Source organism: Nesoenas mayeri, assembly GCF_963082525.1.
Source record: "Nesoenas mayeri genome assembly, chromosome: 1".
Classification (NCBI taxonomy): Eukaryota; Metazoa; Chordata; class Aves; order Columbiformes; family Columbidae; genus Nesoenas; species Nesoenas mayeri.
The window spans coordinates 32,576,154-32,834,821 of record NC_137541.1 but is presented as its reverse complement, the minus strand read 5'-3'; the positions used below and the strand labels follow the sequence as shown (position 1 = coordinate 32,834,821).

General features: G+C 39.6%; 3 protein-coding genes across 3 annotated transcripts; 2 read left to right on the top strand and 1 right to left on the bottom strand.

Moving 5' to 3' along the window:
• Positions 1 to 26,044: 26,044 nt before the first annotated feature.
• DBX2 (developing brain homeobox 2) lies at positions 26,045 to 46,372 on the top strand (the record flags this gene model as incomplete). The annotated part of the gene is made up of 4 exons (XM_080349734.1): positions 26,045 to 26,604; positions 38,786 to 38,881; positions 43,529 to 43,716; positions 46,058 to 46,372. Exons 1-4 carry the CDS (start codon positions 26,268 to 26,270, stop codon positions 46,370 to 46,372), a joined length of 936 nt encoding a protein of 311 aa, XP_080205860.1. The 5' UTR covers positions 26,045 to 26,267.
• Positions 46,373 to 54,550: 8,178 nt separating this feature from the next.
• LOC308042808 (prolactin-like) lies at positions 54,551 to 58,436 on the bottom strand (the record flags this gene model as incomplete). The annotated part of the gene is made up of 5 exons (XM_080348510.1): positions 54,551 to 54,745; positions 56,460 to 56,639; positions 57,812 to 57,919; positions 58,036 to 58,234; positions 58,294 to 58,436. The coding sequence occupies 5 exons, from the start codon at positions 58,434 to 58,436 to the stop codon at positions 54,551 to 54,553; spliced, it is 825 nt and encodes a 274-aa protein (XP_080204636.1).
• Positions 58,437 to 105,400: 46,964 nt separating this feature from the next.
• Positions 105,401 to 258,129, top strand: NELL2 (neural EGFL like 2; the record flags this gene model as incomplete). Its single annotated transcript, XM_080359060.1, has 20 exons — positions 105,401 to 105,455; positions 105,628 to 105,756; positions 126,175 to 126,325; positions 139,450 to 139,623; positions 139,729 to 139,825; positions 144,559 to 144,631; positions 144,806 to 144,888; positions 145,952 to 146,080; positions 147,355 to 147,457; positions 168,818 to 168,909; positions 171,594 to 171,696; positions 174,751 to 174,879; positions 189,373 to 189,498; positions 215,475 to 215,597; positions 218,079 to 218,174; positions 240,821 to 240,961; positions 250,980 to 251,173; positions 252,827 to 253,003; positions 255,181 to 255,405; positions 258,079 to 258,129. The coding sequence occupies 20 exons, from the start codon at positions 105,401 to 105,403 to the stop codon at positions 258,127 to 258,129; spliced, it is 2,451 nt and encodes an 816-aa protein (XP_080215186.1).
• Positions 258,130 to 258,668: the final 539 nt, after the last annotated feature.

Genomic DNA, 258,668 nt, shown 5'->3' with positions numbered 1-258,668 from the left:
AAAAGTGAAGAGAGAAAAAAGAAGAGAAAAACGGAAAAAAGAAAAAGAAAAGGAAAAAAGAAAAAGAAAAGGAAAAAAGAAAAAGAAAAGGAAAAAAGAAAAAAGAAAAAGAAAAAGAAAAAGAAAAAGAAAAAGAAAAAAAAGAAAAAGAAAAAGAAAAAGAAAAAGAAAAAGAAAAAGAAAAAGAAAAGGAAAAAGAAAAAGAAAAAAAAAAGAAAAAGAAAAAGAAAAAGAAAAAAAAGAAAAAAGAAAAAGAAAAGGAAAAAGAAAAAGAAAAAGAAAAAGAAAAAGAAAAAAAGAAAAGGAAAAGGAAGAAGAAAAAGAAAAAGAAAAAGAAATGGAATAAAAAAGAAAAAAGAAAAAAGGAAAAAAGAAAAAGGAAAAGAAAAAAGGAAAAGAAAATGAAGAGGAAAAGGAAGAGGAAAAGAAAAAAAGAAAAGGAAAAAAGAGAAATAAAGAGAAAAACAGAAAAAAAAAGAAAAGTGAAGAAAAAAGAGTAAAAAGAGGAAAGGAAAAAGAAGAAAAAAGTAAAAAGAAAAGAAGATAAAAAGAAAAAAGAAACAGAAAAAAGGGAAAACAGAAAAAAGAAAAACGAAAGAAGATAAACAGAAAAAAAGGAAAGAGAAGACAAAAGAGAAAAGAGGATAAGAAGAAAGAGGAAAAAGAGGAAAAATAAAAAAGAGAAAAAGGAAAATGAGAAAAAAAGAGGGTAAAAGAGAAAAAAGAGGATAAGAAAAAATAAAAGTGAAAAAAGGAAAAGAGAAGAAAAAAGAAAAAAAGATGAAAAGAAAAAGAGAAAAAGAAAAATAAGAAAAAATTATTGCTATACTAACTGGTCAGGGGTTGGAAATGTTATTAATCAGAGCAGATTAGGTGACATTTCTCAAGGAAAATAAAAATGCATTTAATTATTGTTTTAAACCTCTGGAGGCCTTTAAACAAATAAAAACATTAGAAATTTGTTGCCACTTTGCTGTAGATTTGACCATACACAATGCAAGGAGGAAAACATTTTGTATGGTTTATACACTCTGTATTTGAATACACTAATTTATGTTCCCTGTATATAAGTTCCTTTGGAAAACAGGACTGAATTCATAACTTACAGTGAATAAGAATGCTTTGGTATTTTTCACAATGCAAAGGATTAACACACAAGAAATGCACAAGTGCTGGTCAGATTTTGCCTCCCAGTTACTTTTTCCAGTGCCTAGTACATGATTTTTCAAAGGAAAGAAAGGCCCTCACTTGCAAAAATGAACTTGTAGTACTGAAAATTTAGGTTTGTCAACCCAGCCTGGGGGGTATGATGTGGAACAGTGGTGATATTCACTGCACAAGCACCTGAGACACTGATTTCTGGAAAATTGTTCCCCAAAATAGGTAGTGTTAGTCTGAGGGAGTCCTTTCTTGACATCTGTGTACTGGAAGCAAAATTGCAACAAGGAGGAGCTGCCATGCTGTAGTGTTCTCATGGAGTTCCCATCCATTCCATCCATCCATGGATGCTCATACCAGGAATTAAAAAATAGACAATATTTAACAAAGAGAAAATAACTAATGAAATCCTGAACATATCAGTCGACTATAAATTTTTTTTACAGATTTACCATCTTTCTTTTCCAACTTCAGCTCAGCAAATCCACCCCACCAAAGAGAAAAAGGCTACTCTTGAGCTGGGCCACTCTAAGTTTCATTCATAGGAGAGGGAGGGTACAGGAGAAGCTGCCAGTGAGCCTTTCGTAATTCCTTGAGTTCCATTCACTCAGTGATGTTAGAAACTCAAGAGACAGGCATGTCCTGACCTGTCCTGTTGAAGCAAGGTCTGCCTGGACATCCCATCACTGGAAAACCAGCAGTGACGTTCCAGTTTACCAGTGCCTGGTAAGCTCCTACCTTGCCCCCAACGTGTAGGTTGACTTACCAAGAGGGAAGGAACCTCCAGCATGCAGAATCACCAAGTAACGGCAGATAAATCCTACAGGAACTTCCCTTCAGCAACAGATAAGGAAGGACTATGCAAAAACATGAAGAGGTTTTACTCATGTGTTCACTTTCAAGTGCAAAAACTTTGGTCTGATCCTGAATCCCGTGTGCTGGATAACAGATTTTGTGTTGAGAGTGGCACTTAGTGGCTGTGTGTTCGCTGTGTTTTCAGTTTACTGTATTCTGTTGCGTTTCTGTTTGCAAGGGAAACTGTTTTCTTTTCCATAGAAAATAATAATCCAAAATGGAGGTTATCCTTACCCAGCATTCTCATCTTTGCCAAACATTTAAGCAGAAGCAGTTGCCTTTATTAACAGAAGATCCCTATAGGATCCCCTATGGGACCCCATTTCACTGTGAAAGAAATCTCCCCAAGTTCTGTGTGTGGAAGTAAAGTAACTGGCTTCAAAGAGTTTGTATTTTACAGGCTTCTTCCTCTACTCTCAGCCACACTAAGTGCATTATCTCTTTTCACTTTGAGGGACTGGTACTTAATCTGACTCACCAGACTGCAAACCCATTTGTAAATAAAAGGAATTCAGACAGGATGCAGCCATTATGCAAGAGTGATTCAGATGTTTGATTTTGCCTGCAAGGGAAATGATGTCTCATGGGCTATAAAAAGAGGAAAGTTAGTGGCGCTCACATGTCCTGTGTTGTCTCTCCGAGTCCTTGCAAGGCTTGCCTCTAGCACAATATGAACCAGAGATGGAATATTGATGTGATGCTTCTTCAACGGTAGAAGTAAGAAACACTTCTGTACTTAACTGGATGGAAAAAGATCTGTTGTCACACATTTTGCACCTTCTTCACACTAGGAAAATAAGATCCGGTATTCCAATCATTCAAGTGTAAAGTTTTGAGGACTTGCCTAGGTTTCAGTCTGGAGTATTTATTTTTCACTTTGTCACAGGTTTTAATTCTGTTTAAGCAAATACCTGTTAGAGCCAATCTAAGCCCGGGTCACTGACTGTTGATCAGGCAGGCTTTTCCCCCAGGTCACCTATAGTCTTGGAAACACTTGTGGACAGAGCTCTTGCTACCATTGCTGAAAAATGGCAGATTTTGACAATGAAAAAAACAGATCCCAGTATATCATTTTTGAGAAATCATCCTCTTCCTGTAACAAATCAAGAGATCACAGGAAAGGATACTGCTAATTTAATTGTTTACACTACAGCTTTCAGCAGACACAAGCCCTTCAGTTTGGGGTCACATCTACTTGTACTCTTGACTATGATGAGTTGAGTTGGAAGTAAGTCGAGTTAGCATTCTTCCCCACCTGGCAGATGCAGTCCAGTATTCTGGTGGCAGTTGGGTGACAAACCTGGCCACAACCCTGCAAGGTTGTTCACCATCTGACTTGACTGTTGGCGTTTGTGCGCAGGCTTGTGCAGAGGCTGTTACTGGAAATGCATTTACCGAGCTCTGTCGTTACAGGTTACCGCTACATTTTTCTTCTGTCGTCTTTGTCAGGTGAAAGATTGTGCTGCATTTGCTGTCAGACTACAGCAAAATGGCATATGTTATTAATCTAAGTATATTAATATGAGAACAAATATTAGACACAACATCATTCCTGGGGAAGACTTCCCACAAGGCTAGAATTGTGTGTGCTTCTGGCTTTTGCACCCCATTTCTGTTCTCTCCATCACCAGAAGTGAGATATACCACCTCTGATAAGATCTGTTCTGGACTCTCTGAGCTGTTACAGTGATTCTTTGACTTCTGAGAGTGAGAAAAATTTCAGCTAAGAGCTGAGTTATACATGAAATAATACATTGTTGGAATGAATACTTACAATCTAAATACAAGAGACTTCAAGATCCAATATATGCAGCAATGCATGCTCTGGAGAGTTTGCTCCAGTTGCTCAATCTCTCCCATTTGTTTGTAATTGTATAAACCCAAGTAAACAAATTTTGTTTGTGTTTATTTATTTATTTACAGTAAAGCAAGACAGGGCAGCATCTGGCTAAGTGACTTTTATTAATAGTAGTAGTATAAATGTTAAAATACAATTCAGAAGCTCTTGAGAGAGAAATAAACATTATAAAATCATATTCCTTGCCTACAAGTGGGACATTCTTCTTCTGTTTCGCAAGAGACTATAAGTGTGTTTATACTCCTGCTCTTCAGAGCCCTGCATAATATAATAGATATTCAAAATAACTAGTTCCTTTGCAAAACTTTCACAGACACATAGATCAAACCCTCATATCTAGATAGAGAGATACAGACTGGAATAAACCTTACCATGTATAAACTTCAGATTCCTGTATTTTGCAAGGTTTATTGCTTTTTCATAGTATTTCTTAGAAGGGATTTTTATTCCTCATATTGAAGCTGGGAGACAGACAAAACAATTTCTGGAGTCACCTCTTTTGGAGTTCATGATTTTTACATTTTGAGTGCAAGTCTTCCGCGTGCTAGACTGATGTCAAGAATGTGCCTCTGAGTACGGGTTGTATTTTATTATTGAGTCAGAAAATCTGGCACACATGGTTTTCTCTGGAAAACACCAATGTCTTCAGGCGAAATGAGAACAGCAAGGAGCCACATACTATTCCAGGCTGAGAAGCCTCACGATTAAAGTAAACTGCGGGATATGAAATAGCAATCAGAAATGAAATTGGCTGACCACAGCTCTCACCCTCATTCTGAAGATGTTATCTTTTTCCTTATTTATTGCATCATCTACACCAGACTTCATGAGACATGTGGTCTGAGATAGATTGTGAAAAATAAGAGGAGAGGTCCCAAAGCCACTCTAGAAATCACACCTGAAAAGTGATCTGGAAGACCTAAGTGATAAGCAAGAAGCTGCCTAAACTTAACCAGTGGAAAACAAAAGACAGAAAAGCCTAACCCCACTACTTATCTCTTTAGCTAAGGCATATTTCATATACCCATTCATATTAATATTTCATATACTTCACCTACAATTTGTTCAAGAACTGAAAGAATAGGTTTCAAGTCTTCCTCTGAATTTGTGTTACATAAATTCACGATTTAATGCACACAGTGTTTCCTTGATGATTTCACCCACTGCTCAAAATAATTTGTGACTTCATACCATTTTATTTATACAATAATTACTTTGATTCTCATTAAGCTTGATTCATAACTGGATTGTTTCATTGTAGTTAGTTTTCCAGAAGTTAGAACTGTTCAGTTCAGATTTTAATTAACTTTGAATTGCTGAGTTCATAATATTTCAATAAAAAAGCTTAAAATCCTGCAGAGCTGTTGTTTTCTTTCAAGGCTGCAACATATGTTCATCGACCATGGATAGCAGGAAGTAATCTCAGATGATAAACTTGAAAGTTGCCTTGTTCTCCTTCTGATCTGACAGTCTCTGGTCACTTTGCTCACATTGCAGTGGGGAAAACAACACCTGCTCTCCTGGGTCTCTGAGTAAGTCCTCCTTGACAGATGGAGGAAGCTGTTTTTTTAAGTGGCCCAGACAAATTCCAAATGGAAGAGAGTTCTAAGTCAGGGAGATGTTTTGAAGATGTTACTTTTATTTCATTCAGTATTTATAGAGTTTAAGCTCATAATTCAGGCAGACATGCATACACCTGCAGTTGAGCTGCATTTCCAGCCAGCACAGTGGTCTAGCAGAGCCTCAACTTCTTGACTGTAATTCTGGTGGCCTTGTTCTTGAGGTAAGTTGCCAGCAGTGCTGCTACTGACAGGTGTCAGGTTCAGCTGTGTAGGCTTCTCCATGCAAAGCTTTGAGCTATACCAAAGCTTGGGACATTATATTAGAACACGTGAGTTCAATGAGCTTTCCTTCCCTACTCATAAACACCGAGTTCCAAGTTTTAAAACACAGAGAATCTTTTTAGCCTTTTTTTTTTCCCCCAAATAATTTAAGAATAATGTTTAATATTTAAAGGATTATTATGTTTTATGATGTTTTAATAATTAATGGAATGTTGAATCACTAACTTTCAAAATGGAGGATGAGCACCGAATACTTCTGTCAGAGGCAGCAAATAGTAAATTCAGTAATATTAACCTCCTTTGGTGCCTTGGCAACTACCTTGGTTCCCCACCTTTCTCTAGCAGTCACATGAGAGAGGTCAGAGAAGCAATTTGTCTCTGTATTTTTCATGGCCTCCTCCTTCCGTTGTGCAGCCTGGCTTACTGTCTGGGCCTGAGAGGTCTGGAAATGTGGACAAGCTCATCAGCTGGCTTTAGAAACACAACTGTCGTGGGCTCAGTTTCATGCTGGATGGGGAAGTCTCCATCCAAGTCCTCCAGCGAGACAACCACAGTTTTGTGCAGTTTCTGCTACCACCTCTGGACATTGGGCCAGCCCAGCTCAGCATTCCCCACCATCTCCTGGGCCAACTCAGGGAAGGCTCAGCAGCAGCGTGTTTCCACACAAAGTCCCTGTGCAAAGAAAGACACCCCTGGAAGAGGACCTGTTCTCCATCAACCTATCAACCTCAGAAGGAAGAAAAAAAATCTGTATTTTAGATTATGTGTTCGCAACTGTCCTATGGGAGGAAAGCAAGTAATGCTGCTCAGTTGTTTTCATTTGCTCACCAGAGAAGAGACCAGCTCTCCTCTCCCTCTGGAGTGCCCAGGCAGGTCGGGGACATTCTTGTTCCCATCATCTGCAAGCACATATTGATGAATTCCAGGGTCAGAATGATGTCAGGCATCTACACACAGAAAATTGTATTTATTTCAAAGTAAAAATATCTTTTTATTTTTGTCAAACTAAATATAATTGCTAACTTTACCAATATTTTGCTTTGCCTAATTTTTCTGTTTCCTATGTCAAGCACCATACATTTTTGTGGCCTTATTTCAAAGCGACAGTGCACACTCCTCACAGAGCAGCTGCTCCTTGAAGTATATTATTGGAAAGTTATTTGCCCTCAGTCATTAAAAGAGAAAGTAAACTCTGCCCAAGGAAAAATGTATTTTTTATAAATGCCTTTTTGCCACTTTCAGAAAGCTCACCAAATCACTATCTTTATGAACATTTTAATTATTTTCACAATATAAAGGGGAAGCAATAATAAAGCTCTGTATCTACAAATAAAGTTTAATATAGTGCTATTTCAAATATAGAGTAAAGCAGTTCTGGGGTTACAAACATATGACTATGAAAAGAAGTTAAATAATTATTAAATAAGATGTTGTATTGAAGATCACTGATGTTCCTAAATAACTGTATTTATTCCTTTGCTTTAATGAGGGCTTTCATCAGCACACACTATTTTTTTGTTTCATATGAAAATCAATGTTAGAGTCAAGAAGGCTCAGGCCACACAGTGGTTCATAATTTAGCATAAGTTTACCAATTAACTTCATTAGTCAGATGAAGCATTACTTGCACAAATTAGTGTTTCAGGGCTAAACTACAAGCGAGAAATCTCATTGACTTTCCAATAAAATTGTTGATCTGCCAGTACTTGAATTTCAGCCACTGAATGAATAAACTCTTCGCTTCTCATATGCAAATATTCCCTTACTGCGATCTGGTAGATTAGAGAGGTTTTCTTACACGTAAGTTTTTCAAGGTCCAAGATTAATGAGAAGTTCTGATAAATTATAGCTAGATATGACATTTAACACACATTGATGCAATTAATCATTTAGGGCATGTAGGTAAATTGTGGTGTTTATAATACCAGAATGCACTGATAAGTTATTTCATACATGGGGGATTTTCAAAGTCCCGCATGATGACATTGATATAGTGCTACTACTCTGTTATAATCTTTGTATATTATTTAAGTGTAACAAATACTTCATTCATTGCCTGCCCTAAACTTTGCATTTGGTGACATTCTTGCTGCTGTGTTAATATCGGGTCTATTAAGCTGGACCTCATGGTCCATTACCCTTTCTTTAGGCCTGACCCCATGAAGTTTAAGGGTCTTGAGCACAGTGTGAAAAAGCAAAGGGTTTCACTCTCACCCAAGGAGCTCATTAGGACTTTATAGAAACACAAAAAATACTCACACAGTACCAACATTTGCACTGAGGGATACTCACCAGACAAACAGCCTGGTGTCAGGAGGTGTTCATTGTTCTCTTTTTCCAGGCCTGCACACCAATTTAGCAGGCTAACTAAAGGGATCGTTCATTTGTAATCCCCCATTTCAGCCTTTGTCGCAGAGACTCATTTGCCAGCATCTTTTAACTTCACTTCCTTGAAATTCCTGTTTCACTTAGTACAGGGTATTTGAAATGAACTGCAATACACTGGCTAGGATTACACTTGCCAATTGCTATAGTGGGATTTGGAGGTTGTCTTTGTTTGCTGCCTCAAGGCAAGTAAACAGTCATTCACAGTACGTTTTTAAAAGACCTTCCTGCAAATCACTTATTGACCGAGGGCCAGGTTCTGCTCTGTTTACCTGCCTTGAATAATGCTCCTTTTCTCCTGGATTGCAGTTGAGTTACTGAAGGAGTAAGGCGCTACAGAAGCTGCAGAAACCTGTCAGAGTCTGAGCCTAACCAAGATAAGAGTGAAAAACTGCCTTTCTGCCATTAATAAAACAAGTTTGCTCTTCCTGGGCCATAGTCCATCCATCTACCTGTCTCTACAAAGTGTCAGCATCTTTGGCAAATATCCCATGTGCCACTAGTGGACAATAACACAGTTCATTATGGCTTTGGGTTCAGTATAAAACATCTCCCTATATAAGACACTGGATCGTTAAGGCTTTTGCTGCATTCAGTCTCTGAACACAATGATGTAGGTAGTGTCTCGACCATATTTTAAACTTTTTTTTTTTTTTTGTATTTAAGACTCTGACATGAAAACCCAAAGTACTGCTTTTTAAATCAGTTTGCTCGCTGTGAAAGCTGATGCTCATCGCCTTGGGCAGCAGCAGGCAGCTCTCTGGGCGGCAGCTTTCAGTATCATATTCAGAATTTCTACACTTTCTGTAAAGACAGTAACAACTGACTTGCAAACCAGAGGGACCCACTTTACATCAAACTCTAAGGGGTTTTTCTGTTTCTCAGGGAAATGAGAAAATTGTGTAGATAATTTTGTCTGGTAAAGATTCCTTTTAATATTTCCAAATCAGGTATCTTTCCATCAGGAGAACCTATTGACATTCCTGGCCATTTCCCACATTCATAGTGCAAGGTTTTGCTCTAAGAAAGGGCAACTGACATTAAAATAACTATGGCTTTGGGTTTGCCCAATTGTGGGAAGCCGAAGTAAGAAAATCATTTACAACAAAATGGCATCTAGGTGGGGTATTCCTCTTATTCCCTTATGCTGATACACATTATGCTATGAAATCAGTGGAGAAACATATGGCAAGTATTTGTTTTTCTAGTTAAATCTAACAGCAACACAAAAGTAGCACTGCATGACACCTGTATATCTTTTCTGTGAGCAAAACTAGTTTTGTTAGTCACTGTGGAATTTTTCTACTTTAAAAAGAGCTACTATGTAAGTCAATATGGTGCCATCAGTGGATGCAGTGTAAAATAAATACAAACAAAACAGTCTGCTAAGGAAATGTCATCTCCCTTCAGACTCACCAGAACAGATTTAGGTCACTGGCACAGTGCAGGAATTCTGCACATTTGCTGACACATAAATTCATAGTCAATTCTTAGTCAATGAGCCCTTTCTGGCAAATCGTGTGTGATTTACTCACGATCACTGCCTAACATAGAAAAGCCTGTGCACCGCTTGCTGGAAAGCCATTACAAAGTAAAATCCTGGGATTTCCACAGCCACAGTTTGGTTATTTTCCAGTTACTATACCACCTCTATATAATTGCCTCGAATCGTAAGATTACAACTCTCGGAGTTCCTTAGCTGCAGCCCCCAACTGTTTCACCTCAGCATCCCTTTAGCTAAGCCAAAATAGTTAATATAATTTTGAAAGGAGTTACAGTGGGGAGGAAGAGGACAATGGAAAATCCTGTGTCTCATTCAAAGGCAACTAAAAGAGTGAAGTGAGATACTGAGAAAGGTGCAATGAGGTGAGGTGGTAGGAAACGGAAGGAACCACTGGTCATCTGGGTCACATGCAGTATGAACTGGGAAGTTTTGAAGACAGCAGCTACCTACAACTTCACAGTATCCTCAACAAGTGGGAGGGCCAAAGGACAAAATATGAAAACAGTCAGCAGCAATTTCAATGTAGCCTCAAACAGCCGCGTGTCCAAAATGGCTCACGTGAAGACTCACACTGCCTTCATTGCCAAGTCACTGAGTTTATCCTAAACAACTTTTCACAGCGGATTACATTTGTCTGAGATTACTGATATTTGGATTCAGGAAGACACAGAGCCACCTAGACTATCTATTTTGGAGTCTCTGCTTTGGGGATGCAGAGAAAGGGGGCGCAGGGGGCGGTAGCACATTTAAACAAGCACATTTCCACAGCTAATCTCTGATTGTGGCCCAGGATTTTGGCCTCAGGCCTCCAAAAATATTTAATCTGAGACATGGTTGAGACACCATAAACAGGAAGGTTCCTGAAGCAATCACATCAATAATGTGGGATTTTCACTTTGTTCTCTCAGAAGCAGCGCAAACAAATTCAGAAACTGCTCTTCCAGCCATTGTTGTTTTTATTACAATGCAGAGGAAAAGCTGTCAGCAGTTAATTGAACTGAGTACACTGAAAGTAATTTCTCTTTAACAGTAACATTGTAAGACTTTAAGTCTTGTTAGATAAATTGTAGCATAAAAATCACAGTAGGTCACTGATTATTTTAATGTTTCCTGTATGGATTTATTGGCATTCTTAAACAGGCAGAGGCTGTGTGTGACATTATTCTTTCAACATTTTTCAGGATAATATTTTTTATATTAGATTAAATTGTTACTTGGAATAAACTGCATCTTTAATCTGGGTTCTACTGTGTTCACCAGAGTTTCACTTGCAGCTGCCCAGGGACAAGTCCTTGGTGAGATGGGAGAAGCTAAAAATGAGTGTCTGCTGCACACCACCACAGGTGCAAGAAATAAAGTAATAATGTATTAAAATCTTACAAGTAGCACAGGAGCCTCACTGCTGCATTTCAAGGGTCCATGCTCTGCCTGACAGTACTGCTCAACTTCTGTTTTCTTCAGATGTGCTGGAAATAGAAGTTTCTAAGTGCTACCAGTGAACAGACATAACATACCTACGACTAAACAAAACTCATAATGATTTTTATAGCTGCATATACAGCTCTTTGCACAATGGACCACGAACAGCTGATCTCTAGACTTCCCAATTATATTATCACTAATAATGTAAAAATAGTATAATATAGTGAGTATCATATAATGATGGTAATTAAGATAACTATAGGACAACTACAACAGGTGTAAAATAAATTTGCACTTTCCAGTGTTACCTTTAGAAAAAATAAACCAGATGTTCAGCACCTACAAAGGATCATACATGAAATTCATCTGAACTCTGTACAATGGTATGATCCCATAAAATGATACTAGGGTAGTATGCCTTCTAAAGTGGTATCAAATGGCAAAAAAATCACAAAGGTGGGTTTAACTAAGACCAAAGAAAAGGGTGATTGCATGAGATCCGAGAAGGAGCGATTTATTGTATGAGGTGCAAAGACTGGGCAGGGGTCTAATAAGGGCAGATGATGCTGGGATATTACAAATATGTTTCAAGTGGAGTTATGAAAGCATACTAAAGTATAGCTATGGGTTTGATATCTAGGTAAAAAATAGAGGTAACTGGACTTTGGATCAAAATAGAGTAACATTTTTGTAAAGTTTTGTCAGCAGCTGATGAGGTATTGCCTGTAGGACAAGACCCTGTAGAGGTGACCAGCAATGTTATATTTCAAGTATTTTGAGAGCAAAAAACGTCCCTCCCATCGAGGCTGGCATGAGGGCAGTGAGAAACCACATAGCCATAAACCCTGCAAGTAATCTATTTCATGATCGCTTCTGATCTTTTGAAGTTGCATTCCCAACTGGAACAGTGACTTGGGACATTCCCACAAACAGAAATTTCACATAAGTGTTGCCCCTGAAACATGTAGATGGTTTTACTGTTTCATTTTTATGGGAGTGATTACTCACCATTTTAGCATCAAACCAAAATGCTCACAGTAAAAAATTATAAGTTTTCTATTTTGTTAATGAACTTCTAGACAAAAATTATTGTGTTATTTTCAAATGACTGTTTTCCAACCAAAACCTTTTTGTTAGCAAGTGTTTGACTAGTTGTAATGACTTTAATAATGAAAAGTGAATGCTGCTTACATGGTACTATTGAGCTGGTATTCATTCTTCTGCAGAGTAAAAAAAAAAAAAAATGACATCTAAATTACGTGAGTACGTGGGGAAGAAAGAAGTAATTGTATACAAGGGAGCAGGTGCTATGCAAATATCTGGCTAGATTACAATCTACCTTAATTGAGTAATTGATCACATCCTTTTGACTTCTGTTTCAATGACCTGAGAAGAAGGGTTAAACGGGGGTTACTGAGTGCAGTAATGTGCTTATAGATGGCTGATGCAGAGTTAAGAGTTTATGTACATAAGACGGACAGACTGACAAACAGTAATAGGTTAAATAACACATGGCAAACATGTCAGAGGGCCGTTCCCTGGCAATTACATCTCTTTGTAACATTAGAGTATCTTCTAAATAATTTCTCCCTGTTGGCTCAGTGTCTCAGTTAACTATCTCCTCCCAAATACGTGCTACCTAGGTTTGATTTGTTATATTAAAAAACACCCAACAAAAATTGCTTCAGTAATTATTTGGAAAGATAACTGGGAAACATATGAACAGATACACACTAGTCAGCGTGGATACAGAAAGGCAAAATTGTGTTTAACTAACGTGATTAACTTCTTCATGGCAAAGACAATAAAAACTGACAGGTGTGAAGTAGGAGACATCCAAAGTTGACTACAAAGAGGCTTTTTGATTTAGCATCACATAAAAGATTGATACGTAACATCATCAAATGCAGTATTGATGGTGACATTTTACACTGGGGAAAAATGGTTCCTTAAATGAAATATGAGAGCTGTATTAAATGGATATAAATTAAGGGATGTCATAAGAATTGGAATTAGGTATAGCATTTCTTCCAGTAATATAAAAACATTTTTTAACAGATGTGCATTTATGCAAAGCAGAAAAAAATCATAAGGCTGAATTTGAGTGAAGAGAAAGAAAACGAACGGTTGAAAGTATTGGAAAATATAGATGTTTTAAAGTAATGAATCTTAGATCATGTTTATTGTCAATATTTATTCTTGCACTTCTGTGAAAATAATCAGAAAAAGGTTTTTAGAGTAATAACAAAAATTCAAATATATTGCTTGATACTTGTAAAAATGTGGGAAACGTAATAGCTTCTTTGCTATTTGTTTGCTTGGAAAGCAAAATGTAAATGAATATCTACAGCTTGGTATGCAAATTTGGCAGCACATTATAAGCAGACAAGTGAAGAATGCAAAAGACACCAAGTGCAGGTAATAGCAGAGCATATCTCACATCTGAGGACCTTCTAATCTACAGAAACAACAACCCTTTTTATCCCCAAGAAGGAAAAGGATTTTTTGTATGCAATCCTGTGTTTTCACCACAGCAGATGCATGTAGCCTCGCACCCTGTGATACTCTGAATCCCATAACTCTTCAAATATTTAAGGTATAACCTTAATCTTAAGTGAAAGCTTTAAAGGATTAACACATGCTTGAAATAGCGTTCCATGTTAGGAAAAAGGCAAGTACACCAAGACAATGAACATCATTCTAATTTGAAAAGAAATATTCCTAAAATAGATAATGATCTTTTCACTAATTTTGATATAGGAATTTTCTAAGTTAAATGGGTAAGACTCAAAACAAAGGGAAGACAGAACTTTCATTTTTATTTTTGACTTCATAAACCCTGAGTAACTCTCTGGTTAGTGTGAAAAATACTATCGCTGATTCATACTGCTTATAAAACAGTTCATTTCCAAAGATGTACTTACCATCCTACTGACTATTATCATTTTAGCTCCAACAGAAACCCTTGGAAATTATAATCATTGGCTTTCAAACAGATCCTTACGAGACATAACCTTTGAAGTATGATTACAGGTCCCTGTGTTTACAGCACTGGCCCAATCAGACTTGTTGCCAGCTTTTGGGCAACTGCAAAACCTGTACTTTCAACAGTTCAATGCCCCATGGGCTCCAAGCTCTCCTGCAGCCCAGGGGAGTCAGTCACCCTTCGAGGCACAGGTTGGCACCCAGTGTCTGTCCCATGATTAAGCCTTCACTGGAGCCCACACACAGGCTGGGTTTTGCCGACATCTCTGGAAAGGCCCGTTTTGTTCAGCAAAATCTGGGTGTGTATAACGGATGGAAAACTTTAAGATTGGATACAGTAGTTGGGGCCTCTTTCAGCCAAAATCCTTTCAGTGACAAAGACTATACCCATATTTGATGCTTTAGCCAGGTATATAGCTAAGCAGCTTCAGCCCAGCTGATGTAAAAGATAGAAGCAATCCTGCAGCAGAACGTGGGGACTTGTTCTCAGGTCACAGAGTGGGGCTTTTCTTAATAACTTCTCTGCTGCCCCAGAGACCTCCTAGTCCTCACTGTGCTCAGCTTAAGTGCCATGGCCTGTGATACATGACATTAAAAAAACCAGTATTTTAGTTTAAAAAAGGGTATCTGCAAAAACAGAAGCATATAACCTCTACCCAGAAGATGCCTAAATACAGCAGGACTTGAGGTTTTATGGGTCCTAGTCTTAACCCAGGACCTGTAAATAAGGGCTGTGGAGGTTGTCCAGAAAGATCTAGGCATATTCTTTCTTCATCACTTTCTCTCAGCTCAGGCAGTTCTCTCTTGAGGTCCAATATGCATTGTAAAGCCTATTACATGGAAAATTCCCAACTACAACATTACTAAAAATTGGTTTGATGTTGCAGCATAGTTTACACAGACCTGTCATCAGGAACTTCATTCCTGAATACCTCATAGGATAATTCAGGGGGTCTCTAGTCCATAAGACCTCAGGGGGTCTCTAGTCCAATCTCCTGCTTGAAGTAGAGTCACTTCTGAGCTCAGACCAGGTTACTAAGGGCTTTATTCAGTTGGGTCTTGAAAACTCTCAGGGACAGAGAATGCACAGCCTCCCTGTCCATCTTCTTCCACTGCCTGACTGTCCTCACAGGAAAAGAGTTTTTCCTTCTGTCCAGTCTGAATCCCTCATTTCAATTTATGTCCATTGCCTCTTATTCTCTCTCCATACTCTTTTGTGAAGGGCCTGACACTATATTCTCGGCAACCTTCCCATAGGTACTGGGAGGCTGTTGGTTGCCCTCTGAAGCTGTGTCTGTTTGAGGCTAACAAGCCCAGTTCCTTCAGTTTCTCCTCACCAGGCAAGTGCTCTAGTTCCCAAACAGCTTGGAGATCTCTGCTGAACTCACTCCAGTTTGTCAATCTCTTTCTTGCACTGGTGGCCTCAAAACTGTATGCAGCATTTAGATATGGTCTCACAAGTGCTGAGAAATGGGGAATGATCCTTTCCCACAGTCCAAAGGTGGCATCCCTGTCCAGACATGAAGCAGCTGTCCTTGCTGCCAGGGCACACAGCTGCCCGCTGGGCCCTCAGGGTGGGCCATTCCTGCAGAGCTGCTCCCCAGCCTGGTCTGCTCTAGAAGTGCTTCTCTTCCAGGGCCAGCACTTTGCATTTGTCCTTCCTGAATCTCCCAAGGTCTCCTTAGTTCTTGTAGTTCTCCAGCTTGTCCTCTTTGGGGGTAGGTGCAACATTTGCCTTTCTTCAGTTTTAATGGACCTCTAAGCCTCTAGGACCTTTCAAAGACAACAGATAATGGACAGTCATGTTTTATACATGAGGACATAGCTAAATACAATTTGCTCCACGTAATAAATGTTAAAACAATTTTAGGGAGACATCATTTTGGTCAGAGATCTCAAACGTGGTGGGTAAAATCTTTGCTCCCTAGAAGCTTTTAGCAAAGTTCCTGTAGGATCCAGAGAGAAATGTAATGGCATTCATAGTTCCATTAAGACTTGGGTTTCCTTGCTCTGAAGCTGTATTTCTCAAAGTAATCAAAAGCAACTTTTTTTTAAACAAACCCATGCTTGCTTTAAGCATGACTCAAAGCCCCTCAACAATGGAAAGACTAATTTTTTAGTGTACATTAGATCAGATATTTAATATGAAAATTTCTGTAATTAATTAACCTAGTTAATCAAGGGAAAAATAAAAATCTGCAGGGAGCTTCTAGCTACTGTACAAAGTTAAGAAGGTTAGTACTGCTGTACTGTGCTCTATCTGTCTCTGCTGTTTTGCATTATTTTAATTGCAAGAACAGAGGAAATTTTCAGAAGAGATTAAATTGATACATTAGGTCATTTTTTCTAACTCATCTTAGGAAACTATGCAGATTTTATTGCTGCGGGAATGCCTGGGCTAAGCGTATTTATTTTACTTTGTCTAAATCTAAAAGTTACTTTATCTGAAATTGTCTTTCTACCTGACAATCAAAGAAATCATGGGTTCCTGTAGGGATTAAGTCAGGAAGCAGTTTTTAACAACAACAAATTGAAACGTTTACACAAGGAAGTGTTGCTTTTATAAGTGATGGGAAACTTCAAATTTGATTACAAGCAACCTTTGGCTTCCTATCTGTCCAACAATAGGCCATGTTGTTAAGGGCAATTTCCATGCACAGCATGTGGGTCCCATTTTTTCATCCTTAGACATGGTTGTTTACTGTTCAGAACTGTTTATGCATTTTAATCAGGCTTATTCAGCAGCCCTTAATAAATCACCACTAAGTGAATGTACCAAAACAAGAACTATTATGCGGGATTTGTTCCCCTCATGCAGTATTTGCTGCCCTCAGGTTCCACTGGATATAAAAATAAAGAGTAAATGGGTAATTGAGTCAAAAGAATAATTATGAGACATATGATTTTAATGCCTTTAGCCGAGCCGTTGCCTCCAGCAACTTCCGCTAGCTACAGGAGCCTGCCTTTAAATTCAGCCCCGGCCAGAATGACTTAACAATTGGAACCTGCCTCCAGCTCATGGCACTGGGAGGCTTTTTGATGGGATGAAGCTGACAGCCCAGTTCCTGCCTGGCAGACGTTCACATGAGACGAGACTGAAGTCATATAGATAAGCGCTTAAACATTCAGGTATCTTGGGCTCTGGAAACAACGGAGGAGAGTACTGTTGGTAAGAAATTGGTACACAGAAGTAAATACATCTTTTTGGTTATTTATATCAAGAACAAACAGAAAAATACTTTTTATTCTGTAGTCTGGTGAATGAAAAAATTCCAGAGGAATTCTAATAAATGCTAATGCTTTTCTGTGATAGCTCTAGTTCACAAATAGAAAGAATTTCCAGAAATGAAGTTATTTAATTTTCAATAAAAGAGTATTTAATCTCTAAATATTTTTTCCAATCCTGCCTTTACTGGATTTTACTGGATTATTATCCCTTCCTATGAAAAACAGGGGAGTTTTACAGACCTATAGATCATGTGCAGGAAAGATGTGACACCCATGGCATGGTGCCCTACACATGTTGAAGAGTTACAAACACAACAACAAAAAAGGCTTGTACCACATAGGGCAGACTTTCCCAGAATCTACTACTGATATGCAAAATATAATTTTGGAGATTATTTAGCAGCATCCTTGGCTCAGTCTGTCAGTTTGCCCCACTGAAGCCACTAGGAGAAGTTAGGGTGGGTAGATTTGAGCTCTCTCCTCTTTGCTTGCAGAAATCATGCTTTCCTTTGGGTCAGTGCGTTTGGTCAGGCTGCTGGGTCCCTACGTTACTCACTGCAAAAAAGGTTCTGTCTGGCAGCCAGCAGCCACGCAAGATTCCCCATCTACTCTCCTGTCGGACCACAACCCCTACTGCAGCTTCACCGACCTTTTCGTCTCTCTCCCACACCCCAAATTGCTTGCAAAGCATTTATGCTTGTTTCCTAAGAAGCAGGATATTTGAGAGTTTTGCTTCAATCTATCATTGTTTACCATGATAAAGAAAGGTTCCTTTGCGAGCAGAAAAATTGCCACAACATAGCAGAACTCCGATAGCTAAATAATGAGATTTCCTTTGGGAAATTATAAGGCCCAGATCTCCAAAAACCTAACTAATCTGAATAGTCATGTGCTCAGCTACCATGGTCAGCACAGCATGTAACCTTTCAGCTAGCTGGATCAGGTAGGCTTGAGCCTTTCAAGAATACCACACCAAAATATTACTATTTTCTTCAGTAACACCTTGGCTAGACCTACACAAAAGATGGTCCTGAATTGTGCAGGGAAAGTGCTCAATTACTAATATCAAACTGGCGATTGCACCATTCTTCCTCGAAAATAGATTACAGTCATTCCACCTGCAGGACGAGAAAAGATGTTGTCTTGGATAAATGAATGGCTATATTCAACAACAATGCTGTTTTATTTAATTGTTTGTTACTACGGAAAAAGTGGTCAAACCTCTGTTTCTTGTGGACCATTTGCAAAGCATGTCCAGCGCAGACCACATTGTTCTCTTTGCTCTGAACTGAGATTTCTTTTGTGTTATTCTGGTAACAGCCTTGCTTCCCTTGGTTAAAAAAATAAAATAAAATAAAATAAAATCTCCACAATGTTACACTGGTGTGAAGAGAAACTGCCACAGGAAACCAGTCCCGTACCTTCTATGCAGAGTTGCCTGAGCGAGACTCTTGCTTGACTAATAGACGACATAATTGTATTGTAAATGTTAGGGTTGAGACCTAGCTGTCAGGATTTGACTTCTTTCACAACTGCAGAAGCTATTTCTTTGCCTTGAAACTTCATTATACTACCTAACACTTCAGTTAGGAAGTGTCAGAATCATCCAAGTCAGCCATTTGGCACCTAACCAAATCGTGAACCTTCACCTCTTGAGGGTAAAATGCTCCTGAATGCAGTAACCCATCTAATGTGCTCCCCTTCACTATGTTACAAAGTTTAAACTAAATTAATAATGTCAGTAAGTGGAAAAATATTATATTTTTCATAGGCACACCCCCACTTGATTCTCTGCTATTGTTGGGAAACAATTATTTCTAATGTTTAAGGAACAATGTTTAAAAAATAACTGAAGTTATTTTCAATGGAAGCATAAAGAGGGTAGGCACTCTCTGATAATATGATGGTGACTGATTTATCTTTTAACAGCATTATCTGCATGTGTCTTTTTTAGGGCCGTTCTAGGTAAAACAAAGAAACTAGTACAGTAATTGAAACATATGTAGGGAATAGACAAAGACTGTCCCTCTGTCCTAGTTATTTTGAGACAAACTCACCCGGGTTGGAGCAATGCAGGAGCATGCTGTACCCTCTGACCCAAAGATGCTAAAGCTTTGGAAAATGAGGCAGCAGATGTAAAACGGGAAACACAGGGAAGGTGGACCATGGGAAAGAATGGACAGAGGAAGCCTTCTGGAAGGGGAGAGGAAACAAATAAAATGGTGACCCCTCACCTTCTTTAAACCACTTAGATCTCTACATTATTAGGACACTAAATATTTCACTCTTTTGCTAAAAAGACAGCCTGGCACTATGATCTGTGAGAGGATCACAGTGCTCTGACTATAGAAATAGCTGGTACTTTTAAACACTACATGGATTTCAGCTGGTTAGTCCAATATTGAAAAACATTCCTTAAAACAATTACACTAGCTTGTAACACCATCACTTTCCTGAGATGACAAAGGTACACAATAGAAGTTGTGTAAAATACCCAAGACATTCAGAAATCACCTTGCTCTGTTTTTTATAACTCCAGATGCCTGAAGTATCAACATTGCTGGAAATCATACCAAGGTATAGAAGACAATGCTGGACAGACTATTGGATAAGTTCTGTATTTCACATCACCAGAGTTGTAAATATTATTTATTTTTAGGAATATAAGTCATTTTCTGAGAAATCACGGTGTGTTTTATATACTGCCTTCTGAATCCTTTGTATCAGAGTGGGAGCAGTAGGTCCTGCTACCGTCTAATTAAGCATGAATTACAAGTTCCATTTTATATAAGCTCTCTTTCACATGCTCCGCTTTATTCCAAATATATTACAGAGGTAAAAAAAAAAATTCCAAACACTGATAATGAAATTTCTAAGTAAAATCCTGTAGGACCAAAGTTTTCCATGTGTGGCTTCTGCAGAGAGAAGCATAGTCTTAAAAGTCTGAGTCACATCCATATAGCTAGTTTTCAACATGTGTTAAAATCATGCACAAAAGTCAGGGTGCATGCTGCAGTAAGATTTTGTGCACATCTGCAACATAACTTGACAGGGAATCAACTTCTTTTTTACACTTCAACATTTCACTTCTGTGTATTTTTTTGCAACTTGCTGAGAATGCCAAGCCAGATTTGACGGAAATGACTTCAGTCATTTGAAACTGAGCTCTTGAAGCTTTTTATGGAACTGGATTGAAAGAATGCTAATTCCATCTGCGTTTGTTCAGAATGATGGTGATTCCTAAGCACAGCAGAGCTTCCTGGTGAACGGTTAAGTTCAGCTGGGAGTGCTGTGAAATGCTTTAGCTAAATCTAGACTTCTCAAAAGCCTGACTAACCTGGCAAAGTTTATACTGCTTTCAGGATGTCAGGACTGTAAAAAAATACCCCAAAAAACAGCAGGAGGTAGGAAGAGAAGAAAGTGTCAAGGCAAACTGCCTGCTCAGAAATTAAAATGGCAACAACAGGGTGCCCCAAATCTTCTAATGTTGTGGGCCGGAGGCCAGTTTTCCTCCTCCCTCACAAGGCAGCTGTGGCTTGCAAGGTTTGGGAGGCTTGCAAGTGGCCTGTGTGGGCAGCTACAGCGGAAGCCCACATCCAGCACAAGCCCACCCAAGCTCTCCTTGAGGCTGCCCCTTGCTGCTGCAGGCACAACAAGACAGCAGCGTGGTTTCCAACTGTTTTCTGAATACTGCCTGTGTCTCCCAATGCACAGAAAGTATTTCCAAGCCAAATGAAGAAAATACTGAGCCTGGCCAGAGTGCAGAAATCTAATTTTCCTCTCCTTCCACTCCCTGCCCTTTCTTGGAAAGAGGTGCCAAAGGCTTCCCCAGGCTGCCTGTGGAGATCCAATCATGAAGTGGTGCAGGGAAAACTCATCCAGCAAAAGTCTGCACAGGGCAAGTCACTGCAACAATTTTTGGTGTAAACTACACTTAAGTCAGCTTGTAGCAGGTTCATGCCTCACATCATGCAGGTACCACACTTTTTATTTTAACTGTGTGCTAAGCTTCATGAAGCCATGGGGATAAGCCTGAATAGTTTGGGGATGGTACAGGAACACAGAAATAAACTGATGGTCAAAACATAAATCCCTCCTGCAGACCTGAAGCTTTGCTGAAGGTTTGCTGAATAGCTTGGCTATTTCTGTCACTGCTGTACTGTGGTGTCTCTGGGTTGGTGCTAGCCTGAGTGGTTTGCATCCAGGTTTGCATAACCTGATGGTGAGTTGCTTTCTCAGGTCAGGACACTCACCTTCCTCATATATGATCATCATAAAAATTATTTTTGAGGGGAAAGGGGAAATTTGCAGCAAAACGTGACAAAAAGTATACAGCACCTCTGCAGTGATGACACTGCCCGGCCTGAGCTTGCCAAGCTTGGTATTACTTTGAAGAATGTACTTTTGCAGACTGTTGTCTACCATGCTCAGGTTAGCCAAAACAGTTTGAGGTATCTATCTCCAAGAGTGTGGAAAATGCATCTAACTTAGAAAATGGCAGCCAATTATGTTCTTAGAAGTGCATTTCAATGCCTAAGTTCAGGGCATTTTTTGCCAGAGAACTTCAGAATCAATCTCAAGAAGTGCATGTACAATCTGGTAGGATTCGTGTATTATTCCTTTGGCTAGAATATGTCACTCCAAAGCTTACAAGCAGAAAAGTAGAGAGAGTATGACATTATTTTTGCAGGAAAAGCAAAGTTGGAGATAATTAATAAGTGAGTTCAAATAGATGTCTCTAAAGTGTCACACACAGAATCCAGTAAAATTATGACTGTGTAGAGTTGCCTCTAGCATGCCTACACAAAGAGAGCATTAGAAAAGACCTGTACTAAATTACCTCATCTCTGCCTCCTGCAAGCATGTGTCTGCTTCTATATCAAAATCTGCATTCTTGGCTATATGGAATCAAATGGCAGTAATACAGTTTGAGCATCTCAGGCTGCCAAAGAGGAACGTTGTTTGGAAGCATGGAGGCAGAACAGCTCACACCACGTGAGGTCTTCACACCCAGAAATGGCAGGCGTACTGAACGTTTTGCATAACTGATTTTAATAGAATGTGAAGCACATTTAAATGACTAATTTATCTTCTTAAATGAATTTTAGGCATTTTATCCATGCTGACAGGAGATGACTTTGGGAAAACTCATATTCAGGAAAGAGCACAGTGTGCACTTGTCCTAGGCTAGGTAGGATTTTTCCCCTATTTACATGCTGCTTTTGAATTGCAAGGCTTTTTTGCTGCTGCTGTCACAAGGTTCTGGACAATAGATGTTCTCCTGATACAGCTATGCTACTGATTTCCAACATAGCCTATGCAGTGCAATAAAGGAGCCTTCCCATTATCTTTTGGATACCTTGCAGTAATTTACTGGAGTGCAAACCTAAACCTCAGCTGCTTAAACCTTAAGCAGTTGTCTTAGCCAGGGTAGCTCTCCGTGTCAAAAAGAGCTCGCAGAAAAATTACATGTATGTAAATCTAGTAAATAATGTGTACGCTGATTGAATCTGGTAGGGTGTAAAATAAGGAAATGAATAAAGAATTGGTTTTGTTATTTGGATTTTGTGGTTGACTGCTGCAGCTTATGACTAGCCATGTATTTGGCAGCTTTAGAAGAAACTAAGTAAAATGTCAACAAGTTAGTGAGAAATTACTGGAAAGAAGTTAATAGGGGCATCTGAGGCCTAATATGCATGCTTCCCGTTAAGTAATGGGAAGAACTGGAAGAAAAGTTTGAACTAATGGCAGGATTCCAACTTAACATGAATTGCTACAAGGAAGGAGAGATCCCCCAACTAAGGGATAGAAATGCCATCTGAGAAAGGGCAGAGCTGATGTAGAAGAGGGATCATTAGGGAGAGTTTGATTTAGTTGCACAGATTTTGTCCTTGGTATGTTAAATACAGTGAGACTGTACCCAGGACTCCCAGTGGGGAAGGCATAACAGAAAGTACTGAGCATTTCATGTATGTTCCATGTACCCCATTTTTTAAGCTCTGAAACCTGAGTAGTGCATCTTCATGTCTTCCAGTCACTCAATGCAAGCCAAGATATCCAGTTAAGACAAACTTTCTTCTATTTTAATGTGATTAAGGCAAATTAATAAATTGGCAAAATCCAAATACAGAGTTAAGTACCTTCCAAGTTTGCAGGACCAAATGAAATGAGAGCTATTCACCATGTGAATATCATCTCTACTTACTGTATGTATCTACGTAATACAGGGGCAATGACTTGCCAGGTCCTTGGCAAATGTGTTCGTGACACATTTCCAGGCTGCATTCACCAGAAAGAATCTGGGTTTAGGAGTGCTATTTGTTTTTACACTCAAATCAGTTCATACTCCAGATCTGAACAAGGAACCTAGACTTCCTTGTACTGTGCTCTCCAGCTTTTGACACATAACATCTCTTGGGCCTGACTCTATCTTATTATCACAAGCCCAGAGGACAAACAGAATTTACTGGCTACTGCTCAGCAGGGCTATGGACATGTGTCCCAGAGATAAAGTGCCCAGAGGCTGCCCTGGTGTAATAAGTGCATTCAGCTATTCTACTCTACCACCCTTACGTAAGCTCACACAACTGGTTTTAGGTCTGAAAATATTTTCTGATTGTCTTAAAACCTGGATGAGTTCCCTGATCTGGCGCTTTGTTGGTTCAGCTACAGAAGTGGCGCCAGAATATGTGTGAGAAGCCACTGATAGATGAAAATGGGAGAGAAGAATGGAATGGCTTACACATACCTTGCAATGAATGGGTTGAACCCTGGAACTACGGATGAACCCTGACACGAATTGTTAACTCATCATGTAGCAACTGATCACTCTCTTCCGTGGAGCAAAGCAAATTTCTCAAATGCTACATGTGTTGGGCTTATATTTCACAGAAATGTACAACTTGTAAATCATACTTTACTGAACTACACAGCTAAGATTAACACAATAGTAGCCACTGTGGCATGAGAAACGGCTTCGGAGGAAACGAAACCCCAAGCCTGTCTTTGAAGGCTACTGTCTCTGACAACCATTTTTCCCTTGGTCAATACCTTTTATTCATGCAGCACAGCTGGATGGACTAACTACACTTTCCCAAGTGTTGAATTATGGTTTTCAGTGTTTCAGGCCCTTGGGAACTCTGTGAGAATTTGGTCAGTAAAAGGAAAGACAGAATAAATCCTCAAGTGTGGATAAATTTATGATGGGTAATTGGAAAGGCAGCTACTTGCAATGCTCAAAAGCAGGTGCCCTCCTGGGAAAACTTGATTCTTTCCCTTAGAAACATGATAAATATATTTTAATGCATTTTAATATTCTAAAAATGCTTATTACCTTCAGATGTACTTTGGGATACACTACGCTAGATTCTGTCCTTTTCTATGTCAAGAGTCAACTCCAGTCTCAAAATTTTCACAAGTAAAATACTTGGATTAGTACCTTGAGTTTACAAAGCTGAAACGCTTCAGATCTGTAAACAGAAGTGCTTAAGCTGTGGAAATACTTTAGACTGAGAATAGTTAAAAAGCGGGACTGCATCAGGGCAAAACTATCAGATACACTTGTCTTGGTCTCATTCTTCCTCATACTTAGAGCCACTGTTGAAGACAGCAGGTCAGACTACAATGGGCCCCTGGCGTGAAGGATCCTTATCAACTCTTAGGTTCCTGTTCACCACAGGTAACAACATCTTGGTGCAAGTGGAGTAAGTGCACAAACTCTGGTAGGGCCAATCTACTCAAGGGTGTGCAGGAAAGTTTGTGACACCCAAGTGCCTAATTCACATCTCCCAAGGTATTACTTAGTAATGCAGCACTTAGATCAGAGGTGTCAAACTCATTTTCACCGGTGGCCACATTGGCCTAATGGTTGCCTTCTAAGGGCCGAATGTAATATTAGGACTGTACAAATGTAGGAGTAGTTACATTTCCTAACATTTGCAGTCAGAGGACATGGATGATTGGCTTTACCTATGAACTGTCCTGATTTCCAAGGGGTTATGCTCCTACTGCAACACAAAAACAAGGGCCACATCTGCTCCCGAGGATTCTACAGGGAATACCCCTGAGATAAGACTGGTGAACAGCTGCTTTAAAATAAAAGGTTTTCTCTACAGAACGGGGAGATGCTTTCAGGTCTTTGGGAATGGCATCCAATTTTAACTTTTTGCATGTGTGTTTGAATCGGAACATGAGACATCTTTGCCATATTACATAGTTTGTAAGAAAACAAATAAGAATACACACAAGAAAGTAGAAACAGAGCCACCCCTGTGAAAAGATGTTTATGCCCGCAGAAAGCATGGTCCCACCTCTCGAGGAGAACATGATTAACAGTGCCATGCTGATCTTAATTAGATTTATTGAGGCAAATGTTGAAAATCCAGCATGTGCGGGGGTAACTAGAGGAAAAAAAAAAAAAGGCCAGATAAAAATGCCCAGAGGGAGTGAGCTAATGACTATCTTCCCATTACCTCATGGGATCATTAGGTCGACATGATCTCGTCGCGGCCAGCACCGGAGCCACGTCCCCGCCGGGCCGGAGGCCTTTCCCTTCCCTCCCCCCCCCGCACAGGTGCAGCCCCGCGGCGGGAGCAGCGCGCCCGCCGCCATGTCACCCCCTGAGGGGGCGCCCCGGCCTCCCGACATGGCGGCGGGCCCGGGGGGTCGGGCGGGCAAAGCGGGACAAGCGCCCCCGCGCCAGGCCCGCTCGGCTCCCCGCCCTGCCCCCCTTCCCCCGGGGGGCTGCCGGGCAAGGCGGTATTGTTGGCCGCGTCCATCACTCCCCGTCCCCGGCTGACATAATGAATGCGCTTGGACACACCTTCCAGCCCGCCGAAGAGGCGCGCCGCATCTCCACGGAGCGCCCCGCCGAGCTCTGCGCTCCGTTCCCCTCAGCCCTCGGGGAGGCGGCCCGCAAGCCCGCCCGGCCCCATAGCCCGGCGCCCCGTCCCAGCCCAGTGAGGGGCCGCGGCGGCCGGGCCGGGCTGGGCCGGGCCGGGCAGGACGAGGAGGGGTGAAAACCCTCGCTATGCTGCCCAGCGCCCTGTACTGGGACCTGGTGGGCTCCTCGGCTCTCCTCAACCTGCCGGCCGCGCCGGGCTTCGGCAACCTGGGCAAAAGTTTCCTCATCGAAAACTTGCTGCGGGCCGGGGCGCCGCCGAGCCCTGCCCAGCTCCGTCCCCTCCCCGCCAGCCCCGTCCCACTCAAGCTGTGCCCCGCGGCGGAACAAATCAACCCTTCAGGGGGTCCCTACCCGACAAGATGGGCTTTTCAAGTGCTTAACCCCTCAGCGGCGGACGGCGGCCGCCTGCCAGCGCGGGCTCCGGCGGCGGAGAGAGGCGGCGTCTTCCCGCCGGCAGCCACAGGTGAGCGCCGGCCCCGTCCCGCGTCCCGCCGCGGGGGGACGGGGCAGAAGGGGCTTCGCGAGGGCGCGGCCCCGGGCCTCCGCACGGCGGCACGGACAGACGCGGCCGCTCCCCTCCTGCCGGCCGCTCCGACGAGCCCGGGGACGGCGGCGGGACGCCGTGTCCCGGCGGAGCGTCTGGCCCTGCCGCTGGAGACGGGACCCCGAGGAGCGGGCGAGGGGCCGGGTGTGAGGGCAGCCGGGCGGTGGCTTCAAACGGCGCGGGCCGGCGCACCTGTGGGTGCAGTCAGCGCGGTCGAGCCTTGTGCCGGCAGCCAGGAGCGCCTTCGCTGCCCCGAATCGCGGTTCTGTCGGCTCTGCTAGTTCTTCCCAGCCTGGAGGAGTGGTGAAGGCGCGTTACCGCCGACGGGCGCTCCGGGAGGATCCGGAATGCCGAGTTTTGGGAGAACGACGAGCGGTCCCGTCCCCCTCTGTAGCGGTGGCAGCAGCCCCCTCCCAAGGTGCCCGGTCCCTGGTGGACAGCAAGGGCAAAAAAGCTTTAAAGCGCTGTAAAAGGGCTGTAATTAGCCTTGCAATCCGGTGTTAGAGACCGGGTGGCGGGAGATGAGTCCCCGGTGCCGGTTTGACCAGTTCCGCGGCCCCCGACGGGCCCCGGTGAGCTGGGGCAGCTGGAAACAAATAGTTCCACAAAACAGGTTTCTTTTATTCAATAGGCCGGTTTTCATATAAATGTATTTTGTCTGGACGTGAATAGCGTTTTAAAGCATTTTCAGGAATGTGCACATTGTCATTCACTGAACTTTTTGGAGTTGAATTCAAAGGTAAATCATAAAATTCGCTATTAGACTCACCATGCATATTGCATTTTGCCTTTCTGTTGTAATATATCAATTTATTTCAGCCTTATGTGCTGTCTTCAGAATTTTTATATATGATCTTGCCATTTAAAATGTACTTAAAATGAAAATCAGACAAAGAATCATATTTATTGAAGTAAGGCTTTAATTTATGAAACCAAAAGGCTCGGTTTAGAACTGGAATTAATAACAGTTATTTACAAGCATAATTTTACTTCAGTTAAATCCTGAAAACTCTTCTGCAAAATCCAAAACAGTTTTTTGATCCTTTAGCATGATGTACTTTAAAGATGGGCAGGAGGGAGTCAAAGTAGTGTACGTTAACATCTCTGAATAGTCCAGACCTCAGCTGCTGTAAGTATTATCTTAAGTGTGTTGGTTAGTTAAACATGTTTATTTTAAATAACTACAGGCCAGGCCAGGAAATGGGACAAATATAATATTTCTGGAGTTAGGTGCATATTTTCACACCCACCCTCTACCACCCCGCTGCCGCCAGCAAAAGCTTGAAAGAAAATGCTTCATTTTTGTGTACAGAGCACGTGTAAAAGGCGAGATAGCAGAATGCCCCAGCACTCACCACCATAGGTAAACTTCTTCTAAGTATTACAAAAGTTCCTGAGTGCTTAATTTTTCAAATGCTTGCTTATAGGATTTGTTCTGTATTTGATTTGCCTACAGTGGTACTCCTGAACTTATCAAAGTGTTGCAGGCCTGCCTAGTGATTTTGGAGTCCAATCCTATATTTCTTCTAATCCCACATCTCCAAGAGATTTCAGAAGGAGCTTTGGACAGAAGCACTAAGGTCTTACATTTGAGCAGTGAGAAATACTAGGTTTCCTCATGCATTTGCACTCCTGCAAATGTAGATGGACAACAAAGAGATGTATTTTCTAACAGGGATCTGTTGATTCTGATGTGACTTACATGACTTAAAGTGATGAGGACTCTTAGGTATCTGAACTTTCATAAAAACGTAAATTAGATTGGAACTGTCCTGCTGAGACAGATTTTGTGGTTTCTGAGGAGTCTCTTCTCTGCAGTGTGGGCGGACGCTGGGGGAACTGTTCAGACTGGACACTTGCATTTGTGAGTACGGCTGGGGTGGTCAGGCTGTGCGTTATGTTTCTTGTTCATGCAGTGATGGGGCAAAAGAGTGTTTTGTCAGAATAAGAATTTTAGCCTCTAAGGACTAATGAAGGTGCTTGAACTAGGGAATTTGTGCTAGGTAGATTTTTTTTTTTTTTAATTTACTGATTTTTGTGAGTTTTTGGAGGAATAAACTCTTTCCTATTTGGACCCTGTGAATCACATGTCGTTTTGGAAAATCTTGGTCTAAGTTTTTAATAAAGACTACTGAACATGATAAAGTAAAATGATTTTTTTAGTCTTTCTGAACTATCAAGTGCTTTATCGATCATGCAGGGACTAAAAGCGCTCTCACAAACTAGCTTGGCATGATCCAGGATTTCTAAAATTTTTTAAAAAATCCTATAAAAAAGGTAATGGAAAAATACAAGATTTTTTTGAATCAGTAATCTGTGTTGCTCATGTTGTCCCTGATTCTGATGAGGTATGAAAATCCTGTATTCTTTCTGTGAAGTGTAGAACTTTTACCCATGGCTGCAAAGAAGATCAAGTGAGATGGTACTCTTGATCTGTGGCATCTGGTCTTGGAAGCTTTTCTCTTTGTAAGTCCTCAGCAGCAAAGTTTTATCAGCAAGTTTCCATTCCCATAATTTACAGGTTTCAAAGGATTTATTGTGACCATTTAAAGTGCTTATCTGCATACGTATTTTGAGTTCTTCAAAATTATCCTAAATGAAAACCTGAAAAAGTACTCTCAAATTATCACACCCTAAGATACATCATCTAATGAGCGGGCTTGAAAGAAACGTATTATAAGATTAAGATAATCACTTTCCATTGTTACATTGATTTTTTTAAAATGAAATGTAATCAAATCATAGGTTTTTAAGATTAATGTAGTTTATTTTGAGTTCAGAGTACAACTGCATGAACAAGCAGCATATTACATAAAATCTAAGAAGGAAAAGCAGAAGGAGCGTTACTGCTAGATGATAAACTCACTTGCCTTCTGCAATGATATGCCAGTTTATACCAGCCTGGGATTCCCACAGACTTTCTGGCATCTTGCTCTGAAGCCCCAGCACTGGTGATGAAACACTGAGCTGGGCTCACCAGCTTGAGCAGGCAGGATGAGCCCTGTGTTTCAGTTTAGCTGAACTGAATTTTTGCCAACCTGTGTGCTGATTCTTCTCTTTTGAGACCTTTTATCTTGATAAAATAAATGCATGATTCTGTACTGCTGTGTGAGAACTTTGCATATAATGTGTATTACACATTCTTACTCTGACTAGGTAAAGCAGTACAGAATCTGGTTCTGCATTGTAAACGCTGGATGCCCAGACTCTGTTCTTCCTGGTTAAAAAACTGTTAAAAATGGGCTGTTGTAAAGCAGCATTTCCCAGTGAATCATGTTACAACTACGCAGCTGACTTGCACTGCTTCTTAAAGTGTCAGGGAAGCTGCAGGTAGAAGTTTTGAGCAAACTAATAGACTCTTAAGTGTGGAAGAAGTCCTCAATGTCTGCTTGCAAATACGGGATTTGGTCCTTCTCCTTGTATGCCAGCCCTATCATCATCTGGATAAATTAGAAGACTTGACAGTTTTCCTCAGTGTTTTCTGACATAGGAAAATTATCTGGAGGATGCTGAGATGCAGTCTGCTGTAGCACAGGTTCTTTAAAGAGGTTCACTCTGTATCTTTCCTCGTGACTTCGTTTCCAGAAGTGTTGGCTGACACCAGATCAGAGTGACCTCCTTGAGAAATGCAAAGTTACCCTGCTACCTGAAATTATTTTCTGAAAATCTCTGCTCTTTTCAAGTAATTTGCCTTGGAGGAGTCTGACACTAAGTGCTTTACAGCCTGAATACGGTCATTAGTGGTACCTGGCAAGAATCTGGCTTTCAGCTTTAATCTTGGCATTTCGATAGATTAACAGAGAAAGGAAACTGAAAAGCGCAATGAAACAAATAAATAACGAGATACTTCCTTTGCAAAACTTGCTGAAAAGTTGAGCTTATGCAATTTTTGCCTAAAGCTTCAGCATACAACAGAGCAGAATGAAGTACAGTAAAAATAACACAAAACAATTAAAACAAGTATACCATAAATATAAATTTGACTTATAAATAATAAACATCCATTCTGTGATACAGATGTAGCTTTTATTTCTGTAACATTTGAACACTTTACATTTTAATGCATTTATCATCACAATGTGCCAGTGCAACAGGAGGCATTTCTAGTGTGTAGAGTAGGAGCTGAAGCGAAAAAGAAATGAGGTGACTTGTCTAAGGTAATACAGAAAACCAGTAGCGTTGAAGGGACATAAAACCAAGCCTTCCTCTGCAGGATAACTCTTTGGACCAGTATCAGTTTTTTCCCCTTGAGGTAAGGACAGCAGTTCTATTCTGCAACACTGTTATTTTAATCCATATACCTTATTGTCCCTTTTTAGTAAAAACTCTTGTGTTTCTTTATGACAACCAGGAGATACTTGAATTACTGAAGTGATTTTTTTCCCTTCATTCTGGACCACCTCTTAGTGAATAAATGCGTATTTATTATTGATTTCAAACCAACTGGCAGCCAGAATGTGTCCTCAAGTGACATGTAACACTAACTTTCAGTAAAATAGAAGGCAGGAAAGAACTGAGTGTTGTATCTCAGCTCCCTCTAGGCTTGCACTACCCTCTGGAAAGTGCTATTCACTCAGGCAACAAGCTGACTAAGAAGTCTTGGGATTTTCCTGTTTTGTTGGTATTTTCTGGGGATACAAAGCTTCTATAGGGTGGGGAGATCTATTTGGCATCTTTTATTATGCCCTGATTGCCAGGAGCATTGAAACACCTTTGTTGTTTTAGAAGTTTATCTTTGGAGACAGAGAAGTTCGTGTAAGTATCAGAAATCACAGCCTGCAGCATCTTTTCCTGCTTCCAGCCAACTTTGTGAGCCATTTAATAGAATCATTTTGGGTTGCCCAGCATGCCTTAAAAGAGTGGCCTCAAAATGGCTTGTAAAGGACAAATCTCGGTTCTCACTGTAAGGTCTCAAGAGCCAGACTGGTGCCAGCCACAGCTCAACCCTGCGCCAACCCGGCAGGCCTGGCTCAGCGAGTGTGTGAGCAGCTCTTGCTGTGCCCTGAGAAAGGAAGGGCATCCCAAATTTGGTCCTCAATAAAGTTTAAGCACTGCCAGAAGGTCTCAAAGCTGCACTAGGAAGAGCAGTGGAGGGGCTTCATAGAAGTTCGTGGAATCGATCATGGCCTCAGTAGTGAATTAGCTTACGTGAAATGTATTTTGTATTGCAGAGTGAGCTGATCTTCTGAAATCTTGTAGTATAATCTTCATGTTTTTAGGAGAGACATGAATGTGATGAGGATTAATCTCATTGGGCAAGTTCTCTGCCAAAGTGGAGATTTCAGTTTTCATTGCACTGTGATTTCTTTTGCATTAACAAATTCCCCTGGATTTTGGGAGGCAAGTTTTCTGTCCACCAAAGTTGTTATGGATTCTTGTATAATGCAGCTCTGTCAAATAACTGATTTTTCTAATTAACTCTAGTAAAATAACTCTAATATTTTGTGGTCAGTCATGACCCATAGTGGAATTGAGAAAGTTGTTTTTTTCAAAATGAAACCAGTGCAGATACATAAGGTAGTAGGAGGCTGTTTCAAATGTCAGATATGTAGACCTTGATCCTTACAAAGTTAGGCACCTAAATATTTTCAGTAACTTGGACTGTGTTTCTTTGAGGTGAGTCATAATGTTGGAAGATAAGTGGCCTTTGCTTTGTATTGAAAAGGGCATGAAAATTTCCCTTAGGAGGCTGCCTTTTTCTGAGGTTATACCACATAATTCTGTTGAGGTGCTTGATATGTATGTTGAGGATTTTACCTCTTCTGCATGAATCTTGGGCTACTTGGTGGTGTTATAGTTCCCATCCCTGGCATCTTGTGACTATGAGAATATCTCAGAGTTCAACTTGAAAAAAGTGTTTCCTTGTATAAATGTTAAAATACTATAACCTCATTTGTTACCAAAAAAAAATTTAAAAAGATTAAGAATCCACCATTTGTTATTTTTTCATTCTAACAGTTTTTAGCTGAATTTGAGACTTTTGTCTGGTTGGAGCTGTCAATACTGCAGCAAATGAAGATTGATCCAGGCAGGAAATCTTAGCTAATGAGTGCAAACCACCACAATAAATGGTGCTTTTTGCCTATGGTAAGATTTCGAATTAGGGCTGCAACAATGCAAAAACAGTGAATTGTCCTTTTGTAGCATATGACCCTAATTTTGCCTTGCTTGAGGAAATTCTACACAAATCATAATATATTTAAAATAAAATAAAATAACTTTAGTGCCCTTATGGCTGAATTTTATAATGTTTTACAGGGTCTTTATGTTGGTACAGAGGATTGTATTCCTTTGACGTTACCTGTGAAGGATAAGAATGTCGTAGTAGTTTGGCTGTTTAATAAAAAAGAGGTATCTTGTCTAATCTAGTTGTCTAAATACCTTCTCTAATTTGTAGTCAATACAGAGAGACGCCTCCAGAGGATGATACAACTTACCTTCTTAGATGCCTATTTTAAGGTGCTGAATCACTATACAGAGCTACTTATATCTTCTCATTGACTGTACAGGAGGCCCAGACAAGGTACTTTTAGACAGAGAAGTGACAGTAATGTCCCTTTTGACAAGAACTGGTAAGCAGAAAGTGCTGGGACACACTAGCGCATGGACATCTTCTTCAGAAGGACAAAACCAGAGACAAAGCTGGTAAATCCACAGCTTTCCAGATACTCATTTTCTCAACAACAAGACTGCATACAAGGCATGGAGAGGGTGGGAACCACCTTTACTGCTGACACCGGGAGACCCATGCTGTCTTTGGAAAATGATGTGGTGTTTGGTTGTTGCTTTGGGTTGTCACAGAGGTGAAATCTGGCCATGCATTGTCACCAGCCTAAGGCACTTATATTTCCCCAGATGGAGAAAAAACAATAATACGTGTACAGCAAATCATGCCCTAGTAATAAGACATGTGAGCGATGCCTCTGAAGATTGACACTGATTCACGTGATCTCAGATATTCCACAGTGTGACTGTCAGCCACTACATTGCTAGAGATGTAAGAAAATGATGATCATGCCGCTAGCCATTTCAGGCTCTTTTTGGTGTAACTCTCTGCTAATTTTTGAAAGCCCCACCGAGACCCAATGTAAAAATGCAAGCCCACTTCTCGTGTTCACCTTTTGTGTAGGATTTAAAGATATATTTAGACCTTCAAAACCCTTTCTATGAACATTTGCCAATATTTTAAAACTGTTCTGCGTATGCTGCTCTGGTCTGCCGTTTCATCTTGGCTTCCTTTGAGCATTCATGTGGTCGTGTTTTACAGGAATGAACGGGAAACGAATGGACAGTGACTTTGGGAGCGCAGGAGAGCCAGCTCTGAGGGATGCTGTGCCACAGGCTTTTGCAGTAGGTTTTGTATGGTCCACGTGGTGGTGACTGCCTTTGGTGGCGTATGGCAGCGGCTGTTCCTTCCTTCTCATGGCCAGGAGCTCCCCTTCAGCTGGCTGAAATGCTTTGGGGGTGCACAGCTGCTGCTGGAACATTGCAGTCTGAATACTGCTGGGGATGGAGCCATGGATCATTGTGAGGCCCAGGGCTTTCGATTCAGGAGCAAAAATGGTGCCATGTGGCTCAGCTGGACCACTAACTGGCAGAGCTGCTGCTGGTCTATTTGCAGTGAGCTTTTCAGGACATGAAACTTTCCTGCAGCCTCACAAAAACCTGCTTTAATCATTGCCAAGACTGGATGTAAGTAGGATGTTGCAGTTTACTTGTGCCCACATCATGGGCACAAACCATTCCAAATTTCTCAGATGAAATGGGGTCGTTTTCCTGATAATATTTTTAATTTGCCGGCCAGGGTTGGAGCCTGGGCATCACTGTCGAAAGCAGTTCATGTGGACTTAGCAATACTAGGAGAATTAAAGTGTTCGTGCAGCATGAGGCCTGTCCCTGTACTTACTGTTTCTTGTGCAGTGCAGTGATGGAGGCCTGTGTGGGTAATAGTAGAAGTTTATCATCAGTTCACTTTTCCTCAATAGCCATTTTTCCTTCACCCATTCCCCCTTTCCTGCTGGCTAACAGCCTACAATATTTCCTGAGCCATTTCACAACACTAAGACTAGGGAAAGCAAACAGTGTCTTTAATAATAAGCCATTTTAAAATTACATATCTATTTGAACTGAATTGTTCTGAGGAACCTTACTCTTGAAATGGTGGATAGTTGGAAGGAAAACTTCTTGTCCCACTGTCAGTGTGACATTTTAGTATGGGAGGGCTTTTGAGTTTAGAATATTGTCAGAGCTGGCAGTGTATTTTAAAATATCAGTATCTGAACTAATCTCTGAGTTTTAGCACTAAGTGAGCTTGAGGGCCATTTGCATATTTAGTATCATTTTATTGTCTGTAAAATGCTTTTTACTCACAAAGCTGAATTTAAATGAGATTATTACTAACATTTTGCATGCAGCAACAGTGTCAAAAGAATGCATCTTTTGTGAAAAAAAATATTTAATTTTAGATACTTCATCCTTTTATGTTTATCATGCAATAAATTTTATTTTAAAGAATATAGTACAGTTTTTGGAGTGCCAAAAGGCATTTATACCGTTATCTGGTATTTAGTTTTCATGCATTTCTGAAGCTAAACCCATGAAATCTGACTCTTGTGAAATGCTTAGTTCCGTACCATCTCTATTTTTATGAAATTGGAATGCAAAACAGAAAAAGAATTAAGTATCTTGTTAAGAATTATTGGGATTTTGCCCCTGATTAATGTGTATTTCACATGACTGGAAGGAACAGCTACCTTTTGGTTATTGCGGACTTCATTCTGTCCAATAAATACAGAACTAATATTCTGACTTTTTGGCCATTTTCAGTCTTATGTGAATGGCAAACAATGTTTGCTTCAGATTGCTTGACCAAGAAATATTGGTAGAGTGACTGTGATACATGTGAACAGAAAATAAAAGCATAGGCAATGCTTTCTGTGTAATGTCCTCAGCACTGATAGGTGTTGTGATACAGATACAATCACAGTATAATTCTGAAATACATATGCATTAGATATATAATTTTTCTCTGAGCAATTCGCATTCTGTTGGTGAAGTTTCACGTGGACAGTGGAAGCCATTTAATGTGATTAATATTCTCTGTTGTTTCTATCAAAGATAAAAAAATATACTCAGATGTGTTAGGTTGAAACATTAACATTTTTCCCTACGTGGAGCTCCCAAGGTAGAGTTGAATATCCCTGTATTATGCCAGATTTTTTTACTGATGAAACTCTGAGTAGCTGCTACACGTTGGTTTGAGTGCAAGAGCTTCAGTAGATGTGACCTGGGGATGGGGTTTGATACTTAATGTAGAATTCACTTGTGCATCAGTGTAGTTGAAGCACATTAAGGAAGTTTATAAACTTAGACATATGCACTGGCTATAGGCTTAGGGAGACACAGTGTCATTGTTTATTTCACAGGATCTAGAATAAATCAGTCTTGAGAAATGGTCTCAGGAACCCCTTGGGTCAGAGTTATATGAGGATATCACCTGCATCTTATTTCTTAAGTGAATATTCTGCCTGAAAGGGATACGCGCCATGCAGGCAGAAAATACAGCAGTTGGTTGAGGGAATTAAGTAAAATGCCCAAGAAAGCCAGCAGCATTATTTCTATCGACTTGAGCAGAATTAGTGTCAAGATTTCTCTTGTTTGCATTGCAGTGCTCTCCTAGTGCATTAAATCATTGCCAGCAACATCCATGGAAATATGTGGCTTTTTTGGAGCTTCCTTAAGCAAAATGTCTCAAGTTTTGACCCTGATCTGTCTCCTGACCTTTATGCTTGCAGCTTGCTTGTTGAGAGATTTAGTGAATGGAGAAAACCTGTGCTTTCCTCATCCTCTACCTTTATTTGCAGGAGCATGGTATCCATCCAAAGCAATAGCTTATTCATTTCTGGTTTATCCAGATATATCCCAGCTGTGTCACATACCATTATGAGCACCATGTTATCAAGAAAAGACCAAGGAACTGGAGAGAGTTAAGAAACCATAACAGGGAATATCAAGGACAGGCCAACATGTCTGACAAAAATAAAATGGCATGAATGAGGTGCTGGAGCAATGATTGATGGGGATAGGGCATCATAGCAGCCAAGAAGTATTTGAGCTGTTTGAAAAGGAAGCAAAGAAACTCAGTGTGGCACCTTCTGTATACCAAGTTGTGTCTTTAAAGGTGGAAAGTTTTACTTGACTGTAAATGAAACTTGATAATGACATGAGGAACGTGGTTGCAGGGAAGAGAGGGAAAGCTTTTCACTTGGGAGTTTGGGACCTGCAGAAGATAGAAGATGCTGTCAAGAACAAGTTCTTGTGTTCAGGAGGGTGGCTGAGGTGATCTGGCAGGTCTTTACCTTTTCCATCTCCTGTGCTTCTTCAGTTAGTCAAACTCCTTCCAACTTACATCACCAGTTGCACTGAAGCCCCTTGGATATGTAAAATAGGTAATATTTGGCTGCACATTCTTGGCTGTTTCAAGCTCCTTAGGATGCAGTTCCACAATTGATGGTCTCATGTGGAAAAGAGGCTTTAGAATACTAATGCTTGATGTAAATCATTCCTGTTTGCAAACAGTTTGCAAGCGCACACCTCATATATAGGCAGTTAGTTCCTCTTGAAATATATTTCATTAGAAGCACTAAAGTGTCCATGGAAAGCTCTAGCAGTAAAAATGCTAATCAACTCATAATGACAGCTGAATAAATTTTCACAAGCTTGTATGAATGCAGAAAAAAAAATAGAGGTAAATATTTTAAAAACGTTTTAGAGTTAGACTTCTACAGCAATAGTTTATTCTTTTGGAAGATCAGCAAATTTGACTGTCAGAAAACTTATTATGATGCCTTAAAATATACTTGGGAACCTAATTTTGAGTGATCTTTGTTTTTAATTCCATTTGAAAAACCCTTCAACGTTAACAACAGGGCTTAGATACATTATTTATCTTTCTTCCTGATTATTGATTTTCTATTTTTTTTTAAATTGGAATGTGTAGTTACCTTTTTTTTTGGTTTTAATTAATCTGGAGGTCTGACAAACTACAGTACTGGTTATAGAGTTGTTTATTTTCTACCTAAACCAAAATAGGAAAGTGACATAAGTGTTTTGATGCTGATCACATTTTACAAGCACACAGTTCTAGCAAACATGATGTACCTATTATCAAAAGAAAAAAATATTCCAGGTTTCACAGTTGACAAGTATGAGCAGAAATTAAAAGGTAATTAAGATTAATGGGAAAGCCCATAAGCTTTATAGAGAAGAATTAAGAGTTTATGAGATAATGAAGACTTTTGTAAGAATTGGAAGCACTTCTTAGACATTATAGAGAATTCATTGCTTCAAAAAATTCTATAGAAATTTTAACAAGTATAACCTAATTCTGTGGGATGATTTTACAATTTTTTATTGTAATTATTAAGCAGAACCATCTTTAGCCAGTGACTTTTTTTTTAAATTTAGAGCACTTTCCCAGCAAGAATGCGTTTACAATCAGGATAGCAGAATCAAGCCCTGTAGTTTTTGCCTGTAGAGCTTAGCTGACTCTTCTCATTGCATTTAATAGAATTTATTCATGAAGATTTGTTATTTTTTGAAGTTCTTATTGGTCTGAGTGCTGATAACAGCATTGGAGTATGAGTAGAAGAGACAGGATTCACTTTTATAATAGATTTTGTTTTTCTAGGATATCATGCTTATATCATGAGTTATTTAAAGTAACTTTTTCAGATGCATTATACTCATTATTTCAACAATATATTATTTAAACAACATGATCAATCTCAATATTTAGAAAAAAGCCCCATAATTATAGAAAATACAGAAGTAAATTTCAAATCTGCAGAGTTTCGTTCTTATGATAGATACATTGACAGTTTTGCATATTATATTGAAGCTACACACGTAAAATAGCCTTGCTAAATTAAAGAGCAATTACTTGGTTTGTCATTGTTTGCCTTAAAAATATTACCATCTTGAAAAAAAGGGAAAAAAACCTGTGGGGCAGGACTTTACACACTGACTTTTCGGAGGACTGTTGTTATGAATATCACCTAAGCTCAATGGATAATCAATTAGATCTCTGCTTTCTTTGCAGCTCTTTCCAAACACTTTTTTCTCCGGGCCCCGCCATTCTACTCGGCGTGCTGCGGTGGGTCCTGTCAGCACCCTGCATCCCCCACTGCTTTTCCAAGTAAGTTTTTATGCTTCATCAGTAATGCTTGAGTTATTCTGTAAACCAAAGCAGCAGGATTTAATGTGTTCTGGAAAACTAATTGGTGATGCAATGGCAGCAGCTAATTCCTTAGTAAAATCACAGCAATCCTATTCAGAGGGTTTCCAAAGATTTATCAAACTTAAGTACACTGAGCAATTGTGAGAGGTTTCTAATGGCATTGAGACACGCAGACAGAGCTAACCTAGGAAAGCTCCTTGTTTTCAGTTTGCTAGAAAAGATTCTTTAAAATCAGTAGCTCTTTTAAAAATCTGTCTCAATAAACATTGGCAAATAGAAAAAGACCTGAAAGATCTTAAAATGGGTGCTGCATTTTAATGTCTGTTAGGGATAAATTATGATTCCAGAAGCTTGAGCATTTTTTAAGTAAAACAGTCCTTCTTTTTGTAGAAGCCAAATGCATGCACGTGTTTAATTTGTTTTTCTTTTTTAATTATAATGTAAAAAAAAGAAAGATGTAAATTGAAGAGAATTTTGGCTGGTATACATTATACATTCAGGATTAAGACCTGGAACACACTTTAATTTAATCCAAACCTAAATTTAACCTTGATTGGGAAGTTTGCATGCCATAGTGCAAGAATGGATATTCATGATTTTACGTGTTTATGGCTCAGAAATGCAAATAAAAATGTTTCCTCGTCCTTCAAAAAAGAAAAAAACACAAATCGCACGTCAAATCCAAATGAAAATTTGAGTCAATATGTGTTCTAACATATACCTTTTTTTAATCACAGTTACATTCAAACCCTTCCTGACTACGTGCATGCGTTTTATGAATGTTTCAGAAGGGCAGTTGCTAAGTTGAATGATTCTTGACAAGTGAGGCAGCAAATGCTGGCAGTTTAATGAGCTGCAAGTTTCTGAGCACCTCTTCAGGGGGCTGACACTTTCCCACAGAGCGTTTTACGTGGCCCCGGCTCTCCCACAATGGCTGACAGCACCATGACCAATCACCACTTTCACTTTACTCATCCACACGCGACCTCACCACAATTTTTCACTGTGCAGATGAACTTTAGGAACCATTTCACATTGAAAAGGCCTGGGCAAGGGTCAGTTGCCCTTTTGTATGGCCATAAAGCAATACTCTATGTGCCAGTCTTTTCTCCTGTCTCACATTCCAAGAGATTTTCTGGACACCATTTAAAGCACTTGACTGAAAAATAAAGCAGTGAATGAAACTGACTTTTATAGACTCATTCTAGCTCATCTTCCCATATAACCCTGTCTACCTGAAAAGGGATTTAGTGGATGAGCTGAGTGTATACAGGGACTTGCTGAATACATAGGCCCATTATCAACTGTGGGGATTGTTTATTAACCAGGACTGATACACTACTATTTTGGAAGTGACCTATTAATTGTCCATTTAACTAGAATGTATTGAATTCAAATGAGAAAATGGAAACCATGACTAAAGCTTTTACTTGCTCCTTCAAGGTGGTCTCTGCCATGAAGGCAAATGAAGATTGTTCCACAGATTAAGAGGACATTTATCACTATATATTAGGTTACAAAGGAAAGACTCAAAATAAAAAAACCTGAAGCAAAACAAAAATCAAACCAGCAACGTAGGAAGTAGTTGGTAACAGATTCACATTTATATCAGCAGAACATAAAACCTTTTGATGCTTGTTCAGAATGACAGGCTGCAAACTGACTTATTTCATTTTGGTGGAACTGTTGAAATGTATGAATGACTGCCTATCTTGCCATACTGAAAAATCCACTGTGAGCAGTCAGAATGCATTTTGGAATATGGGATATTCTTACAGAAATTATCTAGGCTAGTCAATTGGGGGAGAGTATTCATTATCCCAAACACAAGTTCCAAATTTTTTGACCCAGTGGCTGTTTGCTATTGCTTGTGCTCATTCTGCTCATCATTAAATTTTGTTTAGTTAATCTTTTGAAATAAGTCACATACTGTGCTTTAGAGTGTGTAGATTCTTCACTCTTAAGTTAGTTTAATACAGGTGTTAAGCCGTACCCTACATACTGCCTGTATGGGAATTAATTGGTGCCTGGGGACTCCGGCAGGAGGTTGTTTCTTTGCTGATTGACTGTTAACAACCAGCCAGGCAAGACAAATTTTAAGGGGTCACATAATCTGGCGTCCGCTGTCCTTGGCTGACAACTCCATTGTGGAATGGAGCCCAGGAGGCAGGAACCAGCCAGTTCCGCCTCTTCCCTCGCTGGTGCCTCTCGTTCCGCGGTGGGGATGAGGTACCAGCTCTTCTGCTGTACCTTCCAGTAAAAAGTTCTACTGTACCTTCCAGTAAACTTGAAAATGGCTGGTGATTCATCCAAAACTACCTAGAGGCTACCTGGAAGAAGGTACCTAAATTTGCCAAATTCAAGCAAGAAGGGAAAACGTGCTTGAGGAAGAAGGGCCAGTATTTGCCCCCAGCTGCATGGGCAGGGTGGGAGCTTGGGGTGGGGGTCGTGAGGGGGCTGTGCTCTCCTTAGAGAAATATGAACTCAGCTTGCCCTTTGCAGAGACCTCCATCATGGCATTTTGACTTTTGTTCTGCAAATAGTTTTTTTTCGTTGTTTGGATGGAGCCTGACTGTGTCTCACTGTGTCATAAATATCAGGACAGTAACCAATAGGTTATGATTTTTGTATCTGATCTCAAATATAATTTTGACAATTGAAATACATCCCTATAAATTTAGACTTCCTTATATTGTAACATTTTAAATTGTAATGATTAGTTTTTGCCACAGGCTGTTATTGGGGCCAAGTGTGAAGATGGGTTCTTATGGTGTAGAAAAATTCAAGAAAGGCATGTCTAGCAGAGTGCAACAGCTCCTAAATCAGTTACATTTGACAGTGGCAGTGTATTTTAAGGAAGGATCATTGTGTGCTTGCTGACCCTCTAATATGCTTCTTCTGCTGGCCACAGCTGGAGGCAGGATGCAGGGCAATGTATGTATGTAATATCAAACCAGTCACATATGCACCACAAAAGTATTTAGCCAGCTTTGCAAGACATACATGTATACGCTTCAGTTTCTCAACATTATACATACACAGTTCTACAACATCTACAGTGTATGTGTGCTTGTTTCTCTGTGGGTGTTTAAAGATACACATACCCATGTGTGTATACGTATAATACATGGAAGTTGAAATGTGGTGTAGCCCCAAGGAACGGTTTGTGAAAGCTGCATCTGGATTAAATTAGTATTTTCAAGAGCATTAAATCTATTGGACAAATGTATTTATTGCCCCCCTGCCCCAGCTATAGCTAACTAGAATAGACTTTTTCATGAAAGAATGAGCAATCTTTTAGAAATTCTGCTTTACATGGGAATTTTGCCATTGGCTTCAGTATGAAAATGGTCTTGACAGACATCCAACAGCAGCACACCTTTGCAGCTACTGTAACTACAAACTGGGATAGCAGTGTTGACCCATGTACCTGGGAGGGTGACATGGACAGGAGGACAGCTTGTACCTGTAGGGTCTAACCTGCCTGCAGTGCAAACCAAAGCCACCTTCATGGCTGCCCTCTCACAGAAAGGCCATAGGTGCCGGTGGCTATATAACTGTGGCACAGGTTTCTGAATCAAAGGGCAGCTCTTTCCTGGCCTCCTTGCAACTGTCCCGTGCAATTATCACTTGGTGACAGGCCCTGTTTAGCTGGGTTCTGGTCCTGCTCCCTGGGCGAGCATTTGGGGAAGTGAGCAGCGCTGGAGGCGTACCAAGCCTCACCAGGGACTGCTGGCCTTGCACCTCATCCTTCTAGGGGAGAGGGAGCATGGGAAAGCCCCGTGGCTTTAGGCTCTATTGGGTGTGAGGAAGGCGAGAGATTTATCTGGATTTGGGTTTTCTGTGCTCTTTGTGAGGCCAGTGAAGGGACAATGCGAACAGGTCTCCACTGCAGCTTGTTTCCCCATCTTTGAGGCCGTTTTCCAGGGAAGGATTCCCTCTAGGCATAGATCAAGGGGACGGGAATGGATTCATTGAAAACTGCCCTCCCAGGATTTGCTATGAGATGTCAAAGGATTAGAAACCGGGCTGAAAGGAGTAAGTTCAAGTACTCCCCAAATCCTGTAATGAAGAAATTGCTGTGGTTTCCAGAATGAGTAATTGAATGGCCAGGGATTTTCTGAGAAATAGTTCACTCTGAAAGCTTTTCGTTAGTAAACAAAACTAAAGAAAGCTCATTTAGTTTCTTTGAATTGGTATTACAGACCACTTTTATCTGGTGCTACGCTTCTCACAAGGAGAAAATAAACTCCTAGGAAAACTTACTGCAGTTCACTCAGTGACGATATTGTGGAAAGGAAAGTGGAGAAGTTTCTCCCTGACTATATTTGAATTTTACAGTAGCATGGGTCTTGTGTTAATTTTTCTCTATGAACTCATCTGATTTACTTTTTACCATGTCAAGGGGAGACTTTTGACCACTGACAACACCTCTAGATGCAAGTGAGGATTTAGTCCTTAATGAAAACAACTGAAGCATTACGACACACTTGTAACACCAACAAATCAAAAGTGGGACAGTAGCCTGCTAGTATTATAATGAACAGCACTTAATATTTTTCTGATATGTGTTAGATATGTGTAACTCTCATCCATTTCCACTAGGAGAGGAAAGTGTCCTGCCTCTTCTGACCCAGGAGTCTAACTCCAAAGCCCGGAGAGGCATATTAAGAAGAGCTGTCTTTTCTGAAGACCAGAGGAAAGCTTTGGAGAAAATGTTTCAGAAGCAGAAGTATATCAGTAAAACAGATAGGAAGAAACTGGCCATTAACCTGGGTCTAAAGGAGTCTCAGGTAAGGAATGGCAGAACATCTGTGACCTTTTGTCTTTTTGTGTAAAAATCTTTAAAGTGGCTTTGAAGGAGGAAAATTGAACAGCACAGGGGCACCCTGCACTTCTTCGTTGAGCAAAGACCTCAGTAAATCGATGGCAGTTTTAACCAAGGAATGCTTGAACAGGTTCCTAGTTTATTTCCTGGAGGCATTCATTCAAAAGTCGATCATGCCATTTTCACACCAAGTGGGAGAAACATGACCTCTGCATTTCATTTCCAGCACCCGTTCTGCTGTGTGACAGAACCCCCCAGGAGCTTTGGGGTAGGGAACTGTGCTCCATCCCACTGCCTGACAGGCAGTGATCCAGGCAGAAAACAGCAGAGCACAGAGCCCTCCTCCGTTCCTCTGAGCACCCTTTGCACTTGCAGATGAACTGCTGAACAGTGACAATGCAGTTGGCAGCACTTGCTCCGGAACCATTCTGCACCAGGAGACAGGCAACCACCCCTACAGAAAGAAACTTAGCTGCACAAAGAAAGAGATCCTCGGAGCTGAGAGAAACTGTAGACAGAAAAATTTTGCAGGGTGACCTTCTAAAATGCTCCCACTTTATTTACCAATTCACATTTCGTGAGATTTTTCACCTGAGTCTGAGTTGGCCTAATTGCAAGACTTGAGAGTTTAGCTGAGGGTCTAAAACCTCCAGTGAGCTCTTCTAGCTGAAGGAGCACGTTAATGGTAGTGCTCAGTGGCAGCAGCTCAATGTGGAATCTCAGGGGCCTGATCTAACTGCAGGTAAAACCAAAGGAAAAGTACCTGGCTTGAAGAGCATGAAACCTGAAAGAAAGTGGAAAAAATGTTTGTGAGGGCATGTAACAGCAGAAAATGAACATGCCAGCCTCTGGCGGGTGGGATTCTGAAGGTGCTGGAATAGATGCAGATCTCTAGAGTACAGCTGAAAGACAGAGAGTAAAAGTACTATTTCATTTCTTTGCATGCAGCATGCTTAAGATATGTGTGGTAGAAGCTGTTTGGGGGGCACAAAAGCCTGGGAGTGGAGATGGGAGTCTCATCATCTTTAGCCTGGAGATTTTCAGAGCTTGACAAGGCCCTCAACAGTCTGATCTAACCTCACAGTTGACTCCATTTTGCACAGGAGGTCAGATCTTGTGGTCTGTAGTGGTTCCTTGCAACCTGCATGACTCTGACTCCATTGCAATCACTGCAACTAAAACAAAAAAAGCAGCAGAGTGTGGTGCTTCTCAGTGTGATGAACAGAGCTGTAATCTGTGCAGGATAAACTATTTTAATGAAAACATGCAATTGCACTCACCAGTCTGCTGCCTAAAAATTTCTCAATATGAAATCAAATTCCCAATATTGCAACTATCTCCTTGAGTTTTTCTTCCGTGTTCTTGATATTCAAAAGAGCATGTGTGGAATGTGGAATGGGTTTTTTTTTGTGAATTTGTTTTGTTTTATTTTGTTGTAGTGGGTTTTTTTTCCTCATGAAAGGAAAAGCAGTTGCTGTGAAATTTACTTCTTCAGTTTTTCAGTTGTGCTGGAGGGACAGTACCTGACATCTAAGGCAATGGCACAGCCCCTTTGTCTTCACATCAAGTGTCTGAATACTAGAAAGAATCGTAAATACTTAAGGAAAAATGGAACACAATCTGAATAGCTGGACTGATTCCCTCCCCACCCCTTATTTCTTCTCTGTATGTAAAACCAGTTCCTAGATGTATATTTCCTTGAGCTTTTCCCAGCATTTCATAAATGCCTTTGAACACTCATGATCAAACTTTGCAACTCAAAGGTTTTGAAAAATGGATTTTATCTCAAAAGCAAATGGATTCTAGGCAGCTCCTGGAAAACCATAGTGAGGCAGACAAAATGTCTTTAAATCCTCGCTACTGTGTCAAATGTCATAACACACATTTTGAAGCTATACGGCCAAGCTGTTTTTAGCTATCCTTGTGAATGGGACTGTCATGGTTCTTAGAGTCTCTTTTAAATAGAAGGCTTTGCATCACCAGTAGTATCACTTAGTTTTGTTAATGACAATGCTGATTTACTCTGAGAATCCTTTTCTGTCTAGAGGGATCTTGCTATAGGAGATTTCTCTATCCCTAGCCCCTAGGCTGTCCTTTTTCCAGTCTAAGCCAAATGATCACCTGTTTGGTGGTGAAAGTCAAGGAGAGTATTTGTAAATGTCATTCAGTCAGCTTCACTGGATCTACTGTAACAATGAATAAGGAAGGAACATGAAACTAAGGGGATGGAAAGAAAAAAAAAACTTGTTAGGGCAAAGTTGTTTAAAGAAAATAATTATAATAAACTCTCATTAACTTGTCAACAGGTGAAAATTTGGTTTCAGAATCGAAGGATGAAATGGCGAAACTCCAAAGAAAAAGAAGTGCTTTCAAACAGGTGCCTCCAAGAAGAAGGTCTTCAGGAGAACTACCTCTCACGATCCAGCATGAATTTTACCTCCCCATGCCCATCTGTGTGGGAAGTGTCTCAGGAGCAGGCGAGTCCAAGGTGGAGGGAGAATTCTCCAGGAAATTCTGAAAGACTGACTGGTACACAACCACCTCCAAGAGCAAATTCATCGCAGAGCCCACTGTATTTGTATCCTGACCAAGACACTGCAAACAAGGCAGTTACAGCCTAAGGAAATAGGGGCAGTCTGTAAATTGAGTGGAGAGCACAGGCATCAAATGAGCTGTCTTCTAAGACTAACAATATTTGGACGTTGTAAAGCTAACTAGTTTATGCCTCGTAAATTTGCTAAAGTCTAACACCATTAAAATGACAAGCGACTAATGATTTAAGAAGTATTCTTCAATACTCAGTTTTTTCTTGTGTCTTTTCCAGTCTTGTACTGACCTTAAAAGTGAAATAGGAACTGATGGTAAGTAAAATGAAGTGAAGAGCATGAAGCCGAAGTTGTGCTCTGATTTATAAATCTGCGCTGTATATGATACTCATTAAAAACACACTGATATAGAATCACTTTTATCTTTCATTGCAGTCAGACCAATTAATTTATTTTGTGCACAAGAATAACCGTTTCCCTCAAGATAGTAAGTTGCTTTGGGTTCTTTTTGAAATGACTTAAATCACACAAGAGGTTCATATTAGACAAATGTAAGCATATTTAGTATGTTTCCTGTCTGTCTTCACCTATATCAGCATTCAGTTGGTTTTAAATAGCGTGGTCACAGGTCAGCTGATAACCCTAGTAAAGTTTCAATACTAAAAGACAACCAACCAACCCTATAAAATGTTCGATGTTTAAATCACTTTAATGCAAATTCATATTGCAAAACACAGTTCACTAACTTGTATTTTCTCCTGTGGATGAACCTTCCAGCATTCTTAACTGTGAATCCCAGTGGCTTTTGTTAGACTCCTAGTGTAATCTCTTCTGTATTTCAAAACTAATGGCAATTTGCAGAATTGTAGCTCAAATGCACTACGCAATAGAATAATAATTTGAAAAACTGCCACTACAGCTGTCTCAGAGAAGTGCTTAAGGAGATGGCATACCTTAGTAGCCTTCTTCCTGACTTACTCCTGTTTAAACTGGTGCCAATAAGTACACAGTAGCATATGTCTGTATCGAAGACAGGGCAGTGGTCTGTTTAATACAAGTAGCCTCAAATACTAATATTAAAATTCCTTTACTTAAAATGATAAGCTTGCTTCATCCACTCTAAGGAAATCACTCTATGAATTTAAGTGTCATTTTTTGTTTATTTGCAAGGCTTTATAGCTCAAAATGGGAGCAGAAGTTTTTTTCTTTATCATATATTTATGATTGCGTTTATTGAGAAGAAAGATTAAAGGTATTTTATGTTATAGGCAGAACCTTTTGGAGAACGTTATGGTTTTACAGGAACTATTTCATTTCTGGCAGATTCATATATTTTATAGGCAAAAGAGATTATTATGATAATTATGTTTTTTCTCTTCATGCATGCCATGACTGTTTCTAATTGTTCTTGTCTTGAGCTCTGAAGCTTTTTGAACTGTATTCAAGTCTTGCAAAATGCCATTCAATTGTTATTTAACATTTTACCTTTTGGTGGATAATCTACTGTTCCCCTTGTTAGGTGATATTATCTGGGAGGTGAAGTTTAGATATAGTTGCAGTTAAAAAACTTGAGCTTGCAGTGATGAAGTTTGTGTCATAAACTTCATGCATGATCAGGTGAGTTTTGTATCCCACCATGTGCATGTCTTGCCTTCTAAGTGTTCAGCTGTGCAGTCCTAGTCTTGCACTATTTGTCATTCTGCAAGTGTGATTTCCTACACTTGTTTTGAAGAAAAAGGAAATTACAGAAAAAATAAGGTCACCTCTTCCTGTGGTTACAAACCCTCACTAGCATAAGCTGCCTAGATTCCTACCCCCAGAAGACACTTGACCACTTTTGGTGTGCCACGTGTTAGATGCTATTCAGTAGCAGAAAAAGTTTATTCTTATCTTGCAATTGAAATCCCAGAACCAATTTTTATTCTGCCTAATAGGGATGGACAGACAGATTGCATATTCATGGGGATGAATTTACTGTCCAGTTGTCCCACTGAAGTCCCAGTGCTCTGTGTGACTAACTCTTTGTCGAAGGACCAGCAAGTGTTGGTGGCCCAGATTCTTCTGAAATGACATTTGCTAGTGTCTGCCAGCAGTGAAAGGCATGCAGGTATTTCCAAATTCCCATCAAATGATCAAGTGGAGGTACATGTGTGTGTGGGGTATTTGTCAGTGCTTCCCTTTTTGGAGGAAATCAGTTGCTGCTCATATTCTTTTACTACAGTGAATTAGCATCAGTGTTAGAAGCAACATATCTGGTGAGGGAAGATGGGATTCAGAGTGCTCCCTGGGAAATTCTTTCAGCTGATGGTGTTGCAAGTGCTGAATATGAACTGCTGTCAAAACTCTGAGCTGATGCACTAAACAGATCACATCTGAAGGGCGTCTCACTGAGGCAAAGATCAATCAAGGCTTGGGCAGAATTGGTTTCACAGTTAAATGTTATATGTATTTTAAATTGAGCAAGTTCTGATTTCACTGTAGCCTGTTAAAACTTACACCATTTCACAGCCCTCCAAATCTCTGAACACCTCTTACGAGTATTCTTACTCCACAGCTAGAAAAAAGCTTCAGTATGCCAGATAAAACATTCTTTACTTGAAAATGCTGATCAAGCTTTCTTAAAAACCCTAAAAGTATACATGTGAATTTTTAATTATACCTAAAATAGTGTGATTCAGTTAGTCAGAATGGATTTAGGCCCGTGACACATACAGCCTTGATTCCTCTCATTTTAAGCTATTTAAAGGAGAAGTTTCCCTTCAGACCATACTGTGAAAACTTCATAAGGTAGAAGTAGCACCCGCTACGAATACAAAAATATGATATATTTACAGTGCCAATCTTTTCTATGTGAAGGATGAAGCAGTGAGTATTCGTTTTGTTCAGATGATGTGGGCACACTAGTTACAAAATAACAAAGAGAGCACAAGTTGCATGCAAAATCCCCAGCAGATGTTTGAAGTGCTTCGTGACAAGCACACTGCAGAGGTGTGAGGCATAGAATGCATCTGGTATTACGGAGTGATGTGATAGATACTGATGGCACCTCACAGTTAAAACCAGCAACATATTACTTTGGCTTCAAAGACAAGACCCAGTAGATGACCTTGCAGCATGGTTGTAGGGCATCTGAGATATTTCCTATGTATGGCATTTTGAGACTATAGTTCCAGGCTGTAGAGTGTTATGAAGGGCATTTGTTGGGATCCTGGGGCTAGGGAGAGTTCAGGTACCTCAAATTGCAAACCACAGTTAAAAAAGCCAACTCTTCAGAGGCCATTAACAATGCAGATACTTATACTGGCTGGGTACTTCTCTGTTTAGTCTGGCAACATCTCAATGCTAATGTAACACAGAATCCAGCGGGGAAAGGGAGAAAGGGCTGAGGCTCAGTACTTCCTTTGTTACCGGAGCTGCACACTCCTGTGCCCTCGGGCTGTGCTGCTGACACAGGGATCTCACTCATCTTGCCTATTGGAGATGCTCCAGACTGGTCTGAATGCAGATCTTGAAACTCTGTTCTCAAGGTCAGGCACTCAAAGGAGCTTCTCTGGTACCTTACAAGAAGGTGCCAATTCCTTTTCTGGGTCTGACGCTTGTTTTTTTATCATAAATGATGCGGATTATGACACTCTACATCAGGCACAGCCACACTCATGTTTTATCATGTGTGAACAACTGTGAGACTGTGAACATGAGAGGCCAGCCTGCTCCTCCATGGACATCATATAACATTGCTAAAAGCTGGATTTGCTGGCCACACCTGTGTCAGCACTTACACTTTGGTTGTACAGATTTATAGTATGAAATTATTTTCTAAAAGTTCTCTTGTTTTTATTGATTCTTTGCCAAACAGGAACTAATCGTGATGATCTGCTGAGGAGAGTGGGACTGCTTTAAGGCACAAAACTGCATTACTGACTTCAGTGTCAGAACAGTAGTACAATGGTCAAATGTCACTCTTGAGCTGCGGAAATACATCAGATTTGTTTTATCCGCTGGGATTTACTAGTACTGAGTTTTAAATACCAGTTGCCATCACTGTAGCCACACTGCTCCTCTGAGAAATATATGTTCCACAGTCAAAAGACTGACATAAATTAAGTACATTCACATGCTTCAGCACCCTCCACCAATAAGACTGTTACTGATTTTCACAAACTAGAAGGAAAGACAAACGAATTTCAAGCAAGTTAGCTGTGCCTTAAGAAGGGACTGGAGCGGAATTAGGGTCCAATTAACTTGAGACTTAGCTTTGCACCATGGGGAGACCAAAAGGCCCCTGTAGAGCAAGGTTCACAGCGTATGGAATTGCCATTGACTGCAGAAGCCATTAATGACTGTGTTAAGTTGCATGCCTGACTGCTGCTGTGTAAGATAAACCAAGGTATGTAAACCTGGATCTGAGATGCTCCCCATGCAGGCTTGCACCTAAATTAATAGCCAGAAAATGGCAACTCCCAGTCCTTGGTTTCCTATAGATACTGGTTATAATTCTAAGCAATGAAGCTGGGCATGGTGGATGAGCACTACACAGGGTGACATCTCAACAGTGACCCTTCAGCACTCACCCAAGCACATAGACAAATTGCCTTTTGTGAACATCCAACCCTCGAGGAATTATTGAGTTTTTCCAAGTCATTTTTAATTTGCCTGTCAACATTTGAATGTAATATGAGGTAGGTGAATGTTAATGCATATTATTCAAAGAAGGCTGTTTCCATTTGTTTCTGCTTTTCTATCATATGGGTTTAGATAAGACTTAAACTACAAGTGAAATCTGTCACTTAATCTGTCACACAAACATCAGCACGTATCAGAGTCTGTCTACATTTAAGATACACTATCAAAACCATTTAGCACTATGAAAAGAACAAAACAAATTTTCAGTCACTGAGAGTGTCTCTGTCATATCCTTCTCATTCTGAAAAAAAAAAGTTAGGACAAGAAAATCTTAATGGACAAAAGCAACTTCTAATAACTGAAAAAATGAATTGAACCATACAAAATGTCAATGTTGTCGGGCTATCCTGCAACGTTTCATGGAATAAGGTCTGAAGAACAATGGAGATCTTTTTAATTCTTAAAATCATTTGGCTGACAATAAAAGTAAATTGAAACAGGTTGTTCCACAAATGGAAATTACACCTTAACTTACCTATAACATACATTGTTACAGGTCGTTGCACGTGGGCCTAGCACTTAACTGGAAGACAATCCTAATTTTCTGATTTTCCGTTAATATGCAAAGTTGTTTCTCCTAAATTGGTATTACAGATGCCGATGATGCATTCTCAAACTCCAAAGCATTTGATTATAGTTTACAATTTTACATTTTCAAATATTCCTAACTAGTTTTGCTGCTGTCTCGGAGAGCAATCCTGCAGGAGGTGAAGTATTCCCCTGTGTAAAAACAACCAGCACTGGTATTTCTGTTCCAGGCATCAGTGGCCACAAAGAACGAGCCCTTCTCAGCCCAATACTCAGTTGTTTTCTCAATCCCAAGAGGAAGAAAGGCGATGTCAGCAATATAGGAAGGCTTTTGTTTTACCAATGGGCCTTAATTCAGCCCAAGGCAAATATTGAAATGTAACGCTGATGAGTATGAATAACTATGGATAATACCTTGGTGCATTGTTGTTCATCCTGTGGCACCCGCTTCCTCGTTTTCTCTATTTTCTCATTTATCTACAGCAAAACATTCCCAGGGTTTTGCTCTTTGAAGGAGATGAGAATTATTTTTATGATCTGCTCCACTTGCAACATGTTTTCCCCCAGACCCTCAGCCTCAACACCTGGGGTGTCTTCTCAGCTACAGAATTTTGTGGTAGCCATTCGGGTTGATTTCTGAGTCACCTTGCAACCTGCTCAGAGAGCCACCAAGCCTCCTGCTCTTGGGGAGACAGCCACTTCCCGCTGGGACATGGCTACCTCCTGCCCACGGGGACATGGGCACCTCTCACCAGGGGACACAGGGAGTGGGACGGGACAGGATGGGACGGGACAGGATGGGACACTGCCAGTCCCAAAAGGAGCATCCTTCTGTCAGCCTTGTTTGGCCCGGTAACCCTTCCCATGTCTGTCACCTTTCCTGTCCGAGGAAGGACGGCTGCTGCGGATCTGCTGTGTGTGATGCCGTGTTTGCCAGAACATCTAGGGTTACACCCTAACACCATTTTTCTCTTAAATGAATGCACCCTTGCCCAGCTTCAGGACTTCAGAGACAGGAATAACCCGTTGCTGGCAGAGGACACACGCAGCGGCGTGCTGCTGTACATGGGGGCTGCGCTATTGTAGGGATCACAGAATCACAGAATGTCGAGGATTGGAAGGGACCTCAAAAGATCAACTAGTCCAGTCCCCCTGCTGGAGCAGGAACACCTAGATGAGGCTACACAGGAATGTGTCCAGGTGGGTTTTAAATGTCTCTAGAGAAGGAGACTCCACAACCTCTCCGGGCAGCCTGTTCCAGTGCTCTGGCACCCTCACTGTGAAGAAGTTTCTTCTCATAGTTAAGTGGAACCTCCTGTGTTGCAGTTTATACCCATTGCCCCTTGTCCTATCATTGGTTGTGACCGAGAAGAGCCTGGCTCCATCCTCATGACACTCATCCTTTGTGTATTTATAAACATCAATGAGGTCACCCGTCAGTCTCCTCCAAACTGAAGAGCCCCAGCTCCTTTCCTTATAAGGGAGATGCTCCACTCCCTTAATCATCTTCATGGCTCTGCGCTGGACTCTCTCCAGCAGTTCCCTGTCCTTCTTGAACTGAGGGGCCCAGAACTGGACACAACATTCCAGATGGAGTCTCACCAGGGCATCACCAGGAGATGGTTTCAGTGCTGTAACCATTAATCACTGCTGCTTCTCTGTGATGGCAGATAGATGCAAGCAGAGTGGACAAGCCTCTCTGGTTCTGTGTCTTTGCCCATAGGAACCTTCCTTTACTGTCATGAAGCTGTGTTTTGTTTCTAAAATGTCTTCAAAATTTGTGTGTGAATGCTGCTATTTTGTTAGTGTTTGTAGTATCTTACTGCTTAAGGAATGTTAGCTACTAACTTCTTTAGGGCAGGCACTAGATAACCCCTTGGCATTCCTGCCATAGCTGGCACAACAGGGACCAGAGGTGAATCATGAACACTCACAGCTTCTGTCTGAGAAAGTACATCAACTGTCTACTAGATAGTACATCTTAAATGATCATTAGGATTTTACTTTCTATTCCAGGCAGCCTGAGCTCCAGCTACTGTCAATAACTATCAAGATCAGAGGAGGCCAGAAAAGACCACTCAAGGATGAAATAGTCAAGAATATTAAAGATAAATCCATGTTGATTATAAATGCTCACTCAAATGGCTCATTTAGGACCTGAACACAAAGATGTTTTGCTCTATGAACACGTATCAGCACCACCCCACTACCAGGAAAATGTAATTGCTGTAAAATATCTAACATCTTTCAGATTTGTATTTGCTATGGAGCTTGTCATCATTACTGTGAAATCCAAGCCCTGACTCAGCAAGTGTTATGGAAAAGAGACTTATTGCTACATAGGCCATACTCAGCCCTCAGACTGTAATGGTGTTTGGACCAGAATTCTGACTTACCTTTCATATAGAAACCTTATCTTCAGGTTTTTCCACTGAAATCAGCGAGCCATTACAGGTATAAAAGAGTATTCAAAACTAATAAAAGTGCTAGAAAATATCTTACATGGTGTATGTGAAAGCCCATAGAAATTAGTAAGAAGTATGATATGAACATAAAAGTCTCCATGGGCGCTGCAGTTACATGAACTGATCAACAGCAATACCATTCCTCAGCATTAAGCAATATTCTGCAAGTAGAGATGTATGTAGAAATAAGGGGAAACAATTTTTTTACATAAAAATACATCTTATTTATAGTATGTAGATACATTTGTACCAAGGCTAAACAAACTGGATTTCATTTTCAGTCTATGTCAGTCTAAACTATGTGAATCAGTCATAATATAGTCTGTCACAGTGTAATGTGCAAGGACATTTATTTATCTACAGCTAGACTATTCCTTTTTATCTGGTGCATTAACCCACATACACACATGATGCTTTATCTAATATTCTGCTGCACAGGTCAGCTGTGTCAAGTAGCTGCCAAAAAATTTTGAAACTACTTTCCTATTAATATTACTGTAAATATGATAATTTATAAATACGATTTTTTCATCTTTATAAACAACATGCTGGAGACTACTTATCAAGAGATTATAACCTAACAACTATTTTCTGGCATAATTCTACATTTAAGAATTTTTAAGTAGCTTTGTACTTTATTGGAGTCTCTCCTGAAACAGTGAATGAAGTCAGAGTCACTCATCATGTTTGCTTCATTACTAATGGATAAACCAGCAGCTTCAGATGATGCCATTCCATTCAATGAGTTGCTGATGATCCCCATTGATTGCATCTGTATTGAAAACAGGAAAAGAAGTACAACTCGTAACTGCACACACAATGAATCTTTAAAATACTTGTGCAGAAGCCAACTGAGGCATCACTGTGTTGGGCTGTTCAACTCCAGACCTTTCATGTACACACTGATGATATGTGTAAAGCTCCCTTACAGGGAATAACATTACTTTTTTATCTTAACGGTGTCTGTACAACCTAAAGGCTTATTGCAGGCTAGCCTGCAATAATCTGATATACTAGTAATGCAACAATACTGGAGTATAACTCCATCTGAAATTAAGTAGAGGAACCCCTGTTTGGTAATCATTATTACCTCTTGAACTAACACAGCAAATCAGTCTTGACATTTTTTAGCCATTTATTTTAATGAGTTTTGTGAAGGGGAGCTTCTAATGTGAGCATTCACCAGTGCTGCTTAACCTGGTGAACTCTGCAGGCTGTTACCACCTCTCAGAGTAGGAGCTTCAAAACAGAAACAAGCTTAGAATTAGTGTCTTACAGAAAAATACAGCTGCAAAATATTGGAATGGCTTTGCATTCTATGCTTCATTTTTTAATTCTATTTCTACCTCATGGTATGTCCATAGTACAGAGAGGTCAAAATTTCAAGGCTTTCCTTCTTAGTAATTCTTTTAAAAGTGTTTTAGAAAAATAAAATCAAGTAAATATAGCAGAAGTGTGTAGCTACTTTAGAGTTTGATGACTTGCTTCAGTTACAGAATGAAGGAAACAAAGCTCAAGATTTAAGACTGAACAATTCTGAACTTTAAGGCCATTTTAACCCAGAACCATGGTTCACCTGGAAGATGGACTTTCCATTTGTTACTCTGAGTCACCCTAATCAGGGCTACATTTTAGAGCAGGGTACAATTCCTCCTATTCTAGTGAGGAGCTGCTTCTCATTTTCAATCTTGTATGCCCCACCTGTGTTCATAAAGCTGAAAGGGGGTCTACTTATTTAAGATACTAATTTGTTATTCACTTTTTAGTGAAACAGACAACTTGGCAGTGTAGCCATGTCAGAGAATGGACACACATCCCTCATTTGTTTAGCTAAAACTACAAATACGTTTAGATATGAATGCACAATAAATACAAAGATCAGGACTTCTAGCTAGTAATGAGAAGACAGAAATGGAAATAACAAGTGTTACATCTGATAATTTATATATGATCGATCAGAATTTTGAATGGAATTTTGAAATTGTTTTGTGACTGGCATCTGACTGAAGCAATGCCACTGCTGTCTTGAACTTATCCCATCTTAAAATTGTTGCCTTAGGAAGGAGCCCTTTGCAGCAGACAGATGTCATACTTGAATTAGTTAGAATGTAAATCCAAATAAAACTGAAAACAATAATTATGTGCCACAGCCTACCTACATCTTCTTCAGTGCCCTAGAAAAGTCATTACTGCCTCATAGATGAAGCTGTAAATGGCTCTAGTCTTTGTACTTGTGTCTTTCTTTCATATATTCCATATTAATAAAATATTGCTTTACATATATGGACATATATAATGCCATCTACGTATCTGACAATCCATAAACTAGGTCACATCCTTTGGCTGAAAAAATTCTGGGTCTGTAATGAAGTCCAGAGCCTCTCTTGGCATTAAGGCTCTACCCCCAGTGAGAGCTGACATTGCCTACCCCAGAGTCACTCCTGCCAAATGACTGGTATAAATAAAAGCTGTATTGAAAATCTTGCCTTTTCTGTTACTTTCTCAACTCCAGTCTTCAGCTCATGTACCATATTGCTGATTTGCTTAGCTTTGCTAAGGCTGTCGTCAGGAAGTTCTTGGTGGTGCTCAATGTGCTGGTTAAAGTGGGAAAGTGGTTCCTTCCAGGCTTGCAAAAGTTTCAGTATCAAGTGAGTTAGTTCTTCTCTCTTACAAATTAAAACAGTAAAGAGTTTCTCTGTTAGTTTGCAGCAGGTCATATGAACACTGTTAGACAGCCTCATTGTGAAACCTCATTGGGATTACAATTTACACCTGCAATTCAGTAGATTTCAAACATTCAGAACTTAAAGGCCACACTGTCTCTGGTTATTTGCTTATATATAAGCAACACTCCAAAGTTGTATTTGTCTTGTTTTCAGCTTTCTTAGGCTCCTAAATTCTGTAACACCTCATACTGCGAATTCAGCATTAGCAAAACGGTAGCATTCCTGTCAAACTAAACTTGTTACTGAAAATATTTTCAGGAACACATAGATGTCTGAAGAGCCCAAGAAGCCTCATGTAGACCTCTCTGTTTGCTGTCTCCTCACTCCATCACAACCAATGTGCAAAATGTTAACATTTGTCTCTGTCTGTCTCTTCCTGGAGGCAAAATTTACTCCCACTGCTGTATCCTTGACTTTACAATCTTCTTTTTCTTTGTCTAAAGAAACTTTTCCTGCCTTCTCTAAATTAATAATGATTTTTTTTTTCTTTGCTATCACATCTGTCTAAAACAATTTGCTGTTCTTTTCCCCTTACCTAACTACCGATTCGGAGATAATGACTGCTATTCCTTTCTCCTGATTGCTTTTTGTACTCTGCAGTGACACTGATTAATTTATCTGTCACATGCAGTTTTCTAAGTTTCTGTTCCACAGAGGCTGCCACAACAAAATCAAAAGGATGTCTGTCTGTCAGTCATTTGGTCAAAGTACTACTGCAATACCTCTCTTATAACTAATAAATATGATCTAAGCATTGGGAACCACATACAGCTTTTTTAGCAGAACAAACTAATGATTCATATGCAATACTTCTGTGATGTGCACCTGTTTGGGGTCAAAACTCATCAGCTTCTTCAAACTATTGATGAAGCACTGGAGGCATAAAAAGTCCTCTGCCTGTCTCCAGCCCAGCTGGGGTGGGGGACCTCTGCAGCATGATGGGTGAGACATTTGGGGGCTCTAACGGGATGGGGGATATTTTCTCCTTTCTTCAGGGGAAGCAAAGGGAGCGGTGTGACCCGCGGAGTTCCCTCCCGGCCTCGCAACCCCGCAGAGGTCCGCGGTGCCCACCGCCCGCCCCGTCTCCGTCCGTTGCCGCCGTCCAGCCTTACCGGGATTTTTTGGGCGTATTCTTTGCGGTTGGGGGTCAGCATCCCCGACGTGTGGCACTTGCGAGCGGACTTCCCCAGCTCGTTGTCACGGGGAGGAAAGTGTTTTTCCTATAGGGAAAGAAAACCTAAAGAAACACGGGGAACACCCCCCGCCCCCCCGCCGACAGCCGCTCCCAGGGCGGCGGGCTCCCGGTTCGCGGTGGCGGGGCCGGACCGGCACTCACCAGCTCGGCGTAGAGCGCCGTGGAGAGGCTGTGGATTCTGCCCGAGTGCCGGATTACCCGGTCGAAGAGATCGGCCACGGTCAGGAGGTGGCAGCCGGCGTCTCCCGGGGCGCAGACCAGCAGCCACAGCAGCGCCAGCGCCGCGGCGGCACCTGCGGGGAGCCCGGCGGCGTCGGGGGGCGCGAGGTGCCGGGGGGAGCTCCGTCCCGGCCTGGCCCCCTCCGCCCCGCTCCTTTCCGCGCCGCCCGCCGCTCTCACCTGCCCGCCCCGCCGCCCTCACCTGCCCGCCCCGCCGTCCGGGCCAGGGCCATCGCGCCGCCGAGCCCGCTGCCCGCCGCGGAGCGCAGCGGCTGACATCGCCGACGTTGCCCCCGCGTCCCCTCTTTATACCGGGTGGGCATGTGCGCGGCAGGGGGGGGATCTCCCCGTCATGACGGGTCCTTCCCTGACGTGCGCAGCCCACGGCCACCGTGAGCAAGCCGCCCGCAGCGGGGCTCCCGGCTCGGCGGGCAGGAGCGTCCCTCGCACCGGTGGGGCCGGTCTCCGCCCCCCGCCCCTATGGCCCACGGGACCCAGCAGAAACAGGTGTCCCGGGCTCTGCGATCTCCCGGGCTCTGTGGTGGGGATGCTACCGACCCGCGCAGCGCCTGTCCGTCCATGTCCATGGGCAGAGCGGGCAGCTTCTGCACCAGCACAGAAGTGGCGTGGCCACGTCTGTTGACGTCGGATGGAATAAATATGTGAGAACTGACAGCAGACAGACTGCTCTTTTCAGTGACAGTGGAGGGTTTACACAAGGACAGCAATGAGCAACATAGGAGAGAAGTCTGACATGATGTCATTCATCTCTTAATCGTTTCTTCTAATCAGACTGTTAAGCTCTGATTTCCCTGCTCCCTTGCAGGTGTTCAGAGGTAAGTAAGACCACTGAGGGTGTGACAGCTGGTGACTGCACACTTGGTGCTGCGAGCATGCCTGAAGATGGTTAATGGTATTCCATAAGGCTAAAAGATTCAGGGAGCAAAAGCAGCAAACACTCAGATCAGGATTCCCGAAGGACTGCAAGTCCTATGGACTCGATTGCTGTCCTCAGTTTCTGGGCATGAGATCCTTAGCAAACCTGCAAGACATACAAGGAAAACTGAAATGTTTGTCATGAGGCTCATGACTGCTGACATGTCAAACTAGGAGCTGGTTCAAGCTGACAAATGGCGGGACCTGAGCACAGGGTCTTACTTCTGTGGTTTGGGGATTTTGACACCCTACCCCTTTGAAATCCAGTGAACGTCTCAGGGTCTGCTAGAGCTGCAATCAGGCACTTTCTCTGACTGTAGGTATTCAAGCTGAGGTTTGACAGGGGTCTGCCGTAACTCGTGGCTCTTAGGACACAGAGAATGAGTCAGCTCTGCTCCTCTCATTGAAGTTTTTCACTGCCAAGGGAGCAGCCTGGTTAGAAATGAGGATACATCTAACATGAAATTGTCATCTTTCCTCTGTGACTCCCCCAGCCACTATATGTGAGTCATATATGTTTTTCTAGCCCCTGAATCCAAATTTCTTTTATGGAAAATGGACAGACCCATACCTCCACCAGAATGATGACCATCCCTCTTCCCCACCTTTTAAGGACAGCTGGGTGACTAGGACCCCCTCTGGAGGTGGAAGATGTGAGTTTGACTAGCTCTTGGGCAAGGAGGAAATGGCTTTGCTTGCCTATACACTGTGTGGATGTTAAAAAATTGATAGAAAACACATAGAGGCAACTACTTCTCTAGCCAAGTCTTAAAAGTAATGGTAATCTGCCACTGCATTCTGCATGGAGCCAAGTGGCATTTCCAGAGGATTCACATTTTGAAAATAAGAGTTTCTCCAAGGAATTAGGTGTCAGTTTCTAGGCTCTGACTAGGTGTCTGCGTGGCTATCCACTGAACTCTAAAGCCTGTCAAAACTGACACATTTTGGGACATGCACAGATTCAAAACAATCAGAGGTGAAGGCCTTTAGATCTGAAAATGCCAGCAGAATTCACTGCGAAGCAGAGGTCCTCATCTGGCTACTCATGCTCTCTGCCTGCGTTCTGTTTTTATATCTGAGAATTTGGCTCTTTGTTAATGGACAGATCTTTAAGTAAGGTAAAAGAGATTTCAATTTCCTTTTGCCCAAAGGAAGGTTGAAAAGACAGTACATGAGAAGGAATATTCAAATGCCTTTCTCAAACAATCTACATTGCCTTGATTCATACAGACATCCCAAAGAATGGTTATGTCTCTCTGAGGGCTACCCACAAATTGTGTGTCCTTCCAGGGAACTTGTCTGGCTATGATATGCACTGAGCTAGCCGGATTTTATTTAGTTAAGCGACTGCAACCTCTGAAAGGAATTTACTTTTTTCCTTGACTGAGTTGAATCAATATAACCAAATACTGGAATTCTCCCTACTGGGCTAATCCACACATTCCTTGACCTCTACCAGAAATACAGCTTAGCCATCCCTTCAAACCAATACCTTTCTGAGCCCAACAGACCAAACTCACTTCTCCAAAGTTTCCCGAAGTCACTTCTAAAGTTTGATAGCACCATAGGTCCATAAGAGACTTTTTATCTCTCATGCTTTGAAATTCCTAAAAGCAGTTCATTAAGATGTGCATAATGATCTACACTGTTCAGCAGAGGTTGTTCTCATTCTCTTACCTCTGCTTTATCTCTAATGAATAAAACGATGCAATTAATTTCAGTGGTTAGAACTGCTGAGCCAGTTCTTAAAGGGGATCATACAGGAAGCCTTGGCAATAGCCCTGAGCTCTTTGGTAGCTGATAAAATCCTTCTGGCTGGTGATCCAACTGAAGGCTCGGAATATTAGTATTATTTCTGATAACTATCAGAAAACGAGCAATCATGCATATGATTGGATCTGAAAAACTTTGGTAATGTGCATATGGGAAGCATATGGATCAATGACTTATATTTATTGACCAAGAGCCATTTTCTTTTGGTTTTCATGTGTCTTGGAGAAATCCTGACACATACAAATCTTATCCTAGAAAAGGTTACTTAAAATGTTAACACAACTTTTGAGTTATGAAGGACCTGTGAACTTGTGCTGTGTAAAATGTAAATGACTTGCACAGCAAAAAATGCAGTACAACTTAGAGGAAGGAATCCATAGTAAATCATGAAGTTCTATTTAAGGTTGCAGTTTCTAAAATGAATGATGTTTTGTCACCAAGTGATATATCAATGTTCAAACAATTGTTTTTCATGGCTCTTCACTGATATTTTAAGTTTGTAGATTACACCAAACTGGAATAAGTCACTTGCATTTTAGAATTTAATGTGATCTTGAAAATTAGAGAAGTGGCCTGAAGAAAGTAGGGTACAGTTCTGTAAAGAAAAATGCAAAGTACTACACTTAGATGTGAATTTAGACTTCTCCAATACAGAAGGACGCAGCAGTTGCACAGAAGAGGATCATGACTTGCTGAATCTAAGTCAGTAGTATCTTACTGTTGCTTTGCATTGTTTATTTATTAATTTGTTTTTCAGTCTGGGGTATGCCCTTTGAAATGCCGTCTGTGAGACATGCAAACCAGTTTTTCTGCCATACCTTGCATTTATAAGGCCTCAACCAGAACACTGTGTTCAATGTTTAACATCCCATTTCAGGAGATATAGAAGCCAGATGGAAGGAGCCCAGAGGAGAAGAGCAAGAATGACCAAAGGTTAAAAAAACCCAACCACCCATGGCCTACAAGGGAAGACTGAAGGAAGTGGGGATGTTTATTCTCTAGCAGGGAAAGACGAGGCAAGTGTACGGTTTTCAGACGTGCAGAAGGTAGCAGCAAAGAGGCAATCAATCATTCACCACATTCATTATGGATATGTGATATAACAGGATTAAACTGCAATAAGGGAGATTTAAATAAGACATTAGAAAGGCCTTCTTAATGGTTAGAAAAGTTAAGGACTGGAACAGATTGCTCAGGGATACCGTGAAATCTCCATCATTATCTAACCTTTCTTGCAAACTTCCAGACAGCTTTGAGGCAGCCTGCAATGGCTGGTGACCATCCTGCATGGGCAGGAGGACGAGTGGGCAACATCAGACCTCTCCCCCTTCCAGCCTGCCGCAGTTGTACAGTGCAAGACCAACTGGAGTTCATTATGTATTCAAAATCACTCCTAAATTTACATCATGAAGGACTAAAAGCTGAAATGAACAAGGTTGTTTCAACCAATACTATCCACTATTGATTTGCCCTTTTCCTATAATGTGGCAACAGGCACATTTTATGGCATGAGGAGGGGCAAGTCACGTGCTTTTGCTCTGAAAGCTAATAATACAAGCTCTTGAATAAAACAATATGGAAACTGTGTAACCTGGATCTTATAAGTGAAATGAAAAAAAAGCTGACTACCCACCTGTAGGAGTCAGTCATTTTCTGAAGGCTGGATCACAGATCTAAATTTTTCCCTAGTTCTGTAGAGAAAAAGGCATGCTTCTGCTTTTATCACTTAATGTAGAAGTGTTTGACTTTTCTCACTTTGAACTTCTCTGCTCTTCTCTCTCTCCTCTCTTGAAAAAAAGCTGTGTTCAATTCAGTGTCTACCAACCTGCAGTCATATACTTATTACTAATTTTACCACTTTTGTCCTGATTTAGATTGCTTTCAATTGTTGCAGCCTTGAAAAATTCAAAGACATAGACAATAGAAGGTAAAAAAGAACAGATAGTATATTTTATCGGATCAACCGATAAAGCTGGAAAAAATGGAAACAAGATTTTGGGCAAATGTGACCTTCCTCAGAGTGAATCTGAAAAATATTTTGTTTGCACAACCATACTTTTAAAATAAATTGCTACCAAACCTTGTCTTGCTCTTAGTTCTATATTTCTTGCCTTTATATCTTTCTTCTCCTCCTTCCTCTTACTCTTTTTTCATAGTGTAAACATTCTTTAGTCCCCTATCTTGAAAAATAATCATTGACTCTACTTGTCTCTCTGGGCAAAATGCTTCCCCACCCTCCATCTCTTTTAATAACTCTTCACTCACTGAAAAGTTTTTTGCATCAAATAGATTTCTCTTGCTTTTATGCTCTTTTTCAGTCATCTTTCCCTGTTTTGATCTTCACTGCACCTTCTTTTGTTTGCATCTACAGTAACTTGAAAATCCAAGCTCTCCATTGTCATCTCCTATAAATCCTCCTACTTTCCTTGTCCTCTCTTGGCTTCTAAACTATACCTGTTACAGTTTCTCCTGCTGCTTCTCTAATTGCTTACACAGAGAACCCTCCTCATCTCTTCAGCTTGACAGACAGGAGTCTGTCTCACATTTTACAATCTCATGAGCAAAAGCAAAAATCCAGCTACTGTCTCTTACTGCCACTTGAGCTTGTCTTCCTGTTCCATATCAGTTTCCTGATGTCTAAACAGAAATCTCAGCTTGCTTCTTCGACATATGCCTTTGGATGCTTGACTCAAATGTAAAAGAGCTAAAGGGCTCTATTTTTTTCTTCTTTTCTTTTCTTCTTTCCATAGAAAACATTTTATTTTTATTCTCTGTGCACCTCAGAGAGCTTGAACTGGAGATGTGTGTGTGTGTTTGGTAGGCGTGCTGGTGAGTGCTTGCCTCAGATCCCTGTCATGCCGGAAAGAGTTTGGCTGAAGGTGGACCTAGGTTGCTGAAGGTGCATTCTGCATTTATTATGTTAATTTGGGAAGACAGTTAAACAGAATGAAGTGTGGAGCCTCAGCTCTCCTTCCACAGACTCATCTCATTCTCTTATGCATTCTCTTGCTGACCCAAGGAATAACATACGTAAAAGATCTGATCCTCCTTTCAGAACTCTGAAAAATGAGGCATTGAAATCTTCTCTTAAACTTGAAAGGGTAATATGCTCTATGAGTTCTTGAATTTGAATTTCTGATCCTATTCTACACCCTTTCTGTGGGGGTAAAATTTAATTGATTCCATTTTAAGTTATATATTCCATATTATGTATTGTATATTTTAATTTTACAACACTTGAATGTAGCCTGGAGAAACAAACTACTGAATTTGAACACAAAAGGTAGAACCTATAATTAGAATATTAAGTATTATTTAGACAGTGAAATATTAGGAGGAAATAAACTCTGCACTCTGGGATGTACAATTCCAATTAAGTATGCACTTACTTATACAAGTAAAATATTTTTAAAATACAAAACTAAAAGAACATGAAAATAGATTTAAAAAAGAGAAAGGCATGATTGAATCCTAGCCTTTGAATATCTACAAATGATACTATTGCCTAAAAAAGACAGAGATGAGATGTCATATTTTACCAGCTACAGATTTTGTGAAATGTTTCAGTGGAACTTTGTTTTCCTCCAAACTTTTATAAAAGATGCCAGTCTTCTCAAAACAAGAACCTGAACTATAAAGGTGCATCACCACCTTTTCTACTCCTTACAGTATCCATGTAGGATAGTCTGTATAGTACCTCTGATGTGCTTTAACAATACTAAATATTTCAAGCGTGGCCATATTTCTCCTGATACGAGAAATGTCACTGCTGTGTCAGTAGGATCAGTACCTTCATGGTTTAACCCCAGCCAACAACTAAGCACCGTGTGGCTCCTCGCTCATTCTCCTCCTGCTGTGATGGAGAAGAGAATTGGAAGGGTAAAAGTGAGAAAATACATGGGCTGAGCTAAAGAAAGTTTAATAGATAAACCAAAAGCCACACAAGCAAAGCAAAACAAGGAACTCATTCTTTACTTCCCATGGGCAGGCAGGTGTTCAGTGATTTCCAGGACAGCAGGGCTCCATCATGCATAATGGTTACTTGGGAATACAAACACCAACACTCTGAACATCCTCCCCTTCCTTCTTCTTTCCCCCAAATGTATACTAAGCATGACATCATATGGTATGGAATATCCTTTGGTCAGTGAGGTTCAGCTGTGCCTTCTCCCAGCCTGTTGTGTATTCCCCAACTTCTCATTGGCAAGCCAGTATGAGAAGCTGACAAGTCCTATTTTAAAGTCCTTGGACTGCTTAGCAACAACTAAAACATCAGTGTGTTGTCCATTGTTCTCATACTACATACAAAACACAGCATTATACCATCTGCTAGGAAGAAAATTAACTCTAGCCCAGTTGAAACAAGGACAAGCAGTAGCATAATAAAGAGGTGTGTCAAGTTTTAAAGGAGATGGACTTGTATTTGGGATAACCTTTTTTGGTCATAAAGATAAAATTATACATTTGATTTGTAAGTGCATCAAGTAAAAATGCATTTTTTGTTCATGATTAGAAATTATTTGGAGAGAAATTTCAGACAAGGTTATTATCTGAGATTTTTAAGGAAATAAAGATATCTCCATCATACACGGGAAGCAAACTCAAGGTGATACCCTAGTTCTCACTGAAACCTCTAGTAGGCTTTGGTTGACTGCAGTAAACATTGGGTTAGACCATCACACTTGTACAGCTCCACTAACTTTGATGAATTTACTTTTGGTTCACTCTGGTGTCACAGAGACAAGGTTCAGGTCCTGAGTGTGCATTATTGATAAACAAGAACAGATGAAAATGAACTGTAATCCCCAGGGTTAGTTCTATAATACCCATCTGGAAAAAATACATCCTATGTTCTCTGTTTAAAAAACCAAATTATTTAGAGCACTTAGGGAATTAGGAAAGAAGACACTAGCATTACACTAAGCACATTCTGTTTTTTTCAGGACTGTCCACAGATTTGAAATGATGCTTCATTTGAATTGTGACTTCCCATCTGCCACCATATTGAAATCATCATTTAAGAAGAGAAGCATTTCAGAGATACCAGGGTCCAAGTTTTTTATCAGTGTAGTATGGACATAAGTTAACCGCACTTCATTTAACATCTGGCTAGTGTCAGGTGTTGCCAAGCTGTGTCTTCCCCATTGGCATAATGATATTTTACAGCACAGAGTAGTTGGCAAGACTTTAAGCTTTGTGTTTTTATAGCAGGACTCACGGGCAAAATGGCATAAAGTCCTCCTTTTTGTCAAATACTTTGTAATTTCTGCTATGTTATTTTCATATTCTCAAGTATTATAAAGAAAAATATTATTATAAAGTGCTCCTCACTGCAGTGAAAAATACTAAGTATGCTATGGAATCTTCCTTTGCACTCCTTCTGCATACAAGCATAATAGTTTTTAATGACATGACTGAATAGTATTTTTTTCACATGGTTTCTGGTTGGTTTAGTATACTGTATTCAGCTGAATAAGCAGCTATTCAGTTTTGTTTTTCTCTTGTTGTTGACTGTGTTCTTCCATGCCTTATTTACTGCACACCCTTCAAACCCATTCTGAATACATAAACACTTTCCTCCCGAGTTCTCTGTATTGCTTTTCAATATCTGGCTGTTCACAAGAATTACTTAATTTATTATCCCAGCATATTCTTGTGGTGCGGGGATGCTATCATACCTGTTTTACAGATAAGTGAAGAGGCATAGTAAATTATGTACCCATTTGGACAGTCACTTTGAGAAGCAGGGGGCATGATTAGTACTTGAGGAATAGCCTCACATTACATTATTAAAATCTTAATATACAGGTACTACCTTTACTGAATTCAGATATAAAAACATTTTGTTTATGTCACAGCTCTGCTATTCTCAATATACTTTTTCTTCCCACCCTACCACAGGGGTAAAAATATATATTTTCACCTAGCTATGCTTGGAACACTGACGTCTGTTTTCAGACTTGTTTCTTTTAAGGTAAGAAATTGATAGCAATGGTAGGTTGTCGTCTATTTGTGGGGAAAGTGTAAAGATATTTGCTGACACTAAGGTGATGCTAAGTGAGACCTGTGAACTTTTTGTTCCATCTCAAGTTGTAAAAGGGTTGCGCTGTAGTCAGGTACAACTGATCTCCATTTCAGTCTTGGCTCTTTTGTACTGACACACAAGCACACACTGAGTATTCCCTTCACCAACTATGTCTAGTATCTGGATATTTTGCCCAGTTCTCCCCTGCTTTCTTGTTTTAGAGATACCTGTTCAATCTTTTGGAACCTTTCTTCCTACCTCTTCTACCAGTCTTTCTCCTCAAACGTAGTTTCTAGTAATGCTGTCTGCCCCATAACCTGTCTTCATTAATCCCTAACGCTCATTCCCTTCCTTACATGACACTTTTTGCTCCTTTCTATTTGCCTTACCACTAGTCAGGCCTGAAATTTGGTAGGACACACCTGAAGCCTGGCAGGACAAATTCAGGTCCTGCTTTCCTCCACCTGTACTTCCCAAACTGCTGTACATAGAACTGGTCCATATCCTCTCTGTATTTGAATTGGGCAAATTCCTCTTCCTGTATCAGCTTAGAGCTGTATCATCTTTGTGATAAAGGATGCTGAGTGGAGGTGGGTTCACTTGGGAAGTTTGCAGCTAACACCAAGAAGGTTGTACTGCATGTATAAAAAGCGTTTTCCTTTTTCTCAAAGGCTTACAATTTGTCCATGTAAGGAAGGATTTGCACAAGAATAGAAAAATAGCTATCCCAGATATCAAATCAGCTGCTGATACCATGTGTCCAATCTGTACTTTGAAAGAGAAGGGTGAGAGTACTGCAGTTTTGTAAAACAAATGTTGCCCAATCTTTTTGGAACATAAACAAAACAACCCCTTTTCCCCTGCTCTCTCCCTTATTTTGGAAAGACCCCCAATGATTCAGACTGAAATCTTTCAGAAAATCAATAAACCTTCACTAGATCCTGAATTTTGATCATTTCAGTCTAAAAAAATAAGGCTTGGGAAATCATAAGTAATCAGGAACCAGGAAAGTATGCAGCCTCTTCTATGACAAGCACTGTTATCTGCCTGGATTACAATTACATAAAAACCAAACCAAATCAACCAACCAAAAAACCAAACCTCAAACCAACCAACCAAACCAAAACCAAAACCAAATTATAACCAAACCAAACCAACAAACACCATCACCACCAAAAAACAGGGAAAAAACAAGAAGTCATTTTTAATATGCAGTTCCCTAATTATCTTTGAAGGTTGTGTGTCCAAGATACTCTTCAGTCATGACACCTTCCCTGCTTTTCCATTGTTTAAGGGATTGTGGCTGAGGATTTTCTGAGTTGCTTCCATGGGAGGTATTTACTTATGTGGGCCCTGTAAGATTACAATATATGGTCCAGTGAGTGTGAGTGGAGTGGAAACCATTTCCTCTCTCTAATTCTCCAATTCTTTCATTCCAAGGAGGAATGCAAGCAAAATAGCGGGCAGCTGGCCCCATTATACCTGCGGAATGAAAACCAAGGAGAAAAATGTCTTTAAAAAAACCCACAAACAAACAAAACCAACAAAACAAACTAATAACCCCCCAAACAAAACAAAACATAACAAAAAACCCCTTTTCCTCAACATAGGTAGACTAGCCAGGAGTTTACACCTCCATACGTGACACGAACAGTCTTTCCTGTTTTCCTTGACAAATATTTTTCCTGGATTTGCACTGCTGCTAAGATTCTATGCCCTGGAGCTTACAAGACACCTGTGTAGCAGAGCGTATAGTTGTCCTGTATGTGACTTCTGCTGAACAAATTCTGTTCCCTTAACTCAAAGGCTTTTCTAGTCCCTGCTCACCACACAAGCAGTACTCAGGGATCAGGGGAGGCAGAGAATCAGATCTCTTTCTCATAGGCAGTATTAACAGTATGCACTATCCCACTTAGGGGTTACGAGGTGGTTTTTTATTATTTACAGATGGAAGAAGCACCGAGTGGAAAAATGACTTATCCAAGGTGGTGCGAGGAGTTTTCCTGGCTAGGAGTAAAACCCCTGCCTTTCGCTTCATGTGCTCTAACCTCCCAAATAATTTTATGAACAGACTGGAAGCTCCTTTCTGAGGCAGGACTGATGCACATGCTTCTGACATTTATGTTTCTGTGATCTGTAGGAAGTTCCAAATTATACTATTTTAGCTTTTAAATTAATATTGTATAAAGTGACAAATAATTCAGGATCAGAAAAGAAAAAGTCCTCCCTCTTGCTCTCTTAATGGTGTTTTTCTAGAGTTTTTCTGTGTTTCCAAATCACTGATTTCTACTTCCATTTATGTTCACATGCTTATGGGCTTGATTCTTCTGTCATTCCCTGACTGCAGCCACGTGACAGCATAACGATAGTGAGAAAGCCTGCAGGTTTTCTTACCAAACTGCTGCAAACCATTTAATAGATTGGAATAAATGGTTAACCTTCCACTTTGTTATGTAAGATGATGAACATAGATTATTTATAGAGGCTGCTGTCTCTAAATTTGTTTACTGTCACATGGAATGTGTATCTGTCTTTCACGAGTCTCTGTCAAAACTCCTTGGAAAAAAATCAACCTACTATCAAATGTTAAGAACCCACTGGTCCTGTTGTGTGTTGCAGTTGACAAGGATGAAAAATGACATATTTATAATAAAACAAATTAGAATGAGTAATTGTGTGTATATATATATATATAGCTACCATGCTCATATGTTTATATCTAACTCATGCCAAAGGAAGTAATGAAATACCAAATTACTGTAACATAAAGGCTTCATTTCAGCATTTCCTGATAATACTTTCTATTCTCAGGGCAGGAGCTATTTAAAATATGTGGCCACAATATTCTTTCAAAAGAAAGAAGTAGTCATGAAAGTTAAAATTTGCTTTCCCCTGTGTATCTTCTGTAACTGACCTTTGTGTGAAAGAAGTGCAGCCAAGTAAAAATCCTCCTACCCTGAACCAAACACAACTGAACAGAAGTACAGGATCCTTGCAGTCTGCTCTCCTCATCTACTTGTATTTCTGAGAGAAGGAGCCATCATCCTCACTGCACTCCATACTGGAACCGTGGGATCTGTGCAACTGCAGGGTTCCTCTGGCCTGCGCTGCAGGGACCGGTGTGTCACTTGCCAAGGTTTCGACAGCTCTCTGGAGCAGTCCTTTTTGCTCCAGCCAAGTCCCGGATGCAATGGGAGCAGGAGGCCAAGCACTGCTCCTTCCTAGGCACCAGTCCTCCTCATCTGGTGCTCCTCATGCTCCATCAGTGCTATGGCCCTGTGTGTATAGATGTGCCTGGTCCTGCCAGGAGCTAGTGCAGTTTGAATGACAGAGTTTAAGTTGTAAGTGATGGGAAAAATTCTTACCCAGAAAATGTTTCTGAAAATGCCTGATGACTTACCTGATTTATATTCTAGACAGCCTATCACCTCTTAGTACATATCTGCTGCCAGGAATGAGTTGGTCCAGCTGCAAATAGGCTGGGTAGAGACTGTCAGAAGAAAGGGGAATTGCACCTTCAAGCAGTCCACAGGCCTGTGCAACACTGGCATTGAGAAGACTTTTCCTCCTGACTTCTCTCTGATCTCCCTGACCACAAAACAGAAGAGAAGGAAGAACAACTTGAGCAGAGACAAAGTGACCAAGGAAAGGCCTGCTATGAAGCATAATAGTTTGTGTTTCTGATTCACTCCATGATGTTATAAGACTCCAAGCCTAACTGGTCTTGTGGTGTTGTGTGGGATGCGGTATGGTTGTCCCATTCAGCTGCATCCCTTGCTGGGAGGTTCATAAGTCTGTCTGAAGTGTATGTGACTGTCTGTTCAGTAGCCTTAAGGCATATCCAAGTAACATCCAACTATTTTCTTATTGGGTGTCTAACATAGCAATGTATATGGTGTTGAAGGAATGAAAAAGGTGGCAAAAATGGTCTAGAAAAAACTGGCTTAGGCTAAGAGAAAACCTGAGGAGAAAAAAGTGAACAGTGTATAAAAAAATGAAAGCCCATCTGGAAGGAACTAATTGACTTTTCCACAAAAATGGCTCTAATTGCTTTTCTCTGCAACGACAAAGAAAAATGTGAAGCCTCAAAGGAATGTGAGATATAGGAATGGAAACAATTCTGAGGGTTGGCTACCCTGGTGAAAGGAAGAAGATCCCAGGGGGCAAAACATTCAGCATTTCAAGTGCACTGCACAGACTTGTCTGTCACTCAGTAAGAGAGAAGAGAGGGCAAAGTTTTCCTCAGCTCTGAAATGGGCCAGAGAAAACTTTCTGTTCCCATCCCTTCTGGTTTATGTTTCCCATTTATTTGACAAGGAGACTGTTAATAGTGCTGATTTTTTTGATTTTTTTTGATTTTTTTTTAAGTCAGGTGAAAATATATCTGTAAGAAGAAAAAAAGAGAAGAAAACCCAAGACTATGCTTTTCTTAGTGTTATCTAATGGTTTTGTTGGAGTTTTCAGTTGTTAGGTATGCAGGTATTTTAGTTTATGTCTGTTCAAAAATGAATGAACCATCACATGAACACATGGAAAACTGTATGTAACATTAAGAAATAAGTTATAATTTTGTGTCAGCAGCTAGCAATGGTCCTTAAGAACTGACAATTTCTATCAGTGAAAAATTGTCCTAGACTTTGTAGTGGAACATATGAACCCTGAAGGAAGCATTACAGTCAGACTCATTAGCAAATGCTCATTTCTTTAAACTACAGACAGAATATGTTGACAGTGAAACTTAATTGCCAAGAATGTATTTGATTTAGAATTACTGATCCAAATACTGGGAGACATTTACAGGGAAGCATGTTGCCACATCATCTTTCTTATTTAAATGGGGACATTAATCATCATACTACAAATCCAAAGCTTCCCAAGAATAGTTCAGCTTTATTTATTTATCTATCTATTTATTTATTTATTTATTTATTTGGTTAGTTAGATAGATAATGTGTATAGTTTTTGAACTATAGCTATTTCATCTTTCTTCTCTCCTAACATGGCAGTAATATTTTCGTTCCCCCACTGTCAGGTCTACCATGTAAGTGTATGTAAATGTACAAGTCACTAACTTGAGATTAAGCAGCAAGTAGCCATACTGAGCTGTAGTAACTATTTGCTTGAATAACAGCATACGTTAGCCTGAAATAATGTAATTAAAATGGTGTGGTTGTCTGTTTCTTTGTCAAGTGGCGGAGTATATCTTTAGAAAGGAAAAACTGTCAAAGGAAATGAATAAGAAGACATCAGCTCTGTGGAGTATGAAAATATATGTGTGACTATGAATGTATGCTAGTTGGACTGATCAGTCTGACAGCTGCAAGATTACTCAAAGTTATACTTGAATATCTTCTGGAACTGAAGCCTGAAATCTTAAGGGTTACATCCAGATAAGGTATTCTGCAGCTGTGGAGACTCCAGGTCCAGTGCAGTGGTGTGAAGGGCTGATGGCAACAAGGAAGCCCTGCAGAACCACACAAGCTGATATTGCAGGAGACGGCAGCTTAAAGACTCACAGTTGAGATTTTCCTGTGTACTTGGGATTCTCAATCACATCCAGAGCTAATATAAAACTAACTCCAGCCAAGATTTTAAAGGAGTTGTTCATTTGAAGTAATGACTATTTATAATACTTGTGATGTGACAAATATTATAATGTTAAGTAGAATGAGGATTGTTAAAGTCTACAGTGCTAGTGAATAGGCTGATTTGATATTTTCTCTGTAGTGTGCGTTGCATATCCTTTAATGGGAGAGATCTGTGTTTTGGAGTCACATTGTTGCCTAAGTAGTCTCACATTTATCAGATGTTTTTTCAAAGGAACAGAAAAACTGAACAGCAAAGAGATTGGAAAGACAGTGGAAGCTCAAATCAGGGTCTTTGAAAATGTTATCTTTAATTATTTTTTAGGTAATGTGTAAATATTGTCCAAGAAGTTCAGTCTATTGTTTAACAAGTTAACATTTTGTCTTTGCCCATTAGCAAATATTTGACTCATACAACTCAAATCATTGAAAGTGTGCTTCAAGTATGAACACGTGTGGAACTAATTTTTGACTGGTGTCCTTACCATGTGGTAGATTTTCGATGATTAGGAGGCATCGAATGAGTCACTTCATAATGCAAGGTTAAATAAGGATGACCTTTTCTAGAGTTTATTCTGTCTTGAAGGCAAAGAGGTCGCAACATGGGTTTTTCTCCATTGCTCTGTAAATTCACCTTAATTTTGACCTGCAGCAGTAGCCTCTAGTTAGGCAATAGGGAATTTTAGTTTTAGACTTAATTAATTTTTAGTCATGCTTTGACATTGGATGCTGGCCTTACTGCCATGGTTGTAATTTGTGGTATTTGGCAGTTACATGACAAAGTGAAGTTGATTTGAATTAAAGGCTAGCAAAGGCCACCAAACTCAAGTCAATTATAAGCAATAAATCCAAAGATGGTATAGTATTTGTTGTTTATCTTGTTGTAGCCAGATTTTATTTTCCAAAAGGAAACATGCTTCATATCTATACTGTGCGCCTTTACTCTTAGTTCAGTTTTTATCACAGTTATTTGACACAGCATCACTCATGTCCGTGGGGCTGTGTTTGCTTATAGCAGCGGATCTTCCAATTCCAACAGGAAAGTTTGATACTTTTGCCTTGCAGATTAGTTTCTTTCTTCTGCAGATAAACACACCATAACATTTCTGAAAAGACAGAATCAAGGAGGAGACCAGTGAACTGAGTAGATCCGGGTGTTGGACAGCAGAAGCAGCACTCCCACAGAGCTATGGCTTTAGTATTAGGTAGCTGCTAAATACCAGCCTCCTGTGATCCACACCTGGGTCAGCCCTTGCTGGTGGGGTCAGAAAGTCAATTTGAAGAGCTTAAGGAGGCTCAAGGACCAGGATGGCAGGCTGAAGGTGATGACAAAGTATCTCTGATGAGTCTGGCATTAGTACTGAGCAACATAATGGCTATAATGGCACTGAAGCTGATGAAAGGCAGCATCAGGAAGAACAATCAAAAAGAGATGCAAAAAACTACAGTGGGAGTGGGAAGGGAGGAAGACAAAGTACAGCCAGCCCTGAGTAACAGTGTGACTGTCTGCCCTGTGGCACTGTTTAATAACCAGGATTCTCTGACATGGGACAGTACAGGCAGATCTCCCCAGCATGATCTCTGGCAAATGAATGGAGGGGACATGGTTCAATGGAAACCCAAGGGGGAAGGACAGGGCCATTCAGTCAGTTTGTGAGGATATCTGTCGACCAAGTTGAAGAGAAGAGCACTACTGAGAAGAAAAGTGCAGGGCTGGCTCACTGAGGAGAAGAATGGGTCGCTGATGGTGGCAGAATTACTAGACATGGACAGATAATGTTTGTTTTGCCTTGCTGAAGTCAGAAGGCCATCTGCTTTGATGAAAGTTGCATGACATTTTAATATAAGTGTAAAGCTAACTGAAATTACAGGGAATTCAACAGCTGAAAGCAAAATCATTTTTCATTCCTTCTGGGAGGAATAAATCAAGCCCAAGTAAATGTGGCAGTTTCTTGATGCAAAGGAAAGAATAGGTCAGCATGATTTCTAAACATTCAAAGATTCATCTGGTCAGAGCAAAAAGCAATTCAAACAATGGGTCCTCAACTGAATGCAAACATGCCAAGCCTCCATGATATTTGGAGAAGATGTTTTTGTTTAATGTATATACATGTGCATATATTTTTACCTATGGATATATAAAAGGTACAGAGGTGAAGAATTACTTCAAATAAAACACTGTTATTGTTAAAAGAGTTTAGCATTAATTCAATTAGGAAAAATATTTAAAATTATATTTATAGTCATAAGGCAGTTACTGAAGAAAATATTTTGTAGCTTCCTAAAAAACTTCACAAAACTCTACACTTTCTTCCCTTATCAAGTCTATAATCTGTCATTCACTGGAAAATTACAGGTTTTGGGGGGCAGCTTTTCTAGTGGCATGTGTAATAGGGCAAATAACCTGAAATACATTAAAACTCTTGTAGACATTATTATTACAGGCTGTACATTGTGCAAAATGTTTCTAGGGGAAAAATTCTTAAACAGTTCAGTGCTCTTGTTTCTCTTCAGCTGAATGGCAAAAGTATCAGCGTTTTGATATTTAACTCTGCATTGTGGTCACAGGCAATGCTTCTGTTTGCAATCAAGGAGCTAAATGTCAGCACTCCGCTTTTTATTCAGATGTGAACACAGAGGTCCTTGTGCAGGCTCTTTGGAGATGTGACCTACATGTCTAGCATGTTACTGATAATACATTTTTAAAGACAGAAAGGTAAAGGAAAAATTGAGATTCAAACCTAGCTATCACAGTTAAAGAAAAATGGCTGCTGGGAAAAGGGTCATGGCTTCAGGAGTTGCTTCATTGCAATCTTATGCCTTCTGTCTGTAAAGACATATGCAGACAGTTAACAGAGGGTTGGTCAAAGTACAAGATATCCTAAAGAAAAAAACCCAATCTCCCAAACAAGCAACCCCTTTTTTCTTTAATGTTGAGGCTTTTTTCTTTGCTGAGGTGAACACCAAAGACTATTGCATTTCATCCCTCTTTGCTCTCCTTCTTTCTATAAAAAGAAAAGGACACAGGATATTTTTTTATTTGGCAAAAAATCTCCAGAAAATTTAGAGCAGAACTTCCTCCTGCCCAAAAGCTGTATTTCCATTAAGACATTCAGTTTTATTCACTTTGGCCTGATACCTGACTCTATGAACTATGCAAAGTGATAAGGATGTATGTAAATCTTTGAAGGTTTGGAGCTATACTCACTGATTTTTGTTGGACTAACTGGATATCAGAGCATGAGTTTTTAGACCATTGTTTATCTTAAAAAAAAGTTATACTAAAAGAAATCTTCTGAACAGAGCCTCTCAACTGTATTATTATCCCGTTTATCCACCCATTCTTTCCTCAAATTTCAGTTTAACTCTGTTTTGCCTTTTTTTTTTTTTTTTTTTTTTTTTTTCTTCCTAGACATGTTTTGGCATTGACAATTTTTCTGGATTGCTGATTTTTTAATTCTGACCTACTCAAGCCTTTCATTAAAGGTACTTCTATTTCATGACCAGATGATATACCCTACATGTTCCAAGTCAATGGTCATAGCTGTTGTAAAGTATCATCAATCTGTGTCCAAGCCATGTTAGTCCAGTCCCAAAATGTTACACTTAGTTTTCACATTTTCCACATTTTTTACCTCTGTCTTGTTACTTTTTCTTTTTCCCCCCTTTCCATTATCAAGTACTGCAAACACCTGTCTCTAGCATGTTTAGCCACCATCACCACACATGCGTTCCTCTTTCATTAAATACCTGTAAGATGAACTAAGTAAGACTGATCTAAACAACTAACACATTGTGAAATGGTTTTTATCTGGTTGCAAGCATGCTGGAATTAGGTCTGACAGCAATTAAATGTTCTCAGATTATCACATGTGTGAATTGAACCTGATCTGCTCTGCATACTTTGTATCTGCCTTTGAAAATCGGTTGTTACTGACTGTGATGGGCTGGGCAGTTCTTACTGGTTGGAATGCTCAAAAAAAGCAAGACATCTCCAGCTACCTGAATAATGGCCACTGATTATGTAAAGAAAATTTATGATCCTTTAAAACAAAGGATTCAACAACTTGCTTTAATGATTTTTCCACTTAATGTATCAGAACTATTGGTTTGTGCAAGTTAATAAGTTAATTTTGTTTTCTTTCTCTCTTGTTGGTACCGACTCTCATTGAGAATATATGCAGAATGATGGCTACTTAATCAAGGCACTGATATGACAAAGTGGTATATATGAGATTTTCTAGCCAATTACGATTAGGTATGGGAACATACCCTAGGGGAGCTCAGCAGAGATTTCCAGAGCCTGAATATATTCATGACAGGGATGGGAGTACCTCTAAACTAAAGATTTGCAGAGAAAAGTTTCCAGATTTCTTCCTGGTGCCAAGGTAGGTTCAACTGGTAGATGTTGTAGGAACATTTCTGAAGCAGATGAAGTGTTTATTCAGCAAAACTAAAAATTTCTTTAGTAGGAAGAAATCTCTCAATGCAACTACAATATGAGTAATTTTTTCTTAGTTCTTTGCATGACTTTCTGTGCAAGCGATTATATGAGATGTACGTTATGGAAATATAATGTAAATGAAGTATATAATCAACATAACCTACCTAAAACAATATATCTAGATCTGTGTGGGTGAAAGAGATGTGAAAATTTTGGGACTAAGGAGTGAAGACAGGCTGGTGTCAGGATCTTTATGCAGAAAAGGATGTTGAGGAATTTTTGGGCTGGTGTCAGGGACAAGTATCAGGTGTTGGACACATCCAGGGTTATGGAACTGAAAGCAGGAAGGCTTTCTGAGTGTGCTGTGGATGACAAAAGCATTCTGCAGACATGAAGATGGGACTGCTGGTTTAAGTGATGGTACCTCAAGCTACTGATAGTGTCAACAAGTTTGTGTGTTTCTACTGCTTAAAGTATTGAAGATCTTTTACTAGTGGGTTTGACATGACAACTCAATGGAAGAAGCTCTTGGCAAGAAGAGAGCACCACTTACCACTTGGGAAACCCTTAGTGGAAATGTGATGGAGAGAATTACTGCCTTCTATGCCTTTTTAGAAAATGTCTAGCATAGGATAGTTACCGCTTCAGTCAGCTCCTCTCTTGAGTTTTTAAGACTTTTTACCCCTCTTGGCCACAAACGGTGCCAAATGACAATTTAAATGGATTTTCTGCCACACGATGGCACTGCAATCCTTTAGATAACAACGAAGGAGGGTGGCAAGCTTTATTTTCTCTTTCTAGACACAGAATTCCAGAATATCCGCACAAAACAGTGCTTTGAAGAGACTGTTTCCAACAGCTTTGAGAGTTTAATGAAAAAGGGCATGGCAGTTGTTTTAACTGTTGTTATTCACAATTATGGTCAAAATAATTCACCCTATGCCTGAGCACGTACAACTGCTGTTTAATTATTGGGCACATAAAAATAGTTCCATTAAATAGATTTGTACTGCAAATGGGGGATTTTGTAGTGATACACTTTATATGCATCCCAGATGGCGGCAATATATGGATGGCTTATTATAGTACATCTCTTTTGCGTGTACCTAAATGCAATCTCCTGCTGCCTGGAAGACAGTTGGATCTCTGAGTGTGCCGAAGTGCTTTGTGGAAACAAGATCCTAGACCACTTTGTAGTTTGATGTCTGGCACTTCTTAGCTTCCTCAACCTCACTGCTGCAGTGTAAAATTAACTGCAAGAGCATTCTTGGGATTTATTTCTCTTTTGTCAACGACCCAGAAGTTTCCATGTAGGTACCAGCCAGCTAAATTCTCTGAAGAAATGAAGAATCCCAGCTCAGAGAATGAATCAAAGATGACAAGGTAAGAAAATAAGATGAGCCAAGGACCTCAGTTAATTCCTCCAAACACTTTATGATTTGGAAAGTTCCTTGAAGTTGTTTTCCATTCTTTTATGTACAGCCAAAGGTGCTCAAATATAGTTTGAAAAGGTCAACTTGAAAACCTGCTTTGTTGTTAAGGGTTTAAAAAACAATGCCTGCCATCAGTACACAATCAGCATATTATAAAGGCAATTAAGACACAAATTTTGTCTAATTAAGTACAACAAGATACACCAAAGTGTCTCATTTCTCTTGTTGTATTTACTTGCAAAGGCTACTTTAGGTAGTACATGGTTAAACTCTGGGCTTGGCACTCACAAGCACCTGAGTGCAGTTCTGCTCACTGCCGTTCTTCTCTGTGACCTTGGAGTCAAGGAGATGCAGAGAAAAACAGGGAGAGTCGTTTTTCTCTCCATGCCTCAGTCCTTGTCTCTGAAAGCAGAATTTCAATTCATCCCTACTTTCTCATCTGAATATCCCACCTATTTCGTACCTAAGCACTTCAAATCCTTCTGTTTCTGTACATTTGCAAAATTTAATTGACTAAATTGTATTTTCCAGCTACTACTGTGATACTGCTAACACCGCAATTGAATGCACTATCCTTGTAAGAATTAAACTTGGTTGTGATTTGGCAATCTTGTGTTAGATAAGGATTTATCATACCAGTTCAGTGTTATACACTGTCTTTATTCAGGTGCTTGCTGATATGGAGATTTTTTTCCTCCCTCAGAATACTTCAACTCACCATTTTTCTCTAACAACAACACATTTCTTTGGCAGTATAAAGTGTTACAAACAGGCTTTTTATTTAGCTGAATTACTGTCAACAATCGGGACAGGTGTAAGTGAGGTTAACAGGAGCTACAGTGATGTGCATGGAGGATTGCAGTCTACTACATGCTCTACAACTGATAAAACAGTTCAGCTTTTGGGGACTTGCTCTCAGAAAGTTGATCTTTGTTCATAAAAATAATGCACTGTTGATGCGTGAGAGCCACAATATTTTCTAGTTTAAACTTTCCCAGGCAAGCAGGCCACAAAGCTTCCTTCAGTGTCTGGCAATGGCTATAGTTCCTGCCACGCGTTCTGTGTCCACCTCCTTGACAGCCACCCTACAGCTGTCTGGTGCAGTGTTCCCTGCTTCTGGATCCACTGTGGGTATCTGCAGGTAAACCCTGGCTGCTGCCAGGAGACAAACCCTGGCACAGAAGGCAGATAGCAATGACCCGCTAGTGGCAGAATAATCATAGGGTTCCTTTCCCAGCTTTCTCCAGTCTACCAGTTTGGGCAGGTTGGAAGCTGTGGGATGGATAAGTTGGGTCATCTGTGCCTTTCTGAGAACCCCATGCCACAACAGGAGATGGACAGGACATGGAGCAGACAAGTCTCAGGAACAGCAGCAACATGGTGCTGCCTCCAGAATGAGGTGTTTGCTGTGGGACAGCTGCTGGGGACCATCCAAGGATGGTCTGGAAGGAAGAGGGATGTGCTTGCTGGACATCTTGGGTTGGCTGGTTAGTTGGTTGGTTGCAGACTGACCATCTCCACCTTAAGGAAATCGCCAAGTTGGGAATGGTATATTTGTAAATAGAAAATAAAAATTCTTGGGCTTACAAGTAATAAATGATGCCCCCTTTTTTTTAGTAGTCACTCTGTCTCTCTGTTTTGCACTGTGTGATGAAGAGCATGAATGCATGAGACCTAGTTGGAAAGAGCTGAGTTAGTGTCAAGAACACCTACACTTGTTAATGAAGCATGAAATAAAACTGTGTTTTGTAGCAAAAGAAAATTAATATTGGCCATGAAACTTTCTGTTTTATAAATTGGAATAAGTGTATCCAGTGCAGTATATCACTTTTAATAGATTACATTGCTTCAGTAATCTTAGAGAACTGACCCTTCAGTGTATGTCTGCAGCCTATAGCACTACACACCACTAAACCTGCCTGATTATAAAAGACCATTTGAACCAATTTTTATGATCAAGCTAAAGTCTGCTGTGTTTTAAATTCTTCATACTGAGATTATAGCCTCTCAGCAAAATTATTGTAACAGTTATGGCTAAAGCAGCTCATCCATTTATTGAGAAAGAGATTGTTTTTGCCCAGCAGCCTAAAGAAGGAGACCAGAGCCTGGGGAGGAAGTGGGAAGTCACTCGGCAAGGACATGAGGAAAAGTCTGGATGACTCTAATGTGAAGACTGAGACTGGATATTACTTGAGAGGAAGAGACAGACCGGAGAGAAACTGAAGGACTGGACTCTTCTGGAAGGAGAATTAGCACTGAAATAAGAAACTTGAGATGTGGAAATACAGATTTTGTATAAAAGAAAATACGATTGAACTGAATGGAGAGGAAAGAGACTGACGCAGAATCTTGAGAGGAAATTAGAAAGAGCTACAGAAATAGCAAAAACATTTGTGCTTGTTAGTGAAGAGCCGGAGGTAAAATAGTCTAATGATAGGAAAGCATCCACTGAGAAGCAAGCTTGGAGGAAATGGTCAATGAAGGTCATATATCCCTCTGTGCTGGGAAGTGAACATTAACAGCAAACATCTTTAGACTACATGTATATGTCACCTGAAACTTGTTACTAATTTTCTAATGTATAGATGTTTGTTGCAGAATATTAATTCCCCTCTTAAAAAAAACACAAAACACAACAACAACAAGAAAAACACAAACAAACAAAAAACCAACCAACCAACCACAAGAACATAAGTACCATACTCCAAAGAAGGGGTTTCTCAGGTTAGGGAAGGCATTCTTAATCAAGGAGGAGAAATACAGACATGTAGATGAGGACTAATACCTGATTTCTTGGACAGTCTGAACCCTTCTTGGACAACAATTATTAATTTCCATCTTGGCTTTTATTAGCACATCAGAGTGTCTCATGCATTCAAAGGGATCTTCACAAAAGTCCTGTGAGATATGTGTGGGAGAGGGTAATCAGGATCTCCTTCCTCAGGTGAAGACTTCAAGCATAAAAGCTTGAAGACAAAAGTACCCATTGGTTCTGAGAAGTTTAGGAACTGGTTTTCAGAGCACAAACTCTTTTCTGACTGGCACAGTTTCCATTCAGGAATCTGCCTTATGTTTTGGCTTGGACATCAAGAAGTTTCCCGTTGCCATGTTTTTTATCCAGCTCACTTCACAAAATACAGTGCTGCCCTTATCAGAACTGGAAATATGGTTATTTGGTGAACCACACACCCTCGCACCTAACAGAAAAGGGAAAATTTGGATCCAACTTCCAGGAGGCTGACCCAAAGGTAAGAGATTGCTCATGGCAGTTCCTCCCCTCATCTTTGTAGCTCTCTCTGTGGTTTCCTCACTCTAGAGGTACTCTGACTTTTCTGTTCCTGAAGTATTAGTTCCTACAAATCACTTTAAGATGGTGTTACCCATGTTTTCTGCGGCTTGTCCCCGCTTTGACATTTCCTTCTACAGGATTTGCAGGATGCATGCTGTGCATGAACTGCCCATGGATACTTGGCAGCAAGTCACATCCCCTCAAACAACACAAAGTTCCTTGGCAGGCACTTGAATCAACATCCAGGCATCCCAAATACACCTCTCCTCAGATTGCTCTGTTATTTTCTCAAAAATCCCCTGTGTATATACATTAGATGCAGAGGACTTAGACTAACCAGGTGTAAAGAAGAGTTGTATTCAGGAACTTACTGAGCTTTGAAAATATCTGTTTACTGTGCATGAAAACAGATGCAGAGAAGAGCATTTGATTTAAATAATGTGCACTAATAACTTTCCTTCTTTACGCTTCTGCTAAATATTTACCAAGCAATTTTACTAGAGCCCAGACCACCTCCATGCATTTGATATGATGATCCTTACTAGTTACTGGGCTTTTGTCTTCTCCTTTACTGGCCAGCCTGGACCATGGGCTGCGATGCCACCCATCAGACCTTGTCCTCTTTCAACACCACAGCCACGCAGACTAATAAGTGCCTGAAAAGCTCTTGTTCCATTTTGTTTCCTGTCAATATCCGCCTAAAAAAACCCAGTTCCTCTAGTGCTAAACATACATTAAACAAGGTTATTATGAATGGAGGCTGAAAAGTCACACTTGGTGACCTGAGTCAGGTTGCTATTGCTTCTCTCACCTTTGAGTGCCTTCCATACTAGCAGACGAACTTTTTACCAGGAGCTTCTGTTACTATGATATAAACATGCAGAGAGTGTGAGTAAAAGTTTCTAAAATTACAAGTGTGTTTTATTGTATATCCAGTCATAAAATGACTTTAGCAATTAATGATTATGTTTGCATCATTTGGACAGATTTTGCAGGAAATGGATAATTCTTGCTTTAATTTTTATTTGCGTTGTTTCTGAGGAAGGTCATTAATTCAGCTTAGCCAATTAAATTCTGAGGAACTGCATCTTTCCTCCCTGAACCAGAGTAATTACACTGCTGCAGCACTGGCTGTGGTCACCCCCGCTAATAAAAGCCTGGAAAATGCAGTCACAGAATCCTTGTCCATTATACAATACTTGGGAATCCAGCAATTAATACAAACAGCTTTTTAAAAATAGGATGGAATTGTAAAGAAAAGCATATTCACTAGCATAATGGAGAAGCACATATTGATTTCCGCTTTGCTTTTTCTGAAGTTAGTTTATAACAAAACAAAACAAACAAAATCCAAATCTGCAAGACCCTATTTGCATCAGGGCAGCAGAACAAAATTAGGCTCAGCGTTAACCATCAGAATTATTAAAGGCAAAAGCCAAAAACTGGAGAAAACACATCTGACCACTTCACAGAACCATAGAATGGTTGGAGTTGGAAGGGATTTCTGGAGATCATCTAGTCCAACACACCTGCTAAAGCAGGTTCACCTGGAGTAGATTGCACAGGAATGCGTCCAGGTGGGTTTTGAATGCCTCCAGAGAAGGAGACTGCACAACCTCTCTGGGCAGCCTGTTCCAGTGTTCCGTCACCCTCAAAGTAAGGCAGCTTTTCCTCATATTCAGACGGAACCTCATGTGCTTCAGTCTGTGCCCGTGAAGGCCACTTCACTTGTTCTTTTCTGCACCATTTCACCATTTCTTTTCTTCAACTACTCTCTTCTCCATCTCCATTTGGGATACATTGGGAAATGCATAAAACCCAAAATGACTGAAATGAACACAAGTATAGAAAGAAAGAAGCAGATGCAAGAGTACAAATCTGTTGAAGTAAAGACATCAGAAGGCAAAGAATTCAAAGAGCATAATAGAAATTATGACATGAATTCAGCTGACAATGTGATTTGGGGTCTTTCACCATCACAGCTGAGAGTCCTTCACTGAATGAATTACAAGCATTTGGGTACAGTATCTGTTACCATTTCTATGGGAAAGGAGATCTTCTGAAAATGGGCCTAGTTATTTTGCAGCTGATATTTTCAGTGGAATAAAAATAGCCTTTGTGGGGGAAGAGATCATGGAGAGTGGCACAAAGCAGGGACTTGTGGGTGTAAGCCTGAAGGACTGGTGGAGAAGCTGCTCTCTCTGCTGCAGCAACCTCCTTCTAAGGTGAACATATGCTGTGCAGCCCCCAGAAAAGCAAATAGTTTGTGGGAGGTGTTTTTTAAGTCAGATTCAAAGAAGCTTTAGCAAACCTTCCCTGTCAGCAGTATGGTGCACAACCTCCTAATTGGTCTATGACCCAAAAGGCTCCTCAGTGAATCACCACCCAGGGCTAAGAGAAGCTACAGGCTCTGGCTGAGACTTTAGCAAGTTGGGTTAGAAGCAGCTGGGATCTCCATATAACCTGTTTTTAAAGTGCAGTGAGTATGTGCTCAAGTTTACTCAGGATTCAACTTTCTCACCTTCTTTGCTGACCCTGGCTTCTACTAGCACTCTGTGTAGTCAGGTTAATGTTGCCTTGGGTTCAACTAAAAGTCCTGCCATTTCACCCCTGACACACTATGGCCATACCCTTTGCTATCTATGATTTCTTATTTATTTCTAAGAGGGCTTCTTTGGGAAAGTAGAGCTTTTGGAGATTCATCAGTGTCTAGTGAGAGAAATCTAGTTGCACTTCATCTTCTCTAGGGCTTCAGAGACTTAAATCCTTTAGTTTGCCTGGAAAACTTTGGAGATTTCATGTTAAGACAGAGAGAATGGTTTCACATAGGTAACTGGGCTGCAAAGCAACCATCCAGATCATGGGGATCATACAGGATCATTTGGAATTACCCCTTGTCACCTGAACTCCAAAGAGAGAATAGGAGTGGATACTTGGAAATGCTACACTGCTTGTTGACCTCAGTTTAAGGAAATACTACTTCTTAAGACAATTCAGTGTGCTTGATAAAGGTTCCATTTAAACTCTTTAAAACTACTAAGTCTTTCCAAACAGATCCACACATCTCTGGTCAGTACAAATGTCTCATTGCATAAGGCAAAGCTGGTGGTAGAACTTGGATCAAGTTTCTAACTTGCTTTATGCTGTGAAAAACTTGCTGTGCCTGATGATGAATTGGTACACATGTAGGTCTGAGCTGGTCATCTAGATGTCCTTTATAGAGAGAAATGAGGTCTTCTATAATATTGTTAATTTCACCCTGAAGGTGACATCTAAAATGGCTCAGATGAATCCACACATAGAAGTGTTTCCTTCAGATTAAGAGAATTTAGTGTAATAAACTCCAAGGGAAGTATTTGTATTGCAAATGCCTAAAGTGAGGTGAAATGAATCTACCTATCCACTTTCTTTCATGGACTGTCCTGTAGAAGACTGAGCAGCTTTCTCAAGAAAAAATCAACCCTTACTTCTAATTTCTTTAGTTCTATTGGGCATTGTTTCCTGAACTGTCTGTCCAGGTTGTCAAATCAGTAAGACCTCAATTCTCTAGAGTGTTCAAATCTCAGATATATTAGATTATTTACTGCAAGAAGCATGATGCAGTTTATCTTGAAAAACACCTTGTTGAATTGTTAATTGTGGTCTATATTAAACAAAAATCTAGGCACATTTTCAGTTCTTCCATGACAAGAGAACTGAAGAAAATTAGATGCTTTCCTCTACAGGAAGGTAAAGCCACAATCCAATCAAGTGCAGGCAGAGAGGTTGTGTTATGTCACATCTCATGCCCTGGGATGAGGGACATATGTGCTATAGTGGGTCACGTTGATGATGACATAGGGTGGATATAGCCCATCCAAACTTTCTTTTCTCTCCAAACCAATAAATCCATACTTGCCTTATTCTCGTCAACGGCAAGTCAATCTGAATGATAGCTGATATCAAATTACAGTGTGCTATTCTTCAGTTGCAATGTGGAAAATATTCCTGCCTTCTGGGAATGAATAACTTCTGTCACCCACTTGTTTTTCTGCATCACCTACTCACCCCATGCTCATACAAATGAAGTGTCAATCTACCTGTTTCGACTTCCAAGATGTGCCACTGTGGCACTCTGGTACCATCATCCCATTGCATGCAGTGGTTATAGTCTGATATGAAACATTATAACCTTACACAAAAATACTAACTCTCCCCCCAGGTTTCTAATGAGTTCTGTGTAATTTTCCAAGGCATATACTTATTCTCTTTTCTCACATGCTGCATTTGTATGACTCAGAAGTCTAAGCAAGTAGAAAGCTGGCAGAAACAATGGATAATTGTATAGGCACTTAGCTGTCAGACAGAAGATCTAAGATGCAAAACTCTGGACATTCAGGAGATACTGTGATGTGATCTTCTTCATATTTTTAGAAACAAGTGTACAGTGTGTAGAATATATACTAGAAGATGAAACAAAATTCTGCCTTCCTGAAGAAAATAGAAGCCATGTGGAATGTTAGCGAAATTGTTCTTGCTTTCTTTTTTTCTCTCCTGCAAAGGAGAAAAGAATTTTTTTCCTGCTCTCCTAAAAATAAAAGATTGATGAAAACGATGCATGACATGCACATCAGGAAAATGCATCCTGACATTTTTGCACAGAATATGCGTTGCATGTTGACAGATTTTTGCTACAAAACTGACAGTTTTGGTGCAAGCTGTTCCTGCCATGACTATAGGGAATAGATAGCAAAAAGGAAAGTATCATTTACAGTATGCATACTTGAAATGAACCTGACAGGCTACAAGGTGGCTCAGTTGTTCCATGTAGGGGTACCATAAAGTATCTAAGACTAGTTCCCTCGCCCTTTATAGAACAACACCCTTTAACATTATACTTGTAATGTGGTGAGCTGATTACAGAAAAATCACAGATCTCTTTACAGATTTTCACACACATTTGAAGAGTAGTGGTGTGGACCAGTGAATTGAAGCCTTTGTGAGATTCCATCTCTTCCCCCAAATATTTATATTGCAAGACCAAATTTCCTTTTAAAATTTACATGCAACAAGATACTTTTTTTTGAAAAGATTAACAAAGGTGACCATGCTGTGTCTGCATAGTTCTAAAGACTTTTTACAAGAAATGAAATGGTAGCAGCCCTTGTAGCAAATTGAACATTTGGCTGCACAGAATGTATATCTATTAATTTTAAACGAGAGTACATCCAAGAAAATCTTTCTTTTTGTATAAAGGTTATTATCAAAGCTATAATATATTCAAATTCAATACAAAATGTCATTTTACTAATAAAATCATATGCTTTGAAATTTCAAAGAAGTGGAAAGATCTTTAAAAAGCAATGATTAAATATGCAAATGCAGTCCTTGAAGCCTTTTTTTTTTTTTTTTTTAAGAGAAATGTACCTTTTAGAAACCTATCTTAAGGGAAATCTTACTTTTTTCTCATATTATTTTTTTTTTATCCACCTCTTCTATTTTTAATGATGGCTTGTTGAACAGTAGGCTGAACACCACACAGCTTCAGTCTTCCCTATTTAGATTAATCTAGGGAGAACACTGAGTTTCAAATCTTGGGCAGTCTCACTTCCAATCTCCCATTGCTTGAGGGCTTACCTCCTGTCACCTCAAGCTAAATTCTTCTCATTTATTCACATGAACCACCAGCTTTCATGAGACTGCCAAAATAAATATAACCAGCAGGATATGGCACCATATTTATTTCAGTAACAGCTTTCGTCAGTGTAGCTGCTACAAAGAATGACACTAGGGCTCTGCTCTTCACACCTACTGGTTTCTAGGAGAATGACTTGATTTTTGTTTTCTTACAGTGTGAGCTATCTGGTAAAGTTGTAAGAAATGGGTGAGGTATATCCTTCAAACCAAACCAAATTTTGAGGTATTTTTGTTTTCCTTGGCATTACGATCTGCTGTTATTCTGCACAGTACCTCTTGAGGCTCGCTTTTTATTGACTTTCATATGCCTGTTCTAGGTTTGGCTCCTTTCTAGTGCTATCTCAATGGGCCATGTTTGGAAAGACAAACAATTAATAGAACTAGTCTGATGAAGTATTAGGGGATCAAGGCTGAAATTTTAAAGCCCACCCAGGTGAATGAATGTGATCCTTCATATGAAGAGGTAGTAGAGAGCGAGAAGAAGAAGAAGCGGAAGAAGAAGATGAAGAAGAAGAAGATGAAGATGAAAAAGAAAAAGAAGAACCCTTCATATTCAGAGAAGTTTCTGCACACTGGCTAGTGTCAGAGACTCATAAAATAGCTGGAGCTCAGCTGTATCCTTTGGTGACCATCCCACCTGAGTGCAGGAAATGAGTCCTGGAGTTACCTAGGAGAAAGCTGGGATTAGAGCCATAAAATAATTTAAATGCCCCTATAACAACTTGTGATCCTTAAGACCTCACCTTTTAGGGTCTTTTTATTGGAAATTAACTTTTCTCTGGATTATGAACTGCATGTGTACTCTACTAAATCAGAGGTGCTCTTGCATCTTGGTGGCCCAGCAAAGCTACTGTCGTGAAGAAATGCGATTGTGACCAGCAGCATTGAAAGAAGTAATGTGGCTGGCATTGCATCTGACCACTTTTCACTTCCCACCTTTAAAGACCCTAAGTCTAAATAGCAAAGGCAGCTACTGCCCAGGCCATGAGGGAAGGCTGAAATGGGGCAGAAAGATACTGTGGGTCTAGCACTAGGAGAGAGTTCCAGCATCCCTAGATCAGTGGTTCTCCAGGTTTTTTAAACAGCCCACGTGGGGCCTGCCTTCCACTTGCTGAAAGGGACATAGGGCATAATCAGTCTCCTCACACTCCCTCTCCTTTGCACTTTGCTGGAGCTGCTGTGCCGGGTCTCCCAGCACTGACGCTGCCTCTCTGTATCTCCCTCACAATCAGCAGCAGAGAGCTGGACCCAGGCTGCGAGGCAGTGACACAGCAGAGGAGGGAGGAGGTGGGGGACAGGGCGCAGCTGGTCCAGAGCGTGCAAGGAGGGACTTACACTGAGCAAAATGCATCCCAGACTTTTGCCTTTTCCTTATGCATCTGGTCACTGTGTAGTGCTTGTTAAACAGGCAGAAATAGGGCTAGAAAACTGCTGCTGCTGCCTACTCCAATTTCTACATTCAGTGTCAGGGTGTTTTACTGCCAGGGGAGACCCTCTGCCAAAGAAGCTGCTGCTAGTTCCGCACAAGCAACAGCAGTGGGAATGCAAACTCTCTCCTAGTCTATCCCTCTCCCACAGGAGATTATACAATTTGGGGGCAGCTGAAACTTTAGATCTGCCATCTGCTTCCACAGAACTGTAAGAAAGAGACTACTGCTGGTCAAAACCACAGATGACAGATCCGTACAAGACAGAAATGTGCTGAGCAATCCAAAAGAAAACAAGTTTCCCTTCTAAAACCAGAATGCAGTAATGATTCTGGAAAAAGTAAGGCTGTGTAGTAAGCTGTTAAAAAAAATATATACTCCGAATAATACTGAATTATGGGATAATTGTGAGTTGGAGAGCTAGAAGTTCATTCCCCACATTTCTAAGCTCAGTCATTACAGTAGTTTCATCTTGGTTGCCTTCTCCAAGAGGACTAGAGATCCTCCATGATTGCCTGTCTCCCCACAGCATGTTACCCAGACAGTAGAGTTATCATGTCTCCTAGGCTAGTATCCAAAAGCATCTTCTATGTGCTACTGAACTGTGCAGAGCAATCTACCATGAGCACATCAAGGAGGAGATAGGAAGAAGCAGGAGTGGAGGGGAGAGGGAATAGTGATGCTTATTGTCATGGAAACATTTCCCACCGTATTGTTGGCCAGCACTTACAGATGTGGCTTACCATGTAGTGGGGCAGACCTACAGAATACATCAGCAGTGGTACATGTGACCTGGTGTGTGGTGGACAAGCCATGTGCAGTTTTGCTACCATTGCATAGCTACTTGTACATCGCAATCAATAACCTACTTGAGTCCAGTACTCCAAGACACTTGCAGTAAGCTGGATACAATGCTACTGATGAAGAGAAACGTAGGATATCTGCAGACAGCAAAATCTGCTATGGGGCTATTCTGCATTCTAATGATTGATTCTAAGTAATGTATTTTCTGACCTTGAGCTCTGCATTTATTTTTGAAGAAGCTTGAGAATCAGTTTCAAATTATTAGAGGGATAGTTATAATCTCCGTTTTCTTCCAAGTGCATTGCTTTCAATTCCCATCTGTCCTTTCAGACACCTCCTTTATTAAATGGTCACAGAAGATGAATAACAGTGATCTGAATTCTTCAAAATTGCATTACATATTTTTCTGCTCCTTATTAATGTTCTATATTGTTTTATTTACAATAACTTTGTGAACAGTAAGATGAGATGGCATCCACATGGTCTCTACACCCTCCTGAAAAATGGCACAAGTGTATTATTAACAACCGAGGATGGGAAAAACAATAAAAAGCAGGAACAAAGGAAAGAAAGTATGTTTTCAAAATTAGGTCAGAAATGAAAGGAAGACTTACTGGTATGTGTTTCGATGAGCTCTTTCTTAGTTGCCAGGGTTTAAAGATCTATTTGTATAATTCAATTGTCAGAAGTTCACACGCTTCTCTTGTAACACCTACTGTATGCTAATATGCCTTTTTCTAATGTGTTTTGTTCAGTTATTTAACACACACCAAGACGAACACTGTAAATTTTGTATTGCTGTTACTGGCTCCAAATACAGTGTATCACAGACAGCCCTGAGATCGAGGGAAGACACGTTTTCCTTCTACTATGCATTTTCTTCATAGATTGGAGTATTTCAGTGTTTTCACTATGAGAGTGGCATGGTCCATGCTGCTTATTTGAAGTATCTTAACAGTATGGTAAGCATTCCTTAGATAAGGAGCATATAGTAGCTGATTAAACCGTTTTCTTCATCATTACATCTGTAATAAAATATTTTTAAGTGTATTACATGTGAAACTATGTTCTGTACCACTTTCCTGGCTGCTTGAGAACACTTTCAGGTAATGAAATCTGCCTCACCTCATGGTCCCTGGTGGCCGTGATAGAAGGATACATACAATTTTAATAGAAGAATTGTGAGTCTGCAGGTCCATTCCATATGCAGGTTCCCCTTTCTTTTCCACAGTGCACACAGGCATTGAGCCGGCTCCAGTTCTCTCTCCCTCCATTTAGCATGGTATTGCCACCAAGCTCAGTGCTCAAAAGTCATGGCTCAGACTCCAAGACTCCCACTGCTTCCACTGGGATTTTAAAAAAATTCATTTCAGGTATCTCCTCATTTCTTTTCCAGGTTCAGAGTATTTAGGTGCATCTGAGCCATAATTTCAAGCTTTTATCTAGGAACATGAGTGACAAACACTGTTCGTTTTCCTTTTTTTTTTTTCCTTTAATGAAAGCTAATAGTCTCATGCAATTGCTTGCTGCTAGCTGTGTCCTTTTGGAAAACAGTAAGCATCCCAAGAGCCAAAGTAAAATATGAGTGCTGCTGAGATAGCCATCAAAACTTCTCTACTTTTTAGTCTTTTTATGGGGAAACTGCATAATCATGAAGCGCAAGAAAAGGTGTTAGTAAGTCGTGCAGGGCTTTATGGTGGGAATAAGAGGTATAGGAACAGAAGCTTTCTAATGAACAGAAGGCACAGAGTAGAAAATATGTTTCTGTCAGAGCCATCTGTTGTGGATCTCCCCAGGCTCAGCTGTGGATACGGGTGGAGATCTCTGTAAGATGATGGAAGAATTATCTGTTGGTAGGAGTTTTTACTGTGTATATATAGATGGGAAAGTTATGCTAGCAGTAATTGTAAAGTCCTGGCATTCTTGGATGAGAAGGTCTGCATGTTCTGCTATAGGGTCACTACATCAACAAGAGATGATCATGCTTTAAACAGGTCCTTGCAGAGTTACAAAGGAACTGGCTGTCAAAAATCATCTTTGATAAGGCGATTATAAATCAGTTAGAACAGGTCTGTAACTAAGGTTTTGGATTCAGAATGGCAATTTTTTGTGTGTTTGAGATAAGGCTCAGTGGAGTAAGGAGCTCGTGAATTTTAATGTGAAGGAGATTTGGACTTAATTTAAGTTAGAAGTGTGTATTATTTAAGAGTTTTCTTGTGTATTGCAAACACAAGGGAAAATGGTAGCAAAGGAAACTTGACCCACCTGGCAAAAATAAGCACTCACAGAAAATGTTTAATAGTGAGAAGAAACCTGTCTCTAATGGAAAAGGAACTGACAGTCAGGAGAGCTAGGTCTGAAAGGTCATATATGCAGAGATAAACCAAAAATGTTCAGAAGCCTCACTGAGCTACACCTCATGAAAAAGCCTAACAATACATAGCAGGAGATACTACATTCTCTGAAATAAAAAAGACGTCAAGAAGGCAAGAAGTTTGGGAACTGCTGACTGGCAGAGAGTAATGAAAGGTTAATCCAGGCGTGGCCAAACAGTGAATGAAGCCCATGCCCAGGATCTGGGAAAGGAATAGTGCTGGGATGCGAATGAGAATGGCAGGGTGATGGAAGGTATCCTTTCCCGAGGCAAAAGCAAAACGGAGGGTGCTGCTCTGGGGCTGCTGTGGCCTGTCCAGGTGGAGCCAGCTCTGGAGCCAGCACTGTGGAGATGCATCAGCGTTGTGCTGGCACCGAGCTCACCTGTCACCCTGCCACAGCATGTGGCTGTGGAAAAGCAAACATAGCTCACATGCAGCCCTTCCACCCAGCACCGACTGGCAGCTCAAAAGGCCTCATCCAGTTTTGAGCCATTTTTAGTAAAAACCTAAACTGAGGCTGGCTTCATCGCCCACTTGGAAATGTGGGAAAATTGGTTTCAGCCTGGGCAAGCAGTGAGTGGCACCTCCCCACTCCCAAACTATGAGTTAGGCAGATGGCCTTAAGCAAACAGACATTTTATTGTAGGTTTAAACATATTGAGACTGGAAACCTGAGCAATCTGCCACAAGCAGGACACACTTCCAATAAATTACTGGCAATAATCCTGGCCACATCTTCTCCCGCACCACCGAGTGTCGGGTGAGGTGAAAAGTGCTCGCTGGCTGCCAGGCTGATACATATAATGGGGACCCGGAGTGCTGATGCTTCGCTGCTCTATAGGAATTATGGCAGCTATATATATATTAAAAACTCCATGAGTCCTGAGCTGTCAGAGCCCTGCACGTGTATCTGAAAGGCAACCAAGCTGACTCCATCATCCAGCTGAGAAGCCGATGGATGTGGGAGCTGGTACCTTTGAGCCACTCCTGCTCATTTTTTGCTCATATCTGTTGTTATGGCTCAGCAGTCCTGATCTCTCTGCTGTCTAAGTCCATTCTCAGGCTGCAGTTTTACTCTGCTTCTGGCATGGTCTGTCCTTCAGTGCTGCCTTTCCCAGGAATTATCCCCTCTATGACCCAGCAGTCATTTGTTTTGGAATGCCAGGATATATATGGAGTCTTTGCCTGTATAGGGAGATTTTTCTGAACACTCGTTCCCTTTATTAAGAGTCTCTAAGAGTCTTTGAAAGAATTGCTCCCAATACTACTGAACCTGCATGTTTGCTAAAACTATAATAGATTTGGTGGAAATAAAACCAAAACAACACCAAAAGTAGGACTAGGAGATGTCCCAAACATTACTTCTCTCTATCCTGACACTTCAGCTGTTCCATAGCTCCTTTTCTCCACGGGAGATTCTGGCAGAGTACTTGTCCTCTGCTGGCACCTCTCCTCCTGCCATTGATAGAGATAAACGCGCTGCTTCATGGCATAAGCAAAAGAAAAAAAAAAGGAGCAGAGGAGGAAAATAAAGATGACAACTCAGTTAGATTTTGTCCTATATGGACCCCCTAAAAAGATTTTAGGGAATAAATATGGATGAAAAAGCAAATAAAAAGTGGTCTGAATCTATCTAGATTTAAGCAAAGTGTTGAGACAGGTGTGCCTCACAGGAACTAATATTTGAGTAAGAGATGACAGGGAATTAATTCTGACAGAGGAGGCTGCTGGATTACAGGAGTAGAGAGCAATAGCTACATTCCTTGTGAGGGCAGCCTTGGGCCCAGTCTGGTTTGATGTTTTTGTTTGTGACCTTGGTGCAAGAACTAGACGTGCGCTTACAAAATCTGCAGATGACACAAAGCTGGTACGTACAGCTAATACAGACCAGAGGAAGACTTGATTATTATGCAGGAAAAATTAGATGACCTTGTGGAACAGCAGAATAGAAACAGCGTGAAATTTAATAATCCAAAGTGCAAAATCATGCCCTTGAAGACTAATCACCAGAACTTTTGCTGTAGGAAAGAGATTCATGAACCGGAGGAAGGAGGGATGAATGAACTGATTGACCATAGGATGTTCATGAGTTCCCCTGTGCTATGTCACCATGAAAACAGCTAATGATGCTCCAAAATGTACCTGATGAGAATTAGCAGCAGAGATGGGAAGGAATCAGTATCAAGGTAAAAGCTATTTGACTCAGAAGTTCATAGGTGTTCCTGTTCACCTGTATTCAAAAGATACTTTAAACTATAAGAAATGCAAAGTCACGTATGTACAAGCAGGAGAGGTCAGATGGGGTACCAATGACTACCATTTCTGTATCATGTGCCCTTTATTCTCCTCCCTCCCATCAAGCTTTCATACACTTACAAGATTTGCTGCTCTGCATTTATGTTGTCTTTATTAAATTAATCCCATCCCCTAAGGGATATATATTCCAGTCACCTGAACAGGTGAAGAAGTGAATTCCCCTTTCCACTGATGTATAACTTCATAATGGGGGAAGGGGAAATGTCTATCTTCCTTTCATTTAGCAGAGATTGGCTTCAGTAAGATATCAGGGCAAGCATGTAGAGTCTTCTCTCAGCCCTGGGTAATCAGCGCATGCCTGTCAGCTCTACCCTCTTCACCTGCTCAAGACTGAACTGACCCACAGGGCTGAGCCCGAGTGATGAAGATGCGAGCAGTGTCCACACTGTGGAGCTGGGTACCACCAACCACAGCTTGGTACCCAGGTGCTGGTCCATCCCCATGCTGCTGCCTTACAGAACCCTGTTGCTGAGTAACCCCGTCGCTGGACTTTGCTGAGCTACTCCACATTTACAACAGTGCAAGGAAAATAAAAGCCTCGAGCTTATTGTAAGGTTCTCAGTGCACCTCTGGCATTTTCCTCCTTTTCTTTCTGGCTTTCATGCTTCCTGGACCCATTTGGGGTGAGAAGAAGGAAAGGATTGGACAACAAGAGCTTTCAGCAAACCCTCTCCCATCAGCACCGTAATGTGTGAAAAATAACTTGCAATAAGGACAGGCTGTTCATTTTCCTGTGTGCACAGTGTGTCTGTCCTCGTGTAAGCAGAGGCTATCTTTAGCATGTTGTCGGTCTTTTTTATGAAGAGATATAAAAGCTTCCGCAGCAGGAGTCCTCTGGCTCTGAGACTGGGTGAAGGAATGAGGCTGTGACAGACTGCTTAGCTGGCCCCACCATTCAGAGTCATCTGCTTGCCAAGATTTCTCAGCTAAGAAGAGAGAGGCAGACACTGCCCTTCTCAGTGGTGGTATGCCACCCTATGTATTGAATGCTACTCAGAGATTAGGAAGGGGTCAGATAAAATGAAACCCAAACAATTTAAGTAGACAAACACAAGATACTTTGTACTATCTGCTATTTTCAAATAATCCCTCTAGCTGTAAATAAGCAACAAAATGTAGTAATTCTCCTCTCCCAAATGCAAAGCACCAAGGCTCTCCCATAATTCGTTCGGACCCAATTAATGAATATAAGCAGTTTAAGCAGTTTGTTTTATGGCCATACCCCTGCAGTTGCTTATGCTGAACATAATTTCCTTTCCTGTTGCTTGCTTTGCAACAAGTCCCAAGAGTTATTTACATACACTTTAGTTTCATCTAATTTAACAGCTTTGTGTTGTCAGCAGTTTTGCCATCTCATTGTATTCCCTCTCTTCCTGGTCATTAATAAATAGATGGGGCCAGAAAAAGAGTGGAATTAATCCAGCAGTGATCCTCTGGTACAGTCCCCAGGGCATCACACTCTTACCACCTTCCCATCCCAATCATCTGTCATTCATCCCCATCCTTTTCTCTCTCTTTAAACCATTACAAAGATCTTATCTCCTACCCCAGTGTTACTGAGTTTCCTTAAAAAGCCTCCTGTGAATTATATTATCAAATGTTTCTGTAAATGTAGATCCTGTGATTCTCTTTTAGTCAATATTTTGCTAAATCTTCATAATATTTGAATGAGTTAGGAAAGCACAATTTATCCTTACTGATAAATATATCAACTTATCTCAGCTGATCTGTGCTGACTTGCAATTTATTCATCCTGATTTTTTTCTCTCTCCTACATATCACCTGTAGATGTTTTATAACTATTTTAAAGTATTTTCTTCACTATTTTTCCCATTAATTAATTCAGATTCTCTAGATTTCAGTTCTGAGGGTCAGTGTTAAGAGCTATTTTAACGATTGCTACAGTTTTGGCTATTTTCCAGTTATCCAGCAGAGTGGCTGTTTTAATGATGAATTACATATCTTTAATGATAAATTAGGGTGCTTCATTCTTAGGATTTCCTCAGAATCTCTGATGAATTCAATTTGGTACCATGAATTGTTGGGACAAGTATTTCTGGAGTTTTTATACTTCTGATATTTTTAATACCTTTTATCCAACAGGGTTTTCACATCATTACATGTAACTTCAGAGAAAAGATTCACCCCCAGCCCTTCTTTTCTAACACCCAAATAAATTATTTACCTTCACTGCAGTCCTTTCTCACTTCGTGCTTTCTTCCTTTACACTTATCAGTCTAATAAGCCTCTGTATAATAGTCAGCTTTCCATGTATGATTTACTTACTATTTGTTGCTGTGTGTTTGACTGTGTTTGTGAACTTCCTGAGCTTCACCTTACTTGTACTGTATATTGCCTGCTAAATCTTCTGTTTTATTTGCATTTCTTTAACCTTGCATCCATTCCTGGAAGATTCTTTGGAGATCAAAATTAATCCTTGAATTTTGCCATTTTATTATCCTCTGCCTTCCCTTGTTTCTTTGTTCTGAAATGTGGAGATCTGCTAATGCACAGGTTATAAATAGGTTCCATTCTAAAGTTATGAATCACATTTTAAAAAATAATTATTTCTCTGGAAGAAAAAGGTCCTGTTTTAAATACTGACGTTTTATTTTTAGAACACTGGTATTTTGCATATAGCTGGAATTATTAAGCCTGAATGTGTTCATCCATACTTGTAATTCTATCAGCTACAAGGGAAATATTCACATAAACAGCGATATCATAATTATTCTCACCTTAATTATTGTTCTTTGGACCACACTCTCTGAACTAAACCCTGTTTTTAGTAAGCCAGTGAACTCTGTTTCACATAGTATTTCTTCATGCTTAATCATTTTAATGCACAGGTATATCATATATTTAAAGCACTGGATTTGATTTTCTAGGATCTAGAATTTGTGTGCTAACCGTCAGTTTCTCCTACACACTCTGAGTCCCCCTCAATGGTTTTGGTGGCATGTTTCAACTCCTACCTTTATCCTCTAAAAAAACCTAATCATCATTTAATGTCTTTTGATATTTCCTTCTAATAAAAGTTACTTATTCACAATTGCTTCATTTCTTCCCAACATGGTACTGGTTTCTCAAACATCAATAACCCTCCCCTCCTGTATCCCAGTACCCTTCTGTTACTTACACACCTGTGATTTAGCATGCCTGGCTCCTGAACCCTTCTCTCCATCCAAGAAGAAACCACTAACGTTACTTTAGATGTTTAATTTATTTCTCAAGGTTAGGCTTTTGTTGGAATGCAAAAGCAAGAATGCAAGAAACCCCCAGCTTCTAAAATTGTTTTTCCATCAGTAGTTAGGTACCGAAGCTACTGATTGCCATCTGTCCCCATTAACAGTCTAACACCACAGACAAGCAGGCCTGTTAAAGTAGAGCATCCTGAGCTTTACATGTGCTTGAATGAGTACGGAGTAAAACTGCAAGTGATGCTAATAAGAAGTGTCTAGTGCTCAGACTTTTGGAAAAGAGATCACTTAGATTAGGACTAATCAAGCATTTTATGGTGAAATAATTTTCTGCTAGAAATAGCTGAAGAGTTGGGTGCTCACTAGCAATAGAGATAAGCCAGGATGAAGCATATGTTGCAATCAGATGAAGCAGGTACTTGAACCTGATCCTCCTAGCCCTATGCTGTTAAGGGGACAAGGAGTGGGATCTAAAATATGTCTTAGAACTTGTGCATAGATGCTGATTTTTAAGAAAATACAGATCCAAATCTTTATCTTCCTTTTTGTTGTTGTTGTTTTTTGCTTTGTTTTGTTCAAAAGAGGGAATAATGAAATTTATATAGTATCATTTCTAATCTAATTTAGTATCATATCTATCATCCTGTAAGGATTTTGTTATATTAATTAACGGAGGTGGCTTTTTTGTTTGTTTGTTTGGGTTTTTTTTTGTTTAAAAAGCAATGCTGAAGTCATACAAATTTAAAAATGCATGATGTACATTTAGACTCTGGAATTGCTGATCGAATTTATTACCAGAAAGTTGGTTCTAGCTCTTTGGATTTTTTTTTTTTTTAAATTATTTTTTATTTTTATTACACCTGCAGGACTAAACCAATGAACTGTGGCCAAGGTCCTGCGTGCATTTCTTCTTCTTGATGATGCAAGTCAGGCCTTCCTTCAGCTGCAGGAAGACTTGGTCAGACTGGCACTGGTCATGCTCAGTCTCTGCAGTGAAGAAGGGTTCAGAAATCTCCAGCCTTTGCCATCCCAGAGTGCAGCGCTGTTTGCACTTGCTTCCTCGAGTCCAGAAGGCACCCACCAAGTTCCAGCATCACAGCACCTGAGCTAACAAGTCTCTACAGATCCCCCAGCAGAAGAGGCTGATGTAGCTTAGGTGTCTGTACCAAATCCCTCACCACCCAGGTTATTGCTTTTCTTTGACATTTTTCTCTCTAGGCTCTAGAAATCCAAGATCCTTTAAGAATGGGAGTTTGATGATGTGTTAATGCTACTACACAATGCTATATTACTTAAAGGCCTTCTTAATTATCTGATAGACTGGGAATCATTGAAGCTATTCCAGTTTACTCACTAAATATGCCTTTGGGTATGAAAACTGTACAAATCAAGTTTGAAAAGCCTATTATTTGTCAGGCAGTTTAAGAGATCCTGTGATACCTTCTCTCCAGAAATTGCAGAAGTAATTAGACTGTACTAAGAACTGTTAAATTTGTACCTTTGAGGTCACAAGCACATTTTAAAATATTTTTTTCCTCTCTCCACAATGCAAGAGCCAAAATCTGGCTTTGCTCAGTTGAAAACTAAATGGATATATGACAGGTATTAATATTCTGTTCCACTGCAGTCCCACTCACGGCACGCCAGACAGACTGGATTTCTTTGAAATTATCTGTGCTGGATTTGAGGAATTTGTTGATATGTCAGTTTGTGCACCTGAAAAGGAAAGCAGAGTGTAGTACCACACGTGTCTGCAGTTCTTTCTGAGTAAGTGGGGTCTTGGAATGGGGTCTGGCCCCTGATCCAAAGTTGCCTGGAATCTCTCCACTGACTTCAACCACCACAGCAAACTGTAAATGTCATCCCGTAGCATCTGTGTCAAACCTGTAAGAACAGCATGTTCTCTAAAATGGCATCTGCTTTTAATGAAAATAAAGCTTGGAGAATTCATTGAGCCTCTTGTGGTCATTAACAAATTCTGCTGTCAAGTATGGATTTGTTCTGATTTGATTCTCAATTACTGGATTTTCTTTTCCCTTTGTTTTCTACAGTAAGGAGTCTTCTACTATGGAAAATCCTCTCTCCACTTTGGTACTTGCAGATGGAATTACCATATTACATTAGGCAATGGAAGAAGAAGAAAATTGCACCAACCTTCTTCCAGGGACTCATACTCCAGATGGTGTCTGTGAGGGCTGTGTAGATTTTTTTCTTTATTACAAGAGTAAAATATACCAGATTAAAGTCTTTCCATGCCAGCTTTGTTGTCATAAATATTTGTGATGGATATGCTGATTCATTTTTAATAGAGGATAATACTTCAGATGGCAAAATGATCAAAACACAAAGCATATTTAGGTCAGGGTAATTTAACTCTAATCTTGCCTAATTGCTATTGCAGTCTGGACTGACAAGACTGAGCTAATTAAATCCTGATCATGAACTATCCTCTTCTTACTTTACATAGTTCCACGCGCCAAATACAACTCTAGTGCTCCTAGCTGACATTTTCTGAGAAAAGACATTTTTAGGCATCATAATGTGTGAAGGCTGCCAGCAGGGCAGTCTATCACTTTTACCTTACATCAAAGGGATGTGCACCCTCTTGGAGGAAGAAAATAAAGCTAGTATAAAAGACAAGACTCTAGCAAGGAAGGTTAATGTGGGCACCTTGCAAGTCTGAAGATTCTAAGTTCAAATTTGTGAAAAAGAGAGCACAACCTGCACTTCCAGTCTTTCTTCCTTGCCCTTGTATAAAACAAGAATCTTTGGGAAAACTTCCAAAAAATACCTTCCTCTCTACCTCTCATCAATGTAATTGCCTCCATTTATTTCTCTTTCTGTGCCCAGAAGAATGTGGCCATAACAACCACCTTGTGATTTCCAGTGCTCTTGGTGCTGCATTTCCACTGCTGACTACACCAGTCCACTTCCCAAAGCTGCAACCTCAGGCACAAGATGGGAAGCATCCTCAAAAGAAGATAATATACAAAACCAGGAAGACCTGAAACTTTAAGGGATGTGAAGTATGTTCTTTAAAGAGCTATAGCCTTTGTTTCACAGCTCTATTTTCTGATGGTAAGTAATTTTTGTGATTACAAGTGGGGCAATATCAGAACTGCATGAAACATTCATAACTGTAACTAAAATGGGTGATGTCTCCTCAGCTGATGTGCGCTTGAGAGGAATGACTTTGATGCCAAAGCATTTTAACTAGGGTGGTACTGTTATGGTCAGGTGTGTAGCTTAGTCATTTTGACAGTCTCTGCTGGGTCTCAGCCAAGTGCTGTATCTAAATCCCAAGTTCTCCAAGGCTTTCCTGGTCAGAAAGGCAGAATGCATTTCTGAGACGGGAAACCTGCAGCATGCAAGACGCTAATACGGGTACCAGCTCTCAGCCAGGGGAGGCTGCCAAAGTGACAAATTGCAAAGAGAAGCTGAGCAAAGAAGTGAGTGTGCATGCATATTTGTGTGTGGGAAAGGGGGAAAGAGAGAGCATCCCTTCAAGAGAACAGGCAGAAGTATTGGCAGAAAGTATTTGGGGAATCAGGAAGAGTATGCATGGAGGGAACTGTGGAGAGGATAACAAAGCAGCAAAAGGAAATCACCTGCTTTGTGGAAACAAAAAGATGTGCATATGTGTTTAAGGGAGAAGGTGCCACAGAAGTTCCCAGATCTGGTCAGGAAGCTGGCAAGAAAAATCTATCTAATGAACATCTGAGGTTAATTCAAGAACTGCATCTGAGCTTTGTCCTTTGTCATCATTTAGAAAACAAGTGAAAATGATTTTGACGGTCTCACCTTAGTCCCACATGGCATTTCACACATCACACAGCAACTGTGTGGTCCTTACACATGACTGTTTTCATAGATGGAAAATTTGGATCATAATGGCATAATGGTGCAGACAGAAGTCCACATTGAAGGGTATTAACAGAAACTGCTGCAGCATCATTTGCCTGCATTTTCCCTGACTGTAACTAATAAAGGCCCTCATCCTCAGCACTATTAAATTTACTCAAATTAAAAAGCTGCTTCTCTATGACAACAGACCATTCTCCTTGTTCCACTTCAAAAAGTATTAATTATGGAACATCATGTTTTACAAATATTTTTCTGTATAAATGCTACATTAAAACCTATCATATTGAGTAAACAACTATGTGTGTTTTGCAATATAAGGAAGACTGTTTTCTATACTCTCAGAAAAAAAGTTGCATCAGTGTTTTGTAAGTAGGTCAGTGACAATTCCTTATGTATTTCTTAAATTCACATGGACTCTCTGGGTTCTGGCATAGGAATGCATGGGTAAAACTACTGTGAATAAAATATTCATGTTTTTCTTTAAAAATAAATAGACCCAGATAAGCTGCAGTAAGAGAGGTAACGCTTTCCCAATGCAGGATTGTCATCTGTATGCTTTAAGAGCTTTACTCTGTTCAGTTTATTAGCATATAATTAATATGAGAGTAATTGATATGAGATTCCCTTTGCAATGAAATCATTCATGAATTCTGGGCTTGTAACACTTCCCTTATCTCTTCATTCGGTGTGAAAATTGTTGCGAATACTAGTCATTATTCAGAACACCTACTTATTTTTTAGGATCTAGTATGGGTTTTGATTAAGTGTCAGTATAATGTCAGTATAATGCTATCTATTTCATCCAAAAATCTCATTGAAACAATGATGACCAGATGCTGTTTATCAGACAGTTGTATTACAGAGCATCGAATTTGTGTTACACAGTGTGCTCCTGCTAGTGTGACTAAGGAACTAAGGGCACACCTGCACGTCAAGCAGGGACATCACCACCAAGGCCATTCCTCCTTCCAGGAGATTTTGTGGCTGAGTCTAAGGTCAGCTCCTCTGAAAGCCTTTTCACTTATGGTTGCACAAACTGCGTGTGTGGTACTGTTGGCATGCCCGTTGCTGTGGAATTACAGGATGTCAATTAATCCTGGAGGTTTTGTAAAGAGAAGGCTGTTTCACTGTAGATGTGTCAATACCTATGATGAGTAGGTATCCTAAAGAAAGTCACAGGATGAGTCCCGTAGCCCAGGCAAATATTAACCTTGTCTTCTACAGCTGTTCTCTTAAGTAATCCCACCTCTAGCTTTTGTAGGGATCAGAACTACCCTAGCTCACAAATAAAAAGAAAATAAGAAAAAATACCTGCAAAATATGTGAACTCTGGCAAGCCTTCTTGAAAATTGCTGACAGACTGTCCTGGTTTTGGCTGAGATAGAGTTTCCTTCATAGTAGCTGGTATAGTGCTGTGTTTTGGATTTAGTATGAGAAGAATGTTGATAATACACTGATGTTTTAGTTGTTGCTAAGCAATGTTTATACCAAGTCAAGGACTTTTCAGTGAGGAGGCTGGGAGGTGCACAAGAAGCTGGGTGGTGACACAGCCAGGGCAGTCAAACAATTTGAAAGACCTCATCTTCAATATCATATTCCTTCTTGATTAGCTGAATTATCTCACTGTTGACATCTCACATAGCAGAAGCAGAGCTCTGTGTAATGTGTATCATGTCTTCCCTGGGCTCCACAGAGATAAAGGGGAATAGATTAAGGAGGCTGGATGGCATTTTGAGTTATTTTTCATGTACGTGACATGAAGATGAGTGGCCATTCCCCAGAGGTCTATTGAGAGAGAAATGGATTATCAAAGGTGTGGACTCCACCTGATTTACATGCTTACTCTGCTCTGACAGTCCCAGCTAATGGAAAATGTTGGTGGCTGCTGGCAGATGCAAAGAATTCAAGGTAGATATTTGCCTATTTTAGTTTGTCCACTTGCATGCTTGACTCAACTGGTGGTGAGGCTCATTATGCAGCCTTATTGCTCTAGATTTTGAACCTATTTCTTCTCAAATTAATTGCTTCTGGTTCAGTTATCTGTATCCAATGTGATTGAAATAGCATGAAAAGAATCACCGTCGTGTGGCTGTTGTCCATTAAATCCCCCAAGGAAACACATAATCCATTAGACTGCTCTGGTAGACAGCAAATTTCATGAATTCACATGTTCATGAGCACAGTTCCATATCACTAACAGGCTGGAGACAAAGATTTGGAGCAGAAGAGGTGCTAGGTTGATTAGAATGGGGGTGGGATGTCACTATCTCCTCTGCCTATGCAAGATGTAACACCATGGACACCGTATGAGCAGTTAAATAGCTGGTACCAGCAGCAGGATTCCTTCTGTGGTTTTCAGACCAGTTGCAATGGGAAGGGGCTGTAGACACACATTTGTCACAGGGCTGTGCTAGCTCCACCACCTGGAGAAGAAGCCCGTAGCTCTTCCAAGGGTGACATGGGTGGTGGGGCATGCTGAAACTGCGTTCTAACACCCATGCTGTGGATTTGGGTTGAGGGATGGATTGCATTTTCCTGCTTTCATATTTAGACACTCCTCTTGCCTCTTTTTTCTTATAGAAAAGAAGGTCTTTGCTTTGTATGTTGCTTAGAATCTCGGTTAATCTGGCTTAAAAAGGAGATTTACCATTGCCTTCCATGGTCGCATTTAAAAAAAAAAAAAAAAGAAAAGAAAGGGAGAAAAACCCTCTTCCTTTTAGCGTTTGGAATTATTATTGGGAAAGATTTGTAAAGGTTACTTGTAAAGATTTTGTTATTTGTAAAGATCATAGAGGATGAATTTGGGAGAGGTCAATAAACAATACTGGAATTACCAGCTGACATTAGGGTCTTACTGACATACATGTGAAAATAGGGAAAAAGAAAAAAGAGTAATCCTTTATTCTGTAGAATTTGACAAACTGGCAACAAGACATTTCTGCCTTGCACATTGGGAGTCTATGAAAGCGAAGTGAAGAATAAGGCTATTCTTAGCCCCCTTTATAGGCACACAAAGTAAGGCACAGAAATGTCATTTGCTGGAGGGTGAGGAGGGTTAGTTCAGGAACCGAGGACAGGACCGCTGTGCTACTGTAAACCCGTCCTGCACGACAGGGCAACCGGGAACCTGCGGCTGGCAGAGCCCTGTGCTAGCGGCCGTGTCTCCGCACACTCCCATCTTAAGCCAACTACCGGAAACGTCCTCGTTTCTTCCCCCCCCACACCCTCGAATTATTTTGATTCGTGCTCAAAGATCAGGCTGAGGTTTCACCAGAGCCTGGACGGCATTACCTCGGGATGACAATTCAAGCGGTGACTTCAACATGGGCGGACGGCAACAAAGCGCAGAGGCCGCACGGCTGGGCGGCAGGGGAGCGCCCCGAGGGCTCGTTGCAAGCGCCGCCCGGCCACTACCAGCCGCTGCCTCCCGCGGGGCAGCCCGGCCCTCCCCGCCGCCCCCGCCACCGGCTCCGGCTCTCCCCGCCACCGCCCCGGCTCCCCTCAAACTTTCCAGCTGTGCCCCCGTCCGAGCCCGCCCGGAGCCCCCGACAGCTGGTCTCGCTCCCCTCCGCGCCCGGCGATGCCCCAGCGGACGGGGCGACGGGGCGGTGCCTCCCCCCGGCCCGGCCCTGCCCGGCCCGGCGGAGGCGGTGGGCGGCTCCTGCGGCCGCGGCATAAACCGCGGCCCCTCCCGCAGGTCCCTCTGTCCCCGTTGGACGGCGGGGAGGAGAGCGGCTCTCCCGCGGGAGCCGGGCGGAGGCTGCGGCGGTTCTTCAGCCGAGGGGCTGCGCCTGGTGGCGGCGGGGCGGGGAGCTGCGGGGCACGGGCGCGCCGCCTCCGCCTCCCGGCTGCCGCGGCCTCTTTCGCACGGCGGCGGCGGCAGCAGCAGGTTCCGGCGGGCTCCCCCCATTGTCTGCCCGCGGGCGGAGGGCTGCGCTGCCCGCCCGCCCCCCGCCCTCGCCTTTGTGTGCTCCGGCCGGCGGCGGGGCGGCGCGGCGCCCGCCGTGATGCGCGCTGCGGGGCGGCAGGGGGTCCGCTCCTCCCGGTGAGAGGCAGGCAGGGACCCAGCCTCTGCCCCGGAGGATTTTTACCCGCAGCAGCCGGAGGAGGGGGACTATGGACTGAGCGCATCGGTGTACCATGGAGTCGGGCATCCGCTTGAGCACGCTCTGCCTTTTCCTCTGCCTCGGGCCAGGTAGGCGAATGCCGGACCCGCCGGGCGGGCACCCGGGAGCGGAGCCGGGGGAGCTTCGCGGTGGCGATGCTCTGGTCCCCGGGCGGCCGCAGGTGCGGGGAAGCGGCGGGGCGGGAGGGGTCTCGGAAAGTTGCGGTGTCGGCAGGTGGGGTGACGGCACTTTCTGTGTCAGTTGCAGGCTTTGGCGTGGACCCCTCGCTGCAGATCGACGTGCTGTCCGAGCTCCAGCTGGGAGGCTCCACGGAGGGCGTGCGCCAGGTGCCGGGGCTGCACAACGGGAGCAAAGCCTTCCTCTTCCCAGGTATGGCCGCTCCCGGCCCACCTGGCCCCACTCAACTCTGGCCGCCGCGGTCGGTCCGTGCCCCGCGCAGGGCGCATCGTCCGGCCCCCGCGGCGAGGGGCTTGACCGCTCCTGAAGTACCCGTGATCCTTTCTCTTCCTGACCGCTTTTCTTCTACTCTTCCTCTCGCCCCCACCCTGCTTTATTTTTTCTTTTCTTTTCCCCTCTATCTCCCCCCCCCCCCCTTTTTTTTTTTTAATTTGACTGGTAGATGCTTAATTAAAGTACAGCAGAACGGGGCTGGCAGATGGCTTGTTTTGTGAGTCGTGGGGTGCAGTCATGAATAATAGCACCACCCACTCTTCTGCTTCACTTGGGAATCGCTAAACATACCCCAGTTCCAGCTAGGGAAATGCGCACTGAAAGTTTTATGTGAATCGAGCAAAATGCTGAAATGAAGTGACCTGGAGGAGTGAGGCAAGAAATAAAAATGCCCTTTTTTACTGAGTGGCCCTTGTGAGCTTCTGTATCATACCCCTTGTGTGGAAAAAAAAGAATGAGTTTTGGTCTCTTTCAGTGCTTGTGGCTGGTTTTTTGTTCATAATGGGAATGGAAATTTCAAAAATACATTTAGGAAGATTATTAAAAAAAATAAACTTCCTTACATTGTAATTCATAAAGGACTGTAAAACAGCACTCAGTGGCTAGCTGAATTTGTTGGCATAGGTTACATTGCCTATGCTTGCTCATTTTCAGTGTATTTTTGAACTACACTTTAATAATATACTGATAATTTAAATGAAACTGGAGTCAAGAATGCTTTCAGGAAAAACCTCTATCTTATTAAAAAAAAAAATTCCTAAAAATGGCCTTTAAATGCAAGTCTCTTCTCTGAAAGATGATGAGATGCTCCTTAGGAACATGAGTAAAGAAGAGCAAAGAATGTGGCTCAACATCTGATTGAGCAAGAGCAAATCTCATCGGTCCTGTAGTTTTAAAATAGGGGGACTTGATTGCTTGGCTTCTTGTGTTATGCCAGGAGTTCTAGCTTGGGTCTGAAAGCATTTCTAATGCAACAGGCAAGAGTTCTCTCATATGGAAGAGTTATAATTAAAGGGAGATAAGGTCTGGAAAGGGAATTTCTTTTTCATGTTAGCATTAATGAGATAATTTATCAGAAGCTAATAGTTGCCAAAGGTGCTGCTTTTTTTTTTTTTTTTAAGGTTGTCTCTCTAGCGCTGTTCTTCCCCAGTACGGCCAGCATGTGTCACTATGGACATTAATGTGGAGACGCATGGGCATATGCATTCTGAAACACTGACACATGCTGGTTTTAAACATCCCTAATGGACTTTTGGCTGTAGAGCAGAATCCTCTGTGAAGGGGGTAACTTCTCAGAATGGCAACACATTTGTGTGGCTATGAGGTTTGTGTTGTAAAATAGCTGTAATTTTTTAAGGTATGGTTCTGAGTTGAGGTGCCATTGTGCTGTGTGGGGTGAGGGAGAAGTCAAAACTCCCTTTGACTTACATGGTAATAGAATTAGAGGTTTGTAAGAATAAGAGTGTTTATTGTATATTTTCCTAGTGTTGGGACAGAAAATTATTTAGTTACTGAAAAGCTTTTTTCAAGTTGTTCCCTTTACTTTGTAATAATGAGTGCACATAGTTCCCAAATGAGTTAGCAGTTTAGTTGTAACAAAAGGAGACAGGAGTTTTAAATTTCCACCCCAACCTTTTTACTTTGTTGAGAGGAATTGGGGGAATAACAAGGATGAAAACACTTGGGTCTAAATGATGGCTGAAGTCACTCATATCCCTTGGGAAGTCTTCAGCACCCTGCAGGACTGGAGATTTTTTTCCTGCTACTGCATAAGATGACTGCTGATTTTCTTATAGTGCGAGATCCTTACTGAACAGACAGATTTTCATTTTCAAACTTGCATTTAGAAATGGAGACATTTCCTTCCTTGATCAGACCACTGGGTCTACTTAGTCATTTTTGTTCTGCTCTTAGAGCTCACACTGTAGGAACAGTGCTGCAATATATCTCTTTATGTATATGTTTGTGTTACGTGAATTTCAAATATATGTCTCTTTATATGTTTGTGTTAGGTCAATTTAAAATATATGTATGTGCTGACTTTAAGTTTGCCTTTTGCCTATGTGTTTTGCTTAGTCTGTCTAAGGCCTTACTGCTAGACACAAATATTTTTGTGAAAAGGACACAACTTTAAATAGTCTGAACTTATTCTGGAAGCTTTAACTTGTGATCTTTTGCTTTTTGGTTTCTGCAGATATTGAATCTTTTCTTGCACCATATACATATTTATGACATTGTAGTATATTGCCTTTTTTGATAGACTACATTCTCAACTGGTGTAAAGCCTTGCGTTACATATGCTTAAAACATACACAAAACCTAAATGCTGTTCTTAATTTTAGAAAGAAATTATGAAAGTGTCAGATTGAACTGCCAACAGGTAACAGATGCTTAAAGATAGATGATGGGAAAATTGTACATAAAGTTAAAGCAGAATAGTCTCCTTCTGTTTCTAGATGAAAAGTCGGTTTTGACTGCCTAATTAGATGTAGCATCAATTTTCAGTACCAGGGTTTTAGCATCTAATTGGCTGTTCTGACAAATTCTTCTTTGCTTAATTGATTTTCAAAGGTACTTATATTTCTAGGCCATATAACACAAGAACCAGTTACTCTCTGAAGGTAGTTTTAGTCTGTTGTAGTCCATTCAAGAGCATTTAGATTGCTCCTTATACAGTTCCTGACTTGGAAATAACTATAGCCATTTAAAATTGGTGATCACTTGGAGTTTCTTTTTGTGTACCGATCTGCTCTGTTGTTGTACAAATATTATAGAAATTACCAGATTTAAGAAACAGAACTCTTCCCACTGACTTCGGTGGGACTAGATGCTGTGGTCTTGAATTCTAAACTTTTGAGGTGCCTGGTCATCCCTGATTGTAGTGGATGGCACCATCTGAATGCCACTGTAATCTGGCTCTTTAGCTGCAGGGGCTTCTCTTGCTGGAAATGTGATTTGCAAAGTAATTGTAAAACGTTTCAGTGTAGCTTGTGGGAAGATAAAATTATGAATAGAAAACAGGAGGAAGCCTTCCAAAATGGTAGCGTTGCTGTATGTGAACATCTGCCAGCACCTCTTAGCCAACAACAGATACTACTATTTCAAAATATGTTTAGAGGAAGTTTATTCTTCTTTTGGTCAGAGCACTAGAACAGAAGTCAGAATATCTACACCACAAACTTCTCTCTGTTGGTAACAGTTTACATAAGTCAGTAAAATCTTCAATACCTTTGTTTTCCATTTGCAAAACAGGGATGACACCTAAAGGTAAACCCCAAACCAGGGGAGTGGATTGAAGTGTAATTAATGTAGTCAAAGGCTTTTGGAGAAACACCACTTGCCATTCTTAGAATCCTTGCTTAGAATCCTATACTGCATTAATACAATTTGAGATTGATGGAGATGAAAGTCAAGGTAGCCATTTTCCTATGGAAATGTGAAAACCATATTGTTACAAGAGCACTTGTTGCATATGTCACTGCAGGGAAATTTGAAAAGGCAGTCAAAACCACAGCGACAGAGGCTGGAGAGTGCTGAGGGTTTTGGATGGGTCAGACATATCTGACTTAAGTCCGTGCTCAGGAGACTTAATGTTAAACATGTACAAGGTCCCAATAAAGCCAGGTATTTCAACTTGTAATAGGAAATGGCATTCTGAGGGGTGAGAATCTGAATAAGGGCTGCAAGTGTAACTTGGTCTCCTGTGCAGTCCTCTAGGCAGTAACTTTTTGTCACCCTCTCTTCTCCGTCTAGACTCTGTGCTATATATATTTTATAGATATAATATTTTGATAGTCTTTCTGGATCTTACTTGCTCCTGAGAGCAAATACTTGGCATCAGACTATCTCTTCTCACAAAGTGTACGTGTAGTAATGGAGATACCTTCCCACTGCCTCTAGCAGCAGTGGAGGGTGGTGGAAGGTACGCTGTAAATCAAGCCACCAAAAATGGAAGCCAAGTAATGTGTAAAGAAAGTATATGCCCATCAAAAGGTGTATATATCCCTCAAAGAGGAGGCTAAAGGGTAAACAGAAGAATACAGTCAGATGGTTACAAGCACAGGAACATGTATTAAGGAAAAGATAAAAAGGACATGGCAGTCATGAAAATGTGGGAGCCTATGTATCTGAATGCAGAACTTGGATCTCATTCAGAGGATAAGCTTTTTCTCTGCCAGTTGGGGTGTGTAACTCTTAATATGTTTATAAATATTTGGATAATTCTGATGAGGGACAGTTCTACAGGCAAGATATGGTATATTCTGATGGGGAACAAGATGTGCTATAAAACACCAAAGAAATTATTTAATCTGTCAGTGGGATACATGAAAGGACTCAGCACTACCGTTCTTTGAATTGGGACTTGCTGGCACAAACTGCTGGCAGGAAAAAAGCCCTAAAATAGGCATCTTTGTGTAAATGATTTGTTACCTATTGCTGTGTGACTGGATCATTAGCCTGTTATTTTGAAATGCTAGCAAAACAATGTTACTATATATATAATACATACCTTACATCCCTTAGGAAAGATCATTGGTTTTGGCCCATGACATGATCTCTGGACATTGCTAAATAAAGGAGCCAAAAAATAAAGCTTTAAAACTAGAGATGAGTAAGCTTTCTGTAATAGAAATAGGATTTACGTTGCCTATGTACTTCACAGGCACGTTTTGCCTTGCCACCTGTCACTGAGACTATGGACAGATGCTTTCTCCTGGTTCCAGCTGAGCCTGCTGAAAATATTACTGTTCCCAGCTGCTTGTTACCACCCATGAGCTAGAGGTTACTGTCCCCACAACTTTTCCAAAGCAAGAGGTCGTATGAGCATTCCCATGTCTACTGATCACAAAGCCAGCCAGGTTCAGGTGCAAACCTGGCTGACTGCAGTGACATGGATTAGAGAGTCCTGTAAAATCCCCTTTCTCCAGCTGTACTCATCTCCCAGAGGAGTTCTAACAGACAGCTGGGGGAGACAATGCTGATGTTGCCAACTGGCATGGCTGACTGCAGAGTAAATACCTATCTGCAGATTTATTTTTTTTTTTGTCTTGAAAGCAAGCTTGTTTCTCTCAGAATCACTGAATCCTCAAAATGTGGGACCTCCAGCACAGACATCATCTGCAGATAATAAAATTTCCCAGAATTTTTAGAAATACTGAAATAGAGTTTAATTTCAGTAAGTACTGGAGTGTTTTGCGATGTTAGGAATGCCTAGTGTAAGCAATTACTCTATGACAATGCAATAGCCAGAGAGATCCAGATTTTGGAGTATCTGGAACAACAGCCAATGCTGTCCCTCTGCTGCCCCCATCCCCTTTTGCCTCTGGTATGTTCCAAAGTCACCTCTGCATCTGTGCAAACAGTAACCATTATGGTACAGCCCTGCCAGGGTTGTGATCGATGCTGCTGGGGAGCCTGGCTGTGGCCATGAAGCATCTCCTCTCTCCAAAAGAGCTGAATGTTCAACATCTTCCTCCTCCTGTCAGCAGTAGTAGCAAAAGGAGGTGTTTGGGAAGTGTCTGCTGTTTGAAGAGCCTTCCCTAAATAAAGGAGGCAGTATGTGAGAATCCTGCATCCAGTGCCCATCCTGAACCATGCTGAGTTACCATGCAGGGACAACTAGGATGCACTTAGCTGCTGCACAGCCATACACTGCTGAATAATCATGAGTATGCCTATTATTTGAGACTGTGTTGCTTGCTAGCTGCTAGTTTATCTGTGAAACTGAAGGGGGTAAAAAGTTACAGAAAGAAAAATAATTTCAATGTTGTGGACTTGTGATTGATGCTTGTAATGGTGCAGCAGAGGGTAGTACTGGGAAATGGAAATGTGAATGGGAACCTAATATACTGGAGGTACCAAGGAAACTCAAGTTGCCAGAGAAGAGACTGTAATCCCTGTATGTAGTCGTTCATACAAAATAATGTTAAGGAATGACAGAAAACTTGGCCTGTTGCATTTGGGGATTGTAACTGTCTCAGTGCTCAAAATTTCAAATAAATAATGTTGCTGAGGGTATGTATTGGGCATATAAAGCATCACAAAGGTGTAAGTGTAGAGCAGTAGAGTTATTTTAAGTATGGCTCTATTTATTATGTCATTGTTTGTTGCAAGAAAAGGTATTTTACACTTTTTCTACAGTGGGTTTTTTGGGGGGAAGGAAAGGAAATAAGCAGAAATTAAATATTCCCTCTGTAGCTCTCTTGCCATGTGTCTTGATATATGGTCTTGACATAGACTTTTGTCACCTTTCAGTCTGTAAAATTCTTAAGAGCATGGATTCTGAAAGAAGGTACAGCATGGGGAGAGAAATGATACATGCTTGCTGGTGCAGGCACTGTACCTTGCCTGTCCAGATTCCCCTGGGAGACAGGGCGAAGCAGCATGACTTCCACGGCTTTGCATGGACTTGGTGGGACAGCGAGCACCTCCATCCTCTGCTATGTCAACTTTTGGAGTGAATTAGTACCTACGCTTATTAATCAGCAAGGGTTTGACTCTATTTAGAGATATCCTATTGTGTTCTCATAGGCCTGACATGGTGCTTTTCACAGCCAGATTTCATCTAATATTTGCAATAAATTGGAGTCTCCAGGGGTCTGTTTTTACTTGGGTTAATGCTGATTCTCTAAAACTATTTTTAAAACAAGCATTTGGTTCTTCAGGTTAATTCAAATAACCATGCTCTGTTTATACATTAAGTATTGCCCAAAACAATTCATACTGATTAATAACAGATAGAATTGCATTTGCTTGTTCATACCTTTACGATCAGGCCCCTTCTAAAAATACTGCAGTTACAAACCCGTTGTTGAGCCTGGTATTATCTCAGGGCTCAAACCAAAGTATTTGTTGGAAAGCTGAGGATGGGTGTGATGTGCTGCTCTGAGGCACGTATAGAAGTAAAATATATGAAGATGGTGTCAGTGTGGTGATGTGGAGCAGAGCCCTGCTTGGTGTCATGAGAAGGGGTGAGATGTTCTAAGCCAGGGGTATCAAACTCGTTTTCACCAGAGCCCACGTCAGCCTCGTGGTTGCCTTCAAAAGGCCGAATGTAATTCTAGGACTGTATAAATGTAGGAGTAGTTCCATTTCTACAGTCCTAAAATTTCATTTGTCCCTTTGAAGGCAACCATGAGGCTGATGTGGTCCCTGATGAAAATGAGTTTGATACCCCTGGTCTAAGGAGTGGAGGCCAAGGTGTTTCTCCATGTCCATGACTCACCCACCAGGCAACCTCTCCTGGCAGCGTAGCAGGGGACCCTGGTCTCAGCTGAAGATGAAGATGTGATGGTGACAGCAGGACAGCATCTGTCCTGCGTACTGGAGAGAAGCCAGCACCTGCGGCTTGTGTGCCCTCAGACGGGAACAGTGACTCTCCTGAGTAGCTGTCAAGCACATCTTTCCATATTGCTGGGGGAGGATTGCGTTAGCAAGGGGTAGTGACGTGGGAAAATGAGGTCTTGTTACCCTTATGTAATGGCTTTTGCTGTGACATAGTTCAGTAGTCACGAAGCGTGGCTGAGAGTAGGTAGGTTAATGGGGTTTTTTATGGTTTCTTCCCCCACTGCAGCACGATTCATTCTCCAGTGAGGTTTCAGAGAGGAGAGCAGCATTTGCTCTGTATCTCTTAATCTAGATCAGTCTTAATGTCTGTTTCCCCCCTCCTGTTTGTTTATAATATCTAGGAAATAGGTTTCCTATGCTCCTTCTCCTTGCTTCCATTCTCCCAGTCTGTATCCTTCCTGGCTTGGAAAAATAACTCCAAGAGTGGTTAACTGCACTGCTTCCACTGTGTCTTAAGGGTGGTACAGAACTGAGCTTGTAAGCTATTTAAAACCAGTGAATAAGAGGTGGAGATTACATATAGCTGTTATGGAAAACTGTACTTCACGTAGTGACTCTTCAGTTCCATATATTTTGTCCTGTTTGGTCATGTGCCAAGGGGCAGATCCGCCGAACAGCTCTGTTCTCCTGCCTGCACTGCTAAGGTAGAGATGAATAAGAGATGAAAAATTGTTTTTCACTGGATTTTTTTCCTGTCCCTCTGTTTTGCTTAGATTCCCCTAATTTTGTCTCAATGTTTAAGAAATACTGATTTTTTTCCTCTCAGTGTTGTCTGGTAAGAAAGGGTACCTCAGAGTGCTGTGTGGGTTTTTCTTTGTTTGTGGGTGTTTGTTTTTGCCTAGTCATGTTTTCCATTATGAATGTTCACTCAGGTATTTCAGGTAGCTATTACTGAACTTTAAAAACTTAAAATAAATTTGTAGCAAGTATGTTATTGAAGTTATGATTCTATTTATGGAGTACACGTATTTTTCTTTTCTCCTTTAAACCATGTTTAGGTGGAAAGAATGCTGTAGCCATTTCTAACATGTAAGAATTTTAAGGCAAAAATTTCTCATTACTTGTTATGCTAACAAGTTTTTGTTTGTTTGTTTGTTTGTTTGTTTTTTATGCATACTTTTTTGAGGGTGCATCATCCTGGTGACTTCAGAGAGAAATAAGAGCTTAGAAAACTGACTTTTGCTTTGAGCTGTCTTGGGAGATGATACTCAACTCTTGTGCTCCTGCAGGGTGCTAAAGCAATGGATGTAATATTAAAAGACAAGAAGACTAAGAGGGACTTTTGAAGATAGTGTTCAAAAGAGTTTTAGCAGATTAACATATTTGCAGCAGCAACATTGCTACAACAGACTAACGTTTCCAAAGGAGCCATTACAATCAATACTGCTAGTGATCCATATCTGAGAATTTTTAAAGTGAAATTTGGGTGGCAATTTCCCCTCTAAAAATATAGAGGAAGTATAATAAGAAAAAGACCTCCAGTTGTAGAGTTGTCCTCTCTGTTAGGCAGAGCAACATTTACACTGCTTCCTCAGCATACATGCTTATTTAAGTATAATTAGATGATGGTAACATCCATACTGTTTATCTTATCAAGAGAAGATGACAGGTGCTAGTCTTGACTCCGTGGCTGGGAATCTATGTCTCTAAATACAGCTCCATAATGCTCCAGAAGTGTTCCAAAGAAACTGTTGTGGTTTTGAGGTCAATAATCTGGGTTTTAATGATTCTCTAAACATGAATTTGCAAATGGGGTCATGACTGTTCCAAAGGCATTCTTTCAGATTTCCTGTAACATTGGCTAATGTCCCTTGAACTTGAATCAGTCCCAGCTTTGCTCAGCCCCCATTCGAGGAGTGTGGCAGACTTGAGGAAATATGTGTACCCTGGTCAGTGATGCTCTTTTTAAGAATCTCTACATATACCCTTAGCATTTGAAGCATAAACAAAGTATACTCTAGTAAGAGATCTGGGAGCTTGGATTTTTTTTTAAACTGAGGTTATGTCTTTGTTATTACATTCTGTGTTCTTCCTAAAACTGTTCTTTGCATCTAAGTATGTTTTAATGGTACTCAGTTAAAACAAGCCTGCAAGAGCATGGCAATCAGGGTTTGGAAGCATTTCTAATTTTAACTCATCCAAGCTTTTAAGTTGGGCACATGCTTAAAACCTGTAGCTGATTCACTGAGGCTAATGGACACATTCATAGAAGCCTGGACTCATTAATACCTGATTTAAAAGGCATTTTCTTGCAGGAGAACCTGAACTCTGGTCCTCCTCAGCTTCCTTGGGACCTCTGTCAACTGTAGCTTGAGTCTCCCATATACATTCTGTCTGTCTGCCCTGCTCATAGCTGAGCTGTGCGCATAGTATTCCTTGGTATCCCTTCTCTTTGATGTTCCTGATTCAAAATCCTTCTAACCTTTTATTTTTCTGGCATTAAAACAGATAAAGGGAGTGGAGATTTTTCTGAGAATGTCAGTATGGCTGGTGGCTTGGGCCTTACTTGTCACCCCTCTGGCGCTCCCACCTCATTTCTGCTGGTACCTGAATTCTCTTTACGGTTCAGACTCCAGCCTTCTGCTCCCATCTGTTGCTGTTTGCTCAGCGCACTACTGGAGACCTGTGGCTAGCAACAGAGTTGTTGGATGTGTCTGCCATGCTTCAGATGCAATTTTTTTCCAGTGGTGGCCTTCCTCCCCCTCCCTTGCTGTGCTGCTTTTGTTGTTGGGATGGAGGTTTGGTTTTTCTGGAGCTCTCTAAGTTGGTGACTGTTGATCATTCTCTTGTGTCAGAAGTAAATCTTTCATGCAGACCACATCATTGTGATCACCTGGGAAATTAAGACAGATCTCATATTAATGCTTTCTTAAGCTCACCATTGTGTTGTATGAAAATAAATCAGCCTGAACACTTAGCAGTTTGGTGAGCTGAAGGCAGTTAACCCTTATGTGGGTATGAAAACAGTTACAGCCTAGAAAGCCAGAGGTGAAGGAAAGCTAGGATGAGTGATGCAAGCCATTGCAAAGAGGAAGAAACAGCTTCTTAATGGGGAGGAAAAAAAAGCTAAGCCCAGGACATCGACAGACGTTTGAGGTTGAGCTACAGAATCTCAAGAGATTCCTTCCAGCCTAAATGATTCTGTGAAACAGAGGCTTCAGGTGGTAGGTCTTCAGGAGCAGCATGTGGGTCACAGGGAAAGGAACTTTTGAGAGAAAATGACCAAGCAGAATTAATAAGTAGGTCTTACTGACACTCGCATAGTAAGAAGCAAGTAAGGGAGAGATGTGGTCTGTCGCTCAGAGGATGTAGGAGTATCTACACCCAGCATGATCCTAATCCAGAGGTGCCATGGTTGGTGCTGGTCTTCTGCAGTCTGTCATTGTATGACCCTTCACCACTGGAATATGATATACTTGGGAAGCTTGAATTGTGTTGTATTCTGGGAGAAGGGTAGTTAATGTAATCCCACTTGATCTACACCTAGCAGAGTCTGCTTGCGTGGTTTATTGTTGCCATTAAGTTTGTACTTGATTGTTTTTAATTGATTAACATTTGTTTACCTTTGGTAGCCTGCTTTTTCATTTATAAAAAGCTGACAACACTGTTTCCTGCTCTTGTCCTCCCTCTTGATGTGACTTGTATAACTCTTTATATTCTGACCATGCTATACAACTAGGGATTGGAAATAAATTCAGTCTTTTACCAGTTCTCATGTGTGTCATGCCCTTATTACAGTACCAGTAGGGCTGCAAGGCGATGCATTATTTTTCTTGTGCTCTTCAGTCTGTGTCCCAGTGTTAACAGTGTTTCTTGGTGTGATATTTTTGTTTGCTGTTAGGTCAGTTTGACACAAAGTGCTCATATGAGAGCATGCAGCTGAGCATAACTAGGTGCAGATGGCAGCAGCAAGGAAAACAAGACAGGCTTGGTTTTCTCCACAGGTTTCAAAGTGTCCTCAAAGCAGCTTCTAGAAAACTGGTTTGTGCCTAAAGGGGTGTGAGTGTGTGCATGTATATAAACTTATAAAGCCATAGCAGCTGCAACCTTTTGAATGTAGCTGGAACCCGTCTTGAAGTGAAGCAGCGGACAGAAGTCCCACTCCACTACCTCTGTGTCCTTGTTCAAGCATAATAGGTTTTATAGTGGGTATTGGCCATGAAAAACCTAAAAAACTTTATGTAACAGCACTTGATACTACCTATGAGGGAGCAAATACAAAGAGTCTTCAGAGGAAATGAGAATAGTGTTGGAATATAGACTAGGGGAAAACTAGTAATCAAAAAAGCTATTGCATCGCATAATTGATAACTTGGAACCTATCAGTCACCAGAAAGCATTATAATAATAAATACCTGGGCCAGAACATAGCATACAGCGCACATTTTAATTTCCTAGGAGTGGAATTTCTATAACAAGAACAGAAGTTGTCTTTTAGCTTTGTCATTTTGTTGTCATGTAATAGGTCCCCACTGCGTAGCACCCGCTCTCCTGGTGATATCTTGTATGAGGACATGGTTACTGTGAGATGGGTAGTGTTTCCAGTGGGCAAGGAACAGTGGTTTTCTGTATCATATATGCTTTTAAAAATTCCTGGTAGTGCTTTTGTGAGGTGCTTCCCTCTGTGTTGATGCACACATTCCTTATATTCCTTTCAGAAACATTCTGGAGAGCATGTTCACATTTTCTTTGGGAGTTGTTTTAGTAACAATCTAGCATTGTAGGATCTGTATTGCTTGTTAAGCAAATCACCCGCTTCAGCCTCCTGTGTTAAGAATACAGATTTCAAATCTGGAGCCCTACACATTAAAATTCAGGTTTTCCTACAATTAGACCTCTTATATTTTCACTTGCGAAAGGTTTGAAAAATTGTCAGAAATGTGCTATTGTAGATACAACCACTAGAACCTTTACTGTGTTTGTTTCCCTCTTATTTACTTTTTGCCTACTGAGTCCAAAAGTCTGACTTGCTGAGGCACAGCTGGGCTGCTTTACCTACAGTAAATGGCTCCCACTTGTAATCCTGGTGTAAATTCCTTCTTTGCCAGAGAGACCACAGCCAAAAGGAAGGTGAGAGATGTCTATGTATCTTAGCATTATGGTTTGGCAGATTAAGCCTGGTATTTAGAGAGCTGTGATACCTGGTCCTGATGCTCAAATGGATATTTATAGTGGTGTGAACCTGCCACTTGATCTCTCCGCATCTCTTTCCTTCCCTGTGTTGTATGGATCTACTAGGCAAGCAGAAGTGCTGTATGTGGCTGTGTGTACACATCACCATTGAAAGGACATTTCCCACCTGGATCTGTAATCCAGGTGGGAAATCATGCTGATAAGATGCACTGTTCATTTGATAGCTTCACCAAAGCAGCTGGATTCAGCGTGGGTAGTAGGTGGCTGGGCTGGAAGGAAAGATCCACCCTCCCCATTCCACCCAGCATGGTCTGTTTAAGTATGTGTGCACCACAAATCACGATTTTGTAGCCCCAGTCTCAAAATAATCTCAGGTGTTTGGCCATATTTTGAAAGAGCTTGATTATATTTTAGTGGCTAGCACCCAAGAAGTTGTTTTGTAGACCCACAGGGATGCAAAGAAGGCTGCTTTAGTAGGGGATATCAGTAGTTGGACTGCGAGAAGGTAAGCTTAGCGTTACAGAAAGATTCAGCTTGATGTGACTTCCTTGGTTTCTGCAAGCAACCAGTACATAAGCTGAGAGGCTTAACCCAGCCACTAGTATAATAACTCTCTAACTAGCATTGTATAATTTCCTTTGCAGAATGCTTTTAGACAGATTTTGGTGGTATTATTGTCAATTTACAGTAGAGTGCATAATGTGTTACAGTTGTAGTTTGCCCCATACAGTTTTGCATTTGCAAATTCTTTCCTAAAGAGTCATCCAAGTCAGTTCTAGGAGCTGGCAGAAACGATCGAGGGTTTGCTGCCACTCAGTTATCTTATTCTATCATATTGGGTAGAAGGCTTTCCCCTATTAAATATGTTCTATTTTAATTACATTTGCATAGTTGACAATTTTTAATGTTGCTTTAGCTTAAAGAAAAAAAAAGTTAAAAAAGCAAACCAAGCAAAAACTCCCTGGGGACTTTGACCATGGAGAAGAAAACATTACAAACAAAGTACTCTGAATCAAATAATGATTACTTATGCAAATGCACAAACTACTTACAATTACACAAGCAAGTTAGGTCCTTAACAATGGTTTGGTTATTTTGGATCAGACACATTGCAGCTGTATTGGAGCATATGTGTCCAGACTCTCAATACCTTTTTCCCCTCTTGTCCCACAGTGGATTTGTGTTTTCAGCTGCGCAAAAATCACCTTAAACACACAAGTATGTAGCTGGCAGGTGAGTTTTGGCCAGAAGTGGTATGATTAACATTTTTTGAGGATATAAGTATGAACAGTCCATATAGCAGGGGAAAAATGTGTATGCTCAGAGGCAGGTTTTTCTTCTCATCTCCTGTGTCAGTCTGTTGTGACTCCTGGGACTTTGCCTATGGTTTGAACTGAAGGAAAGTCCTTGCTGGATGACACACCAAAGCTGTAGCTGACATTCAGAATAGAGAAAGCTACCAAGCAAAGGCAATTGGAACCTCCCCAAATGCTGCAAGAACAAACTGTGACATTTCCCCCCTTGTTTTTATTTGATTTAATGATTTGGCTTCAAGTCAGTTTTCGTTGTGGTTGTTTAGTTTCAGCTCAAGTGCATTTTGCCCTCTTCCTTTTCTCCTTCCCATCAATAGCAGGTCTTTCTGCATACATCCTTGCTGAGGCATTTCTTTAATGGAAATAAGAAAGGAGGAGGCACATGGAATTGGTGATCATTGTGGTGGTGTCTAAACTACAAGGGCAGTTTGTGGGTATCCCCCTAACCAGTCTGTGGGGTGTCCCAAGGTCCCAGTCATTCAGCTTGGAAGATTTGCTGGAGTCCTTGCTCCTGGCATTTGTGAATCCTTGTTCTGGTGAGACCAGGTTGTACCTAGTTTATAAGGAGCACTTGGGTGCATAAAGTTCCAGATATACCTGGTTGGATCCTGACATATGATTAGATTGTAGTCCCAGTGTTCACCCAGACTTGGGAACTGGGAAGTGCTCCTGGGCCCTACAGGTCATGCACCTCCTTTGGGAATGGCTCTGCTAGAAGTCTCACATGGTTAGTGTTTACCCCATATCTTGTAGTCTTTTAAAATTGATGTGGAATTGCAGCACCTTCCCCCAGACTCCTGCAGAGCTCCTACATGCAGCCTTGGAGAAATCAAGTCAGATTCTTGTGGGTTTAGAAAACTGTAGCTGCTCCTGTTTTGCTGTTCTCTCTGAAATGATTTGGAATCTATGAGAAATGAATGAAAAAATGTGTAGGAGAAGTAGCTAAAAATGTTTTATCAAATAAAGAGACAGGTGTATGAAAAAAAAAAAAAAGGAACACCAGTCAACCTTTCCACTGAAGTATCTAGAGCATAAAACATCTAGCAGGGTTTTGCTCTGATAAAGGTTGTTTTACTTCTTCCTATCTTCAGTTTTCATTACAGGAATGCAACTCCTGAATTTGAATGCACCATGCTCCATTTAAAAACCCACTGGACCCTTTCAGCCTTGTGAAGATTCTGCTTCTGGATTGGCTTTGCATGCTGCTCCATTGGCTGGGACCAGCACAGCCCACATTGGTTAATTAAATAAAAGAACAAGATAAAGTAAATGGCCTCAGATATTGTTACCCTTTGTAGGCTGTGTGAAACCCCTAGGTAAGAAAAAGGTTAGCCAAAAATCTTAATATGGGCAAGTGACACGATGTGAATATATGGTTGCAACACTGATCCTGACCACTGTAGGAAAATGAGACAAAATTGAGCTAGCATTTTTATATTTTCCAGAGTCTTTTTAGCCTGCAGGCCTTCTCTCACAAACCACTAGAATTTAATTTGGATAGTTCAGCAAACCTACAGTCAGATGTAGAATTGATTTATAGATGCTGCTATTAAAGCTGATTATGTGCACATGAAACAAAATGTGGAGCTCAGTTAATCAGAATCCCTCCTTCAAAGACCCTTCTGCAGGAGTTTTTTATAATTCAGTTCACACCGTGTGTTTAGCTTTAGATGCACTTCAGAAACTCAAGAGCACACCCTTTGCTAAGACAAGTTATCCCTTCCGTTTAATAACTGTTTATATCGTGGACTGGAAAACATCTGTAATGAATGGCTGGTCCTAACCTGAATTTGCATCTGGTCTTTTCACTGTGCATTTTAGTACGCTGCTGGTGCTGTGCATGGAAGTTTTCCTGCTCACCTCCAGTGACTTGTTCATGGCTGCTTCCAACACCTTTTTTTTTTTTCTTTGGTGGAGTGGGACCTTAGCTAGTAATAGCTGGATTGGTTGCCAGATAGGGTTCCTCATATGTTTGCCTGAATGTAGTTGTCACCATAGGGATGAGGAGAAGGAATTAAAGGCTGGTGGCAGAGCGAAGGGTAGAACCGCATCTTTCTTCAGCAGCAGTTTAGATGGGTAGAAGTGCCTTTGAACCTGTGGAGTGATTACTGTTGAAGGTTAGACTTACTGTCTTGGTTATAGTGTAGTAATTACAGTCTCACGAGCATGAAGGAGATGACAGTGTCTGCACTTGACATCTCTAGGAGACACTTGCGTGGCTTTGGTGTTTGCTGCAAAGCTCTAACTGCAGATTGTCTCAAGGAGGGAAAATGTTGCCTGGTTGTGATGGTTCTTGCAAGTGCGAGGTAGAGGCAGCCACCAAGTTTGTCCTCTGAAGGGCTGCAGGTCTTATGGCTAGTGGTTTTCTTCCCTGGGTTTTCAGATTGCTTTATAATGTTAGGTCTTAAAAGACTTGGTTATCTGTGCCTGTGGACACCTGATCACCTCATCCCTAGATGTTGCACCTGAAGGTTGACCACAACCTACTGTTTGTCTTTGTCTTTGTAAATTGTTGTAATTGCCAACCATGATATGAGTTACAATAATTCTCACTTCCCCCAGTCTGTTGTGTTGTTTTCAGTACTTTGCTAACTTGCATGTTTTGAAATAGCTGCATGTGTTACTGCGTCCTATTATTCCTTCTAAAGGCATTTCCATGCTATAACCTTTGACTTGAGTGAGGAGTATGACATGCTTTGAGTTTTGGATTTTTGTTTGTTTCATTGTCACTTTGAACTTTGTTCTTCTGTAAATTAAAAAAACAGTGTTGACACTATGGGTTTGTGAGTTATTGTGTGGTTGAAGTAAACACATGCAGTATTCTAGGAAAGTAAACCCAACATATATGTATCATGGCTGGAGGCAAATTTCTCACTCAAACTAATAGTTATCTCATTATTGCAGTCTAATATGAAAAGATTTATGCCTTTGGTTTTGTGTATTAGAAACGTTCACAGTATGAGGTTTTTATGTAACTGTTGAGAAACCACAAATTATTGTCTGAGATATACCAGTTTGATTTTCCAAGCTATTATGGAAGAAGTCCAGTTCCAGTAAACTATTTTCCTTGGATCTTAAAATGATTACTAGAAGCCAAATGTCAAGAACAAGCCTGGATCAGTATTTATTGAGCCCAGCTGGTGATCTGTCAAGCACCTACTGCTGATTTTCAAAGGCAATTGGAATGAAGGATTTGCACTGTTGTGTTACTCTAAAAAGAATGGATCTAATGGATCAAGGACCTTTCAGTGGTCTTTCTTTAAGAAATCCACCTGGTGCCTGCCCTGAGCAAAGGGTGCTGTGCTTCATCAGAGTAGCAGTAATTCAAAAGGTTGCTCTTTGCTACAGTAAGTATGAACTGACCTATTTGCAGTACCAAAACTGAATGGCCATGTGTTTTGGCAATTTAATACTCTAGCAGTTAATGTGGTGATAATCTTTATATATAGACTTCCAGCATGATCTAATCAGATCTTGATAATTTTGTCTGTATATGAGAAGAGTTTTAAGGCCATGAAGAATGATTATAACCCTCTCAGTGCAGCAGTGGTGATGGGGAGGGCTCTGGAGAGCTCCAGGTGACCATGAGGGTTTGTTGCCTTGCTGAAGCACAGACCAGCTGTAGTGCAGTGTTTGCATCCCAATAGCTCCAGGTAGAATAAAGGTGTGTGTGGGAGGGAGAGATAATGATTTACGTGCAATTGGAACTGGCCTTGTATAATGATATGGGTGATACACATACGCTTTCTTTCATCAGTTGTTAATGAGAAAATAATAGGAATTAGGTAGAATTAATATTTCTTTCTAATTGAAAAGTTGTGGATTTTATTTTTGTTAAGTAAGCGTGGTCTCCGTTGACTCTTTTCCACTTCCAGCATAGAGCATTTATGATTTCCACTGGTAGGATGTGATAGCAGTTAAAACTAGGTATGATGTAGTGAGGTAAACCAGAGGATAACTGAGAGAAGCACCCTAGCATCTTCCAGGGTTTGGAGCTAGGCAGGGAAAATCTGGATTCTTGGAAAAGGTAGTTGTTCTGCATCTTCCTTTTTACTACCATTTCATTGTTGTAAGGGAAACCTGAGAGAAATCCGTTGGAGACAATGCAACCAGAACAAGAAGAGCCAGGGAATTTTCTGCAATTCTGTTATTTCCCGCAATTCTGGCATAACTTTCTCATTTTTTGTCTTGCTCGACTGTTTTTCTCTCCAGCACTCTTCTTTTCCTACTTCCATATTAAATTACAAATATTGTGAGTCCAACTCCAATATGCATCCGTGGAAACAGATAGTATCTATTCAATACCTTGATGCCTCTATACTATGGATTTCTGAGTGCTCACTCTTTAATCAGAGTGAGATTGAAGTGACCAGACACAGAAGCTGTTGGATCAAGGACCTATGCAGCTTCTTCACTGTCACATTCATGTGGATGTGTGCTTTATCAGCCCTGTATGAATGGCAGAGAGCTGAGAGATGATGTGGAAATCATCTTCAAAGCCTTTTTTCTCCACCCTTCCCTTTCCTCCTGGCAACTCCCACGATGTTTCAGGTGAGGGAGAATCAGCCTGAATTAGTGTGTCTGAAAAAGCATAGGCTGTATACTCTATAGGCTTGGTTTCTATATCATCTACTGAAGTTGCAGTGATACTTCTCTACCAAGAAAGTTTGAAAGAAATGTAGAAGGTTCAGTGTAAACATGTAAAGTGTAAACTCATTTTGGTGTAAACATGTAATGTGTTCGTTGGCCCCAAAAGAGACTCTGTAAATCCGCTAATGATTATGAACCTGCAGTGGAAAATGTTGGCTGGGTTTTCTAAGCTGAGCAACCCAGCTCCCCTCCATGGCAAACAGGGTTGAAGGATGTGCTTTGCATCTTGGAATTGGACTCTGTAGGCTTTTAAGTGGGTTCCGTGTCTGTATTTTCCTGTGTTTGTCTAGATCTTGGTAGGAAATCTGTGGTGAGAACTGCAGCGCGTGAGGATCCTCTGATTGTGATTAGAGAACATGTTCCTGAGTGTCCTTCCTCTGCTCTGTCTCTTGGGAGTAGATTGTTTATATTGCTTGAAATCGTTAATGCAGTTAAACTATCTTCCAGCATGCAAACCTATGTCATTCCGCTCAGTTGGTGTCCCATGGCTAAAAATGAACACTTTGATGCAATTGTATTTGAGTTGCCTTATGATTAATTAACAATTCCATTAAAATACCATGGATTTCTGCTACAGTGAGTTACACAATCCACAACAAAAAACGATGTGAAGTTTCACAAAAAAAAAAGCTTTAAAAGATGTATGTGTGTGTGTGTGTGTCTTTTAGATTCCCCTTTGTTAAAAAAAAAAAAATATGATATTCAGTCTGATGTGACACTGTGCAGGAGGAGCTTGGTTAGGACTTCAGGGTTGTGCAGGTTGTTGTATTTCTTAAACACATACTAAAAAAATATTCCTGGTCCGTAAACCACAATAAACTGTTTGCTGTTAATAGACTAGCACTTTTATAGGTACAGCTTGAAGAATAAACCTTGTTTTCTGAACAGCTAAGCTTACTTGAGAGCTCAGCTCCACCACTAGCAGAAGAAAATCACTGTTATTGCAGGCAGCCCTCTGCTGCTGTTGCTGTCCCTGAGTTAGAGCAGGGTGGTCAAATTGCAATGAGAAGAAGCATGTGAATTGATTTAGTTCTTACACAGTTGATTATACAAGCTAATGAATTGATTTTGTGCATTAAAAATATATATTATTTTTTTCTAGTATAATGTATTACAGAAAACCTTGGGAATTGTTTTTCTAGTATTTGATATCTTATTTTGTGAATTATGTCTCCAGAGGACTTAAGGTTCAAACTTTTTATTTACTATGCATGTTCCATGCAAATTAAGCAGAAATATTGCTTTAGTCTTGGCTGAGTGTGGGTTTTTAAAGGCAAAGTCTTGATTGTGTGTGCGCAGTTACTCTAACAAATGTTCATGACATCGTATGCAAGCAGCAGCAGCAACATACTGCACAACTGGAGTATATAGTGATTAATTAGCAACGATATAGTTTGAAAGATAGTGAGTTTTTAAGTTAATTTATAAGTGTTACTTCAAGCTTAGCAAATTGTCCCTAAAGAGATGCTGCTTTTTTAAAAAAAAAAATAAAATTATTTTTGCATAGCTATTAAGCATAACATTTTTGTAGAAGTCATTAAAAAGTTGTTTGGGTTGTGCTTCACAGCTTAGGCTCATTTCCAGTGTTGTCACTCTGTGTTTCACTGTTACTGAGTCCATATTTTCAGCAAGATATTAAAGGTACCATCTGGCCATCCACTGGGAAAGTAGAAGAGTTATGATTCTGCATTAAAAACAATACCACCCCCCACATGCAGAACGGAATAGGTGTCCTAGAAAATGTGTTCTCTTCCATTGAAAATGTTCCCTTGCATGTAATATATGATGTTTAAAATGCCAGACGTAGCTTATTATTTTAAGCTCTTTGAGTTGACAATGTAAAGTAAAGTAAGACTTTATACCGAGTGTTTTTTACCTTTTTGGTTTTTTTTAGATACTTCAAGAAATGTAAAGGCATCTCCAGAAACAGCTGAAATATTTTTTCAGAAGTTAAGAAATAAATATGAATTCACAATCCTGGTGACCTTAAAACAAGCCCATTTGAATTCAGGGGTTATTCTCTCTATTCATCATTTAGATCACAGGTAAGTGCTGCTACTTGTATGCTAGTTATTGAAAGTATATGCATTTATGCAGTCAAAAATTGAACGTAAATTGGGGCAAAACTCTTGTGTGGCAGGCCATTTACAAATATTTATAGTGTTTGGGTAGGCATAATGTGCAGTTTCATGAAAAAATCACAAGTCCAAATCAGCCAAGGGAAAGTGGAACAGCTGTTACTCTTTAAATGTCTCTTGCCACAAAGGGCGTGAAAAGCCAGTTTTCTCTTTTCATTCATAACCATGAGGACCAGATGCTCAGCTGGTGTAAAGCTGTCATGTCAGTGTAGCTACACTGATTCACAAAGCCTGGCCTTGTATGTCCACCTCTTCACCAGCTGGTTTTTAACACTGCAAGCAGTTTAAAAAAAGCAAAAAAATCCTCCACTTATGGGCTTACACCTCCCATGAATGGCAGAACACTTTACTCAAAATGTTATTTGTCAGCCTTAGAAAACTAAAGTGAATGACACAGAACGTTTAAGGATTATTCATTTGATAGGATAATGACTACTAGAGAAATAAGATAGTCTTTATGTATCTGTCTGAGTAATGGCTATTAAAGATAACTGCCCTATGATTCTGTGACAGAATAAAAAGGAGTTTTAAGATGTGCACTTTCTAAGCAGTCAGTAGCACAAGCAACAGATGATCTCTGCTTTAGGTTCATAGGTTACTTTGTACAATCCCATAATTCTTTTTCAATAGTCTCACTACAAAATAGAAAAGAAAAAGTAACAAGAGATATTCAGACAAAGCAAAATATTTGTTTCTTTTTCATGAGTGTACAAGTTTTCATTAGCAGGCACGGCATAAATTATTTTCTGCTTTATTCTATTTCTCAGAGGCCCCATCTTCTGTGATTCACTTATTAAAAACAAAACCAAAAGCAAACCAAACAAAAAACCTCAACCAAACAAAAACAAACAGGAAGGAGAAAAAAAAGGGAGAACATTTCGAAGAATCATTATGTGAAGTTTATAAAAGCAACTTCAAACATTGCAAGGGGATGTTTGAGTGCCTGCTGGATGATGTTTGCTGATGTAACATCATAGAAGAGCTAAGGGACTTCTGTTAACTGTTACATACTTCTTATCTGCAGGAGTGATGTGCAATGGACAGAACTGGGTGGTTGTGATTTTTGAGTTTTGAACTCAGACTGTACCACCATATGTGCAAACCATCCCAGGTTGAAGAGTTTTATTTTGCCTCAAATGAAAGAGTAGGTCTGCAGTGGCAGCTGTGCCCTGACAAAGCTTATTTCTACATTTGTAGGAAGAACATAGATTGGTTGGGCTACTGATAGGACTAAAAAAATATAAATATAAAAAAATGTAAATTTCAATATTTCAAAATTGGAGATGGAGCCTTCATGTGCCAAAATAGCTGCCAAAGCGTGCAAAGAGATTGACAATGTGAAACTCTTAGACTCTGGAAAAAATAAGCATAGCTTCTCTGAAAGGAGGCATTATTTCCTAAAAAACCTTTCCTGGCCTCAGGACTTGCGTGAAGAAAAATACATGCCATAGGAGATTTAAAAAAAGAAAGTATAGTGTATAACTGAGCGAAGCCTGACAAATATTAACTTGGAGAATGGCCAACTAGGAGAAAACACTGTTACTTAGTGAACATAAAGAGTGATAAAAATACAAAAAATAATGTGCAATGAACTTTCATTGGAGGATTACAGAAGAATTTGAGATGTTGTTTGAGAAAATAATTAATTCTTGAAGGGATTAAGGCTTGGCATCTAGACCTGTTGTTAGTCTTATGGGAATAAGAAAACATTAAATCAATTCTATCCAGCCATAGCAAAGAAAAGAAAAGGTTAGAGCAGCGCTGGTGTCCAGGTTGCGTGGTCGTACAAATATAATGCTGCTTATCGGATTTGAATCTGGTTCATCCATGTCATCTGCCTATGCCCATATAAAATATGCTTGTAAAAGGGTGACAAAGGTGACTCTGGAAATCCTATTATTTTATGTTGGTATATTTTTAAGGATGGAAGATTAGGTTTTTAACAATATATTGATAACATTTATACTTTTCCAAGAAACTTACCTTAAATATTAGCAGGTTTTGTTGTTACATTTTCATCATCTTCTTCTCCTTTGTTTATTTGTATACCTGAATTTGAAATATCTAACTGCAATGCAACGTCTAGCTGAAATCAGTTGGTCTGCATTACATGTGTAGGTATTTTCACCATGGATGTGCAACTTGGTGGTATTGCTGAGCATTTTGGAGGCCATTCTTCTCTTAACTGTGGAAATTTCTAGTACTTAAGTGATACAGTGTTTGTTTATAAATTTTCTATAGGGATGTATGCTTTGTTTTTTTGGGGGTCTCCATCTGAACCTTTGGATAATCAAAGAGGAAGAAAAACCTTCTAGATTCTTTAGGCCAATAGAGTCACTCATTAGGTCAGTTTTGGATGAAGCAGCTAAAGAACAATCTACTTGTGAATATTTTATCACATTCTTTGAGAGAGAATTAGGTAATCTAATTAAAAAGAAACTTGAAGAATTTTTTTCAAATATATTAGGCCCAATCTGATCCACATAGAGTCAGAGAAAACCTTTGTTAGCCTCAGCCGGTGTAAAATCAGTCTCAACAAGAGCATGACCAGAAGGAACTTGTGGCTATTAAGCTAAATATACCCTTAAGCTTTTAATAAACGCATTGTGATCTATTCTGTCCTAGGATATAAAGAATATTGTCTGTGTGCCATAGTAGCGTTTGTTTAAATTAATTGGTGCTAAAATGAGGGCTGACTGGGGTGCTGATAATACTGAAATTGGGCTAGCATCTCAATCGTCTTTAGTATCTGTGATGGTTTTTATTTTCTTTTATGATGAATGGCAATAAAGGCAAGCAAACGTATTAATATGAATTAAAAGGAAGCATTTGGATAGGTTAAATTAAATAATTAAATAATTAAATTAAATAACTGCTTCTTCAGTCATGGATTTCCATTTCTCTGACCTTGTCCACTTCTGTCCAGGGACTTGTTTGTAACAGTCTTGTAGTTCTTTAACAACTTCTAATGAACTCTTTGTCGGAGCAGTCATCACAGTTGGAAGGAGAAGGAGCAATGCCAGACCTGACTCCACGCCTTTGCACCAGCTTCAGCCTTGTATAGCTCCTCTGCTGAATTGTGTGATTGAATCACACAATTAATTTCTTAATTGAAAGCTCTTGCTTTTCTGTGGTAAGGGAGTACAATGATGGTGAGGAAGGCTGGAGGTGGCAGTAATGGAAGGATTTAATCAGTCATCACTCAAGTAACTTTTCACATCTTAATTTACAGTGGTTTTGTAACCCCTAATGGTTCTAGGGTAGAAGAATTTCTAGGGTATAAAAAAATCAAAGTGTTTGTTGAAAAAAGTGGTAAAATGTATGTTCTGTTATTCAGTAGCTTGAGAAATATTTTATGCATTTTTGAAAATAGTGTAAAACCTCATCCTCTCTTTCAATAGGTCTAGAGACTTCGGTGCAAATATGCTAATTTACAACAATTGAGAACATTTCCTAAATTGCAGTTACTTGTGTTATTTTTATAATTTTCTTTAAAACTACTTACTTAAAATAGTTTGATGATTCAGAGTTTACTGACTTAGACTGTGTTGTCTAGGTATTTTTTTTCTGATTCCCTTTTGAGAAACATAAAAAATGAATACTTCCACTGAGACAAGGTCATGCAACTACTTAAGGCTTTGAGTCTTAAGAAGCTGACAGGACTGCTCTCCAAAGCTTCTCCTCTAATGTCATGTGTCCCTGGGCTATCAGAGAGATGCAGAAGTTCTCCATGTAAATCTGAGGCTTGGACATTTACTGGGGCTGGGCTGTTGCTGTCACCACAAAAAGTGATTCCTGAAAGGATTTTCTGCAGATATAATAATCTTTCACTGCTCTATTAAATGCTTTTATTTTTCTTGTTGACTGTGAAAGCTGTCTTTGCCTTTTATAATGATTATGTTTTTCCTCTAGTATTTAATATATTAAAATATTGTAAAACTGATCTTAAAGAATCTGAAATGATGCCTGTAACTATCCCTTTCTAATTTTTTTCATATTTGTGCGCAGGGATTGCCTTTTTTCCCTAGTGACTATAGAGTCTGAGGTGTTCAGGCAGTGGTAGTTCTGGGTGCATTGCAGGTGATACTTCCAAGAAAACTCCTGTGGTATCTGAGAATCCAATTTGCACATCCATGGTTGTTCAGATGAGTTTCAGGCAGCTGAATGCATATTTCTGGGCAAATTTAGGTATGGCATATTTCTGAAAGATAGAAGTTAAAAATGTTTTCTTAACTTGAGAGCATCACCTTGACCACATAGAGTGCCCTGTCTAAAATGCATTGTACTTTACAGTAATGAGGTAAATATTTTGAATTACATTAATGAAGTAATGCATTAAGTCCAAGTAGAAGCACTGTTATACACTGATTGCTGTGTGCTTGCTCTCAGCCTTCACTTTAAGCTGTATTATCCTCCTCATTTCCCTTCTGAATTTGTCTTTGCTGCTTCTTGATGGAAGAATCAGCAGAGATGATTTTAATCTGCAATGGGGTTGTAATATATGTTAGGTCTCACGATTCCATCATATTTTCATTTAACTGGCAACAGTGGAGTGATGTAATAAAGCTTTTTCCTCTCTTTATGGTTAGATGGCTTTATGCAACTAATGTTATATTCATGTCTCTTGAGATACTTTGTGTTGGGACCCTTAAAGGATGAAATCATTGGGTTGTAGTTTAACCATTCTTTCCCTAAGTTAACGCTTCTTATATCGTGAAACGGAGCACTGAAATTAATATAATTTTGTGACTCGGCATTCCCTACACTTAATTGTGTATCTCGACTAATTTATTCAATATCTGCCTTACTCACCATTTGTTCTTACAGCTGTTGGTGTCTTGCAATTATTTTGCTGTCAAACGGGCAGTACTGTGCAGCAGTTTCAGACCTCTTTCTGTATCTAGGAGGAAATTACCTGAGACAATTTTTCTTTCTTGCAGATTTAGCTGTATAAGGAGATAAGTTGCTAGAGGTGAACTTCTGGTGCATAAATTTTGTTCTATCATGTGACGTTGTATTAAAATAGTGGTGGAACTGTATGTTCTCTGCTCTTGATGTACAAGTGTCTGTATTTCTAGACTGCAGTATGAAGTCTCCTCTCTGACACCACAAAATCTGCTGCAAATGCCTTACACTGAGAAAAACTTTCAATATTTACTGCTTAAACCAATACTGTTGGTTTTATTTGAGAGGCTCTCTCCCTCTCCCCCACAATAACTTGCAGAGTAGACATTAGGTAAGAGTAACATGGAATTAATTTTCAGGCATTAAAGCTGTATGTGGCTGTTCCCTTTGCCAAAAGAAGTAGTAGCTTATTTCTGGTTTATAAACCACTCTGTGCTGTTCTTTCTTTGGAAGAGTGGATAGTTGTAGTGTTGTGTATTTTATTTTTTTTGTTTGCAAATCTTAGTTGCTGTTTCCCACTATTCTGACAATTATGAATGCTCTTAAATTTGTTCATAACAATAGATTGCTTTTGAATTGACTTCCTCTAGCAATTTAAATCTCCTCTGGTGTCAGCTGCCTCTTCTTTTGATGCAGTTTGCATGTTCCATCAAAGGTCAAAAAAAGCACTTTCTTACATTCATTCACTCTCTTCCTAGTGTGTGAGAAGATTCTGTGGGAGAAAGCATTCTCTGTGTAGCCATTGATGGTTTGACTGGGCTCTTGCCTGTGTATCAAAAGAGGCAGGCTCCGTGTTTCTGTTGGTTTGAGAGATTAATTTCTATCCCTGAGTGCATGGTTGGAAAAACAGCAATTTGTATTGTATTCAGTTTAATGTCTTCATAACATTGGGAGTGGCCTGTTTCTTTAAGTGTTGTTTATAAGGGATGTTATTAAATTGATGCCTTGTCACTATTGCCTGAAATTTGGTTTGCTTCAGTTTAGTTTACAGTTCCTGACCCAAAAAAACCAACAAAAAATAGCCGTTAGGATGTTAATTCCTGTAATGCACTTGCCTTAAAACTACCTTCCTGTAATTTCTGTTAAATCAAGTCAAGTTAACCTGTCTGCTGATGTAAATCATCATAGCGCCAACTAATCCAGGGTGATTTGGTCAAGAACTTATTACAAAGTGCTCCTGTGAGCCTGGAGTTTGCATTGAGACTAGTGACAGATCTACTTGAATACGAGACAAAAGACTTGTCCCTGCCTATGACACTGAAAACCACCACTGGAATAGCTGAAATGTGAGTTTTGACAGATACCATTATTCTTCTACTATTGTTTGAAAGGGTTTCTGTTAACAAATAATAACAAAGAAATCTGTATTCTGTCGGAGTAGAAAATGTGAAGAGTTATGTTGAAACTGGCTTTTGCTTTTATTAAAATATATATATATATATATATATATGAAAGTTGTTTATTGTATTTGCAGTTCTCTTGCTCTCTGTGGAGAAACTTTGTCAAGAAAAAGAGTGAGAGGGATGGTTTATGCCATTTGGTTTTAGTGTGTTTGATCTGGGAAAGTTTCTTCCCTCCTTGATTTTTAGCACAAAAGGAAGCTTCGGATAGGCAAAATTGATATTAATGGGGCTGTGTCACAGAACAAAATGGCAATAAATATCCAATGCATTGAATTAGTGAGAGAGATGGGAGGCATGAGAGCAATTGTTCGAAGGCAAGAATTGTGTTTCAAAATGTATTTCTTGGTTTGGGAATTTGATTTCATATTCACAGCTCGGAACAGAGATGGCATGGATAATTTGCCGTAACACCAGGTCTGAATTTGTGCAAGGCCAAGCCAGCACCTTTTGGGCGAATAGCTCTTCTTGGAATGCTTTGTGGAGCTTGATGGGACATTTTGCTTCTAGCTCCTGCTGAGCTCCTGCAAGTGCTGTGGGACGGCTGGCTGGGAACCTTGCCTTGTCATCAGCAGTAACATTAGCAGGTCTGGGATATCTTGCTCCTGTGCTGACCAGGCACTCTTGGATCTTAGTGGTAAGCTCAGCAGAAGCTATGCAGACTCTGCAGAGGGGGGAAGGCAAGATTTTTGCTACCGTGATTTAGGGAGACAGTTGAGCTTGAAGACAGAGGTGAGCAGAGAGATCTCTCAGGTGAGAGGTAAGTTCTTGCCTTCAAAGCCAGCAAAGTCTTCCAGATCACAGCAGCCACACTGAAATCAGGAGAGGCTGCAAGATGTTGATAGAAACAAGATCTTATTGACATACATTTTTCTCCCACGTGCTTAATTAGCTAGAATTGGGTATAGAGATGATGTGTCTGTGCCCTTCCAGGCATCTGTCACCTGACAGTTCCCTCCCATGAGCATCCTGATATGGAAGGTGTTCCTCTGTGCATGTCTCAGCATGGGGCTCTGTCTCCACATCAGGAATGCACCTTCCTCCTCTCCAGCTGTCCTTCATAGCTATACAGTGCGATAAACGGTGGTCCTACTGGAACGAAGTTGAAATGGTTGACGTTTTTTGTGGTAGAAGAAAATAAACAGCAGTAGACATGTAAATGCCAGAATGATTAGTAGCTCATTGCTGGGTACTTCAGAAGCATTTTCCTCCACTGTTAATCTCTGCTCTGTCTGATCTGGAGCAGGGACTTGAACTTGGTTCTCTTCCATCTGAGACAAGTGTCCTGAGGAGCGTCAATTTTTTTTCCTCTCCTATTCAGTGCAGCAAAAACTTTTGTTGGCAGCACATGGCCAGGGCTGTGCTGGTAAACCAAACAGCGCCCAGGCCCAGACTGGAGCATGGATCTGCTGTTACCCATTCTGCATAATTATTACCATCTTCCTTGGCATGGTCTTGTCTCCTGCAATTAGCACCCTTGCAGATGATGTCGGGGCACGATTTGTGGAGCAGCATTGGCCCGGGACTGTTCACAACAGACAATGTGGAAAAACCTACCTGTTTCAGGGAAAGTGTGAGAGAGCATCCATATGGATATGAGTTGTAATGGAGCGCCAGTGTTAATATTTGTCTTCAGGGCCAGGGAATGGGCCTTGCTGGCTTTATTTATTAGTATAGGCATAGAACTTGAAATCAGCTTACTGAATTTAGGTTGCTCTTGGAGCTGACTTACTCTTTTTGACTGATGAATTCTACATAATGGGAGAGCTTCATCAGGTTGACCTGAGAGACTGGTTTCACTGTCCCATTGTTTGTGCACTCTGTTTTGATACGGGAAATACTCACTTCTGATTTCAACCTCTCTTCACTAGGGATCTCTGCTTCCAAATAGGTAATAACTGCAACATGTAAGAGCATTTGAGAAAGTCTTTCAGAGAGTCTTAGATTTAACCTATCTCTCTGTCATGTTATCAAGTGTTTCATCCTGGACCCTAAAAGCCTTGCTACAAGAACATTTGTTTCTATCAGAAGATTTGGTTTTAATGAATGGATCAGAATTTTAGAACAAAGATATCCTATGTCATAACATTATTGGCTTGCTTTAAAACTTTTCAGCATAAGAAAGGGACAGAAACTGAATTAGTGGCTTTTCTGTCCACTGTGCACTTGCTACCAACTTAACCAGAGAAGTGAAGACCAGTTTTTTTTATTTATCACTCCCCAGCAATACTGTCAGTCATCTCCTCCCTACGTGAAGCTCCAGATAGTCAGGGAAAAGGGCAAAGCCAGTAAGGCCCAGTGGTAGTGTAAAGTGAGAGGTGGGGACTAGTCTTACAGGTATCATGCAGTTGCCACTTGGTGTTTAGAATCCATCTGGGGATATTTGGGTGCCATATTGTTCTGGGGGGTGTACCAAGCAGTAAATACACTTAGCTAATGTTTCAGAACACTTTAGCATTGCTTCAAAAAGAAACATAAGGCTCACACTCCTGACTACCCTGTCATCATACCATGGAAAATAGCAAATAACACATTGCTGGACGTGGTGGCTGTGTGGCATGAATTGCTTTTACATCGTTATAATCTGCACTCAGCAGAATGGCTTACTGCTATTGTAGTCATAGTTTGCAATGAATAGGGTCTACTGAGTAGGATGTCTTTTTTTTTTGTGTTTTATGTAATTATACCTAACAAAAAAGTCATGACTTTCATATAAAAAATCTTCAGATTAAGATTTTTATAAGCAATGGAGATACGGATTTTAAGTTTTTTAAGTACATACTAGTCTTTAATTTTTTTGGTTCTCCTTTTCTTCTTGGTGTAGATCAAAGAGCTGTGAAGAACTCTTTAAACACTATACTTACAAATGTGAGTTGTAAAAGTTAAAAAAAAAAACCTCAAAACCACCAACCCACACTGTAATAAATTCCTAAGCAGCAGTCGTGATATCTTGCCTTTATCTTCTAAAGCATTTGTCTACATGCTGGAAATGGAAGTTGATTTTTATTAGTTGCCTGGAGTAAGAGTGGACAGCTACAGTGTGCATTTGCTGTGAGAGCGGGGATGCCAAATGCGTGAGTGAGCCATCAAAGACTTGGCATTACCAATGCTGGCTGTAGCTGGAAGGGCCGTACATCCCTCTTCTCAAAGGCTGCTACTACGTATACCAGAACCATCTGGTGTTTTACCTCCTACATCTCTAGCTTTTTGCTGTACATCCTGGCTTCCACGGTCTCCCTCGTGCTGGTCTGTCACAGCCTGAGGAGCAGGTCCTGCCCAGGCTCCTGCAGACCACGTGCCCTTTGCTGGGATGGACAGTAGCAGCTTCACAGCTGAGCAGATCTGCTGGCTCTCAACTCTTATCCAGCAGTGACGATGGATGAGTGCTGGGCAGCAGAGAAAACATTGCTGCTTTCTGTCTGAAATTCCTCTGGGAATACGAAGATGAGCTCAGCCTTAGTCAGTACGTCAGGGTTTGCTGTCTGACTGGTTTTCAAGCAGAAATTGGTGGCCTTGGCTGTTGCCTTTGCAATGGTTGTGCCTGCACAGACTTATCTGCAGAGGTGTAACAACCTTTTTTCAGGTTGGCATTTTCTTATCCATATGTCAAAGGTGGTAAACCTAAGCACATATCATCTCCCCACTAAATTAAATCCATTTGACCCAAAGTGTGTGAGGTTTTCAAGGGGTTAAAATCAAGTAGGCTGGTATTGATTAAACAACCACAGAGATCATGGACATTAGTAAAGGGGGAAGCAGCTTCTGCTGTTGTACTGTCTTTCTCATTATGGTTTATTTTTCACTCCAAGACCCATTTGCAGCATATAAAAGTGCCTTGGAGCTCTGCGGAGAGGCAGTAGTGATGTTAGTAATGGGAATTCTTGAGCTGATGCTCTCCCTGCAATGGCTGGGCTCATATGGACAAAACAGTGATTCAGCTGATGGGGTTCCCCTGAAACTTTTCAGTAATGAGATTCTTTTTTAGGAGAAGACTGCAGTATCATGCAGTTATGATGTCCTTTGGGAGTATGTCCTATAGGAACTAAGATCACTCTCTTTCCTCTCTTGAAAGATGAGTAGTCCTGAGTATACAGAGAAGTGTATTTTTGTCACTACAAATGAATTTTTAAAGTCCAACTATATTTGTTAATGCTTAGCCTGCTTTCTCAAAGACTCTTCCAAACCTTTGGAAAGCATGTACCCAAGTGTTACAGCCTCACAGATGGCATGAGAAGCCTCACTGGGGGTAGACCTTGGATTTCCACCCGTATCTGTCAGTGCTGAGGCTTGTCCCATCTTTTGAGGCTCATGAGACTGAGACAGAGCCATTTAAATCCAAGCAGTTAAGCAAATCTAGAAGAGTGGAATAGCAAGCACAGTATTTTGAAAAAAATAAAGTGGAAGTGGTAAACACTTCCCTGTGTCTCGGTGTTAGGGTGTTAGTTCAGGCTGAAGGGAGTATTGTTCCAGCTGTCATTGCACTGCTTTTCTAATTTTTCTTGCAGCCTCTACAGATTATTAGTAAACTATAAATTATTCTCCTAATAATTCTCCTTATGGCTCTTATTTTCTTTTCTATTTTGATGCACATTTTCTCTAACAATCATCAAGCCTTTGGAAGGTAGATGTATTTCTTAGTTTACCAAATGGAACAACAAAAGAGATTGCCTGTGTATCTCAAAACAGCATGTTAATCATAGTTAAAACAAAGCCCCAAGTGTCCCCAGTTATTGTGCAGCTTTGCATAGCAAGTTTTCCTTGCTTATTGCAGCATCATTGAATGTCAGCACCTCTCTCAGCAGTTCTTAATTCCTGAATTTTTTACAGTCGATCTTCTTTTGATTGGGAAATTCATGTTTCATTCTGAGAGATTTCCTTGTCTTACTTGCCTAAGGGGGCAACGTGACTGTTCATTTTATACCTTTTGTACTGACTGTATGTCTACTGGTGTAGTTTGTTCCCTGCCTGCATCTTTGTGTGCTGGCATCAGTTCTCTCATTGAAGAGAGCAGGAGCTATCTCTTGGTTCTACCAGGAGATAATATTTCAACATATCCATCCCTTTCTTCTTCTAGATTGTATCTTCAGTGTGGTGGAGATGCTTAAAAGTTGCTGGAGGACTCCAGTTCTCTAACGTTCCACTTCTTCCTTAGGTTGAGAGTGACCTTATTTTTATCCTTGAAGCTTGAGTTATGAAGGAAGTTATTAAGTTGAATGATGTCCTGCCACTATTGCCCATTTTTTTTTCCAGCCAGACCTTCAATTAGTTTACACTTCTTGCCAATGCAAAAATTATTTTTGGGCCACAAGGAGGTAAATTATCTCAGATTATAAAATATATTGCTGACTCTAGTGAACTACGGTGTTAATACTGGTAAGGAAGAATAAATTATCCTTTACCGGTTTTGCCAAAGGGTAATTGTTATTGTGCTGTTGCTAGGCATGTTCCACTGTGAAACACTGTGAAGGAAGATGTGCAGTGAACCCAACCACCTCCTAGGGAAAATGATGGTACAAGATGGTTTTGATTTGGTCTCATCTTCACTCTTGAAAACTGCAGTCATTTTCTTGTCTGTTCTTTAATATAGAGACCTTGTTCAAGTAAATGACATCACCCTAAAACAGATGTGCACTCAGATTGCAAACCACTGTCATGCCTGATTGCAGATGTAGCAGCAAAACCAGACAAAAATGAATTGTCCATTCTCTCAGTTGTGCATCTCGCCACATACAGTGTTATTTTCCTTGCTTTTTAGCTGTAGGCTGCATGTGATTATTAGAGAATCTGCATTTCTGTTTTTCTTTCCTGTTTTAAAAGCAATTTTTTTTTGAGAGGGGGACTTAAAAATGAGAAACACAGTACTTAAAAGACAAATGTTTTGTCAAGCTTGTTCCCAGAAGAGGTCTGATATACAAGAAGTAGGCCTATCTAAGTACCAAGTTTAGTTATGGGATGATTTTTAAATTGATCTGCTGGAATTTCACCAGCAAAACTTGTGTTTGCAATGTGCAAATCTAGTGTATGGTGGACTTATCTTGGTACAGCTGCAATACTGTATTTTTACCATGTATATACATATATACATGCATATACGTACGTACATATACACACACATATATATTAATATATGTGCACACACACCAATACACATACTTATTTAACAAAGCAAATATGTAGACATTATAAATTGTTCTGAAGAATTAGCACTTCTCAATTTTGTATTTCTTTGGAGAAATTTCATTGCAAAAAATGGAAGGGGTGTTAACAGTACATCCAAAAGCAAACAAAGCAGTGTCCAGTCTTGGTTCTTGCTTACTTCCCTGGTTGGTAATGATTAATGACGTCCTTATCACAAAACTTGGTGTTGTCTTCCATGCGTTCATGACTTCAGAGTATCCTTACTGTGCTTTTAGGATATGAGGCATTTATTCACAATAGGGTAGCTATATTTCCAATCATATTGTGTTATGGAAAATAGTTTCTTAGCAGAAAAAAAATTTGGCTTGTGATCTTGTGTACTTACGTGACAGTTGGAACCTGCTGCTCAGTGTTATTAAGAAGGATGCAGTGCAAACCTGGAAAGCGTCTACTTTCGTCTTTGTGTCTCCTTGCTTGTTTTTCCCTCTCTTTTAATTGTCCCTGCATCATAATGAGAAGTTGTATTATGTAAAATGCTGCTGTGCTGATAAGAATGGTTTGTGACATGATGATACGTTTGTGGTACAGGTACCTGGAGCTGGAAAGCAGCGGTCATCGGAATGAAATCAGGTTGCATTATCGTTCAGGCAGTCATCGCTCCCACACAGAAGTATTCCCATACATTTTGGCGGATGATAAATGGCACAGGCTTTCCTTAGCCATCAGTGCCTCTCACTTGATTTTACATGTGGACTGCAATAAGTAAGTAAAGAGTGTTGTTTGGTAAGTTATCACATTTGGAACATTCCAGCTCTGAGTAAATTAATTGATGACAACTTGGGATTTTGTTTTGCTCTTCCTTTTCAGAATTTATGAGAGAGTGGTGGAGAAGCCCTTCATGGACTTACCTTTGGGTACAACATTTTGGCTGGGACAGAGGAATAATGCACATGGTTATTTTAAGGTATGCATTCTCTGAAAGGAAAAGAGTGAACTTAAATAACAAAGATTAAGGGATTGGAGCATCTTTCATAGGAGGAGAGGCTGAGAGAGCTGGAGTTCTTCAGCCTAGAGAAGAGAAGCTCAGGGGCAATCTCATCCGTGGGTATAAATACCTGAATGTGTGGTGGGAATGAAGATGAGGGATCCACACTCTTCCCAGCTGTGCCCACTGACAGGCTGAAGATTAATAGGCAAAAACTGAAAGACCCAAAATTCTATTTGAACATAACTAAACAGTTCTGCTGTGAGGTGGGTCAGAGTAAGATGAATATGGAGCTGTTCAAAAGCCATTTGGACAACGTCCTGAGCAACCTGCTGTGGCTGATCCTGCTTGAGCAGGGGAGTTGGAGTAGATGATCCTAGGAGGTGCCTCCCAACCTCAACCAGCCTGTGCTTCTGTAATCATAATAGTTCTGAGTGTTGTGTATCAGCATATCTGATGCAGTGAGCTGTTTCCATCAGACTGGACTGCACTAAATAAAGTTGCAGATTGGCATGCATAGGGCTCGATGTCACCAAATGACACAGCCAAGAGCAGCCTAAGACAGGGAAAGGTAAATGGCCAAGTGCAACAGAATTCCAGGAGATAAGTCATAGAATCGTTTTGGTGGGAAAAGACCTTTAAGACCATTAAGTCCAACTGTTAACCCGACACTGGCACTAAACCATGTCCCTAAGAACCTCATCTTCACATCTAAACACCTCCAGTGATGGTGGCTCAACCAGTTTCCCTGGGCAGCCTGTTCCAATGCCTGACAGTCCTTTCAGTGAAGAAATTTTTCCTGATATCAAATCTGAACCTCCCCAGTGCAACTTGAAGCCATTTTGTCTTGTCCTATCACTTGCTACTTCGGAAAAGAGACTGACACCCTCCTCGCTACAAGGTCTGTTTCATAGCTAGCTGCATTTTTTTGTGCGTGTTACAGAACACCACAGTCTAGGGAATTCCAGTTTCATTGCCTTTATGAGATTCAGATTTCATCATAATATCTTCTCGGCTCAGAAATGAATGAGATGACTAGCATCAATGAAGAGAATGTTTTTTTTCCCCAGAGGAGGAATATTTGTACATGCTTTTTTGCTTACTGCTTCTGCTTTGACACACATATATGGCAAGCACCTGGTGTTTAGCAAGATGGAAGAAGTGAATGCTATGTTGAACTGGAGTGTAAATTTTGGTTCATCTGAGTCCATTAGGTCACAGGAGTGGTTTGGCCTCAGTCTTCTCTGGAGCTGCTTTAACAAATGATGGCATCCCTGTGGATCCCTTCCACACTATAGTCCCGTTTTTGTCCTTGTAGATATCTTTTTACTTCTGCTGCAAAACAGAATTGATGATGTTGAACACCGACTGAATAACTTTTTAAAATATGGCCTGCTAAATCTTTTTTTCAGTGTAAAACATTTTGACTATGGTTTTCACAGCAAGTTTTGTGCTTTTGTGCCAAAGTCAGTTTTTGGAGGTTGAAATACTGTTTGCTATACTTAAATGCTAATTTATGTCTTTGTTGTGTATGAAATACAGAGGTCCCGTGGGGCACTCAGATTTGAAAACTGCATCATGACTTTGGTTTTATTTTTCAATTTGTGTTTTCTTTCCTCCGAAAGACTAAGAGGATGTCTGTTAAACAAGATGCAAAATTGTATTTCTGTCTTAAATAAGCAGTTGACTCCAAGAATAAAATCAGATGTTGATACACTGCTTAAACTGATCTCAGATACACTTTGTTTATTGTACATGCTTATATTAATAATTAATAGTTTTAAAAATATTCCTTTATTTTTTTGTTCTTTCTCAGTTTTTGACTTGATTATATTCTTTCTGCCAAATCATGTTCACTATGAAGAAGTTCATTAGATGTAGAATAATAAGTACTCCAGTAGTGGACTGTATTTTTTGTTTCTTTTCAATTAGGATAAACTTAAACAAAATACGTGGAGATTTTTGCCTCAGTTACAAATATAAACCAGCTTAACAGAAATACAGAAATGGACAGCTATTAAAAGAGCATTGATATAGCTAAAACAGATTGTGCTAAGTGATTTCTTTAGCATAATATAGTACCAATGGTCAAACCACATCTAAAAATGTGACATGGAAGACAGGAGATTCACTAAGTTTAGAAGAGGAGAACTTTCAAAACTTCCTAGTGTTTTGGAGAGCCTATGTTTTTAGACACTAACTGTGGGACAACTCCTACTGACCTGATTTTGAGAGGTCCAAGTCCTTAGCTATTTCCAAAAATTGGACTGCTTTGAGTGATTAAATGGCTTGTCCAGAGGGATAAAAGTACTCTAAATCATTAGTCACTCTAAAAAGATTTTATTTGGCTGTATTTGATTTTGGACCTCATATTGCTACACTAAACCAATGTATTCATGCTGGGTAGTATTTGTACTTGTTTCACCTTAAGGTCTGAAGTCTGAGAGAGCAATACTAGCTATCTGATTTCTGGTACCATGTAACTTCTCTCAGTACCTGGCATCCAGCGGTGTGTTAATTTGAACCCCTAGATTCTTTAGGAGCCTGTGCAAAGCCTCTCATGTACTGTCAGGAGATTCTGGTTTGGGAAACCAGTTGGGGTAGATCTCCCTGTTTTTATTTTAGGAGAACAAAAAGGAACCTGAATTTCTGGCAAGTGACAGAATCAGCTCATGTCACAGCTGTTATATGATGAATAACACTCTTCAAATAGTTGGAGGAGCTTGACCGTTGGTTAATAGCTAAATGATCTGGGTACTGGCTAATGTGTTCAGAGAGTTTTAAAGTTGAATGGGTTGGACCCTGCCTTTCCTCCTTCTCATGAAAATGCCATAACTTGGGTTGGCATGAGTTTGAAATTCACAGTATCACAGTATGTTTGGGATTGGAAGGGACCTCAAAAGATCATCTAGTCCAGTCTCCCAAAATTGATGACTCCAAGGAAGGAAGGGAGGAGAAATTAATACAGTGAGCTTTTTGGTGTGCTCTTTAAAGAGGTCTTTGCTCCTGACTTACAGAATACGTGCTGTGGGAAGTCCTGATGTGAAGCCCTGTCTCAGGCACACTTATTTTTTCACTGTTAGAATCATAGGATCATTCTGGTTTGAAGAGACCCTTAGGATGGAGTACAACCCTAACCTAACTCTAGTACTAAACCATGTCCCTAAGAGCCTTGTCTGTATGCCTTTTAAACACCTCCACAGGGATGGTGACTTCATCACTTCCCTGGGCAGCCTGTTCCACTGTTTCACCACCCTCTCTGTGAAGAATTTTTTCCTAATATCCAATCTAAACCTTCCCTGGTGCAACTTGTGGCCATATCTTCTTGTCCTACCACTTGCTACTTGTGAGAAGAGACCAACACCCTCCATGCTACAACCTCCTTTCAGGTAGTTGTAGAGACTGATAAGGTCTCCCCTCAGCCTCCTTTTCTCCAGACTAAACAGCCCCAGCTCCCTCAACTGCTCCTTGTAAGACTTGTGCTCACCAGCTTCATCCCCCACCTCTGCACTCTCTCCAGCACTTCAATACGTTTCCTATAGTGAGGGGCCCCAAACTGAATCACTGGAGTTCCTTGTGCAGCACTGAGGAGCATCCAGTAGCCCTAGATTATAGCTTTGTTGTTAAGGTGGAAAGGTAGGTATGGTACTTAAGTACCCTCTTAGTTGCTCTCCAGTGACACCTGCCCTTCTCTGTAGGTCACTTAGGTTGCTAAGTCACCCCATGTCGTTCATCGGAGGTCAAAATTCTGGTTCTTTGACTTTGCAACATCTGTATTAAACACCATGTGTATGTGGATGAAATGCTGACTTTTGCATTTAGTTTGTATTGTGCTCTTAGTGTTGTGAAGCATTGTCGGTATGTTGTAATTATTTTGCTTTTCCTCCTAAGAGGTTTTGGAGATGCAGGGAGGGAGTCATGAATGAAAGTGACATCTAGAGTGAATATGATGGCATAGCTCATTTTGAAGTTACTATTTGGCCTTTGCTTTTGGAGAGCAGCAAGGTGGCTGCTAGTTGTACCTTAATGACTAAGGTTGCATGTAAATTCTGCCTGCAAGCATGGGATCTATTCTTCTGGGTGAAACTGGCCCTTTCCAGATGGCATAGTTAAATTTCATGCTAAGCTTCCCATTCCCCCAAATCCTGACGACATGTGACTCAGCAGCTGTGTAACAGACATGTTGTTTCTCTGTATTCTGCGTGCTTTATGGAAAGATCCCGATCAAAGTCATAAAGGGTTTGCATGAATGTGCTTTTCCTGACTCAAGCTTATTTAATCTTCACTTCTGCTTGACAGTTATAGCCTAGTGAAACATTTGCATTTTATTTAAAAGAGTTTCAAAGTAACTGAAACTGCAGCTGTTTTTCAAATTACTTTTAAAGGTCATTTTCAAGCTTTTCTGCAATGGCTAACTAAAAATAACAATGAATTCAAAACAAGCAAACTCTTGCCACGTAATTACATCTTGACATTTAATCTCATGTCTTTAAAATTATTTGCTTCCTGTGTCTTTAAAAAAGATTCAGCAAGTCTGTGTTAGTACATCTATCACTGCATTTGGTCCAGGCAAGAAGCTGTGTATTTATAAGTATTGTTTTTATCAGGCAGTTTTTCTGTGTAAGCTTTAATGTTTTACATGGTGAATGAAAGACATAATTTTGACAGGTAAAAGTAATGCATCCTTTTTCTCCCTCTCCACTTACACATAGGGTATAATGCAAGATGTGCAATTACTTGTCATGCCTCAAGGATTTATTTCTCAATGCCCAGATCTTAATCGCAGTAAGTCTATTAATTCTTATACGATAAAATGAAAGGTGTGCTTTGTGCCTACTTTCTCTTCTACAGGCTTTCTTAAAACCTTGAATTTCAGTGTATCGGTTGTCAACTTTGATATCATTGAACCTATTGTGACTACATGGGAGTTTTCTTAATATACATATTTTGTTATTCTAGCATGTCCAACTTGTAATGATTTCCATGGACTTGTGCAGAAAATTATGGAACTACAAGACATTTTAGCCAAAACATCAGCTAAGGTAATGCTTACTAGGAGCCATGGCATAGAAGAAATGAGGAATCTAAGGCTTTAATTGCTGTGGTTTTGATTTTTTTGTGCATATATGGGGATGTGTGTGTATGTGTAAGAAAGATCCCTGCATGATATGTTTGTATAATATGTTTCTATTTGTATATCTGTGCTTAGTGTCTGTACATACAAATTCTCAGTTCAGAGAGCTTTGTCATGTTTTAATATTTTTATAGAATCATATATTTTAATAATAAACAGAATCCAAATCCTTGAGTAAGGAAAGAGCTCTTAGATATTCATGCTCTGTCTATTAAGCCAAAAGTCAATAAACCTAGAATGAAGTAGGTTACTGTGCTTATAGTGCTTATTGCATCAAGACTTACTGGTTGAAGACTTTTCTATGCCTGAGCTGCCAAAGGCATATTCAGACAAAATACATGCGAGACAAGGAATTGATAATCCAAAGCAGCTTTTTATTTTTTTCCCCCCCCTCAAAATATCACATCAAAAGCATTAATATCTGCCAGTGAACATAGACTAGTCTTCTGCTTTTAAATGTCAGTTCTTTAGATGTGTACACAAATGCTGTTACCTGGCTAATTTGGTAAACAAATGATAAAAATGACTTGGTTGAAGTGGAAGAACAGTTACTAATATGTTGGTTTGACCTTTACCTCCACTTCTACTTCTTTAGTCAGGTTCAGGTCTTCTGTGCATAACCTAATTTCTGCAAGTCGTTGACATAGAGCAAGATTCTTGATCAGTTCACACATACAGAGATAAGAAATTGGAGACCATACTGGTCTTGACCTAGTCACTTTTTTTCATGATGCCCCTCATGTTACTAGTGAAAGATGAAATACATTGTGTCTTGCTTCTTAATATCCATCTCCTAATGACTGATGGTTTAATGTATTTGATAATAATTGTTTTAGTATTTTTGACTGCATTTTCCTACACGTATTCCCTCATCTGCATGCTTGACGATAAGGAGAACAGTTTCAATCATGTCTATACTAATGTGAAAACCACTTACAAATTCAAAACTTTTTTGTGAACTGTAAATGCAGTTGTCCCAAGCGGAGCAGAGGATGAACAAGTTGGATCAGTGCTACTGTGAAAGGACCTGCACAATGAAAGGCACAACTTACAGAGAGTTTGAGTCCTGGACAGATGGCTGTAAGAATTGCACTTGCATGGTATGGCTACGATTTGAGTGGAGACTCAGGAACTCTGGTGTTTCCTCTGATTATGGTGTTATTGTTATAGAGACAAATAATGAGAAAATGTCCAGGTGTATGCTAGGTAGTAACAACAATGAAGTGCTAGATAAGCTGTTCTAGATCTGAGGAATTGTATTAATAAATAAGTTTTCCTATTGTTGCAGCAGTGCCAGCATTTGTAGCTCTCCTATATCACCATGGGCAGATGCTATACAGTATAGTTAGCTATCATGTTATTCCCATGCACTGAGTTGCAGATGGTTTTTCTCCATGCTTTTTCTCACTATGAACACAGCCTCTTTCTTAGTAAATGATTTAATATATCCCTTGTGTCTGATTCTCATTGGTTATCTTTGGTTACATCTCAATGAGTAATGAAGAGTATAATGTCAGGGTCATATGCATACTCTGTTATATCGTGAATGAAAAAGATTTATTAGGTGTATGGAAGATTACCAAAGGTATCACAGCTCCAGAAGTGATTGGAAGTATCCCTTCAGGTCGCAAACCATGGCATCTTTGTTATTGTCCATTCATGTAAAACACATTAATACCATTTGAACTCATTGAATGCCTAATCCAAAGACCATTAGAAATTATTAAAAAGGGAGTTGTTGTCTATACTGCACCTTGGATTGATTTGCTGCTATCTGTAATTTGCTAAATGGTTCTCCTTAAGCTCAGGATCATTTTGATCTTTGTATTTTTGGAGGGATATTCATTTTGCTTTTGGTGTTTTGTGGTTGACAAGAAGATGACTTGGTCCATGGTATCAAATCTGGCTGATAGCTTTTAAAATTATTTGAATTTAGTGTTAAATGCATTACGTATTTTTGCCTCATATTTTTCTTGCAGCTTTATTATTACTATTATTACTTATTAGAAATGTACTGTCTTTTATGTAAAAATCATAAGGCAGAGTATTGTTCTCTGAGCCTATTATTTCACATTAACATGTCAGTTTACTGCTGATTGGCAGAATGTTTTACCTCCAAATAGATTTGCATCTAAAGAAGTTTTTTTATCATTATCATCTCAAGGAACACATCATACATGTCTAAAAGATTGTAAAGCTATAGTGTCTGTTCTTGTAGTTATTAAAAGAACCATGTTAAAATGTCTTTTTTTTTTTTTTGGGATGTTGTTAGAGAGTTCATTGAGTTGAAAATAAATTTTTAAGCTCCTGTGTTAGAGAACGTCTCTGCTCTTGCTAAATATAACTACCAGTTAAGCACCTTTTATTCTTCTAGAATGGTACTGTGCAGTGTGAAGCTTTGATTTGTGCCCATTCTGACTGCCCGCTTAACTCTGCCCTGGCGTATGTGGATGGCAAATGCTGCAAAGAATGTCAATGTAAGTTTTACTGTGGTGCTTCCTCCTTAGAATTTTTTTGTAATCTGTAAAGAAAATGAACCTTCCTGTAAACATGTCAGTGAAAGAACTGGTCAGGGGATGAAATATTTGGGTTGAGGAATCAGGGAACTTAGACTCCACTGAAAGATTTTGGGAAGTAGATAACCAGAATGTTTTTATTATTCAGGTGGGGGATATTTTGCTTATTTTAGTAATACTGAGGGGTTTTTTGTTTAAGCATATATATTTCTTATCAGTGTTTAAAAACTAAAAAAAAAAGTTATTTAAAAAATTTTCTGCAGACTTCCATAGTCTACATTTTTAGACCAAACTGCTAGAAATTCAAGAACAGTTGCCTGGTGTTTGTTTTGACTGGTGTTTCTAATACCTCTATCACAGGAAGAATGTACTTTCAACCTTATGTTATAACGCTAGAAATGGAGGTTCAGATTTATGATTCTTCTGTAATTAAAGGGAGAGAAAACTCATACTAGACCCAAGAGATCAGCAAAAACCAGACACCTAGAAATGTTATTTCACAAAAGGTCAGACAGAATTATACAGAAAACTGGATAGAGGAAATTTAATATTGTAATTTTTAAGGTTGGTGATTACCTTTTGGTTTTATAGCATTTTGGCGTTGTTGCAAATAGGACCAGAGAAGGGGAAATTTAGATTTTAGGTTAATCACTATCTAGATGGACTGTATAATACTTCAGGTTGATTATGAATGTTTATTGCACATGTCATAGTTATTTATTTTAGACTGTGGTGGAATCCATTCTTGAAATTGAGCATGAGATGCGCACACTTCTTTATTCTGTAAATGCTGAGATTTTTTCTGTGTGGTTTCATCACTCTTCTACTGCTGTATAAAACTTCTTACAGAGTATAGAGAAATATATAAGTGGTTTAAGTGACATCTTGTAAGGTAAAATTCAGGAAGACATTTTGTACTCCATTGATCTTGCTCCCACAGGAGTTTATTAATATTTAATTGTGTTAGAAGTTACACAAACCATCCCATTTTATGAAACCTTAAATTACTCGAGTAGATTAATTCTAATTGAGAGGAAATGAAAATACTTTTTTTTTTTTAACCAGCTACACAGAATTTCCATGCATATTAGATGGCTCAGGGAATTGGTAATTCAGGGACGTGAGATGTGTGGAGTTCAAGCCTCTATTTATATCTTTGACCATATTGTCAGAGTTTGATATCCTGGTCCTCTGAAGTATGTTTTTGTAAAGTACCACCTGTGAATTGAGTTGGGAATTCTTCATCCAGATGTTAATATGGAAGTGCTCACATCATAAGACTTCTTACAAAGTTGTTTTTCTTGGGAGCCTTGAGAAAGGTCAAGAAATGTGAATAAGCATATGGACACTGACCTTGTCATAAAGCATTACTGCTTCTTCCCGTTAACATACAGTTCTGGCACAGCACACTGAAGTTTACTCTGATATTGCCTTTTTGATATTCTTAATGTTATCAAAAGCTTTTTAGTTTCCAGTGCGGTTAATTTCATGCCACTATATAACTCAATTTGTAACTAGTATGCAGATATGTAACTCTCTTGACAAGTTACCAGAAAAATGATTAGATCAAAAAATAAAACTAAAAAATTCTCTTAAAAAATATTCCTAATTTGATCTAGGTTGTTTAAAGTGTGTTCAAAATAAAAAAATCAACTTTTTAAGTGGCCAGCTCGCTGGAACAAAAGGATGGAGAGTGTCCATTGGAGTCCCATTGACAAGTTAGTTAAATTCCAGTGAAAGACTGTAAAGAGTGGAAGTTAGAGACAATGGAAACTGTAGGGGCCTCACTTATCCTCCAGGCCAGTTTGTTGGAAAGGCTGAGTTGTCACTGAGTTCATAGATATGTGCCAGCTGTATCCCGACTCCTTGTTATCTTCATCTCAAGGTCTGAGCTGACTGCAGTGTCAAGGTTTAACCAGGACGCTGTGGTCAGTGTGCTCAGTGACCACAGTTCTTGCTCAAGGGGTCAGAGCTGAAATCTACTATTTGGACAGTTTCTGAGAATAACTTGTTGTTGTTGTTGTTTTAAATTCTTAGAACAATATCAGGGGATGTGACATCCGACTAGATTATGCAGAGTGAACACAGATGGCTTATAATTGGGTAAGCTGCTAATTAGGGTGTGTTGCTCAAGGAGGCACTATCCTCAGTATTGAACAGTCAATCATAAATGCTGGTAAAAAGTGCTGCTTAATACACTGTTCTTTAGCTGTGTTTGTTTCAAGACAGAACATAGAATCATAGAACAATAAAATGGTTTGGATTGGAAGAGACCTTTTAAAGGTCATCTAGTCCAACCCCCCTGCAATGAGCAGGGACATCTGCAACTAGATTAGGTTGCTCAGAGCCCTGTCCAGCCTGGCCTTGAATGTCTCCAGGGATGGGGCATCTATCACCTCTCTGGACAACCTGTGCCAGTGTTTTACCACCCTCATTGTAGAAAATATCTTCCTCGTGTCTAGCCTGGATATCCTCTCTTTTAGTTTAAAACCATTACTCCTTGTCCTATTGCAACATGCCCTGCTAAAAGTTATGTCCCTGTCTTTCTTATTGGCCTCTTAAGCAACGAAAGGCTGCGATAAGATCTCTCTGGAGCCTTCTCTTCTCTAGGCTGAACAACCCCAACTCTCTCAGCCTGTCCCCACAGCAGAGCTGTTCTAGCTCTCTGATCATCATGTGGCCTCCTCTGGCCCCTCTCCAACAGGTCCATGTCTTTCCTGCACCAAGGGCTCCAGACCTGGATGCAGGACTTCAGGTGGGGTCTCACCAGAGCAGAGTAGAGGGGCAGAATCACCTTGCTTGACTTGCTGGCCACAGTCCTTTTGATGCAGCCCGGGATACAGCTGGCTTTCTGTGCACAGTCAGCTCATGTCCAGTTTTTAATTCCTAGGTATCCCTAAGTTCTTCTCCGCAGGGCTGCTCTCAATCCCTTCATCTCCCAGCCTGTATTGATACTGGGGGTTGCCCCAACCGAGGGGCATGACCTTGCACTTGGCCTTGTTGAACCTCATGATGTTGACATGGGCCCACTTCTTGAGCCTGATCAGATCCCTCTGGATGACATCCCATCCCTCAGGCATGTCAACCACACCACTCAGCCTGGTGTTATGTGTGAGTACGGCTGTTTCCTTTCTGGTGTTGTGATACCTTGTACCAGATGATGGGCTGTTTCTGCCAAATGGTTTTATGAGAACTGCTCAGGCAGTGATAGCTGTGGCAGCCTTGCTGCTTTGTCTCAAGCAGTGTGGAGTGCTTCCCTCTGCACTTCTTCCTTTCTTCTTCTGCTGGTGTGCAAACAGAGCCACCGAAAGTGAAAAGATTGGGGTCTGATTTAATGACAGCTGGCACAGAAGAGTAAAAAATGTACAGCAGTTAAGGTTTTCACAGTGACAAGCAAGCAGGCTTCACAGCTAAATATTTTTTTTATCATTTGTTTGTGTGGGGTTTTTTTTTTAGTGATTGAGGATGGATTCATTCTACATGGCTTTAGACATGTAGAATTTGGGAGTATAATCTGTATTTATACTAGTAAATAAAATAGGACAGGTACAGTCTGGTGGCCCTGGGGCTAGGTGGCACTTGGTGGCTCACATGTACATGGCAAAGCTCTTTTTGCCTTGCCCCCCAACAGAGAATCTGCATCCAGATGGCTGACTGGGAATGGCCTCTGATCAGTGCTGGCCCTCTACCCATTCCTGGCATTGTGTCAGAGCACATTGGCTGGTACCAAGCCAAAGTGGTGCCATGAAGTGTGCTAACACTGTAACTGCATGGAGGACTGCAGACTGTAATCAAGCCTTTTCAAGCTTGTTGTCATTTACTGTTTCATTTACCCATCCTTCGGATTTACTAGTATGGATATCACCAGTTAGACTCTCTCAATAGCCAGTGGAAGAGACTGGCACCTCCAGAGGGCACTTGATGCTGAGAAGAGTCTGGAGGAGATGGGATGAATTGCCTTCTGGAGGTGCACATTTCTTTCCATGGACTATACAGGGAGCCCAGGCAATTAAAGTAGATACCAAACTTTTGGACAGCTGCAGTTGTGAGGTTAATCTTTTCATCAGTTACTATAATGTAAATCAGGAGTGTCAGATAGGAATGGAAAGCACTGGATTTTTAAGCCTGTTTCTGATGTTAGGCAGTTATGTTAAGTGACTCATGGGATCCTACCACACTGCCAAGCCCTAGGAACTGAACCAGCCCAGCATTTAAATATTGGACAATGCAGCTTTGTTGTATCTTGTTTGATGACATTCTCAATACTTTAGGAATTTCAGCACAAACATTTTCTTAAATATTTAGTTTGGGGAAGAACCCTTAGTAAGGAGTGTTTTAGACTTTTTTTTTTTTTTCACCAATATTACTTTGACTTTGGCTCTTGTGAGCCAAAAGAAAACAAAAGTAAAAAACCCTGACATTCTCTCCTAACTCCCTACCTTTATTTGAGGACATTCAGACAACTTGTTCTGTTTTGTCTTGTGTGAAGGCTGATGCTGCTGGCATAAGGAATGGCAATGCATGCAAATTATCATTGTGTTCTCTATTAGATGTAATGGGCTAAAAGAAGCAACGATTGTCCAAGGCACATAAATGGACCAGTGTGCTGGATATATGTTTCAGCTACAGACAAACTATTCAACATAAATTTCAGCTACCAGAGCATACATCTTAGATCAATGGGAGCTTCCCATGGAGAATTGTTTGGAGCTGGGAAGCACAGAACACTTTCTTTTCTATTCCTAATGCAATTCTAAACCTATCTGAGAAGGTATGTGCAAGAGATCATTAAATTCTTTCTCCTCTGCAGAGACAAATGGATTGTGTGGTGATAGGCACTGAAACAAATCAGGGAGAGATTAAGCTCCCCTACTGACCCTGTAAAGTATTCCTTTGGACTTGGCTTAAGAAGTACAAGGACAAGTTCATTTATTTTAAGTTAATTGTGGAAGGACTGCCAATGTCTTAGTAGCTGAGACAATTGCTACTTGGTCAGCAAATCTTTTTATGGTAACTTTTTTATTAGTCTGTGTATTAACACTAAGGCATCACTTCCAATAGCTACAGGATATATATGTTATTTTTTAAATGGAACCAGTGTATTTTTAACAAGCTAGGTGATTTTCATTTTTTTTTTTTTAAGGCTGAAAGTGATACTCATACCAGTATCTGGTGCAGTAATAACTCCCATCATCAAAGACTGATCTCCAGGAAGAAACTGCTCTCCTTTCATCACTGTCCTCCTCCCAGTGACATTGCAGTTACTTAAAGACCTCATCCCAAACTATTTAAATCTGTCCCAACAGATTTCAGTGGAGGTTAAAGTCTGAGCCATTATGTTCAAATCTGCAGACAGTGATTTTTCCATGCATACATTTTTTTCTGAAACAGGACCTTTAGCTTTCTAGAGCATGATAGCCAACAACGCAAGTATTTTAAGCAACCATAAGAAGCATAGGGCTGTGTTGGATCAGCTCACCCTTCTGTTGCTAGCAAACTGGAAAGAGAGCACATAGAGGGGTTCTATAACTCGGGAAGGATTTTTGGACAAAATAATTAAAACATAAATATGGACATGGTAGCTCTTATAACATGGGTGGGTTTCTGATGCAGTGATCTGTCTTGCTAGTTTACAGAAATTTAATTATATAATAAAAGCTAAGGGAATTTCCCTTTTTACTCATCATGACGTGTTGATCTTTCCTGAAAGCTACTCACTTTCCTGCAAGCTCCAGTGCTTGTAGCCTAGTGACAGTGAGAAGGATCTGTGAAAGCCCATCTGCTTCTCATTTGTGCACCAATTGACCATCAGCAAGAGTACAAAAAATATTTTTTTTAGAAACTTAAGGAATTAAGCTTCCTCTGAAATGCATTATCAGGTGTATTGAAGCATTATGGACTTAAGCCTGTGCTGCTCACTAATATCTATCTTTTCACAAAATTGCCACCTTTCTTAGGGGAATGAAGGACCGGCGTTGTCCTGCCTTAGGCGATGTGTGGTGGTGGCAGCGCAGCGTGCCAGCCCCTGCCTCCTGTGCCCAAGTACAAGGAGCTTCTGCATTCAGCGTGGCACAGAGAAGAGGCTGCAGCTCAGAGAAATTATTGAATGACGGTATTAGTGAGCACTGACTTCAACATACCATCTTATCCATGCAGTAAATCAGAGGAAGGGGCAGTTTGGAACCTGAAGAGCAGCTCCAGCAGGATGGCAGGGACAGGACATGGGTCTCAGGGGTGCAGCTCAGGGTGACAGAGAAGGCATCAGTACTGGAGAAAGAAGAGGCAATTTTTAGCAGTGAAGCGATGATTAGTCATTTATCATAGCTTTTTTTTAAGAAGCACACGTTGGAATGTAAAGGAGAAGCAACATTCTAGCTAATGCAAAAGATTAGCTGCTTTTTAGCCTATATTTATATGTGGCTTTTTAAAGATACAAGTTCAAATAAAGTATGAATTCTGTTATTTTGAGATATTTTTCAAATATGAAAAATCATAAATTAGCCTACTTTAGAATATTACTAAAAGATACCTGGAATATAGATGTCACTGGATTATTCTCTAGAGCCATGTTATTTATTATAACCTCCTGTAGTCAGCATGAAGACCTTGCAAATGTTATTTAGCATTTAGAGGAATAGTGTCCATTCAGCCTCGGCTTTCTGGATCTTCTATGCTGAAATAATTCATATGAACTCAGGCTTTTGAATCGCATACAATGATAGTATCACATTATAATGACAGATAAAAAGCGTTATGTACACACTTGTACTACCAAGATGAATTACACTGTACTTTACTTCCCATTTATACCGATTTATTACTTTGGCAACTCTATGTCTTCAAAATAAAGGCAGTATTTATAGTAATTTAGAAATAGGACACAAATATTTTTTATAAAGAGATATTTTTGAAGGGGAAAACATGTATCCTTGAACTCATGAAGGTCAATAAAATGAGTGGAGCTATTTTAGATTTATAAAGTGGAAAAACATAATTGATGCATGTATAATTTGTGAATCCATTTGTGAATCCAGTGTAGCTCCTGCAATCAGTCTCTCACAGGATGGTTGGGGTTGGAAGCCACCTCTGGAGATCATCTGGTCCATTCCCCTCCCCAGGCAGGGCCACATAGAGCCAGTTGCCAAGGACCATGTTCAGATGGCTTTTTGAATATCTACACAGATGGGGACCCCACAGCCTCTCTGGGCAACCCATGCCAGTGCTCAGTCACCCTCACAGTAAAAAAGTGCTTTCTGGTGTTCAAATTGAATTTAATGTGTTTTAATTCATGCCTGTTGCCTTTTGTCCTGTCACTGGGCACCACTGAGAGGAATCTGGCTCCCTCTTCTTCATTCCCTTTTATCAGGTGTTTGCACACATTGGGAAGATCTCCTCAAAGTTTTCTCTTCTCTGGGAAGTGTAACATCTCAAGAAGCTCAGCATTGAGACACTGTGAGAACGTTTTGGGGCCTGTCCTATGCTGGGCTCAAAGCCAGCTGAAGACAGGGGAACAACTCCCCTTGCCTTTGGTATGCAAGGCCAATCTCACCCTTGACCCCCAGCTGTTCACTCTCTGCTATGTTTTTCATGGTAAAGCTATAGAAATTTTCAAACTACTCTTATACCACAGCAATAGGTTTGGTATGTACAGTGGCAAAACTGTCAGGGGCTTTTTGGTACAGAGCTTGTTCTTTGTAAGCTGGGCAGTCAATATACCTCCATTGGAAGGGAAACACTGACTCTCATCACTCGCATTTTCCTCAGCAGTACATTCACTCTTTTATGTTTGTTATTCTGTGTAAATTAAAATACGACTTACAGTACATTGAAATAACTTACAGTAATTTGGCTTAGAATACTTTGCTTTTATATTTCCTTCCCTTCTTCCCCGTGTCCTTTGAATTTCATCATTCTTTGTTAACAGAGGAGGACTGGGGGAGTCAGACTTTTCATACATTCAAGTGCATCTCCCTCCCAGACGAGTGATTTTTTTGTAGCTATTCTGGACCCCATGCATTATAGAATTCCACTGGAAGACTCTAGATCTGGAGGCAATGTATCAGTAGATGAGGAGAATTCCAGTTAATGATAGTCATCTGATTTTAGTCTTACTGTGTGCCTGAGGAATGGATTATAAAATAAAGTATGCTTAAGAAAATCCTTATTCATTAAAATACATTACACTAAATGTATAGCAATCTGCACTAAAGAGGAAATTGGAAACTTAATATTGGTAATTTTATTGGCAGAGAATTAAGAATATTTTTTTACACTGGAAATATTGCTGTAAGCTATGCTTTGCTCTCTCCTGCTCTTATAGTTTTTTTTTTGTCAAGGCTCTCTAGGAAGAGAACCTATTCTTTTCCATTTGTTTTTCATTATGTTCTTACCAGGGAGTTCACAAAATATAAAATACCTGCAGCGTTATTATTTTCATTTATTTCCAGTGCAAATAAAACATTAACATATGTTAGATATGAATATTTTGGCTTTCAGACAACTGGGAGTGAACATATTGACAGCATTCCAGTCTCTAATAAGTTACTACCCTGACTTTAGTAATGCTGATTTCACCAGAATTTGCTTAGTCAGTAGCTATGGAATAATAATAAAAAATATTCTGATTCTATTTATAATTACAAAAATAACCTGGAATATGTGAGTGTTCACATGGCCATATGTTGATTTCAATGTGTTTGTTCTTACCCGTGATGTGCTAATGTCACTCTGCACCTGCATAGTTGGAGTGTGGGGCATGGGGGTTTCAATTATTTATTTATGTGTTTTATTTGGTCCCATAACCAGGAGCACATTGCTACATCAGTACCTTGTAACTGGTGTTCTGGTTTCTGCCTGGAGCTTTTCCTCTGAAGATCTTGCAGATTTCTGTAGTACCAGTAATGATCTTTAGTGACCGTGTGTTCTGAAAAGAGCAGAACTTCACTTTAGTTGAAAACCCCCGAACTGCAGTTTTTGGACAAAGTCACAGAAAAATAACAAGTTGGAGGCAGAGAGCACTTCATGGAGCTGGACAGAGCAAAATACCAAAAACCAGCTAACTAACCAGGTGAAATTCATGATGTGTGCAATTTGCAAGGACCAGTTTGCACCCGATGCACTCTTACGCAGACAGAATTGCCACATTGACAAGAGTCATCTGGGTGGAAAGTTGGCCTAGGGGAGACACTGGCAGGAGCCATGAGAGTGTGAAAGAAAGCACGCATACAGTTTTCTGACAGTGCCTTTGTCGTGGAAAAAATGCAAAGGTTGTGAAGGCTGAAACTCAATAAATAAAATACTGAAAAAAACCTCACCACAAAACCATCAATAATGTGATCTTTTTTCCCCGACAGTCTAAGGAAGATATAGCAAACTATGAGTGAAATTGATTCAGTGAGATTAATATAAAATGATGTATACTGTTATCCTTTATTTGTATGTTTGTAAAGATAATGATTTGAACTAGTGGCTTTCAGTCTTTTGAACAGCAGAAGTTTGAAGTTTTTTCAGTGGAAACGTGAAGTGAATAAAGCCAGCTACTGTGTGGTTCATTCTCTTAGCCGTCACCTGCACGTATCTGAAGTGTGATGTACAGACCTCTAGGCTGTTATTGATCACTGGTCCTACATCTGTCAGCTCATAAAATATATTCAGCTTCAAATAATGGCCGCTTTGTCCCATGTGAGACACAGCTTCAAAATTGAAATCTCAGCAGATATGGTGTAACAGTCCTTCCTCATCTTTTCATCCATTCCTTTCCAAACAATCATTGCAGTCCTCTTTATTTCAAGTTCCTGATACTTGCTTTCTTCAATGTGCCAGGCACAGTGCTGAATCTACAGTGATTCTCAAGTTTTTGCATATCATTGTTCTGCATCTTCGCCAATATAGAGGACAGTGTCTTTACTAATTATTGCCTATTTTTTGTGAGGTTTCATTTGGTACCAGTTTCCACTAAGAAGAAAGCTCTGTCCTTTTGTTTGGGAGGGTAGTTGACCTTCCTAACTAAGCCTTCCTGTACAGGGTAGCTGACTAGTATTTTTTTTCCTCCTACTTGTTGAAATAATTTCTGTAACTTTATGCTTGGAGGTGAAAATTCTAACACACCCCTGGTTTCCCAGATTTCATTTTCTTTATAATTGATGACATTTGGTTAAAATCCGTTAAAATTATTTAACATCTAGATTTTTTTCCCTAACAGGTAAAAAAAAGTTGAAGATATTATTAGCTTTGTCATAAGCTATTAAGGTGAAGAAGAGCTTTTTTATCTTGCTTGTATCTGATAACCAGTATATATTTAGTTAGTAGCATTAGAATAGTATCACAGTGACATCATTGTTTTATATAATAAACTCTGGCAGAAAATGCCTGGTTTCAAGTATTACTTTTTATTTTTTCCTATGCTGAAAGAAGAGCAAGAAAATATGCTTAACTTGTCTGGAGAATAGGCACATACCTGTTACTTCTAGTGAGGGAATACTTCAAATACTTCAAAGGTAGGGAAGATGAACTGGCATGATTCTCCTTTTATTTTTATTAGTTTGATAAAGAGATGCAAAATCAGGTATTATTTCCCTAAAATGCATCTTTGGGTTATATTCAAATTCACTGAAGTGCAGCATCCTGTCTAGGCACATTTTACAGTCTTGAGAAGAGGGAGTTTGTTTTGTAGATATTTCCATCATGCCATATCCAGAAGCTTTGTTAGATCCTCAAGGCACCTAAATAAGAAGTCAAATCTGAGTATAGCTTAGGAGATAACAATTTTGTATATGGTTGTTTTGAGGTTCTCAGACAGGCTTCTTAATAGGGGTAGAAAATGACTTCACAACGTTTAAATCTTGTCTGTGGTCTTCAGTGGTTGTGTATGTATAGTTGGTAGTATAGTTTAAGAACTTAACCACAATTTTTTTAATTTCACAACTTTTGCTGTATTTTATTGCAGAGTTGCTATGAAGAAATGTGGGAATAAGTGAATAGCCTTTAAAACCTAGAAAATTGAAATAGATATATAAATAATAAAGGAATCACATCCTCATGTTCATGCATCACTTCAATGACCTTGATTCACATCTTTGCTGCTGTTTCCAGTGTGACATCTTGAGTCCCAGGAAAACTCAGTGGAAATAACAGGTTGATTCTTAGAGTATGGGCAAACAGATTAAAAATCCCCACCTTGGCTTCTGTTGTACTCTGAAAGCTGGTCTTTGTGTACATTGCAACAGTCTTTCATCATCTGGGAAGCTATTCATGAGTATTGTTTAAAGCAAGTCCCAATCATTCTTCTTTCTTGCTGACAATTGATCCTGGACAGCAAGAGCCCTGTCCTTTGTTCTTTCCCATAAAATTCCATGTTTTGAAGTCTAATATCTTCTAAACCTATGTGGACAGATATCAAAGTCTGTTAAATAAAATCCTGAGGTAGTTGTTGACGTAAAATATTTTACGGATCAGAAGAAACTCTCTCCATTGGAGAACGACAGCCCTTTGCATTTCCCCACCCCCAAAAGCTTGAAGATCATATTGCAAAACCACCTGAATTCTGCTGTTTAGAATGCGGTTCTTAGGAGACCATGGTTGACTGAGAAATAGGTAGATGCAGTGAGCAAATTTATTTAAGTAGCTGTACTTGTTATCACCAATAATTATTTGTATTAAGGTACCTTTAAAGCCCTGCTGTTATGAAGAGCCATCAATCCAGTTATTGTGCACACAAAAGACAATCGTCTATTCTGCAGGATGTGACAATTTAAGTGTAAGAGAAGAGAAAAAGACACTGGATATAGAGCCGAAGATGCGGGGACAGTAAGAGAAAACTAAAATAAATGAATCATTGTCCTGTCAGGCTTCTCTCTCAAGTGTGTGTTGCAGTTCTGTCTGGGCATTCATGAGCTCTGACCTGAAGCTGTTGACACTGTGGGCTGTGCCTTGTGTTCATAGTCAGGGTTGTGTCCTGCAGGAAAAGTGCATACTAAGTTACTCATATTTTTTCAAGATTTGAGGCCAAAATTTTTCTTTTTTCTTTCTTTCCATGTATTTACTCCTATTGTTTTAGCTCTTAGAATAACAGAATTTAGAGGGACGGGGAGAAACTAAATTGACTTTTCAGTATAATTCAATATTGTGATTAAGTTATCTTTATGTCCTTAAAGTACATTTCTAGCATTATGGTTATTTGCTTCTCATGTTTGTCATGGAAATACTGAAGTACTCCCTGTGTATTGAGGTGATGTGATTACAGGCAATGTGGTCACAGGTGGATTCATTTTCTTAATTCCAATAAAGTTCCGTCTAACAAAACTAGATTGTTCCGCAGGAAGGACAGTACTTGTTCTTCCCAAGGCAACACTCCAAATTTCTTACCTGTCAAGTTTGATCCTCATAGTCCACTGTTCTCTTATAATTATACTAAATATTCGTACTAGATCTCTGTAGCTAATGAAAACAAGGTTTTTGCTAATAATATATTGAAAACAAATTCAAGAATTTGCCAGTGCAAACTGGTATTTTTCTCTCAAGTTATCAAGAGCTTGAAAAAAATGAAAACCACTGATAAGTTTCATAAAATTAATTGTTTTGTGCTAATGCTATTTAACCCATTCCAGTCACTTCTGAGATTCTTGATAATGAAATCAATTAAATTTAAAGATGTACTTGTTTCTTTTCTATACCATTGAAGTTGCAGAGTTGTACTCTGCCTTACGTAGGTTTGATGCTAATAGGTGATAATTAAAAATTAAATATTTTTTTTCAACTGTACTTTCTGATTCTTGGTTTCCATGCAAAGGTAGTGGTAGACAAAAGAAGACGAAAGAAAATGAATTGGCTGACGTATCAGTAAGATGAAAGTATGGCAGCTCTCCTAGAGACTGGCATACACTACAGCCTCAAATATAGAAACACACCTGCTTGCACAAGCATGTGAAATCTGAGTCTAATAGCTGGAAAGGTCCCCCTAAAGGCAACAGGAGTGTTAACATAGGTGTAATATATACTTTTTTTTTTTTTTTTGGGTATTATCAGTGACTCTAAGACTTTCCCTCATTGATGTAGTTCCCAACCAAGAATGGAATAGTCCATTAACAGTTGCTATGAACTCCAGCTTGCTGTTTTTCTGGGACTGGGTTGGGCCATCAACAGTTACACTCTGGAGAAATTAGCTGTGACAAAGCAGAATCTATGAACATCTGCTCCAACTACTTTTACATTTTTAATTATTTCAAAACCTGAACTGACTTTAGACATTAAGTAAAGTATTGTTTGGGAACGTACAATGGATAATAGTAACTTCCGGCAGCCTTGAGAAACAGGGTGCGATGTTAAGTGTAAAGGGGTTTCTAGTTAAAGTTGTCCTTTGAAAATTTCCAACTCTGTTGGTAGCACCTGATTTTCTTTAGATTAGTTTTTGATTAAATGCTATTTGATAATGAATGTTGAGAGTGAGTATATAACAAATTTGGAAAGCTGATTTGCATAACTGACTTTAATCAAGTTTTCAAAAAATGTGTTTACCTTGCTGTCTATGTTACAAACATATTGCTGAACTAATGCTAAGGACTTAGCTTAAGAACATTAAGTAGAGTTCTCTGGAGTGTTTGTGATTATAGCAACTAATCCTGTCATTCTGGCTGAAATGAGGGAGGAAGATGATGGTCTCAGAAGAGGAATGGGAGGATGAGCAGATTCTTTATGCAGGAATGAGAATGGGTAGAGGAAGTTTGGGAGCGTGAAACCCTGTACAGTTCCTGTATGGACCTAGATGCAGGTGCTTTGAAAGAACTGAGGTCTAACAACAGCTATAGATGTAGTGCTCCATCCGTGTGCTAGTCCACTCCTGGAAATGTCTAACCACATTAGACTGGCCTGTGCCATTATGCAAACAGGGTGTATGTGATTATTGCTGTGATATCCAAGTTAATAAGGAGCCGCCATTTGTAGGGGAAGTGAAAGCACTTGGATTTGGGAGGAAAGTAGATACAGTGAAATGGAACTACATGATGCTGGGTCACAAGAAGTCGTGCCTTTGCCAGCGAGGCATGTGCGGCAAAGTCACGATGCAGAATTTCTGGCTAAAGTGTCTGTGGAAATTGTTCTGGGTCAGGGAGAGTCTGGTTGAGAATGGGAGTGTCAGCAGGGTCCCTGATAGTTATTCAGATATGGGTATAGTCTGTGGATTCTTAAATAACATGATAAAATTTTGGAGCAGAAGCTGTTCGGAACTTCTATGGCTTGGGGGCATGGAAATGTTGCTTCCAAGTTATTTTCACCCAAATAAATGCCAGATTTACTATTTCGTGGTGAACTGAGTAGTTTTGCTGTTTTCATAGAATGTTTTTTAATGCTGTCATATGAAACACACTCAAAATCTCTGTAGGTTCTGCCATTCAGAGGTACTTGCCTTTAACTGGATATGCTCATGTGATCTGTGTCCACAAGGCTGTAGAAAGTGATCATCTCACTAGTCACATGCAAAAATATGTCTTTGAAAGCTATGCATAATTGGTGCACACTGTTTTTTCATGGCAAATGTGGGCAAAAATGTGGGTAGTGTCCCAAAATACTTGATTTCCCTCCACACCCTATTTTAAGTCCCTTTGGAGCAGAGTAGAAGTTACCCCACATAAGGGCTGTTGGAGGAGTGGGTATCCTTCAGTGTCCTGTCCATGGGCTGTCCTAACTTAAAACATGGCAATGAGGAGCACAACCTGCTTTTTATATAGGAAATTTATGCTTATGGATGATAACTGTTTTCCTCTCGTAGATGTAAAATAATGACTCAAAAGTGTGCAGATTTTTAGTAGTTCTTCATTACTTTTAGAAATTCCCAACACTCAGTCCTAATCAATTAATCAGATTTCATCTTGCATATGGATCTCTGTGACTTGAAGCTTTTTGATAGGTGTATGTGCAAGTTTAAGCATGTCATGAAGTATAAGATGTTTTAGAGAGGTGTCTATTTTTCTACACTGCATTATTTTTCTCTTAACAAAGTTTTCAAAAACACACCTTTTATAGTTAACGCAGCAGTCCAGCTGAGAGAAGGTAGAACTGAAGAAGAAATTTCCCTGTCATTAGTAGCTATCAGCATTTGATAAAATATCTGTTTGCACCTTTGCTAAGATACAACTATGTCACTACTACTGCGAATAGCTTACATAAGGAGTCCATGAGATATAGTCTAATCCCACTTTTATGAGGATTAAGTGGGCATATAATGTTTGCATTGGAGTTCTTTTGGTCTTGCAGACTATTGTGCTATTTATAAACCTTTAATACAGTAATCATATAATTAATAGTAACTGTAATTGCTTTTCTTCTCTCGACACCCTCCAAAGCTTTTATTTTGGCATTTGATTTTGCTGTGTGACATATTGCTGCAAAAGTTGCTTGAGTATCAGATGGCCAACATAGTTAATTTGGCATAAAATGGGTGGGCATTTTGGTTGCATTAGTCATGCAGAGTCTTCAAAATCCTATATTTAGAGTCCATAATGTTCCAGTTCTTTTTGACAAGCAGAATCTGGTCCATTACTCCAAAGCCGGAGTTCTACATATCTGTCAGTAGAAATATTTTGACTGCCATATTTAACCCAGTTAGAGTTGCAGTGTGGCAGCAATAATGACATTTTTAAGAGAAACTGACATCAAACATATTGTCCGGATTCGATCTTTGCTTAACTGGAGACAAGCACACGCTCACTTTGTGCTATTTGATGGCCACTGGCTTTGATCAGACTCCCTGTCCTGCAGCCTACTTTAAAAGTTTTACTTTACTTTAAAAGTTTTACTTCATCTGTTAGCTCTATTTGCCTCAGCTGAACTGCTATTGACAATTTTTAGTCACATTTTGATTTGCTTTTTTCAGTGTTCAGATTGCTTTTGTAGTCTTTAAGTATGCCTCAAGGAGCCCTCATTCTAGGGTTCAGATGAATTCTAGAGAATACTTCCCAGCAAGAACACATGGGATAGATGAATTGTGTCATTTCGCCATAATAGTTGATGGAAATATAGGAAACGTGAGAAGCAGGTGAAAGAATTTGTAATTTTAGATTGACTCCTCGCTAATGTGACTAAACGGCCTGTTATTGTTCGTAGAGGTGGCTCACAGTGCTGATGCTCTTAAATGATTGTAAAAGTCCTGTAGAACAATGACTTAGTGTTTTCAGTGTGAGACATTTAGTTTTTCTGGCTACCAAGAAATAAGATACAAATAGGAATTGCTTCCTTATCATTAGGAGATTTCAAATCAGAATTATTATTTTTTTTTTTTTTTAAGCTGAGGAAGCTAAAGCTAGAAAAAAATAGCAATATATTTTCCACTTTGAAATCTGGAATCATTTTGAATTGTTCAGGGAGACGGCATGAAAAGAAGCACATCTCCACCTTCAGTGACTACAGTAACAAGAGGAACTTGTGCTCACCACAAAATGAGCAAAGAAGAAATAATGCCTGAATCCCTGAAAAGATAAATGAGAAAGGGGTGGGAGCAGCATCTAGTAATGGTGTGGAAGTCGAGAGAGAGAAATTCATGAAAGGTGACCATTGTCTGTGTGTATTTCTAAGCATAAAGCCACACAGAGGTTTTGCACTATGTAAGCTTGCAAAGTAGGATTAATGGGATTTACACAATGCCTAAGCCTTGATCTCTGAACAGTGGAAAATGTAATCAAGGAGTCTGCAAGGAGAGAGTTAGACAATTCAGTGAACAAGGAAGTTGTTGTTGTTGTTGTTTTTGTTTGTTTGTTTTTGTTGTGTGTGTGGGTTTTTTGTTGTTGTTTGTTTTTAATTTTTTTTTTTTTTAATGCTGATTTTGGGTGTTTCTCTTCCCCATCTGCCCTACCAGCATACGTGAAGAAAGAATGCAGCAACATAGAATTAATTACCAGATTTAACGTTACATTCGTAATTACTGCCAAATTTCACAAAACTTAAAGTCATATCTGCCACTTATTGGGCAATTACGAATACAAGAAAATAAAGTGGTTTGACGAGTTCACCACTGTCCTAAACTGTCTGTTTTCACTTGGTGAGATACCATGCATTCTTCAGAGGAAGGAAAATGCAATCTAGATAGTGAAGGTGATAAATAAGAAGTGAGAAAATGTACTAAGTGATATCTTGTGAACTCTGTAAACGGAAGGCAGGAGTTAGCTGGAGCGTGGATTTTGTATGGATGTTTTAAGAAATGCAGAAGGAGAGTGTCATTTGGAGGCCAGTGGGAAGAAAAAAGAGTTGTGAAAGAGAAGTGGTGGTTTGACAAACTGTTGGCAATTCACTGAGTGAACACAACAGCCAGTGAGCTCCTGACAGATTCCTTTTGCTGCGTGAATATAGAGAAGATGCTGTGCTAAAGGATACAACAGGAAATAGTTGTATTATCACTACACCTGTGTAAATTAGTGGTGGGGACATGAGCAGACCTTGTTAATAATTTTTTAGACCCTGTACTGGTGCCTGTCAATGAGTAGTCAAACTTCCTAGTAGGTTTTGTAGACTTTCTGTTTCATGTTCTTAGAAAACTGTGCTTTGAATAATATACGTTGGTTTAGGTACTGGAGGGCATATGGAAATTTGATGGCAAGAGGAAATGGTTGATGTAATTCAGCTATAGATGAAATCCTGCACAAGCAATAACTATCAAGTCCTGGAACAACTAATCATCAGGTAATTTCTTGACTGTGACTCAGTCTGTCGAGTGAAAGGACTTAGGGAGATGAAAGATGATATGTTTCCCCAGAGAGATACCAATCACAAACTAATCACGGTATCCTGGGAAGCATCTAGCCAAGCAGAAATTAAATCTTCACTGGACATTCCAATTACATGATTCTAGTCCAGATGTTCATGTTGTTGAAATATCTTTATTTCTGAAGGAAAATAAAGACATGAAACACCACCATCACAGGATGCGTGCTGGCTGTGACAGTTGCTAACGGGAGGCAGGAGAAATGTTTTGTTTTGCACTGCCTGGGATGTGGGTCCTGCTGTTTTAAGAGGGACAGAAGAAAGCTTTGTCTTACTAGAAATCTTTCCAAATGTGCTCACCTAGCAAGACAAACTTAAAATTTTTAGAAACCTTCAGCTTGATGAAAAGCTGCCCTGTGCTGTGTGACAGATGCCTCCTTTGTGGGCAGCAGAAGAAGAGTGGGATGACAAGAGAACAGGAGGAGACAGAAGCATTTTCAGAAGGACTGGAGAAGAAAAAACAGTGTGCACTGGCAAAGTTAGACCATTACTAAACCTACAGGTTTAGTTTTATTAAATAAACATGGAGCCAGTGGTAGAGGTGTAGGTGAAGTGACCATGTGCTTTTTGTAAGCTCGTTTGGCTGGTTCAGCATAGGTGAGAAGAGAAAAAACTAAGTGATAGTGCTCTGAATTAGAGTTTCAGAGTGTATCTTAGTTCTTGCTGCTTTTTAATGGAAGGAACTGTCCAACTATTTTGGAATCTTTCAGCTTTAGGTCACTTGTAGGATAAAAATAATACCAGTAAATTTGATTTTGACGATTTGAAGAGGAAATGTCTTTTCTGAACATAGATAGAACAGCAGACCTTAAGAAAACATGCTTGGGCTTGTGGTCAGATTATTAAGGTTAATGGGTTTTCTATTTAGTTTCAATTTAGTTTTTCAATTGGGCGTTTATTATTTGTTGTTTTTTCTCTTTTCTTAAACAGAGTTTGGTCACTCTGTATAGGCAAGTCCCTGGTACCTGAGGTCTTTATACCCTTGCTGACAAAGCCACAGCAAAATCCAATAGCTGGAAATGTTTATTTAGGGGAATTCAGTGAAAGAGATGTAATTTTCTTAGCTGCATGATGGCCAGGTGTTGTGGAGGTGAAGTCACCTCTGCTTGAAATTTCTAGGACCCACACAATCGTCTTGAAACACTCACTCTACTGCCGCTTTCTGGCCTTTGAGAAACAATCTCTGAGTATATGAAAGAGCAAGGGCTCTTTGGGCAGAGTGCTCTCTCATAGCCACAGAATTTTCAAGTTTTTATTTTTTTTCAAGGCTTTATGGAAAAAAGTTGATTTTCTTGTGGAAAGCACGGGTTTGTGGTACCGCACCACTGCATTATGATAATTTCATGTGCCAAGACTTCAGAGGGCTGTTGGTGGAATCAAGAATTAATGTCCTGATTTCACACTAAGCTTGGATGTGTTCTTTTGATGTTTTTTCTATGTACATTATTTTCTAAGTTTCTCTGAAGAATAGGAGGCTTGTTATCATTGATAAAGAGACTGGATTCAGTGGACTATGATCCATGATAGTATCTATATTTACAAAAGTATGTATACTTCTTTTTAAGGTGCCTGGGTGGTCCTATTCATATGTTAGGAATATTTTGGCTTCAGGAGAGTGTTTTCTTCCAAGTCAGAATGACAGTGATCTTGATTTCTTTTGCCTTTTCATGTGAACACACTCAGTCTGCCTATTGGAAACACGAGGATGTGTTGTCAATCCATTGCCATTGTGTGGTCCTCAGGCATTGCTGTGCTTCATCTTTTCCTGTGACAGGTAGTTCTTTGAAGCTTGAAATGTGTAGGGCAAAGGAAGGGGCTTAATATATGAGTATTTCAGTTTAGTGTCATGGCCAGTAATATATAGGAGATGATATATATGACTGGGCGATTGCCTTATCCTATCTGGATTCAAGATGTGCTGGTCCCCAGTAAAGATTTATACAGGTTTTTTTCACATGCTTCCTTCTAGAAGAGCTTGTTTCTATGAGGGAAAAGTCGCATGTATTGAGCTTTATGACTCTTTATGACCTTTCTTTGTGGATGTTTTACAAACTTACTCCTGTTAGCCCCAGGACTCTCCTCTGGACTCTTCTGTAACTCCTTTCTGTACTTCTTTTATTAAATCTGACTGCAAACTCTGCCATTCATGGGATGTGGGGTGTTGCAACGTGCTGTGTAGTTGCTTCTTGAAAGTGCTGTGCAGGTGTATATCACACAAGATATTTTATATATTGTAAGAAATATTTTTTGAAAATTGAAAAAAAACCCTTTTTATGACTTTGACCATCACTTTTTCAACATCAGTTCCAAGAGCTGACTTTTTACATTCTGACAAAATAATAAGTCTATAAAATCAAGGACCTGTAAGTTAAAATAAAAGGAGAGCTGAAAATATCAGCAATAATGGTAATTAATATAGGTCATGCAATAAAAACCTCTTGTACTTCTAGATATTTTTAAGTTGTCTACAAACTGTGGTCTGTTTAAGCAGAATAGATAAATCTCTCTGTGACTGAACCATAGTATAATTGGTTTACATCTCCAAATCAACAACTAGCAAATTAGGCCTCTAACATGTAATCTGGAACTTGAAAATGGTAACCTGCTCCGTTATTTCGTGATTATACTTACTTGATGAGCCTTGACTGTGTCCTAAGCAACAGACAAACATCCAATTTTCTGTACCTAGCAGTCACTTTACTTAGTCTTTATACTTTGCATAATGTAAGTGCAGTAATGGACCAATTTAAAAAAAACCCAGGAAGACGGTTTGCTGTAAAAGTATTTTATATGACCCTTAAATACTGAATAAGAACTTTAGTGAGCAATCCAGTATGAGCTGTGTCAGCACCCTGCTGTAACACCTGGCACTGCCAGGGTGCAGGAGTGGTATGAGGCCACAAACACCAAGCCTGGGGTGTCCTGCTGTCATTTGATAGTCAGAGACTTGATCCTTCTTGTGTTGGGGGAAAAAAAAAGGAGATGATCACTAAAGGTCAGTTCTTCTACAATAAAATTCATATACCCTCAGCAGTAGTGGTTGTTAACTGGGTAACGAAGATACGAATATACAAATACCTATATGGGGAGATGAGCCATCAAAGGGCTGTGACAAGAAATAAATATGTGGCTCCAGTGATCACCCTCCATCATACAACATTCCTCTTCAATAAACTGATTATCTATTAATGCCCCTTGTGCTGCTCTTACAGCTCTGTTTCCCTCGTCACCCTGAGCTGTGTTGCCCACAGTTGTAGCTTCCCTGGCATGACCTGGGATGTGACTCTTCTGGCTTCCTGGTAGCCACCAATATTCTGTATTGCTTCAGCATCCTTCACCTTCTGCTTATGTGTGTAGTTTGTGGGTTTGTTTATTTTTTCCTCTGTTTTTTTTTGTTTGTTTTTTTTCTTGTGATATCCAGACTCCTACAGGTGGTTTAGAATATTCTTGCAGCTGTCTTAGTCTTTTCATTTTGAAATGCAGTTATCTTTAGGAAAATGTGTCAGTTCTTTAAGCAAAGGACTAGTATTTTTTTACAAAATCGTTGTGTTTTTTTTCTTTTATTTTCTCCTGAAGCGGTGTGCATATTTGAAGGCAGAACCTACTTTGAAGGACAAAGAGAAACGGTGTATTCAAGCTCAGGGGATTGTGTTCTGTTTCAGTGCAAGGTAAGAATACTGTTGATAAAAAAGTAAAAATGTTGCACATTAGAAATATCAAAGTCACACTGAAAGAAGCTGTTGAAATACAGACAGGTCTACCTTAGGAAACAGCAACAAAGGACATCTAAGGGGTCCTATGTTTATTTTGTCTTACTGAGTTCCACATCAAATTTTGCAAATAAATGTACTTTGCGTAGTTGCAAGCTTTGATTAAGCAGCTTGACAATCAAACTGCATTCTGTTCTCCTTAGGTATCGTCTCCATCGTCAGTAATAAAAAGCGAGCAGACTCTGTTATGTTTCCGTTCACACATGTGCAATGTTATGCTTCAAAGTTATGTGCTCAGGTATGAGAGATGCACAAATCTGATGGGGGCATAATTTGGAATTCAGGATACTCCTTAGAGGAAAAGCTAGATGAAAAAGAAGTAGAAGAGCTGGCACACCAGGTTTGTGGTATTTTTAGTGATGGAATGGGGTAGGGTTATTGTTTTATTTGTAAAGAGAACACGCCTGATGCTGAGTCAGTCTTGTCCTTCTGCAAGAACAGAGTTGCTTCTCAGAGCACAAACGCTCTTTAAGGGCAAAATATACCACAGGGATGGCTATGGATTGAGAATTACACAAACGGCTGCAGTGGGTCCCACGCTGCCTTTCCAGGGGAGGGATGGGGAGGAATTCAGTCTAGTTACAGAGCCACATGCTGCGGGGTCGTGTTGAAAACACGAGTGCGTATTTCTAGGGCAGAGAAAGAGAGGGGAGCAACTGCCCTGGCCACACTGCAGCTGTCTGTTGGACTGGTTTCTGGAAATCTCAAAAGACTATTTCATACAGTTGTGAAAAACAGTGGTTTACAAAATAGAACTGGGGGCCGTTGTCCTACTGCTGTTGATTTTCATCTTTGTAAGCTTAATTCCTAGAGTAAGTGATTTGAAACCCTTTTGAGAAAGGAAAGGGGAAGCTGACCACAAATAATTTTGAATTCAGTCATACACTTTTCAGGACCATGAGCTCATATTTTCAACATGACACCTGGGACATGAATTCTGTGATTAGTCAATGGGTCTAATTAACAACCATCAAAATTTATGTGATGTTGCCTCGCATTTCTTGCAGCTGGCAAGTGCGATACTGGATGAACAAAATACCTCTGTTGACTGTGCTAGTCTGTATTTTGTTGATTATACTTGTTTGCTGGTGGGCTGCCTGACTGTCCTGGCAGAAATATTAAGCAGCAACTTTGACTGATTCAAATGCTGCTTTTTCAAGAACTGAAGTACATACAGTTTCTGCTGAACAGCCTTGTGAATGATAATTCAGAGCAGAAAATCCCCATACTGAAAACTGTGTTGGTCAGTTAGGAGGTCAGTGGTGGGCACTATTTTGTTACAATCAAAGTTCTCATAAAAGGATATAATTAATGACGTCGGCTCCAGAAAGACTTAATAGGAATGGCACAAACGCTGATTTCATGCTTGAAGGCTTATAATGGTGTTAACAAGGCAATGTAGGGTTACTACATTTCTTCTTCTTTTTGTCTGTATGCAATTCTAAATATAATTTTATGTTTTGTTTGACTGCTGCAGTTGTGCCTGCTATAGGCACAGGCTTTTCTGTTCGAATATTATAAAACAAGTGAATGAAAAATTCTCTTCCAACTTAGTAAAAGAATAAAATACAATCCAGACTAATTGTTTTTTTTTTTTTGTTTGTTTGTTTGTTTTTCCTTTATTTTGTGAGATTGATGGGTTTTGCTTGTCCTGGCATACAACACATGTGGTTGGTTTTCTTTACTGTATTATCAGGTTTAGGGTTGGTTTCTCTGTCAAGATGGTTTAAGGTAAAGTTTGAGCAGTAATTTCAATGTTGGCCATAGCGTTCATGTTTCATCTTTATATTTCATGCTTAAGGAGGATTTAAAATTAAATACTAGAGCCATAAGAATAACACATGCAATGGAACACGCATGATTTTACACACTTTTATTGCATGCAGAAATACAGGGTCCTGAGTTCAGTGAGCTCATATTTTAACCAGATTGCTGATTTTAAGGCAGATGCCTCTGAGGAACATTTTGTTTGCCTTGTTTTCTGTCTTTTCCATATCATGACTAGAGCACTGCAAGACACATTAATTAGGGCCCGAGGGAGCCTAAAGGTAGCACATCTGCAGTAGCTGGATTGCTAAGGCAAACTTTTCATGGGGTCATACCACCTGATCCAAACTTAGCTGAAAAACCCTCCCTTTCAGAATCGGGAATCAATGCCAGTTTCCTTCAGTGTTACTACCACAGTATTTACAGCAGATATATTCAAGTTTGATTTTACTTGCTGTATAAATAAGTAGCTGCTTAAGAGTACTCATCATAAGGACACTTGATTCTGGAATCTGCTGCCTAATTGTTATTCTTTCAGGCATAACTTTAAGAGAAACTTCTGAGGCAAGTTGTTTGACAGCTCAGACAAGATGAATGAGAGCTGTTGCCACACTTCTGCTTGCTTGAAAAGGTTGGAGTATAAGGGAGTTGCTGATGCTTCTCTTGTGCTATGTTGTCCTTTCAAATGTTATATGAAGGTACCTGGAGTTTGGAATAGGCAGGTTTTTGTTTGTACATTATAATGCTAAAACTCAAGTTATCATTTAACTGTATTTCTTCTCCCACGATATTAACCTGTAACCTCAATTTAACAGGACCACAAAATGCAGCGTATTCCAAAAGACAGTTGTGCAGCTTTGAACTGCCCAGAATCTCAACAGATCCCCTTATCTCACAGTTGCTGCAAAATCTGTAAAGGTAAGGTAATAGCTGTATATATATATAAGTTCAGTGTAATTTTCCATTCTTATAGGTTATATAGATTTTTTTCTTATAATTTTGAATGTGACACTCCTACTCATGATAATCACTATACATCTTGGAAAGCTGCATAGATAACATCTACATTGTGGCACCTGAAAATTGTTTGCAAAATGTCCAACAGTGTAAATTCTGGGGAATGTTTACTGGTACTTACGCTTATCATTCTAGCCAAAACTGGGTGAAAAGTCAAAGAAATCGTATACATAATTAGTGATTTTCTACCCTTCACCCACTCCTGTGTTCAGACAAAATGAGACTGGAGAAATGTCCATGTTCCTCAGCATCTTTCTGAGATGCTTTGAGATGTCCGTTTCTGAGAACTATTCATGATATGCAGTTGATTGAAGGCTGGAGTTTACCCATTTGGGGTTGTAGCCTGCATCTAGGAGCAGAAGCTTTGGGAAACATTTTTGTACCTTTGTGTGTTACATGCAGATGGATCCTGACCAAAGGGGAGAGGTGCATGAAGTGCTTTGTCTTTAGCCCACTCTTTTGATCTGGACCAATACTGGTATCTTCAAAGCTCTGAGCAATTGCACCTGCAAGGGGCTATGTCTGTTTCTTCTATAGCTAAATAATGATAAATTGATACCTGGCTTGAAAGCAGATGTGAGGCTCGTGGGCTGGTTTTTAGGTATACTTCAATGAAAAGCAGAGTGCAGCTATACTTGTTTCTGTGCAACTCACCACAAACACGGAGGATATGATTAATGATATCAAGCAGAGATAAGAAAGTAGAAGAAAAGAATTTAACAGATGTTGATAATTCTTGAAATCTATCACAGTCAAAAAGGATTTTTTAATGATGATTTTATATAAAATCTTCAGTGGCTTAGAGAAAATAATTCTAGTTTTTTGTGCCTGATATAGCTAGAAAATTTTAATATATGTCAGGTGAGTGTTTTCTGAACATTTTCAGTCCTACCAGAACCATGCTAGCTTGGCCTCTCATGAGCTATGGAGCTTACTCTTTAAGCAAGAAGCAGCTGTACACTATTATTCAGCAGCATATATTTTGTTAATTAATACAACTGATATGTAAGTGTTAAGAATCTTAAGAAAACAACAAAATCAATTTTAAAAGCCCCTGACCTTTCTGGTTAACATGTACATTCTTAGTTATTTAATACTGAAGTCTGATACAAACCAGTCCAGGCCAGGAAATAAATGAATAAGAATATTGCTTTGTCATTAACTTGAGCTTCAATGAGGAAGACAACAAAAAGGCGAAGAGTAGATGTCACCGTGTCCAGAGATTACTCTTGACACACACACTTCTGCTGTTATCAATGAGTATTAAAGACCCTCTAACACTAGTAAAAGTGTAGAGCTTTTTGCTTCTTGATGTCCTGAGTTAGATAACAGCAGCATGGTAGCTACAGTAAACTATGATATTTAAGTAACATTATCTAAGCGCATCTCTAGGTTACAGGGAGACAATCCACAGCAGAAAAGAGAGAAAGAAAAACATCTGCCTTTCATATCTTAGTAGGTGTGTGATGTTTGCATTGTGACCGTGTCCCTGGGTCTCAATCCTAAAACATTCTGTCTTTATGGGCTCTTCCATTTCTCTTGTCTTGTTTTGCTGGGTCCGTGTTGCTTCACACTGTTCCTGAACTGCCCAAGTACAAATCACATCTCCAATCTGACCTCTGAGCAGACTCCCTTACGTTGTCCTGCTTGTTGTGCTCATTTAACATACCTTCTGTAAAGTTAAGGGTAGAAGCTCTTTCATAGCGGAATATGAAGCAGAAGCCAGGTGGAGTGATAAAAATAATAATCTTTACTGTCAACAAGTGCTTGCTTGTTATTTTGTAAGAGGCCTGTATTGCAGCTTGGTTGCACCTTGCCTTCTGGAGCTGTTGCTGTTACATCAGTCCTGCCCCCCCGAGCCTCACTCACATTCCCCAGTTCTCCTGTGGGAGGTTTTGAAAGAACAAAATAGTTACTGGAAAACAACAGTGAAGTACTGCTGCTTGGCCATTTCTGATGCTTCAGTTAAAGAAGGATATTGGAAAAAAAATTAAGTTGTTGAGAAAAGCAATGAAGGAGACAGGCTTCACATCTTCATAGACAGATGTAGAAATTGTGGAAGCTTCAAGTCGGTTACTACAACCAACTTGAATTCAGTGTAATAAAGGATGATTTAATGGTGTTAAGCAACTTGGCAATATTAGATTTCATGAGATGTGACATAAGGAATTAAAAAAACCTACATAGTTGAAAGGCTGAACCTAAATCTTCCAGCCTGGAAAAGAACTTTAGGATCTTAAAAATTTGTAATTAAGATGCAGTGGAAAACACCCACATTCAGGAAAAATAGAAGTGAAAAAATAAGAAAATAGCAAATAGGGATGGTTAAAATGTAAGTTTTAAAAATTAATTTATCTGAAATGGAAAGGATGATGCAATCAAGGAAGAGTATTCAGTCAGTGAAGCTTGAAAGGAACAAGTAAGAGGAAGAGAAAAGCAAAACAAGTCCAATTTAATCAAAGACTTTTGGTTAAATGTGGAAGGATTTTATAAATGCACCTGGGAACAAAAAGTGCTAGGAAGAAAAGTAATACCACTAGTAAAAGAAAATGAGCTACTGAGTGTCTAAGTGATCAAGCTCTTTTATAAATGTCCAAACAACAACAACAACAAAGAAGAACCTTAAGAAAAATATATAATTAAGAAGTGTCCTGTAAAAGTACTTAACAACAACAAGGAGACCGTAAGGTGATTTAAGCAAGCCTCCTATCCAGATGCCTTAGATCAATGCCATAACCTGAAATTGAATCGAAGACCAAGAGACAGTCTGTTCTTGTGGCCTTTACCACTTCTTTCATCTGTTTCATGCTTGGTACAATTTATTTTTCTATATCTCACAGGCAATAGAAAGGTATTCTTTGACCTCACTGAAAAAAAGATAGGACTGTCTTTGACAGGGGTGTTTTATAATCCCTGGATTCTTTTTAACCCTCAGTCATCTCTGTTTCTGTGCAGGCCATGACTTTTGCACTGAAGGACATAATTGTATGGAACATTCTGTCTGCCGAAACCTAGATGATAGAGCTGTCTGTATCTGCCGAGACGGCTTCCGAGCCCTTCGAGAGGACAATGCCTACTGCGAAGGTAATACTTTGTACAGATGCTTGCCCCCCTGTATAAATTACTGTGGGATGAATGTATTGATTCACGAGTTGTCAAAGTGATAGGCCTATTAAATGCAGTTAATTAGATGTGCAGCATATTAATCAAGTAAAATAATTATCTCCAATTAAGTTCTTTAAAAAAAAAAAAAAAAATCTGATCAGTGTCAAAGTGGCAAGTTAATATAGCTGAGGTCTTGAATTAGAAACATGCTTCTATATTAAAGTTTTCCTTTTTTTTTTTTTTAATGGTATTCCAATATTCAGGCAACCTAAAAGTCAACCATTTGAATAGCATATTAGTTTACTGTTTAGTTTATCTTTTCACTGCTGCCTGTTCCCTTTCTCCACAGGGATTAAGTAAATGCTATAGGCTAGATGCTGGTATTGTTAGTCATACTGAGTAATTATTTATTATTTGAGCTGCTCTTTTGGTATCAGGAAGCAAAAAGCTACTGAATCAGAAGAGAAATCTCTATAATTTGTCTCTTTACAATGTCGCATAATCCTGTGAAAAACCCATTTCCACTCTAGCAAGGAGAGCCAAGGTCCTCTGCACAATCTCTTCGCTTTTGTGCAAACTGTTGCTCTTCCTCGTGAAAACCCTGATTCTGCAAACACGTAATACTAGTGCATTCTTACCATAAAGCTTGAGTGTTCCTAGCAGGATGGCCTTTGACTAAAGGTTCATTCAGATTTAGCCTGCTACATGAAAGTCAAGCATCTGTGAAGAGAGTCTAAGGTACTCTGCAGACCCACCTAACACCTGGGTTGTTATCTGGTGATGCACAATTAAATGGGATGAAACAGGGCCTTTTAAGACTGTTGCTTTGGCTGAACTCTACAAAAGCTAATATCTGAAGCTTACTTGAGTTAGTAGCTGCATTAATGTCAGTGGGAATGCTCATCTGTAGATTTAGATTTGAGAATTCATGAATGTTTTCAGGAAAGGAGAATATAAATAATTCAGCTTTGCATACCTCTCTGCTTAATGTTTATGGTAAACCTTCTGACAGAAGCCTGTTTTGAGAACCAAAAATCATGCAGAAACAAAACCCTTGGCCTCATCACGTCCCCGCAGACATCTGACATCAGGACCAGCTGTATAGCTTGTTCTGTGTTACAACATCAGCCACGTTTTAGCCTGTAGGCCCTGGAGACTATGTTGAAGCTTAGGCTGCTGATCTGCATTTCTGGGAACTCATCAACCATTTCCTTTACCGGGGGGTCACTGGAGTAATGGAGTTAGGGTGAAAACAGGTGCTTTAAGAAGGTTCTTTTCCACGGCTCTATTGTTACTTTGCTGAGTGAAAGCAGAAAAGCAAGTTACGCTTTCTTAGTGATCTCTGCATTTTGAGTCTGTTGCTATGTGTGGAGTTTGCCAGGCATGTCATAAGCAAAAAGAAAAGAAGCATTTTGATCAGCATTGGTGGTGAAATATTTAGATGAGGATGCAGTAGCTTATCATGTATGAGACTGATGCATTTGTATTATAAGTGGATTTACGAGTTTGTGCAGTACTTGCATTTAGTATGATGATTTTTTGAGAAGATTTTTTTGTCCCAGTTGCTTCTGTGTGGGCAAGTGACATTGTTTCTGAGTGGTAATTATCAATCCGTTTAAGTGCTTTCAAAAAACTTGTATAAGTGAATAAAAAGTTGGGACATATTATTTTCATAAAAGTAATAATTGTTTTATTTTTTGATGCATTATCTCTTAAAAATGTGTATGATTTAGGGCCTGATCCAGGAACACTTACTCACCTTGAAGGTAGTGGGAGTAAGTCGCAGTAGGAAGATGTGCCCATGTGAGCAAAGCTCATGAGATTGGGTCTCTGCCAGGCGAGGTTGTTCCAGCCAAGGGCAAAGCCAGCTCAGCAGGCGGAACAGCTCGGCTTTGCTGCTGGTTATGGACCGTAGCTGCAACATGGGCACCGCACTTGAACTGTGGGTCCAGAACCGGCCTTGGCCGACCATGGGGTCACAGACTGAAACTTTAGGGTTGTTTTTGTGGAAGAGGAGGGGCAGGGGACTGAAATACCCATGTTTTTTCAGAGGTGTGCTTTCTGTATTGTATCCCTTTTTTCCAGCCCAAATGTCTCATTGAGCACTGAGTTTTCATTCCTGGAAGAAGACTTCTACCTTACTATTAAACAATGTACTAGCAAAGGGCACAATAGCAATAGTGTAACACCAAGTCTTTTTAGAGTCCTGTCCCTCATCTGAAAAGGCTGAAATGGTCCGAGCCTCTGAGCACATATCCTTTCTTCACTGTGCCATTATTGTGGCTTTAATGACAAGCAATGCCAAGTGTAGAAATGTCAACTTAACAAAAAGCCTTTCAGAGAAGGCTTTTTGTAATGGCCGGAGCCCATGGGTATGATAACTGTTTCTATGTTCACACTTTACGAACTTCAGGTATACTACAAAATTGGATGTCATTGATTCTGTGTTAGAGCCAATCTTCACTAAATACAATCCCGATTTGTGCCTCAGCACTGTCAAAATTCAAATAATAAACAGAAGTAATGATGCTCCCCTTGGCAGAACTTCTCCTTAAGGTAGAGGAATAAGCCCAAAAATACTCTAAGCTGGTTTCAGTATGGGTCTGGAAAAGCTGCATAAATTTCATCTGAATGATTGAAGAGTTTGGCTTCTGTCCTAGAAAGAGCTGGTGCTTTTCCAAATCTGTGTGATGTCTCTAGATACTGTTATGGTAGATACCTTTCTGTTTTATAATAATAATATTTGTTAATATTTATGTCACATTTAGCTTTCCCTCAGAGGGCTGTTAAAAGCAATACTTAAAGAGTTGGTATTTCTTCATTTACGTGCTCTAAGCCTTATTCCAAGTACTCTGAAATCTATTTTATGCCTCGGGTTATTATGCAATTTGAAATACCTTATGGGCAGGTTGGGTATGGATTATGCTGTGTTGCCCATGTGTAGGTGCTTTTGAGTATAGCACCCTTGGTGTATAGCCTACCTATCATCAACATTTTACAGAAACAGAAATTCTGATAAAGTGTAAGACGTTTTTCCTGAAGCAACACCAGCAGTGCTCTCAAAGTGATGACTGCCCTTTAGGATGTATTATATTTCAAATAGTGTTCAATGCCCACCACAGTTGTAGTGATAGAGTCATGCTGAAAAACTTTTTAAGGATAAAGTTTGTGACTCTTGGCTGCCAAGATATTCTGATACATCTAGAGGAGTGAAATATACCTATATTTCAAATAAGATGGGTTTGCAAATAGTCTGCCGGTGGCAGCTTTAGGTGTTCTTCCCAGATCCTTTAACCTAAGCTGTTTTCATCCACTGCGCCATGGCACTTTTGGCAGTCCACAAAAAATATGTTTGGGGAGGAGGTGTTACTTGTACCCTTTGGAGACTGCACTTTGAAGTATTGCTTGAACTCTGATTTTCTGATTTAATAATACCACTCAACTATCTCTGTGCAAAATCTGATTTCACTTCAGAAGTGTTATCAAGGTTTGCTGATTAAATAGAGATGAGAGTAAGCTCAAGAAAGAATATAGGAGAATACAGAAATCTTCTATCAGCACCAGGACTGAACATTATCTGACAAAAATTATTTGCTTCTTTATCAAGAGGATTTTACCCAATGCAGAGGCTGCTTTACACCTTGTACTGATTTTGGCTGGGATGGAGTTAATTTTCTTTATAGTATGTTGCTGTGTTTTAGATTTGTGACTAGAACAGCGTTGACGACACTGGATGTTTTAGCTGTTGCTGAGCAGTTCTTGTGCAGCGCTAAGGCCGTCTCTGTTTCTCACTTCCCCCGCAGTGAGTGGGCTGGGGATGGGCAAGAGATTGGGAGGGGGCACAGCTGGGACAGCTGAGCCCAGCTGACTGAAGGGGTATCCCAGACCATATGACATCATGCTCAGCAGTAAAAACGGGGGTACTCTTTCTGATGTGGCTGTTGCTCCAAGACTGGCTGGGCATCAGTCTGCTGGTGGGAGATGGAGAGTGATTGCCTTTGAATCACCTTTTTTCCCCTTTTCCCAGTTCACTTATTAAATGGTCTTTATCTCAATTAATGAGCTTTTTCTCACTTTTGCTCTTTAATTCTGTCCCCCATCCCACTGGCAGGGGAAACAAGTGAGCATTGCTCACTTGTTGATGAATTGCTGAACAGGGTCAGCCCTCCATACATCACATATTTACCTTATGGGTGTGTGGACCCTAATGTTTATTTTCTGATATTTGGGAATTTAGTTGTACTAGTTGTACATTACACAGCCTAGCTAACTTAACAATTTGGGATCATTTAATAATATTAAACAATTTTTTTGTGAAACCATTTTCCATTTTTATTGTTATTTGTGCTTTTTCTTCAGTAACTCTCCTAGTTTCTCTGATGTTGCCGTATTTGTCCCAGTTTCAAGTGTAGCAGCTGAAATGAGACCAAAGACTGAATGACTTCTACATTTGAGGATTACATCAGCTTAACTGATGATTGTCTCTCAAGGGGAGAAGGTCTTCAGTTTAGAAATCTACTTTTGAATAAGCTGCTTGGTTTAAGTCATCATCAGTGGAGGGAACTAGGCAGTTTTAGAGGATGAATTGTCTCTTTCCAGAGTAGATATCTGAAGCATGTTGGAAGAGCCATTTGGTTGGACCTCATCAGATTTCCCTCATCTCAGAGCTGTATGTTCTCATTCTGCCTGCAAAGATTTACTAATTTATCCCTGTGTTCGGGTAAAAATACTAATGTATTATTCAACTCTCTTCCTCAACAACAGAAACATTACACATCTTGACTTATCTAATTATTACAATCTATTGTTAATCTTATCGTTGATCCTGTTTTTACCTACTGGATTACAAAAATAAAGTACATTTTTAGAATGAGCCTGATTTCTACAGATTGCAGTGAAGAGAAGAAATCTTACAAAAGATAAATGATAATACTCAAATTGCAATAGGATACATGTTGCAGCATATTGGCTGAGTGCAGTAATAAACCATGTATATTTTCTTTAAGCAAGTGTAATGTTGATAAAAGCTTAAGTTAGATAGAGAGCTCTGTAATGGAGATGAACCCCACAGTATTAAAATGTATTCTATTGTCCTCTAGGTCTTTAATAAGTAGTATTGGGCTATTTGCTAGCTTTCCTCTCTTCATAATCTGCACCACATTTTTTGGGTGAGAATCTGGAATACTGCCAGTTTTGTGAAACTGAGAGGGTTACCCAAGCTTCTCCATCCATAAATTCTTTTTTGTAAGTGACATGTGGCAATAGCATTACATATAGCTAAGAAATAAAGATTTCCATCTCTATCAGCTGGCAATGTTTGAGTCATTACCTTGTTGTTTTGGGTTGGGTTGGAAAACTAATCAAGCAGAAAGAAAAACTTCCACTCCAGGAGGGCAGAATGTTATTTCCAAATAGCTATTAAGAAGTAATTAAACATTATTAATATTGAAATTAAACATTAATATTAAATAATATTAGTATATTGTTAATTATTAATATTTTTTTCAGCAAAGACAGTAAGTGTCATCTTATTTCCATCTTTATGTTAATGAGAAATCTAAACACTAAGAATTACCGTGCCAGTTCTAATGTGTCAGTGTAGGCGAAGTCCTTCTTGTCTGCCATGGCTCCTACTTAGGAAGATAATAAAGCATATTCCTAACTTAAAGCATATGAGTAGTATCCCTGACACCATTTCATAAAGCATGGTGCATACTGGGGTACAGATAGTTCTACCACCTGTAACAGTGGGATAATTTGTATGTGTACAAATTGCAGGATGTGATTCAGTGTTATCTGATTTTAATTACTTCTACAGAAAGTATGATCAGACTGATTCTATCATCCACCCATCACTGACAGTGATGTTACTATGATAAAAAAAAAGCTGAGATTAATCGTATGAAGGGAGCCTCTTGGAAACTCTTTGAAACTCCTCTGTGCTACCAGTGCTTGATCAGGAGATGCTTTGTTGTATTGAGAGCAGCCCTTTTCCAACAGCAATAAAAGCATATATTGCATTTTGTTTTTAAATAAGAAATTAAGGTGGAAGCTTTCATACAAGTTGCTTAAATCTGGAACCTCAAAGCAAAGAGAAAAGAAAATACAACCTTAATTTTGTTTCTAGTTTTCACTAGTAGCTGGGAGTTGACTACTGGAAGAATTAGATGTTGTCACTGTGATGAAATATGCACAGCCAGCTGGATGGTTTTCTTTTGTAACTTTTAAAACCTCAGTATAAAAGTGCAACACGTCATAATGATACGTAGAGGCTGGATCCCCAAGAGCTTGAACAGATGCCTGGCATTAAACCAAACTGAATTTAAAATAAATATTAATTGATGAAGAGTGCAGAGCAATAGCAGCCACAGTGATTCTATCTGCTATGGTGCTCTAACTAATGTGGAATTATTTGAGAGACAGCTGAGTTGTGATATCACCACTTCTTTCTGTACAACAGGCAGTTATTTACTAGATATCTTTCAGGATTGTGCTGCATGCTTTAGACCCTATCCAAACCTTAAACACAGTCTAGCCCACCATCAAGGGCCTTACTACAGCTTACAGATATGTTGTGGGTTTAAACTGGCAGGCAGCTAAACACCACACAGCCATTCACTTACTCTGCCTCAGTGGGATGGGGGAGAGAATCAGAAAAAAGGTAAAATGCATGGGTTGAGATAAAGACACTTTAATAGGACAGGAAAGGAATGAATAATAGTAATAATAAAATAATATACAAAACAAGTGATGCACAATGCAGTTGCTCACCACCTGCTGACTGATGCCCAGCGAGTCTCTGAGCAGCAGCTGCCACCCCCCGGCCAACTCCCCACAGTTTTTTTGTTCAGCATGACGTCATGTGGTGTGGAATATCCCTTTGGCCAGTTATGATCACTTGTCCTGGCTGTGTCTCCTCCCAGCTTCTTGTGCATCCCCAGCACACTTCTGTGCCAGGCAGTATGAAAAGCTGAAACATCCTTGGCTTAGTGGAAGCACTGCTCAGCAGCAACTAAAACATCAGTGTGTTATCCACATTATTCTCATCCTAAATCCAAAACGCAGCACTATGCCAGCTACTAGGAAGGAAAATAACTCTATCCCAGCCAAAAGCAGGACAAGATGCTATCCTGTTATGTGTGCTTCTGTCATTTGATGAGGAGTTTTAAAATACACATGTGCAGTCTGAGCTGCCTCTTCCTGTGAAAAATCTGATATATATTTGTAGTTTCTATATAAAAATACTAGTGCTCCTTATTCCCCTTTTAAAATAGGGGCAAACAAAAACACTAACAGTGGCAAGTATTTCTAAACTCTTGACATTCACAGTTCAAAATTATGAGAAGCTGTCATACTTTAAAAAGAAGAAAAATATTATTTTGCAATTCAAATTTAAAGACCTATTTCTAACCAAGTGCAGTGTTGAAGGGAGATGGATCATGAACTGGGGTATCAGTAAGCTGATTTTTGGAATTCGCTAATTAATCATATACAACATCCTTTTTATTTGCAGTATTCAGCTACATCAGACTAGTTATTTGATGCCTAAGGAAAGCCCCCCTGAGATGCTTTCATGTCTGACAGATAACTATGTATAATTACTTGTTTTATCACTTATACATTACCATATGAATTAATTATAAGACATTAAATAGTAAGAAGATGCAGTTTGCCAAGTAAAACATTACATGGTGGTAGACAATATTTGTTTTCAAAAATTTCCTGTGTGATATATATTTTTTAAACTACATAATGTATGTGGAGTCCAGTAATGTTTTCATGAGACTGAGATACCAATTTCATTTTCTACCAAGCAACTCGCTTGCATTGGCTGCTGTTGAACAGTAATCTCCTACTGCATGTTCAACAAGGACAGTTTTATCTCAACAGTCTGTCTTCCTTTTCAAAAACTGGGGCAAGTTGAAATAAAAACAACTCTTTGTACTGTTAAAAATTATATTTCTGAAATGCTGTAATGTTGTATTCTGTCCTTTCAAAGCTGTATTCTGTCAAGGAATGTAGACCTTGAATGACTTTGCCTTTATTTCAAAAGTACTTTCTGTCCTAATAGCCCCATCTCAGGCTGCAGGAGATGGACAGAAATAATCAACTTAAACAAAGATCAGAGATTTAAAATAATGTGAATGGAAAAGCACCACAAAGTGTACAATGTGTGTATGAGTTATCTATGCAGTTTAGTTTTGGGTGAGGAAAGAGCCCACCTTATGTGAAGATCCAATAATTAGAATTTATTTTTAGTCCAACAGGTGCTTTAGCAGTCTAGTCAAGACATAACAACCTCTTATTAGTTCAATTACAACAGTGCTAACACTCATAATCTAGCTCACCCTGTTTCTCTTAAGGTCCATTAATAATTCAATAAAAATCAATAGATACAAGTAGCTGCCCATTTCCTCTTACCCTCCCTACACATGGCTAGAGTGACTTGTTAGTGGCCCAGGTTCTTTGCTCGGAGCAGCATGATGGGGATGGTGGAAAGTTATTTTATTTTTTCTCCTTGGTCTTCGTGTATCCCTGAGTATGTTTTATCAATAACTTAGTGCATGGGGGTATGTTCTTGTAGTGGGTTCATGAGGTTAGTTATATTGTGATTTCTTAGGTTTTAGTGCTTTCCTCTTTGAGGGGAGGAGATACACAAATACAGAAAAGTTGGAAAAATAAAAATAATAATAACCCAGACAACAACAAAAAACAAAGATAGATCATATATGTGTGAACACTTGGTAATGTAGCTGTTGGAGCTAGGTCTTTTACTGACTGTTGTTAACACCAAAAGCGCAGGGCTATATATATATATAAATGGAGAAGAAAAAGTCTAAGATTATCTATAGAGGGTAGGAGTGATGAGTGCAGTCAGCTGAAATAAATAACGTGTGAGTTTGTGAGAAAATAGACAATTTTGATGGAAGTTGACATTAACATCCTTTGTGGAATATGTCAGTTAGAAAAACTGCTACACTGGATTTGATAGAGAAAAGCAAAACAAAAGTGCAGTGATCGGTTTGTGACTGACGGCAGTAACAGCAGAAGTCAAATCATAGACTCGCCTGGTGGTGGAGAGCCTAGAAATAGTAGAGGGAGGAGGAGGAGCAAAGGCTGTGCCAGAACCCTGAGGTACTTTGTCCTCTTAGACAGCGAGTGAGAAAGGGTACATGCAAGAAGAGACACATAGGAGGATAGTGTTGTGGAAACCAAAGCATGCGAGATACTGAAACCTGGTTTTAGCTGAAAGCAAAGGGAGCCTGGAGAGAACAGGAGCTCAGAAATATGGTCAGGGAAGTAGGAGACACCCTACTGTGAACACTTTTATTGGAGCAATGGACTGGAAAGTTCTACTATACTCGAGCAATTAGGAAGTAAGAGTTTGAGTTAGTGTGTTTGGTGATGAAAGGAAAAAGCCCGATCTTTTCACAGATGGATAAGCTGGTGGGATTTTCCTTCAAAGTAATGGAAGTTATGGTCTATCTTTTTTCTTTTAAGGAGAAGGAGTTGATGAGGGGATGGTTTGAAGACAGGAGGAGAGACAAGGTGAGCAAGATCTGGAGGGAGGACCAAGCTTACTCAGGTAGAAAATGAGTGACAGAGGAAAACAGCAGAAAAGCTTGATGTCAGAGGTAGAAGGTGAGAAAAGAAGGACTATTCCCTATCAAGGGAACGCAAAAAGAAAGAAAAAGGACAGAACTTTTTTTCCTTTGTCACCCTGTCCAGGATGCAGGACAGGTTGTGTTGGTTTTAAGTCCACATTTATCTTTTTCAATGGTAATGGTTGATATGATTGGACACCGTTCATTCTCCTCCTTCATAGTCCCTTAATTGCTGAGTAACATCTGCTGATCTTGTGATGCCCTTTTTCTAGGCCAGGGACCAGATGAGAAAGTCTCGGCCTTTCCCAGCTTGTCTATTTCTGTACGAGTCAGGTCAGCAGTGATAAAAATAAGGGCCTGAAAGACCTTTATGGTGACCATTGTTACCGACAACCATCCTTGTGATTCTCAGCAGAAGCCCAAGATTTGCAGGAATGGTGCCTAAATGATGCCCTTGCTCTTAGCAATGGAGACCTCGGGTCAGGATGGAGGTTTGCTTAGGAGGGTGTGTGGGAGAGGTGGAAAAGCATTATCCTCTTTAGCAGGTAAATATGGGGTGTCATATTTATGGGCTGCAAAGACAGAACCTTTCATTAACCAAAAAAAAAAAAGTGGTTTTTTGCTTGTTTTTAAATTATAGATCTAATCTACTCTGCTCCTGTTTTCAGGGTATTTTTTTATGCACTTATGAAATAAATTTTTATTGATAAAGCTTTTTATGCTCCTGTTTGCTGTCTTCCTAGCTACTGAGTATTATTTGTTGCAAAATCCTGCAAGAGCATCTCCCTGCCCACTGTATGCCTCTGTAAGTGTGATCAGGGAAATCACTGATGCTAGCTACCATTGAGTTTTAAAGGCACTGGCTGCAGGCAGGGCACTATCCATAAAGGATCCTCAGTTCTAGAAATAGCGTCCTTTCTTTACAGCCCAGATTTACTGAATTACTACCAGACTCATTTGTTCTGGCAGGCTTTTGTGGTGGATAAAGGCAATGATGGATAGTGAGGCCTAAGGAAAGGCTTTGTTTGTTAGCATGAGGCTTCGGTCAACAATGATTTATAGATTGCAGGTCAAGTTCTCTTCTTATTAATGGGACTGTAAAACATAACTGGGAATTTCACTCTGGGGAAGCAAACTCATTAGTGTGCAGGAAGAAGGAATACAGAGGAACTTTTCCTGGGTTATATATTTTGCATCAATTTTGTTTGAATGCTTGAGAGGATAAAGAAAGGATTTTTTTTTGTTTTGATGTTTTTGCAAGTGTAAATAAATCATTGAAGTGCAGATTCCAAGCACTTTTGCAGTAACCAGTTTTCCCAGAGATGCCTCTTTTATCTGTTCCACTGGGAACAGAGCAGGTTGATGATCTCCATGACTACATTGTTGTCAGTACATCACAGCTGGTGGCTCAGTATCACATCACAGACTTGAAGCACACAAGTCTTTATTGTTGAATGTGTAGAGCCATTGGAGTGGTGCATTCATCCTGTTGATCTGACTTCAGCATCTTACTGGCTAAACAATAAGACATTAATGTGCATTAATATGCTAACTAGGCTTTTTGGCAGGGGAAAATTAAGATAAATGCATCAGGTTTTCTGTTGTACTTAGTGCATTTGTATTTAAAGGTGAATAAAAGGCTACACCAGTGTTTCAACCAGGAAGGAGGATGAAAAGGCTTTTATTTTGGTAGCTTTGAAAGAGAACAGATGTTGGGCTCTCTCCCTGCCTCAAATCACTCTTCCTTGATCTGTAATACCTTAACCTCATGTATATGAAGCTTATATTTAGAGTGCAAAAGGGTGAATGGAATTGCATGTTTTTAGTTTGGTCAATCTCTGTGTGAATAGTTGTCATTTGACTGTTATTTTAGTCTTTTCGTATGAATTATCTTTTGTGGTGATATAATTTAGTGCTGAAGTTGCAAACTGTTTGTAAAAGTAACTTTTTATCAGCTGTGTGTCCACAGTGTACAGCAATGGAGTTTTGACGCTTGATTTGGGTCTTCAGCTACCAGTGTAATACAATAATGTGACAGTAGTGATAATAATAACAACAACTTTATTTCATTTGCATTCTGTATAGGTTTTCTAGAGAGCTGGGTAGGAAAGAGTTTTGTTTTCCAGTAAGTGTTTGAAAAATGTGGACAATATCTTTGTAAATGCATTTGAAAAAAAAATATCAGATTTTTTCAAATGAAACACTTCAATTCGAAGCTAACCTCATCAGTTGTGGGGTGGGTTTTTTTTTGTAACAATTGAACAGGCAAGGTTTTGAAATAAAGGCAATTATAAATAAAACGTTTTACAAAACCTCAATATGTGGTATGTTGGCAAAATGAAAGCATTCATTAGAATGCTTCTAAATTAGGAGCCTTGAATCAAAGTAGCTCTGGCTTTAAGTTTTCACTGCAAAATGAAAACCATTAGTGTTTTATGTCTCCTGTGGCTATTTACCTGCCAAAGCAATCACTAATATAGCTTTAAGAAAGTTCTATTTAATGCTTTTGAGATTTTGGATCTTTAAGTAGAATTTTTTGAGGGTGCCAAAGCTGGCTCCTAGGCAGTTTGTTGGTGCCAAGAACATAAGGCCTCTAATTACTTGAAGACTGATGTTGTTACTTAAATACAAATCAACACCATTAATTTAATATGGAGTTGTGAACTAGAACCATGAAAGACACAAGTTGCATCATTTGTGGTAGTAGCTGAGGCATATGTTGTAACTGCTGACTGATTTTTTGAACTGCACTTTAATGTTTCTGCTGAACATCTGTACATCAGGAGATCTGTGCCATTTTCCACTTTCCATGGAAAACCAGCTGCCTCTCTGGTAGTCTTGTGATAGTTTTTGGTTTGTTTTGTTTTATTTTGTTTTGTTTTGTTTTGTTTGGGCTTTTTTTGTTTGATTTGGTTTGGTTTTTTTTGTGTGTGTGTGGTGGTTGTTGTTGTGGTTTGTTCTTTTGATTTGATTTGGTTTAGTTTTATAATTTTTTATTTTTTTTTAAATTTTTATTTCTTAGAGGACCATCACTAGATGTGTTTTAAGCCTTAGTATGCTCACTGTGCTGATTGTAAATACACATTTATTTGTGTATTTGTATATGTACATGAAGATTACAAAATTAGCTTTTCAAAACCAACACCCTAATGGAGCTATGATTCTTCCATGCCTGTAGAGCTTACAGGGAAAGAAAGGGGTGGAAACCAGCTGAAGTGTATTGGATGTGAAGCTCTTAGGAACTGAATTTGTGCAAAACAAGCTGGCCTCACCACCCTGAGCATTCGCAGTGGACACCTTCATGGTTTGTGCCAACTGGCCCCAGCTTCTCCAGCAGAATCCAGCAAAAGAGTTGCACTGGGCAGAGAGCTGGGGAAAATAGAAGGTTTTTCCAAAACTGAGTCAAATTAGGAAATGACTACAGAATTGTTAATATTCCATGTGTTGCGTTGTTTTGTACTGGAAGACAAACTTTCTTCTGGGAATGTAAGGGGGAAAAAAAAGCAGGCAAGGAGTATAGTTGGTAAGCACTATTGATTTACAGACACTAGGGAGTGAGGATGAATTGGGAAACAGTCATACAACCTAAGCAGCAGTAAATTACAGGAGTTAACACTGCTGCCATTTAGCATCACAGCATTAAGAAGTCAACCTTGATTTGAGTTCATATATCAAGTCTGTTGTTTTGAACTGTCATCAGATTCTGGAACACAACACTGTTTTACATCCAGAGATTTTTTTTTGTCAACTCTGAAAGCTGTAAACATAATTGAAAACAGGGAGGAGATAAAAGATGATGAGCAGGAAAAAAAGCAAGCCAAAAATAACCCTTTTGATTTTTAACATACTTTTATAGCAAGGTTCAGTGGCACATCACATGACAATATAACTAGATGTACAGAGCATCTCAGTAATGCTGTCTTTATCATTAGTATTACAGGAACAGCATGCTACTAAGCACTTCCAAATTAATATAACTTTTCTTTGTGACATAATTATACTGTACAGAAGGGTTTTTTTCTTATTTGCGGTACTTTTTTTGTTTTACCACTGAAATATAACCTGCTACAAGAAATACGTCTGATTTTGCAGCCCGAGGGAGTACCAAAACCAGTCAGATTTTGAAGTCCATGCCTGCAGTGGTTTATATCTAGGACACTATACTGCAACAGCTATCCCACCCTAACAAGTTGCAGTTTTTTCTGTCAGAGCAGATCTTTCTATAAATCAGATTCTTTCATGTTGCTTTCAGATATAGTGCACATATATGTATCTATATACATATGTATAGAGATCTGTATAGATGTGTTTATATTTACCAAAATTAATGTCTGGTTACTAAGAGAAACATTATATAGTAAGTTCCAATGCCTTTTCAGGTATTACCATGTTCCTTCCAGTTTCTTCCCAAGCAACAATGCCTATTAGATCAGAGGCATAGTAATATGTCTATAGTAGTGTGTTTGTACACAGATGACTGCATTGACTATATAGGTACAGTGATGGATGACATTGCAGTGCTGAGGCAGTTGGTCTGTTGTTTGGGACCGCAGTTATTTGTTTTATTCTTCTTTAAATCATAGGAATAACATCATAGGCACTTCAAAAGGAAAGATGTAAGCCAATGTAATCTTCTTTGTAACTCTACTAAGAGCTGTTCACTGAAAGCTCATGCTGATTCTCTTGTTTGAACACTTCAAGGAGCTTCTTTAAAGGAGAAAGCCAAAAAACTTTCCAAAATACTTACTTGTTGTTCAAGTAACTTTTGAATCTAACCCACTACTGATAGAAGTGAATAGCATTATATTGAGAGGTTGCAAAGAACGCTGCTGAATTTGACTCATGTTCCTCTTTACTTTATTCACAGATATTGATGAGTGTGCTGAAGGACGGCACTACTGTCGTGAGAATACCATGTGTGTCAATACACCAGGATCCTTTATGTGCATCTGCAAAACAGGATATATACGCATTGATGATTATTCATGTACAGGTGAGAGCTTTATATTTATGAAAGGAAACAACAGGGTGATGGAGTGTAGGAACACTAATATGATTCTTCTGAAGTTAATCTTTGTTAGAGTCACAGAACGTCTACACAAATTGTTAAACACAGTAAACACCAAAATAATTACAAGGATACAGTGTAGAAAAGCTGATGCATTTTACAGATTATGTGGATGTTGTATTGTTTGCCTGAAATTGTAAGGCAGTCGAGATTGTCTCATAGGTATGCGTGGTTTTGGGTGCTGATCCGAAAGGTGAAGGGAAGATGCTAAAGGGAAAAATAAGAGAGCAAAACTAGTGCTATGGATTACTCATTTTCCACGCATACCAGTGCAATTTCACTTGGAGTATAATGTCTCATCTGCAAACCTTTGATGGAGTTAAATTTGCTGCGTATTAGAAGTGGCTGTTTCCTCATTTTTAATTCTCCTGCATTGAGGAGGTTCCCCAGCTGAATCCTGAGTTGAGGGCAGGCGCTCTGCCTGCCCCAAGCCAATGGACAGCACGGGTTGGTCTTATCTCTGTATCTTCCCTTTTTGTTCTACTGCCAGTAGGTACTCTAGAGGAGGTGTTGGGTTCGTACTGACTTTCCGTCTTCTACTCTTCTTTTATTGCAAGGTATTTTAGGGTTATGGAATGAACACTGAACATTTAAAACAGACTTTTGTGTCAGATCCAGGCTGACTGTAAGTGTTCCTGGGAGGAATGTGTTTTTTCCTACTAGACAAATAAAACAAATATGATTCAAAGATGCGGCACTTTCTCTGAGTGAAGAAAAATGTGTGTGAACAAAATAGTACCACTTTTTTTGTATGTGCACAGGGGGCCACATTAGCTCTTTCTATCTGGCTATAAATGGATGAGAGTATTCAGAATGTGAAGACAGTACTGCAAAATTGATTTCTAAATTTATTTAATTCAGTTCATTTTGTCATGCCATTTTTGAGCGTCAATGATATGTCTTGGTAGAGAAACAACTTCTTTATGAACTGTGATAATTTACTTGCTTAAACATACACAACACTCAGGGACATGGATTTGAAACCACATATGTGTGACTTTTGTGCATAATGTCTTACCTGTACTTGACATTCCTCTCATGTACACTGATAAAACCATTTTACTGCATGAAGGCCAGTTCTTGAAGGACCAAGTTATAGGCTGCTTGCAACAGGTCCTTTCTGAAGCAATCAGTATGTTTCTGATCACTCCCTCCTGTTTCCCACACTCTCAGCTGAGTAAAGCAATTGTTTCACTATCTGCCAAGTGTGAATGTTGAGATTATTTTAGAATTGGCTTTATCTAAATCACTGTGATACTTTTTCTGCTTTGTTTCCCTTAACGTGCTGTTCTGATTGAACTCTGCAAATGGTAAACCATCAAAAAATAACTTCACAGGGGCATTTGGTGCCTATAAGTATAACAAAGGTATTTCTCAGTACTCTTCACACTGTATTGCTCAGATTTGCTGAAATATACTGTTGTGAAATTCAGCGTAGTGTGAGAGTGCTGGACAGTCAAACTGGTGTAAAACCTGCTGGAAATCCATTACAGATCTCACGTTCCAAACTGAGTTTAGCTCCACCTTTGTAAATAATAGTTTCCTGTGAAATCAGCCTGATGGGTGACAAACTGAATTATTTATTTTCCACCTTTCCCTTGATCAAGCTGGGAAAAGTTGATGCTAAAAGAAGTAAAGTAAATGAAATAGCTTTGTAAGATTTCAAACCTTAAGACTTACTGGGGCCGGTGAACTGTAAATCACAAAATGACTTTCTGTACATCTGATCAATGCCACTTGCTGTCACTTGGAACCTGGAGTTGTTCTGGACTGAAATTATAGTGAATTTTACTTAAATTATAGTGAATTTTGAGTACTGAGAGGTAACCACAAGGATGCAGTGCTTGTTGGGTGATAGAATTTCCACAAATGGCAACCTGACATCATTAAGTGTACGTGTCACAAAATAACTGCATTTTTTTCTGGTTCCACAACTAGTGTGAGCACCTCCCATGGAGGCACTGGTCAGTTACTGAAGTGTGTGGACTTCTGAGACTCTAGCATGGCATATCCACCAAACAACCAGTGAGTGACAGGTTAATTATGTTTTAAAAATTGAAGGAAACACAGGATGCATTAGAAGTCCCACGCTTTGATCAGTAAATGTAATTTTGTGCTTGTTTCAGTCTTTATGAGTGAGATTGAGAGCATTTACATTATAGCACTGTATTAAAGCAGATGGCATGTATAGATATAAAACCTATATATAGGTTTTTAACCCCTCAGAATATTCTTTGCTCTTTGCTGGTTTTGCCATCTATTAAAGGTCCTGATTTTGGACTTTTGTGTGCACCCATTTGCCCAGCTATAAATCTAAGAGCTGAAGTGAATCCAAGTAGGGAGGGTATGTTGCTGTGGGTTTAACATGGAAGTTTTAAACTACTAGATTGCTTGGTATTGACTCTTCAGAAAAAACTTGCTCTTTTCTGAGAAAAGAAAAAGCTCGGTGTAGTAGCAACACTGATGGTGTTTGCAGGACATTGCTGAAAGCTGTGTAATAAATCAGTGCAAAGTAACTGGGAAGGCATTTATGATGCTAATGATAGTACTTTGCTCTCCTACAGACAGATCAACAGGTTTAGTCTAGAATCTTATGCTTGGGTATATCTGACTTTTCATTAGCATGATTTTCTCTTACAGCATACTGCAGTATTTTAAAGCAAGTAGTTTACAAGAAAAACTCATTATGCTTCCCTTTACTGTCTTGTTTGTTTGTTTGTTTGTTTATTTGATTCTAGTTTAAGTGGAGCCTTAATGACATTCAGCTAAACAATTGATATCTAAAGCTTGAGAAGGAAAAATATTTTCCAAATAGGTTTTGTTTAGAGAATCAAGGCATTAAAGTGTGTTAGGGATCCCAGCCTGTCTCAGCCAGCCTTGCATTTGCCCTATTTAAGTCCATCAATTTAATTTGCCTTTTCTGATTGTAGAAAGCAGCAAGTAGAAATCTTTGCACTTTGAGAAGTGACATACCAACTTGCCCATGCTCAGCACACCTCACTGTGCATCATGAGCTAATGGCACATTCACTGCAGCTGGGAATTATTTTGGTTAAGCTCAATTTTCTTGTCATAATGGTGCTAGTTCTTGAAGTTAAGAGCATAAACCAAGCCTTTTTATCTTGCAGAAAGGCAGGAGGGTAAGGAGAAAAGCAATCATGATAGACCAAAGAGGCAGAGCTCTGAAAATTAAGGAGATATTTTTGAAAGCTGCTGTGAAGAATACTCTGTTTAGCTTGGCATATCTGTGAAAGTAAGGCTGTGCACTTCCTTAACAGAATTTTCTGGGTTTTCCATATTTCTTTTTAGTTCTAATAATCAGATTTATTGTAGAAGCTGCACAGAACAGGTGATGTATTCCATTGTCTGTACAAAAACCTACTGTTTACATCTAGCAAAACTGAAAAGTGGGAAAGATGTCTGTAAAAGAAATGTTATTTTACAACCAGTTCAAACACTGATGCGAAATGTTTTTACATTCATACCATTGCATAGCCTCTGTTTTATTTAATTTGTGCAAACAGAGGCTATCGTAGGACATAACTTCTGCATTGCTCTTTTCTGTTTTCCTTAAGATAGCTGGAAGCATCAGCTTTGACAGCATAAGTTCTCAGCTACTGCAGAAGGGTGTTTATAAAGATGCCTCTTGCCAACTAGTTATGAGAGCTGTGCTGCAGAAGCCTCACACAGACATGTCTTGTGCGCAAAGGCCATCCTCAGTATTTTAGGGGCAGCTTGGTGCTGCAAAAAAACTACAAAAGGCTCCAGGATTTACTTTGGTGCAGTTGTATAGTATGCAATGCTGTTCAAATCTCTCAGTACTCGTGTACAGAGAGCCCGATGCACTTTGTTTTTTGCCAGTGTTTGCAACTAAATTTGGTGACTCAACCCTCTTTTGCCTTCTGCAGAATTTAAAGTTCTTGGGAAGTCTTTATTTGCATCATTGGCAATTCTGGGTTTAACTTGCTGGCTGAACTATCAGTGAAGAACTATCAGTGAAACTGAAGAGGAGGCAGATTTTTAATCCAGCTCAGGAATAACAAGAAGAGGGCAAACAAATGGCAGCTGACCCCGTGTCTTACTAAATGTTAAATTTTTAAAATTTTTAAAATGCTGTGTCATCATATCCAGTTATGGAACCGTAGCTGAGCATAAAATAGCTGACTTACTGTAAGGTGGACCAGAAGCTCTGATAGCACATCCTTGGGAATGTTACTAAGCAGGAAGAAAATGTTCTGTAACTTGGCATGAATATATCATTGTTTGCACAGATAGCTGAAGCACAGGAAGGAGATGTTGAAAAATTATACCTGAACCTTGATTAGGCAGGTTGCGATGTGAGTGATGTCCATGCAGCTTGCCGGCAGACTAACGTAAAATGCCTTATTGTTCCATTCTATGCACACATATATAATTCAGCAGTCATTGATCAAAATATAAAAGAGACATAAAATCAGTGACATTGAAGGGTTTTTCTCCTGTATGAGACATTTGAAAAGAAATCTGTGCTATCTATCTCTGTCAGAGTCCTGGGCACAAAAGACTGATTTAGACAGCATATAGCTGCTTCCAAAACAGCTCCAGTCTCTTTCTTCCTGACATGTTTATTGCAAGTTTTACAATAGATCTGAATTACATTTTGATTTTCACAACAAAGGATGTAATGAAGACATCAATTTCAGATTTTGTTATTTGTATTCATCTTGGAAGCAAGATTTGCAGGGTTAGATTGAGTTAGTCACAACGATATTTACACAGAAATTCATTGTTCGTGACTGATTTTATGTTCAGAAATCAATCATAGCTTTGAGAAAGGGAGATGAGTCCTAAGCTGCACCCATATGCCAAATGGGTGCAGAAACTGCAAATTAAAGGCATAAAAAATATGCCCTGGGCTACCATGCTTTCCCTACATTGGTGTCATCTCATTTCTCTTCCACTTTGCTTCACAGAACCTGATGATGTTGTGCTGGGGGAAGGAAGGCAGAAAATAGCATGAGTCTTTGTTGGGGTAGCATCATGCTACACCATCAATGTTAGATATGATTAAATCTGAACACTTTAGTAACACATCCTTACTCTGCCTGGAATTATGAAAATGCACAGGCTGTTTTCTTGGTTGGAATAAAGGAAGTTTTCATTCTAGAAACAAGGATGCAGCCAGTGTCACCTCCAGTCTTTCAGGTTGCTGTAACCTGCAGCTGGTAGCGGTGCTTTGAACAGCACAATACTATATGTTTTCCTGCACCATTTTTTTTTCTTAATGGAGAAGGGAGAAGTTAGGAAATGAGAGATGAGACCTCTCTCTTTTTCACACTTAACTCAAACAGTGAGGAGTTCTGACTAACCACAGTGGTTGGTTAGTTGTGTTGAGTCTGAAGAGATGTCTTTAGTTTCCTGCCTTGGGACCAGTCACCTGTTTAAGTAACCCATCAAAAGTGGAACAGAAGAAAGACAACCATGTGAGATGTAGTTTATTCTCCCAAGATCGTATTAAGACAGAGGAAAATGCACGCCATGTCCTGGAGAAGCCATGGATTTTCTGAGCCTCAGATGGTTTTTAAGTCTCTGATTCTGTGCAATTTCATGGGCTACGTTCAGCAAAAAAGGGGGAAGGGGAAGAGACTCTGATGGAAGTGCTGCTGATGTGCTCAGCCTCCCCTGTGGCAGGGCTTCCCTGGGGCGATGTGGAGAAAGTAACACAGCTGATATTGCCCACTTGGAGAACTCCTCCCCGGGGGCTGTTTTGTGTTTCAAATTAGCGGTACTGGAGAGGGAGGTGCTGGGGCTCCCCATGGGTACCTTGTTAGGTATCTTCAGTTGACTCACTCTGTTATGTGTGGTCTGGGTAAGATGATAAATGACCGAATGTAAGATGGACATAGGAAGTATGGATTGTGTTAATATATAAATAAGACTCTTTCAATTAACGTTTGCACGTGCTGTCCTCTGTGGAGTTTAGTACATTATCTATTACTAAGAGAGGGAAGTGAACCATCTATAACTTTGTACCCTGACACCAGTGAGGTTTTACAATTGTGCTGTACTTTGGCAGGAAATACATGCAAATTCTTATCCGATTAATTATTAAAAGCCTATCAGGCATGTTGCAAATCATGGCCTACTTCTTCCAGACACAGTCCAGCCATGTGAGCAGCCTCATCCATCCCCGCAGCAATGCTGGGCTGTGTGGGATGGCTCTTGTGGGCAGAGCTGGGCGCTCACGTACATGGTTTAAATGCATGCAGACCTTGTAACTTATTTTCATAACCGTTTTGCTAAATCCGTTCCTGATGATTTTGCCTTTCATTTTCACTTAAGCCAAGTCATGGTTATTTTTTGCTACTTGCTTTTAGAAATAAATTGCTTAGAAGCCAAAGGAAGTGGCAAAATACGTGGAGGTTATGAGTCTTTGAGGTGGTTATTGTGCATTACGTCCTCGTACCATCACATTTTTGCTCCTGACTTTTTCTGACTTTTGTTTTCTGACTCCTGAAGGAAATTGTGAAGGATTTTTGTATAACGTACCATGACTGTGGTGGGAACATCTGCAGGGTTTGTTCTTCGGAGGATAAATAGATGGAAAGGCTGAAGTACTGCTTTGGAAATAAAAGGACTGAGTGGAATAGATGAATAGCTTTGGTCTTTAGGCTTTTTGACTTGGCCATATGGAAGGCCTACTCAAAGCAATGAGAGATGTGTTGAACTCAGTGGGCTTTAACTAGGTGTATCAATCTCGACCTTGTTAGGCCTCCCTCCTCCTCCACCCCAGCCTAAGCCTTTACGAGTCTCAGAGATGTTTTTAACAACGCTTTTCCGAAAATGGTGTCAGTGCATTCAGCAGCATTTAATTTTTTTCTGCAGTAGCCTCTCACAGTAAACTGAAGTCTAATAATTGTTTTCACATAAATTACCAAGAAGCACGGTGGTAGAAAGTTGAGTGACACCTGGAATGTTAATTCTTTGGAATACTGGCAGCTTTGCATATTTTTCAAATACAATTAAATCACAAATCTGTTGCAAATTGGAAGGAATTCCAAGACCAACATTAAAATAATTAAGGGTCTGGGGAGACTGACTTGATAAACGGCAAAGATTTAAGGAGAAGACTAAACATTTAGCTGCATAATGATGCTGAATATGCAAAAAGTCGGAATTATTATAAAATTAATTCTAATTAATAATTACTTGGAGGATTTCAATAGTAAAGTGGAAAATGTAGAGGAAAGGCCTGCACCACTGCAGCCAGTACTTTTTGACACTAGCTTTTCATGTCTGACCCATATTCCTTGCTCTTCAATGGTATTGTGGGATGACTGAAACAAACTCACCTCAACATAATGCACAGAAAACAGATTGTCACATGTAGCCCATTCTCTGCTCATGCATTTGATACTCTTTCACCTACCTTTGTGCTTTTTTTTCCCCATGCAGCCATTAATGTTTTCTCACTTTGGTTTGCCAACAGGCCACATCATTGTGATCTATTTTACATTTGCTTTACCCACAGCAATCAAGCTTCTGTCCTTCCTAAGCCCTCCTATTTGTTCCATTTTTGCAGATAGCCATGGCTTAGAAACCACCTACATATCTGCTTGGATTTCAGCCAATGCCACTGGCGATGTCCCCGCTTAAGAAAGATACCTGTTAGTTTGCAATTTTGCTAAGCATTGATATGTGGTGGGTTTTTTGAGTGTTTGTTTGTGTGTGTGTGTATGAAAAAGGATTTTAAAGAGACATCCCTGGGATCCTTCTGTCATCATGCTGGTTCTGGGTCAGGATATGATGGGCTAATGATGTTCTCCAGAGACTGGGAGACTCTTTTCTTTTAGAACTGCCAAACTTCCTCCACCGCTTTTGAACATGAAGTGTTAAAAGTATAGTTATAGTCCTCAGTATAAACTGAAGTTACCTTTAGAGGCTTCTTTCTCTTCTCTCCCCAATATTAGTTGTGTACATCTGATAAAATTCTGCTTTATATCTGCCAGTGCCCAGTTTTCACTGTCCAATCAGCCAGGAAATAAGACTGCTTTTTTTTAGTATAGCCAAAGGAAGAGTCTTGCCTCCTTTTCCTTCTTTAATGCTTTGTTTACAAGGTGGTGCTTATGAGGAAACAGAGGCAGCATCTTATCAATGCCAGTGCAGCCTGTCCTTATCCCCCACTGTGGGAGCGACCAGTCTGATATCTGAGTGGATTTGAAAGGTGAGTAACAGGGACCTGTGATTTTGTTGAAATGACAGGGCTCAATAGTGTTTATGATTCGTATCCCCAGATTATCAGGGGTTTCGCTAGCTGCGCAGTTGTTACCCTCTGTTTCTTGCAAGATACAGCTATTTTTGAGGGGAGAATACACTCCCTGTCACATGTTTTTTTTTTATTACCATAGTACTCTGACACACTTTGGATGAATGATTCCTCTTGACATCTAGGAACTCAAGTTCATAAAAGTGCATCTGCCTGTGGGCTTCTGTGCAGATTTCACTCTTTTATTTTTGATTTGTAAATCCATCAATTGTTTTGGACATCAGCAGTATGAGAAGTCTCCTCTTTTTCCTGCACTGTGCAGCAGAAGTGACATTTAGCAGCAGGCATACTTGAGAAAAAGTTTTGCTGAACTGCTTGTGAGGATGCTGAAGGTGAAATTCATCTTTCATCCCTAGGGCACAAGCCAGGTAAAATTCCAGACTTGCAATATATTACCTCCAGATATTCAGGAAAAGTTCATTGATGGGTTCTAACGTGGGGCTGGAAGTGGGTTTGCAACAGTATACATTGATAGGAGATAGACTCCAGCTCGCTGTGAAGTGTGAGTATTTTACAATATCATGTATTACCAGTTACATTTGTTCCAGCTGTACATTTCAATTCCCACAAATGAGTTCTGAGAACTGAAAGGGAGTGCTTCTCCTTATTTAAAATGAAGAATAGAATCTAGCTTACCTGTGAGAGATGTGGGCTATGTTTTAGCACCTGCACCAACCTCTTCTGAGAGTGGTATAGTTGCCTGGATTTCCATGGAGAAAAACTACTGTGAGACTGATGTAATCCAGAGTTGAATTAAGTCATCCAGCTTCCGTGTTTAAAGCTGCAGGCTTGTCCTCAGTTAACAGTATAAAAATGGGCCTGCTTTTTCAGACACACAAGAGCATCCACAAGTCATCCTGAAGAAAATAAAAATTGATAGTGCTTAATGCCTTGGTAAATGATGCCACATTTGAATAGGTGACTAAATATAGCCACAAGATGCAACTTTATTCAGCACTGCTGCATTGTCTTTACCCTTCGCTGCTGCAAAGAAGATAAAAAAAAATTATATGACCTCAGTTTAGTGATATGCTTATAGTACGGAAGCTTTGTTACTTGAAAATACAGTAATGTGAGACATGATGGCAATTAAAAAGCTAATTTCTTCCTGTTTATTTCCCTTGACTTTTTTGATGAATTCAGCAAAGTTTTAAGTTTTCCTCAAGTTCTGCAGCTCATTCAACAGCTGAGCTTATTGACTGTCCTTAAATAAAGATAGAATAAACAACCATGCTGATGGGCATTTTGTAACATCGCTGGAGTGACATGCTATGGCCTGAGTAAGGAAATGTGATAGTCAGCAAAGCACCAGAGAAAACACGCAGTTCTGGGTTTACAATGATGTGGGCAAGATGAACCATCTGTCTTCACCATCTCCGATGTTGGTGATTTCTTCCCCCAATTATATAAGAAGTAATGTGCATGTGCATGCATTATCACACAGTGTAATCCAAACTTCACTAGAGCGATGGTGTCCAGCTATATTGTCGTGATTACTGTTAGAAATAAACACTCTCAAAGTCAGCTTCTATGCACAGGGCATTTTTAAACTCAAATCCTATTTGATTCTGATTTCTATTGCTTGGCCCAGTTTCCATTCTCCTTTATAGTATGTCAGTCTACATGAAGCTCTCAATCCTCTTTCAGGATAAATTCTCTCCAATATCCACTTTCTAGCTGTAAGATAATTCACAAAGCTAATAAAAGAATGATCATTCAGACTGAGCTTGTTGCTATGCGACTGCATTACTAAGATAACAACACAAGTCATTTTTATATATCTGCTGTATCTTACACAATGAAACTAATTTATCCTTTATTTGGATTGAATCAGGTTATCATTGACAACTTAGTTTGGAAGCTGCTTTAACTTGGAACGAGACCTTTTCTTTTCCTTCCTAGATGATACTTTTTAGGTCCCATTTCCTCCTTGGTTATTGACCCAGTTCATAACAACTGTTCATCTGGCTACACAAATATAGCGTGATTGATTTCTCAGCTGATCAAAATCCAATGCACTTCTAAAGGGTCTTTGGTAGAATATGGTTTGAATTGACAAACAGAAAATGTATTGCCTTGACAGAGATACAAATGGATGATCTTCAGTACCAGATACTTAATTCAATTGTTCTTTTACCACATATATGTATATTTGCTATATATGTGTGTGTGTGTGTATCTATGTGTGTATCTATATCTTTCAAAGCATTATAGAGCTGGATTCCCTATTGGCCTTAGGAATAGAGGATGGTAAAAGATATTATATCAAAAGCAAGTCTCGAACTATATTTGATTTCCACAGTTTCTGTATGCTGTTTAAAATCTGCCTTTCTGCAGAAACAGACATCAGAATTGGTTATTTTCTTTTACGAGGAATATATTTTGAATTCTTAGGATGATGAGGAATTTTTCAATATATGAAAGGAAGTACAGGTATCGACTTGAGAATATACTCAGTTTGAAACAGTAACTCAGAAAAGAGAGACTAGACTAGACTAGACTAGACTAGACTAGAGTAGGCTATTTAGTTGGAAGGGAACTACAACGATCATCTAGTCCAACTGCGTAACCACTTCAGGGCCAAAAGCTAAAACATGTTCTTAAGGGCATTGTCTAAATGCCTCTTAAATACTGAAAAGCTTGGGTCATCAACCACTTCTCTAGGAAGACTGTTGCAGTGCTTGACCACCCTCTCAGTAAAGGAATGCTCCCTAATGCTCAGTCTAAACCTCCTCTGGTGCAGCTTTGAACCATTCCCATGCCTCCTATCACTGGATACTGGGGAGAGCTTGGCACTTCCCTCTCCACATCCCCTCCTGTGAGATCTTTCTTTCATGTAGGAATTCTGAAATTACAATATTTTCAACCATTAAGATTTCTTTTTATCTCAGTATTACGACAGACATCCAGCGTACCTGCCATTTCTCAGTTTTCTCATCCCCTCTGCAGCTTCCAAGAACTCAGCATCCCTTGACAGCTTCTGCAATGCAGTTATGTGCTGTGTCAGTACAATATGATTGGAAATTAGAGATGTAGGGGTATAGCAAAATTAACAGAGTATATTGTAAAAATAGAAAATCTAACAAATCATCCATCACTGAATGAATAATAAATTTCCATAGCTAATTACATTGAATCTTCATGTTAGAATTTTACTGAAGCTGACACAGGAGGTGGAATTCAGATTGCAATTAGGACACCCAAATGTATATATCTTCATCTAAACTCACACTGTAATCACCAGAGGTCAAGGATTCAGCTGCATCCAACTCAGTTGTATATTTACAGGTTCTAGACAGTCATCATCATGGGATTAGCAGATCCTACACAAGACTTACTGGGTAGGTCTTTTGGTTTTGAGTGACAGCTGGATGCAAGCAGAGAAAATTACCTGTTTCCATGGGTTTGAGGCCCCTATCTGTGAGCAACTCTATCACATGGTAGGTATCTATTTTACACTTATTGAGTTCTGTAGGTTACACTGACTGAAGTACAAACTTAGTTGTCTATAGCAAGATCTGGTTGCCCAGTTATAGGTCCGGTGCCTTTTTAGATGCTGTGGTGTGTCCTACTTGCTCTCCGACTGCTGTTACAATCTTCCTACAGAGCCTCGTGTTACAATCTTTGCTAATGTCTTGGATATCCATGAAATGCCAGGCTAGATGTAATTATTTTTAGCTAGGTGTGTGTTTGTGCAGTGGAATCCTGCCCTGTAAGGCACATGTAGACTCTTGAATGTAAATACCTTACTCTGGAGCTGAGTTGCACCCAGAATTGCCAGCAACCAAACAGCTGAATTTTTTCTTTAGAAGAGTTTGCGTACAAGAGACTGAAGAGTACATGGGTTATTGTCTGGTCGAAACTTCATCATCTATGCATCCCAATACTGGATGGTAGCTGTGAACTGTGGGAATTAGGATGATGGTAGTGAGGGGATGGCTGGTATTAATTAACTGCAACATGACATCCTTTCACAGCTGGACGTCCCTTGGCCCATCCGTCTCTGGATGATCACAGACAGAGAAAGATAGACTGCAAAGATCAGGAAACACAGTAGGTAGCCTTGAGGACAGTTAATTTGAAGTTGTGAGGATCTTTCTGGCTCAGGAGCTGGGAATCTGCTGCTGTCTCATTGAGCAAGGCAGAATTGAAGGAAGCTAGATGGCTCACATCTATCATGTCCGAGCCAGCTGGTGATTGCCTCGTGCTGGGAGAGCGCAGCCTGTTCTCTGAGGGACTCCAGCCAAGGTCAATGAGAGACTGGAGCTACTGTGTGGGTTCTTAAAAAAGGAGCAGTGGAGTTATTTCAGGTTATGTGCTCATGCTGTATTGAAGTCTGCAGTCTTCTGTTCATTCACAGTAAAATCAAGGTGACTGTAACCATGATATAAATTTGCCAGGTTTTGAAGGTAGTAGATACAACTGGCAGGATATGGTTATGTCAGTCTGTTGGCATTCTGCTGTTGAAAAATATTTCCAATCCTAGGATAACACAGTTGTTAGAAAAGGCAGAGGGGTAAGAAAGAGAACTGTCTGTCAAGACTTGTAAGAGGAGACATAACATTTTTTAATTTTGCCCAGGGCTTCAGAATCTTTTTATTTAAATATCATAGCTGCAAGTATTTTTCTTTGAATGAAAATGGAAGTCTCCTGTTTGGACAGGTATGAATCCCTGAATTATTTCTGCTCAGACAATCTGTGAGCATGGGAACTTTTAGTGCTTTATAACTTCATTCTCATTGTGTGCTGCATGGTGTGTTGGGTAATCATTGACTCCTGAAATAATTTAGAAGTATCCTTTGTTTTTCAGGAAATGTTTGCAAGAGATTAACCACTGTATGCTAAATGGCAGACTGTTTCCTTGACTCATGTATTATACTGTCAGTCATTGTAATTTAGTATTTGGCATCTTCTTTGACAAATCCTTCCTAGATTTGTCTCTGCAATAGATCTTTATCAATATTACTCTCTTTTGTCAGTCTTTTGGACTCGGGATTTTTTACTTACAAAACCAGATGTACTTCGCTGCATAAAACTGCTTCTTCAAATTAAAAATTCATTTCTATAGCCAGAATAATTAAGAAATAGCCATTTTGGTTATAACACTCTCTTCCAGCCATGTGCTTGACTAGTGGCCTTACTTGTGGTACAGACCCCTAGACCACAGCAGGAGTTGCATCCTTTCTAGACGTTCTGTGCGCATCAAATTATGCTGAAATCTACACTGAAATGCGTTGATGCGCAAAGTAAACATATTGGACTTATCCACTTCACTGACTCATCCAGTGTCTGTGTTCCTGTGTGTAATCCCAAAGAAAGCTTATATTTTTAGTTCTGCATGTAACTTCTGATTCACACTGAAATGTGCTGATGATTCTGGAGCCAGGCTGTGGCTGGTCCTGCACGAATGCATAGTGTGGAAGTTAAACTGCCCTTCTGTTTCTGTCTAAAACTAGATTCAGTTCCAGAATTTGCTCTGCCTCTGTTTACCAGTTTATCTAAATGAATAAAGAAGGGAGTGATTGACAGGACCTCTCTACAGGAGTCAGAAAGAGTGGGCCAATGAGAAGGAACAAATATTACCTACTGAGAAAATATATTGGAACCTGTCCTTGGGATTTTGTTCTGCTGATGCCCCAAGGAAGACTGGCCAAATCATCATCGTTAATTTGAAAAGTCACATTGGTACAGGGCGAAGCATTGCTGTCTATGCTATGCTCTTGTACAACAGAATCCTAAGGTTCTTGTGAGGCAGTGTTTCTGAAAGTACTGTATCTATAAAGATACTAGATATTTTTCCTGAAGTCATTCTCAATATACAGAACTGTTGTGGCTTGTCTTTTGTGTTGTGTTTTTCTCTTTTTCTTTCTTTCTTTTTTTTTTTTCTTTTTAAGAAAATGCTTGAAGTTTTGAGGCATGTTCAAGACTGAACTGGAAAACTGAAACCAGAAATTATTTCAGAAATGATAATCAACTTACTTTCTCGAAACCTTTACAATTTATGTAGTCAGATGTGCAAAATGTGAGGCACTCCCCACTAAATAACAAAGAAGTTTGAAAATCTCCATGTTTCCCTTGGGAGCCAACAGCTCTGTCAACAAGCTTAGCAAGAAAATAAGAGGATGCTCTACCTAAATGGTTTGTAGGAGTTCTTGTAGGAGTGTTTTTCTTTCTGACAAGCTTCCAAGTCACCTTAAAAAGACTGTCTCTGTTTTCTACTGTCATTATATGCTGCAGTCTTTTCACATCATCTTAAGTGTATTCGTAGGAGAAATGGTGCAAGCAATTGTATCTATTTTATATTTTAAAATTGAAAGATATCCCAGGAAAATGCTTGCAATCAGATAGTTTGATTAGCCTGTAACTCACATTGCTCTAAATCAAAAGTCACTGTTGTATTCTATAGTTATTCTCTAAAATTGTCACAAGAAAGCATTGAGAAATAAGTATCTTAATGTTTTGTCACTTAATTTTTTTTACTTCATGTTTTGCATTAGTAATGAGCACTTTGTGAAAATGTCAGTGTACTTACTTATTTGCATTTTATTCCTTCATTTTATTTACCTGTTTCAGTGTGTCTCCCTCCCAATATATTTAGCATTTGATTTAAATCGGGAACAAAATTTAGTTGTGAATGCTTATTTTCTAATGCAAAATAATATTAGAATGGTAGGCTGTTTAATCATGCAATAAAATATGAATTTATACTCTCCCAAATATCTGTCTTGGCAGATATTGGAACTAATTTGTAAATACCTCCTAAGTTAATGTCCAAGTCGCATGGAAATGGAGATTTGGACTGGACTGACAAAGATAAGCAGCTCTGAGTCACACAGACCAATCACCAGGGAAAATATATTGTCAGCAACAGTAATTACAGCAGGTAATTGTGTCATTTACCCTGTTACAGACCACTAAATGTGATCAGTTTGGAACATACCAGCTGTCACACAATGTTAAGTTTGATGCTTAGGGTTTGGAAACCTCTAGTAGAATCTTTTAATGATGGTGCAATTAAAAAAAAAAAAAAAAGAAAGAAAGAAAGAAAAGGTTCCACACTGTTCAAAGTGGGCACAAATAGCCAATTGTTTTCAAGATAAGAGGACTTGATTTCTGGAAAGGTGGGGCTCCATTAAGAGTAATCTGGTTTTCTGTGTTTTTAATAAGTTTGGAATGTGTGCATGCTTGTTAAGAACTTATTACCTTGTCTCCAGCTCTTCAGAAGGTGGAAGCAGATGTAGAATTCATCTGAATTTCTGTTTACATCATTTTAGTGTTCAGGAGGTAAATAGAGATTATGATTGGTGGTAATCCAAATGGATATTCCAATCTGCTTTAAATACACTGTGTTTATTAACTTAATACATCTTCCTAGAGTGGGCTTCATCTTTGTTCGAAGTCCTCCAAAGTTGTTCACAGCATCTCAGTTTAAATCCTGACTTTTCCAAGGAGCAGATATGTAGAGGAAGTGGGATTACAAAGGTGAAGTCATCCTGGGATTACAGTAGTATTAGGAAAATGGGATATCTGGTCAGCTTTTTTCCTTATATCTGTGGTTTGTTTGTAAATTCATATTTTGACTATTTGAGACCTAAACAACACTGAAGACTTATGTCATCCATGGTTCTGCTTATTAGGGAAATTCATGGTGTTCTTAAATAGTACAGATGATTTGATGGCAGAATTTTTCAAGATATGTAAAGTTTGCTAACGTGCTTATGCAAATATTTATCAGTATAAAACACTTATAAGTATTCTTATATGTCAGTACAGAAATAATTAAGCTTGATTTGCACTAGCAGTGGAACTGTCGCAATGAAAACACAGTGTGGGCTAGAAAATCTACCTGTGAAATTAGCCAGTGTCAATTTTCATACGATTTTAGAGGGGAAGAGGAAGATGAGAACTAGTTTCGTTGCATCTCCACTGCTATGCTGTGCTGTTTTTTTGTTATAAGCAGAGCAGATTGCTCTGCAGGGTATCTCCTGGCATCACGGGCCATGTCTGGACTGCAGAAGCCAGGAGCACCTCCTGGCTTCCAAGGCTGGGTGTGTGCATTAGCTCTTCCCTGACACTGTGTTGTGAGAACTGGCTGTACCATTCTCCTGGAGAGCTTTGGTTTCCAGGGGCGGCAGCTTAGGTGCAGTGTCTGTGAAGGATGCATGTGCTGTGCTGGCTTGGTGCGCCTCTGTAAACTACCAAGGAAGATGTGCCCTAGGGAAAATGAAGAGCATCACTAGAGATGGTATCAAGACTGACCTGAGGGCAAAGCATCAATATGGTTCTGCTTTACCATCATCAAAGCATATCTTTGTCCCCTTTTTTCAAGTAGAGAACTCTTTTCAAAATTAGGTGAGCGACACTGAAGAAAGGCCTCCTCCGGCACTGAGCTCAAGCACTACAGTTGCCTTATCAAAAATAGTACTGTCCTACTTGATATCCAGTGAGTCATCTGAGTGCCAGTGTTGCAGTTCTACCAGGGAAATAAGAGGAACCATCTCATACATTAAGAAATTTCACTGCTGCATAAGAGGAGAGAATAACTAGTTGTTTCCTAATATTTATGGTTTGGTAAACTGCTCCAGATGCCTGCAGACAAGAGCAGGATAACAGTAACAGCAGCATTTTGTCCACCACTGTTGAACTTCTCAAGCACTGTCATTGATGATGGTACTGGTGCTGATTGTTGTAACTGTGATTTCCCCAGGACCCTGTGGAACAAGTTGGCAAAATCTGTTCATGATGCTATCCTGAAAGGTATAGAAAAGGGGCACCAGCTGTCTCCTGAGAGCTTTTGAGTATGTCTGCAGTGTATCAAACCAACTTTGGATGGTACTTAATTGCTGAGACATCTTCTGCCCTGTTGTATGTCCATCCTTCTGTTCTCTCTGTGCTGAAAAACAGTGTTTCTCAGAGGTTTTCAGGGGGTAATGGGTTCAAACTGGAACACAAGAGGTTCCACTTAAATTTGAGAAAAAACTTCTTCTCAGTAAGGGTGACAGAGCGCTGGAACAGGCCGCCCAGGGGGTTGTGGAGTCTCCTACTCTGGAAACATTTAAAACTCGCCCGGACACATTCCTGTGTAACCTCATCTAGGTGTTCCTGCTCCGGCAGGGGGATTGGACTAGATGATCTTTTGAGGTCCCTTCCAATCCCTGACATTCTGTGTGATTCTGTGTTTTCTTGCTGGAGCCCTCTGATTATCTAGGTGGCCTTTAGTTGTTTCTAGTGAAACAGAACAGGCAGCAAAATCAGAAGCCTCAGCAGCAGTTGGGGAGTCAGTTTCCTGCTTTCTTTGTATAACAGAAATGTGTGTAGGATGGATGCCAAATATCCAATACATGTATTTGTTGCTGGTTGCAGACTTGTATAATATGAAGCCTTTTAGTAAGGAAACAGTAAATTAAAAGGGTTGGCATTAGGAGAGGTAGTAAAATAAACATTTTTCAGTTGGCTGAGGAAATTGAAATAGGATATTTACAGGTCTAGTCTGGCTATTCTACCAGAAATAAAGTAGGCAGCACCACTACAGATATAGAGCTTGCTGTCATTGTCACTTTTGACAACATAATAGAAGATATTGAAAGCCTCAGTTTATCGTAAGTGCCTGGGAGGTCTCGTGTACAATACAAGTTGGAATTTAAAAGATTTACCTGGCAACAAGTAATGCATCTGGCTAGATTAAAAATAATAAAAGAATAAAATGAATTTATATGGAAAATCTAAATGATGAAATAGCTTTTAAAATATAAAAACCTTATTTTAAAATGTCAGTGATAAAAGAGACAAGATATTAAGAGATCGGTTTGAATTAAATCAAGAAAGAAGTAGGTGACAAGGTCACAGACCTTCTGTCTAGACTGAAATCTCTTAAGGTGGGATTTTCAAAATAATTTTGCATTTATATTACAGTCTTGCCATTGAAATCAGTGGGAGTTACAGATTTTCCTTTAGGGAAACAGTTAGACCTATGCTAAGTGCTTTAGAAAAATCCTTCCCTTAAAGTTTTCTATTCAAGAAGGAATATAGAAAATGGCAGATATGAAGGAAAATGGAGATAAATTAGAGCTTATCTAACTTCAGCTGTCATGCTAAATATTCTTCAATATATTTCCTCTGCTAACTGGTTGAAAAGTGTAAAAAAAGTCACAGGATGATACATGAAGTGCCACTGGTTAATACTACAATAGAAGCCTCCACGAGAAGTGTATTTTGCAAAAATATGTCTTGTTCCATGAAACTGGAAATCACAATTGTAACACACATTTTGAAGCTGATGAAACTCGGGTGAGTTTAGGAAGATGAAGGGAATGTGGAGGAAGGTGAAAGGACTAATGACAGGCCTGCCTTAAAATATGTATTTTGCCCATCAGCTTGCCTGTTCTGTCTGAAAACGAGAATATCTTTGTCTTCCCTGAGTTCCAGGAGATCTTGCCATGGACTTCTTGGTTTGAAGATAACACAGGAAAGGTGATCTGTTCAACATTCAGCTCCTGTGTTAGGCTTTTCAAGTTGAGTCCTAGGGGAGAGTATACCCTGCTTAGAGCCATTAAATCCATTATTAGAGCTACAGAATGTGGAATTACTAGTGGACAATTCAAAGGGACTTACAGCTAAGAGTTATGTATTCCTACAGTCTAGCATGAAAAAACAGCATAGGAATAACCAAAAGATAAAAAGAGATTTTGTGCAAATAATCTTAAAGTAAAAGGGTAGTAACAAAGTATACAACTCTTGTAGGCTTTGGTATATGAAATAGTTTTCCTAAGAAAAAATTGTAAAAAAGTAAAATTGAAAAGTAAAATTGAAAATCTTCTTAGAATAAGTGTTCAAAAACCTAATATTTACTAGGATTAGAATGTCCCATATTTTTGGAAGTTATATTTGCATATAAATGTGCAGGATTTCTCTAGGAATTTTTGGTCACAGAGTCGTTCTTGTATTCTCCAAATTGGTAGCCCACATGTTAAAAGCTTTACTTCTCCTAGAAAGAAAAGAACTTCATGATTGGAAATGGGAGGTGTTTTAGGGACGGATTTCATCATCACATTCAGTGTCAGGATTTGTGTTTTGTGCATCAAATTATACCACTTCCAAAAGTCCAGCTCGGTCCATGCCTGTCTTGAGTCTTGTCAGAGCTACAGCCACCTTGGAGCTTTCTCCAAAGCCATCCTCGCCTCGCAGGCAGACACAAGGAGAATGAGTGCTTGTTCCTGGTCATGTCTTCTCTTGATCAAGTGTTTTTTTCACCTGCTTTTAATCCTGCATCAATAATTGCCACTAATATAGATTTGCTGTTATTAATATATCTTCCTAGTGGTGTAACTAAGATGCAGTCCAGGAGCCTTCTCATAATGGATATGAAGAGGAACACTGGATCTTGGCTGTATCCCCAGGCGAATTTTCTTCCTAAGGTTTCATTATAGTTTTCTTGGTTTTCCTCTTTATCATTTTAATACCAAATATAGAATAAGTGAATAAGCTAATAGATAAAAGAGAGAAGGAGACATCTGGATGAGACAATGGCAGCTGTTCTCCCTGAAGAACAATGGACTAAGTAATTACAGACAGAAACAGCATTTCAGAAAACAAGATGGTCTCTAAACAGACCTTGAAAGTAGAACATGCACATGCCAGTGCTATTTTTATTATCAACATAATTAAGAGGAAAAAAAAGGAGGAAAATTCTGGACACAGATCTGCAGAAATTGTTGTTTATGGATGCACTGAAGAAAGAATTAGAAAATGAGGTCCAAGAGCAGCATGGATATATGGGAGTGGATAAAGGTGAAAATCACTCAAGTAACAGGATTAGCAGTGAATAGACTATTGTCGGGAGACCTGGCTTTTCATATCCCCAGCTTTGAACTGAGGACAGCTGCTGGTGGTCATTAATTAATGATTAATGACTTCAGCATTAACTATGGGTAAACTGTGTGATGGTAACTCTATGCATAATTAAAGCATGAGTCCCATTTTGCAATTGAGTTAGGGAATATCTATAGAAAAATGAATTGAGGCATACATGACTTTGGGAATATCAGTGTAATAAATTAACATAAATATATGGAAGAAATAGCATAATCATAAATAAATTTACAGCATTTGCTTTGTGAAAATAGTGTGCATATACTGAGACTTTAAGTAACTCCTCCAATTAGAGTTTAAACTAGTTAATATGAAGTCTTAAAGAAATTAACCATCTGTCATTTCCCAAACGATCCTGATGGAATAAGTCTTCCAAACTACCCATATAATTACTACTAATTTTTGTCTTCTACGTGAACTGTACGAGGGAAAAAAGCTTGTAATTAAGATAAAACGTAAGTGGACATTTAAGTGTGTCAGCTATTGATAATTCAAGTAACTCTTATCTGTTGTTACTGCTGTGACTGTTGTCATCGTGATGTCAGATTGCCAGCTGGTCACTGAGGCTATATAGATGTATACCAAATCAATGGGAAGGAGACAGGAGGTCAAAAGTAATTTGAGTTTAAGAGTTCAGAGGCATTGAAAGGAGAAATTATGTAATATGTTACCTTTATTTAAAATATTTTAATTTAATCCACAAGTTCCTCACTCAGAAATGAGTATCGGTTGCATGATGTTACAAGAGTACAATTGGAGGGGTGTATTTTATTTACATATTTGGGAACTTTTATGCATTTCCTTGGCTTAAGTGTGATCTCAGCTCCTGTTCTCTGATGTTGGTAATGGATAGTTCAGGAAAACTGCCAGCGTAATAGTCTTTACACATAAGTAAGTGATCCAACTTAATCATCATCCCTTTTTACTCCTGGTTTGGAGAATGTGGATGTGCAAGGCAAATATTGGGAAGGCTTGCATCACTCAAGTAGGTAATGCGCTACAGATTTTTTGTTTATTTTTGACTGTGAAACACATGGCAGGAAGGATAGGGACTGCTGTTGCATAGTACAGGGAAAATGAAAGGATGTGGACGTAGGTGACACAACTTATAGACAGTATGCTAAAATTTACGAAGCTCTGCAAGAATCTTTGCATAAGTGGTAAGACAGATCCCCCACCTGTCATTGCATTGTCATACATCATAGAATCTAGTGAGTCCTGATCTCTTTATGCTGGCAGTCTCTAGGATGTAGCAGATGAAGTACTAGGATGCAGTACTTCACCCTGAATGCCCTGAAGTAACAACGTTTTTGTCAAGCAAGCTATATATTTTTAACTAAATATTCTAGGGTAGTATTTAAAAATTATCTAAGATAAATTAAAGTACGTCACCTTTACTGTATGTGTATGTATGTACATATGTGTATATGTATTTCTGTGATGTGTATTTGTGTGTCTGTATATGCTCTATTTGCTGCACCTTCAAATGCTTGTAAGTGAATTAATTGCATCTTCACATAATTTTTTAAATCTCTAAGTCATAAGGACTATTTCATGGAACATTAATACGCACTTACCGTTGCTATTGTTATTACCGTGGAGCAACAGCAAAGTTTAGAGTTGACATTTTTTTTCTATCTAAAGGACCTAATTCCAGAGATAGTTTAGTCAATATAAATACTGCATTTAAAACTTTGGTTCATTCTCACTCAGATCAGAGATGTTGTGAATTTTAACACTGTTGAGCACAGAGTCCTGAACAGTGCAAAATGTAATTTTAATATATTAGATAATAAAGCTTTAGAAGTAATCATTGAAACCAGTGCTTTTGGTCTTTATAGAATATGCTTATGCAAATACAGATGTATTAATCATTAAAATCCCTTTGCAAAAGTAATTTTTATTTCCTTGCCTCTGTAATGCATTTGTACCTGACCTGTCCCCATCATCGTGATGGTATGTAGTGAAATAAGTACAGGACTTTTGTGAAAAGTGTCACATGATTTCTAAAGATACTTGAAATGAATGACCTCAGTGTTGCTTCTTGGCGCATCAGAAATATATTTGGGCAGTATTGAAATTTCTAAATAATGCAAATAATGTTTCCATACTGGTTTTTGAGCTGAAAAACCATATTAATGTTTCTCTTTAAATGATTATTTTATAAATAGCATTTTTTTGTTCTTTGTAATCCACGGTCCTGTCTGCTTCTACACTTCCTGATTTGATATTTAAGATTGCTGAACTCAGTATTTGCAGCATCCTCCTTATTTAAGGTGACTTTCTAATTGTTTGATTTAGAAAAAGAAACCAAAGTGATAAGCATGGATTAATGACGAATTATCAACAGACCACCACCCTTTTTATTACAAATAAGTATTGCTATCTTTAATAAAGCTGGACAGTCTGCCTTGTTATTAATAGATAATTCTGGGAGAAGATGTCTCTGATGGTCTCTTTAAATTGATGTGGATAGTGTGCAGTGTCTTGGAAGAGTGAATGTAGTAAGATGCTTTACATACAGGATTTTTGCTGGTGTAGTTTGAACATTTGTAATCAGTCCATAAAAGAGCAGGTCCTGCAGTGTAGGCTGACTTTTCTTTAGGTGCCACTGTAAGAAGGAATATGAAGAAGTACTATGTTTAAATGGTTTTAATGGTATTATTGAACCTAAGCTCAGATGCTACAGGGCAACAATCTAGGTGGAATGTAGAACAACCTAATAAGTTTTTGCTGATTTTTCCCATTCCTATAATTTTAGAATCTCTGCTTCCTTAATTGAATCACAAAATTTCATTTTACTCTGAGACATTTTCCTCCTAAAAATGACATGTAAACTTCAATCCAAGAATCATTTATCAGACCCATGAATTTTTCATGAGTTGCTAATATTTGATTTAAGTAAAAATAGACATTAAGTTTGAGCAGACAACCACAGAAGTAGAATGACTGGCTGTTTTGATTGGGTTATGCACTGGACCATCCTCCTGAAATATTAGCAAGCATCCTCCATGAATTTTCTTACGCTTCCTCGTTGAGAATGATACTGAATTTGTCTTAATTCAGTGATTTACACTGAGTTTACTGGTGTGATGTGTTGCTATACAGAATCATAGAATCATTTAGGTTGGAAAAGACCTTTAAGATCATCAAGTCCAACCATAAACCTAACACTGCCAAGTCCATCACTAAACCATGTCCCAAAGTGCCACATCTGAACATCTTTTAAAAACATCCAGGGATGGTCACTCAAGCACCTTGGGCAGCCTGTTCCAATGCCTGACAACCCTTTCAGTGAAGAAATTTTTACTAATGTCCAATCCGAACCTTCCCTGTTGCAACTTGAGGCCATTTCCTCTCATCCTACCAATTGCTATTTGGATTCTCCCAAATAGAGAGACCGACACCCTCCATGCTACAACCTCCTTTCAGGTAGTTGAAGACAGCAAGAAGGTCTCCTCTCAGCCTCCTTTTCTTCAGGCTAAACAGCCCCAGTTCCCTCAGCCACTCCTCCTCAGACTTGTGCTCCGGACCCTTCACCAGTTTTGTTGCCCTCCTTTGTACACACTCCAGCACCTCAATGCCTGTCTTATAGTGAGGGACCCAAGTGGTAGTATAGACGCTTCTTCCTGAGATACCAAGATAATGGCTTTGCAAGGTATTGTGGCCTGCTGGGTGCATAATGTTTCTCACATTTCCATAAGTATTTTCCTGTTATATGTTATGTACAACCTTTACAAATGAGAAAATAATATACATTTAATATTTAAATAGCATATATAATATTTAAATAATAATATTAACACAGACTAAGAAAGCTGGAATATTATTACAGTGCAGATAACAATTTTTACCTAATTTGTATGGTCATGATTTTTGTTTTTCTTTATTTTATGATTCAGCATAAATTCTCTTTCATCCAGCATGAGAGATTTCAATATGTTAGGAGGTTGGAGTCAAAACTGTAATTGGATTTTAGAGGGGCTGGGTCATTTGGTGAACAATAACAATTTTAGTTATTCATGCTGAGAGCAAAGTAATTAAATCTCATGCTTCAGGGCAGAGGCCTGCAGCCCTTGCTCTGCTGAATCCAGCGAGGAACTCAGCTCAGTGAGTGCTGATGCCTCCGTACTGAGGGTTGATGAGAGTGTTGTTGGTGATGTAAGAGACATATAAGTCCTTGTTTCAAGAGGGGTGTTAGATTAGTGTTATTAAAAACCCAAACAAATAAACACTCAACAACAACAACCAACCCACCAAAAAATGAAATGTATCTCAACCTATGTTGTGTTTCAAATTGATAAATTACATTGTGGTGAATTTTTTTGGCCTTTAAAACTACAGGTACTTGCCACTGCTAGAGGACAATTGACATCCACTGATGGGTTAGAGATGTGCCATTCTACCAGCTATATACTCCTATGGTTTATGGCCAATATTGAAATAGCGTGTTGAACATTTCCATAGTGATTTGCAAATGTTAAGAAATTAATTTTCCTGACAACTCTGTGCAGAATGTGCAGACTTCAGCTCCTTATTTATAAAGGGAAGATTCAGAGCAGTGTGACATAACCAAAACTGGGGAAGAAAGAGCATCCAATTCCAGATTTAAGGCTTATGTCAGCCAGAACTGGCATAAGCTGCACTAATGAAATTTGCTAAAACTTGGGCAGAATTATGGCTATGAAAGCCTCACATGTAGGTTATTCCATGTGTTCTGACTGAAATTAGATGCTTTTGTTTTCCCCAAACAGTCAGTTTTCCTGAAATTAAAATTTCAGTGGTCTGAAATTATTTATGGATAGGTGAATATTCTTGATTTAAGGAAAATATATGGAATATTTCCAGAAGGTGGAAACATGTCATTTTGATGCCTACAGGCAAAGATACTGCATTTTGAAAATACTAGAGCATTTCTTTTGGCATTTTGAAATGACACTTCAGAGCATTTTCCAATTCCTTGAAAATCACAAACTATAAAATATTGAAATGTTCAGTAACCTGAACACTTATACTATAATTTTTTGTTTCAGATTAAACAGTGCATTGCAAATCAAGACAAAATCACATTGTCAAGATTTCTTATTTATTCCAAGAAGGTGTATTTCCCAGTATGTCTAAGTCTAGTCACCAGACTGAGGAGTCTCATGCATTGCATTCTGGTGCTAGGAGACATTGTGCTGAAAGTCCCTTGAACAGCAGGCAGACCTTTGTTTTTGAGTTACTTCATCTAAATAAAGTGCTGCATATGCACTGAAGGAAAGGAAAACGCGGGCTGTGTTTTGAAGTCCTGCCTTCTGCTAACCGTATCTTTTGCAGTTTGGAACATGTGACTCGCACCATTAGTCAGTTTTCTGAAGGAAATCCTACGAATCCCGCATAACATAAACCTGCATGAATACATTATACAGTAGAACTAGCATATGGATTTTCAGTATGTTGGCCAGCTCCTTGACAAATGTTTATGGGGGCACTGTAGCCCACATGGAAAGTATCATGATGGTGGCTCCCTTTTAATGAAACTGGAGTTATGCTGTGGCACAGTTATCACACACTAGTATGTGCTGAAATTACATATGCTGGCTGTCCCATGGTTACGTGTTCATGTAGCCCTATTGTCAGTAGCTACTACTGTTTTTATTTCTTTTTAACATGGAAACCTATCAAAGGCGTTTATTCTGTTGTGTTTTAAAAATTCAGGACCACTCCATTCTTGTTTCACTTTTCAGAGCATGATGAATGTATAACAAACCAGCACAACTGTGATGAAAACGCGCTGTGTTTCAACACCGTGGGTGGGCACAACTGCGTCTGCAAGCCAGGTTACACAGGGAATGGTACCATCTGTAAAGGTAAGCTGCTGGGAACCCCAGGGGTATGTCAGTCTTTGAACTGGATGAGATGCTTTGTCATAGTTGATGCAAATCTGTTCACGTACCTTGAAGAAGACAGACAAAATGCTAGGCTGGGCGTTCAGGTCTCGCACCTATAAGAAGATTGTAATAGACAGATGTACATGCAGAATTCACAGTAGTTTGAGGATGATGTATACATAAGTTAGTATGAACTATAATTTAAAGTAATTATGTTTCATTTCTTTCTCACGTTAACATTTCTGTCTCGCGTCACCATTCAAGAAAGCTAACAGTTATCAACAAAGTTACAGCTGTGAAAACATAGTCAGATCTACATTGTCCACGATCAATCACTCGTTATTTTACTTGGATAAACTGAATGTTTGGTATGCTGTGTCTTTTTATTGTAAATGAGGAAAGCAGTAGATGTGCATGCACAAAACCTTTGCTACACGCAAGGTGGTGCATTGTTTTCTAACAGTCTCATTCACTGGTAAACATTAGAAGTTACGTTACTGGTCTTAGATATGTTCCCAGAGATACAGCGTTGCTTTTATTTCTGTTGCATTTCATGTCAGAGGAGATGATACTTGGTACTCCAGCCCAAATCCTTGAAGTCCTCAGGCTCCAAGCATAGGATTTAGAGGATACTTGAAAATAAAAGTAATATGTAGCTGTAGGGCAACTGGCTCAGACGCAAGAAGTGGTCTCGCTGCAGCAATAGTATACCCAGTGTTCCTAGAAATTGCACCACAGTCCTCTTGATCGGTTAGCAACCCAGAATTTCTTTAATTTCTAAGCCTGTTTAAGAACTTAGCAGTAGTTATTCCTTCAGCTGGGTCACGCTATGATTTTTCAAAGTATTCCTAACATAAACAAGCTCTTTGTAAAGCACAACAACCTAGTCCACTTCCAGTTAAACAGATGGTTAGAGATGGTTAGATGGTTAGAAGTCAGCTAATATGCCCTTTTATGCCATGTCCCCTCCTCTGGGGAATGGGAAAAAAAGTCTTAGCCTGAGGAGGATCAAACCCAGAGCTGCTTCTCTCAGAAAACTCACTACTGTGCTGTGCTTGGGAGTATTCCCCAGTCCTTCTGCTGGAGGTGTGTCAGCTTACAAAAAGGTAATTGATTTCTTTGGGTCAAAGAGGTGGTGCATAACCCTAGAGCACATCGTTCAGCTCTTCTGTTGCCTGGCTAAGAGCTCTGACTGCAGATCTGACATTTCAGGGGGCACCTGGATCCATCATCAAAGAAAAGTGCATCCTTCCCTTCCTCCCTTTTCAGTACTGAAAAGACAGTATACAGGAGTAGGTTCTGAGCCTGTGTATCCCAATTTGAGAAATGCACTTCTCTACAGCCCTGGCTTGGATGCCAGTGTCCTTCAGAGAGACCTGGATGTGCCTCTTGTCACCCTGTTTTTGGCAGCTTTTCACGCACTGTGCTGCCAGCTGTGCACCATGTCAGCCTGCCCGGGAAGCTGAGATGTCTCACTCAGTGCTGGGGCTCTCACGCCACAACACTGGTGCCTGGAACCTGAGAGCTGGAAAGCTCAAGTCAATGACACTCGTATTCTCTCTGAGATGAGCCTTAAGACTGCACCAGTGGTGCTGTTACACAGAGCAGCTACAAACCAAAGCCTGGCATCTCTGGTGGCTGGTTGCAAGTACAGGGTGAGACCAGTGCCCTGGAGCAGCTTTTACAACAGTGATAACATACATCTGCTGAGCTTCACCTATAGTTTGATTTTGTTTTGTTTTGGTTTTTTTTGTGACCAGAGCATTTCTCCTTCCATATTGTATATAAAATCAGAGCAACTAACAACTGCTGTGTTTACTGTCAGGGCTGGTCGCATTTCTTTGTCTGCAGAAGGGACTCTAATGCACACACATGCTCATGGCTGTATCTGGAGCATGCTGCACCTAAATATGTGAGCATGGCTTCTCAGATTGCAGCGTGCCAAAGAGCCAACCCAAGGATGGGCTTCAAACTGTAAATGGTAGAAGTTTTAAAGTTCTTCAGAAACTCCTAAGACAAAATTACTGTTTTTATTGTTTTGATCTAATTGCTTAATCAAGGAATAAGGTAGCCAGATAATTTAGGGTTCAATTGTGTCTGTTATGCCCAGGCCTTTATCTGGGGAGCAGAGAAGACCAGCGTTGCCCTAGGAAGAGTCTGTTCCTGGGGAAGATGCTGCCTTTCACTGCTTCTCAGTGCGTGAAAAGGAACACATATATGAGCTCTTGTCTTCAGATGATTTACTCTAATCTCCTTCTGTAGCTTGTCAGCCCATCTGGCTGGTGAGGCAGGGGGGCCATAAACCATCTCTTCATGACCTCTGTCCTTCGGAGAAGGCAGCATCTGTGCTCCATGCCTCAGGGACCGTGTTTCATGCCAGCCTGCCAGTGGCCTGTGGCCACCTGCATGGTTGTTGACTGTAGTTCTGTTACCCATATATTGTGATTTTGCATTTTGCAGCCTTTTGCAAAGACGGATGTAGGAATGGAGGAGCCTGTATTGCTTCCAATGTGTGTGCCTGCCCACAAGGCTTCACTGGACCCAGCTGTGAAACTGGTAAGATTATAATTGAATTTAGGATGAAAGTAATCCAAGGAGGATGTTTGAGGTAATCCAAGAAAAAAGGATTATTTAAGTGTGTGCCCAGTAAGAGGAAGATGCTACTAAAACGATACTCACTTTTCTTGTATGCCTCCCAAGGGAATATATTGCCGCAGTTCTAATTAGAAGCACACGGACTGCAAAAATGAGAACATGAATTAAGACATCTTAGGTTTTGATGTTTCATAATTAATAAGATTATTATAGACTTGCTTTTCACCTCAAATGGCCTTTGGTATCTCCTATAAATGGTAGATAATCTGACATCTAGAAATAAATTTCAGTAATTGATTACTTCTGTGCTGTAAATGTGTGACTGGTTCAGTAGCCCACCTTCCTTTACAACCTTATTTGAAGACTTCTTATTAACTCAGTGTTCTGACTCAGTGTTAAGGCAAATTTCAGTGTTCCTACTGCTTTTACCTCATTTTGCAGGCATTCCTTTCTCTTCCTGCTACCCCTGAGGATGGCAGTACCACAAAGCCTTGTTTTAGAACTTTATTTTCTAAGTCTTGGATCTAGGCTAATTATATTGCCCAGCAAAGTATGTAGAATGTTAATATGTAGCATCTCAAGCACCTGTAAATTATTTCTCAAAGTTCAAATGAATACTTTCAGTGCTTTTATTTATTGCTGCAGAATATTTAAATGCGTTCTAACGATACATGCCTCCAGGAGGTACAGGGAGAAAGCTCACTTAGATTAATTGGCTTCAGTATGCCTAATAAAAGGGCAGTCTGCCACCTATGATTGACTATTGTTGCTGTTCTATATTGCCTTCAATAAATCTTCCAAACAGAGGAAAGGAGGTCATTTGAGCAACTATTGCTTTCATCTGAGTTGTAAACATGTCCAGTTTAATGAAAAACACAGACTGATCTGAATTCTGCATTATCTGGTCCATTTGAGAGGTGAGATATGTGATTGTTTTCATTCTTCTGTATTTGAGCAGATATGACCACAGTGCACAAGAGGGATGCTGTGTGAAAAGCAGTATCCTAATTGTTCATCTATTTCTAGAAAAATGTCAAAAGAGTAAATTTTCAAGTATTCCTCACTGTTTCACAGACTGCAAATAATGTGGTACAGGATACCAAGGTCTCTTCAACGTAACAATGTTGTGGTTTTGCTTGGAACAAATTGTGTGCCAAGATAATGCTCAAGTATTAAAACAGTGACTTTGTTTTAGTAATATTTGTCTTACGTGCTCCTTGCCAGCATTCTGCTATTATTGACTTAATAAAACATGTACAATTTCAAGGCTCTCATTTATCTTTTCCAGCTTTATACTCCTATCAGAAGTGTGTAGACTAGAAGCATATTTGCTTTAGTCTCTTCTTGTATAGTCAATAGTAAAAGCCCCTATCAAAGAAAGATCTTACTGGCTTTTCTGCATTGCCCCCTGTCTCTGCTCTCTTCTTTAGAGGAGAACCCGGGGACATTCTGTTCCCAATTCAGAAAGTTCAGGCAACTTAATCTAACCTAAATGCATTCAGCCCCAAACACCCTTCAAAAGCAGCCGGACTGCTGGCCTGACTGCCTGTCCTTCCTGCCCTTTGGGAAACGTATAGGAGGGCAGGCAGGGACTTGGACCAGATCTGAATGCCTTTCTGAATATCTAATATTTAACATAGGTTATTATGGCAGTTTTCACCTGGTATCTCAGAACTAGTGATACTCTTGTTGTGATTCGAAGCTAGTTTGCCAGCCTCAAACCAGTTTCATAGGTCAGCCTTGCAAGGAGAAGCCTCTATGTCCCGGTGGACCTCCAATGAACATAATATTTTTTCTTCCTGGTGAAATAAGTAGTGCTAGAGATCAGCCACAGGGTACAGGCTTGGACACATCATTTGGATATTAATGTGCAAATGTAGCATTATAATCTACTTGCACGTGCCTTTGAAACATATGCTCTGAAATACCATCAGCGTGGCAAATGGAAGAGCTATCCTGTTGATAAGAGCAAAAGCTTTTTTGTTCTGAGACTATGTTGTCAGAAATGTGATGCCTTATACAGCCATAAAAGAAAACCCGATCTTCAGAAAGTACATGTTTACTCCCAGGGAATATGACAGAATTTCCTGAAGCTGCTTCTTGTTAGGCTTGAAGTGATTCAAGACATTTGTGCTACAAATAATTTATGCTGGAAGCTTCCCTTTTTGAACAGTCACTTCATCTACAAAGGTGATGTAATCTTTTCTGGGCAGGCATCTTTAGTTGTGATCGTATACTAGGAGGGAGGGGGATTGATGTAAAGATGCCCAATCTATTTCTAAATCACGTTACTTATTTCTGTTTATGCTACATCTATTAAAATACTGCTTGTTGAAGAATCTTGGCATTTTTCACTTAAAACATACAGTTACATAGAATTTGTCAGCAGCTGCTAAACCTGTGAATTAATTAACAGAACATTGAATTCACAACCCAGCAATAAACTAGAAAATAAAATCACCAATTCTTACTGTTTCCTTCTGCAAAAGATGATTTAAAAGCTCTGTTTAAATAATTTATCAGATATATAGAAAAGGTGAGGTTGGAAGGGAACTCTGGAGATCATCTTGCCTAATCCCCCTGCTCAGAGCAAGGTCAAATAGAGCTGGATTCTCAGGACTGCACCCAGGTGGATTTGGAATGTGTTCTGGGTTGGAGACTCCATAAGCTCTCTGGGCAACCAATTTCAGTGTTCAATCACCCTTACTGTAAAAAAAAATAAAAATAAATCTTTTCATTATGTTCAAATGCAATTCCTCCCCCTGCCCCCACCTAGTCCTCTTTCTAGGCATCACTGAGAAGTGTCTGGCTTCCCCCAACACTGTCAGGTATTTTTACACATTGATAAAATCTCCCTCATCCTTTCCATTTCCAGGCTGAACAACTTAACTCTCTGAGCCTCTCCTCATGTGGCAGATGCTCTGGTCCCTTTATCATCTTCACAGTACTGTGCCAGGTTTGCTCCATCTCTCTGTTGTACTGGGGAGCCCAGCACTGGGTCCTGCACCCCAGATATGTTCTCGACAGCATGAAATAGAGGGGACCACCTCGACCTGCTTGCAATGCTCTTCGTAACGCAGCCCAGGAGGCTGTTGGCCTTCAATGCTGCAAGGCCATATTGCTGGCTCATGTTCAACTTGATGTCCACCAAGACATCCAGATCCTTTTCTGCAAAGCTGCTTTTCCAATCTGGTCCCCAACCTGTACTTGTGCCCAGGGTTGTTCCTTAATAGCAGTAGGACTTGGCATTTCCCTCTGAACTTGTTATATCCTTATTTGCCCCTCCAGCCTGTTGAGGTCCATCAGAATGGCTGCACAGCTACTTGGTGTAGCAACCCCTCCTCCAAATTTTGTAGTATCTGCAAATGCGCTGAGATTGTGCTCTACCTTATTGTCCACTGTTTGTTTTCCCGGGGGTACACTGCTAAGTGACTGGCCCCCAACTGCATGTTGTATGGCTGATCACAGCCCTCCAAGCCCAGCCATTCAGCAAGGTTGTAATTCACTTCACTGTTCATCTGTTTAGCCTGCACGTTTTAGTTTATCTGACAATAGGAGCATCAAAAGCCTTATTGAAGTCAAGATAGACAACACCCGCTACTCTCCTCCCATTCACCAACCTAGTCAACTTGTTTTAGAAGGCTATCAGGTTGGTCAGGCATGGCTTTCTTGTTATAGATCGGTGTTCAATATTCTTAACCACATTCTTGTCCTTAATGTGTTTGGAAATGCTATCCAGGAGGATACCATCAGCTTCCCAGGGATGGAGGTGAAGCTGACTGATTTGTAGTTTCCTGAATCCTTGCTCTTCTCAAAAACAGGAGAGGCATTTGCTTTCTTGTAGTTCTCAGGAGCTTCTCTCAGTCACTATGACCTTTCAAAGATAATTGAAATTGGCCTCTCAATGACATCAGCCAGCTCCCTCAGCACTGCTGGGTGCATCCAATCAGGTTTGATCGACCTGTGTTTTTTCCAACTTATTTACATATTGATCCTCCTCCATCAAGGGTAAATTTTCTTGCTCCAGACTTTCCCACTGATCTTAGCAACCTGGGACTCCTGAAGGCAAACCTTACCAGTAAAGACCAAGGTGAAGAAGGCATTGAATACCTCACCATTTTCCATGTGTTTTCTAAAACCTATCGCTACACACTCAATCGGTGTCTCTATATTTGTTCCAAATCCTGAGAGGGATGATGCTGTCCATGCTTAGGTCCTGCTTATGGAGCCAGGCTTATGTTGTAGAACAGGACGTTGACTAAGAACAAGAATAAACTAGAGCTGAAATAGCTGGGATTGTTGGTGTCCAGAGCATCCCCCTAAATTTTTACTGAGGCTGTCTACTGTGTGGCAAAGACCTGGCCTTTCTCCTTGGTGCCCATGTTGGCCGGGGAGATGTACTCTTTCACGTGATGGGACAAGCAGTTCCTCCAAGCCTTCCAACAGAGTGGAGAGGAGCTGAGGCAGTGACTGACAGGTACCTCTGAGCAGGAAGCAGAGAGCCTGCTCCTGATGGGAGAGGTCAGAAGTCTTCTGACAAAATAATCCTGAGATTGAAACATGGTTTCAGAGCAAACCCATTCACCCAGAACTCAAAGCGTCTAACTTCTGGTGGGTTTGCACCAGAAGCTTGTTTGTGTTCGTCCACACAACTGTAACTCTTTTCACCTGTCAGCTGCCGTGGAAGGGCTATGTCAGGTTCCTAAATTCAACTGAAGCTTTTGCAAAGACAAGTGAAGCCCTGTGTAATTAAGCATGGTAATTAATTTCATAATTTTTTTTTGCTTCCAGTTCAGTGCTTTTGGGGAGTCAGTAGGAACCATGTCTCTCTCAGAAACATAAGAAGGAGAATCAGCTACTACTGCTAGTCAGGTATTTCTATGAGAAGAGGAGTTTACTGTGGAGTGCCTTGCAGTTAACAGAGCTATTGCAATGGCTTAGAATGATCTGGTGGAAGCCTTTTAGATGACTCGTGGCCTATGCCCTGTGGAAATGGATTGGTAGAATGAGGAAGCAGATGTAAGAATCATGTACACGTATATCAACCTCCAGCAGCATTTATTTTTAATTGGTAGTAGGACATAACAATGAGATGTGGGAAAATTCCAATTTCTTTTTCCAAAGGATGTGCAATGGGGCATTGTTAATGTTGGGAATGCATTTGTTGGCTTAGGGAGATGGGGTTTATGTATTAAAAGATTTAGAGCAATCTTCTGCAGTGTAGCGAGCTGAGACTACCAAAGGAATCTAAAAGTATTTGTGCCTGTTAAACGTTTTGGAAATACCTGACTTAACACTGTCTTGTTTGATTGCAAAACTGTGAATTCTTCAGTGGGCATTTAAAAATGCTATCTTAAATTGTATTTGAAAAATGTTTTATTTTAGAATTCAGCAGAGGATGACGTTGTTAGATCTGTTTGATGTTACTGTAACTCCCCTTCAATTTGATGAGAGCTTTAAGAGTGGATTTGTTCTCCTACTATATATGCATATCTACACTAGCATATATACAAGACTACTGCATTATTGCTGCTTGTCAGCTTCTTTTTTGAGTTCCTACACTCGTTTTGTGCTTTGAGTATTCCCCTGGTCTACTTTTAATTATGCACGAGGTCAAATAGCAGAATTTCACTACTAGTTGTGTTTTGATGTAGGTTTTGTTAACAGGTTGGCTGGAAGTATATGGCTTTTTTTGTGGATGATTGACTGTAACTTGCATTTCCAGATAATTAACTTTACCTTGGATATCATGGGAATCATGTCCACCTGTTATTAAACAATCCATAGCAAACTGCTGAAAATAAACTAGCACACAAAGCTGTTACCTTTGAAAGGAACTCTTGAGGAAAAGTTTAAGATTCTACATTCGTTCAGCCATGCATTATTACTAACAATTAGCTTAATTAAATGTGTAACTGATTTATGAAAAAAATGATTAACATTATGTGTGTGTGATCATCCTCTCTTATCTGATCTCGTATCAGAAATAGCCATATCCAAGGAAAATATGTTATTTCGCTCTTCTCTGTCTTTTTTTCCCTTTTTTTCCACATATGGAAAGCTAAACAAAAATACCATAAGTGTTGGAAGTACTTCATGGTGAAGGAAAAAAAAATTGATATTGCTAAAAAAAGTTTTGCAACTTTGCGCTTAACATGTGTAGTTCAAAATACTGAAATACATCTCAGACAAGTGATTTGGATAAATGATTATTATAGATCAGATCTCTTTAGAGTTTCATGCCACCTTCCATATAAGCTAAATAATTAACATGCATGACTGTTGCTCTTTTCAGCAAATCCAAATTAATTTGTTCATGATGTGCACTGACCATAATAATAACAGGCTTCAGATTATTGAAGACTGTTATTATTCCTGTTCCAAAGGAAGCTTGTGAAAAATCTTTTAATTCTGATAGCCCAGTTATTAGGAAAATAAATTTACTGGTATTGGAATAGAAGGCTTTGTCAAAGTAACCAGAAAGCTTGTTAACTTTGCTGATTTTGCAAAAATGAAGTGTTTTAGTACTCCTAGCATGACAAGAGAATGGCTTCCATTTAAGCCCTTGATCCGTTCTGTTCAGCTAAAGCAACCACAATCAGCTTTTGGCCAGGTAGGTTCTGGAGCTAAAGCTGTGACACAAATGGCATTTAAAGTCCATAGAGCATTGAACCAATTCTGAAAGAACTGGAATTACTGTTGGCAGAACTCTTAAAAAATCTTGGCCCCAGTCTAATGAAAACTCTCTGTAAGCTATGAAAGTATTGCAGTCAGAACTTTCCCAACAACTCAGGAATCTGTCATTTGCTCAAATTGATTTTTACAGTGAAAATTTAAATTACTGATAGTTGGATTTGGGTTTACAACAATATTATTAAAAGGCTGAAATTCGTGGTACAAGTATGCAAGGTTCTGCACAAATCTAGAGTAATAGGAGTACCCTCCAACAATTAATAGTCTAACCAGGGGAAGATGGTTGCATGCTGGGATAAATGACTATAACATGCAGACTCCTTGAGCAGAAAGCATATCAGGGTTAATCATTTTATTCTCTGAAATCCTGAAAGGATTGCTGGGCTTTTGAATGAAGGAGGAAGCAAAAGAAGGGAGCAAGAGGAAAGTGGTGGAGCGAACATGAAGGCAGCACAGGCATGGACTGTCCAGAACCATAGCTGTAGGAAGAAGCAGTGCCTCCCATAGTTCATTAGTTTTTGTAGCCCACCTGGCTTGCTTTGATTCTGGTGTTCTGAGAAGTCAGGTTTCCATTTTTGGGGGAGTCTCCTAAGTTTGAGACTTAGAAATTAGAGGATACTTTTGGTAGGAAATATTTCATTTACATTAAAGTACTGACTTCAATTCACAGAAATAGAAAATATTGAGTTAATCTATAGAGCCTGGGTAAAATTTTGAGAAACTAGGAGTATGTAAGCGTGATATGCAGTCTAAAACATTTTAGTAGATCCAAGTGTGTAGTGAATGGAGAATTTATCATATTCTGAAAGTCAGGCCTTTTGGAGTCACTCAAGTCTGGTATTTCAACTTTAGTAATCTCCAGATTTCATAGACTATTAAAAAAAAAAAAAAATCACCCAAGACAAAACCCAAAGAAGCCAAATAGTGGCTTGCAAGCAGTTGAGGTGGGGCCTACATGTGGGGCTGTGTGCTGCTGCAACCCTGCAGCTGTGCCATGGCTGTGGTGGCAGGTCCCTGGGTGACCCCTGGCCCCAGGTGTGGGAGGAGGTGAGTGAGAAGAGATGCTGGAGCTGACATGCTCAGCTTGTCACTGGACTTAGCTACGTGCACACCCCAACCCTAAGGTGTCACTGCCATTCGTCCTCCTCGAGTCCTGCCAAGCGCTCCCCATTTCCTTGGCAAGTCTCCTGGCTTCCTGCCCTGTGGAAATTTTGTTATGTGGCATGTTGGGTTGTTAAGTTGGGCCTTTCCAGCCATAGCTCAAATGTAGATGTAGACACAGCGTTCTCAGTTAAACTGGTTTAACTCAAACTTTTAGCAGTAAAAATCTGTCTGTACTTTCTGTTCTCAGGAGCTGAATCTCTGAAATGCAAACGCTTCTGAATTACTACATACACCTGCATTCAATTAATACTTTCTGTGGTTTCCATTTCAGCAGAAAGAGACAAGACTCAGCTGCTAAAAATAATATAATGATTTTGCTGAGGGTGCTGAAACATCTTGCTTTATAACTTGCATCTTTGCTATGTAGTCACCACCCAGCTTGCACATGCTGGGTAAGGAGTGGTCTCCAATATGGCCTTGGCCTTCTCCAAAATGGCTATTTTGAATATCAATTACTGATTTCAAAGGCAAGAACAGTGTTGTTTGTGCTAGCCTTGGTTTATTAAGGTAATGCATATAACTAGCGTGTTTAGTGACACAGCATCTTACTCTGCATTATTCCATTTTAAATGCTGTATTACTGTAGGAAAAACAGACAGTAGCATCAAGGACAAAATTGTGGGAAGCATCTTATAATATCAACTCCTTTGTCTTCTTTAAACATAACAACTAATTCTTATGAACATTAGTACATCACTATGATAGTTTTTCAATAAATTTTTGCAGAACTTTAATAATAAATTCTGAAATGCATACTTTGTGTTTTGTCATCCTATCACTGAACTACAATTACGCAATGTAAAACAAGCATCTTCACATAAAAGTTTTTTGATGACTTGAGGAGAAGACAGCAGGAAGTTACTATATGAGTTATTTCTTTACAAAGCCATTCCAACATATCAGTCATCTGATTGACAACATTTCTGAGTCCTTTCAGGACCTGGAAAGTGTTTGTTTTGTTTGGTTTTGGTTTTTTTTGTCCTACCTCAATTTCAGACATATAGTTTTTGAGAACAGTAATTTTAGGAATTTGGACCTCTGTGCTATTTACGGGCTTCTACATTGTTTTGTTTGGTTACTATAACTTTCTGATGTACAGCTTAGGACACATATATATATATATTGTATCTACTTCTGACTGATGATTAATAGGGAGAAATATCCTCAGTAATATAGGATTATGGTTCCAGACAGATAGGCCTAATTTGTATTGTCGAATCTGAAATTCCTAGAAAGTCTTTGAATAATCTTGTTTGGCTGCTCTAGAGCAGACAGTGCAAAGTAACTTTTTTTTCCTATATTTTTCTTGCTGTACTCCTGTGTGATATGCTTTACATAAAATCATGAGGTTAGGAATTGTGGGAAAATAACAGAAGATTGGCAAGGAGGATTGTAAATGCACTGAAGTGACCTGAAGCTGGGCTGTAGAAAAACACATATTTGGTACTAGTTGTTTAGCCTTGTGTGTTGGACAAGTAGAACATCTGTGTTTAGAAAACATAAGCCTCTGATAGACTTAGAGGCACCTTATCGAACATGCTTGAGGTTCCTGCCCTGCTGTAGGAAAGATCAAAGCCCAATGGTAAACTGTGGCTGCGTGAATCCTTGAAATACAGGCAAAACCAGCAGATTTGGTGATTCTCTAGTATGGATCAAGCTCTGCAGTGCCTGTGTCCCCACTTGTGTGCCTCTGCTCAGGTGATGCTCTGGGGATCCCCTGGTTGGCGAGGTAATGAAAATGAATTTACTCTGCATTTCATCTATGCTTGTGTGGTTGTTCCTGCAACCTCCCTGTGCTGCTCACACAGGAGCCATCATCTTCACAACTTCTGTTCTGATCAGGAGCTTTGTTCATATGATACATCTGGTGAAATGGAGGAGGCAAAGAAAGCAAGCACATTATGGCCTTGGTAATTGTGCATTTTCAACTCCCTGAGACTGAGCAGGGCGAGGGGGTATTTTTTCCGTATCTCACAGCTTGAAGCTGTATTGGTATTTCTGCAAAGCTGGTGCTGAAAGTCTTCTAGAGATCTGCTGATGAAATGGTTTATTTTCTTTAGTTATGGCCTTCTATAGTCATCCAAGGTCTCTTATTAAAAGTACAGAGTACTATCTTCTTGAACTGTCTTGCAGTAATTCAAAATCAATTACACTTTTTTTTTTTTTCCCCCCCATACTCCTCATCTGTTTTGGTTTCTAGGCAAACCTGGTAAAATAACTGTTTTCCTAACTGATCTCCTTCTTATGGTTTCATCTCACCAAACTGAGGCCTTCTATTCAGCTGATATAAATTTATACAGTTCTCTTGGCATGCAGATCTATGTGTTTTTTAATGAACTGCCTTTGCATATGATCCAGGTTCTTTTGTTTCCTTCTATTAAGGAACAATAACAACAAATTGTAATGAGTCATTCTAAAATCTGCATTTATACTACTGTAAAAATAACTCTTTACCATTGGTAGCCAAGACCATTTTGATATCTCTGACCAGCTCTAAGAAAAACAAGGATCACAAAGCACGCTGTTGTAGTACTCTCCTTTTAATATATTTCTGAAGTCAGGCCTTGGGTGAGCAGGAATCCTATTAAGTTGGAGTCTAGCTGAAGGAAATATAACATGCAATGCTTTCATGGCTTTATCCATAGATCATCTGCCTCCCCTACAACTAATTAGTGTTCTAAGTGAATAGCTGCCCAGTCCAACATACGTAAAAATAAAACAAGTTGCTGCTAAATCTTGTACCTTTAGAAGTGATAGGTGTACCATGGTTTGGAAAAAGTCAAGATAGGGTTGATTTCAAAAGAGGATCTTAAGTGTGATGCATACTTCTAAGCTATTTAAATGACTTCATGAAAAATATGTTCACTTTGCCTAGGTATAAAGTCACTGCAAAGCATTTCAGATATTACATCTTAAGGAATGCTGAGCACTGAAGAGGCAAATACTGCAATCTGCACTTTTTTAATTGGGCTTCAGTTGCTCTTACAAACATAGGCAGACAGACAAGAGCAAACACTGGCAGAGACTAAGTAGAATCGAAGGTTTTAACTCTCTCCCGAGTGTGCTTCTCTTCTAACTGGCATACATGGAATGCATGATGCAGTAGCAGCTTTGCTCCCAGGAACTGTAGGTGGCAGAAGGCATGAACCTCTCTCCCTCTAAAAGAAATATGCTCAAATGAAGAGGTGAAGGCTAAAAATTTGTCCAGACATGAGATGAAAGCTCACAAATTATTACATTCTGTGGGAGAAACAACCCAGGTTTGTTGAGGATCTTAATCTGTTGGGAAAGCAGTAAACTACAAGCCCTATGTAGAGCCTGAGCAATGATATGCTAGGAATTAGGTTACAAATGTGGGTTGTCCAGGCTTCCATCACATCACTGCCCCCTTTGACTTATCTGAGATTTCTCCATTGACTTCTGTAAAGGGTGTAAAGTGGCTAAAGTTTCATTTTCCTACCCTAGCCCAAATGAATTTGGAAGATCCTTTCAGAGAGAAGAAACAGAAATTCTAGCACAGACTGTCTGCTGAAACTCTTCTCCAAGAACCTCTTACAAGTCTGATTTCATTTCCCCTCAGGGAATAAATTAAGGGATTTGAAGGATTTTAATCATAAAGGAACTTATGAATCTTAGGCATGTAATGTTTACAGTTTAAGAGTAACTTTTGATCTAGAAAGGACCGTTACTGAGAAGAGAAATTATACCGCATATTCCACAACAGCAGTGCAAATCTAGCAAATAGTTAACGAGTGTTGGTTGAATTGTTATTACAATTAACAATTCCATCAAACTTCAGCTAGCTGTGTGCTGGTAGAAGCCAGGTCTTCCTATTTCCTATTACAAGGAAGTTCAAAACAGAAAAAGAAAACATGATTGGCTGTGTCAGAAACTGTAGTAGAGAAGTGTTCGGCTAACCCCTGGTGAATGAACCTTTCCTGCAAGGACTGCTCTGTTTAAACAGTGCTCCAAGTACTATTTCAGGCTACAGAAAAATAGACATATGCAGCCAGCAGATGGGTTGCAAACATGGAGTATATGATATAGATAAGCTGTTTGTAAGTGAGATTCTGAAATTCGTTGTGCTGGTGTACAAAATAGTGTACTGCCCCTCCTTGTCAAATATTTCCCCTGACCATATGTAATAACATGAAGTTAATTACATGTGCTGGTGCTATATTCCACCACTCTTTCAAATATCCAGAAAAATTAAAGATCCTTGGAGTTCAGTAGGATTGTACAGGACACTATTCTATTTTTACAAAAACCAATTGTTGTCTAGATTGTGAACTCTGTTTGAAAACCAAACCAAACCAAACCACAAGACTTAAATTACTATCAGTGAGTGTCCTTGTGACTTCTGTGATTTGTCTGTGGTAACATATAAAGCAGGCAAGGGAGTAAAGGCAGGGGGTGCAGCTTTTATCTCTACAGCTCAATGTTCTTCCTCTCATCTCTCCCCAAAACACATTGGTATCTTCTGTACTTCTTGTTCCCTGGCATGTTACTGTTCCCCAAACCATGCTTTGGCATCGTCACATGTGGTACTTACTGAATCAATGCTGTCACTTAAAATTCTTTACCCAGAGTTGTTTATGTACAAAGAAAGATATCTGGTAGAAACACTTCCTCCCCATTTTACAGATGTAGAAATTAATACACTTGGGGAAAGCTGCGTAGATGACAAGGTTTGCATAAGAAGGCAGTGGCAAAAGTCCAGATAAGATACAGGTCATCTAATTTCTGCTTCCCTTGCTCCTGTTCAAATATGTCAATATCTGAGAGAAGACATGGGGAGGTTTCTGTAATATATTTTTTTCTGAGTGGGAAGTCTAGCCAGTTCCTAAAACCTAAGAAAATGCTTTTGACTTTCAAAAAGGACATATTCTAAAATTGTTAGCTTATTAAATTGCAGTAAAAAGTTTAAAAGTTATCTATGAGAGTAAGCAAATGAGATCTGCAGCAAGGCAGGAGGAAAGACGGGGTTCTGCACATGAGATGCTTTTTGCTTGGCAGCGGTGTCTGGAAGGGAGGTCACCCTAATCCCTGTTATCACCTGAATTTTTCCCAGATATAAAAATAAGCTCAAAAATGAGCAGTGAGACAGAGGCTTGTGACTTTAGAAGCTTGGGAAGTTTTACTGTGCTTTCCATTTTTACTTATATTTATTCACAAAGGAAATATTTGACAGAAATTAAGTAAAAAATGCCCATATTGAGTTTGATGAGCATTCTGGATTTTGGCACAAACCCTACCTACCTCACCTTTTCTGTTTTGTGGATTAAAGCGCTTTGCTGCTTCATCCTTCTGTATCTTTTTCTCCCTTATTGTCTTTGCCTGACACAGTTTCTTGGGTGCATATTCTTTCTTTTCTCTCTCAGAACCCTTGTCAGTTCTAAATAACTTTTAAATCACTTTGTCTCTGCTAGAGAGCAAAATACTGGTACTTATCTTTTTATATTTTCTGTAACTTGTTGCAACACTACAATCCTACATATAGCAGCTTAAAAAAAAACAAACAAAGAAACAAACAAACAAACAAAAACTAAAAAGAAAAAAAAACAAACATGGAGAGTGCTAGAAAAGAGATTTGAGAAGAAAGGATTTTTTTGTTGTTTGTTAAAAACACCAAAATACATCCAATATTTAGCTATTATTTACTATGGGAAAGAACCTCCTTTAGTAAACATGAAAATGAAAATTTCGATTAGGTTCTTAAAATACAGTGGGCTATAAATGGAATGTGAATAGTGCAGCTGGGTAGCATTATAATAGAATTTCCTTCTGTTATGTACAGGAGATAGGGATGACCTTCATCACTCACTATAAGCTCTCTCTTTCATGAATTACGAGCCATTCAGCTATTAGTGGAATTAAAATCTATAACACTGCCAATCATTGCCCCGTATCCCTATGGAGCCCTTCGTCTAGCTGTCAGCATGAGGGAGTCTGCAGTCTCTGCAGATATATGCCAGTGATATGTTTATAGCCCAAGCGAAGGAATAGTGTGGGGTTTTTTTCCTTTTCTGTGCTTCAGCAATTTTGTATAATCACCACATGATTTTACACTTCAGGAACAGCAATGTAAGTTAATGGCCACTGGTTTATGGACTGAGAGTTGTGGTAACAAGTTACTGGTAACAAAATGTAGGTAAGAATGTTTTAAACTTAAGCACACGTATAACAGGCATGATACCCTGACCAAAGGGTAGAAGACCATAGCAGAAGACCAAGTTCAGATCATGGTGTAAAATCAATTCCTAGCCAAAACTTTGAGTTGCTTTGTGGGTTCTTTTGTTTGTTTTCCTTGGGTGGCCTTTGAACTAAATACTTGGAAATTTACTATAATTCATACCAGAGCTGACCTGAAACAACATTTTGCAAAGCTGAACTCAAACTAAGCTGAGAATGTGCCAGTTGTATCCTTATTTGGGGTATGTAAAAGTCATAACTCATGGTTATGACTGCATTGACTCCTCACTTGAAACTCAAGATCAGTGAATCTGCGCAAATAGAGCCTTCCTTCCGACCCCTTAGAAAAAAGGTAAGAGCTGGCCAAAAGACCCCTTCTCGTTTCAGATAAGTTATTTTTCTTTTGCTTAGCACGTGGCCACTGTTACCCAACAACTGACACATTTACTGATAGCACCACTGTTAGTCCTGTTCCTAAGGTGCAAATGGAACTGCATAACTTTCAAACACTGGTACATATCTGCAGTAGGTTTGTCAGTGTATTTCAAGGTCTAAAAGTGCTTTTGCTATCTTGAAGAAAATAATTACTTTTCTTTTTCAAGATAGGGCTAATGAGGCAACAGAAACATGTGTTACAGTTAAGATGAGGCGCTGTACTGAGAATGATGGACGAAGTGAAAGCAAAACCACATCTTTGTCAACAACTAGAAATAGAGGCCCAGTTCCTCTCAATTATTCTTTCTAATGGGGATTGACACAATTGGTTTCACAGAATCTTGTTGAAAAATATATTCTGCTTTTTTTACAATGTTAATGGATGCACCCAGTTCATCATGGCTAATTAGGTGTTCTGAATTATCATCTTCATTTGTTACAAATGTCACTTCCTTTGATGATATTGGATATATAATGAGAGACTGTCGTAGTTTCAGGTTTTGGTGAGGTCTGTGATTGATCAATTTTTGACAGGAAAGAATTGTTTAACAGGGCTGCATGGTGAAGCAGTCAGTGGAAAATTTCCTTTCATAACGTTTCTGTGTAATTTTGCAGCGCCACCGCTGCCACACATGAAATAACAACATGACTGAATTTCTTTTTGCTGGCATTTAGCAGGACCTATGGGGGTGTGCAGAAATCAATGGGGGATCAGGAGCCTGGAAAATTACATACTTGAAGAATTAATGAACTATAATTCTGTATTACATCCTCAATCACATTTTTCTTCCTTTTCATTAATGGAACTAAATTAGTTTTCCATGGACAGAGCACTTTAAAAAATGCAATCATGCTCTTGCTAGGATTTAAAAAAAGAGGAAAAAGAGACTTGTTTTAACAATAGTTATTTTTTGTGCAACATGACAGTTGGAAATTTTTAGTGAAGAATTTATCTGCAGCACTGACTCAACCTGTTGAAGCAATTTTTAATGGGACATTTATAGCCCCAGCTCTAGTTTCCTGCCGTTTGAGACAGATTATGGTTTTAAGGTGATTCAGCTAGAATTTCTACTAGACCTGGACGATGCAGAGATAGAAGCAGCAACTCCAAAGGCATTCAAAGTGCATTTTTTCTGACATGGGCCTAATTAATTGTCCAGGGGAGCAGAGAGAGGAAAGGCCATAGTCTTCACTCTTCTTTGAAGGATGCATCTGATGTTTCTAAGGCTATATCATCTGAGTCCTTTTGCTCATGGAATTACGTTAGGATAAAATTGTGGGTGGCTCTTCTCTTAGCTGTGCCCCACAGGCCAGCTGTAATCATGATTTAAACTTGTAACTGAATCAAATGTTGGGATGCAGATGCATTTAAATTCAAGAATATTCTATGGTTTAGTGAAAACTATGATGTGAGAACTCGTACAGTGAAAATTTATCCTAGTACTCATTACATGATATCATACCTTTAAAGAATTACTGGATGCTGAACAAATTACAGTGAGACTGAAACAAAATCAGGCACCAGGACTTCTATTGAGCAAGGAAGATAGGGCCTTCTAATCAGCAGTGTTAGAAGAAAGGAGGTGATCAGGCTTTACAAAACAGATTTCAAAGGCACTCTAAACAACTAATTTTTCTGGCATAATTGATACATTCCTGGGTTATTTCAGCAGTCTTCTGTATTCTTGGGTTTGTCCTTTTTATTTTTATTTTTTTTTTATTTTATTATTCCTCTCTATGATATTTGTATGCGTGTGATATATGGGAATGTAGTGGGATGGAAATCCCAAAAGATTATACTTTGTTTTATCAACAAGCTAGCTCCAGTATATCAAACTAGTTCCAGGCTCTTATATTTCTCCACTGGGACCTGTTTTTGCATAAGATCTCAAATGAAAGTTCTGATTGAACAGCAAGGTCTCCTCAAGTATCATCATATTAAAATCTGCTGTCACATGAAAACCAACATAAACACTTTTCTCTCCTTAAATGTGAGAGATGGGACTCTAGAACTTGCAGTAGATATAATGAACTGTTTTCCAAACTACTCCAGAAAATTGAATTTTGACAGCAAATACATTATGCAGTAGAGTGAACTTTCATTTTGTCCTACTGAATAAGGCCTTTTCTGCCTTGCATATGTATTTACTAAAATCAGATAATTGAGACATCATCTTAATCCTACTGGGTATTCTGTTATCTGAGTGTAAGTCTGAATAGCTGGGACATAATCTTATATATCCAAGCCAGACATAACATCCTTGAAAATGTATTGACATATGCAGAGAAATATTAGAGTCTGACTGTTCCTAATGTACCAGTGGAAAAAAACATTGAAGATTTATCTTTTTAAACAGCTTCATAGTCTCCTATATCATTTCTTCACTGATCCGTTTCTGAAATTATTTTTCCTTCAGTGTTTGCACTTCTACTCTGTATGGGGCTGGGATGTGGGTGGCCTTGGAGGTTATAATTAGGCTGGAAAGGCTGTTGCCTTTGAAATAAGATCTCAAATTTAGTCTAAGTCAGTAGTGACTGAACATTATGGAAGTTGGTGGCTGGTCATTATTTTTTATAAATATATCCAGTGATAATAACCCAATTAGCACTTGGACAGATTATTATAATTAGGAGTCTCTATTAAATTGCAGTCTTAGCTGAGTGCCATGTATTATACTGTCCTAGAAGAACTTGCAGGATGGAAAATAACTAAATTCTAGGTATTGACAGCTGCCAATCTGTGGTATTGCCTTCTTGACAGAAGAGGGCTACTGGGGCTTTGGTTTGTATTGACCTGGATAAAGCATTTTATGAAAGAAAGGCTTTTAGGACTGAGTTGTGCTCTCTGTCTTTATAACTTTGTGCTTGATGATGACATACAGGCTTTTCTGAGAGGAAGATTTGATGATTAATATTTCAGTCTTGAAGTGAGTAAAATAAAATGGTATAAACCCCCGTCCTCTTTCCCCATACCATGGTTCTTTGTTGAGTGCAGCTTGACCACATTAGAGAGCTTGGTCCTATTGCTAGATGAAAGAGCACTGCTATCTTTCAAATTGGCAATTTTATACCACTTTCAATCTTCAAAAGCTCTTATTATACAGAAATTCTCTAATAATATTCATCAGACAGCTAGCTTTCCTTTTTTTCTTGCTGTACCAGTGGATAATTTGCTAATGATCTTATTTTACTCTTCAGGGAGCAGAGTTTTCTCAGTTTCCCCAAGAGCAAGGGGTGTAATAGCTGGAACTGTTGCTGCAGTTCAGGAAATGAGTGATGCTGAGGTATAAAGAAGGTGATTTGGAAGAGCAAGGGTTTTTTTTTCATGTCAAGGGAAGCTTAGTGTATACAGCACTTACTTTCAAAATGCCAGTGACAGTGTGTCTACTTGGTTAGAGTGGGGCTTCAGTTAGGAAAAAAAAAAACTGAGTTTTTTTCCAGTTGAAAAATGAGTAACAAAATAGGGAAATAACTGGGCTGCCTGATTTCAGCTTAAGAAAAACGCACAGGAGAAAACCTGAATATCTGAAATGCAAATCATGTACAACCCAAGTGCGTAATAATCAGTTACCCTGCTTTGTGGTAGTGGGGTATGTACAGTATTGCCATGAGTGCGCCATGAGTTACATAGGGCAAGGAGAGTCCCCATGTTCCTGGTGTTTTGTGGGCTCACAGCCTTACAGGTGTTTGTGTGTTCAGCAGTCACAGTGTTTCAAGAGCTGAAATCACAAATCTTCTGCTGTGCAAATGCCATAGGGTGAAGTGGAGCCAGAGCAGAAGGTGCTCAAGTGCTTCAGCACAGCCATGCAGCTGCTCTCCAGCTTGGAGTGAAGGTTATTTCCAGCAACTGTCTTGGTATTGGTTTCTGTTCCAAACCTGCCCACTTGTATCAGTGGGGTGGCAGATTTGATATGTGCAGCTGTGCTCTTTATTAGAAAAGGAAAGAGAAAAACAGAAAAAAATCGAGAAAATGCCACCTCCATGATAGTGAATAGGAGTTGTGTAGGAGTTCTGCCATAAATTAATTGGAGCACGGCCAGGTTGAGACTGCTCTGGCCCATCACACATATGATACTCTATTTTCCTTCCTGGATGGGGATGCTTTTGTTTGTTTGTTTGTTTGTTGTTTTTTCTTCTTAAATGCCCCCCTCCCCACCCCCCAATGTTTCCACAGCTTCTTATAGCCAGTTAAAGGGCAGAACTTGCATACTCAGAATAAGATGTCTGTTTTATTTTTTTCCTGCTTAAGAATGTCATCACCAGCTATTGGAAAAAAAAAATCCCTCCTTTCCTTCTACTTAAACATTTTGTTTAATTTCTTTCATAAATGGAAATACAAAGCTTGTCAGTAACTTCCTTCTATAGAGTAATATTTCATTTTTCCTGCCATTCTAGTACAGCATCAAACAGGACTTCATTAGTGATGTTAATGTTCCATATAGCCCACTGATAAGCCATAGCCACTGGCCAAGCAAAACTTCAATCAGTTTTTCTTCTCTTGTCAGCTCACACCTCTGACTGAGCAGCTGCAAGATGATTCATCAGAGGATGTTTCACCATAGGACAGAGAAAAATTATTTCTGGCTGCTTTTCCCATACTAATAAGATAATTTCAGTTGTAGATAACTTTTGCAGCACTTCCTGAGCCATGCTATGCCCATATGAAAATAGCAATCCTTTTATCCAAATGTCAAGAAAATTTTCCATGAAATCAGTGCTTTAGCTCTGCAAAACACATTTCTGCTTTTTTTTCTTGTTGGAGTTGTGACAGTTATATTTTGTCCTATTACAGAGGAAGTCTCCGCTAGAATTAATGATCAGCATTAGCTGGGAGATGTAGAACAAAATTCTGTGCATAAGGAATACAGATATTCTGAAACTCACTAGCACGTGCTGTAAAATGTCATTTGCCTAAAAAGTTAGTGCTGAGGAAAATTGTTTTGGATTTCTTTTGTTTGCTGAAAAGCCATGTAAGGAGTAATAGATTATTCAGCATCAGTGCAGCAATGGTTCCAGGCAAACAATCTGTCAAGAATAGGACATTTCTTAAAGACCAGCAGTTTGCTTCCATCCATGCTTTTTGTGAAAGGGTTTCTTACATAACCTCACTCAACTTTGCATGCAGCCATAACAAAACTAGAAGATAGTACTTCTTTTTTTTATTGGCATCTGTAAAAGCACTTCATCCCAAGTAATATTTCTTGTGATCTAGGTTTGTCAGCTAGTTGCAAATAAATACAGAAAAGCTGTTTTTGTTGTCAGTTTACCAATACTGACGTGACATTCAAGGCTTGTTTTTCCTGCATAATCAGCAAGTGAATTCATCAGAATGCATTCAGCCTGTGCCTGCAATACTGTGCTTATAATTATAAGGCTTACAGACTCACAAATAAAGTCTCCTGAAGAGGGGAACATGGGCTTTCTTTAATTCATATCTGTTACTTTGGCCTGAATAACACTCTTTTCTCCAACTCATCACAAATAAATAGATTCCACTTTCCCAAAGAAGAAATATATGCCATGCATTGTCTTAATGCACATTATTAAGTAGCAAGTATGAAGTTTTACATCAAGTCTGAAGAGCAGTTCTGCTCTTTCAGCCTCTGAGGAGACATGCTTCATTGATACTCTGGGGCTTGTAGCTTTGGCCAAACCCAACAAGTTATCTTATACTGACCAGGTGATCCCAAGCGTTTAGCATGGTAACTTACATTCTGTTCTGCCAGGTTGCATATTCCCCCGTGGTAAGGGAACTTGTAGATTGTAGCCCTTTCTTCTTTTCCTTTCCTTTTTCTCAAGTAATCTGCGAGTATCTGAGTGAATAGCAGTAGATAAGGCACAGACTGCAAACCAGCCTTTTCTCACTACAGTAACATAATTTTCATTGATCTGCCTCTGATCTCTCAAACACCTCTGAGGTCCCACTGGGTACTGGCTGCTCACAAGAAAAAGGCCAGAGTTTATACTGATTGAGAGAGAGACACATGGCGCAGCAGAAGGTGGTAAAGGTTTGGCATTTCTCAGTCCTGCAGCAGGACTACGTGGATGATTTTCCTGGAATTCATAGTGGAGTTGAAAATTCTGTGTTTTAAATCAATAGAGACTTATGGCTTAATTTGTCATATACAAAGCAGCAAAAATACATGCTTAGTGCAATATTCCAGCCAGAGTACTGGTAATTTTCATTGTCATAAATACTGGTAATGTACACCGGGCATGCCCAGCCAGAGAAACTGGTGATAGAAAATCAGACTGAGACGTGATAATTAAATTTTCTAATGAAATTTCATCAGATAACTGTAAAACTTTTAAAAAACAATACACTCATTATATGGTTGTACAGTTGTTCCAAAGAAATTACAAATAAATTTTATTTAGTGTGTAAATAAAATACTCAGAGCACATCCCACCTAGCCCCTGGCATGTAGAAGAAAAATGCAACTCAAGACTAAATGTGGGTGACTGAGCAAAACCCGACAGTATATGCAGGTGTCCCCCATGTAATCAATAACTTTCTTTCCTTCAAATATGGAACAAAGTGTTTTCAATTGATAAGGAAGCCTTTAGGTTTTTTAAGTTTATTTTTTAATAGATTTCATAAAAGACTAGAGGGAGTATATCTTTATCTATGCACAGATTATTATTCCCAGAAAAGAGATTTGTGCCCTTATTGCAGCTCACAATTGTTTTTCTTAGCCAGTTTACAGTTTCTCCCGTGAAAATAGGAGATGACATAAATGGGAGCAAACAGGAACTATGGTTAGAATTTGGCATATTTTACATATATCTCAGCGATCATACCACACCTTTCCTTCATAGCTGCATCCTGGAGGATACTAGATCAACTGCTGAAGTACTTTTAAGAGCTTGAGTCTTGATTTGTCATTTTAGTTCTTAGTTTTAAAGATTCAACCTTTTAAAAAAAGATTGAATCCCTACACTGAGGGTTTATTATTCATTATTATAATTGATTATTCACTACTACTACTACTACTATTATTATTATTATTATTATTATTATTATTATTATTAATTGCATCATTATTCAAACTCATAGTGGGGGGTTTAAAGTTTTTTGTTTCTGAAGGCACTTTGCGTGCGTTGCATCTCCCTCGATGCCAGTTCCATAGGCACCTCTCAGTCAGCTTGCTGCTCAAGTAGGTGTGCTACCTCTGGTACAAAACACAGTGATAATGCGCTACATATGATAAGAAAGGACACATTTTTATTCCCCTTAAACTCCATAGTCCTGGTATTCTCTGACTGTTAACAGCACTCACACTCCAGAACCTATTCCTTAGTATACAGGTCATTGCGTAACTGAATGTGCTGGAAATGAACTTGTCAGAAAGTTCTCTGCATCTCTGGTGAGTCCATGAGTTCAAGTGTCTGCAGGACATGCTTAGGTGAATTTTGGATCTAGTGAGTGCATCCAGAAACCCATTCTTTGGTGAGTTTTTACTGTAAACTCTAGTCAGTGGAAATTAATGAACACACATCCAAAAGGAGTTATCAGGCGGAGGAGAATGTTTTGTATTTCATTGTTAGGGTCTCAGCATTTGTTTGGAATCCCAGCTGCTCTTTTTGATAGTGAGAGAGGAGACAACAGTCAGTTATGTTGAGAGTTGGTGACACTGGTGTAAGTCAACAGGAACTCCACAAGATAGGGAAGCCCTACTAACGTAAAATAAGTGTCACCAAGAGCATAAGCAAGGACCAGAGCGAGTATTTGTTTTGATATGCCTGCAGAAGCAATCTTTATCAGGTAGCCTGCACTGATCTAAGGGTTAACATCTTATTATTTAAACTGGAATCCAATTCCTTTCTTCATACTGTGCACAACTTATGGGGATGTCAGATTGATTACCTATCATGTATTTTGACAAAATGAGTTGGTAAAATGTAAAGAGTAAATAGGGATTTGCAGAGCCAATACTGTTAGCCAAGACCTTTTATGGAAATGACTCTAAACTTTGCTGCAAATAATTATGGAAATTTAAGTGTCGGTAGTGTATATACTTCTGTGAAACCCAGAAATAGCAGAGACATTGTTCTTCCGTCAGATGAATATAACAATTTCCTCTGTGTGAATTTTCACCTTTTTTGTTGTTCTTGCCAAACAGACATTGATGAATGCTCAGATGGCTTTGTTCAATGTGACAGCCGTGCTAACTGCATTAACCTGCCTGGCTGGTACCACTGTGAATGCAGAGATGGCTACCATGACAATGGGATGTTTTCACCAAGTGGAGAATCCTGTGAAGGTCAGTATCTAAAAAATGATGGGGTAATGTTACGGATCGCGTTACAGTAATGTCCAGTATCTCTGACTGTCCTGGTCAGGTATTGTCTTGGGCACTATCAATGAAAGTTAAACCTTGATCCAGAGCAATTGTAGTCTACATAAGCATCATAAACCAAAGGCAAAAGAATATAAAGGATGAATGTTTCTAACATACAGTGGTGCACTAGGGGCCATTTCTATGGTTTGCTAAGATAATATGTGAAGTCAGGCATCGTGCTTAAAACGTAGTTTCTCTGGCCCCACATCTGCTTCTGTGTATGGTCCTTGCATAAGTGATTTCCCATGGGCTGATAGCATGCACTGTTATCTGTCACTCCTCAGTCATCTTTTTCTATGTCAGATTCTTTATATGTAGAAATGGGCCTCAGTTCAGACGTCACTTCCTCCACTTCATTCCTTGTACACTGAAATAGACTGTGATGAAAATATTTCCCATTGCAAAGAATTATTAAGTGGCCCTGAGACCCTTACCCACACTTAGGTTAAGACTGTGGTACTTCATCTGTGCATAGGCTAACTGCTTGTATAAGGCTGCAGTTTGAAGAACAACCTTACAAACCGGTAAGCTTGGTGCACTTAGGGTTGGGACAAGATACAGGGGGCCAGAGAGTAACAGGAGACAAGGACATGGGAAGGTTTTCTTTTTTTATGAATGACAGAAACAACAGCAGATTAGTACGAGTGCGGTTATTTTCAGATGCAGATCTCTTAGTATGAAATGTTATTCAGCTCTTAAGATGCGGCATTTAAGATGCTGCTGCTTTTAAATAAGACAACAAACCAGTCTTTCTTGCCATGGACTACTTAGGGCAAAATTAGGAGTCTTTCTCCCTTCTCTCTCTGAGTGCTGAAATATTCAGTGTTCACACAGTGTAAGCTTTCCTGCCTGGCTGTTTAAACTCACATTGGTGGGCTGTATCAGTCCCAAAGGGAAGCAATTGAATTAATTTCACTAAGGCAGACACACAGACAGTCCTCCAGGAGTGAGAATGACCTTTTCAGTATCCCCATCATCAATACTTTATTTCAACACATTTTCACCACAGCTGAAAGCCTGTATTCCCAGGAGGAATCAGCAATTTGAGTCAGCCACTGCTTTCATAAGTCAACTTTCTTTGTCAAGAACTAACTAAATGTCAGTGTTAGGTGGCCAGGTGTTAGTACAAGACGGTGCAAAGAAGAAGTTGTGATCCCTCTGATTATAACGTTGCTCTTCTGTCACAGGCTGCGCAGCTAATACTCTAGCCAGGCACTTGTGGAAATATTCTCAATACCCCAAGTTTTATCTTCAATGTCAATATAACATTTGTCTCATGGGTTGAAGATAGTGGTTTGGCACATGCTATCTCAAGAGATACAAAGTGACTCTGTTAAAACTTGTGCAAACAAGCAACAATTAAGCAGCAATTTCTGAGCAAATGAAAAGCCAAGGAAAAAGAAATATGGGGGGTGCTACATGTGTGCAGAAGTGGCAAGTATTGGAATATTTTGACCTTTTCTAAAAAGCACCAGCAGCTCTTTATTAAACATACACAGAGGATAACAATTAATTAGAATTAAATCACAGATGCCAGGAAACTATCTTCATTGCTGATAACCCAAATCACTAACAGTGGAACACTTTCAGTTTGATTGATTACAGCTCTGAATTTTGGAATACTTAGCAACTTGAGATGGGGAGGAAGTTTAGATATTTTGTTAGTCTTACTGCATGACTTTTTATTGTCTCAGACAGAAAATAAAACCTGAGAAGAGTATGAAGCAACAGGCTAAAATCCATTGCAGTATGGAAAGTTGAACTTCTGGTAGCAGCGCACAGTAGTGCAAAAGCAATTTATTTCTCTGCTGTCAGATCTTTCCACTGTGAGAGATTCCCCTATTGGGTTTAAAGACATAAGAAAATGGATTTCTTTTGTCACTTCTTCAGTATCCCCTATTTAGGGGTGATTAGATTAAGCTGTTTGTGGATGGTCTTTTAGACACGGATTGCAAGAGGGGAACAGTTTCCAGGCTATACTAATCTCAGATTTCAAATCTCAGTTCTCCACTTCCCACCTGCAGCTGTATGAACTTCTTGCTGCATCCAAGACCAGTGTCCTCCAAAGCTTTCTGGCTTGTGCAACTGCTACAACTTGCAGAGCTGTAGAAGGAACAGTGCTGAATTACACAAAAGAGAAAATGGGCCTGCCTTGATTTCTTTCTTAGGGAAATGAAGAATTTAAACCTCATGAGGATTAGGAAATGTTGTTCAAGGGCTTGTCCATCTTTGCTTTCTAAGACTACTAGTTCGAAGTAATGTTCATGTGGTGTGCATAAACAGGCTTGTCTTTGACTTATCTTTTGAAAACTTCAGTTGCTTTAAAGAAAGTTGACTCTTTTAGTGGAGAAAACCTTTACAAGCCAAGGAAGTGTGGATTCAAATATTTTTTTTCTTGATTGTTCTGTTATCTGCCTCAAATCTGAGTCTGTCTGTGCCCCTGGACATGTGCTGGTAGTACTACAGAAACCATTTCTGTGATCTGTGTCAGTCCACAAGTTGCTTCATTCAGCAAAAGCTTCTGTTTTAAAGATTTAGGTGGAAACATCTCTGTTAAGATCACAGAAACACAGAAGCATTTCACAGAAGCATAGAGTGGTTTGGGTTAAAAGGGGCCTTAAAAATAATTTAGTTCCAAATCCCCAGCCATGAACAGGGACACCTTCCACCAGACCCAACTCTTGCTTAAAGCCCCATCCAACCTGGCCTCGAACACTTCCAGAGATGCGGCATCTGCAGCTTCTCTGAGCAAACTGTTCAGTGCCTCACCATCCTCATAATGAAGAATTTCTTCCATATATCTAATCTAAATCTACCCTCTTTCAGTTTCAAGCCATTACCCCTTGTCCTGTCACTGCATGCCCTTGTAAAAAGTCCCTCTTTAATTTTCTTGTAGGTCCTCTTTATGTATTGGAAAGGTGCTGTTGCATTAAAAGCCTTATTTTAACAGAATACCAAAACTGCACCTACCCGTTTTGCAGGAAATGGTCCCATTAGGACATCGTACTAAACATTCCAAGCTAGAGGTGGACTCCTTGGTAGCACTGGACTTTGTCAGTGCTTGATAATTAAATAATAGTCGCTGAATTCCCTGTTTTACACATATATTGACTTTGGCTACTGCTGCTTTTTTGACATGACTGAGAATATTGAGTATTTTGACTAATGTACTTGAACACAGGAATTTATAATCCCATTTTATTATACCTACAGGCAATGGAAGACCTAAAGTTTCCTTTGCTATTAGTTTTGCTTCACATTATACTCCTGAGTAGACCTGTGGTCTCTATAACAATTACTGAAAGAAATGACGGGAAATGCAGCTGTAGGGCTTCAACCTTTTACCAGCACTTGCTGCTTTTCCCTTGGAAATAGAATTCTGTTATGCATCATCTTATTTCCAGAAAAGTGGTTAAAGATCAACCACTTATTCTTTGAGAACTGCATGGCTTTGGGAAATCTTAGATTTTATATATATGTAAATATAGCATTTGGCATGGTATATTAGCTGCCCCCCTACAGCTTTTCTTTATAGTTTCTTTACACAGTCTTATCAGTTCTCTGAAGGTTGTTTCTCATGTACCATTTCATAAAAGAGAGCTAGGCTAAGATAGCAGATACTGCAGCCTCAAGCTTCCTTGCATTAAAAAACTGGAACCAGTGAGGACAAAATCCTGAAATAAGAAAGTTCAGGCCAGTTAATATTTGCTCTGCAGTTCTGTGTAAGGTCCTGATTCCTTTGAGTTTGTCCCCTGCAATGTCTAAAAGCTTCTAAAATCAGTTCAAGAGAGAGGCTGTATTGGTTTGTACCAGAATAATGCAGGTTATACCTCATGAGCGGTATACTTACATACTTTTGCATACTTACATGTTCAAAGAAGAGCTCCCCTAATTAAGGCAATATCCTAGGACTTACCAAGAATATCTGGCAGGTACCAGCTGTTGTTGATACAGAATATGAGATCAGCATACCTTCACTCTCAGCAGGTACCACATTCTTTAAATGAGACTGTTGCAAATGAAAGGATTGGAAAGCATCAATCCAGAATGCCCAATTCAAAAAGGATCCTTTTGGCTGCAAGGGTTTATTTGAATGTGTAGGTTCTTAAATGTCTTGTTATGTGCTGCTTCTGCCATCCTGCTTGCAGAAGTAGAATCACTTCCTTCTCTGTGTGATAGAGCAGTCTGCCTGACAACACAGAGGGCTGGGGCTCTACTGGAACAACCTACTTGAACAATCAAGGATAATGAGGGATGGAGGCATATTACAAGCCTAAGGATGCTCTCCAGCCTTACTGAATTGACAAAGTCCAAAATGGTCACTTCAGCATCCATGTATCTGAATCTGGAAGGCAGAGGAATTTCTGACTGTCAGGATCTCACGTATATCCAGTATTTTAAATAGTACATGAAATTTCTTGTAGTTGAAAAACTGCTGTCATTTCGGAGTCCTACTCTTCGGTCTTTCTACAGTGCTGGTAATGTTTAACAGCAGCTTTGTTATTGATAGCACTTAAGGAGACTGGAAATAAAGAATCACTCCTCTTCAGCAGGGAATCTAACCAGCACTCACGAAGCTCCATCGAAATTCTTTCACCTTTTTTCATGAGCTTAAAAGGTCAACAAATAAAACCATAAAGGGATTTTTTTCCATCCATCCCAAACAGAGCTATAGGCATTAAGGCCTCATTGCTAAGTTTGGGAATGCAACTTAAACATCACCAGACAGACGGCAGATATGGAGACACGTTACTATTAAATATTCTAGAGTATGAGCAGAGTACAAAATTGTGAGAGATTCTCATCTTTTATAAAAGGACTAATGAAACAGAAACTCAGCGACTACATTTTATAAAACAGTAATTTGAACACATTTACAGTATCAGGAAACAACTTTTCTGTGAAGCTGGTGTTAGTGGTGTCTGAAGTCTCATCTCTTCATCTTCCACATCTGCTAAGCACTCTGACAGCTGGCTTGCATGAAGTCACGAATAAATTATTCACAATTCACTTGCTCTTTGAATAATTACTACATCAGTCAATAGATTTACTTGGGACAGGAAACAGAAACCAAACTTTCTGTTCAGAAGAGCTTGGGCTCTATACCAAATGCACTCCTTCCTGTTTTGCCTTAGGCAAAAAATATTCAGGTGTCCTCATGTTGTCACCTTGCTGAGCTAATAGTACTCCTCAGAGGTAAAGTATCTGAGAAGCATCCATTGCTTCAGAGCAAAGGAACTGTCTGCCCTCCCAAGCTATCTCTTCCAACAGCATATTTCTCAATCATAGAGATATTAATCTTTTTTTTTTTTTTTTTAATTTTACATAGATGTCACTTTAACTGATATCAGAATGATTCTGTTAGGAAGCCATGTCCAGAGCAGTCTTTTTTTTTGCATATAAGCCTGGGTAGCTCATCAGAGGAGGGAAAGTTGCAACTCTCCATCAGCTGTATCAGAATGAATCTCTGGGCCCTATGTCGCTACTTAACAAGGTGTAATAGGTTATTTTCTAATTACGCCTTGTTCATGTTCCTTGTGAATGTATTGCGTGTTTTCACATCTGTTGTTATCAATATTGTATTTGTGCTTTTTGCCCAAAATATTAATGAGCTGTCATTATTTAGAGCCATCCACAGTAGCTCCAAGGTTTCTTTCTAGAATACATTTAGAAGACTGATTTATTGTTGAATGGGTATTTACCCATGCACCTTATGATTGAATCTCATCTGACATATTATTGTTTACTCAGTATCATGAAATACTTCTATATTTCACTGTCAGTTTTTTGTTTTTAATACTTTCTTATCAACAGCCCTTTTCATCTCACTTTTGATCCGTTCCTCCAGATGACTAAGCATAGCAGGCAGCACATGTACTGGCACAGATTCTTGGGGAACTTCCCTGGGACAACTTACCATTGTGACAGCCTCACCATTTATTCCTGCCTTTTATTTCTTACTAATTAACCTGCTATTAACATGTGAGTCAATGACTTCTTTCATTCCATGGCACACAGTTCCTTTAAGAGCATGTATTATGTAAAGGAGTTCATGAAGTTTTCAAATGAAAATAGTACATTATATTAAATGTTCCCCCCCCTTTAAAATATTTCTCCTATAGTATACGTTTACTCTGAATCTATAATATAGTCTCTTTAAGCAAACTTCTTTCTGTCCGAAAACATGTTGCCCCTTTGAAAATAAAAAATCACTACCAGAGAGATTTTTTGCAGCCTTTTAAATTCCTTGAAAGTTATTTGACTTGCATACATTGTGGTCAGTTTTGGTCCCCAATACGGAGTAGTTCCTTAGTAGAGACATTTTGAATCAGGGCCTGCACGCTGCTCAGGGCCAAGTCATAAGGTGCTTTGTCCCTTTGGAATTCTTTGACTCTTTGTTCCAAGAAATTGAAATTACTTGTGGCACAACTAACTCCTAGCTTTTTCTAATATGTATCACCACTTCTTATCCATGGTACTCCTTTGTCATTGCAACGTTAACTTGTACCCACAGATGATGGTGAGAAATGGAAAATCCTTAGAAGTGTGCCAGATCAAATCTACTCTAATTTTTAATGTAGGTTAGGTAAATAGGAACTGGTCCTCAATTTTGCACTAGATAACTAGCTTCCTTCTGTTTCTGTTTTTTACTAAGGCAAACTTCCAAGTCTTTTGAGACTTAATGTTCTAATGTCATAACATTCAAGCTTCATGATTCCTAAAGAATGTGTTGTGAAAAGCCTGAAGTGTTGGTTGGTTTGTTTGTTTTTTTTTTTTAAACCAAAATGAAACCCAGCAATATGAGAGCAATATAACATGCCTCTGTGGCTGCATATACTGGAAACACACAAACTGTAATCCTCCCCTCTCCCTTTTGCAGACACAAAATATGCAGAGGCCAGCATAGCCTGTCCATATGGTTATGGAATTTGGAGACCTGGTTATGGCTGTAAACAAAACAGTAACATAATTCACCATCCATTATAAATCCAAAGTCAAAAAGCTGAAGAAAGTTTTGTTTGGTATGGATGATTTATGTGCAAATTCTTTGCAGATAAAGCCTGAAGTTTGATGTGTAAGAATAATGCAGAAGAGAATTTCATGCATCCAAAGTTTGTGTTTCTCTTGCTGTGTTATAAACACACTGCTGTTTCTGATTAAGTTAGAATCAAAACCTAAATAGCTCCTGCTTTGACCAGGGATATTTAAATTGCCCTGCCTAGAACATCTATTTGCCTGAATCAAACAACTGAAAAAAACAAGGTTGGGATTTCTCAGAAGTTTTCAATGTTGTGTAAGCTCAGGTCAATACCAGAGTCAATTATGAAACCTCATTTATTTTCAGTAACAGTGCACTAGCTGTTAACCTTGTTGAAAAACAAACATCAGAAGCATTTTCCTCATGGGCACATTGTGAAATGCACTTGTACATAGGTGCCAAATGCAGACTTAGTGTTTGTAGGGTCACCAGTTTTTGTTTAAAAGAAACTGGTGTTATTTACATGATAGTTAAACTTTGTCCAAGTATCTCATTAAATATGGCTGCTTTCAGTTAAGTGGCCAGGTTGTTGAGAAGTGCTATTATTCATTTATGACACTAGCTGTGTGAAAGCTTTGTACAAAAGGGTGTTTTAAACAAATGAACACAAGTGTCAGAAAGTCATTTATTAAAGGTGACTTCATTGACAAAGGGAATCCTGCTGTTAATCTCAATCATTATGTTTAAACAGGATTTGTGTTTGTTCTCTTTATAGCATAACTTCAAACCAGTTAGACTGGGTATATGGAGATCTTAAATTGCCAGATTGTATGATTTTGAGCATGAATTTAAGAGAAAATAGAAGAAGGAGAGAACAAGCTCTTCCATCCCTCTGCCTTGCCCAGACCAGCATCACTCAAACCATTCCTGTTAGCTACTTGCCTAAAAACCCTCAAGGCTGGAGGTTGCACACCCCACCCAGGGCCACCTGTTCCTCTCGTTCTGTGCCCTCACTGCTGGGATGAGTGTCCCTGTCTGATGTGCCCGTGATGTTTCAGCTGTTCGTGGCCATGCGAGCAGCCACCCTGAATTAGGTTCATGATCCCAGTTATCTTCTACCGTATTGCAACAGTGGCTGAATACAGACGCTTCTGAAAACAATGAGTTATAGAAGATGTAGAGATCTGAGGTGATTCATCTGTTCTGGATTATCTGATATGTGAATACGGGCACCATAGACCCTAGTGCGTGAAATGTAATCTCTCTTCCAAAGCCTGTTAGCATTTCAAATTGAATATTCTTTCTAGCTTCATACACTTTTGGCTAGGCAATTTTTTTCCCCCTCTTAACATTCTATGGCAGTGATTGTCATAGTTTTTCTATGCATTTTATGAAAAGTTATTTCCTTTTACCAGGCTTAAATCTGTTGTATTTCAGTTTCATTCACTGTCCCCTGTCTTGTGTGTTAGGCAACATGAAAAACAAAAGCTCTCAACATGTCTTTTCTGGAGTATTCGTTATCTTTTTTCTTATATTCCTTCTTTGTTTAGAGATTAACAATCCATTTCTTTTCAGTTCTTCTCAAATGACGTTTTACTCATCCTTCCCATAAGCCCATGTAATTTTGCCATGCTTTTTTTTTTAAGACGGTGCCACTGTTATTGTACACAGTATTTGAAGGAAACCCACCATGCTGTTTATTTGTACAATGGAATTCTAATAATTTGCCTGCTGTTTTTCATCTCAATTCATATTCATGTTAGCAACTTGTTTACTTTTTTTTTTCGACTGCAGCCACACTTGGAATTGAAATGATAATTGAGTTATTTTGCTTTAAACTGAATGTGCTTGAGGTGAATTGGAGGTTTCAGTTCTATTATTGAACTCAAAGCTGAGTGTTTTGTTAAGTTTTTGTGCTGATGGTGAAATATACGTGCTTGACCATATTGCTTATTTTTTCTTGTATTGTTCTATTGGACACTTAAATATCACAACACTACTTTTTAATGAACTCTAATTAAGACCTTGGGCTAGACTACTGTGAAACTGTATTTAGATTTGTCTCAGTGCAGCAATATTTACAATCGCCATAGATCTAGTCCTTACACTTTTAGTGTTTTCTACCTTTTATTTCATAGAGCTGCTTACTTCGTGCTCTTTCAAGGCTTTTTTCCCAGATACATTTTCTCTATATGGACAGATGTAAAAGCTAAATAAAGACTATTCAAGTAGAAAGCAGCATGCGCTGCTAGTTTGCTCTTGCAAAATAATTGTGTGCGCCTTGATGAAGCAGGCCTTTAAAGGTACTCTTGAATTCTTTGAGATAGTATTGTTTTGAAGTCCTTTACCTTTATTCACTGGAGACATTATTTTTTTTTTCTTTATTTTCTATGCTAGACACAAGGGCTATAGATGTCACTGCAACCTGAATAATTAAAATATTCTCGTTTGCACACCCTAATGGTGGAACTTAAAGCATGGCGTGCTTGCTTAAATGAGCTTACAGGTCAGACGTCACCTTTCACATTAACTTCACAGCAAGTGAACTCAAATGTGCTAGACAGAGCCAGTGAAAGGTTTAGAAAACAAGATTCTGCAGCTTTTCTTGTTTAACTGCATGTCTCATGAATGGTTGCCACAAATTAATTCTCTCTAGGGAGCGGAGAATTATTTTTATTATGTTTCCCATAATTTCTTCATTCTAACTACTTTACTCAATGGAATTCACTTAGAAAGATGAATGGGAAAACTCAAAATACCATGTTTTAAAAGCTGTTGTGACTTGAAAAATGTTTTTTTGTGAACTTGTAAGTTATTTCTCCCCATTCTGGTGAAGTGCAAATTAATTTTCAGCTGAAGGCTTTAATGGCCAAGAATCATTTATATTGACTGCCGACTGCTGCAAGAACATTTTTGTTAATTGAATGTAGTCTAAGAGCATTACGTGGCATGTTTTTGCAGACATTGATGAATGTGGAACTGGAAGGCATAGCTGTGCCAATGATACTGTTTGCTTTAACTTGGATGGTGGGTATGACTGTCGATGTCCCCATGGCAAGAACTGCACAGGAGACTGTATCCATGAAGACAAAATCAAGCACAACGGTCAGATTTGGGTGCTGGAGAATGACAGATGCTCTGTCTGCTCGTGTCAGGTCAGTAGAAGTAGCTGCTTCTGCAAGATGGTGGTAGGGAAGAAGGGAAAAGCTCCATGATTCAAATGAAATTCCTGTTTTAGCTGCCCTCTTGGGTTTGTGTGTGGTGCTACCAAAAAAAGGCAATTGTATATTATATAGGGTTTTGGGGAGAACTTGTCTCTCCAGCTTGCATGAGCAGAACTTCCATGGAAAGTTTCTTATGTGATACTGAAGAAGGCTGATACTGCTATTTGGTTAGCAGAAATGCCACCTGTGTTTCCTGGGTGGGCATTTTCATGCAAAGAAATTGTCTGGACACGTATTGGCATTGGTGACTGAAACCAGTATCTCTAGCAGATGCCTATAGGTAGGTTCTTTATTTCTAGAGTAATTCAGGTTAACTTTCTGAAATGTTTGCTGTGAGAAGCTTCATCCTAAGCTAAATGCTGATGGAGAATGAAGGTCTAATCCACTGCCGACAAGGTCCTTATCATTTCAGTAGCTCAGGTTTCATGGCCATGAATTTAATTTCAGACTATTTATCATCTTATGTAAATAATTACAGAAGAGAGGGACAGATCTGGAAGTTTAAAGAAACTGGACTGGCATCTTGTCCCATCCCACTCAGTGGGGTGAGGGCAGAGTTAACTTTTGAATACTCTGTGCAGTAACCAGGAGTAATGACAATTACTCAAGAGGTTCAATTAAATAATGAATTTACTGAAAACTCAGTTGAATTACAGGGAATAGTGGCTTGGCAAAAGTTTGTAACTATATCATAAATCTTAACAAGACTTCAGTGACAAAACTCGCAACAATATTACCCTTATGTGCCCAGAATAAAGTTAGAGAAGGAGAGAGAAGAGATAGATTAACCACACCAAAGGTCAGTTGATCCAGCGATGATCTCTGTAGTTCTCTTGGTGGTGAGTACAATGAAATTTCACCTCTAGTGTCCCGAGTGAGAAGTTTTTTAAACTTTATTCCATTTGCATGTGAGACAGGAGAGGGCAGCTCATCTCCTCCCTCTGCTCGCTTCTCATGCTAACTAAGGGGATTGTTCCAGAAATGAGTCCATAGTCCCAGAAGTGCCCAGAAGTAAGTTGGTTGGTCCTCTAGGGCTAGCTGGTGATTTGTTATTTTCCCTGGATGGTCAGTGATCACTGAATGACCCTGCCTTTCTGCAAGCCCAGTTAAGGAGGACTCAAGGAACAGATACCATTAATGAGGCCTTCATTTTCCTGCCTTCACATCACTTATCTCTCCTTCCCTGCCAGAAGTTGCAAAAAACATCTGTTTAAGACAGAACAAGGTGCATACTATGCCTGTGACACATCTGTATCAGAATGGTTTAAACTTAGGTACAATCCATTAAAATTTGACCCTTGGAAAAGACATGGTTGGGTTTCATCACCTTAGGGCAGAGCTGTCTGAAGGTTAGTTGTATGAAGGATGTATATAAGACAACAGAGGAACGTTCTGGTAGTTACTGACTGCGTATTGTGGATTCTGCCTCTGTTTGAATTGTTTTTTGGCCAAGATATTGTATAGTGGAAAAACTCATGAATTGCTAGTGGCTTAGAATTATGCCAAAAAATCAAATTTTGGTACAACTACTACTGGAGTTGGTCACATTTATGCCATTGCTCTATGCCTGTCTTCCAACAACAGAGTGGATATGTGATGTGCCGGCGAATGGTCTGTGACTGTGAAAATCCCACCGTGGACCTATTTTGCTGTCCTGAATGTGACCCGAGGCTCAGCAGCCAGTGTTTACATCAGAGCGGGGAACTTTCCTACAACAGTGGTGACTCCTGGATCCAGAACTGTCAGCAGTGTCGCTGTTTGGTGAGGCTCCTGATTGCAGCAGCAGAGACAGGAAGGAAAGGATATGAGTTATTCTGATCTGTGAATAGTTAGTTTTCATGCATTAGCATCCATTTATTTTCCTCTGGACTTTATGCGTATAATTGAAATCTAGTTTTCATGGATATTTGTCAGTATTATCAAGTTCCAGTCAAAAATGCATCTTGACACAATAGACATAATAGAAATTATTTAATCATTAAGATTGTTGTAGCAAAGAGTGGAGGTCATTTAGATATGGCATGTACACAGCAACGCTCATGTGTTCACTCATTCAAAGACTGATGTAGCTGTATAAGGAAATTCTAAATATGAATTTATCATCATGGTTCATAATTCCAAAGATGCCAATAGACTAAATTCTGTTTATTCATTCAGACATTCTGAGTAACACAAAAAATAGTAAGACTTGATGCATTTTTCAAAATAGTGAAATGAGTTTTGGAAAAAAAAGATCTTTTAAAGCATGTAATCTTTTTCCTAGGCGCGTATTTCAGAGTCTGAGTGAAAATTATTCTGCATAATGCCATTCAGGAAGTTTGTGTGGCAGAAAAAATCCCAAGATAAAACCAACTAGCTTTAACCAGAAGTTCTCTCCAAATATAAAGCTTAATCCATCTAGCAGCTTTCTCTTGTCAGGGTATCATGAATAACAGCCAGAAAACAATTTCTGTAAACATTGTGCTTTCAGTGTTACTGCTGCTAAAATCTGATGAAATAGATTCCCAGGTGCTTCATTAAATGTCTTAAAAACAAAACAAAACAAAACAACTTACAGTTTGGGATCTCAGTAGATCTTCTTCTTGTTTGGTTTTTTGGGGTGGTTTTTTTTTTTTTTGAGATGCCACTTCTGTAACTAAAGCCTGCTTTCTTTCAGTTGTTAGGGATTTTTTTGGGGGGTGACAAATATCGTCTGCTCCTTGTACTGTCCATCACTACAAAAAATAAACTGAAATATCAAGAGCACTGGTTGGTTTTAACATTGCTGTCGTTCTTACCATCATGTGATTCAAAAAGAGAAAAATTGACCCAGGTGAAAAATTTCTAAAAGGGTAACTTCGCAATACTTTTTGCAACAAGAGGAGAGAATTTGGGGATATGGCAAATCCCTGGGAATTTTTTCAGCTTTTACTCTGGAGACATTGAACTCATTATTCTCAAAGTCTTAGATACAGTTTTTATGAATAAACTTCTTTCCTTGGACCAAATGCTATTCTCCTTGCCCCCCCTAAATCCAGACTACTCAGTCTGTGTTTCAGATGAGCTGAGTAAGTTAGAGGTCAGAGATGGACCCACTCCAGAAGTAATATGCGTTAGTGACTTCTGTGAAGTCTCTCCTTTGACCCATAGATCTGAAACTTTGGCCCTTGTCCAGAGTTGAAGAGAAGCTGGCCCCAGCTTCTAGTAACTGATCTAAATAATCAGACATCTTTAGATTGCTGTACAGTCATCCAGTAACTTCCCCTAAGAATATTCTGGCCCAACGCAGGTCTCTGCTTTGACCTTTTCATACCCTGACCATAGTGAACCCATGATGCAGAAAGTGTGATTAAGTTTGGAAGTTCAGATATTCTGATCACAGCATCTCAAATGTATGGTAAATGGACGGAGGTCCTCTCACTGAAAATGTGCTGGTGTTTCCCACTGCATTTGGCTGCTGACACCCTTTGTCCAGCAAATGCATTTGTAATGGTGGCAAAGAAAAATTCCAGCATATCCAGACTTGAACAGCTGAAGGCTTTCTATGGCAAACCAACAGTCCAAGTAGATATAAAAATGAGAGGAAATAGGAGATTTCAAAACGCTTTTGCAGTTCAGTCATATTGTGGCTTCTGTCACTTGCAGAAGTAGGAATTCACAAGGACAGATCCATATTTTGTATTTCATGAAGTTTATGGAGAATTTTCAGCTGCAGGTTGATGGAGAGTGTTTTGAAACAAGTTAAATCTAATACACTTCCTGAATGGCATGCAGAAAAAGCACCCAGGATGCTGTTTCCCTCAAGCAATGAAAATCAGTGTTCTCTGCACTGACTTCTGAATAGGACCAGATGGATAAAATTAACCAGCTGAGAAACATAATGCTGAGTCAGATGAACAGATAATGAAACAAAATAAGAGCTAATAATCTTCTCTTGTTCTTGTAACATTTGTAAACAGCAAGGCGAAGTTGACTGCTGGCCCTTGCCATGCCCGGAGGTGGATTGTGAATTCAGCGTCCTCCCCGAGAACGAGTGCTGCCCACGCTGTGTCACCGACCCCTGCCAAGCAGACACCATTCGCAATGACATCACTAAAACCTGTCTGGATGAAACCAATGTCATTCGCTTCACTGGATCTTCTTGGATTAAGCACGGCACAGAGTGCACTCTCTGCCAGTGCAAGGTAAAGAGCATAAAAATTAAGCTGGGATTCCTCTTTCCCAGCTTGTTCCGTGGAGTATAAATATTAATGCACTGAGTCCTGTCAGTGGGTAGTTGGTGTCTACACTTGTTTAAAGCAGCAGAGGTAACAGTAGAAGTGATCAGCTTATTTAAGTTTGCTCTTGCACATGCTAGAAGGATGGTTTAATGTGCTAGCAGGTCAGAAGCAGGACAACAGCCTGTGCCACAGAGTGCTGTGGACAGATTAGTAGGTTTGGTTTTCCACCAGGGTAGCTCAATTTAAGTTTGATGGCAGTTTTTACTATATAGCTCCATGCTATCTTGGAAATTTATACAGTAATCAATAGGCATGTAAGTCCTGATTTCACACAAGAAATTTATTCTATGTGATAAATACTATAGTGTTATCAAAACTGATTGAATTGCTTTTTTTGAGAGTAGTAATTGTTTTGAGAATAAAAGGATGAGGTACATGGTTACATTGCTTTCTTTAAAATTAATAGTAGAATCAACATCATATTTAGAACATTTAGTAGTTTTTTGTAGTCAAAGGAATTCATTGTCTGAGAAGAAACATTAATGGCTATAGGCTTATAAGCCTCTAAGGTGAATTGTATTTTCCACCATCCAATACTAAAGAATGATAGAGTGTTTCTACAGTAGCCAAGGAGAGAGAGACAGCAGGGTTTATTCAGAGATGTTTAATTATTAGTGAAATTCATAGTTGATTTTGCTCTTTATTTTACATCCTTCCCAAGCACAATACTTCCCAAACTCTAGTATATGACACAATTCGCTACTTTGAAAGGGCACTCATAAAAAATAACCTAACTTCAGCACCTCCTCATGGGAGAGGTGGGGAGTAACGGTTCATTTAGTAGAAGCTGTCAGGTACCACCACCTTCCTCCTCTGTGCCTAACGCAGTCCTGTGTTCAACAGCAGCTGCTGCTGTCGAGACATTGTCCTTTCACGTGGTGTGTGCTGAATAAGCATAGCCCTTTGTTTTGATGTCAGAACGGGTCAGTGGTTAGAAGAAAATACTGTCTTCTGGCAGAATGGCTAATGATTAGAAAGCCACCTGCTGCCCAAAGGATGTTGAAACAGACTCGCCTGCAGAAACCCATCCTTTTGGAGTCCGTAGCTGGTGGTATACACCAGCTCCAATGCCAGAAGCTATTTTTTGCCTCTGCAAGTTGCTGAGGTTTATGTGTGTTGGTTTCCCCATCTGTAAAACAAATATTTATGTGTGATTCTTCTCAAAAGCACTTTTGGGATTCAGGGGTGGGAAATGTGTTCTCCCTGCTGTACTGCTAATCAATAGCAATGCAGAAAGAATGTCTTAGTTCTGCTGATGGCCACCTGTGTGCTGCTCCCACCTGCCCTTTTAAGCAAAGACTGAACCTTAAGCATCAACTAATTTATATTCAATGTAAACACATACATAGACTCATAAAAACCATTTATGCATTGTGAAATACATACATATATATATATATATATATAAAAAATGAAAACAGATATACTCCACTAAAGCTCATAGATTTAGTATGGCTCAGATATGAATCTGCATAACAGTGAAGATGTCCCACTTTGTCCCTCAGCAAGCCAAATCTCACTCAGTTCTCTTTACACAGCAGTTTTCTTTTTGAAATACACTACCTACTCATATTGTCAGCATTTTAATATCATAGTTCTGCATGCAAGCAGCCCTCTCCCTACAGATTGGGCTAATGCTATGCCCAATTTGTGTAGTTCTCTGTCTCCCCACATTTTTCTTGCAGAGCATCATATGGAAGGTCAAAGCTCTAGTCTAAGCCTCTCTAAGGAAGCTGTAGTAAAATAGGTTTACACAAATCCTTTAAGAATTCAGAAACCTGGCCATCAGCTAAAGCTGACTTAGCCAGAAAACCATTTCAAATCACAAGAAGGTGGACAGTAGGATTGTCTAACCTATAACAGAAGGAGTGAAAGAAAATGGTTGAGTTATTCAGACCTCGGTCTTTAATCAGTCCTGGCAGTTTAGTTAACTGAATGTACTTGGAGTAATTTAAAAATAATAAACACTTTTCATTTGCATTGTAAGAATCAGACTTTAAGAAGTAGTAGAGATGCAGAAAACAATTTCCCCAGTACTTTAATGATGTCAATAGGCAATCTGTTCCCTTAATTGCTAATATTCTCAGAAGAATGTCTGGACTATCAGGAAAAACTTAATGGATTAATGTTGGCTGGTATTACAGACAGGATGTATTAACTTGAAGCATTCAGGGCTAAATAAAACCCAGAGTCCCTTCTGCCTGATCTAAGTAAAACTCTCAAGTGCCCTGTCTTGTTCATCAGCTTTGTGTACTTGAGCCGATGCCTGATACCTTTATGTTGGGAACATTTCTTCCACTGATCCCAGCTTCTTTCAGTTTGAGCCTTGTAGCTCTGTGGTACAGACCACAGCAAACCAATCAGTTAGAGGAATCACAATAGCCTGTTCCCCTGGGCGAGGAAAGGGCATGATGATAGTATCACGAATCCGATCAAAATCTATAGGTGTCTTCTGTTTTACACATCTGTATGTTCAAATCTGATGAGTGTTTACAAATGGCTGAGCTTGTTAAATTGACTGAGTTTGTACAAAATGCTAATTGTTTAATTCCTTCTTTCTGTTTTTCCTTCCTTTAGAATGGCCACGTCTGTTGCTCAGTGGACCCACAGTGCCTTCAGGAACTGTGACACCAACAACCACTTTCACAAGCAGTTTCTGGTTAAAGAATTTTCCTTCACAAAAAAGACCTTTAGACCAAAAAATGTACAAAATTGAAGTTAAAATTAGATTGATTTCGTCCATCTAAAGTGCAGATATGTGATGAACTCAGTTGCCTGAATCAGAGTGAAATTTGCGGGACTCAAGACAAGCTCAGACATGTAAACCTTTGTATGAGGTCAGGCCCAAATCCTATGGCTATTTGTCTGTCTGACATTGTTATGCAGAATCTTAGGTTAGTGTAAAGTGGCACATTGTAATGCTGTACATAATGATGTCAAGATCCAAAATCAACTAGGAGGTCTTACAGGGTCTTCTGAAGCTCTGAGTCTGGCACTTGATGAGATGCAGAGATTCGTACCTAATCATATTCAAATCTGCACAAATGTGTTTGATTGCGCACTGCAGAATTTAGCAGATGTTTAAGTAAAAGAATGAAGCCTTCAGGAATAAAGAACCTAGCAGCTAAGATGTGATATGTACAGTATGTGTGCTGAAAAAAAAAAAA